We start from the raw sequence: 288,358 nt of genomic DNA, 5'->3' as shown, positions 1-288,358 counted from the left end.
GTTTTCCCCATACAGTTGCCCATGGGCATCTCAATGGCAGAGACATGATGTACTGCATTTCCTGTCCAGTTAGGATGTGTGAGAGATGGAGTTGACAGTGGGATCCTGTTATATTCACTCTGAATGTAAACAGGGTTTATGCTACCGAGTGCTGCTCACTCCTCTCTTCGCTGTGTGAGAGACAGTCTCTGCCTGTCACCTTTCCAGCTATACTTCCTCACACAATGGAGTTCTTTAATAGGGCCCGTCTTGCTAGCACAGTGAATGCCTCTGCAACTAGAGCTTCTACCTTGCGCTGGTGGAGCAGACACTAATGGCAGTAGTGTGATTGGAACCTGGCTGCAATGCGTTGGAGCACAACAGGGAACTGCTCATCATTTCACAGTAAGAATTTCTTCCAGTGTGATAGTTTTGGTGACTGTTAGAAATCATGCTCTGTTCCTAATTACACAGTGACTCATAATAACTCTACCATCCTCCAGATAAGTCTGCAATTAACTTGTGTCACTGCTATAGTTTGTTAAGTATGATTTAATAAGAAGAGACTGATTTTTGCAGCTCTGTTAAAGGTACATTTGTTTTTTCACTTGATAGACTCAGGAATGACGCAACCTTTGTTTTATTTCAGGCTAAATGAAATATAGAAATCTCGTGAAACGTAATGGATTCAATTACTCTGGGAGGAATCCCTAATATTTCGTTTCATATCCTTGTGTTCTACCGGGGAATGTACTTCACCAAAGGAAGCTGCTCAGGGAAATTATTTTAGGGATGAGTAAACCTTTAGACCACTGTACAGGTGGCACCCAGGATGTAAAGATGCTGATCCTTTCTATCTTTAGATGGAGCTCTCTTGTGAATTTGCAGTGGTATTGTACTGCCAGGAAATAGATGAGGGGTCTCATAGACCGGCTTTTTGAATGAAACGCTTGACCCTGTCTCTCTAGGTCAAGATAGAAGCAGACTGGTACAACTGTTGAAAGGAACTTGCTCTGCCCCAGCCCATAAGGTACCTGCGCTGTGCAAAAGTGCTGAGACTCTTTTAAATGAAATACTTGTTGAAGTGGGCATCAGATTCTTGCTGTTCTGTTACCTGAATGAGAAGCAGCTTCAGTCTGTGCAGCATGAGTAGATGAGAAAGCAGACTGAATCCCCTACAGATCAAATGCTCCCATTTCATCACTGCTGCGGGATTGATTCTTATGGGTCTACTCAGGCTGCAAACGGGTGTGCGTCTGTGTCTGTCATCACAGAGAGGAAATGGGGCTGCTATTAGTATTCTTCTGTTCTTCTCAATAAATCTCTTTCCACTTGCCAGGAAAGAGGCTTTTACCTCTAGTGGTTTGTTCTTATAACAGAAAGCATATTGAAGAATTAGAAAAGGTGCAGGAGAGAGTAACTCGTAGGATAAAAGGTCTCAATGGTTTAGAGCCGCATGGAGAGGTTAAGAAAATTAGGCTTGAATTCATTAGAAATAGGAGATTAAGAGAGGACATGATTGAAATGTAAAATTCTGAATGGGGAGCTGAAGCTGTGTGGGAGCAAGGTAGAAACAGTGTATGAACTGAAACTAAAAAACAGATATGGAAGAAAATAGAAAAACTAATGCATCAAGTGAATTGTTAAAAGGAAGTGCAAGCAATAATTTTTAGGCAGAAAGAAGAATGAACTAGAAAACCTGAGAAAGTTGGGAGACCAAGGGGGATGTTGGTCAGCATAAACTGACACAGGAATAGCACCACCTGGATTAAAACAGGCCTGTGACAGACATAATAGTGACTTCATTCTTCTGGATGCTGGGCCTGTCCTTACAGTCTTAAAAGGTCTATGACAGTTGTGTTCCTAACTTCTCTTGGCCTGTGTCTCATGTGAATACATAAATGTGCCCATGTCTTGCTGTGAGGCCAGTTCGCTGTCCTTGTATTCTGTGTGTTTGACTGTTGGATATGGGTAAACCCAGCAGTTGTGCTCGCAGTGTTTTTGGGTTTGTTCCATCTGTGCTCAGCAAACCTTTCTCATTAATCAAAACCAAATGGCTGCCTTTCACAGATGCTGCCCAACTCACCGTGAGAAACCGCCAGAAACTAAATGAACCTTTTTCTCACATGTGCACAAGTCATTTTAGAACCCCCAGGTGATCTTGCAGCAGCTCATGAGACTTAAATTACAGCCAGACCAGAACCCAAGCACTTGGATTTTTGCATAACACATCAAATTTTGCCCCAGTTGTAGTGGAGTTCAAAGATGTGTATTTCCAGGGGCTGGCATTTCCTGATGCCAAGAGCTGGCACCGGAAGGAAGGTAGGGTCACAGCTGCTGAGCATGTGCTGCCTGCAGATACAGGAAGGAATATGCAAAGCTTGGAAAGATGCAGAAACACTTCAGAGGGAGCCTACAAAGAATTGAGTTTGTCAGATTTCCCAGGCTCTCTGCTATTTGGAACAAGGGTTGGAGATACAAGTCCCATGGGGCCAACAGTATTTACACAGCTGACAACTTTCATTTCGAAGCTACAAATGGACAGTTAACTCTACAAGCAAAATGTCCTAGTGAGGTGAAAGGGCTGCCGTAGAGACACATTGCTTGGTAGTCCTCCTTGCCGAAGTCACATTGTTGTGGTATGTGCTAATGATTTTGAAAATGGCCATGCAACAAGGAAGAGCTCACTGCAGGCGGTGCTGCAATTAATGTTGGGGAAACGGCCAGACAATGGCTTTGATCTTTAAAAGGCAATCTCTTTTGCCTATCCCCTTCGTAATCCCTGTAGGGTTCTGATGCAACTTCACCAGTTGCTTCAGAAAGGACGCATTGGAAATGCCTTCCTTAAGTGCCGTTTGTTCTGCAGAACTGCCATAAAACCAACTTGATTATGTAAGGGAATCCTAAATTGCCATCCAGCTACCTGCAGCTTTTAGTACTTGCCCATGCCAATTCCCTCAAGCACTAGTTGCTCCTGGATTCAAGAGTGGCCCCTTAAATTTACACTGATTGCCATTATCTTCAGGTGGTCCCTGGCTCAAGTCACAGCATCCAACCCAATGCCTGAACACTTTAAGTCAGGTATGTATGCAACTGTAGTTGAAAGATACCTTTGTAGTGCCTGTTGCCCCTGCTGGTTTCCATCTGGATCAAAAGCTCTACGGGGATTCCCCATAGAGCAAATGCAAAACCCAGTCCTTTATATGCCCCTTTGGGTCAAATTTGCTCTCGCATTTTGTGTTTGCCCCAAAATAGAGATTAATATCCTGTTAGCTTATTCTTGCCACCAGCCTTATCAAGTTATTAAATGTAATGCTGGATTGCTACTGATTTTCGGTTGAATAACAAAGAGTGGAGTTCGGAAAAGGTTGAGAATCATGGAGCTATCCTGTATTCCCACAGCATCCTTCCTTGGCTTGTGCTGGTTTCCTACAGTGTTGAATTGCCATTCTTCAGAGTGAGACTCCATGCTCTCTCTGGGAGGGAGGTGTTCAGACACATAACGGCCCATGTGTGCAAGCCTGGGCGAAAGGTTGCATCTTCTTTCTAGCATCTGCCTGGTGCACAAGCAAGATAAATAAATATAGCCTGAAGCCTCTCATCGTAAAATATGCTTGTTGCTCCAGCTCTTCTGCTGAGTTACAACTTTGGAAGTCAGCATAGCTTCTGCGTCTTCTGTATGAAATCCACACAGCTGAGGTTCGTGGCAGAGCTGTATTTTACATAGGTGAAGCTCCTACTGTAAACTGTACCACATTAACTGCTGAGTTCTTTGCTTCTGGGGTCTGTTTAACATTTGGCTGCATTGAAAGAAATAGCAACTGAAGGTGAGAGTGGGAGCTATTTTCATGTCAGCTAGAACTGCGCTGTGTTTTCCACTGCCTCACTTCGTAACACCAGTAGAGTTGCAACTGCAAATATGAGTATAGTTGCAACTGCAAAAATTGCATCTGAAAGAGGTGATGTGATCAAACACCTTTAACTAGTGGAAGTGCCTTTACCATTCTCTGAATGCTGTCTTTTATTGGACACAAATCAGTCTGTAATTTTATATGATCCTGTGCTGCTTTTATTCTGTTAATTTCATGTCTGTTATTGTCCAGCATCTTAATAGCTAACGAAACTTTCACTCAGTAAATCTGATGAGCTTTTCTACATGCTGTCATTAGTATCAATGCAAATCAAAGTGACTCCGATTAAGCCTAAGATCCCTGGCAGTAATGACTCTGTTTTTATTGTCTCTCTAGATCTGGGAATGCATTCTGAGTTTACCAGTGTAGGAGAAAAGGGGGCTGTAACAGATTCTCAGCATCCTTTGGCTGTCTGTGCAACCTTGGTCACATCACTTAGTCTGTCCGTACCTTGCTAAGAAATTCTTCATCTGTCATTATGGTATATTTGTGTATTTTGCTTTTGGAGGTAGGGTCTGTAGGTAGCACATCTGGATTCCATCTCCTGCACTATATAGGTGCTCTTTGCAACAAATATCAATAATAAATACTGCTCGGATGCTAGGAGAGAGTTATTTTCTTCTGCATGGCCATGTGTATATGCAGACCTGGGTGCAGAGTGAGCAGTGAAGTGCTGCACTTCGTCCCTCAGTACATCCAGCGTGTTGTTTCTTTGCACTGAAGTTCTCTAGCCCTGTCCCTGTTCATTGAGTTTCCGGAGTTAAACAGTAGCTGTTAATTACTTTGCACATATGCTGGGGTTTTACTGCAAGGGAGGGACACTGCTTGGCTCAGCACAGATATGCACCATTGATGAGGAGAGCTCTTTTCCTCTGGCAGTGTGTCAGAAGCACACTTTTTCAGTTGACCTGTGTGGTCATAGTGTTCTGTTTGGCATCACTGGGTCTTGCAGGACCACAGCCTGCTGCAGCCTGTCTCATCAGTGCAGCAAGAAGTCACTGAAGTTTGTTCCAGAAATGGAAACACAACACACAACTGTGTTTCTGCCACATCAGAAAAGATCATCCCATGCTAGCAAAAGCTTTCACAGGCCAGCAGGCAGGAAAACTGTTCACATCTCCTCAGGCAGAAAGCCATCAGTCCTGTGCTGGTGCTAATTAGCAAAATTCTGATTAAGTCATTGGAGCAGTGCCAGATCACACCAGATGAGGAGCTGGTCCATGTGGAGTTGGTTGATATGGCATGATATAGTGTGAGCTGAGAGCGCCCTGGGGATGTGATAGCTGTGTGCTGAAGGCAGAGGCCAGAGTAGCAGCTATACAGCCCCAGTACCAGTTAGCCTGGATTTCTTTTCTGGTACTTCATTTATTTACTCTATATATCTCTATTTATCTCTATTTAAAAAACAAATCTTTCTATGTGCACACAATACATGCATGTACCTCCCTTTCCAGTGTGTAACTCTAGGGGTGCTAAAACCTGCAAGAGCCAGCAACGTGAGGTTGAGCTGTTGGCTGCACACAGACATACTGTTTGCCCTGGGGGAATCCCACTGGGGAGGAGTATGGGCACTGTACTTCAGTCCTAAGGGAGCTGGTTAGGAAATACGTTTATTCCCCCTTCAGTTTACCAAATGTTGCATTTATAGGAAAATCAATCAAATACAACCAAACCAAAGTTGTTAATTTAAAAAACAATTGGAACTCTCTTCAGCTCTAGTAATAAATACATGTTCTTAATATAGTATCTTAACATTTCAAATTATCCATCACTTTAGTCTTCCAGTTACCCCATACCCACACAGTATACATTATTCCACTTTAGTGTCTGAAAATGTTGCTAGATTTAATGTGTGAATCATCCTCTGTGGAAAGACATGAGATTACAGTGTTTTAGGGTTTCTTGCATGACATTTTTAGCTCTTTCTCCATTTTCCTTCCTTGATCATTACTGGTACCTACATTCAAGCTTAAATGGAAAAGTTCATGAGGCAGTATTTTTGTCCTTGCAAGTTCATGACAGAGGTGTATAGTTCAGCAATATTATTTAAATGAAAGGAAATATTATGATAGTCTTAAAGCACAAAAGGTTGACCTATTTCTCCTCATCTAGATAAGCCCACACAGTTTATACACTTGATACTCATTCAGTGAAAACACTCAGCACATTATAGGTTTGAGCTTATTAAATAAATAGAAACTAATGTATAGTTCTCTGTTGTCCTAACATACTGGAGAAATTTGTCTTCAAAGCAGATGTACCTAATAGTGGACAAGCATGGGGGGAATGAACAATTTTTCTGCTGTTGGCAGAAAATCTTCCTCATCACATACTGTTCAGTGGCCAAGTACTACTCTTACTAGGTGCTTACCCGCCAGGACTTCTGATTCTAATGCCAAGCTAGGCTGAGTTAAGAGATAATATTCTTCAAACTATGGACTAAAGAGCCTCTTATGAAGCTGCAGTGTCAATGAACACGTTTGCCTTTCCCAAATAAACTGTGTATGTTCCCTCTTTCTGGGATCAGATGCACAAGCAATGAGATTACCTCAGCCCGAAAAGCCAATCTGTGAAGCAGCATGAACTCTGGTCATCATGATCTCCTTAGTCTCATGCTGAGGGTAGAGGATAGAGCTGCATAAGAATCCCTTTCCTTGTCATTCTTATGGTGATGCCTTTGGGGTAAAGTGCAGAAGCTGTTTTAAGGCTCTATAGCAGTGCTGCATGGTACTTGGCTGCAAAAAAATCTCAGTACATTGAAAAGATGGACTGTCAGAAGAGAACAAAAGCCTGATCATGTGGAGTGACGGACGAACTGTGAGAGTTTGTCAGCACATCTCTAGAGATTGCTCTGGTTTTCCTTCACGAGAAAATGAACATTTCATCTTCATTTGCAATCTCTTGCAATTTCTAACAAAGACAAGAGGCGTCCTTCACTGTTGTATTGTCATGCTGGAAGAATGTTGGTGGCTTTTAGCCTGCTGCAGAATGAAATTATGTTTTGGGGTTTTTTTCCTTGCTTTTTGTGATGGATCCCAACCAATTATTTGACCCACTGAGCACTGTGAAGGTCCAGCAAGTATGTAAATGCTCCTGAGTGTTCACAAGGAGTTTAAGAGAACCTGATGAAGTGAGGAGGGGGAATAACAAGAAGTACACAACTGTTGTAGGCATTGTAGAGTGCTTGCTGCCATCACAGCTCTGGGAAAAATAGATTCAGAGACTGGAAGCACTATTAATCTCGGGCTGTGGGACTATCAACTTAAGGTTGCAAGGCTAGAAGGCATGACTAGCTAGAGAGATGCAATGGAAAGTGCTCTGGGAATGGATTCAGCAACTGAAGAGCCCTTGGATGCAATGAAGCTAAAGGTGTAGAAAGACAAGTAAGTGACCCTTTAAGGAATTGCCTTTCCAAATCAGATGTGAAATCATCAAAATGACAGTTCCCATCTCATAGTCAGCTGGTGCTTAAGAATTATGGAAAGCTTCAGAAACAGATTCCTTTTTTGGTTAGTTCTAGTAGGAGGAGAGCTGACTGAAGCTTGCAGTGTCTGTAATGTTCAGAGAGAGGTCTGCATGCGTCATGTAAAATGAAATCAAAGGCTTGGGTTTTAGGTAAGCACTTCAGTGGAGCAGTGTTCCATTGCAGCCTATGATATCATCTCACTTCTTGTGTTAATGAGTAGTTCTTTTTGAGCAAACACATGCTGGTTGGCAAAAATATGTAGCTGAGCTTCTGAGCCTTAGAGCTGCATCTGCTCTCAATGGTGTGTTGCCGAGGGAGGGGAAAATCTTAGCAGTTCTGAAGATGGTAGGTAATGAAGCTTACAGATGTAAATGTGAAACATCACAAGGAACACACATGGCTACCACTTCTGCAGCAAAGGACATCCCTCATTCCCACGTCTTGGGAATCAACCACGTTAGGTTTTCCTGCACTGATTTGACAATGCAACTGACCTTGTTGTTTATTGTAGATTTACAAACCTTTTTTGGTGGCTTGTTTGGTTGGGGTTTTTTCTTCCTTTTTCTCCCCTGGCAATTGCATGAAACAATTTTCCTCAACCCTCTGGTTTTATTTGAATAATCAATTGGTGTTTTGCTAGGAGGAGATGCATTTCTTTTGTGTGCTGCTCTCTGTGATGAGTGTGGTGGGAGTGTTTGTCTCCCCCAGCTGCCTTCGTTGTGGCCAGCTGCAGAACAATTGGTGAGACACCATCAGGCTTTCCCTGATTTTCACCAGCTGCAGGTATAATTATCAGGACGATTGCAAAGTCCTTCTTCCTTCCATACAAAAAATGCAGTGATGCATGGATGTGTAATGGGAGATTGAAAACATGCCTTCGTTTTCAGAAGGGTACAAGACCTGCATTATATTATTCTTGTGCAAGTTTAAAACCATCTGGGTTAACATGCATTTGGTGAAGGATATGCTGATGTTTGCATGCTGCAGCTTATCTGTGCTAGGCATTTCTCAGTGCAGCTGTAGAGGTGGGAAAAGGACAACGAGGTGGCCTGGTTTTACCTCCTGGTGCTCACTGAGGCACAAAGAGCTTCCTTTCTACAAGTTTTTGCCTGTTTAGGTGCATTTACATTTTAATCTCTTAAAACAGGGAAAGTTTTCTTAAGCATACAGCCAGTGAGGACTTAATCGTGTTTAGGGCTGAGAGAGTTGAGGTTGTTCAGCTTGGAAAAGAGAAGGCTCTAGGAAGACCTTATTCTCGCCTTTCAGTACTTAAAAGGGGCCTATAAGAAAGATGGGGAGAGACTTTTTAGCAGGCCCTGTTGCAATAGGATGAAGGATTATGGTTTTAAACTAAAGAGGGGAGATAAAGGTTGGATGTGAGGAAGAAATGTTTTACAATGAGGGTGGTAAAACACTGGCAGAGGTTGCCAGAGAGCTGGTGATGTGCTACCCTGGACACATCGAAGGTCAGACTGGATGTGATTCTGGGCAACCTGATCTAGTTGAAGATGTCCCAGCTCATTGCAGGGGCATTGGACTAGATGACCTTTAAAGGGCCCTTCCAACCCAACATATTCTATGTTACCCCTTGCAGAATCCAGCAAGATAAGGGTTAAGTTTTGTTTGTCTTGACTCATTAAGAGTGTCAGGATTAAGCCCTGGTTGAGCTAGTTTACAGCTCTGCACTATCACTTGCCACATTAGGTATGGTATTTAAGACCTGCTCAGCACCTGGAGGTCATTCAAAGAATCAGATCTTCTAGAAAAGTCAGAGCAGGAGGGTGTCTTGTTGGATTTTACCTTGGAGCTTACCTGGATTTCATCTTATCTGAATGTGATGTACTTTTCCAAGCTGGCACGATCTCCTTCTGTTCATAAAATCAAGTAGGATACTATAGCTTGAAGTCCTGCTGTACAGGGACTGAAAGGTTGTCTTGGACTGGTGAAATGCTGTGTGACTGAACTGTGCTAAAATTGCTTAAAGCCATGTCAGCTGTAAGCCCCTATAGTGTAGGTTGGTGTAATGTTCTAGTTGCTTGCATTTGAATTATTTAAGCAGTGCAAAGTACAAATAGCTAACAAAGCACCTTAATAATAGATCGTAGGGCTAAGAATTATGACGACCCTGCATAGAGATGTAGAGGAGCTACAGTGTGGAAGGAGGATTATTTAAAGGCGGGTAGTGTTCATGGTCTGTAACGTATTTCACCGTTTATTTTTTAATTAAAACAGCCAGAACTCATATTCATTCACATCTACCAAAAATCACAGCTTTGGTAAAAATAAATTCTCTCCCATGTGGCTGAAATTCGTATTGTCCAGAGAGCAATCTGAGAGTGTTCCAGAAGGGGTGCATATTTCCACTTTGACTTAATTGTTTTAGTAGAGGTTCTGGGAGATAGAGGAGGCTATGCAGTATCTGATAGTCTTCGTTTGCTTTACCATCACAGGAGAGCAGAGTTTCAAATGTTTAAGGGGGAGAAAATGGTGTCTGGGAAGCCAAATGTCCATTTAGAGTATGTAAGAGGGAAAGGATTTCATGTGAAGTGTTAGCAGTGACAATCATACCTAGCTGGTGCCTGGGCAGCTGAGAGTCTGCACTTCGCTGTGAGTATTTCAAAGTCCTGGAAAGTCTGGGGCTACGCTTGGTCTTGGCCTCTTACAAGGCCAAGTCAGACGTGTTTGTCCCTGCAACATTATCAGCATAGTGAAAGAAATGTGTGTGTTGCTGAAGAAATGATAGTTGAGCTAAATTGGAGAATACGGTTGTGATTTAACATGAGTTTGTGGGCAGGCTGAGTTTAGTTCCGGCACTGGAGGAACTGTGGATACCTCAGTCTTTTAGATTCATGACAGGATGACTCCTTTGTTAAGCCCAAGCTGCTCATAGGCTAGAGATGGGAAGATCTATAGCAAGCAACAGTTAACATATTGATTATTGTTGTGAAAAAACCACTGTGTTTTGAGAGTAAAATACAAGGCCAGGGGGAAGGTACGTGCTTGAGTTTGGCAAGAGCAATGTTAGTTAAGAAATACAAAAAGCTGTTTAATAGGAAGTGATCAATTCCACTCATGTCAAGACTATTAATCTTGCTACTAGTTCAGAGCAAAATAAACTATCAAAAAAGCCAAACCTAACCACAAAAAAATTCCTCCATTGTGCCTAACAGAAATAGCTGCATAAAAGCTCTTCAGTGGAATCTGAGTTTCTGATTAGACTGCAGTGTTAATTAGTGCCAGTAGTCCTGAGACAAATATGGTAATTAGTGAGTTGCAGATCCAGTGGGGAAGCCCAGCAGAACACCTGCTTTAGAGTGGCTTCTGGATGCAAATGAAAGATTTGCTGTATTATGGCAGTGCTGTTCATTTCTCTAGTTCTGTGGCTTGTTCTGCAACCATTTGTATGTAAGTTTGAGTTGGTGAGCAATTATGTGAGCAATTTATCTCAAATCATAACAAGTGTGGTCTTCTGTTAGTGCCAGCTCAGGTATTACGTAGCAAAAGTGAAGATAGTGCCTATGGATCTGGAACATGTACTTCCAGTTGTTTGGACTGGAGTAATTAAGGGTTGATCAGGCTTGTGTAAATGGATTAACTGCACCTCAGGCTCTCAGGACAAATGTGTGTAAACCTCAGACCCCAAACTGAATCTGGTCCACAGAAGGGTTAAATCAAAAGATGGACAAGTGAATTCTTCTCTTTAAAGACATACCTGATCACATAAAGTTCCTCCTGGTCTTCTCCAATGTGACTTGGCTGTTGGTTGCTTAGGGCAGCTCCTGTTCGGCTGTGACGAGAACAGAGCAACCACAAACCTGTAGAACTTAGACTACTTTCCGGAGACTCTTAAATGCTAGGAACTCCTTGTGGGGTTTTATATGTTCGTAGAATACTAATAAATGAAGACTTGTTTCTTAATTAAATCCCTTTGTGTTTTGGCCACTTTTTTTGTTTCCCTTCTGAGAAGGGATTTAACTTTTGGTCTGTTAAGTTGCAGAGACAGACATTACAGATTTTAGATTTATGGAAAGTTCAGTGCGAAGCAGTAGCTGAGGTATCTGGCATTAGGGAAAGATGTTTGATCACAGCTCTGAGCACTTACTAGTTGCCCTAGAAGCAGAGAAATACTGTCTCCATTCCTACCAAAGATTTTGTGTTAAGCACAGAAACTTTTGTATCCTGACCAGGTACACTGTCTGCCTGGGGATAATTGTCTCTTTTTTTTTTTTTTTTGGAAACCAGGCACATTCAGGATTAAGCTTTCACTTGGCCTTAGTTAAGGATATCATTGGTTGAATAACAAATAAGGTACTGGAAATGTCCAGGTGCCCTTTGGGGCAAGGTTCATCCACATTAAATGCTACAGGTCCCTCTGGGTAGTGATTTCTCCTGCAATACGAAGCAATGGCAGCTTCAGGGCAGGCTATGAGGAAGGTGAGGTTCAGAGCAATTTACTCCATCTGAATTTGACACGTGGTGTTGACACAGCTCTGATCTGCTTGAGGTCAAGAGGCAGAATGTTTATGTCAGCATGGAGTGGTACTGAAAACCAGAGTTTTAAAAGTGCTGGAGAAAGAGATTGTTGCTAAGGAAATGGGCTTATTTAATAGTCTGTTTCTCTACCAGCCTGTTCCCCATCAACTTGAATATGGCCATTCTTAACTTGATACAAATAGAGAGGCAAAATGCATCCCTTGGCCATGAGCCAAGCAGACTCAGCAGAATCTTGAAAGAAAAATAAAGCACCAACCGAGTTAGCAAATAAAACTGCAGATTTGTGTCTTTCCTCTGAGCATAGTTGATGGGTTTTAAAAAGTCTTGTGACCAGAAACCTTAAAATCTTCCAGTGCAGGTTGATCAGCCCAGGAAAAATGCTCCACAGCAATAACTTTGATGTCTGTGAGTTTTTTTCTTTTCAGGGAAATCTAATCTAATTTATAGTATTTTGCCCAAGCAAATAAAAATACCATGTAAGACACAAGTTAAAATACTGTGAAAGGCAACCATGGTATAGGCTAGTGTTTCATCTTGTCAGTATCTTAGCTGTTTGGGGGTGGAGATTTATCTAAGTAAATATATGTGAGAAAATCTCAGCAGTGTGTTAGGTGGGGCTAATATCTCTTGCTAGACCCATGGATATCACTATAAGAAAGAAAAATATGCTATGTGGAATTTAAGCCCATCCTGTGTCCTGAAATATAAGCCAGTTCTGTAGTCATGGGCCATCATGTGGAGAGGGAAGTGGACACTGAATGCCCAGCATGGGCTAACAAGAGGTAAAAATGTTAAGGGTTGACAGTCCTGGTCACCAACCTAGCTACAATCTCCTATCAAAATAGTATTGTGTCAGGGCCTTTTTTCTTTGTTAACTTGAACTGTTGTAGTACTGATAGATATCCTTGTTAGAATGAAGACAACCATGGGTGTGACAGATGAAGAGATTAATCATAATTTTCCTTGCTGCAACTTCACCTGGATTAAATTGTTTCTGTACTTTGAAACTGCACTGATGAAAAAGGCTTGAACACCATTAAGCATCAAAGATATTCAGGCAAAACTCAATGTCTGAGTTGTTGTGCCCACGTGGCATTGAGGAGCTCATCCTAAGCAAGGTACAGAAAGAGTGTCAAAATGAAGGACAGCTTGTCCAGAAGTCAGGCCTGGGAAGTACTTTACTGGGCTTGGAGTTTGAATGCCAAGCATCGCTTGGTGCCCTGCCACCAAAGCTTAATGGGTGTACATTGCTTGTAGTGTGGTTGTAAGAACTGTTGCTATACCTGAGCTTTCTTACTTGGCCTTCTCAATGGGAAATGGAAAAAAGACTGTTTCTTCCTTGCTCTGGTGTGTAGAAATGTTGAATATCAGCAGGGCTGGGCTTTCATGAGGTGACAGAAGCAATGCCATGAGGATAGCGCAAGCTCATTTTGCAGCAGGCTGCCAATCTGATCCAGATCAGAGGAGGAACAGTAGCACCAGTGAGGTCCTCTGGGGACCCTGTCAGTGTTCTTGTGAGATGCAGATACTTCATGGATGATACTTGATAGCTGAATGCTTGGGCTGCATCTATATTGAACAGTCCAGATACCAGCATTGGTGCAGTGTAGCTGAATCTACAGGTCTTCAACATGAAGTTGCCTCATCTCTGTATGCATAGTCAAATGCCCTGTGTTTCTACAAAGGCAGAATAATAAGCAATGCTCAGAGGAGACAGTACACTAAGAGTTCTCACTGAGGCTCTGCTTTTAGCTGGGCTGAACTGGCTAGCTCGCTGCAACTGTTAGCTCAATGCACCTATACAGGGCAGCTGTAATCAAAATCTATAGCTTTATGAAAATCAGAGCTGGAGTGCAAGATACCTAGTGGACTTGCAGTCTACCATAATAACCTCTTCAGATCGGTAAATGCTGTGAACAGTCAGCTAAATCTGGCTTTTCTAACCTGTATCAGTTGTGAGAAAGGGCAAATGCAAAGGTTAAATGTAAACAATAGCCTGATGATGGGTGTGATGGAACTGCCCACACACAGGGGCTTGTGGTTAAAATGAGCCAGTTAGCCTTGTTCACAGTGTTGCCCTGGGGCTATCTGGGTAGGTGAGAAAGCTGAGGTTTTTCTGAAGGTATCTAGATTTGCCAGAGGCCTTCAGCCTTTTAGGTGTTATCTGAGCTCGGAAGGAAGATCAGGAAAATCCTTAACTCTGGAAATACTGCCAAGGTTTTGGTTGGTGCTCCCTGCTCAGTCTCAAAAAGTTAAAAACGTGTTTCTTCATTTCTGTGCATATCATGGCGGAGGACTGCAGAAAAGAATTGCCAATGCTTGTAATCTTCTTGTGCTATAAGGAAACTTGTAACAGACTCTCTAGCATAGGCACAGAAATGGGCACTCTCCTTTGGCGCTATTTCCAAGCAGGGTTTCTGCAGGAATGAAATATGACAGAGTCAATGATAGCTCAGCTGAAAAAAATTAGCCAGTTAAGGAGAGGCTTAGCATATGTGCCCCTGTGGTGCACCATCTTAAATCACTCTTGCAGTCTGAATTGTCTATTCCTGATAAATCTATTCACCATTGCTGGATTTGGAGTATGCGGAATTAATGCGTCTTTGTGGAACATGTTCCAGCTTAATTCAGGCTTGTGTAATTCACTACATTAGAAGTGGCCCAAAGTGATACTTCTTGCTTTGTTAGTTTAGCTTTTTTTTTTCCTTAAACAAAAGGGCAATTGCCATGCGGAATACCTTTGAGAGCCATCAACATTTGAAATATGGCACTACATAAATTTGGAGTGCTCATTGCCTATCTGGAATCGTACTGTAAAGCGATCAGAGCACAGACTTCAGCTTGGTTTTGTTTGTACAGAGCGTCAGCGGCTGATGTGTGACTAGTTCCAAGAAAATAACTAATGAAAAGACACCGTTACTTGGTGTTAAAATGAATTCCCCAAATCCTTTTGTCCTTGGTGCCTCTTCCCAGAAGGATGCGTGGCTTCCTGAGCAAATTCTGGTGCATATTTAAGTGAAAGGAAAGTAAGACAAACTTCCTGAAAACTGTGAAAGTAAAACTTTCACAGGTAGTTTCTGAGTTCAAAACTGCCTCTATAGGAAAACAGTCAGTGGATGTGCTCAGGAACATTGCTGACATGTCATCCACTCTTAGGGGAAAAAGCATGTTGCAAACATGTCAGTTAACACAGTTTCTAATGAGCTACATGCTCTACATGATCTAATGTATATTAGATCATGTCATGTTTGGATATGACCTTCATGATTTTTCAGCAGGAGAGAAGTGAGGGCTGATCTTGGCAGGATTGAGAACATGGGCACAATACTGGAGATGATAGAGACCTTGAGGTATGTGATAGTGAGATTCTGTCACTCCTAACCTGACTGCTGGTAAGATGCTCGAACAGAGCAGCTATGGAGTAATGTACTTAACATGAGTATGCAGGGCAGCACTTACCCTAACACTAGATTATTGCCTTGTTTCTGAGGAGGAAGAAAGGATTTAATCTTACGAGTTTATGAAAATGTCAGCATCTTGTGTCCTAGTAAGAATACCAAAACTGAAATTTGCATGGGTGGGAGGGTTGTGCTTGTGTCTGCTTAGGAAGATCAAGGACATCACTAAATCCTTTGCTGTTTGATTCACAAATGGTTTCTTAAGGACTAACAGTATTTCACCTATATCCAAAGAAAGGAGCAGGAGGAGTATAAATAATCCTGCATTATAGCTACAAATACAACGTAATTTGAAAAAGATGAATTTTCTAAGTAGGGCTCTTCAGATGACAAGAAGCCAGTTGTTTATGATATTGTCATTGTCAAATGCAAGAGCCAATTAAGTAGAAAGAGGGAAACCAGGAATCATCATTATTTAATGTGGTTTAACTTCAGAAAGTTTATCTGTTATTGCGTCAGTGACACATGGCTGAAGATGATTATTGATGGCACAATGTACCTAGACAACATCTCATCCTTCTGTGTTAGAAAAGAAACAAACAGAAAACCAACGCGTGATCTGAACCATCCAAACCAGAAGGAAGCTGCAAATATTTCAGAAGTTTTCTTTTTCTTTCTGAATAGGGTTGTCTCATTAATTTAGTTCTGGAGGCTTTTATAAAACACAGGATGTGTTTTATATTTCGTTATGTAGTGAAATATTTTTTGGTTTGGGTTTTTTTTTTGTTAATATTTATGCAAAAAAGGGACAGTTCATCACACCAGTGCTGCGTATTCTGATTCCGCTCCCAATGCAACAGTAAGGATGCAAGAGAGATTGCCTGTAGAAGATTGAAAGTATTGCCAGTTGACAGCATTATTAAACAGGGAGTGGCCTTTTGCTAGTGCATAGTTTATTCTGGTAAATAAACTATCCATTCTCTTTATCTATGAAATGAATAAACTCCCATCAGAGACTTGTCTTTTGGTATCTGCCCTTAAAATTCCAGAAATGAAAAAGAGTATAGCAGTGCATCTGGAAAACTTCTCTTCCACAACTCTGTATCACTGCTGTATTGCGATTTTCTGCCTCTGTTCTCTAGCTGACCTATACCTATAATAGGGAACTTTCTCCTATATTTCTCATAGTCAAAAGTTGCCTTATCTTCAAGGAACAAGAAAATAGGTTCATTACTCAAAGACAGACAAGGAGATGTCATCCCATGCTAGGATTTGTTGAGTGTTTTGTTTGTGTTTTGTAAGTGGCCATTTACTGAACTGAAAATTACAGAGGTTGGGGGGAAAGCACAGCAGCTTTCCCCGTTACTATTTTGTTTCCTAATTAATCCTGTCCATTCAGGCTTTATCTGTTTTGCTCATGCGGCATTTGCTTTTACAGCTTAAAAAAGGGTTTAGGGGAGGTGTGAATACCCTCCTCTGCTAATGCATTTTGATTGCTTTTTCCCCACTGTTCGGAATGCTTTTAGAAACACCAAGGCTCTTAATTTTTCATGTGACACTGGTTTTCCACTGCTCTGGGTTGTTCGACTTGGTAAACATTTTGCCTGGAGGATTACACTTGCTTTGATGCACAAGGTGGCTGAGCTGCACGTTCAAGCCAGTGTGATTGCATTTGATGGAGACATAATTAAGACAGGCTAATTTTTCTGTGTGTGTTATTAATAACTTTTGAATCAGCATCTGAGAAGTGAATGGCCCCTGCTACTAATCACTGCAAAGCAATCAGATGTTAGGCAAGTGCTTGGAGAAAAGGAATTCCCCATGACAGGGGTTACATGGAAGTGCCCTTTAGCTTAGCAGGGTGGCTGAAATTAAACTTCCTCCTGGGGCAGCTCTCTCTATTGAAAATGAGCGTGTCACCCTGCTGCCTGTGTCTCTGTGTGGCTCAGGCTTTTTTCATGCTTGCTAATTCCTGAGGTCTGTCTGAATCTTCCATTTTTGGTAGTAATGCAGCTGAATAATACCTGAATGTATCTGATTTGGAAAATGAGGCACTACATGAGTGACTGTCCATGATCCCCATCCTTCCTGCTGCAGCTGCAGTGGTTTCTTTGGGACCAGCATATTTTTCTTCTAGAAAACCCATCTTTATCCGAATTGAACTTTGCAGCGTGTGTCAGTTAGATGAAACTAGAGTTTGAAAGAAAAATGGAGTTGAAGTACTCGAAAAAATCAGCTTATAGAGCTGCAAAGTTGTGGAACAGACCTGATATTGACTTCAATTATTTTCATAATTTGTCAATTAAAATGAAGCAGAGTGTGTTTAAAAATGACTGTGAAATGAAGTTTTCAAAAGAATTATTACAGCTTGGAACAGAAACTACACTCAATGAGCATTTCTCCTGGAATAGAACTTCCAATTTTAGCCAATATTGGTGATACTGAAGAATAGAACCCATCTCACTGGTCTGCTATGCACCTATAAATGAGTGCCTGTAACATCTCAGAGTTGAATAGGTCCATGTAAGTGCTATTATTGTTTATTGCTAATTAGCATTAGTGGATTTAGGTCTCTCACGAACCCGAATAAAGCAGAAATAGTAATATTCAGGCATTCATGTTCCTATTTGTCTTTCAAGGGGTTTTATTTCATTACCTTTGAGACTATTGAAGAAATGATTTCTACCCTTCCCTTGGTAATTTTTTAATCCATTAATGCTGAAATATCTTGGGGAGTCCAGGTCTTGGGCTATTTTTCACCCTATAAATATTTCTTGGAGTCATTTAAAAAGCCCTTGGAAAGTCTAACAACAAATGCCAGACACTGTAAGTGTGCATGACTTTAAATTATATAGACCCTAATGCTATGACAGACAAATCCCACTTTGTATGCAGCATCATTCCCCCATCTGCAGCCTTCCCTGGCTAAAACTGTCAGGGCAAAGTGCATTGCAATGCTGAAATGTCTTGGTGCCTGTGCAGTGCTACTCTGTCATTACTCCTCAATGTTTAATGTGGTATTTAGAGGTGAGATCGAAGATGTGCAGCATGCCTGCAGCTGGCTCTATTCTAAACAGTTTAGGTCTTGAGGGCAGTTATGTGGTCCAGTCTCCAAGGTGCTGCATAAGTATCTGTGGCTCCAGGTGGGCTCCAGTGGTCTGTTTTAAAACACGCCCTTTTGAAGCTTCACAGCTCCCAGCCTGTGCTAGCCAGATTAAAGCTGTGACACGTGTATCTGTATCCTATAGCCGCGTTTTCCAACAGCACTGCAGTCTTTCGTTTAGGAGTTGTGAAGTTTCATCAGTGCACTGTTGGGGAAAGCTAGGCTGAGAAAATTACTTTTGCACTTGAATCTAAAAGCAGTGCTCTTTGTGATCTGATGGGGAGAAATTCATACAGTTCGTTGCCCAATTTCAGAGTAATTACATTTTCAGATTGTTCAAACCTCCCTTCAGGTGCTGATTGTGTTGCTCCATTTCATCTAAATGGTGTAGCTGTAGAGAGAAGCCTTTAGTTGAATTGAAAAGGACACACACAAAGCTGAAGTTTGGGAGTGAGAGTCATTAAATAATGCCATACTCTAGTTGTGTCTCCCTCAAGATGACTAGAGCTGGCAGATATATCTCTGATGGTAAGACCTCACCTCTGCTGGAAGGCTTATATCTGTCAGACCCAGAGACTCTGTCTGGCCAAAAGATGCAGATCCCTTTGCTCTGCATATAGTTATTGAAGCAGAGAGTAGAACAGCATGGAAGTGAGAGCGTGCAGGGAAACCAGTGTTGCTCAGCAGGGACCCTAGCTAAATGTCTTTCAGCAGAAATGTGTCTGTGTGTGAGTTAAAGGGACTTTAATCACCACTCTTCACAAAATACGTTTGGTGGTATATTCTGTAGCCATTTCCATTTAGTGGAATGATTTTTCTTATCTCTGTTAGGGCTGGATCTCCTGAGCTGGGCAACTCTTGCAAGAATGGCTTTGTCCTCTTGGTTGTGCATAAGGAGAAATCGTGAGGTTCTGGTCCACAGAAGGAAGTCAAAACAGAGCAGCCAAACTGTAGTTTCCCTGAGGAAGGCACTTCCAAACCATAGTTTTTCTGCTTTCAGCAACAATTCTTCAGTTTCCAAACTGGAATTGGAAGCAGAAGTTTTCACTTGAAAATAGCAATGCATGTGGTTGTGCTTGTTTTTCTCCAAAGCCTTTCTTCTAGCAGATCTACCGTTTAACTTAAACTGTTTACTTTTCTGTTGAATATCCCTGAAATTCTCTATTCTCTTGCTTCCTATTCACAGCTTCTCTTGCCCATCTCCTTTACTCTGTTAAGTGTTCTAAGATGAAAAAATCTGTGGTCTGCATTGGTGGTGAACAAGGAAATTAAAATTTTCTAAATGAGGATCATCATCCCTTCCACTTTCCATAAGAAGCTGTCTTTCCTCCTACATTGATGGCTCACATACTTCTGAAATTCATGCAATGGGAGTGCTTACATCAGTATTTCTCTTACAGTTCTTAGACTGTTTCTTCAGGCACATAATGAATTTGGGATATTTCTCTGTTGAAAAATCTACGGGCATGGTAGATTTGAGTAAGGGGAAACCTATGGGTAGTAGGAAGGGAGAAGAAGATGCTTGGCTTATTCATATTGATATCTTCCTCTATATCTTTCGTGGATCGCTATTTTAAGCCTCTCTCTCTTAGATGTGTCTTTGTGTTAAATAGCTTGATAGGTAGGACATTGAAAATCCACTGCTAAAATACCTGGAGAGGTATCCTCCTCCTGTGCAGAAAGAGCATAGTGCTGATGCTTTACACTGCTTGAACTTTTCTTACTGCAAGCTGCTGTCACAGTGATAAATGATCCTGCAAAACTCAAACTTTGGGTGAGCGTATTATCTGCCACCGACTTCTTGGGTCAGAGCTTCCCCAACACTTACACTTCTTCCTTTACCTGCGAAACTTCAGCTAAAGTTTTAGTTTTTGGAGCTACATGTTCTTTCAAACAGTGTCCTCTCATCCCCTTTCCCTCTGGGTTAAGCAGCCGTGTGTCAAACAGGACTTTCACGTTTGCGTAGTGAAGAAAAAAGCAATAGGTTCTGTTCAGAAGGGAACAGCATGTGTGTGACAGGCTTTGCGCCATGTTCCTTATCCTTCTCCACTGTACACTGTTGGGATGTTGGTGCAACAACCTTGTAGGATGTTTGAGGTTGAATATTACCAAAATGTAATTAAAAGCATTAGAGTACTTGTATTTCCAAACCGCACAACAGTTCAGACTGTAAAGTATTAGAGGGTGATTGTGATATGATAAACTGGTTTAGTGACAAATAACAAGGCCTTGAAAAGTGCTGATTGTGAACAGAGGGCATTTCACTAATGTTAATCATTGGTAAGGATAACTTAGATTGCCTTTTAATAAATAATAAGCTTGTGTGTGTTGTGAAACACTGTGTTAAGTGGCGGTGGCAGACAGCTTGGATACTGGGGCAGGTGTGACTGTTAGTTCTGTAAATGCAGCACCACAGAATGGAGTGGCTGGATCTGGTTTTGAGCAGGGCGGTCGGTGTCAGTGATGCATTAATCCTCTAGCAGCTCATAGATGCATGATTTGAGATCAGTGTCCTAGTGTTATACCCTGAATAAACTTTACTGGAATGGGCTATCTTGCCAGAGATCTGTGCCTTCCTCCTTCCCCCTAATCTGGTGACACAATGCAAAGCTCAGTCGCTACTGTCAGCAGAGAGGATGAACTATCTCTTAAGCTTGACCAGCTGGACACATGCTGAGTAAATCTTGCTGGTATTAACAAGGCTTTTAGGGGTGTTAGGCCCAGCTAACTGTTACAATCTGTCATTGCACTTTTACATCTTCATCAGAACTAGAGCACTGAGTCTTCCCAGAACTGTGTTAATTGGATTTCACGTTACTGGGAAGGTGTGTGGATTGTGTCTTGCATAGCAATTGCAGGCACAGCCACTGAAGACATTAGTACTCCTTGTTTCCTTTCTCCAAAACTGCCATTCCTCTTGAAACGTTTAATAACCACCAGCTACATGCCTTTGTGAGGCAGTGAGTTGAAGGAGTAAACAAAACTGGACTAGCTTTTCAGCTAATGCAAATCACTGAAGTTTTTAGCTGACTCTGTCAAAGCATGTTTCTTTCTTTAACCTTCGGATGGTTTTCTTTCACGATGGAATGCCTGACACCGTGGTGGCCTTAGGTCCATAAAACAAAGTAAGCATAACTTATGCATCTGAAAACTGTCATCTTTAATCTTGATTTCCAGAGTGCATTGCTGACCAAAAAGCAATTTTAAAAGCTTTATTCTCCCTTTTTCTGTCGAAGAGGTCTAGTCGGAAAATAGTGGAGAACAAAACAATTTTTCAGTCCAGATGAAGTCCATAAAAATTATAAATTGATTTTATAGTCCTTGTTGAACTTGCTTGTTCAATAATAAATTATTCCAGTTATAAAGTAACCAATGCATTCCTTGTAACTACTACTCTCTGAACAGTGACAGCCTACAACTTGTATTAATATAAACCATATTGAGCAACCAGTAGAGCATATGCAGTGTTTCAATGCAACACCAGCACTGAAATCATGATAAAATACTTCAGGGTGCCAAGCTAGTCTATGGCAGGGAGCTGGTAATTTGGTCTGATCTTCAGTAATGTTCTTCAGGAGCTACATGGAGTTAATAGGGGGGAAAAAAGGTTGAGTGGCAGTTTATTTGTCTGTTCAAATCAAGTATCAGATGCCAATTAAAGGCATCTCCTGCAGTCACTAATTAAGAAGCACTGAGGGATTGATTAGCCATTTACCAATGACTGTCAGTGCAGATGCCTTTGTTCTGTTATCCCAGCAGGTACCTCAGGGAATTGACTCGTTTCTATTAATGAATTTGAGCATGTTCACGTGATAAGCATAAGAGTCTGGCTTGTAATTTGTTTTAATACCTAAAGCTTTCATTTTATCGACTGGCCTATGTTCTACAGTCATGGATGTGCTTTTTATTGCTTCAGGGGAGTTTGTCTCCTAAAATAATTCTCCGTAAGGGGAATGGCCATCTCAGAAAATGGGCAAGGGCCAAATTATTGTACATTCCACTGATTTGCTACCAGCACTTTGGGCTTCCTGCTCCATTTTTGGGCAATGACCCAGAAAGGTGAAAGTGTGAATGAGGAGACTGGTAGTGAAAAACATTCTTTCAAAAGGCATGATTTGAAGATCTATGTTCTGGTTCCATATCGGGGCTCCGTCCAAAATTTAGAAGGATTTCGGGCAGTTGGCCATGCCCTGGCCTTGGCAGCACCTCCACTGTAGGGTGCTGGAAATCCCAAGTACGCCAAGGACTGTGCTGGGGTTTTTCAGTGCCTCTGTTTCCTTCACAAATCTTTAGATAACTGTATTTTGAAACAGATAAATACTTTTCCCAGTGTTTATCTTGAAAGTGAGCCTCTTTTCTCCCCCCCCCAATTTGAAGAAAACACTTTGCTGTGTCAGAATTCAGTAGTTTCCACATCATGGCAAGGAGTGTTTGGCCAATATTCTTGCCCTCTCCTGTTAAGTTTCTCTAATAAAAGATAGCTGAAGTTATAAGTGCAGCTTCTGCAAGAGATACTGAGGTACTGTGTGAGCTTTGAGAGTCACCTGTATATCCTTTCTGTATCTGGTACTTAGAGCTGGTGAGCAAGTAAACCTCTTGGGAAATATGTGGGAGAGACCAGTGGCAGTCAGGATGTTTCCAAAGGCTGATTTAGTCTTGCTGTGATAGGGTCAGGAATTTTGACTCTATTTCAACCTTCAGTAATGGAAAGGGTAGAAATGCACCAAAGAGGAATATATCGTCTTTATTTTCAGCATGCAAAGTCTGTTTGATATTAAAAAGCAAATAAACAAGGAAATAAAAATATCCTTACGTGCCATGATGCCTTGTTCAGCAGACTGTTGCTGCCTATTCCAGACTTTATCCCAGTTTTAGTCCCATGTGAAAGCATCCCCTGGTTCTGATTTAGTATTTGCAGAAATTACATTTGGAATGAGATACAGTAAGAGGAAATATATCCTAAAAATTTGATGGTTGAAAGAAATATCTTTAATCTCTCCTGTTATTAGTACTAAAGGAGCTTTCAGAGAATAATAAAGCTATCACACTAAGCCTCTTATTCTTTCTTTTAGTCATTTCTTCTCCTGTTTTTAATTTGCCTTTTTTATTCTTCTGATATTAATTTTCTGGTTCTGTTTCCCTCTGCAGTTTTCACCTTCTTTCCCCCAGTTCAACACTCTGCATTTAGTACTCTTTTCCCCCTCCACTTCTCCCTTTTCCTTTTTAAAGTCTTGTGATTCCCCCTTCCCTTTTTAAGCCTTTATTCTGCTTCATATTCCCTGCTATAACTCAGGCCTCTGCTGTCACGTCTCTGTCAGCGTGGTCACAGAGTATGATCTATGGTGGGTTGTAGAATGACTGTGCCTGCTTTTCTGAGGGCTCGCTGCCTGAGTCTGCTGCTGTTGCATGACAACAGCAGCTTGCCTGATATTATCCAAGATGCTTTGCCTGCACACACCACTCTGGGATAGCTGTGTGGCAAGAAATGTACCAGTTACCAAGTAATTTGGGAGTGCACAGGAATATACCTAGCTAGTATTTTTGCTCATTTAAGTAGTTTCAGTGCTCTCCTTTTACTTTGGAAGTAACTTATGTAGTTACAGTTTGTTACTGGCATTGCTTTGTATGTTAAGAAGCTGCTGTAAGAGCAGTTGTAGAAAAAAAGGTCATCCAGATAGTTCATTAGAATCAGGAACATTGGAGGAGGCAGTCAAAATGAGACTCATCTGATGCTATGATAATCCTGCTCTTGTGATTACACTAGAAGAAAATCAAGACTAGAGTAATAATTCTTATGATATTTGCAATGGAAATGGTTACATGTGTAAACAAACCTTTCTAAAAAAGGTTGTTGCTGATCATCAGGTGGTTATTTTCCTGGCATAGCTATGTCACCAGTATGTGCCTTGTGGCCCCTTGGGCTATCTGTAGTACGTAAGTGTGTACTTTGAGACACCCTTGCTGTAGAGCGTTTGTAGTTGAAGTAGACAAGATGGATGGATGGTCTGATCTAACACCAGCCACGTCCAATGAAAATCTTTTAATGTACTTTGAATGCTGAATGATAAATTGGACTGGGGAGGATTGAAAGGCTTTTCTCAAGATGATGCTTGGTAAGAAAAGCCTGGTAAGAAACCTGAACTGGTGACATCTGGATATTAGGTCAACCAGAGAAAGAACTTACTTATCAGTCTCGGATATAGTTGTTGGACATTATTAAGTGGAACTGATAAGCAAAAAAATGAATTGAATATAGTAGTTTACAAATAAAAGATTTGGATTGAATTTAAGATGCAGCCATAGTACTAGGATTTGGTGGCCTTAAATGCGTACAGTTCCTGAAATGATTCTTATGATTGCAGTGCTTTTGTTCACTTTGTATAATAGAGTAAAATGTTGTAACAAATGCTTTTTGATAGCTGTGATCCATTATAGTCCATATAGAAACTTCCTGCAGTTGTAGTAATATAAAAAAATAACAATAATTCACAAAATTGGGTAAGCTGTGATACTGTAGAGGTCAGGCAATAAAAAAAGAAAAGGCATATGTTGTCTATATGCCTCTGACAGACAAAATCCGTACTTAGGTACCATTTTATTTCTCTCTCATATAAAGACCAGAAACTGAGAAAATAGCAGGTTTTTTTTCTTTCCAGTAATACAACTGAAGAAAATCTATTTTCCTTCAGATGGGGAGAGAGAGGAAACTTCTATATCTATGGTAGAATGCAAGGGTCATGTCACCTGGCCCATGTTATGTAGCAGTTTACATTAATAGTTCTTTCTGGCTTTGAAACTGGTTGAAGTTTTTACCTGCTGCAATATCTCCATGTGAATTTTGAGTATTAAGAGCATGATAGAGGATGAAGGTAAGCAAAAGTAGAGACAAAAGTGGAGAATTCAGTTGAGAGCCAGATTTCTGGGTTCTTACGGAATGAGTCCTGGGTGGCCTTCTGGATCTTCCAGTCCTGTCCTTCAGTGCCATATACAGCTGTGTCTGTCCAGGGACAAGCAGGATAACACTCGTCCTCATCCATGAGCACCCCTGGAATAACAGTTACTGACAGATAATCTATAGGCTGCCATTTCCCATTTAAATCAGGGTTGCTTCTGTCCAGAAAGTTGCTTTCACAAACCAATTACTAGTGAGTTCTGCACGAGTAATATTTACCAGAACAACTATGGTGGGCATTTAAATGTTTTTAGATCTCTTTCCTGGGCCTTGAGTACATCTTGACTTGTAAATTTGTACTTACCTCTGAGTGAGGCATCTCTGAATCCTTTGCTTGTCTCTGAAATGGATAAAACAATAGTCCATTGCCTAACTCTAAAGTTTTGCTTTGAAGTGAGGAGGATTTGGGATTCTGATGAATCAGCCTAATTGTTTAGAAGGATAAAAACTCTTTATGCAGATAAAATAGTAGGCTTTTGGCAGCGCTTCCTTCTTTAAAGAAGAAAAAGGAACCAGAGCAATAGCCCAGTTATTACTGAGGATGAAATGCAATTAATTGTATGCTGGGATAAACTGCTCATTCACTTGAATTTTGAGACAGATGAGTTTTCTTGATGAAGAATCTCATCTAATTTTCATATTGGTGTTTTTTTTCATGGCAGTGGATATGGAAATGTGGGCAATGCAGATCTGTTCTTGGCAGCAGATGTACCTGAGCAATCTTTTCTAGATATGGTCTACACAGGGAATTATGTCTGAGCATGAAGCTTCAAGCAACCCTGGTAATGGACATCAGGTAAAAAGGTGCATGCCAGATAGCTCAAATGTTCAACCACCTCATGAGGTGGACTGCCTTCTCTGGGCTAGCATCACCTGGCCAAGGAGGTTTATGCTCTTGCCATTCTGTTTCCAAAAACTAAATAAGATCTCATTAGAAATCCAGCTGCACATTGGAGCAGAAGGAAAGACAGAGCAAAAGGAGGGGGGTAAAAAAAAAAAAGGAAAAAGATTAATTCCTTTGAAGGTGTGAAGATAAGAACATGTTCTAATGAGGAGTGAGAAGCATACTTCAGAAGGAAACCACAGCCCTGTAATTGGCATTAAGAAATACACTGTAATATCAGATAGTGTTATCAAGGACAGTACATTAGAAAAGGATCCAAGGAAGAACAAAGATCATATATTTTATAAACAGTTTTTTGCATCTAGAGGTACTGCAATCTGCCACATGTTCCAAAATACAGATAATGGTGTTATAATCTATACATGTGGATGCTTTGGTGCTAATCTGTATCTGAAGAAGGATCTGAATTGCATAAGTGACTCTGTGAAATATTAAAAAAGTAGGCAATGGACTATTTCTGTAATCTGGAATGATAAATTTTTACGAGATGGGATTTTGTTTTAAAATCCCTGATAGGCTTTCTCCCCCTAAATGTAGTTTCAAAGATGCTTTTGTTTTAGGCAAAGATATTTGCTGATCAATCCTTTAAAATCTATTTAGGCTATTCTTAGGTAGCAAACCAAATACAGGAAATTTTTTACACAGTGAATCCATAATAGGGTAAGTCTGAGTAAGCAAACTCCATGTAATTTGACTTTCATGTTAATGTATTAATTTTCATTAAATGCAAGATAAACGTTGTTCAGTCGTTTCTATCTCTATCATTAAAATAAAGTTTTGAGGAAGAAAAAGCTAAAATACCAAACGTGAAAGCAGATTTTGTAAACCTTAAGGCCTAAGGATGCTCAGATCTCAGGTGGTTTCATAGACATAGGATCTAGAAGTAGGAAGAACAAAGGCTGTATTGCTTGTGACTTACCTTGCCTCTCTACGCTGCCTGCCTGTCACAGCAATGGGCTTAGATCTCTCCTGCCAGTATTTCCTTCACCAGAGGGCAGCTGTGATAGAAGACAGCCCAGGCCAGAAACATGCATCTCGCTGCGCCTTTGTGTACAAACTCACTCTACATGTGGCTCCAGCTGCTGCCAAGTGCTGCAAGGTTACAGTGAGGTAGGCAGAGGGAGGCAGGTAGTCTCAGTGTCCATGCGATGTTGAAATCCAGACTGATAACTTGGTTCTCAGTACCAGCTTCATTCAGTGTCCACACCTCAGCATTTGGGTGGTGTCGTGGTTGAAGCCCAGCCGGTAACTTGGAACCACACAGCCACTCGCTCGCTCCCCACCTTCTTCCTCCCCCCGCTCCTGGAGGGATGGGGAGGAGAATCAAAAGAATGTAACTCCCACGGGTTGAAATAAGAACAGTCCAGTCACTAAGGTATAATACAAAACCACTACTGCTACCACCAATAATAATAATGATAAGGGGAATAACAAGGGGAGAGAATACAATTGCTCACCACCCGCCGACCGATACCCAGCCCAACCCAAGCAGCGATCTGGACCTTCTGGGTGACTCCTCTCAGTTTATATACTGGGCATGACGTTCTGTGGTATGGAATACCCCTTTGGCCAGTTTGGGTCAGGTGTCCTGTCTCTGCTTCCTCCCGACTACCCCTCCTCTCTGGCAGAGCATGAGACTGAGAAAGTCCTTGGTTGGAGTAAACATTACTTAGCAACAACTAAAAACATCAGTGTTATCAGCGTTGTTCCCAGGCTGAAAGTCAAAAACACAGCACTGCACCAGCTACTAAGAAGGAGAAAAAATGACCGCTACAGCGAAACTAAGGACAGGTGGTCATCGTCCTGATGTGACTGTCCTGAGAGCCTTGGCAACAGGGTATTGTTGAAATCCAATGTGGCGGCTGCTGCTCATGTAGAAGCCAAACTCATGTGAGCTGCAGCCGCTGTTAGAAAATGTGATTTGAAGTAGCTGCATGTTCTAAACTGTCCGTCTGTTTTAGGGTAGGTGTTCCTGTGACTCAGCAAACCTAATCACTCCGTTGATCACTAGTGAAGAGGATGGGCTATTTCTGTTTGTACACTTACTGCTGGTATTTTCTCAAATACAAATATCAGTCCCCCTTCAGATATCCACTGGCTCCCATTTATCAAAGTGACACCCAGCCAGCCAGCAAGCAAACCTCTCAAAACTTATGATAAAATTAGCTGCAATCAATACTCCATTCAAAGTAATATGATTAAGCCTACAAGTTTAGGTTTAATTTCATCTTGCAGGCTGGAGATGACACGGTTTCAGAAGGACCTGATTTTTGCAATAGCCAGAAGAAGATAAGCGCAGATCAATTTACAGATATTGTTGGCCAACTACACTTACTAGGAGAAAAAATGTTAGCGAAAATATTGCTGATGTGTATTGCAGGGAGACAGTTCTAAGCTATCACAGACTTCAGGATAAAATAACAGAAATTTTATTATATGATTTTGGGGGGGGACTCCAAATTATGATGAATACTGAGCCAAACTGCTTTCAGATTCATGTTCTTACTGGTGCACATTGAATTCAGTTGAGGCAGGATGCAGTTTGTTATTTGTAACTGGAATTATCACTTATAGGTGAATATAGCATAGCAAATAATCTTGCTACCAGTTGAGTGAAACACTTGGGCAAGTGTCTAAATGTGGAGTATCTGAGGTAGTACAAGGATGTTAGTGGGACTAATTGATTGGGATTACACTGGCTGTAAGTAAAATAATTTTCCAAAGTTTGAGTGATAGTTATTGATAGCTATGCAATTTAATCTGCTGTAATGTTTTTCCCTCACAGCTGCCCTCAGGTCACTGAGATGTCTCCATAATGTTACTGCTTCAGTGCCAAAAGATACTGTTAAATTTCAAAAATTTAGTACAGGGCATTATACCACTGATGTCAGGCTTCGCAACAGTAAGATGCATTTGAACATGGTCTTGATAAGAGAAGGGGGTGCCATTAGCAATGTTGGTTCTTATTTTCAGCGTGCAAGATCCCATCCTGCTTCTTGGGTGCTCTCTCGCCATGTTGGCTATCCCTTCCTTTAGCACTTACTCCTGTGTGATTCATCCTGCCTGGAGAGATGGAGCTCTGATGCTGCCTTATCATTGTCACCCACTGTTGTAATGCTGTAATGGAATGTCATTGAAGCCATAAATCAAGTCTGCTCTGAAACAGATACTTTTAGAAAGCTAAGCATCCTAAAAGTTCTGCATAGTGCGCAGTGCAGACGCCAGGCTGGTCGCCTCTTTCCAAGCTGATACAAGCAAGATGTTTCTTGTTATAAACTGGGGGTGGCTGCTGGCTCAAAATTCTCTGTCAAGATACATTCTTTGTTGAATTTATTCTGTATCTCTATTTGATCTGCTACCTGCCTGGAAGACCCTTTTTTTTGACTCTTTGATTGAGGTCCTGCTGTGGGTGTAGGGTGAGGTGAGGAAGAGGGATTGGCAGCAATTGCAAAAGGGAATAATGCAGAGAGTTTGAGAGTAAGGGTTTTGGCAGCTTCTGCTAGCAGCAAATCCTGAGCATGTGATAACACTTACAAAGGAAATGTCAGGAGTCAGTGCCATATTAAAGAAAGCCTGAACTAATCTTTCCAGTTGGGCTGTGAGAGAGACTGCTCTACAGTGGTGTGTGCACATGTCCATACACACAAAGTGTGCTTTTGTGTATGTATGCGTGTATAAATGAAACCTGGCTCTGGTTCTTGTAATCCCTTCCTACTGGAAAATATTTCATGGTATTATATGGATTTTTGGTCAATTCAGAAGAGTTGTGTCTTAGCACATTTCTAATCAATTGGTGCCAGAAATGTACATCTGACTGTGCTTGTATACAGCCTCTAGGCAGTATGTATAAAAAGGCAGCAACCCCAGGAGTTATAGCTCTACCTAGCAGGAGAGCAGTATCTGTAGCATGAGCTATCTTGCACGCTCTGACCATGCTTTTGTCAGAGAAGTGATCACGTTTTCATTATGGGTTGCTTGGAAATGTTTTCTTCTGAACAAATTTCTCCTATTCAAACTATCGTCTAACCCAGAGCTCAGCAAGCAGATGCCTCTTGGGTATATCCCCTGAAAGCACAGTTCTTGTCAGACTCTCTTATGCGTCCATCTGGGTTGAAATAATCAGATGTGCTGATGTGTGCTGCCATCAGGAGGTGGATTGGCTTGGGCATAGAGAGCCTAATTAAAACCAGAAAACCTGATCTCTGTTCACCCTGAGCCAGGTTAAATTGTAAGTAATCTCGCAAACAACAAGTCGTCTTGCTGGACTCCTCCTGACATTCAAGAAGCAGATGCTGGTGGTGACTGTCACGTTTCTTACGCAGTAGGAAATGCAGTCATCTCAGGATGACTGAGCTGGCAGAGCTGGACTTGCAGCCCTGTTTCCGTCAAGCCTTGTAGAGATGTGCTGTGGTTAAGGCTGTCAGTAGCCTTGAAAATGTGTCTTGCTTTAGCTGATTCCTCAAAACAGTTATTTCTGTTGAAATGCACATCAGATTTGGGAGGCTTATATCCCACATGTTAGAGTCAGTGCTTGGCAAGAGCTGTTGTTCTTAATTATGGCAGTGCTTGCTTCCTGGCCCTTTGCTGGTGTGTTTGTCAGGTATGAGTTTGCTGTGCAGAAAGACTTTAAGTGTGTTTAACTTGATGCTTTGCAGCTTGACTTCAAAGAATTTGTCCATAGCTCAGGTCTGCAAACACCTTCATCTTCTGTATTAGGATGACCTGGTTCTTTTGCAAAGCAAAATGAATGGTGCTTGCAGATTGCTCTGACACCAGCCATCGTCTGTGCTTCAAGCTGCCTCACTTGCAAGACGATGGCATGCATGCTCATCTTGTCTCTAACATGTGTAGACATCTGAAGGTTGATGTGTACTGCACATTGCTTTAAGTACCTCACAGATGGTAATTGTGAGAATCCATCTGACTGTACAGTTCAGTATAAAAAATGTTACATAGATGGATTAATAGCTAAGTGTTCCTTAGCTGCAGCTGAGCAGTGGTCAGAAAAATGGAAGGTGGCCCAGCATTCACGCATTCCCTGACAGCTTGTTTCTCCAGAACATGGCTTTCCAAATGCCACCAGAAAGCTGATGGTGAGTTCATCTAAAACATCGTAAATGGCAAATTATTCCAGAAATGAACTAATCATCGTAAAAATCAATAGCATTTAAGATGCTGTTCCAAACAGTGGCAGCACTAATCTGAAAGTGTTCCCTGATTCAGCAGCTGAATGGAAATAACCATTAGAGAACAGGATGCTTCCTACTGTTCCACCCACGCCTTTCTCTCCTTTGGAAGTAATTCATGTTCCTTCACAGCTGGGGATGGCAATGAAGTCCTCTGTGTCTATGAATTCCTGAGGCATGAAGAGAAATACTGAGATAAGGAATCAGCAGTAATGTGACTGTGATAGAAAGACTACCAGTTAAGACAGGTGACCAGCTTTGGTGTTTGGTGGGTAAGATTTGGTTGTTCTTGGGGACAATATGTTTCAACGTGGGATTTGGGGCTTATAGGCATTGATTTGAGCTATGTCTTGTTTCTGGAGTTAAACAGTGCTTGCATTTAGGACTGGGAAGGGTTATTGGATGGGAGCTGTAATTGGAGTAAAGGACAGAAGGTGCCGGAAAACCGTGAACACTCTCACTGGTGAAGGATGTAGTGCTTGGTAGTGTCAGGTGGCATAGCTGACCTGCCTGTCTGGGCAGATTTTGTTCTGGGGCTACAAGCTGTTGCTGAGATTGACCTGGGCAAAGAACACCGAATGGTTAGGAGAAAGCAGTGACGATGTGATCTAGAACTGGGTGTTGACAGGGGTTTCAGGACACCATAATAAATGGATGCTTAGTGTATATAGGATAGGGGTATTTGTACTTGCTGAGTTTTGAAGGAGCATTTAAGCTACACTAAGCTAGTTGATGGCTGCTAGTGTTTTCTTGCTGTATTAAATATGGGACTTAATATGGCTTGGTCTTCGTTAAAACTAATCATACATGTAGAAATTCTGGCGGTGTTCAAGGCCAGGTTGGACAGAGCCTTGGACCACGTGGTTTAGGGCAAGGTGTCCCTGCCCATGGCAGGGGGGTTGGAACTAGATGATCTTAAGGTCCTTTCCAACCCTTACGATTCTATGATTCTATGAAATCAATGAAATAAATTTTTCCAAGAGCTACAGTGATTCAGCTTTCCAGAACGAAAGGGATGGTCAGTCACAGAAGAATATATCACAGTGAGCTTTATTGAAACTGTGTGTCTTGCTTTTTACCGTAAGCTTTGTTTGTGGGCATGGCTTCTGTTTCTTCCCTTCCAGACTGATGGGCACGGCTCCTGGCCATAGGATGCAATTCTGCTCCACCACATCAAGTTTTATCGCCGACTCATAAAAGCAGATTTAACAGTAGCAGAGGCCTAAATGCTACAGCGTTATTGCAAAGCAACCCAGGCTCCAGCCACTGCTTCAACAGCCTCGTAAGAAGTTTGGCTAGGCAGCAACCTGCAAGCCACCAGGGGAAATGTAGAGTGCCTCCACATCTGGCACAGTTTCAGTTGCAGTTTAACACTGATTTCAGCTGGGTGAAATTCTCTGCAGGGATCTGCAGCACACAGACCCTCAGTTCGGGCTTTCTTTTGCTGCATCACCTTAGTTTACCCGGAGGGAAGTCATGCATATGGCTCTTTATGCAGCACTTGATTCTTCACTGACCTCGATGCTCCCCCATTACTCCCAGCAGTCGGCTTCAAGAACAAAAGGAAGTTTCATTATTGCAGTTCAGCTGCCTTCAGAGACAAAGATGGGCTACGGATTTAGGGAAGAGCAAACAGAGAAAGTGAGCGGGCATGTGTGTGCACACATTAAATTCTTAAAACACAATAAATAAAAAAGCCAAGGAGAAAACAACAAACTCCAGGGAAAAGGAAAATCTTTAACTAGTAGGAATCATTCCTGTAGTCATCTCCATCATAACAAATCCATTTCTAAATTCCAATACCCTCTTCCTTCTTCATTTTTTAAAGCAGTTTGTCCACGCAAAATGATTCTATCTCTGTCTATTCTTGGTGTGCTCTGCCAAGAGGCTCGATGTGAAAAATGACCCAGGGACAAACACAACATTAGAACAAAATAAACCAACAAATTCTGTGGGGAGCAAAGACTTCTCTTTCCCCTTGTATATAACCCTCTTTTGTACTCTTGCTGCACAAGTCCACAGCTTTTCATCTTCTGGACACTGTCCTGGAGATATAATATTCTTTAATTTCCAGGCGAAAAAACCCTTCACCCCAAAATGCTCATTATAGGGTAGAAATGTCTTCATCTCTGTTCTTTAAGGGAATCATTTGGAAAGTCACTTCTTTTATTGCTGCTTGCAGTAGGACTAAAGTGCTGTCAAGGCTTTTATAAGCTATGTCTACACAGTTTCACTGCAGAGTTTTTTTTGATTTCTCTGTGCCGGTTTGTTGTATCCCAGTTGTGTTTAGAGGATGTGTTTATCCTTGGCAAGACTGCCCCAGGTGTTATTTCCCAAATGGTTTCAGCACAGCCTCTGAAAATGAGTTGGAGGAAGGGCTACAGATCCTGTCCCAGGGAGGTTTGGTAGTAAAGGGCTGATTGGCATTCAGTGAATGTTTCTTTGAAATGCTTCCCTTTTCACCTGGCAGGGTCCACCTCAGGCTGACAGCAGCATGCTCCCGAAAAGCTGTCCCTTGGTTTGGAGCTGCTGTACTTAGCATGTAGGAATATGGCTACAGAGAGGAGGGCCTAGCAGTTGGTAACTGAACTCCTTGCCAGCTCAACAGTGCAGACCCTTAAATTGGTTTTGGACACAAAGAGAGATTAAACAAGGTTTATCAGCTGTTGTTTTTTCCCTATATAGGCTGTAAGTGCCGTAAGAGACTGTTAATCTGCCTGTATAGCATGAAGCCCTATCTTCCTTGACCTTAGCAGAGCTGCCAGCCCTTGCAGCAGCAATCTCCAGGCTGTGTGTTGGAATTGAGCTCCAAAAGCCAAGAACCTGTAGGACATTTGAGACTCTGCTTTTCTACCCATAGTCAGTTCTTCTTCATGATGTGTAGGGGGCATCTATTTGACACATAAAATTTCTTCACACAGTTCGATATTATTCAGAAGCATTGTGTGTGTGTGAATAAATTTTGGTTTTGATGCTGCTTTAACTGATAAAGAAGTCTGCTCTAGCCCAGATGAGGTATTAGAGATTGGGTTTTGTAAGAGAAAGTCAGTATCCTTAATGTAGTGATGGGTTATCCTAATACACCGTTATTTTCCTCACGCATCAGGCTGATACTGTGTGCTAGTTGAGCAATCCTGAACAGTTGGTAAATTATTTTGTAGTACCTTAGTATTAAAAATGTATCAAGTAGTTTGCTTTTTCCAAAAGCCGAGTGTATTTAGATGCCTTCTGAACCAAGTGCATTATTCAGCTGGCAAACAGCATGGCAGACTGTAAAAACAAACCCATTCTGAGTTCAAAGCAAAATATCTACATTTTACCCAAGGCATGAGTCAGCAGGAAACCTAACTGAGTTTTCTTTCTGTTCATCTCAGTATTGCTATACAGCACTGATACATTCCTATTGATCTCCCATAGTACTCCAGTAGCAAATCACCTACTAGAGGAAAACCTTTTTTTTTTTCCTTTTTTTTCCCCCACTTTTTTCAATTAATGGGCAGGAGTATAAAACATGCTATAAGATTAAACTGCATCTCTGTCCCAATTGCATCCCTGTGACTCTAGCCTGGCTTTTTAAGGTGTAAGCCATCTGCAAGCAAGGACTCCTAAAGCCCTCAAGTAGTCTCCCCACGAGATACGCAGCTTCCCACAAACATCCTTTCTTTGTGAAAGTCAAGGATTAGAAAAGACAAATGAAAGCTTGTAGAGTGGGTTAGGCAGCATCCTGCCTTGAGGTACAGGCTGATGGGCCCAAGGGTGACTGTGGGGGAGATCCTGCCCTGAGACTCCACTTGGAGGGAGTGGGGATAACCTGGATGCAGCTCTATGCACTCCTCCTTTGGGGAAGTATCTTTAATTTCAGAGCCAGCTGTGCTTGAGGCTCATAAGTCTTTTTTTCCTCTTAATGCTGGAAATTTACAGTAAAAATGAAGTCTTGTGAATCTATTCTGCAGCCACCCCCAGCTTCCCGGGAGTGCGGAGGCATGGAATTCAAGCTGCCTGAACCAAATGAGACAGCAGGAGCCCTGAGAGCAGGAAGAGCCATTTAAAGCTCTTCTGCTTATATCTTTTACTGCTGAACTTGCTGTGGGGGTAGATGTTAATTTAATGAGTACTCATTAAATTATCTTACAGTAGCTCAGATGGGTCCCAGCAGGTTCCTTGAACATGACACAGGATTTTGTTTTGTATTGTTTAGGCTTAATTAATTTTTCTGAGGGACAGTTCTAGATCTAACAGCAGAGGATATAAAAATAACATTGGGCAAAACCTTCTGGAGAGAACCGATGCTCCCGGTGTTTCTAGGCTGATGGTTAAAATGTAGTTGAGCTTTCAATATATCCCTCCCCCCTCGAATAGTCTAACTAAATGATTTTTGCACTGTTAATAGCCTCAAACAAAGAGAAATAATTTTAAGCAAAAGCAGTTTGTGTGACCTAAATTAATTTGAAGTTAATAAAGATTTTTTTGGGAGTTTTGCCTGGGGGAAAAAAACCTACCATTTGTCTTGGGATCCAGCTGAAAGATTTTCACCACATTTTTCCCATCTCCCAGATCAGTTGTTCACACAACGCTATTGTCAGTGTGAGTTGGGAGAGATTAATTCCACCTAAGATGGACAGTTACAAGTGAAGTGTGACACCTCTAGCAGCAGCAATTGCAAACAAAAATAAGGCTGTTCACCTCACTCATGCCAGGAGAGATCCAGGGATAACACTTGAATCTTGCTGAAATGGACAAGCTCTCTAAATGACCGTAAAGTCCTTTCCTTGGTGTGGCTGACTTCATCTCTCCCAGTTCTGGATGTGCAAAATCCTCTGGACTCCAAACTTCCTCTGTTAACACTAGAGCAAAAAATACCCTGAGGTCCCCCAGTGCTCTCTTTTGGTGCTGCTGTTTTCCATATCATTGAATGAGAAAGCTCACATCAGGCACAAAGTGAATGGGCAGGATGTTCAACAGCTGATTTTTGTGTTAATAAAATATCTTTTTCCCTTATTTGGACTAAGAACTTATCAGTGCGAATCAGGCCTGAAGAAACACTCTGCTACACGGGTTCACACATAAATGAGCTTATGTTTTCTCAGAGACAGATTGAATGTTTTCTATTAGTTTAGCAGAATTTTCCAGTGACAGAGGTTTGGAAGGCCAGTGCAGCCTCTGCAATAGGAATACTTGGTGGTGTTAGAATTCAGTTTTTATTGGAGATGAGGTGAGATCTGAAGGTTTATTAGTAGCTGAACTGTGTAGCCGACAGGCTAAACCTCTGAAGGTCCCTTTCAACCACTACTATTCTATGATTCTAACTAGTCTATGATTATTTAAACTAACTTGGTGTTCCATGGTAGGTTTATTTTTGGGAAATATGGAAACAGTTTCAGTTCCCCCTGATAAATAAATAACATGTCAGGTTTGAAAACTGTATTTTAAAGGAAACTTTGGGTTGGTATTTCCATGCTTGTGAAGCAGTCAAGGTGAATCCACCCCGGGTAGACTTCAGCTCATGAACGGCGGGGAGGAACATTTAAAATCATTTGTCTCTAGTGATGAATTTTGAATGTACTGAGGTCTCTGATGGACAGAGCAATTGAAGATATTTACTCAAAAGCAATTCAGTGAGTAAGGGCTACGGTGAACTTATTCTGTGGATGTGGATAGTGTATATTGCGAATTGTTTCTAAAGTGCCTAATCCTGTGATATAAAATATGGCAACGACAGAGTGCAGACTGCCTACAAGGGCCATTGCTCAGCGCTTTGACCTTACTGTGGATATGAGCAGCTTATTTTATTGTGATTGATGCCAAAGGTGTCCAGGAGATACAGTACAAATGTACCTGGTCAGACGGGGAGCTGTGGTTGGAGAGGGGAAACTGAGACCTTGGTGGGAATATTTGTTGAATCCCATGGTGAGAGGCGTAACTGTTCATTGCTTCCTGGGTGGATGAAACACAGCTGTCTCCCGAAAAGGGCAGGAGACCTCCAGAAATGAGTGTAAGAACGTTGTTTATCACAGGTCTTGTATATTCAGAATACAAATGGGATGGACAGACAGACAGCGGATGATGGCTTACTTTCCTAAAAGCCTGTGATTCTGAACCATTTAATGATGCTATAAAATATGGCTTATAGCTAAGTTTCCGGGCTCTGTCTTAATCCCCCAAAACAATGCCTGCAGGAAACTGTGGGGCTTACTTTTTCCCTTTTTTCTTTTTTTCTGTAAGAAAACCAGACAGGCACTGCTCTAGATTTAGTGGTTGAGAAGCTCCTGATCCCTGTTTGTTTTGTATTTGGTTTTTAACTGAAATCTCGGTTTTCGCAGTTGCGGGAGGGAGGGTGTTTCATTACCTTGTTTTATCAAGCAATTGTATCCACATAAACAGTTGTTTTATCTGCTTCCGACACTTCAGAATGGAACTGGAATCTGCTAAAATTCCAGATGCGGTGCAAGCAGACGAATGATAGTAGGAATTTAGTGCAGTGATGTTAAAATAGATGGATAAAGCATTAGTAATGAACTTTTAACTTGTGGACACAGAATGGTTATCTGAATTGCAGATTGTTTTCATACTTCAATGCTTTCTCCATTATGAAGCAATTAACTCTCTTCTATGATCTTAAAAGAACAAAAGCATTTGTTTTAAAAGTGGCATCTTCCTCTTTTTCCCAAATATCTTTTTGCAGTTTCTTAGGCTTTACTGTTCTGGATGAGAGATTCACATTCTTCACAGTGTCACAGGCACATGAATGGCTGATCTGAATTTTCACGTATTCAATTTCCCAGAGCACAAGTATTGTTTAGGGTTGAGTTCTTAATGTGTTTTCCAGTAAAATTAATATTTATTTAATTCATAACAAGCAATTGCAGAAAAATGGAAATATCTGTATCCTCTCAAGGTGATGTAGATTTTAGCAAGTTATTTTATTTACCTTAAATTGTGATTTCCTCTGCTCATCATTGTAAATCTAGATTAGTGGCATGATATGCATCATAGAGTTTATGCCACATCTTCAGAGCATCTGTTACATTTCATAACTGAAACTGTTTGATTTCGCTATCTTGTTTCCACATCTTTTCCTTGCATTGCCTGCTCTTTGAACTGATTAACAGCAATCAAAAGGGGAGAGGAAACACAGTGTGTGCGAAAGGAAACAAGGTGCTGTAATTCAATCCATGCTTGGAGAAACAAAGAATTGACTGGTACTTACTTTGATGGAAATGAAATGCGATTTACATTTCTTAATACAACACCACCACCACCACAAATCCAATGACAAAAGGGTCATGAATTTGGTTTGAAGATAGATTTGTATTGAATTGGAAGCATGCCTTTGGTGTTGGAACAGGAAAAAACCCTGATGCACCGCTTCCTAATGTAATACTGATTTGTTTGTGCTCAGCCAGTGTGCTATTAGCAGTATTATTAGCCAGGGTGGGAAGCAGGTAATCTTAAAAGAAAATACAAATTGTTTTCCTTAGGGCTTTCATGAAGTCCTTTCATATTCTCTGAATGTAAAGGACGTTATAGATACTGAATATTTAAGATTGATAATTTTAGAAAATAGAGTTTGGAGCATGAATTACTTGTAAATCTGTGTGCTGTGTATTTCAGACTGGACAGGAGGTTTGACTGGGTAGCCCTAAAATCTGAAGGTGAGTTTCTGGTCCAGTAGAATTTGATTTCTGCCCCTATCTTCTACATAATGTTTACTCTTGAAGATTAATTAGTTCATAATATCAATTTTCTTACTGGCAAACTGAACAAGCCTTTTGTTTGAGGTGCTGTATACCTTAGGTGACCTTATCTTAACACCTTTTACTCTTTCAAATAAAAAATCCCCATTTATTGACACAAAGCTATATGGGAGATACAGAAGTTAAACTGTGCTCTTTGGCTCTGCTTTATAATGCCAGAAAGCTTTGAAAGACACTTGGAATCCACAGGGGAGAGAGAAATTAGACTCCAGCTGACATGACTATATTTTGAACCTCTGAATATCCTACAGTTAGATTAGATTAGATAATGGTAGGTCCCACTAAGCTTATCATCAGGCTGTTTTGAGGGTTCCGTTTTCAGATGCAATTTGAACATTGAAGCCAGAAGTCCAAACTATCAAATATCTTTAATTCATTCTGTGATTCACCATCTTGCTCAGAACTGGTGTGAGACCTTTCTGCAAAGTTTAGAGAAATTTGACCTTTTCCAGCATTTCTTATAAGAGATCTCAATTTCATGCTTTGTTGATTAGGGTTCACCTTAATTCTTCAGGAGTAGCAGAAAAGTAATGCAAAGAGCTTCCTTGGTCTGGCTGCTTTCTGGCTGGCAGTGATAAGGTGGAGGTGCTGTGTCTTTTGCTTCTGAAAATGGCTGCAGGTGGTAAATCCTGCAGTTCTCTCCCAAGTGATGCCATCACACTTTATCATATTGCTTCCTCTGACCCCTCTCACAGCCTTGCTTGGCACTTGGTCCCGGGCTGGGAATTCTGCTGTTTTCTTTCCATTTTCTTTATTTTTGTTTAAAGAAAGATGAGGTAGTGCAAGACTGGCGTGCTGAGTTGGCTGATCCGGTGGAAATAATCACATTTATCATATTCCTGAAAAGATGTATTGAATTAAGTAACTGAAAACAATGTAGCTAAAAATGTCACTCATTTTCTTTGATCTTCTAAATATGGTCACAAATGTTTATGAGGCTCAAAACACAAGCGCAAAGCCATATATATTTTGCAGTCAGACAATGCAGGTTTAGTAGACTGAGACACGTCATATAGCATCGTGCTATGAATTCTTTGGACAGAAAGAGGGTGGGTGCCAGACATCTGCTGGTGAGGAACAGTGAACTGGGGATAATTCTATTCTACTTTTTCTTTTCATTCATTCAGTTTAAAATGGAAAACTAAAAGTTCTATTTGGAAATCTTTCTTGACAGTGGTAAAACCTTATAAATTGGAGACAAAGATGCTTGGATCTTGTTAAGAAATATTTCTTTGTGGGTGTGTTGTGCCTTTAGGGCAGCTTTGAGGTTCTGCTGTGAGATGAAACTAATGGGATCTTTCTGGTGAAGCTCTGATGTTGCAGACAGGATCACATACCCCTCAGTCACGTGTTGATAATTACTTTTTCAATCACAAGCAGTGATTCATTTGATCTGTCTCTCTGCTAGATGTGGATCTTCCTCCTTTGGAAAAGGGGGAGCGTATATTTTTCAGCCTTAGGATTGTGGTAGGTGCAGAAGAGGCTGCTGAGTTGAAGGTCAAAGAGTGTTGTTTCCTTCTCTCTGCAAATAAAAACACACAGTTCTTATTTCAGTGTTTTAATACTGAGCTGCCGCAAAGGCCTTGTGCCCTTTGTGGGGTGACACCTTTGTAACGTGTGACATTGGAGCCACTGCTCAGTTATTGGAGCACAATGATTGTTTGGCATGTATTTGTGTTACAGCATGTGCTCTTAGAAACAGCAACCTGGAAGTGTGTAAAAACACATTTGCTCCTTGACTGATCTCAAATTCTTTATCGTTGTTTTAAACTCCCCTGGATTATTTCTTTTCATAGGCTGAATTACCACTGCTGTCAGTTGGGTCTCTGGGCTTTTTCAAGCTCCTTTTGCACAGGAGTGCAGTGAGAAAGATATGTCTTGTTGCAGAGTCAAGGCTGTGATTTCAAGAAATGCCTGGATATGAGATCTGCAATGAGTCCACGCAAATGATTGCGCTGCTGCTTTCTCCCTTTTTGTTCCTCATTTTTTTGGAACAGTTGTGTGTACATGAGCTCCTTTGCTGGCCTAATTTTTTTCCCTCCCTCCTACAGACCCATCTAGTCTTTTATGTTGTGCTGATATGCAGAAGTGCAGAGGGACATTTGCATTTATGCAAAGCCTTACAAAACATGCTGAAGTGTAACCTCTTCTTGGGCAAGCTGTTTTCATTTCCTCACTCAACAGTCTTCCCCTATCCTGTCCTCCCTGTTTGCTATATTAAAGGCACCTTCCATTTCTCCAATAAAATAACAATTCTTTTTCACAGCAGTAGTGGCTTGTCACCCAGTGAATATCATCTTTTCTGATGAATAAGTCTCTCTTGTGTGCTAAGGCTGTTGGAGGTTGTAGAGCAGAAGAGAGTGAGCGGTTCCCCAGCAGCCACTGATGCAGTTCCCTCCATAGTACGATGATCAGGCAGCTGAACTGTCATGGAGAGGGACATTTGTAGCATATATACGGCAGGCCAGTTTTAGAGGAAGGAAGAGGTAGAGAGTGTTGTGTGACTGAATAAGGATGAAGTTGCACTGCTGAATTTTCATGGAAGTAGGGAAAGAGAATACAACTAAAGGTGTTTGCACTTTAATTGTTTTTCAAGTTAAGAAGAAAACTATAAAAGTGACATTATATGCTGAATATAATTGCAATTATCATGAAAAGACTTTTGCAAGGCTGAAAGAATCTGTAAAAACTAGTAGAAAAAACGAATAATTTATTTCTGTTAATGCTTGGCATTAGAGAAATACAACGTACAGTTGCAGTGTGTTCTCAAACAGGGCTTTAAGCATTTGTGTGAACTGAAACAAAGGTAAGAATGGTAAATTCTGCAGAGAGACACCAAAGAATGTGGCTCCGTGTTCAGTGGAAAAGATCCCATTGCTTGTCAGGAGGGGAATTTGATACTACACAGGGTGTATGTCCAGTTTCTGGTATTGTATCTCTGCACTAGTTCACATGGACTGTATCCTGTAGAAGTTGGAGTGGAAACTGTTGCACCATTGACACACAGCCCATCACAGCAGAGCCACTGTCATGGAGCACCATGGGCTTAGTGCTCCCGACCAGCCAAGTGAGCTGCATTTCCCAAGTGGCAGGCCACAGTACGCAGTGTTCTGCAAAGCGTTTTGGTGCAGTTCATTAAAACACTAAAGTACTGGAGAAAAGAGAGGCAGGTTTACAATCATCCTGTATTTGATATCAGATAATATTGAAATGTCCAACCAAAACCGCCTACTAACTCCATCAGCAGTTTATGTAAATGAAAATATGCCTCATGCTATTGCCAGGTTTTGTCACAAATTGATGATTATGGGGTACCAGCCTATTTGAGCATCCAGTCTGAGAAGCCTTCCAAAGGCCTCCTTTACTGAAAGTGCTGCCAAGCTTTTTGCCTTGGGATGTTTCAGTGTTGGAGGCAGCTCAAGCTACTAGAGCTTTTTGAAAATCTTGGCTGTAATGTCTGAAGCTGTGAATATATAATATGGCACCAGGCCCAGTTGGAGTACGAACACACACATACAGAAACACATGAGAATATGAACAGTGCTAACAAGATATAGATACTGGTTTCCACTGCTGTTCTCATCCGAATTCCATAAAATGGCATATGGAAATGAAGAATTTACTCTCTGCCCATTTCTTCCAGCCTTGAGGTTGGAAGAATTATGGGAATTTCTGATTTCTTCTTTTCTCATCTCCCTTTTCAACTTAACATTGCCTTTTAGTTTTGTTATCTCGAAAGCTCAGAGAGATCCCGAGTTTTATCTGCAGGGAAGCTCGTTTGTTTTTAAATGATTTTCAGTCTGGAAGTTTGGAGATTACAAGCAGCTGTAAAACAAATTGCTTACGAATAAAGATGAATTTCTTGGTTACCTGAAAACACAGGTGGGTTCAAAATAAAAGTTTAAAAGATGAGATTCTTTTGGCAAGTTGATCCAATGCTTTTATACCTCAAGGCCTGTTTCTCCATCTCTTATTGTCTGCTGAATTAGTCAAATGCTGACCTGTGGTATGACGTGAGCTCTGTTAGATAACAAGCAAGTGTGTGAGAGCACTGTTTAGTCAGCTTTGCATCTAGAAATTGCACAACATGTGATAAGGGAAGTGTGTTTCACTGCTCTGCAGCCAGTGATAGATAAGGCAAGGACAACTTCAAGGTTGACAGGCAGACCGAGAACAGGACCCACAGCTTTAGGTGAGGTACTTGGCTGCTCTCACCGTAGGCTCTACCTCTTGCTATGAACAACTGAGCCTGGATGAATGGTGAGAAAGAAAAAATCCCAGTGTGCTCTGTGGAACTTTTAGTTCTAGCATGCATTCCCATCATTAGCAAATCCAAGTTACCGAAGTTTGCTAGTAGGATGATTTATTCCTAGATTTATTCATTCCTCATTTATTTCTAGATTTCCTTTGATATGAACTTTATTTCCTGAAAAAAAGGTGGGTGCATAAAGAAAATCATATGTCTGTCTTTAAGATTTTTCTGTCTCGTGAGAAATGTCATATTAAACTTAATGTAATTAATAAAAGATCATTTTCCTGTTCTGTGGTTGAGAAGCTGATTTATATGAAAAGCAGAACGCAAACCCTGGAGAAGTAATCTGTTCTTCCCAGTTTTTTCTTCTGTCTTCTCCTATTTTAGTTTCTTTTTCTTTCAATTTTTTTATTTTTTACTTTTGGTCGCTTTATTGTCATCACTTTGCTTTTAGTGAGAGATAATTGTGAAGAGAGAGAAGTTTAAAGTTAAGACATTTCAAAGTTTGCCTTCTAATATTTTCTAAGCAAACTCAGATTGCCTGTGTTTTTCCATTTCAAGTTCTATGCTGTGCTGTCCCTGATAAGAGACTTCAGTGGTTCGAATGAACACCAAAGTGTTAGCCTAAAGCAAGAAAACTGGCAAAAAAAAAAACTCAAGGCTGTCTTTTAATGGGCAATGTTTGTTCCTTTCTGCTATGATTCTCCTGTGACTGTGATCAAGAATTCTAAGGACTGTGGTACCTGCCAGTAAACTGGTGCAGATGCTCACACACAGGCACACAGTAGGAGGAAAAACACTGTATTTGATCTGAGGGATCAAACATTTTGGGGAATCATCTGATCTCAAGGATATCTGCTCCTTCCTTTCCCCACATCCTTTTAAAGATGCATTCCTAATCAGGCTTTGTCACCACTCTGTAAACAGCAGACCTATTTGAGTGCCGAGAGATGAAGAGACTGGCAAAGAAAGAAGAGGGAGGTTGTCTTCGCATTGGTGTGTTAAATATTTATTCTAGATGTGTGCCAGACCACTTGCTTCTGATGTGGAGAAAAGGGACCCCAAACACTAAGTGATACACAAACAGAGAAGTATTATGCAGGTTGCAATCATTGTTTGTTGTATTTCTATAGCATATATTATCTTGTTGAGAATGTAAAAGCTGCTCTTTCCGGTCACAACCCTGGTCCCACGTTGTCTCCTCTCTGGCAGTGCCTAGTGCCAGCTATCTCCACATAACCCTTGGTGCATAGGAGCAGTAAAACTCTTAGGGCATCACGTTTTCAATCCTACAGGCTGAGCAGAAGCTTAAATGCTTTCAGGTCTGCCAGAATTCAGGCTGACATAGTCATTCCTCTGCTTGCACATGCTGAGAGTGATGAGAGTGGAGAAAAGGGGCTTCTGCTGTGTCACTGAGCTACTGGAGAACCTGTCCCTCTGACCACTGGTCTCTCTGGGATGCAGGGAGAGTTTCAGTCTGTATTTATATAGGGGCTAGCCTAATGGTACTTGGCAGAGGTGCATTGGTGCTACAGTAGTACATATGCAGTACAGGTACCGAGGTGTTCTGTATGCACTAGCAAAAACTGCAGTCATATCCCCAGCATCATGGCGTGCCTGTGCCATAAATGGAGCATATATATTTCACCTTAGGGGCCTAGCTGCCCTAAAGAGAAGAGGAGGGCTCTGTAAACATGGGGCCAGCTTTCCTTCCCATGGGCTCAAGCAGCATGTCTACCTTTCTGTCCTTTTAAGACATCTGAATTTTTGAAAGCATTTCTGCTGTACCTCTATTAGAAACCCAGCACAGTCAAGCCAGAAATGTTATATGTCGTTCAAAGGCAGCTTCTGTCTAATGAATATGTCAAGGTGCTCGGAACAGGTTTCAGTGTGTGTATGTATCATTGTAATTCTTTTTAGCCTCAGTGTGTACTTGAAAAGGAGGTGGTGTGATTTCCTCAGTCAGTCCATATCAGCTTCACAAATTCTGCATGGGATGATTTACCACTGGCTAAAAAGCAGTGGTTTTACAATCCTTAACTCTATGGGTTTCCTGATAAAGCCACCAAGTTGTCACTGATCTGTCCAAGATGCTGTAAAGAAGTCACATGCAGAATTTCTTCTTTGTTGTGAGCATCAAAAGTGGACTTTCTGACTACACAGCAGAAATACTCTGTGCTACTTCCATGAGCATAATTTTGTGACTAAATTACTTAAGTCAGCAACTAGTTTCACTGCTGCCTCAGACCTACTTTAAATGAACAGGTATATTCATCAATCATTTCCCTTCTTCTTCAGGTACTGGCCTAATCAATACGTGAAAGAGCTATTTAAACACTCTTTTTAATAAGAAAAAGAGGAAAAAGTGTGGCTATATAAAACAGCAGAATAAAAAATAGAGAGAATTTTAGGGACAGACATTGAAGTTTGATGTTACTCTGCATGAAGAGTTTGTAAGTCACAAAGCTAGAAGACCCTAAATTAACTAGGTATGGCAATTGCAACATTGTGGTTTCATACAGATATATCTGGCAACTTTGGAGCTTGAGTAGTTTGAAAATGCATACATGGAAAGGGATCACATTTTGCTGAACAGCACTTAAAGCACATCGCTGTCATACAAGGCAAAGGAAGTACCAAGGACTGTGCCCTGTGATGGCCATCAAATGCTCAGATAGCAAGTCTCTTGCTTCAGAATCTTATGTACTGGGAAAAGGGCCAGAAAGGGATGAAATAAGGTCTCTGGGATAACTGTGGTGTGTTGGCTCTTTTAGACCATACCATCTCCCAATGAATATGACTTGTTAATGTAAATGCAGCATTGCAGATTTGTGCAAGGATCTGTTTTTTTATTGCTGTATTCACCACAGCCAAACTCTACTGAAGGTTACCAGTACAACCTACTGGCTGAAAAAATGAGACATTTTAGATACAAGTATTGAAGGAGTTACTGTGCAGGGATGCCTAAGCCAAGAGGAGTGAGAGACTCTCATTCTGATACTGGATGCGCTCAAAGATAACTCCTCTCCAGGCAGCTGAATGGCTCTGGGTTTATGTGGCTTTAGCAGAGTGTCACTGCAGAGGTGAAAGGTGGGGTCACATCTATTGAGACTTTATACCCCATCAGCCTTTGTGTTTTGGTTTGTGATACCAGACTAGTAGTACAGAGTTCGACCTGTCTTGTGAGTGCTTTAGAGAGGGCTTAACTTCTCTCTTCTTTTACAACTCTGTTTTTACCAATGTTTCAACTGAAGCACCAGATGCTGCAGAAACACAAATAAGAGCACTGTGTAGTATTCTGGGTCAGTTCAATAAATGTGATCTAGGAGGAAGGGTTGTGAAAAACTTTCCATTGAAGCAGGGGTGTTGCTCCACAGAACGGTTTTGCCCAGAGCTTTGCATCTTCCCACAATTTACCAGCACTCTGCAGCACATTCCTGAGGTTCCTTGGATTAATAACATGTATTTGTAATGTTAGCTTTTTATTTGTCTTCTGATCAATGATCGTTTCCTCAACAGTCTATGCACTGGTACTCTGCCAGTGTGAGGGGGTTCACGTTAAGTCCTCACTAGGAGACATGTAACATAAATGTGTTGCTAAGAGCCCAGAAATAGCCTCAATTTGCAGGAATACCACAGGAACAGCTACAGATAAAAGGATGCAGAGGCATTACATCTGATGGTAGCTGGTATGATAAAAATCTGTGCTACCCAATTAAAACCTAAAAGCCCCACAGGGCTTTACACATCACTGGGAGTTACCATTGTCCTTCTCCTTCTCTATTTTACAGCACTGAGGGCTTTTTGGTTTTACTGACTTATTTTCTACTCTCAGCTGTTATTCTCATGCTGCATAAGAATGAAGTGGCTAATATTTGCTTTCAAACCAGAAATGCTAATTATTAGAAATGTGACTATTATTTGTTCTAGAAAATTAATTAGAAACATAAATTAATGCTTTTATATCATGATTCATTGAAATGTTTACTTAGATGTAAGCTTTGTTTGCAAGCGCAGTGTTTTAAGACTGAGACTGAAGTTCTTGTGTGAATGACATCCTTCTCTCTCCTTCTTTATGTTTAAAACTCCCTACCTACATATTTAACAAAACAAAGGCTTAGTAACTTTTTTTTCCCTTTAAGTGTACCAGTTAAGTCACATTAGTCTGTGCTCCCCCTGCAAAGCTGCGTATGCATGCTTAATCACGTAATCTGTTAAATGCAATGTCACTTGCAGCATGTGCTTTTATAGTAAGATATTCTTCTTTTTAGAAGTAGAAAGATGCTTGAATATTCAGAAAGTGGAGGCCTCTTTTCTGGACATTGTGTAGTGCAGCTTCTGCATGTTAAAGAAACCTGGGATTTGCAGATCAGCTTCCTTGTGGAGGAGACAACAGAGAATCAGTATATTAAATGCATCTATCCTTATTTACGTACCTGTGCCAGTGCTGGAACAGAGGCCATCACAAAGCAAAGACTCTGATAATTCTGCCTTCCAGAAATGCCACCATGAAAGCTAACAACAGCTTCCTGGGATGCATACAAGTTTAGAGGAGGTAGGAAAAGATTTCCAGAAAACCACCGCTGCCAACCACCGATTATCTCCAAGGGTGATGCTGAACCAAACTTAACAGCTGTCTTCAAAGACTAAAGCCTAACTCATATGTTAGGAAAACAGTTTGAAACATTATCTGTAATAATAAAACAAGTTGTTGACTCCTGATTAACACTACATTAATATCAACAAAGCTTGCTCAGCTTTGGAGCTAGTAAGAATTGCAACTGGTTTGTGTTTGATAGGAAAATAACTGATTGCAACACAGTGTTTGGCCTGATATTCTTGGGTGTTTATGGCTGCATGTACTGTTTTAGGTTGGATCAGGAACATACATTTGAAATAAATCTCCCAGTCATTCCTATATACTGTACTTTAATTCACTTGGAAATGAATTGGAAGATGTGCTCCAACTGCTAAAGGGTGTTCAGTCTGTGGGATCAGTATAGAGCTTAATCTGAAGTCATCAGTGCTGAAGCATAGACAGTAAAGCCAGGCAGCCTTCAGTGGTTCAGATGGACCTCTGTTCCACAACCTTTGAAACATGGCTTGTTCACTAAAAGTCTGCTTCTCCTGGTGATAAAAGACAGCTGGGTTCTCAGTGGTGGCATAGAGGATCCCCTTCAACTACTAGAAATTCCTCTATGTTTGTGCATGGTAGTAAACTGGCCCTGAGTGATGTGTCATCTAGGTTAGGAAAAGACTTCTCTTAGTAGTTATCCCTTGTACTGTATCCCAATCCTTTTGTTTCCTTCCTCTGAAAATGTCTGGGGCTGCTTTTCTTCTATTTGTGTATACTTCTAATACACAGAACAATGCCTCTAAGGAAGGATTCATTTTCGTCAATGCAGTAGGGTACAGCTCTGCCATCCAAACCCCTGGGCTGGCAAAACAAAGCCAAAGCTGAAATATTCCCTCCTACTGCTCCTCTAAACCCCTGTTGATCTGTAGGTGATGGGAGAAGAGAATTGTTCCCTTCAAACACAGGAACATTCAGATGAGGAAATTTTAAAGCTGCACGTTTGTTTCAAATGGATCCTATTTAGCTTGACAGTAAAAGAGCCATGGGGCTGAATTTTATTACGCATTTGTGCAACAGGCATTAAATGTTTCATGTTAAGAATATATTAAATTGTTTTAAAAAAAGAAACACACAGCCACATTCAGAAAGAACAGATACAGAGAATGAGTAGCATTCCTCTGAGATTTTTGTGCATTTAAAACCTGAAGATTAAAAAAGCAAGTGCTGAAGGTAAAACAGAGATTTCATCACCTCTCCTGTCCTAGCTGCCTCGGTGTGGTTTTTTGGTGGCTTTCTTGTTTAGTTGTGGGGTTTTTGTGATGTTGAGTGCTTTGGGTTTTTTTTTTTTTTGGTGGTTTTGCCAGTTCAGGAAAGCTCTTGCCTTACTTCGGAGGCATCAATAATCACGTTATTACTTCAGCTTTTGATCACGGACTTGCTGGACCAAGGCCTTCATGAAAAGTCAGGCCCAAGCTAATGCTCTCAGAGTGGTGTGAAAATCAATTTGGTGCATCAGTCCTGAAGAACCAAATTCTCCCATGTTTCATTTTGTAGCCTCTTTGATTCAGGTATCCTCACTCATTCCTGCTCAGTAAAGGTGAGAATTCTGCCCGTTGATCTCTGTACGGCTGTCAGCAGAGAGAGCAGCTGCTGGGCACAAGTGAAGTGATGGAAATAGACCTGACCGAGCAAAGATGTGGAAAAAAATAATGTGCAGTGTTATAACTCATTTACTTCGGTTTGAATTAAAGAAATCTTTTCACTGCAGGTGAGTGCAGCGTTTCTGCACCCCTAATGTTGAAAGAAAAATATTTCAACTGAATGTAGGTTCAGGGCAGTTTTCTTGCTGTAATCTTCACTGTAGTAACCTCAACACTGTAGCGGGGTCCTCTTCTGATCCTCACTAATTGATACATTGATTTTGGGGGTGGATTATTTGGACGTGTTTTGTTTCATATGCTCTTGCAATAGCAAAGAAGTGCTTTCTTCAACACTGAAGCACTACGAATGTATTCTGACCTAGGGAGTCATAGTAAGGCAGATACACAGATTGCTAATTGCACTGCCTATAATCATCTCCATTTCATAGGCAACATACACCCTGCATTCTTCTGTTTCCATCTGGCATTATGCACACATCTTTTCATTTCTGCTTCTGCCTTTTAGCCACACAGCATTAACTATATTATAGATGCCAGGGTGGAAAAAAGCCATCCTTGGAAGTGAGGGAGGAGGAGAGGACTGGCAAAGAGTAAATGACTGGCATTAATCATGCTACAATTAGATTTCCTTGTTGAGAGTTTGATATGTCTTTGGGTGACCAGACTAACAAAGTGCCAATTTCTTGTCATTAGCAAGCTCTGTGCTGATTAATATCTACTCTTCTCAATAACAGTTTCCTTTTCAGCATGTTAGAGGAGTAATCCTGGTAAAGGATACTGTCTTGTGTGCTTTCTGTTGGTGTGATCTAACCTTTGTGGACTTACTTCTGATATCAGAATGGCTCCTTAGTGGCAAAGATAGTGAAACTGGAGCAATACAGAGAGGGTATTGCAATCCCCTAGGGTGCTATACATATCTGAGAGCACTGAAAAGGGCCCCATGTGTTCAGTGGACAGAATAAAGTGTAGGTTCATCTGTTCAATTCCATAACGTATCCTGAGGCAGCATTAATACTGAGGTTGACTACAGAAGGCAGAGACCCTGGGTTTCACAAGGTCCAGAAGGAAGTGATGGCTTCCCATCTCCAGCATTCTTTAGCTGCAGCCAGATGCCTTTCTCAAATATATAAAACTTGGGCAAATACAAGTTCTTAGTGCAGCATGGGAGCAGTTCAGTAAAACAGAAGACCCTTGCCTATGCAGAGTAGATATTTTAATCTGGTCTAAACTATGTACTAATAACACCAAAAGAGAAGAAAATGCCTTCCAGGCCTGTAGGTACAGGGTTTCCCTTGAATACTTTTCCTGAAGCACCAGCAGCACCACGTCTGAAGGGTGATTTGTAATCTTAGCAGATCCTGAACTACCCAGGATGCTTTCTGCAAGTGGAAGCCAACATGACTCATGTTTTTGCGCTGGAGGTTTCTCAGAGCAGTGCTGTTTAGACAGCAGCAGTGTGGCTTTTGTGTTATCCTTCAGTTTATCGGAAGACTTATATCTTAGGTTTGTTATTAAGACTTCATTTCACTGTCTGGGAAGCCTTGTCAGGTTATGACCATTTGCTCATGTGAATGGCTTAAGGCCTCTGACAAACACTTTTATCTAGACAGGATTATTTCAGATGTGTTGTACATGTTCTGTCAAAGATGTGAAGCTTGGCATGGACCATAATCAGGTATAGAGGGGTCTAGATATGTTACTCCAATCTTTATCCAGAGGAAAGATTTGCCAATATAAAGATCTATATGAGCATGAAAGCTATTACAGATTTAAGGTAATAGCCTTAAAATAGCTGAATAGCGTTCTTCTGCCTGATGTCCTCTCATGATAATTTTATATTTCCTCTTGTTTCTTGTACAGTAACAAATGCAGACTTCCATTCATGTTGGGGGCACCACAGGGTAATCTAATAGCACGGTCACTGTACTGAAAAGCTCACCTTGATAAATGAGAGACAGTAAGGGTGAAGTGAGCATTACCTATGCATGACTGAAGGCGCATGATGCAGGAAGAAGGCTAGCTCACATAACTGTCATATGCTGAAGCTGCTGATTGACTTGTGGTATCCAGGATTTTGAGTCAGATCTTCTGCATGAGACATTCCTTTTCTTTGCAATAAGAGAGCTCTTGTGAATTGTTCTTGATGGCTTTTTAGTGACAATGGGCACACAGAGTCTAGAAGTAGTGTGAGAAATACGCTTTCCAGTTTTGCATTGCAGCTGGACTTGGTTGTACAATAAAACCCATGGAAATGATTGCACCATTTTTCCAAATCTAGTGGGTAGCTCAACTTTCATTTACCTGTCCAATGCTGATGCAGAGCAAAACCGAAGAAAGAAACCAGAGTGGCAAGTAAATGTGCTGTTCTTGTTCCTAGAGAGCTGTCGCCTGTGCACAGATGGCCTTTGGAGAGAGTAGGCACTTCAGGCTTCTTAATGAAAAATAAAGGAACGTGCTGGTGACGGTATGATTCATCCGTTTAGCTATGCTTGTCTTTTACACGTGTTTCTTAATATTATGTGGTACTTAGGAACAAGTATCTATTACCTATTCATCCTCTTAGTCATGGCAGAATGAGAAGTAAATGTGAACTTTCTCCCTCTTCTACCACCAAGTTCATTTTATCTTGGCATTCAGTAGACCTTGAAAGAAAGAGCTGAGTGACTTGGTCATGCTGGAGCAGCAACAAATCAAATGGCTTCTCTGGTCAATCAATCAAATGGTATGTGGCAGACCAGGAGGTTTTGAAGCTGTGCATCTGCTTTTAAGAATCAGGCTTAAAAATTAATTGACAGTCATGTCAAATGGGCAGCACAGGGCTGCTTGGGCAGGTGATAAAGCAGTTACAATGCAGAAGGCTCCTTGGACTTTCCCAGTATACAATTTGTGTGCAAGTCAGCTGGATCTGAATGTGAACTGGAAGATGCAAAGTGGTAGTGTCTGGCTGGGCTGCTGTTCTCTGAGATACACCCTAGAATTAAAGTCACGAATTCCTTTAACTGTTGCAGAGATGCTTGGAATGAACCTCCTCAGGAATTAAATGACCGTTTGTACTTCTTCAGGTATCACGATAACATTTTGTCAGCAAAACTCAGCTTGATACTTGTTTCTTCTTCATCTCTAAGTGATTTTTGCATACTTTACAAATTAAGCCATTGGGACTGTCAGAATTTTATATACTATATTATTAATAGGACTTTGTAGCGTATCTTGCTTTAGAAACAATAATGCAGTTCTGAAGATCCTCATGAAGGCCAGCAAAGGCCACCCTGCTGCAGCGGCTGAGGCAGTGCTGCTTCTTGCTAATCAGAAAACTTGAAGAGTGTAAAAACAATTACCGGTTTCTGCTGTCTGTAAGGCTGGATTTGCTTCGTTTGGTGCCATGTCTCACTGTAGCACTGCTCACTCAGGCTGCTGCAAATGGTCCACCTTTTGTTCCCCCTGCCCTGGGATGGAAAATACTTGAGTGGGACTTTTATTTCGAAAGGGCCACACACTCCTTTGTCCAAAATCACAAACGTGCGCTAGAAGATGAGAGACAGGAGCCTGTATGTTGGTTTTAACTGTTTTCAGTGTTTCTATACCCACTCTAGTATAAGGTCCATTATCCTGAATTTTGTTTCTAGTTTTGTTTACATAATTCTATCCAGTGTACCAAAAGCCAGATCCTGGAATATAATTTCAAATAATTTAAGGAGAAGGATTTAAAAATTCAGGAACATGTGATGTAATTTACAAGAGGAATTTGTTAAGAAAGCCCAAGTGTTTACTCTGTGGCATCATCACCTCAATCTGCTTTATTGCATAAATATTTAACAGGAGCCTTTTTGTGAAGAAAATAAAAAAGTATTATTGTGCATCACAAAAACTTAATCATGTATTTGCCACAGAATTGTGAATAGTCTGTGTTTATACATTACTTATTTTTCAAAGGCTTACAAAATACATTAATGCTGTAAGTTCAGCATTTCCTCCACTGCTGTCTAGAAACAAAGTCTTGGTTCAGTGGGAACAAGACCAAATTTGGACAGAAAGACAGCTAATTGTTGTTTGTTAGTATGTACATCCTTACTTTACTACAGAAGCCTGCTACATGTGAAGTGCTGGAAAAGCAATCAAAGCACATGCCAATTGTAAATGAATCCATGCAAAACAGATTTTCCGAATGAAATCTGACATGCCATGATAACTTCTTATGTACTGAAGCAGAATAGAATAAGATGTGGAAGAGAATAATTTGTTTGCTGATCTTTGCGTTGCAGTGACCCTGCACTGGTCCTGGACACTGGTCCTGGGCCAGGACAGCGTTGTGCAAAGTTCAGTTCAGATACAGAATAAAGTGCTCTCCTTCCAAGGCCCTTGCTGCCTGTGTCAGTAAGCTGGCAATGGGTTGGTCCTTGTTTGTATGCAGAAACTGCAATTAACTTAAAATTCAGATTCTCACATTCTAGAAATAAGATTCAGAGGTTTAGGAGTTTTCCAGATGTTTGATTCCATCTCCCTGTGTGGCACCAAGGCGTTAGTTTGGTTTATACTGTCTTGGTTGCCATTTGTTATAAACAGTCTCAACATTTTCCTATCTTAATTATAGGCTTAATTAGAAGGAAAGATCAATATTTAGGATAATAAAGGCACACAGATAATTAGAATAATAAAACTCCAAAGATAATGAAAACAATTGAACTACTTTTCAGGGTGACATGAGGGTATGGAATGATCTTGGGTAGATCTGGCATTTTGATGGTAGTGAACTTGTCTCTGACCTCAGAATCTGGAGTCAAGAAAGAATCACAGAAAAAGTAATACTAAAAATGGCAGGAACAGACAATTTCTCTTTCTATTCTCTGCACTGTGAATGTCCATTCACCTGAAAAAATACTTCATTCTGCCTTAAGCGTCAGATGGTGATCATCTGTAATACATTGCCTATATTGCAGGCAATTAAGTCTCACCCACAAGCCCTGTTTGAACACGTATATTTTCTGGTGAGGGATTCATCTAACACAAGTTAAATTTCAGAAGGTGGCAGGGGTCTTGAGTTCCTCTTAGTAGGGACCAGATACTGAATAAGTTTAATTTCTGAAGGAATCTGCAAGAAAATGGAAATGTGTCCTTCTCCTTTCCACCCCTCCTTCTCCAGTAATTTATTTTGTTTAGTTAAATAAAATAAAATAGAGGGGTTGGGCTCATCTCCTGCCTCCCTTTTTTCCTGCCTGGGCTTCTCCAGCCCCTTTCCCATTGAACAGGAGCACTATTGTAGTGCAATGTGAGACACTATAGTGAGACACTATAATGATGTGGAGCATCTTAGTGTGGTTTCTGTCATAAGGGCTTGGTGGCCCAGTTGTACTTGGTTTCTTCCTATCATTTCAGGCTTTTGGTTCTTGAAGTTCTCTGAATGTTTCCACTGGGCTGTGATCATCATCTCACAACGGTACACAATTCCACCCCCAGCCTAACACTTCTTATGTCTGTGGCTGTTCCTTATAAAAGCTTTTTTTGGCAAGGGTTTCTGCTGGGTTTTGGTTGGTTTTATGGTTGTTTCTCTCCCCCTTCCCTTAAAGGTCATACAGTCTCTTGTTTCTGAAAAGGTAAACTTAGAGATTTTACCAGACAATGACAAACCATCCCTGGAACTCTGAGCAGCCACTGCTGTATGTGGCTGCACATTGGGACCTGCAAAATAAAGAGGATGACAACTTAGATGTAGTCATGGCACTGCCTGTTACCTTCATTTTGAAGGCAAAGAGAAAGCCAGTACAGAAGTAGAAATAAGTCAGGGAGGGCTTATAGTGCAGTCCTAGTGCAAAGGTACTGTGTGAGCAGGGAAGGCAGAATATGCTCAATAACACAACTATGAGAAAAGTAAAAACGATGTACAAATCCCATCTGGGGATGAGCTATTAACCAGGGGAAGTGGAAGCAAAAGGTACTTTTTTGTGACTGTGAGAGACAGACCATGGTCTGTGGGCAGGAGCAAAGTTTCTGTGCAGCTGCTGGTGCTGCAGGAAGGTTTAAGTTTTTCCTTTTCTCTCTCTGGGTTAAAAGAAAGCTTCCCATCCCCTCCTGAAGAGAAGAGCTGCTTTTCACAGAGAATTACTTGAGGATTTGTGACTGTGGAACAATGGATCGATACTTGTTTGTGAAAAGCTTCAGTTAAAGTGGGACAAGTGGAGATTAGCTAGATGATCTGCTGGTTGTCCATCACTATAGATTTCTCCTTGTTAGCTGGAGAGGTTTGCCTTGCCCTCTCTGTTCAGAGCTGAGAGGTGATCTGAGACAAACTGTGTGGCACTCAGGTATTAAAAGTAAAAGCTTTAGGTGCCGCAGAACCAATTGGAAAGAAGGACTTCTCTTGAGAGAGCGATGTGGGCAGCTTTGGACTTATAAACATATGCTCTGGGCAGACTGCTCCTGCTTTAAATCTCCCTTTGAGTTAAAAGAAGCCTGAGCAGGCAGAGATTATGGGCTGGGGTGAGGTTAAGCAGCCTTCAGCTTTGCAGTTGTTCAAGACTAGTGAAGAAGGCTCCAGTCTTATAAGGAGCTGGGTTTTCCCTCAGGCAGTTTTGCTAAGAGGTCAGATACCAGCTTTGTGGGGCTCACAAACTGACAGTTGCCGCAAGTTGCTCAAAGATCTATTAAATCAGGATGGGTCCAGGTAAATGCAGAGGTTTAACCTCATGGCTCAGACTGTAGGAGATGAGATTAGATGTGATTTCCTCTGAGATTCAGAAGTGTTCAGGTTAGAGTGAACCATACAGTATTTGTAAACTGAGTTTTTGAATTCCATACAGTTAGGTCATTTTTATACCAGTTGGACTCGTTCCAGTGTTTGTATTTCAATAGGGACTTTATGTGCTTTTATTCAGTGACATAGACGTATTAACCAGAAGTGTCTTAATTATCTTTATTGATTAACCTTATCTTATAAAGCAGTAGTCACTCACCAGAGCAGTCCATATTCTGTACACTGCAGGAGGAGAAAATGATTAATTTACTCCCTGGATTGTACTGCTTTGTATGCTACAAGAGTAAGTGATGGATAAGGGACAGCCTGCGCTATCTTGGGTCAGAACAATAGGTCAGAGTCATTATTTACCTTTAGAATGTAGAGTGAGAATTTCCTCTTTTTGCAAATCATGACCCCAATTCACTTGTTTACAGGGAGAGGCGGAACTGGGGACACAGCTGTGTTCTGCCTTATGTATGTATATATACAGAGCTGCTGTTACAGCAAGTCTGAAGTGTATGTGGAGGGAAGGACCTGTGCTTTCTGAGATGAATTAGGAAAGGTTTCTGTTACAAGTCCATAGAGCTTTACTGTTAGTTTCTTTCAAATCATACTTTTCAAACTGTTCATTGCTGTGTTGCCAAGAAAACCTGACCACAGCCAGAGTGCATATTTGCTTAAATGACTTTTTCTTGTCAGCCAGTGATGTCCTGCTTTCTTCTTTGTGAGCCACCATTTGTTTGTCTTCTGTTTGGAGCTCTTGCTTTGGTTTGTGTTTGTAAATATCTGGTGCAGTAAGATCCTGATGTGTGTGAAGGACCTTAAATGCAGTTCAGTGACACAGTCTGACCTTTACCCAAGTCTGTATACGGTGTATATATGTTTGTGTGTATGGTATGTGGTTTCTGTCCACATCTGGAGATGCCTGTGTCTTACAGAAGTCAGACAGGAATGCCCATCATGCACAGAAATTATTAGCATATTGTTATATTTGCAATGGAAACAAAATGATATAAGCAATAATCCAAAAAATTCCAGAAACAGAAAGAAGCTTAACCCAGGAGTGCTGTGCCAGTGCCATGTAGATCGAGGGAGCTACAGGTTCTATGGCATTCCTTGGTGTACTTTTCAGCATCCCCTTTGGTTTACAGTCTTCCTATGCAGTCTTCCTATGCTTCTCTGCACAGCCAAGGTTCTCCTCTAGATGTTCCCTGTTCCCATGTTTCATTCTGCCTTTTGTGTTTTTGGGTTTTGTCCTAGAGACAGTCTTATTCATGTCTCTGTCTCAAATGGAGTTATCGTCTTATTTTATTTGATTGCTCTACACATGAAGGAGGGCTTCCTCTCCTCCAGTCCATCAAAGCAAGCCTCTCCACTGTAATAATCAGATCCTTCTCCTGCTGTCATCTCTCTCCTATATCTGAATCACTGTTCCCTTCCACTTTAGCAGTAAGGGCACTGATGTACTGCAACCACTCTTACTATAAATACCACATTCACCTTAATGCTGAACAGCGTTTTTGCTCTCCTCTGTCTCTATCTCATATCCTTCCAAAGGAAGCCTCATGTCGCTTGCTGCCTAGCAAAGTGGGTCCCCATTGCTCTTTGGGGCTCTGGGTGTTCCCGTAGCATCCCAAATCATCCTGAGGGATACTGAAAATGTTCATGTCCATCTTTCTGGAGAGGCTGGATGAAATAATCTTCCAATGAGTCACATATTTCTTGCCATTCGTAAGACAAATGTAATGGAGTCAGTTTTGCCTTTGAATTGTTTCACTTTCATTATATCACACACAATACACTGACATTTTGACCCATGTCATACTTCTTTTTAAAAACACAGTGATTTTGGGTGACATGTCCTCCTCAGAATTGCCTGTTTTTCACTGCTCTGAACAGTGTGATTGAATGTTCCACGTTATGTCTTATAGCACTGTTGTAGCTTGGATGGTGCCTCTCGCAGCTCATTCAGCAAGTATACAGAATACTGCTTGGCTTCACATCATGCAATTTACTCCTGGGCTGAAATCCCTCAGAAATGCTCCCACACGTGTTTATGGTATAGCCCGTATGACACAAGTGTGTGACACATGCTGTGCTGTTTATGCTGGCTGTGGTTTGTACATGGTCATCACTACAAAGGGGCTCTCTCAGCTACTGCACGCAACCTCAGTGTGCTGGGCAGGCAGACCTCACATTTTAGTCCAGTAAATCACTGTGTAACAAGCTGTTGTGGTTTTTCAAGGCTACTGCTCAATGGTGATTTTGCATATTTTTTGGAGCTGATGCCTTTAGACGTATTCAGGGTGTTGCATGTCCTCACAACACACCTGATCTCTGCTTAGCAAGTTCTATCTGTTGTCCAGAGAACCTCTTTTGTCTCTAAAGGACATGAACGCAATGCTCAAAAATAAATCTCCTCCTTGATGTAGTACCGATTTTTATGATTTTTTGACATCCAATTCCTGCATTTCTTACTTCATTGCTCATGCAATAGAATTACACAAGGATAAGATAATGAGATTGAATGATAGTGATAAACAGGCATTTGTATTTATCCTGTGCATAACAATTTTTCTGTAAGTCAAATCTTATTTGCCCTACTGACATGAGAAGTAGCACTCGTGTGACCAAAGAATCATAGGAATTTTCCTTCTATGGTGAGAAATGCCAACCTGACCAGTATTGCTAATAGTGTATTCTGTTGATTTCACATCTTTTGATTATGAAGGGCAGGTGGGGTTTGTTCTCCAGATATCAAAAGAGGGGGGGTTTTTAGTTTCATCTTCTGTTTTACAAACTTAACCCACAACATTTATTCTAGATAATTGTATCACACAGTATAAAGTAAACTTGTGCTAGATTAAAAGCCATTTTATAGAGTTTACACTTTGCTAGTTTTATAGACTGGCATAAAACATAAAGGTATCTTGGGATTTTCTGTTCCTGCACAAGAAATTGAAGATGTTTTTCTAGCTGCTTGAAAATAGAATGCCAGAATGTGCATTAGTAGCAGATAACCAATTTGATGGTGTTAATGGTTCTCTGTGGGGCAAATTCCGCCTCATGAGGGCAATCTTAAATTTTTGTACTATTGGAATAATTATGTTCAATTACGATTTGTAATCCAGGGCTTAATTTAATCCACAGATAAAACATGTGCTTTGTCTTCATCTTCACTATCCAGCTGCTAAATGGAACAGAAGGGAAACATTTATCACTGAGAAAATCTGGTTTTTAAAAGTTTGTGTTACAGCTTTGCTTTCATCAAGTCCTGCAAATCAAGGATATAGAAGTTTTAGTAGTGAGCCTTTTTTCACTGGTTAATCAGAAGGCATAGATAGCTTTACTGTGTCTCTTTTCGTCCTTGTTCCAAAGGCTGGTGGTCTCAAAGACTTTTGGGGTGAGGAGGTGCCTAGTGGAGGCTTTCCACTTCCCACTTTGTCCTCCGTGTCTCAGGCTCAGGCTGATCTGTGTTTCCAAAGAAGCGGCTCATCTTGTTTCCTGAGTTGATTGGCGTTAGGGAACCTACTGTGTGCATATGTCACACCGAAAGCTACAATGTGGAGAAGTATGAATAGAAAAGAACTTAACTGATCTTTGGAGGAAAAGCAAGACCTGGAATGGTGCGAGTTGTTTTAGGGTAGCCCATGAAGTAGCATTTATGAAGTGGATGTCTCTAAGTGGTCTCTAAAATAAGCAAGTGTAATTCTAGAGCTATCATGGCATCTTTGGAAAAAGGCAACAAACACCATGTAGTGTCCTTACTGTGTCCATAATAAAGACTAAGACTTCAGCGTGGGGCTAGACTGTCACATGCAAACAGTAGTTTGAGTTCCTCCTGTGGACAGATACAACCTGCTGTCCTTTGTGAATTCTGCAGTTGAGTTTGATAAACTTGTGCTGTTTTTCTATTCCACAGGACAAAGCATCACTATTGATTTTTAGAGCTTGATGAATTTTATTTCTGTTTTATTGTAAAATCAGCATAAAGGGAAAAAAATCACAAATCATTGCACAGAACTGTGGAAAATTTTCAAACTTAATAGAAGTTTTGTACTTACCTCTGAAATCTTAAAAAGCATGTGCTGGACCAGCCTGTTGCTAATAGTTTTTCTCTGAAAACATGGTTGTTGAAAACAAACTGATTGCTGGTTTGACCATTTGCTATGTGAAAATCAAACTGTCATGACCTATTGCCTGTGCTTTCACCTGATGAGGGAAACATGAACACCTAGCAGCTGCTGTGGCTGAAGTGATTGAATACAGCCACTCTGTGTGGTGTCTTCATCCAGTGATTCTGCAGAGATCATCCTGAAGTCAGAGCAGTTCACAAAATTAAGTCAGCATGAGCTTTGTTTCTCAGAAACCTCAAAACCATTTCAGTTAGGAGAGGCTTTACACTACTAACCAGCACATGGACCAGCCTATCATTGCATTGGCTGGGAAAGCATGGGGAAGGCTGAGTTTAGCTAGCCCTTCACTGAGTAAGGGAAACCTTTTCACCACTTCATACTGTGCTGACATATAAATAGATCAGGTATTCTTCCAGAGCAAAACAGCTACTGCAAAAAGAATTTCCTCCATCCTGCTAGACTACAGACCCACTTTTGATGTGGATTTAAAGACAAATAAAAGAGGAAAAGCCTTTCCAAACTATAAATTAATGGATCAAATATTTCTAAATGAAATTGGAACAGCGTCTGTGGGTTTATTATCTTTTGCCATACAGGGCTGTCTTTGAAGGAGGAAAAAGCTTAGTAAAAAGTAATTTCAGAGCCTTGACTGCTTTTTGATTACAATTCAGGATTACTGTTTTAATCACCGCTTATCAAGTAATACCACAAACCTCAGAGCATGACCATCTTTCTCAGGGGAAGCCAGATTTAAAAGCCAATTTTCAGCAATCCCTCTTCTTTCTCCCAAACTCGTCTAACAAGTATGGAGGGATAATAATCTGTGGTATTATAGGAGACCATAAGCAACGTCTGAAACTCTCGGCGTTCTCAGCTTTCTTCTGAGTTTTCCTTATTGTTGTAGAAGTGTTCCTGTTCAGCAGAAATACTGGCGTATGTCTAAGCGAGCTCTTGTTTCATGGGAGTCTCCATTTGAGTGCAAGATATCAGGCATGTCCCCCTTTCCCAGACAGGTGGCAGATTTTACACATGCAAACTTGTCTAGATACAAGCATGTGAATGTGTTTGTATGCAAATCACTGCTTCAAAATGGCTTAATATGCAAGCTAAAGCTCTTGCAAAGATGTAAGAGCTAGCAGGTACAGCCATGGAGATACTGGAGTGAAAACATGGATTTTAACTCAAAGTTACTAGTATCATGTGTTTTTTCCATAGCAGGAGCTGGGTGGCAGCTCTGTCTGAAGCAGGGTGAGAGGAGAGGGAGCCCTTGGTTTTACAGTGCATCAGGGGGACAGGACTACGTGTTTGCAGGGGGACAGGACTACGTGTTTGCAAGTGGAAAGACTCTGTGAGCCTCTGCTGTAGGATACTTGATCCATGTTGGTTCCTTCAGATAAATATTGCTGCTCTTTTAAAAAGTGAAGACAAAGCCTCCCTCTTCACTCCAAAGAGCTGCATCTAATGAAAGCAATTGGACTGATTCTGACAACTATTAACTTTTGTCTGAATTATCTGGATTATTCAAGTCCTCCTTACTAATGCTAAGGATGGAAGAGACCTGTTAGACTGTTACATTGCTTCTCTGTAAAAAGCAGAGTGTAACCTAAGGGGAGATGCTGTATCTTTTATCAAAGTGATGCTGTGAGTGATCTTAGCCAAAAAGTTTAGAAGATGCTGTTACCTACCATGGGGACCCCAGAGCTAGTTCTGTTCGAGAGCTGATTTACATGTGGTACATGAGCCTGTAGGCGGTGCTTGAAGTGTCTGTACTATAGCTAAGGTAGGCAGTGTTCATTCCAAGGTCAGTGCTCTGTGAAAAGCTTGTGAAAGAATACTTACAAATCAGTACTTTTATTTTAAATTGTTTTGAATGAGGCACTAAGTAGCGTTCATGAACTGGTAATGGTGAAAGGGGAGCAGGTGAACTGGTGTATATCCAGCCTCCTGGAGGAACAGAGTGCTCCTTGCTACTGCTGCAAGCGTCCATATTTTACCTGCAAGTGAGTAGCATGCAAAGAGCTGCATCAGATAGATTTACTCTGAAGTAAATCTCAATAAAGACCAAGTGCATAAGACAGATTTACCAAGATCAATCCTATCTCTTAATTTTCCAGTTAGTTCCTGTCATTAACACTGCTGATACTAAGATGCTGCCCAGTGGAAACATGGTATTGTAAGATTATCACTGATAGAAGAGGTTCATCCTCTGAGCAGCTTTCCTTTCTCTTCAGATTTGTGTTTGGAAGGTTCCTACCAGCTGGGTAGGTAGGGGATGATAAATTCAGCAGACTGTTGCTGGATCAGAACCTCATCTGTCTACTTTGTGAGCAGCTTTCCATCTCTCTGGAGTATGCAAAACCCCTCAAAAAACCCAAATCAAAGCTATTTTTTAGGTAGCCCAGGAAGGAGGTACAGCAGGACAAGAGACAGTCATATGGCAGATCACTTGCTGGCTTTGTGTTGCACAGTGCAAAAGCATTGGATGAGCTGGATGCTTTAGCGTTTATTAGGAGTGTTTAACCAGCTAAAATTTGGATGCCTACTGACCTTGGCTGTTGAAAAGCTGCGCAATGCAGCCTGGTAGTCCATAACTCAGGAGTGTTAATGTTTCCCTGTGGGAATGACAGTGCTCTGGCCTAGTGAGAAGTTTGGAAGGACTGGGCTGAATTCATAGTCTTCTGCATTGTGTAGACCCTGCAGGAGAGGACAGTTTTAAGGGACATCATTTAAGCGATACATATGCATGCGGGTCATGTTTTGCCTTCTGTCTGCTGAAATACATGTTGTCCATCTGTTAGCTCTCTGTTCTTAGAGCACTTGGGCTGCTGATCAAGTGATCATGCCTAGCTTATCAGAATGGCAACAATTGTACTTCACTCCCTGATCTGCTATTCATATAGATGGCTATAAAGAGGGTGGGGAATTGGCACCTGTGAATGGACCATGTTGATGATTGTGTAAATAAGTTTTACAGTAGAGTTTGGGTTGGAAATGGCAGAATGATTGTGGTTTCTTACACTCATGTAGGGCTAAACCCAGTTGTTTCTGTGTAAGTGATGGTTTAACTTGCCTCAGAATTTTCCCTTAATTGGTTTCTTTGGTGATTGCCCTAATTTCAGACCTGGATGAGAGGAAGATGTTTGTACTGATTGGATGGAGCCTGGCAGCTGTCTCTCATGCTGGAAGGGATGCTCACAGAATATTTCTCAGCCTCCCTGTCTGAGAGATACCACAATGTCATTACAGAGAGCTTTCTCATTTTGTCTTAAGGACATTCAGTTGCGTGATATTGTAGGGTTCGTTCTTCAACAGCAAGTTGAAAGCAAAACAAGCAAAACTGCAGGAATGCATGTGAATGAAACTAGGGGAGAACACTCCTTGTAGATGATCTCAAAATCTTATTGTTCTGCGAATCAGAGTAAAAACAATTTAAAAAAACCTGTATGAAATACACTTTCAAAAGGGAGTGAAATCTTTTACCTATGGGTCCTCAGCCACAACACAGTCCTAATAAGTCTGGCTCAGAATTACAGTTCGGAGCTTGTCTGTGTGTAGCCTACTGTGATGGCTCTGATACAGGGAGCCTAACATTTGTGTCCCTGCTTGTTTCTGCTTGCAAAATTAACACCATCTTCATCTGCTTATTCTGCCAGCCTGAATTAATGTGCCAGTCTGCTCTAAAAACAAAAGAAAACAAAAAAAAGCCAGAAAAACCCCTCCACCTTGCTAACAAAATACATCAATGCCAGCAGCCCCTACACACGAATGAGCCTCAATAAGCAAACCACTGTGCATGGGTGGCAGAGGAGGAGAAAAACAACAAATTGATAAAGAAATATATTTCACTTTCAGGCTTTGCAAGATGTTGGCTTTAGAACAACAGGGAGAGCAAATAAACCCAGTCATTTTTTAAAATCATGGAAAATACACTGACAGTGGCCTCCAAGACTAAGTAGTTTTTGTTTGAGTTTGGTGTTTTGTTTTTTTTTGCCTACAGAAGCAGACAGAAGGCCTCAGGCTGGGAACCATCTTCAGTTATTGCTCTGGAGCTCTAGTCATGTTCCTCTAATATGGATTGATCTTAATATGTCTCAAAGCACGATCCTTGAATCTCTTACTACTTGTAGCATTCTGCTCAGGTACTGGGTAGGTTCGGTTGAACTTACTGGCTTATTGTCAGCTAGAAAAGCTTTAGCACAATGACTTTTCCCATGGTTCTCTGTCCCAGAAAGATCTTGAGGGCTCCAGGTTCTAGGCCCAAACCCCTCTTGGCCAGCAGACGTATTGGGTGAGTCAGGGTAGTTCCCTCTGGAGAGGCAGCAGAATCGATGTGCACACAAGCGAAGACAGTCACGAGACAGTCTTACTACTGACCCAGATACTCTTGAAAGCATTGCAGAGCCTTAGGACAGGGACAGTTTAGGTGACAGATTAGCTCAAAGTGCTGGGACATAAAATACATTTTAGCATGAGGTTCATGGGGACAGAACATGTTCACTGTTTCAGGAAAGAAAAATTATGTTAACATCAATTCTGGCAAAAGCAACCTTAAAAGGATGGATTAATCCCACTGCAGAGTATTGTGCATTTGACATGAACACAGCATTCATGAAACAGGAGTACTGGCTGCTTGATGTGAACGGGGACCATTAACAAGTTTAGGGTTTCATCAGAAGGGTGGAAAAAACCCAACAAACCCTAATACTTCTTGTTACTTCAGTTCTGGAAGTCTAAATGTGCTATAAGATACAGGCCGGTTCTGTGTCCTGATCAGGAAAAGTGGGCCTGGAAAGACTTGTACCTGCATGCAAGTCTGTCTCTGGAAGTGCGGATGCATATGTGCATTTCCCTCTGGTTTCCGAGCACTTCCCAAGTCTTTCACGAGGTCCCTCAGAGGTCAGATATTCCTGTTTTCGTCTAATGTAGGTGATTTACTGAGGCAGAAGGTCCAAGGGCCCAATATGTAAAACCATTAACTTGTCTCAAGATCCTCGTCTGGATGTTGGTTGATTTTCCAGGCACTAAACTCCCAATTGCAGGTGCCCATTTGTATCTTCAGAGGTCTGAATACTGCTTTGGACCTACTCCTAGGTGATCTGTCCAGATCATAGCATTAGTTTATTGCTTGTGGGAGTCTCAAGTGTGAGGCTGGAAATGCCAGCCTTATTGTAGGTGTCCAGGGATAAGATAGTGCCGTGAGGATGTGGTGAGGGAGGGAGGAAAGGTACATCAGGGGACTTGTTCACATCTTCCTCCTTTTTCTTGGTGAAGAATGATGTCCATGATAAGCTAAATTTTGAGGGCTGCTTTGCCCTGTACAGACAGAAGCTTTCTGGACTTCCCTTAGCTGTGGTCACCTCTTGCAGCATTAGAACAAGGGGGTTTTGCCATGTCTATCTAGTGTATTCCTCACCAGCACCATGTTTGATTTATTGTGCCGTGTAGATTTTTCCCCCACACATCCATAGAAAACATGGAATAAATGACATAGACTGAGTGAAATCATATCTCCCAAACCTCCTCTGAAAACTTAATTAAACCCTCAGGGTCTTGTTTGGGGGCAGAAAACAGAAAGCAGAATGTGAAGTACTGAAGACCAGTAAATAAATTATTGGTGCTCCTTGCTATTTCACTGTGCTAGTGGTGATGTAGGGGAAAAAAAAATCCAAATCTATTCTTTCTGCCCAACCATTTTATTATTCGCAGCTTCTCCGTGTTTTATCCATGACTTCTATTTGAAGGAAACTGCACTAGGGAAAAGAGAGTTTTTAAAGGTTGGTCTTAGGCTCATAAATATACAGGGAGCTTCTCCGCTGAGCCTGAAATTTGTTGCTCCTATTTTTCAACCAGTATCTCATCACACGGGCTGAACTGGAGACTTGGGGATGTGGTTTGGAACATAACACAACTATGTGCAAGCTGCCTGGATGGTTGCAGGGGCTCTAGGGGGACTGTGCAAGTCCGAGGACAGAATCTAGTGACCTCTGCAGTAAAGCACAGCGTGCACCAGCAATCCTTAATCATTATTGCACTGTTTGGTAACTTACCTGTTCCAGTGAAGAACTGAGGTAATGTGACGTGGTCAAGGTCACATGGGAAGTCTATGCTGGAGCGTTTTCCATTGGGCTGGCAATGGTGAATGGGGCTGAATGAGAAGTATGTGCTCTTGCCAGATGCAGGCAGCAAGCAGAATACAAGAACAGCATGTGTATAATGGATAAGAGTATTGCTGGAGCTCCTGACAGCCACAGGAAAGACTAAAAATTATATCCTGTGCCTGCCCTTCCTGTTTCTTCAGTGGTGGCAAAGTCTGGAAATTAATGGTGCCTGAAGCTGCCTCAGTGATACTTGGGAAAGGAAGGAGTTTCAGAAGGGCATAGGTTGGCACAGGAGGGATTACAGAGGGAGATATTATTCCAAGGCATTTGTGTCTGGGCGCTGTACTGTATGAAGCAGAGGAGTGTTTAGGGGACCAATTTCTTCTGTGTAGGAGCAGCCAGACAGATTTAGAAGACATCAAACTCTTTTCTTTAGGGTCTTGTTGATCCACTTGCTTAATCCTGCCTTCACATAGATGTTAATGGAAGGACACTGTGCCTTGGGCTTTTTGGAGACTGATTATTAAATAAGATGGTTAGATTCAGTCTGAGTAATTGTTGAGTTTTCTTCTGCTTAATGAAGCTGAAAAAAAGAAACTTCATAGCTTCTGCTTTACACTCAAAAATTTCTCCCCACATTTTTCTTTAGGGCCTTTCCTTTTGACATTGTAGGTACAAGTGAAGAACTTGCAGTTCTTGCTGTTATGACATGGAAACGAATAGTGGGTTTGGGCAAAGACCAAACTCGGTTTCCAGAAGGCTGCTCTTTCCTGCCCATTCATCTATGTGATGTATTAAATGAACCCAAAATATACTGTCAGGAAAAAAGGACTGTTTTGTATTCAGAGCTTCAAAGATATTTAACAACATTGTCTTCACCTAGGAACCAAATTAGTTCTTCAGAACTGTACAGAGAACATTTTGCTTTCAATTTACAGCGTGGCCTGTTGGAACGTATTGCAGTGGTGAGTGTCCTGTGGCAGGGTTGCTGAATTTATAGCAATAAAGGCTCTGAATACTTTCTTGCAAATCTGCCTTGACAGTCAGTGTGTTGGAGATTTAGATCAGGAGACATACATTCTGATGCTTTTTTCCCAGCGTTGTTACTGTTTCTGGAGGATGAATGTTCTACAGGAAAGAAGAGTAAGAACTAGGAGCCCAGTAGTTTAAGCAGTAGATATCCTTCAGACTATGTGTGTGAGCTTCACTGAGTAAACTAGTTCATGCATGCTTCAGTTTCCACTTTTTAAATTAGGATACTCCTGCCTCTCTCTTAAACCTTTACTCCAGCCTGAATAGGGTACAAATACTAAGTTCCACAAAAAGCTAATACAGGGCTTTAGAGTCATTCAGTGAGGCCAAGACTTACTAGGGCTGATCTGTAATAGCCATAACTGTACTGCATACAAATATGAGGACAGAACTTCATGTTTTATCAGGATTGAAAGAGTGGAGTAGAGGGGGAAAATCTCCTCTCTTGACCTGCTGGTCACATAATGCTGGGTACTGTTTCTTTAATGCCACTGGCTTCACTCATCCTTGGAGATATGAGGTATTTATTACTTCCAGTTTATTAAAGAAAAATCATACCCAAAGGGTAGTTTCATCAAGATGCTTAGAAGCAGAAAATAGATCTAGTAGATTAGTTTCTTAAAAGGAAAAAAGGGAATCATGCCAAATCTAATTAAATGTGGGGTTTTCTGTTTTGTTGTGGGTTTATTTTGTATTGGTTTTGTAATTTGGCCTCTCCTTAAGTTCTGGAGCAATTTTGTTACTGGTACAATAGCTGGCGTGTGCCCATGCTGCCTCTCATCTGATGGAGGGAGGTGCGCAGCATGAGCATATGCAAAGCGAATATGCACAATTCACTGGGGACACAGAGGTTTCCACAGCAATTTTGTGGAAATCCATAACAAATGCATTGTTAGGTTGGTTTATTCCTTCTCTTTCCTGCTGTGTAAAGTATTTGATATTCAAATTAAAATGGTGCTTGTTTAGGACAATTCGGTTATAGAATAAGCCTAGTAATTGGTGCCTGTGGGACTGTTTACATTCTGCTTGGTGTAATCCACTTATGGAAAATTAATGAAAGGCGATTTCCTCCTCCGTTGTAGCTGTTTTAATATGTACACTGTGTTGTTTCCTCTTCCAGCTGAAGCTTCAGGTGGTTGTTTGGGGACAAAAGCTCCAGCAAACTAACATGCTCCCTGGGGAGCTCCTTAGGGTTACTGGTGGCTTTGGCAATACAGAGGTGGTGCTGAGCCCTGCAGCGCTGTGACTTGGATCTGCCCTCTGAACTGCCAGCCATCCCTGATCCCCAGGAGGACCTGGAGGAGTCATTTACTACCAGTTTGTATCCCTCCACCATACCTCCCAGAGGCAGCTGAGCTGAGCTGGGGGTTTGTCCAGCTGACGGATGCGAGCTGCCTGGCTGTCCCCTCTAGAGCACAGCACCAATCTGCACCTGAATGTTCACATCCAGTGTTTCCTCCCTGCCCCAGCCCTGGGGAGCTGGGTTAGAGAGGGAGACCACCTTTTCTCCATAAGCACGTGGTCTGAGTCTGGATCTTGACTGAGCTGATCGTAATTTATTTTTTGGTTTCCTCAAAAAAGGGCCTTTGGTAATATTGAGGAGAAGGTATTGAGGAAGAGAATACTGAGCAAAGAAAGGGGGTGTTATGCACCTATACAGTCTGTGATATGCTCAGTGTGCAGTATTTAATGTGACGGGATGTCAGTACCACTTCTTATGTACTTGTAAAGACATCGCTTGTCCTGCAGGTTGGTGAAGGGAGGATACATCTCAAATGCCTGAGTCAAGCCTGAGCTAAGGCACTTCTGCCACTGTGCATGGATTTCCTATTTCCTATTTTGTCCCATGAGGGGAAAAAAAGAAAAGAAAAGCTGGTATTGCTCCTTTCCTCCATATAGGAGGAAACATATGGGAACACATAGGAAATACGCTCAGTTTGACCTAGGCCTATTACCTAGATACCATCTCTTCCCTGTCTTACCCCAGATTCCCTTCTGTCCTTCAGGCAGTGGACAGACTGCCTTTATAAACAATTCTTTATAACTTCTAAGAAATGCCTTTTTTCTTTCTCTGTTCAGTCAGGCTTCTTATTTAGACTGTCACTCCTTTGAATCAAAAATACTGTAGCCTCCTTTCTATTAGTGTCCTTAAAATCTACTTAGTTCTCCCTGACCCAGACATAATTACAAATGCTGAAATCGTCTTTCTGATTCTCACTTTGCCTGGTTTTTGGGGAACTTCTTCAAGTGGGGACCCACCATTTCTCAAGTCTCTGTTACTTGACATCACCTTTGAAAATCCAAATATTTTTTCTGTTTGTTTCTACTGCTTTGTTCCTTATGTGTAGAGCACGTTTCTGGACTGAGGCACCCGCTCCTTCAGCCCATCTCAAGTTCTTGCTCTTCCATGTTTCTGCTAGAAATGACTTGGGTAAGGTGAGGTTGACCACAAGGGGTAGGGGAGGGGATGGAGGGATAGTCTTTTTATTTCGTCCCCCTTCATCATCTCCCAAATTTGTTTGCATCCGTGAATAAATAGCAGAAGGCAAACTCTCCCTAGAGTGAAAGACATGGCAAAATGCATTACTGTACATGCATCTTTCTCTGTATGGTCTACTAATGTGGCAGCACTTGTTTGGGAGATGTGTTGTGTGCCAGGATGGTGTCACTGCCAGTGTGTGCCACAGCTGCCATGCTTTTTGCTAGTTCAGAGACTAGGGTACAAGGCAGCTTTGCTCAGCTGTTGTTTTACCCAGCTCAGTACCATCTCACACCAGTTCTACAGACCATGCAGTAAACCTCACCTGCACAGTGCTGTGTCTTGACTATTAAGGGCTTGATGTATTGCTCACAAGGTCCAACTCATAACGGCCTGTGTTCCACAGCTCATTTGGTGTCGTTCTGAGGAGCATCTGTCTTAGCTACTGGCAGCGCGATGTTTGAAAACAGGCTTCATTTTGCATCTCTGTCCTTTGGAAGATGGGGAAGATTTACAACCTGCAAATAATGATGATAGGTGAACTTGTGTCCTAGGGAATGGGATGGAGGCAATGAGCTTGAAAGATGAACAGCCCTGGGGTCATTTGAGCGTTCTTACTGGCATTATCAAATAGACATGAATCAGATTCACTCTGCCTCACCACTCAGCAGTGTTCCTGTGCTGAACCTCTCTGTAACGCAGTGTTTTCCAAACACTGGGCCATCTACAAGATGCCTATGGAGATGGGCTGAAGGGGACCCAGGGAAGCCTTTAAAGGCTTTTATTCAGTTCATCAACATTTAAAGAGAGTTGGGTGGAAAAAACATTTTTTGGGGAAAAATTGCTTTTCCTCAACAGTCATTTGATCGCATTGAGTGCTGTCTGTTATCTCCAGGTGATTGGCCCTCCCACTCTGGATTGAAGGAGATTCTCAATTTGTATTAACATATGTCTTATCCTTTTGTCACTTTTGAAGTCCCCATGGACTTTAATTTTCGCTTTGGGCACAGTGAACTGAATTAGAATTTCATTTGAAGAAAATGATGAAAGGAGCTTGCTTGAGAAGTGTCATGTTTCTGCAGGACTCCTGGGTTTGGTGACCAAGACTTCCAGTTGCGTTTTAGCAAGTCCATCTTGGTTTTTGCTATGTATTCTGTTTGTGGATATTAGATGTAAATGATAAATATTTCTTAACTGGGGGAGATGCGTTACACTTCTTGCCATGTGGCAACCCAGTAGTGGAAGGCAGTGTGCAGTCTGTGGTCCACTGCATGACCACTGCATTACAAATAATGACTATGTTTTGTAAATGAGGAATTGTTTAAATGGTGTGAAGCTCAGATCATCTTTGGTGACATTGGTCGAAGCCTATTATTGAATGTGGTGGGAAATGGGCAGTAACTTGCTATATATTGGGTCTTACGATATGAATACAAGGGCAGGAGCACAGAATGGTTTTTGTTAAAATCGAATTGGTTAGCTCTGATTCTGGGAACTACTCAGATGAGTAGTTGTGGTCAAATAGTATTTTGCAAAAGGAGCGTGCCTAAAATTAAGTGGAATCAGTATATGAGGAAAGTGAGGGTATCTGGCTCTATGCTACGGTTCTTCTAAACAAGAAAGATGAAAAGAAGCAAAAACCTCCTCTTAGTAGTGCATCTTGGTTACCTGGTTGTTATCTGCAAGTTATCAGGAGTAAAAGAGAGCAAAACTCCAGGAGTACCTGAGAGTCACTCCACTCTCTGTAAAACTTATGACAGATACTTTCCATTTAATTCATTCAGGAAATCAATATGTCTTACAGACTTATTTGACTGTGGTTTGCAGTGAAATGATAAATATACATGAAAACAGAATTGGATTGATAATTTTTGACAGGCAATATAATGCAGCTGTTGCTGAATGATATTAACAAGAGAAGGCATGTTAAGTCCCAATGTCAAAGTAAGGCTAGGTGGTTATAATGTCTGAATAAATTTCATGCTGTGACTGAAGACTCTTGATTGCATGTGGAGATGGACAATATAAAGTTCCATTAAATAGCCCTTTGCTTTGCTAATTCTTGACTCTCTTTTACTGGTCAGTAGTCTGCTCATCGATCTTGGCTGACTGAAATAGAATTTCCCTATTCTGTCTGCCTGAGCCAATAGATTTCATTTGCAATATACTGAGTTGTGAAAAAGTGGGAAACGTCACCCTCCTGAGATCAGCATCCCCAGGAAGGCTGTTGTCATCTGGGCAGAGCAACATCTCTCTCCCAGCTTTCTTCTTTCCTAGGTGAGACTTAGAGTCTTTTAGTTTAGCAAAAGTTTAGCAAACTTTTAGTTTGCTTTCTTCGAAGTTTACAAAATGATTGTAAATGCATATGAAAGACAAAATGCCCTTTGTGAGGGACATCAGATTGGGTTTATTGCAGTACTCCTCTTTCAGTTTTTCTGTTCCCTTCTTCTATCATCTTCTTTTTTGTGCTCCCTCCACAGTCCAGTTGTCTCTCAGCTCTCTACTTTTTATCTCCAAGTAATGCAAAGAAGCCAGAACCTTAAACTGCCAGTGGATTCCACCTCAAAAAGGGCATTACATATGTTGTTTCTTGCAAACGACACTGAGATAATCTCATGTTCTCACTATTCATAGGACAGTGAGCTCAGAGAATACCTGTATACGTTTTCCACAGGGCCATGATCTCTTTCTAGGCTTGGCTGTTTGCCCCTATCTCCTATTGTGATATTTTAAATACTAGCAACAACTTGATCCTTGAAGATGCTGAACATGCCAACATCCCTTCAACAAAGCATTTAAGCATGCATTACCTTAGAGTATAAGAATAGCTCCGGTAGGGACTGCACATCTAACCGTGTTCACCGGCCTTTGGCTGAAGTGCCAAGTGTTTGTTGGCTGAACAGATCTGGCAGAATTCACCCCTTGAACTTATTCAAACCAGAAACTTCCCCCTTGCTACACTTGGGCAGTGTTTGCATGTCAGTTTAGTGAATGCTGTTAAGCAGTAGGTTTTGTGGGTGGCAGATGTCATTTGGTGTATGTTTTACTTACCTACCTGCAATTAAAGTTCCTTATATGCAAATGAACTAGATGTAATTTTAAAAGGGAATAAAGGAGGAAGGGGAGTTTAATAGCAGTATAGATGTGCAGAGACAGTAGGCCTCACACCTGGGAAAAACAAAATAAACCATTTACTGAAGGGAAAATAGGAATTAAGACCATATAGGTCAAGTATTTCTCCTTTACAGAAATGTAAATCTGGAGGCGCTGATGATGATAAATTTGATGACTGTGACTTCAATGCATGTTGAGCTCTGTCCAGGTAGACGTTATATAGAAATAAGCATATTTTACAGGTGATGGAGATTTCTGAAGCTCCAAGTTTTAGTTCTTCTGCCAGTGTAGAAATCAGGGCTTTTTATATAAATTCTCATCCAAGCTTTGCAAAGGGTTGCAGTGCAAGAGCTGGTTCTGCAGAGGAAGAGTAAGCCAAAGAGTCTTGCCTTCTCAAGGTCATGTGGTAAAACATTTTAAATGCTAATTTGAGACTTCATAGTGAATAAACACCTTGAGTAAGCATGGAAAGGTTAAGAAACACAGAAATAGCTGGACTTTTTGCTAGATAGCTGCTCTGTGCCTTGCCAAGATTTAGACACATTCCCTGTATCAGACAAAGCTGTCTCTGAAGTCGAGCAGTGCTCAGCATAGGTTTCTACTTCCTTCTCAGTGGAGTTAGATCATGTGGGACCTTTGAGGAGTATCCTAAGGACAAAACTGCTCCCTGAGTTTCTCCAAGCACTTGTACTCCAGCCTGAAGGCTCTCTAGGTGAGTGTCTGGCAGTTAAAGCACTGTGAAGGGAAATAAATTCTCAGACGTCTTGCAGCCCTTGGGGACATAAGGAGGTGGATGAGCATATGCCATGATCATTGTCCTTGCTTGAACATGGAATCTCATCTTTAATAGGAACAGATACTACTTTAATAGCGTATTTGTCGTTTCCCTTCAACAGAATCCCTCCAGACAAATTCAAGCCTCACCAGTTGTTTGGGGAGACTGAACAACTTGGAGAGCAGCTGCCGTGCATTTGAATGCATATTGGCACTTATTCTGTTAGCTGTTAACTTAATCATGAAATCACTTCTTTTCCCTAGCAAAAGCTTTTCGTCTGGTGGGTCCATGTCTCAGCCAGATTCTGCTTCCCCTTGCAAGACAACATTGTTGAGTGAGAAAATGGACGATATGTATAGACACGAGGGGAGAATGCGCAGACACAAAGCGGCTCCAAACCTGGTATGAGTTAATGTGATGTACCAGAGTTTCAGCACTTCTATGATGGGAGGACTAGAGGAACCAGTGGGCATTCTTCTGTAGGAGGTCCTTGTCTACAGCCAGCAGAAAGACAGTATCTCAGTGAAGAGCCTCCTGTCTAAAACTGCCATCTCATGGGGGTGTTTGTGTTAGCTATGGCTGTCTTCTAGAGGCTGATAATTGCTGTAAGTGGTAAAGTGACTGGGATTAGAAAAGGATCTGGTTCAATACTTTTTATAACAGCAAGAAATAGTTAACATGGAGAGAGACTGGAATTAATTGAGCTGTAGCTCATCTACTATTCTATCGTGAAACCGTCAGGGCTGCCATTATATTACTTAGCCAGGATCTGGAAGAATATTTTAGTGAGACAGAGTAGATAAAGTGGCAAGGAAAAGAATAGGTAGTTCTGGAATTCTACAGCTCTTCTTATGCCTTGTTTCAAAGATTATTTTCATTTAATTGATCAATTAGACAAAATTATATACTAGTGTGGTGCTGGCCTAGGCCCAGGTGGGTGCTACCAGTATTTGTAATGTCCATCAGATGAGCACAGATAGCTTTAAAATTATTTACTTGATGGAAAAGATGTTTCAAATTAGAGCATTGCTTGTTACCTTCACAGGATTATTTAAACTAGCAGTTGGAGTGGTGGCTTTGAGAATGTCCTTGTAGGAAATACCCTGACAAGTGTTGAACTCATAGATCTTGAGACAGACCCATTTTGACCAGCTTTACACCTTCACATACCAACTTTTACAGTGATCAGAAATAAAACCACATTAGGAGACTAATCTCCATACCCAGGTTTAATTTCCATCAGTTCCTCAAATGTTAGTTGTCTTTCTCCTCATCTTGTCATATTCATCTTTATTCTTTCAACACATATCGGCAATTTCAGCATCCTTTGGTCGTGCTAGGCTTTGAATAACATAGTATTTAAAAACAAAGAGACGTCTTATTCACAGTTCTCTCTAATCTGGACAGATCCTCAGCTTGTTTTAATAACTTAGTTGCCTCTTCCTTTCACTGTCTTCCACCACTGACTGATCTTGCTACTCTGGACTACTAAAATATGGAACATTTTCTGATACTGCTCTTGTACAGAAATGGCATCTTTCAGTGTAATTTCAAAGGCTTTCAGAAGAAAGCTTCAGCAGTCCTGTGTATTGGGCAAACATCATCACCATAAAAGCTGATTGTATTCAATTAAATGAAATGTTTTCAGAAAGTATCTGATTGTATCCAGCATTATTTTGTCTTTTATTCACAGGAAACAGCCCAAATTATCTTTTTACTCAGGTTTTATTGTCCCCTACTTTGGCTTTTGTGTCTAATAAATGCCAGTGTTTTGCAAATGTACATTTGACAAGAATGGAAAAGGCTTTGTTCAACTTCCCCACAAGAAAGAAAAAACCCCATTTGTAACTAATCCTGACAGTTGTGCTGAAGCAGAGAAGTAAGGCACTTACCTTAAGCAGCACAAAATGTGTGATAAACACAGATAAACGTGGATCTCTCTGCTCTGTTTGACTGATGTCAGCCACAGCCAAGCCAGACTTTGCTACCTGAGAGAGCAGTGATAAGAAGAGGTTATGTGCTGAGCACTGGGTGGCAGGAATACTTCTGGAAGGCTGAAATCTTCCCTGGCCTATAGCTCTACATGCTGCATCAGCATGTTCCTAAGAATATAGAAGATTAATATTTTCTGGTAACTATTTGGAAGCATTCAGCTGAGTAATAGGGTAGATACTCTACTCAGGAATTCATTTAGTTTGCTTCTGTCTTTCTAGCTTATACTGTAATGAGATGAATTACTAGCCAGACACTCAGGAAGAATGCTATGCTGTGGTTTGATTCCCCCCTGCCATGCACTTCAGGTGGTTGTTTACACCTCTGTAGAGTGAATGCAAAACAGCGTTGAAGGATCCTGCCACTCGCATTTGTTTTATATGTGTTTTATACGCATATGAATAGGGTGAAGAGAGAATTGCTGAAGCAGAGCAAGATGTTACCTTGCTGCAGCAGAGTGCATGCTGTTACCAGTCTTAATGCGTGTTGTGTTGCTGCAAGTGGATCTGTAATAGGCAACCATGGACCTTCTTGATTTGTAACACTTGGGGAACCTCTGAAAATGTTATAACCCACCTTCTATCACAGGGCAGTCCAAACTTCATCCTAGAACATCAGGGCTCCAAATTCCTGAGCCTGTCTGACCTTTTTGATCTTGAACATTTTTACATTCAGCTTGCACGTGCTAAAGGACTGCAAAAACCAGGCATGGTCTCATCAAGCAGTAAGGTCTTGTTGTTTCAGCGACTGAAAGATGCGATGTATGCATACTACTAGTTTCTTTAGGGCAAAAAGGTAGATTTGTCCCCAGCCTGTAAAGTTTTCATTATTCTCCAGGGGGCATGAGATAGGTGGAGGGCAAGAACCTAAGGATGAAGAAGTTGTTCCTAAGACAGTAGTGTTGTTCTACATTTGCTGTGTGGTATTGTGAAATAGGGCAGGCATTTGCAAATAGGAAACCGAGATGGGGAAAAAACTAAACGGGATGTCTCTGTTTATTTTGCAAGTCCCCATAGCAGAGGCAGAGATCAGTGTTAGTTTTTATGAATCCTGTGCTTTAACCAGCTCTTGCTTTTTTAATGCTGAGGGATAGCCAGGCTGTGACAGGCCCTGCAGAACAGCCTGCAGCCCGGCTCATTGCACTCTTTCTGTTGGTGCCATTCTGCTCATGGAGTCTTGCACTCCTTGCCAGCAGGAATATAACCTGGAAGGTGCAGAAGATGTCTTCATGTGAGCAGACTGTACCTGGCTAAGAGTTGCAGGATCAAACAGTGGAATGGTGAGGCAGGAGCTGTGTCCAGGTCACGTTTCCTTCCTCAGTTAGTGCCAAGCCTATATGGGGCACTGAGCAAAGCCTCAGTCCAGGTCACAGTTAACCATGAGGTGAGTGTCCCTTTTTATTAAATTTGATGCTTGCTGAACGCTTCAGGCAAAGCATGAAATGTGCTGGGACCCTGGAAAAAGAAAACACACAAAACCCCCTCATGTCCATCCCTACAATTATATGAATAGTGTATCTGATTTATGAAAAATGTATTAATGTGACTTGGGAACAGCTTGTGCTTTCACACTAAATAAAAGGAGAAGACAGAAGAGGGAACTCGAATGTCTGTGAGCATACTCATGTATACAAATGACTGTCATAAATCTTTTTGCATGATTGCTTTGCTTTGTGGCATCTCTTTGGGGAGTTCTACAGGGGAAAAAGCCCTACAGTTTGGAAATCTGGGAAAAAAATTGCAGGAGAAAATGGATTTGCTGATATAATTATGTAATTCATGTAGAACATATTTAGTCTGCTAATCAGAACAGAAGAGAAAAGCTTAGACAGTGCTGTTGGTTTAAGGGAATTGAATGAAGAGACCAAACATCCTGGGTGAGACTGCTGCAGCCCTCGGGAGGCAGGCCTGGCTCTGGAGGGAGTTGGAGACAGAGTCCTGCAAGCCCTGCCAGCGTCTTGTGACTGAGGAAAGAAAATGCTTTATTCCTGCAAGATGGGCTGGGGAGAAAACAAATTCCTCAGCTAGTGTGAATCTGTCTTGACATTGGTGTTCATTCACATTACCTGCAGACTTGGTCCACAGCATCCTCGGTCTGGGTTTAAAGTCACTCCTGATTGTGGTCTGACTCCATCAGCCTGGAGCTCAGTGTAAAATGCAGAGCTCCCAAGAAAAGCAAGATGAACCCTGGGGAGCTCATCTCCCCCAGGGATTAGTGCTGTCATGGCCAGACCAGATCCCGTACCCAAGCTAATGCTCCTCTGAGACTCTGTGACAGCTCTGCCTCCCTGATTTCCAGAAAGTATTGCTCTCCTTCATCTCCTCAGGTTGGATGGCAGTGATTCTTAGTTATCCTTTTGATGTGCAGAGGAGGAGCAAGTGATTGAGATCATTCAGAAAGAGATGGCAGGGAGGGAAAATGAGTGGGAAGACAATGGAAAAGGAACAGCTGAACTGTTTGTGCCCTTGTAATGTGGTTGATGGTGGTGTGCTTTTCCAGGAAAGCTCCATCCTTTGCAGGGGGGCAAGTCTTGGCCACCAGATCCAGGCTATGGAAGTGTGACTGGCAGCTCTGTGGCTTGTTCCTGTCTCTGGTTTTGTGGTCCTGATGTTGGTCTGAGCTGTACATCCCACTGTGACTCACACTGCTGTGGCTAGGGCATATCTGAGAGCTATTTCTGCAATTAATTTGCAGAGGAATTCCTGTTAAGCAGCATGCTTGTGGAATAGTTATAGAACACATAAATAATATTAATAGTTATAAATAATACTAATAATTATATAACCATTAAAGCTGCAGTAGAGTATCCCCCAAAAGAATATCCGGGTAGTAAGGAAGGATTTCCTTTGATGGTATTGAGGCCTTTTTGCAAACCATGGTGAGTGTGATTTTCTTTTCTGAGCAAGGGTATATACATATGCTAGAACGGCTCAGAGCAACACTCGTGATGGTGCCCTCGTGCCTGTCCTGAAATGACCATAAATGATGCCAGCAAGTTCAATCAAGCTGATCCCTCCTGCTCTTCCTTACATCAGCCATCTGGCTCCATAACCTTTGTGTTGTGCATGACCAGCCAGCTGGCCATCTGCACAGCTCAGCTTCCAGAGCCCTAAGCTTCTCTTGGACAACAGGCTTGAAGAGCTGCTCAGACTTCCATAAAGGTGTAACTCCAGAGAAACTCTTTCCATCATATTCAGTGGAAAAAGCAGTGACTACGTGGAAAAGCTGTCACCTTTTCTCCCTGACATTGAACTGTGATGCAAAAAGGAAGAAAAGCAAAGTTGCTGGTAGCAAAGGAGAGCAAAGTCCTTAAAAGTTTTTTAAGGAGCTAAGCTTGCCTTACAGGAAAAGTACTTTTAGTAGTTTTAGTAAATGTAGTAAAGCATTTAGTTAAAGCAAAATAATTGTCCAATAGAAATCTTTTCCTTCCAGTTGACAGTGTCTGATTTTTTTAAAGTCACTAGAGGCTCCCTTCACCTTCCTTCCCAGAGCTTTTGAAGAAACCCGAGAGATTCATGCTGAAATGGAAACCACTGAAGCCTGTTTTTTGTGGTCTCATCCTGTGCTCAGTTCTTCCATTCCAAGCATTTGTTTAGTCAGGCAGCTCCCAGCAGAGCCAGGCTTTGTCTGACAACCCTTAGCAAGGACGAACAGGGGCTGTCTTGGCTCATCTACCAAAGCATTTGCCTGAGACTTTACATTCTCTTCTAAGTCCCATCTACAGCTGCAGGAAGGGTGCCTTCTCCTCACCTCTCTGGCAAAGGAAGCACAGCCTCAGCCTGAAGGACTTAGGGCAAGGTAGTTGCAGTCTATCTGTAAGCAGCCATTTCATCTGGGAAGCATTATTTTGGCCAAGAGGCTTGTGCTAAAGGGAGAGTACCATGTTCCAGTGTTTCGTAGAGCAGAGTAAGAGAGGATGGGGCATATCTTGCTGTAAAAGCCATTCTGTATGCTTTTGAAATAATCTTTGATAACTCAGAGAAAGGTGCAGCTGCGCCTTTCATTGAACAGCAATGAGATGGTAAAATCTGCTTACCCCTACTTATGCAGGCTTTTCTTTTACATTAATAGCCATCCCTCTCCCTGGCTGGGCTATCAGGGACTCACTGAATTTGTGTGCTCAGCAGACTAGCAGGATGGAAACTCTGCCACAAGCAGTTCTTGCTGCTGTTATCCCATTTTCCATGGGGTGTGCAACGTCAGTAACTGGGTGCAGCAGGATTTGGTGGGTTATTTCCCTGAGCTGGAAATCTGTCTGATCTGCCCTTTTCTCAGGCCTCCCTTTATTGTTATTGGAAGTTGGCTCTGCTGCCATTTTCCAAGCACAGGTTAATGGGATAGATTAGCATTTTATAACTATGATTATTTTATTGTTCTTTGTGTGACACTGACCATGAGTTTGAAGTGCTGTGTAAAGCATAAAGGAGGTACAAGCCCTGCTCATAAAAACAAGTCTGATCCCGCGGGCACTTGGAAAACTGCACTTGCTCCCTTCACCTTCACAGGCTGTGACTAGGAGCATGGGTGTTTGTACTCGCTTTCTATAAGAAAACACCTTGTATATGGCTCTTCAGAGGTAGATGCAGCATAATTAGGAAGGAAATTTAGAAGGTTTCAGCAGGAATTCTTCTAAAGCTCCTGAGTCATTAAGGAGCGTAAGTATCAAACAAATTCAGTGACTTTTGTGCTCTTGAGCCCACTGCATGCTTCTGAAATCCCACTGTGCGGGGTCTGATTCAGTCACTGTTACTATACTGCTTGTAAAGCATGTTGCTCTCTGCCCTTTGTGTTCCCTTTAACCTTGCCAGGTTGCATGGGCTCTGGAGGACAGCTTCACCACCCTGCTTTCCTTGGGATCAACTGCAGTGTGTCTGTAAGTCTCATTTGTTGCAAGACAAGTTTGGAATTGTGTTTTTGAGCACAAAAGCTATTATTTGAAAGAGCAACAAAAAATCTGCCCCAAGTTGTTCACCTCGTCACTGGCAAAGAAAGCAAGCGCCCTTGTGTGCGTGTTCAGGGAGCTCACAGCTGAAACTCTCATTAAGAGGCACAACCAAAGCCTTAAATGAAAGCCCAGTCAAAAGTGTCAGTTTAGCTGCCAAGGCCACTAAAATGTCTATAAGGTACCTCTCCAGGTAGCAGGAAATACTACTTGTCTGCTTCTACAGAGAAGCCTGTGTTTTAGTATTTTTTACTATCTAAAGGCAATGTTACTATATTCCATCAACTGTCCTGAAAACAGGAGTCTCATGCTCAAGAGCTGTCCCTTTCCCCATTCATCCCTTGGTGGGGATGAGAAGTGGCCACAAGCAGGTCTTGCTGCTGTCATCCACTTTTCCATGGGGTGTGTAACATTAATAAGTGGATGCATCAGGTTTTAGTGGGTTCTTCTGGTGGGCAGGGGTGGGAAGCATTGCAGACTTCTGCATCTTCAGTCTTAGGCTGTGTCTGCGAGCGTCTGACTACATGAGACACTGTATGTAAGAGCCGTCGGGAGCCACAGCTCTTGGTCCAGTTGGGAGCCTGAAGACACTGCTCTTCCATTTTACACCCTGACTACAAAATGGTTTGGTTTTGTTTTAAAAGGTTACCTAAACCGATTTCCTTTGTGTATGCACTACCATGGCCTATGTTATTCCATTGATGGGTTTGTGTCCTCTTCCTACCGGCCAAGGGAACAGCTCATAGCAGATATTAGTTTCTCAGCAGTTTGAAACACTAACTCAAGAGTCTTAACTACGGAGCTAAGAGCCTGGTTGTATCAGGCCTGACTACATTTTGGTTTCTTAGCATAATATCATAAACTAAATTTTATCTAATGAGTTATGAGACACTAAGATCTCATTAAGGATGAACTCTGCTGAAGCCCCTAATGGCATTTGTGTTGCTTTTCAGTCTGTGAATCATCTGGCTTTGATAGAGACTGCTCCAAACTAGCTGGATGTTTGAAGCTTTCATCTCCTGACACTGCTGCCTTCTGCTCTTCCCAGAGGGGAGTCAAAGGAACCAATCAGGGGGAAAACAATAATTCTTTTAGTTACTATTATTTGAAACCCAGCCATACTTTATTAGCATGCAGACTGTGTCACAAACCATTCGTCACAAAGAATGATTTTCAGACCTCTTTAGATCTAGAGTTAGAGTCTGGAAACCTAACAAATGTAGAACCATTGGACCTATTTCCTATTGGATTTACTTCCATCTGTGTACAAAAAGTGCAGAATCCACCCAGGAAAAATAGCAGAGTTTTGCATACGTTTAAATGATTGCAGAGTGCCAGGGTGAAGAGAGTACGGCCCCATATTTCTCTATGGAAGACAAGTAGTTCACAAAATAGCAATGTGATGTGTGTCATGTTTTTGCTTTGCTAAGCCCAGGGGCCTTGTCATGTTGGTTTAGGAGATTGATACTTTCTTTACAGCTCTCTACCTCCAGGAGTATTGTGGGTTGGGAAGGAAAAACCTGCCAGAGAAAGGACTAAACTGTGCAGCAGATAATACTGCAGCTGGTGATCATGGATGTGAGACTGTTTGACTCTTTTTCTTATTAGGTAAAATAATGGTTGTTTTCTTCTAATCAGAGAGATTTGTCTTTTCACTCAACCTCCAGCCTCTCAATCAGGGTCTTTTTTTCCCCCTCTGTTTTTTCTTCTGATTTTTTTCTTCTCTTCCCCTTTAAGTGCAATCAACAATGGACCAGGTCTACAGCAGTTTGATGTTTATAAAGCGGTCCAATCATAGCTTCACTTCTGGGCAGGAGTAAATAAATTCATCAAGCAATTGATGCTTTTACGCTGCTGTTATGATAAATGCTGCCATCAGTTATACCAGTATGCTCAGCCTGTGAGGAGCAGAACTGCCCGAACATTGCTGGCTGAGAGGAATGACAACAAGACAATATGTGTTGCCTCTCTTTATGCTTTGTATTCGTAAACACAGCTCTTCAATTATACTAATTTGTTTGTTTGGATTAGGCAATAGATTAAGGAATGTTTTTAGTTAACGGTGGAGCATAACATGGATTAATATTTTGGCAAACATGACATAATTCCCTCCATTGGGCTGGAATCAGATGCATGGTGAGTGTGGTCTTACTGACTTTGAAGTCGCACCAGCTCTATGCTGTTGGAGTGTGATGGAAGAGCAACTGCTTCTTTGACTGGGACCTCTGCTTACTGCAGCACAGAAAGAGATCCAAATGTCACCTGCTCAGTGCAGGACAAGGATGGTGTATGGTAGCATTTGAGGATCACTGGCTTTCCTAACTGACTTTGGATTGTTCTGGAAAAAATGGTACCAGTCTCAATACTGAAGGTGTTTGCCCATTGTCATGTTTTGAGGAGGTTGTAGGTGGTAGTTTATAGGAGATTTTCTGTTGTTTCAGCTCAGGACTGGCAATAATAAGGTATGAACTGGCTTTTATTTGGTTTCTACACTGGACTCGGTGCCCTCGCTCCTTTGTTCCTGTGTGGTGTTTAGCACAGTCCTTGCATGACGTGATTAAAAAAGATTTGTTAGAGAAGTGAAAAACAAACCAGCAGATAGCACACTGTAAAACCTAAAGCGTATTTAACATTATTTAAGACATCCTTTCTTTGATCATAAACTGTGAAGAAGCAGCATTGCATGAATTGAAGGAAATGAATTAATTCAACAGAGAGCTCCATTTCCTCCTCCTAAATGAATAAACATCAGATTTTCAGAATTGGACGCTGTCACTAAAATACCTGGGAACAAGTGCACCTCACAGCTCAAAACAGAGGTAAACATACAATGTCTGCTTCTCTTGGTCCAGAGTTCACATCATAGCATGTTTGACACTTGGAATTTTAAAATACAAGAAGCATGAATGGACCCCATATAAGTGGCTGGTGAAGAATTCATGATTCGTACTCTAGATTTCTAGATTACTTACATGCAGCAATTAAAGCCAGAGCAGAATTCTGTCTATGGTTGTGCCATCACAAGAGCTTTATTTGCTGTGTCTGCTGTCTACCTTACCTCGTTCATTTGCTGTTCAGATGCTATGGTGGGGTTTTGTTTAGATGGGAATGGAGAGGAGCCATGTCTGATGCTCCTCTAATGGACACTACTGGCATGAATTTCAGATCTGTCTGAAGGTAGGATTTGGGTCAAGAAACAGATAATTCTTAGCATAGGGTTAAAATCAAACTTCCCTTTCTGTCTGCCTCACTACCTCTGAGAGGAAACTGAACATAAATGACAATCTTGTCTGTACAAACAGCTGTTGGTTTTTGTGTTATTCTTGGCAAAAAATAAGAAACAACAATACTGCAGACTGATACATTACACTGGTGGGTGTGAGGCTAGGGGTCAACCCAGCAGTGTCGTTATCTTGATACAGCTCTGAAGAAAGCCAGAAATCCCCATGTGCATGAGACTGCTGTGGACATGGGCAGTTCATGCAGCTGGTTCTCTGTGGGACCAGCCGCTTTCCTGATCCAGCCAGAGCCAGTGGTGCCTTGAAGGAAAGTTCTGTGAGAAAATGAGTGCAAGTTTTCAAACTGAGAGTGTGATCCTCTGCATTTCACGTATCACCCATTCAGCAGTTCACTGGAATTGGTAGAGAGTCTGGTTCATCACAGTGCAGCATGGGTCACAGCCACTGAAGCGTAAACTGAAAAACACAGTATGCAGCACCCTTATTAAACACAGAGCATGGTCTGCAATCTGACAGAAGTAAGGCTGGACTGGACCCTGTAATCTACTCTTGTGCAAGGGTTTGTAAATGACATTTACAAATGATCAGAGGAATGCTGTGCTAATAGCATCCAGACAAAAAATTCACTGCAAGATAAGGAATGGGCTGCAGTCCTCATATAGCAGTTCATTGTCTGCAGCAAAAGGATTTTGTCTTTTTAGCATTTCTTCCAAGTATTCATCTGCCTCCTTATCGAGAACTCAGACTTTAATCTAGTGGAGTTTTGACTTTCCAAAGAAGGCACGTTTTTGTGTTGGCAAGTTGAAGGCTGGTCGTGGGCGTCATTTACTCTGTTGTCCTGCTGGCTACTTCATCTGCCACAACACAGGTAATGAATGCAGTTATGTTAGGATAAAGCAAGTGCCTGATTTACAGCCTCTGCTAAAGGAATGGTACAAGTCTCCTCACGCTGCCCCAGTCAGGGGGTCTGCCTGGGGCAGACTGCTTTCCTTAGGTGGGACTGATGGGCAAGCAAGCAAGTGAAGGTCTTGGCTGCGTTTTCAAATTAGAATAGCCCACCTTACACTTTGATGATCTTCTCCATGAATGGAAAATGTTGAGGTTTTGTAATCAGAGCCAATATAGAAAAGGATTTTCTGATTCTTGACAATCCCAACTGTTGCAATGATGGATTTTTGGGGTTCAGAAATGAAACAAGGACTATGAAGATTTCACATCATCCTTACTCTCCACCTTCTCCAAATATGATCAAGGAAAATCTTGGATAAACACTGAATGTTGAAATTCAAAATTGCTCTGTCTATTCTGTATAAAAGCCAGTTGTGCTCTCTCTAAAAGTGCTGATGTACTTTTTCAATTATCTTTTAATTGAAAAGACTAAATGCACACCCTCCTATTCTGGGCTCCTGGTACATCAGCTGAACAGATTGGCTCTTTCACCCAGCTTTCTGCTCTGGCCATTGTTGGCAGCGCGTTTAGACAGCTTGACAGGGAGGAACCAAACAAAGGAAACAACCTCTTAAATGCAGGGACACAAAGTGCCATACTGCGGCTGTGGACTGTTCTGCAAAGGGAAAGGGAAAGAAAAAGCTGTTTTGAATTTCAGACTGATTGTAAATGACAAGTTATCAGGGAGCATAAAGAAGGAACTACTGTACATTTCATAACACTGATACCCTTTGTTAGACTACAGACAAAAGTAGGCTTTGACTTGGCACTACAGGAGAATACAAGATGAGAGTCTGTAAAGAAGGAACATATTGATCTTCCCTTTATCTTTTCAAAGCGTTACTCTTTTGTCAAGGTTCCTATTTTTGTATAACAGGATGTCCCTATCTTCCATTACTTTTTGCATTTCAATCCACCTTTTCAGGGAAATACCACATTAATGTTTTCTGTAATTACATTTTTTTAACTGAATATTTCTGAATAATGGAACACACATTTGCAAACAAAAGTTATCTCCAAAATGAGATAGGAAAACTGGGCCTGTTCCTAGCCTGGCATGAAGGCACACAGCTTCATGTTCCTTACTGAAGCTGTATTGATTTATATGAACTAAGCATCTTTTTCTCTAAGCCCCAACAAGAGTGGGTTATTTTGAAGTGTTCTGTCTCCTATAAACTCTAAAAAGGGAAGACTTTAGCAGGGAGACTGGAGACAGACAAATAACTGTGGGGTTTTTTTTGTTTGTTGACTAAATCAAAACACTGATGAAGAGAAATATCTAAATCCAAAATGAATTCTTTAAGCTTTTTCACTAAAATGAATAAGAAAATAAAAATTGAAAGTTCTTTAGGGTCAAAAATTGGGTCCATTTCATATCAGGGTGTCATTTAGAAATGGAAAACTTGAAAGAGTGGAAAAATGTGAAATTTTTGAAACAAAATAACCCTTTTAAATTTTATTTCAAAAAAATCCTCCTGACAGTGGCAGTGAATCCTTTTGGGCCAAAATTGGGTGTTTAAATTCCATTTTTCAATGAATGAAATCATTTCTTGGGTCAGCCAAGTGCCTTGTCCCCATATGTCTTGAGCACAGACTGCTGTTGAGTCATTGCTGTGCTCTGACAACATATGAATTCCTATGGGTGAATTTCCAGGAAATAAGGGTTGACTAATGCTTTCTAATAACATATAGTGGAGTAATATGATAAACCACACACAACCATTATTCAAAGTGCAAACCTTAAGAAAAACTCTTAGTTTGTTTTCAGTGAGGAAACAATTGAATCTGCCCAAAGTCAGGTTCTTAATCCACAGCTGCTATAGATCAAAGCAGAAAAGAATTAAGTTTCAATTGACTTTCCTGACTTTGAGCATCAAACAAGAATCACTGGAAAGATGGAGGGAATTCTGCAATCTAAAATTCAAATGCATTGCACTCAGCAAGCTCATCAGATTGATCTGAGGGTGCCGTAGGTCCCCAGCACACCGAGAGCCCCTTTGCAGAGGCAGATAGTCCAGCTAGGAGGTGGCATCTGTGTGAGCTGGGGGAAACTGAACAGGAAAAATGGGCTTCCAAGCACACAAATGTTGAATGATTCCTTGTTCTTTATTCCTTGTTCTTTTGCTTCCCAAAATGAGAAGTTAGGACTGAAACTATCCAGAGTGTCATAGATGTGACAGTGAGACACTTGTATTCATCTGAAGATTAAGGGAATTTAGTACAAGAGCATAGTTTTGGAGGTTTTTCTTTTTCCTGTTTCTTCTTTTTTGGTTTCAACCTTTTGTTTCAGCTCAGTACAGAAAGTTTGTATTTCTTTTCTAATCATGTAAGTTGCTTCATGAAAGCAGGAATAAGTGGAGTGCCACAAGCTTTTTGTCTGAAAATGTTTCATGGGTTTTAAAGGAACCTAATAACTATATTTATTTCATCTCTTCAACCAGGAAGAGTTGGGACTTTGCTTCTAATAGCAATAGAGAATTCAGAAGTCCAGAAGTGTGTCTGAAGTTGTGTGATTTGATTTTGCTGGTTTTTTCACTTTGAAGGAAAATGGGGATTTGCCCTCAAATCTAGCATGAGATTGGTATTTTTTTAAAGTGTGTGTAGGTTTTTACAGCCAGTGCAACTGTTTGTTTTCTGGAATTTCAGAGCTGCTTTAAAATATCCCCTGCTACTGTCTTAGTTATTTTAATGGACCATTCTAGCTGGTAGTAGAGTTAGCGTGCTGGTATTGCTGTTACATGCCAGTTCCATTTCCAGCCTGTGCTATTGGAGGAACACGCAGAAAGAGAAAAATTCCTATTCTGTTTTGCCTGCAGCATGATCCTTCTTTCAGCTTTTCTGTAAACCTCTGTGTAAGTGATACAGATTTGTTTGGGTGTCCTTGCTTGAAAGGCCAGAGCACCTTTGCATTCTGGTACGATGGTATAGAAAGTTTACTGTGTTCAGAGGTTGCCTTTCTCCCACTGAAGTCAGCAGAGGAATGCTTGGGGCTATATTCTGAGCTGCTGGAAGCTGGCATAGCTCCATTTACAGCTATAGGATCAGGCCATGATGTGAAAACAAACGCCAGAGGCATTTTATAAAGGCTTGAACCTTGGGAGGTATTTCTGAATATCAATATTAATATGAAATTAAGTAAAAAAAGAAAAAGAGAAGAAATTAGTATGAAAGAGCAAAAGAACTACAAGAAACAAACAAAACATTACTTTTTAATTGGGTTGTGCATTTTCTAATTCCCTTTTCTAATCCAGTAGCAGCAGCTGGCTTGTGACAATATATTCCCAAAAGAATAAGCAATTTTCCTCTAGCATACTAAATTGTGTCCATGTTGGCAACGTTTAGCATCTTGTTGGCTATCAGATATAGATTTTCATTCCTTAAAACAAAGAGGTCTTGTCTTCTCTCTTCTCTGCACCCCAAAACCCCCAAATTCCTGTTAGGGTAAGAATTTTTATAAAATCAGAAAATCATTTAGGTTGCAAAAGACCTTTAGGATCATCGAGTTCAACCGTAAAGCTGAATTCTCTGTTGTAGGATTTACTATGACTACCCATATGATTTAAAGGAGTGGAGGAAAAGGTGTTCAGATACTTCTCTAACCATTTTAAGACACTATCATATTTGCTACCATGTACCACAACTTGGAGAGAGAGATTTCAGAGAACAAAAAGTGGACAAAAGGTTTGTTCTGGCTAGTTGTCACTTGGTGCAAGTTCTTAACACTTTATTATCCTGTGGCTATGAGATACTTTCTTTAATACTTTCTTTGGTGAGCTTTCCCAAGGTGAAGCCCTGCCTGATGGAGTTATTTGCTAGCATTTCTAGATCTGGGGCTGGGATTTAATGCTGATATTGCATGACAGCCAAGGCATTGTTCTGATGGTGCACAGTTCTCCAGTGGGTTAGGACCCTCTGGTAGCAGCAGATGCATATTAACAGCATCTGCCTTTTCTTCTGACCTGAAGGTGGTGTTCCAAACATTACACAGCAATAAGGACTTACAGTTGTATCTAAGGCTCTTTACAGGTGGTTTTGGGTTTGATTTTTTGCGGGTTTTTTGTAATGCTGGAGTCAACCAAGACTATTTTTCTCAAACAAAATGACTGTAATCAGTGGGTAAATGAGATGGTTTCTTGTGCAAAAGTCACAAAATAAATAATTACTGGAAAAAAAATAATCACCCCATATTTTGTTTCTGAGGCTTTGCAGTAGAAGCCACAGAAATGGCACAAGTCAAATGTCATCCAGTGGTTTTTCTGTTTTATCTACTGTGCATGTCTGTCTTTGCTGAGCTTACCAACGTGAAACTACTGTGGATCACATCTGTAGAACCTGGCTTTCATCTTCAGCAGCCACAGGCTAAGTATGTAGCCTTGGATATTGCTTAGTTTGTTGGCCAGGAGACCAGGCATTTCCAAATTGACAGCTCATGACACAATGGTCCAGTTGTGCCCACAGAAATGTGAGTCTGTTACTGCTCCCAGTCAAGTGGTTGTACCCTGCCACAATCCCTGGAAGTCCATGGTTCAGTTACTCACATCAGCCCAGAAAACCCCATGTGAGCACAGTCTGCACAGGTTCTCCTCAGTCTGCGGCTCTCCTCAGCCGCATTTAAAGATCAGTTTTTCTTTCTGGTTGCCCTCTATGCTGCAAATTCAGACAGTTGTGCAATTGAGAAACAAAGTGATGGAAGATGTGGCTTAGAACTGTTTCGTGTGCCACAGAAATTGCACTTTATTTGAGATGAATATGCGGCATGTTTATTTTTGTTTTGTCCTTGTAGTTGTGTGCAGAATGCTTCTGAAAGCTAAGTGGGTGTAAAAGAGCGTACATTGACTGGTTCTGATATAGATTTTCCTTAAAATGAAAGTTTTACCTGTCAAAGGCCAGGCTCAGTACTGCTCCTTCAGTTTTCATGTTTGAATTTACACTGATGCTATGCACAGTTAGTGGCAATTACGTGAATTTACATTTTTAAGACACAGGATTTTTCTCAACACTATGTCTGGTTGTTATATCCAGTTCTTCCAAACACATTAGTATTACAGTGTTACATGGCAGTATTCACTTATCTAATTTTAGAGTAGGCTATTTTAAGGGTAATCTGATGTATTCATTTGTCATACATAGAGTGAATGTTATAAAGATGGTCTATTCTTATCACTGTTGCCCATTATTACTTGTTTTGTCTAGGTAGTGTGTGTCAGATAGAAGCATCTCACTATCCTAGTGAAGATCAGGGTCCCGTTATAGAGAAATGCTCCGTTCCAGAATTGAGAACAAAAAATTTAGGAAAGTGACATTGGGGGTTTGTAAGATACATACTGAAGGATTCATCAGCAGAATGAATTTGATAGTTGCATCCGTGAGCAGTTAAAGCCAGTCGTAAGACCTGTTCTGTGAATATTACTCCTGGCTCTACTACCAGATTTGCAAGTTTTTACTTTAAACCTTATTTTACCCTCTGTTCCAAACCCAACTTGTGCACCCGTGTGTTTGAAACGATACCTCCGCAAAAGATATGCCCGTTCTGAAGGCTTCCTAAGTATTACTTCCTCAAACCAAACCCACAGAACATCTCCCTGCAGAGGCAACTAACTTCACTCACCTCCACCTGCCCAGAAAACAATGGCATTATGTCTGGACTGGGCTCTGGAACTTTCAGATTATGTGGGTCTGTTTTTATACTGCAGTGACTGTTGTCACCCCTAAAAATTATTATTTTCTATGCCAGTTATTACATTATTCTTCCTATGCCAGTCTGTCTTTACTTGGCTGACATGGGAAAGGATCCCATGCCAAACCCTCTGAGGCTCATCTTCGCAATACCGCAGCAGTTCCCTATCCACATGCTGGCCACTAGACATCATAAGACCTAGGAGGTCTTAAGTTATTTTAGCTGCAGACACATCAGATGAATTAGAGGTTTTTATTAACTTTTTTTGGTTTTTTTATTTTCTGTCCAATCTACCCTAGAGTGTCTTGCTAAGTCCATTAGATTCCACTGTATTAACTTCTCTGTCTCTAGTTTCCTCTTGCCCTAATCCAATTCATGTTATGGTTTCCTCTTTCCCATGTTCAGGAATTTGCAGTATTTCATGTGACAGACAATTACTGTTTCAAGAGAACTCCCCTAACCTTTTGTCAGAAGCTGAATAACCTCAGTCTATCACCTCAGCTCTCCTTTTGTGTTTACTCCGGCAGGGTCCCGTACTAATTGCACTGAACAAAGCATGCCAACGAGCAGTAGTGCTTGCTCAGTGCAACATTGCCTCTGTTAAACAGCAACCGAAACCCTGGTATTTTAAGCAGTGTAGGTCCATGCTAACCTCTGCTGAGTCCTGTCCTCCCAGCGGCCTGTGTGCTGGAGGGGTGGAAGAGAACAACCAGCACCAACAAAAGCTTTGCTCAGCACTAGGCAGCCTGTTCTCTGCTTGTTGCTGATCTTTGGTTTATGTAAATCAAAAGCAGCTCAACAGACATTAAAAGATTTAATGTCAGGAAATTTTTGTGAGCTTGATACAATTGGACATATGTTGGATATAATAGATAATAATAAATAGCATAAAGATAACTACAGACCTTTCATGTTTCCTTTATATAGGTGGAATATGATCTGTCCTTTATGGCTGGTATTAATGTTAGTACTTGCGAAAATCAAGCCACTGACATAAAATCTCTCTCTGTATTTAGTATAAAAAGCAGTAAGTGTTCTGTATCTGCAATTATATATCATGATGTAGTGGCTAAAGGCATACACAGTCTGAAATGCTTATGAGCTTGGCCAGAGGCTCTGATGCTGCAGTTTCACTGTGGAGGGTTTTGGTGAGAAATACTTTTCCCTCAAATAAGTAAATACATAAATAAATGAAGCTCTTAAACTTCATGGCCCAGAGCAAGATTAATTAAGAAGGGAAAAATGCTTAATCTGTCTGCTCACCATAGAATTGATGAATAATAGAGAATGTCTTCCCAGCATCTACAGCTAAAGGGGCTATGAGTATCTGTGCGTGTGGTACCTACGTGTCTCTGTCTACCTACAGCTCCCCTCACTATGTTGCTCTTTTGGTGCCGTGTAGCAGATCTGTTGGTTTCCATGTTTTTCTTGGTTTGGACTTTTGTTTTAAAGCTGCATATGGTCTCTGAACCAATTGAGATGACGATTAATAAAAGCAAATTCTGTCGCTTCCTTTATGGCAAGCTGTGCCCAGTTTTCAGATGAAAACTAGAGAAGTTGTGTGGTCTGGAATGGGAGAAGTTCTTTAAGAATTTGCATAGTCCAATATAGACTAAAGTGTTCTTTTCCTACCCACTGGCTCATGATCAAGTGCATTAAAAAAGAAGAAGAAAAAAAAAAAAGCCTCCAAAAGTGTTAAATGGGACGTTGTCCTTTAGTGGGAATATTTGGGAATTTAACTCAACTAGATGAGTTTGGTTTTGTCATCCTACTTCCATCTGTTAAGGCTTCTCACTGGCATGGTTTTTAGGATGGAATTTTCCCATACATCAGCTTTTTATCTTTTTTTTATGATGATATGTTTTAAAAATACATTGAAAACTTTAATCCTGGGAATGGTTTGGTTTCTATTTAAATATTCTGAACTTCTCTGTTCAAGGCAGATACAAACTGTACTAAATGTTCTTTATTACACACACACGCGCTGTCCCTGCGAAAAACGTCATACATTAGAGGCAGCAGTGATTCTTCAGATTTGCCCAGTGACAAGCCACCATATAGCTAGGCTTTGCTAAAAATGCCAGTGTCAACTTTATTTGCCAAAACATGTTTTCTTCTTTCAAGCTGCCAGTTGTTGTTTCAAAATAAATGGAATCTAAAATCTCATTATTTTTATTGTTTAAAGCCAGCGTTGGGTGCAGCTCTGGGGGTCAGAAGGTAACAGCACTAATTTACCCCTGCGCTACTCCATTTAGAATATTTAATCCCTTCTGACTTTGACATGATGAGTGGCTGTGTTTCTTCATTCTGTTGTGAGGATTTTGCTGGAGAGCCATGCATCTCTTAATAATGTGCATCAAGACCGAGACAAGTAAGTAATGAATATTGTATGAGGCTCTTTTCCTGCAAGTGAATGAGCCTGAGCAAATACCTGCGGAAGTTCACAAGTCTATACCTCATGGCAGAATTGGGACTCTGACAATGATGGCCAAGGATGAATGTACCCTACTGAATGCAGTGCAATTCCAGCAGCAAAAGATTTTTAACTCTTCTGAGCCAGTGAGAACTTTCAGCTTTTTCATAGGCTTTCGGCTGGATTGGGCAGGGAGCAAGATCCTTCAAGCTTTTTAGTGCCAGTGAAGAACTGTTAGGTTCAACATCTACCTGAGAAAGCCCACTTCTTTTTGCCAGTCCTTTAGTAAACAGACTTCTACCTAAAGCACAGCTATATTAAAAACATGCCTTAATATAAAACTTCATCTGGACAGTGTTTTCTGCCTAAGATAATATTTGATTAGATACTAATAAAGAGCTGACTGTGAATTCCATTACTATAAGGTTCGCTGTGAAGAGTAAATGTGGAAATGAGGCAAATGGATTCCAAGGAGGACCTCAGGGTCATAGTCCATAGATGTCAGCTGACAGAGCTAGAGATTGATTTGTTCCTGGGCATAGCAACACCATTCATGAACCATTTTTTTAACACAGTACTATAAAAAAGCAGTCTGATTTAAAGGCCATGCAGAGTATGAGAGCAGCAGAAGGGGGAACACAGAGAACCAGAAGGCAATATTGGTCAGTATGAAAAGCAGGAGTCTCAGCATGCAAGCAGCTCAGCTGTTGCTTAGGTTTTTGTACGTTTTCTGGCAGCGAGAATAAGTAAAGATGGATTTCAAAGAGTATAATGAGGTAATTTTTGTATCTGTAATAGCTGGATATTAAATTAATTTTATGTATCTCTTGCACATTTATTTTCTTTACTTGAATTCTCATAAACATAGAAGCTGTCCTTGAAAACTTCCCAGATTTATTTCCAGTGTCTGAGTCTCTCTATCTTACCACAGTGCCTCTGAAATTCCTTGCAGTTAGTTATGATGGTTATCAAAACCAGCAGTCTGCAGCAGCTGTCAGGCAGGTTCCAGCCACCTTCCCTTCCTGAGGTGCTGATGGACTGAACCTCTCTGCCTTCTGTGGGAGATGAGGTCCTCAGGTGTTCTTTCTGTTGTTGCATGGAGAAAATCTCAGACCATGCAAATAATCTTTGATTGTGGTGAATAGTGATAATCCTCTCTTAGCACACAAGCACCTATTCTGAAATTACAGTAGGTGATAATAATAGAAAATGGATAGAGGACTAGGCAGTTGGATTTGAAAAAGGTAGGAGCTCAAGTAATTCTTATTAAAATTGGTGAGAGCTGTAATGTTTATAAATTAGAGCTTCATAAAATGTAAGCATGTGGGTTGAATATTTTAGTCTTGGCAGTTATTTATATTCTGTTTTTACAATGACAGGTTTATTGGGTTTTTTAATGCGCATTTGGACAATTGTTGGGTTTTATCTGTATGCTATTTACTACAGGGTGGTCATCAGCACAATATCACAAGCCTGAAAGCAGCAGATTTGCCTGCAATTGTGATGTGTATTATAAATCCTCTGCAGAATCAACCCGTAGTTTTAATACAATATGAGTAATATACGGGTAGAGCATCTTTGTGTGCGCAGCAGCGGGTGGTAGAACACGGGACAGTCTGTGCATCTGAAGAACTGCCCCATGTGCAACTGTGAATTGCTGCAGTTTTAGAAGTAAGCATCCCAAAATTCCATTTAGCAAACTTCCGTGTAACCTTAGTAAGTGACTAATACTACCAAAATTAAAAGTGTGTTTATGTGTATAAATATGTATATATAATTTCTGAGATGTGTTCAGATTTTAAGGCGTCTCATTTGATGCAGAACCATCCTCAAGATGAAGTTAATATCCAGCACCTCCAGGCTAATCTTGTGAATACTTAATCACCGCATTGTGCCTCTTTGAGTAGGTCTATGGTTATGAATGAGAGTCTTTGCACACTATACTTAGGACCCCACTAATAAACACTCATGGCATAGGGTGTTTAACAAGTGAAGCATAGAGGTTATCTTCCTAAAGTAAACACATTCGTCTTCATTGAAACCACAGCACATTGTGTTGTCATTCTGCTCTAAGTAAAGTAGACATTGATTATATTCAGGGCTATCCGGTCACCACACACCTTTAGTTTCTGAGCCAGCGCTAAGTACTCCCAGCTCAGAATCACAGCATGGAAACCCCTCATGGCTTTTGGGCTTCCAGGCTTTTTAATGCAGTGAGAGGGATACCAGGTTGGGGATTCCTCTCTCTGCCTTACCTGGCCACAGCACTGCTATGCTAGAAATAACAGGCATTTGGTCAACCAGGAATGTGCTCCAAAGCCTCTACATCAGCAGGAGCAGAGTAGCAGTTTGAAGCCTTAGGGACCTGGCAGCGTCTTGCTGCAAGAGGAATGATTTAGCTATTGGCCTTCTTGTGCCACTGTAATTACTGGCTTGCCATCTTCTCCGAACCTGCAGCTGAAAAGATAAGAGGCTGGTTGGAAACAGCTCAAGTATGAGGCACTTGAGTCTTCCTTATTTATTTCTCTCCTAACTTGCTAGCTACTTGTGCAGAAATCTTCATGCAACTTCGTGCAAACATGGTGTTTGTTCAAATCTCCTCTTGCATAGCCCCAGCAGACTCTGAAAAAGGGGCTGCGCAAATACTAACTTGCACAAATTTTTGATGGGCTGCAATACTGCTTTGCAACAGGATGAGGGCCTCAGTTCTGTATGTCTGCGCGATTTAACAGAGATCTTACACTTTGTCCGGTTTTGTTGCTGTTCTCTTATAAAAAAAGTACTATTTAAAGTAGAAAAATATTAGGCTATCTCAAGTGATGGGCTAGTAAATGCACTTAGGATTTCATTAGGAAAAGGGTAGGTGATGTCAGAGTGCAAATAGCTGCAGCTGGAGTCTACAATTGCAGATCATAATATTTTGTCTGTTTGGGGTTTTTTTTTCTCTCTTTAAAGCTACTGTTCAAAGACTTAGACATCAAAGTCCTCCCTTCTACACGTTATTCATTCTTGCAAATGTCTTGTATCTTGCAGTAGAATGATCAGAAGGGTATGTCTCTTTAGATATGGTAAGTCAATCTTGTGTCCTGTTGGAAAAGTGGTTGGGAATGATTTTGTGGTTATTAACTTGAATTCAGTAGTTTTCCCAATCTAAGCTTTTTAAAATTCAAAGAACTTACTGGCAACTTTTCAGTCACCCTTGCCTCTTCTCACCTCTCTCCAAAAGTAAAATCCTACTTACTTGTTTTATCAGCAAGCTAATTCCTTCATCTACTTCTAGGAACATTAAAATGAAATTCAATAGAAAATATTTCATAAAATACTGAAACCTATATTGATTTATCTGAGTATGTGCCCACCATACCTGGGACTGTACAACAGAGGCCATGGCGATTCAAAGCGTTCTGCTATAGGATGGTACTTTGTAGGTCTGCCATGGCCTCTTCTTATAACTTTTTCTGACCACTTCTGGGGAAAGCCTGAACTTAGGGAATGTCCAGATGATGATGGGTATCTTGGTGATATTCAGTTGCTGCACAGTCTACAGCTTTCAGTAAAATCTAGTTCCTTTGTACTGGCTGAGGTTAATAGCTCTGAATGAATTAGGGTCAAGTTGACTTGAAGTCTCTTGCCTTGACTAGTTACGCGATGAGCTCTGCAGATAATGGCTGTAAGATTGATGCTTTTCTAAAGGTTCTTTTCAAAATCTTTTTGTTCAGTGTTGTTTGAAGTGAAATTTACTGTCTCTGACCTCAGTAGCAAAGCAGAACAGGCTTGTAAATGCAGAAGCAATGGAAGCTTTCTTCTATGTCAATATCTTTGTGCCAAGTTGGAGTGTTCCGCAGTTAACAAGAGTCAACAAAAGCAAAGAAAACTGTTGCAAGATCAACATTGTACAAGACCAACCACAATTTCAAGGAGAACCACAGACAATAGCAAGGTTTGGGTTTTATCCTGCTGTTATCATTGCAGCCTTAGCTATTTGACAGTCCAGTAGCAGCCAGAAGTGCCCCAAGGCGATAAACCATCTTTACTACATTAGTGGAGATGCCTATGACAGATGGCTAATTTAGAGTGCTGACTGTTTTTAGAGTCTTCACCTCTGGCTGCTTAACATCATCTTCAGCCTCAGCCAGCTGTCCTTTATCCAGGTGTTTATTCTGGGTGAGCACAGTGATAGCAGAGAGATGTAAAGAATGTGACCAAGTATAGACTGTCATTTGAATACACAGTATCTTGGTGTTTCTTTATAGCGGCTTCCTAATCCATCTTGGATGGTATGAGTGAGAACAAGAGAAGTGTGTGTAAAATCAGTAAAAGAGTAATAGTGAGAGTGATAGCAAGAGAGAGGAACTGGATTTGTGATTTGGAGTGGGATGCCAGCATTGCTGCTGGTTTGTTCATTGATTTGGAACAAGTTACCAATGCCTTCCCCTGTTGCCATTTGTAAGATGGGCTGGCAGCTTAAGTTGATTGGTATGGCTTCAACAAAAACATTTTCCCTGAAATCCAGATGTTGCATATATTGATTTTGATCTAGCTTTCATTTGGCAATAGAAGCCTTTCAGAGGGAAGAAAAATTGGAACTTGACTCTTTTTGGGCATGAAACAGTTGCTTCAGCTCAATGCTGTTTGTGTGAAAATGCAAAGCTTTTCATTCCAATGCAAAAAGAAAATACATTTTCTGACCTTGAAATTTTTCCATACCCACTACTGCCATCCTTCAGGCAGCTCTAATAGTATATCTTTTGTAACTTGCTTTGAAATCTCTGAATGAGCAGTGATCTAAAAGAGCTAGCTGTTATGGGAATGGTGTTAGGTAAGGTTTCAGCTATGTAAGCAAATTTTCATGTTCTTCTGTACACACTATAGGCTATTTTAAGCTGACCATTTAAGAACATTCACTTAGCAAAAGGAAGCAGCTGTTTGACCTAAGTCAATCATGGATGAAATCATGTCTTTGAAAGAGCCCATTGAAAACTGCAGTAGTGCAAAAACCCCCTCATCAAAACTTGGTAAACTCTTTGAGGTAGTTGAAGGTGTTTTGCAACTCTTGGGACAAACTACAAACTTGTGTGGCAGAATCCAAACTGAATTCTTATGGCCAGCTTCTGAACTTGGAGTTTGTAATGGAAATACTGATCTAACAGATTCTTAACCATATCAAGACCAGCAGGTGTTGCTATAATATATTAAATGCTGTGGAGACATGTAATAAGCTACACTTGAGCATTAGTTCAGTACATTTTCTTAAACCAAAATGGTATTTTCTAGGAAAAGTAATGCTATGACAGACTTGCAATAAGAATACTACTAAAATAATCAAAACACTGGAAAATTGCAGGTTCTGAGCTGCTTCTGCTGAACTGACTGAGAGTTTTACTACTGCCCCACTGAAAGATCATCTGTCCCTGCATCTAGACAGCATTTGTGTTTAAGAATAGAACAATACTGTAGGAAGTAACCAAATCCTGCATGTATTCCTATAGAGTTATACCTGTTTGTAAGAGATGACACCACAGAAACCTGTGGCATCTTTTGCCAGGGATAAATTAAATTATGGTGAAACTCCAGTTCTAGGCTCGTTCTGCGCTGCTGATTCCTCAACACAGGTTTCATTAGTGATCCCCAGAAGACAAGGGAAGAATCCCTCTAAGACAGCAACACATGTGCCCTGGAACAAAGTCAGGTGCCTTGCAGAAGGTGAACAACAGGAGGGTCGGAAGTAGGAGAGCCATGGAGAGTTTATACCTCAGAAATCCCGAGCAGACCATGCCAAGTTACAATCAATTCAGGGAGGTCGGAACTTTTGCTGGAATTTGAGCTTGGCAGCTTCTGAAATCAAGCAGGAAGGATGAAAGGATTGGGGGGGGGGGGGGGGTGCGGCGCGGAAATCCCACGACCAGGATTATATTGTGGTGTGCAACCCTGTGACTGAGATGGTATGGAAAGGAATTCCCTGTGAACATGAATGGAGAAGCTGCTATCTGAAAGGGTTTATTTAATATGCATAGGTATCAAGCTTAGAGATCATGCTAATTCTTCAGCAGTCACTGCATGTGTAGTTCAGAGTAAGGGCCTAGGCTGCTTTTCTCCACCTGTGTATGATTCCATGATGCGAAGGACATGGACCTGTTGGGAGTGTGTCCAAAGGTAGCCACGGAGATACTCTGAGGGCTGGAGCAGCTCTGCTATGGAGACAGGTTGAGAGCTGGGCTTGTTTAGCCAGAAGGCTCTGGGGAGACCTTAGAGCAGCTTCCAGTGCCTAAAGGGGCCAGCAAGAAAGCTGGAAACAAACTTTTTCGTAGGTCCTTTTGCATTAGGACAAGGGGTAATGGTTTTAGACTGGAAGAGGGGAGATTTAGACTATGCATAAGGAAGAAATTTTTTATGCTGAAGGTAGTAAAACACTGGCACAGGTTGCCAGAGAGGTGGTAGATGTCCCATCCCTGGAAACATTCAAGGTCAGGTTAGATGGGGCCCTGAGCAACCTGATCTAGTTGAAGATGTCCCTGCTCATTGCAGGGTGATTGGACTAGATGACCTTCAAAGGTCTCTTCTAACTCAAAAGATTCTGTGATTCTATCATTATGTGTATGCTTGGCAAGAACTTCTCTTTCTCATGATCCCAGCCATATCACTTGCAGTAGGACCACTAGCCAATGTTGTACACCACGTGCTAACAGCTCTCCCTCTTGCTGGGAGCAAGTGAACTTGTTTCAGGTTGTTTCCAGTAGTGAGGCAGGTGGGGCATCACCCCAACTCCGGGGTACTTATGGACAAGGACAACCGTTGTCCTGTGCATGGTCAGGAGCTGCCTGTGGTGATGGCTGGGCAGGACGAGGGTTCGCTAAGTGGGTAACGAAAAGAAAATGGCCACTAGTGTCTTCCGTGGGAGAGAAGCACGCAACTCCCCTGGTTCCTTCACCGCTCCGTCGTGCTGAAATGCAGCGGGGAGTGCCGGGGCGGCGCGGCAGGGCCCCCGCAGGCCGGGATGCGGGGCGGGGAGCCGCGGGCGGGGCGGCGCGGCACGGCGGCTCCACCGTGTGCATGTAGATGAGATCCCCCGGAGCACGTCACTCCGCACCGGCGCTCTGCGTTTGGGGCGGCGGAGAGCGAGGGCGGGCGAGCGGGAGCGGCCGGAGGAGGAGAGGCGGCGGCGGCTCGGGAGGCAGCAGAGCTCGGCCCCCCCCGCTCCATGCCGCGCAGCCCGCCGCGGCGCGGGCCCCGCGGGGCGAAGGCGGGCGCCGGGCGGGGAGCGGCGCGGCGGTGCTGAAGGACAGCTCCGCTCCGCGCCCCTCCGCGCCGCCCCGCGCGCCGGGGCGCGCCCCGTCGCAGGGTGGCCGCGGGGCCGCTGGCCGCCGCGCCTTGATGTGCCCCCCGCTACCGCGCCGGCGGCTCCCATGGCGGTGGCACGGAAAATCAAAACTTTGTTGACGGTGAACATCTTGGTCTTCGTGGGCATCATCCTCTTCTCCGTCTACTGCAGGATCCAGGACCGCTCCCAGGAGCTGGTGCAGATCGTCCGGAGCGCGGACCGCCGGGCCAGGAGCCGCGGTGCCAAGGTGGGCAGCCTGGCCGACAGGGAGTCCATCCTGCAGCGTCTGGACCACCTGGAGGAAGTGGTCTACAACCAGCTAAATGGTATGGAGGGCTGGGAGGGGATGCAGCACCAGTCCCGGGGTGCTCTGTGTCCTAGGAGGCTGCTGCAGACTGGGGAAGAGCTCCCAAAGCGAGGAGGGAAGCCCGGGCACCATGCACACTAACCCCACTGCTGAAGGGCTGAAAATGAAGTGGCTGCAGGGTTTTGCTGGAGGGATTTGTTGAGCCCCCCCCAACTCTTGGTCTGAAGTGTACCTATTGACTTCCTCAGTTGGTACGAAGTTAAAGAGGCTGCAGAGTTCACGGATTTAAGGGTTGGTGGAAGTTCTTACCAACTGTACCAGGTTTTACAGTTTGCCTGGATATATTAACTCTGCATGGTGTTTGTATACAAGTACGCTGTTAGGTTATAGCTGGAAGTCATTTACTTGGTCTCAGAACTACTTTAAAAACATTCTGCTGAGTTCTTATGCTGTGTACTTTTAATGGTCTATTTAAACATAGCACCCATATGTTTCCTTAATGACTGCCATTTGAATTTGATATTATCTTTGGTGAGGAGGGGAAGCATCCACCACTTGTTTTTATTATGACATCCTGTTCTAATTCACCAGCCTTGAAAAATCTTGGTAGGTAAGCAAAAAACCCAGTTAGAACAGGCTAAGCCATAAAAGTTGCTTAGAACAACTAACCTTTCATATAGAAACTAATTTTTTAAAACAAGTGCGTTTGTATTTGCATAGATTTGTAAAGGTTTAAATGTGGAACGTCAAAGAAATAAGTATGTGATTAAATACATCAGCGTATTGGACATGAGGAGGCTGAGGGAGTGAACTTTTACATGAAATTATAATGTAAATGTAACATTTAGTGTCTAGCACCAAATAAAACTTGCAGTGTAAATATGTTTCAGTATACCAAATGGGCTTGTAGGCTGCTTGGGAAAACCTTACTCGTAACATTGATTTAACAAAGGCTACTGTAAGTCTCAAAATGCAGACAAATGGGAGGGTTAGGATAAAGTGTCTTTCCTATTACTACTTTCTGAATGAATGTATAAATCTAAGTAGGTTCGACTGTTATGGTAATACGCAGTCTGCCACAGAGTATTACAGAACAGGCATCCCCTTATGCACTCCTCTATATAAACAGGGAAGAGAGAAGGGGAATGTGGAGTGTGGGTGTCAGTCACAAAAATACAGTCATGCATTAGAGGGAAAGTGTCAACAGCTGTGTTTCCTAACCATATTTTGCAGCAGTTTTGAAGAATGTAGGATTTAAGAAGGAAATCCTCCTTCTAAATTCCACGAAGTCATGGAGTTCCCAAAGTAAATTAGATCAGTTCTCGAGCTATATACATCGTAGCTCAGCTATGAATTGATTGGATCTTTATGGTGTTCACAGGTGAGGCTTGGTTAGCATTTACCTGTTCTGGGTTCATCTCAGCGTAGCATCTCTCAGAGAATCAGCAGGAGCCCATTGCTCATAATGACTGTGGCTGCACAGTGAACAGGATGTTCTCTGTAAAGTATACCTCTGTTTTGGGGACTTTTTTCTTCTTCTTTAGTTTGATTTGTTGGATATAGAACTGCACAGTCAAATGTTATGTTGCTGCTTCAGGTCATAATAAACACTGCAGGCAGTTTCTTCTTGAAAGTTCTTACATAGGAAAATAGAGAAAGTTTTTCAAGCTGAGCTATTCAGATTTCCTATTCATTTCCCCTCAATTTCTCCCTGACACAGTTGGGGGTTTTTATTTCACAGTGGTACATTCACACAGATGAATTATTTCATCATTGTGAAATGATACTTGTCACTGTCTTTATTTTCTTCCTTCATCTTGCGGCAATAAAACTGAAAAGTCAAAAAAACTTAGAAAGTGCTCCACTGAAATGATCAGAGTTGCATCACTGTAACTGAAATCAGCATCAAGCATCTGTGTTTGGGTTTAGCTCACTGGTATTCCATTTCTAATATCATGACTCATTACTTATGCCATTAATGGGCATAAGTATGGGCATACTGCTGCTCTGGCAGCATTGAGATTCCGGGGAGCCTTTCTGTGATGATGCTCTACCGTGTCTCACAGAAAGACTGGTATTACAGAAACACTCTCTCTGCTCCGGGGCTGTGCAGCAGTGTTCGCATGTCGAGCAAGGTTTCTCAGACATTATCCTGAATACTGTTTTACCACAAGGTTAGAGAGTCCTCTGAGGCCTTTTTGGATGCTACCTTTTCATGAAGTGGGTCAGACAGACATGGGTAGATAGATTTTAATTCATAAGGAATATGAATTCCTTGCATACCCAGAACTCCTACAAGTTTTGAGTCCAGCTCAGTGTTGTGGTTACAATAGGTCTGTCCAGATCAGGATTTCAATTTGCTCCTTTTGCTTCTTTCTATTTTGAGCTCAGTGAATTTAGAGTCACCTATTTAAGTAACTTATATTTTTGGTAATAAAGTCTCAGTGTTCTTTTATTCCATTTTTTTCTTCTATTTGTATTAGTCCTAAACTGGTAAGACCTTAACTGGATTTCCTAGGGACTCTGTTGAAGATCCAGGGCAATAGAAAGACATTTCTGTGAGAGACCAGCCCTGCAGCTATACAGAATTTTGTTTCCATCACACTTATTTGTTTGCATGAAATCACAGAAATGTTATTTGAAAGTGTACTTTCTGCCAGGAAAATAAAACACAAGCAGTAATGATACAAGTGTATCAAGAGGTAACCCAAACCTGATCACTAGAGAACTCATTAACTTCTCAGGCTGAATAAAAACTGTGCACAAGATGCCTGTGGAGTTGCAAGCAGGACGCAGAGGCCACGCGTGAAAGTCAGTAGGAAGTTGGTCCTTGCAATTGTCTTTGGCACAACAAGAACTTTTTAGAATAGAATGAATGAGAATTGCCATGATTCCCTGCAGAGCAGTGCAGACATGCACCCAAACAATAGTTTTCAGTTGGCTCATGCTTTGGTTTTCTATCAACTTAGAAAAATAGTGTTTCTGAAAGCTTTCTGTTCTCTCAGCTGCTGCGGGTTGGGGTGGAAGTAAGCGAATGGAGCATGCAAAGAGAAGGGAAAGCAATGAAACACGTCAATGGAATTTCCTTGGTGAAACCTTCTATTATCTCTTAATATTTGACTTTGAGCATAACATTTCAAAAACTGAGTTATTTCGGATCTAGTTCATCAATCTCTCTATTTTTTCCTTCTTACTATGACATTTCTATTGATGAGTATGATTTATTGTCAGTCAGCACAGAACTAATGCCAGACAGACCTAGTAGCAATTCATGAAATGGCATAATGGTAACATCTTGGTATTTTCTTCCTTTGCCTCTGTTTTTTTTTTTTTTTGTAAAGGGGAACAAATGAAAAAGATATAATTGGCTAAATTTTTCCTCTAACCAGTTTTGCATCTGAGTGTGTTGCTAATGATTTACCATAGAGGATAAAGAATTTTTGATGCCCCAAGTAGAGCATAACCTTTCATGCCAAAAGGAATTGAAGGGTCAGACTACAATTTCACTGTAATTGCCTTTTTCCCTTTTCACTGTCTCTTTCCAGTAATACACAACAATCAATACAGCATGTAATTAGATTTCATTCAGTGTGCAAAGATTAAGAGAATTTTCATCTTCTCATTATGTATGCTCACACCGTGTCTTCCTACCCATGTCTTCTACATTAGACCTCTTTGACCTGCTCTATTGCAGACGTGGAGGGATAAGTTTGGAGTATTTCCTTGAATTTGACAGATTATCATTCTTTGCACATCATAATTTGATTTTGCTCTCTTTGGGAATTTCCAGTATGATAAATGTATTTTATATTACATACGCATTTCATGGAGGAGGCTGGGGAAAAAAGTGGACAATTCACATAATTTCAGCACACTGGCTTAAAATGCTGGAAATAGCAGGTCCTAGGTGCACAGGACCGATTCATGCAGACGGTGACTCCTGATTTTTAGAGTGTACTGGAAGCAAAGTGATTGCATTTAAAATTCAACCTGGCAATCTGCATACTTAAAAGCTACAGTAGTGTTTTTAAAAGGACAGTTTATTCTTCACAGGCTTGGGACCGGTTGAGAATAGTTCCAAATTTCCATATCAAAAATAAGGGTTGGCAACAGGCTGCAAAGGAGTCCTGAGAATGTCCACATCAGATTTGTCAAAGAGATGCTTTTACAGCTGGCAACTTCTAGTTCAAGAGTAATTCCTTAGCAGAGAAGAGAGATAAACCACATGTGCATGGGTGAAGAGTCAGCGTGACTGCCAGCCTTGAATTACTGAAACTGCACCATCTCATACCCACATGCAGATTCTCACATTAGAACTATTTCTGTTTAATTTTTTCATGGTCTGGTGCTAACATACATCTGACAACATTAGCACATAATTATCTCCAAAAGTGTCAACTTAACGTGTGGGGACCATTCTCAGCCATGTGCTTTCCTTGCCATAGAATCATAGAATGGTTTGGGTTGGAAAGGACCTTAAGATCATCTAGTTCCAACCCCCTGCCATGAGCAGGGATGCCTCACCCTAGACCATGTCACCCAAGGCTCTGTCCAGCCTGGCCTTGAACACTGCCAGGGATGGAGCATTTAATACTTCTTTGGGCAACCTGCTCCAGTGCCTCACCAGTTTCTTTGTTTACCACACGGTGTATAACAAGTATTTTTGATTGTTCTGGGCCAGTTACTCAAGCTTAGGTAAGTAACCATTGTCACAGGCCTGACCTGGAGGTACTACAAAATGATGGTCAAGTCCAAAAGACCAATTTCCACTACACATTGGCTGTGTTAGACTTGGTTTATGTAGCCGAGAAAACTCATCATTAGCGTTTTCAGGAAGGCCAAGATTTTATTCTCCCAAAATAAGAGAAGAAAATATCATGAGTCGATATTTGGATAGCCCCTATAAAAATATAAGGTAATGTTTGAAATAGTATTACTCTGTTTAGACACTGTAGGGAGAAAAGGTCTAAAGATTTGGTAGAAAGAAGAGGGCAAATCGCTCTTGTAAAACAGGCAAAACTGCATTCAACTCTTCAAAATATTGACAAATAACAAAAATACATCTCCATTGCAGCAGCACAGCAGTGATTTTAAAGTCTCTCCCTGTACTCTATGTTTCATATACTGGTAACTATTTTTTTTTACGTAATGTTTCTGCTTTTTTGCGTTTGTAGCTGGGAAGAAAGCTTATTTTGACAGAAAAATCGTGTGGTAATTTTATCATTGACTCATTTATTTGTATAGAACTTGAATCGTTTTGTACTATATAGGATTAAAAGCAATGTTTACAGAGGTGGAAAGAAAATCGTTGACTGATGTTGCGTTTGTTGCCTTTTAGGAGGTATTGCAGTTCAGTTTCTTTCCATTTATTTATAGATGTAGCTGAAGTTGAAAAAGCAAATACGGGCCTGTCATCTTTCTAGTGAAGAGCTGCAGTGGGGTTCTTGCACATCTATAACTACTGCATAGGTTCAGAGAATTAGAAAACCTGGCTTTAACTTAATACCCTTCATAGCAGGAGGTGTGAAGGGTGGTTTTGTGTGTTGTGTTTGTTATGTATTTGATGTTTTTAGTAAGTAAAGGCAGGTAGCAGTTAAAACAGGAGCATCACTTAGGAATGCAGTTCCAGCCACTGAGTGCATGGCTGTCCTCCAAGGAAATAATAAGATTTATGAAAGGAAGGAAAAGAAATGAGTCATGTTTAACAAATCTTCCTATTCTTAATGCCCTTCTCTAACCTTACTAATGGGTGTTCGGTCTTTCTCGGTATACTTGGCATATTTATTTATTATTGTTGTTATTTTTGGGGTTTCACTGGTAGTCATTTCCATCATTTAGTTTAAACTACCAAAACTGAAAGGGAAAAAAAAAAGGAGAAAGAAAAAGAGCCTGTGATGTTTTGGTTAACAGGAAGGAAGGAAGAAAGCCAGTGACAGCAGAACAGCTTCCAACCTTGTTGTAGTCCTATTGATCAAAACTGTCCTCTGAAATAAGAGAAGTTTAGCTTCTGAGAAAGAAAGCCAGACAGAGATCCTCCCACTGACCCAAAGTTATCTTCTCCTGAGAGCACAGAGCTAAAGCAGCCAAGTGCTAATTGGATGTGTATGACTTGTGTATGTGACTCTTTTCTGAAAAGCCATAGCTATGATGCTGTGGAAATGGCTGTGAATATCTGAAAGCCTTGTAGGTGGAGGCAAAACCCATTTCAAGGACAGCATGGCAGATGCAAACAGATTAAAAATTTTCTTTCTACCCTATAGTGTTTATCTTTTCAGGTGTTGTGGAATATCCAGGTTTCACAGGCAGTTTCGGAGACAAGCTACAGTGCAACTGGTGCTTGCTGGTTACTCTACAAGTCCTGTAGGACATGAAAAGAGTGTAAAAGTTACCTACAGCAAGGCCATCTCCTTGCCTCTCCTGAACTAAGATATTCTTGACTTATGGAACAGAAGGGAGAAATCAGGGAGAAGAATGATGCATCTTGGTCTCAGGTCCCCTCATTTAGCTGGGGTTACTTGAGTTTAAATGCGTGGTAGTACTGGTGGGAATGAAGGTGACAATCTTGCTTCTGTAATTCATATCTCAGTTTAATCTGCTTAGGCTTTCGAGTTCTTATTTGCAAACTCTCCGGTACACTGAAGAGTATGGAATTTCACCCGAGGAAGATAGCTTCAAAGCTTGGCAGGCTGCATCTTTTCAGTGTCAGCTTACCTCTAATTTCTCTCCTGTCCTCTTTCATTGCCCACAATATCTACACTAGTAGTGTACAAGAGTGTGGCATGGATAATCTGTATGACTTTTCTTCTGTATGCCTTTTCTTCTGTATGCCTTTGTTTTTTGAACTCTGAAGCAGTAGGAAAGGGACTTAATTTGCATCAACAAGAGTTCATAGAATCATAGAATAGTAAGGGTTGGAAAGGACCTTAAGATCATCTAGTTCCAACCCCCCTGCCATGGGCAGGGACACCTTGCACTAAACCATGTGGTCCAAGGCTCTGTCCAACCTGGCCTTGAACACCGCCAGGGATGGAGCATCCACAACCTCCCTGGGCAACCCATTCCAGTGCTTCACCACCCTCACTGTAAAGAACTTCTTCCTTATATCTAATCTAAACTTCCCCTGTTTAAGTTTGAAGCCATTACCCTTTGTTCTACCACTACAGTCCCTAAGGAAGAGTCCCTCCCCAGCATCCTTACAGACCCCCTTCAGATACTGGAAGGCTGCTATGAGGGCTCCATGCAGCCTTCTCTTCTCCAGGCTGAACAGCCCCAACTCTCTCAGCCTGTCTTCATACGGGAGGTGCTCCAGCCCTCTTATCATCCTCGTAGCCCTCCTCTGGACTCGCTCCAACAGCTTCATGTCCTTTTTATGTTGAGGACACCAGAACTGTACGCAGTACTCCAAGTGAGGTCTCACGAGAGCAGAGGGGCAGGATCACCTCCTTTGACCTGCTGGTCACGCTTCTTTTGATGCAGCCCAGGATACGGTTGGCTTTCTGGGCTGCAAGCGCACACTGCCCGCTCATGTTAAGCTTCTCGTCAACCAACATGCCCAAGTCCTTCTCCGCAGGGCTGCTCTGAATCTCTTCACCCAACCTGTAGCAGTGCCTGGGATTGCCCTGACCCAGGTGTAGGACCTTACACTTGGCTTGGTTAAACTTCATAAGGTTGGCATCGGCCCACCTCACAAGCGTGTCAAGGTCCCTCTGGATGGCATCCCTTCCCTCCAGTGTATCAACCGAACCACACAGCTTGGTGTCGTCGGCAAACTTGCTGAGGGCGCACTCAATCCCACTGTCCATGTCGCCGACAAAGATGTTGAACAGGACCGGTCCCAACACCGATCCCTGAGGGACACCACTCGTTACAGGTTTCCAACTGGACATCGAGCCATTTACCACAACTCTTTGCGTGCGGCCATCGAGCCAGAGTTCATCTAAAACAGAGAGAATTGAGGATGGGTTTACTATCTGTGGCAGAATGGTCCTTTCTTCAAATTGAGCTTCACCAGCTGGCTTCACCTCTGATCTGGTGTAGATAAATGGAGTGAGGTCTGTGAGTATATGCAAGTCTGTAAATGTCCAAGGAAGTGGTATTTTGGAACCGAGTTCTGCTTTCTTATCTCTTTGTTTGCCATTCTCCTCCAAGGTGAGGGAAGTGGCCTTTGTGATTCTGTGGTTCTTTGCACTAGGTTTTTACTTCACCTTGTTTAGCTAGCTTGGACTCATTGCTGCATGCAGAAAGACAGTGCAGCACCACTTTCTGTGGGAAACCCAGTGGAACATCCAGAGCAGGGCTCTTACCACTTTCCAAGTCCTCTTACTGCATTTGTGAGGCCATTTCATTTCTGAATAATTGTGCCTGTTTTATTATGCTTTTTATGTCATAGAATCATAGAATTTTGCTGAAATGTGTGTTGAGAGGGCTCGCTTCAATATCTATACACAAGTTTTTGGTCTTGTAGGAAGAGAAAGAAATGGATGTCCTCAGGATAAGGTAAACCCACTTGCTGTTTGCCATCAGGCTAAGTGACTTTCTGTGCATTCTGCCCAGCTTGCAAAGCTGTCCTGGGAAGCAGATGTGGCTGCCTGCCTCTTCCTTTATTTTACTTGGGTGACTTAGAATCATAGAATTATAGAATAGTTAGGGTTGGAAGGGACCTTAAGATCATCTAGTTCCAACCCCCCTGCCATGCGCAGGGACACCTCGCACTAAAACATGTCGCCCAAGGCTCTGTCCAACCTGGCCTTGAACACTGCCAGGGATGGAGCATTGACAACTTCCTTGGGCAACCCATTCCAGTGCCTCACCACCCTCACAGTAAAGCACTTCTTCCTTATATCTGATCTAAACTTCCCTTGTTTAAGTTTGAAGCCATTACCCCTTGTCCTACCACTACAGTCCCTAAGGAGGAGTCCCACCCAGCATCCTTGTAGGCCCCCTTCAGATACTGGAAGGCTGCTATGAGGGCTCCATGCAGCCTTCTCTTCTCCAGGCTGAACAGCCCCAACTCTCTCAGCCTGTCTTCATATGGGAGGTGCTCCAGCCCTCATACCATCCTCATGGCCCTTCTCTGGACTTGCTCCAATAGTTCCATGTCCTTTTTATGTTGAGGACACCAGAACTGTACGCAGTACTCCAAGTGAGGTCTCATGAGAGCAGAGTAGAGGGGCAGGATCACCTCCTTTGACCTGCTGGTCACGCTTCTTTTGATGCAGCCCAGGATACGGTTGGCTTTCTGGACTGCAAGCGCGCACTGCTGACTCATGTTGTTCCAAGTGATCCATTCTCAAGGATGAGCCTTGGACTGTGAATTGTTTTGTGTGCTCAGCTCGGGGAGTCCCTAGTGAAACAATGCAGTAGAAAAGGGCCAGTTCTTGGAATCTTTAACAAATTGCAAAAGGCCTGATATACATATAGTTTTTCCAAGTATGTCCTTGATTACTGGCTTTGGAGGAGAGTCTGAGGGCAGCTGCAGGGTACACAATAGACTGATTCTGCTTTGTCAGCATGAGCAATGTGGATGCATAGTTTTCTGAGGGGCTGAAGAGATGTCTAAGTAAATGAGCAAAACATGTTTAGAAAAGGTGAGAATGTAGATTTCTGAATATTCTAAGCCTTCCACCACCTCCTATGGTGCTGTTCTCTAGAAGCCCTTTCACTTGCCACCACAGTCTGATTTATGCTATTAACACTTTAGCTGTAATTTGCATGTCATCCTGGGAGAATGGGCAGTGATTAAGAAAACTACACCAAGGAAAAGGTTTTTGAAAGAGCTTCTCTGAGCACTGTTACTTAAAAATGGTTCCGGCAGGCAGAGGTATTTGATGCCTGTATACTACAGGAGAGGGTTGCCTATTTCACAGCATCATTTGGAAATTACATCTAAATAACCCCAAATCAGTGGATGGAAATACAAAGGAGCACGTTGGGCCTCTGGGATTCTTCAGTGCATTTGCTGCAATCTTAATCTCCTGGGCTAAATGTTACGGCAGATGCCTAAGAGGCTGCTGTGATGCCGGTGTCTCCCTCGGGTGCAATAGCCACTGCAACATGGTATAGCACTGGCAAAAGCCATGCTATCCCTCAACAGATCACTGATGCCTCCTTCCTCTCTGCAAGGCCAAGACATGTCTGTGGAAAGAAGCTGTTGATATAAAGGCCTTTGCTGCCTGTGTATCACTGGACTCTGCTCCAAGAGGAGCTGTACAAACCACTGCTTTCCACTCTTCAGGCAATCAGCTGTGGCAGGAGGGAAAGGAGAAAATCTGAATCTATGTAGGTAAAGGCAGATGTGGAACTCGATTATCTACTTTTTAGTTAGGTTTCAGAACTACTTATACAGGCAATCCAGTTGACTTTACTGGCGCACTCATGAGAATATGTACTCTCTAGTGTAAAGGGTCTCTCACACTTTGTAAAGCATGACTCAACTGGGTTTGCTAGAGCTGCATTTGAACCACCACTTGGTACAGGCAGTATAAAAAGTTTCCCAACCAGGCTTTAATGTCTGATAAACTGATCAGGAAAGGAAATGGATCCTGCCAGGTATCTCTCTTCTGTGAAGTTCTTAAAATATACTGGTACTGAGGTTCACATAGGGCTGTGTTAGACTATGCAGAGATAGTATCCTCTATCAGACTTCATAGACTTGTGAAGCACAGAGCTAGTCTCTGTTGGATTACCAGTGTGTGACTAGTTTTTGTTCCTGGGCAGAACTGTTAAAAATCATGTCTGAGATACAGTCAGCAGCCATATTTAGTCGGGAATCAAAGTCAAGTACAAATCCAATACTTGCTTTTGAAGCAAACCACAGATCCTGCCAACCCCTGTTCTGCTGTCAGCAGGGCGTTGTGTGGACAGTGACAGATATTGCTGGTTGGACAGGGAAACTTGCTCAAATAGGTTTTTATGCCTGCAGCAATGATCCAAGTTCTCCTCAGCTCACCTACGCACTTAGTTCTGTTGAAGTCAGTTGCCTAAATTCATCCATGCTATTGACCCAGAAGCATCAGCATAGCCAGTAGTACCAGCTCAGTAATTCCACTAGCAAATTTGGCCAAGTGAAGGTACTTCTGCCACAAGACAAACAGTATATTGGCTAGTTATGATGATGTATATGTAGTATAAAGGATGAATTCATGCTGTGTCCCTATACTACTTTAGTATGGTAGAGAACAGGATCCTTCCTCCTTGAAGGTTTTGGAATGTTTCTCACTTCTAGTATAGATCTGGTGAGCTTTGTGTTTTTACCTTTGAAACACGAAATTTCTATTCCTTGCTACTGGAATCTTCAGTTGCTTCTGTGTTGTTTGCAAAAAGAAGTACACAGACCAAGAGGTCACATTAGCTGCCTTATTGTGTCTCTCTTGCTCCTGATATCTGAGCAAGCTTTGTTCAGAGATTGATTTATCTGTTTCCACAACACTGCACAGTACCATCTACCTACCACAGAACAAAACTGAATCCCCTTCTCACACCATGTCTGTTCCACATGCTGCTGGACACCACCAGCAGCAAGTGGTGCCATGTCATTGAGTCTTGCCTCACCTACTGCCAGTGGTGCCGTGGACACAGCTCCCCATCCCTCAGCCAGTGCCTGCATGGTGGGAGCCCTTCACTTTCCGCCTTTGAGATCTGCTTCTGCCTATAAGAATTTTCATCTCAGTTTCACAGCGGTGGGCAAGTTGGTGCCTAACTCTAGGAATCTAACTGGGATCCAAAACTAGCTTTTTCTTCCAGATTTGATTGAATAAGTATTTTTAGTGTGCATATGCAATTACATGCGTATCGATTACCTGCATCCTAGCTGAATGCTTTAACCACTAATATATCATTTGAAAAATAAAACCAAAAGGTGGATCATATAATTTTCCCATTCCTTCAGGTGAATAATAGGACCTTTGCTGCATTCTTTAGAGCTGTGGGTCTTATGTGGGCAAATGTTTTCATGGTGCTCTCTCAAATGAGCCCCATCCTGAGCCTCAGTCAAAGGTTCAGTCTCTCTCTGGAGGGAGAGCAGGTCCTTCCTGCAAACACTTAGCTTGGACTCCAGATGCTAGCACCTAGGAGTTATCCTCAGTGTGGTGCTGGAATGCATCAAAAACTGGAACTTGAGCAAGATCACACCAAGTCTCCAGTTCCTGTTTCCCACAAAGCAGTATCCTAGCCAAGGTACTGCCATACCACTCACAGTGCAAAAGGGGCTTTGTTGCACAGGAGCTCATTTTTCTTGGGAGGTATCCACCATGACAGCTTGGGAAGGCCTCTCCTGCAATTCTAGAGAAGTTTCCTTCTCATTTTGTTTCTTGCATTTTTGGTGGGGTGATAGGGTTAATTGCTTGTTTTGCATTTGGATTCTTTATGCTGGTTTTGTATTTTCTTTGGCAACAGGGCCTTACTGCCCTTTTAGAAATTGAGTTTTTTTCTGCAGCTTTCATATGCCTTTAGGATGTGAAGCTTTTGTAAATAAAAATGCATTTTTTGTTACATTAACTCATTTTCAAGCAAGCCTTGTGTGGTAGAAAAGATTGGTGGTATTCTTTCTTGTGCATACTGAACTGGAGGCAGTGATAAGACTAAAAATATCCCCAATTGACATAGCGTTGTATAACCCAAAGGTTAGTCTTCCTCAGGATTAAAATTTGCAGTTGCTGTATAGGTTCCTTGTAAGGCAGATTTCTAGTCATCCAGGCATGTGTAAAATGAGGTTACTGATAGCTGCAAAATCTTGTGTCTGTGAAACTCAATCCCATTGGTGCCACAAGCACAAACTGCTGATGGAAGATGCAGCTCCCCATTGTGCTGGTGTCAGCTGGCCAAGGAAGCGTACATGGTCATGTGTTGCAAGCACTGGACCAGGGGTGCAGAGCAGGGATGAGGTGCTGTTCACATCTCTAATAGGAAAGCCAGATCTTGCTGCACAGAGCTGTTAATCCTAAAACATGATAGATTGTATGTGGCTCCGTGTAACAGATGGGAGTGGAGTATGAGGTAAGAGTGAGCTGATCAGGTTATTAAACTAATGCTAAGCTGCCTAACTGCTGAAATAATTGATGTTTACAACTTACACAAAGCAATGAGGGAGTTTGGCTTGGAAAAATGCATGGTTTAGGTGTTAGCCTGTGTTAAGCTTGAGTTTGGAAACCACTTTCTTTGGTAGTTGTGTTACATAATTTCTGTGTCACATGGAGAATCCCCAGAATCCAGTCTTTGGATTTAGGCTTCTGTCTTCCAGCACCATCACAGGGATGAAGGCAGCCAAGTGCTCCACTGGAACCTGGTTGCTTATTTCTTCCTGGTGCCCAGTCTTTTCTCTCACTTTTTAATCATCTTTTGCATGTGTTACAAGTTGCAGCATTTCTAGCTGTATTTGAAGAATGTCTTGTGTTTGTAGATAGATTTATAGGTTTTAATTATAAATTTCCCATCTTTCTTCAGTTTAACATTTGGCAGACTCCCTCGATGTATCCTTCCTGGGATGCTCCTTTAGGTGTAGACCTCAACACGTCAGCACCAGCACTGAAATCTTTGCTCCCAGCTACTCCAGCTTGGAATACACAAACCCAATAATCTTTGATTTTAGATCTGTGCCAGCCTCATCCTCCTCCTGAAATAGATCCATCTGGCTCAATGCATTTTCATTCAACAGAAAGTTAATTCTGGAATGGAAGTGGCTTTTATAATGCTCATGTCCCGTGGGGTTATATGTAAAACCTTCTGTTTTCTGGAAGTGGCAGCTTGGTGTGGTTCCCATACTCACAGCCGTATTCCCATTTCAGGCCTGCAAAACTCTAAGCCAGGCTGCAGGGAGCCCTCTTCGATGAGGTCAGGGAATTAAGATCTTTTGGGATTCATTCTGAACCTGATCTGCTTAATAACTGGGTTCTTTGTCTCCCTCTTCCTGTCACACATTAAAAAGTTCACAGAGTGAGATTTTTAAGTCTTCCTTGCACAGTGAGAAGTGTGAACAGAAGATATGTGGGAATGAAGAGAAATATTCATGAGAGAACAAAGGCATGTCCTAACTTTGAAGCTGGGGTGGTGCAGCCCAGCATGCCAATGGACACGGGCTGAATGGTGCAGCCCTCGGAGAAGGCGTTGATCATTGCAGAGAGATTTTTGCATATGGTACAGGACTACTTGTTCAGGCATCTTTCAGCCTTTAATCATACTGACAAGAAGCTGGAGCACAAATAACTGCTGTCTTACAGACACAGTGGAGATTGTGGAAGAATGAGACAGTGAAATACTTTGTAGAATTATTTTTGCTAAAGTTGTTTATAGTCGATGAAGTAAACATGGGATTAGTGAACTGGGATCAGGGTCTGTGCATGAGCCATGCTAGGAGTGCTCTAGCCCTAAGGAGAGGTGGAGTTCCCCACTGCAGCACAATGTGCAACAGCTTATTCTGGTAAAGCCTGTAACACAGTTCAGTTTGACAATTCAGGTTAATGTCAATCATTGGTAATTGTTCTGGACCAGAATTTCAAGTGATGAAAACTGTCTCTTATACGGCCTACTTACACTGTAGTAGCAAGATCAGAATCAGGCCCAAAGGACAGGACAGCTAGTGCGGGATCAACACCAATTAGACGTGACTAGGCAATGCTCTGTGTTATGGTAGGCTGAGATATCCTCTGTACACTGTGCTATCAGAAAACAAAACTGGATATTTCTGGATATGAATTTACTTTAGAAAAAGGCATCATATGATCTTTTGGCTGTGCCCCTGAAATGAAAGAACATGCCTCTAATCTGTTTGATGGGTGATACCGTATGCCTGTGGCTTCTCTGTGCTAGATATGAGTGTCTCAGCATATGGTTGTGAAACTAGAGGTTGATTATTTTTGAAAGTGTTTTGACAGATACTCAACTGACAAATTCCCTGTTAAAAAAATCCCCAAACAAACAAGAAGGTTTTGTCTGATACTCTGCTGATGATGCTGTTTGGATTTAGGATCATACTTCAATTTCTATTCCTTTCAAAGGTAGGGAGGGAAAAGCACCCCTAGTATTATCAATCAGAAGGATTAAGTTTTTAACAATGGCTAGGGGAAACAGGCAGATTGCATGGAGTGATGTGTCCCGCTGCCATGGTGCCTCACCTCGGTGTCTCTCCCTTCCTAAGAGAAGTGCTAATTTAGTGAGCCAGGCATTTCCATGTGAATTTTCTTTAACATGGTATCTTTATGGAGAAAGTAGTTTTAAATGGGGCCACAGACACACCTCATTATTTCATTAGGAATCCCCTAATCTGTGACCAAAAAGCATGTTGCTCTATCATTTAACCTGTTCTCATCATTGCCGCTAACATCTGACAAGAATCAATGTGTAAGCTCACATGAACTGGGGGCAGGAGGAGCAGCCTAAGTGCCAGGTTTAGAGAAAATACTTAAACTTGCTGAAATACAAGACCTGGGCTTAGGAGACCTGGGCTTCATTTCCAGGTGTGCCTTTCCTTTGCTCTCCAGCTGGGGTGCCAGCTCATCTCTCTGTTCTTTTCATCTCTTTTCCTTATCTGTGTCCTCTGTTTAACTGATCCAAGCCCAGACTAATCTGTGCAGCGTCTTTCCTTGTGATATTGTTGATCAATGATATAAATAACAGCCAGATATCCAACAGACATAGACATCCAGTAGTTACCACAATTAATCCTAAAAAGAAGCGTTTAGTTACTTGAGTAGCAAAAGCAAGAAAGCCGACTTTCCTGTGGGTTGGTATCCTAAAGGTGAATTCTTAGGTGGTCTCTAATAGCTCCAGCAAGTCCCTTGTATTTGATCTTTCACTGAACCTCTTTGCTCAGTAGGAATATTTTAATGCCATTTTCTTCCCAGATGTCAACTTCTGTGACATTGGCAGAAATGGAATTTTGGGAGACCTCTGACTGTCTGCCAAGCCTTGGCTGAAATTAGACACAGTCCTCAAAGTCTAACGAGCAGAGGTGAGGGGAGGGTATGAGAGAGGGAAGCAGACTGATAGACCAGTGCAGGCAGCATAATCTTACAAACTCTTCTTTTCTTAGCAAACCAGGCTAAAAATCATATTGGTGACAAAAGGAATTTTTACTCATTTAAACACAAACATGAAAATACAGTTCTTAGCTTTTAAAGGAACCAGATCAGATCTTCACATTGGATTCCTCTGTTTGCTCCACTAATTACCAGTATGTTAACGCAAGCATCTTTTCTCTGCTTTCCTGCTCACCTCAGTTAATAACTACAGTAGCATGAATTTTCCCTGACACTACACCAATACTGCAGGAGAGCCTCCTTTATTTTCAGCTCCCTAAAATGGCAGACTTGGGTCCCACTAGCTTGTCTCATTGCCTTTCAGTAGTGACTGGATAATTAAATTACGTGAGGAGCAGAAAAATGATCCTGCTCTTTGCTAGGCAGCGTGAAGCATGTCCTGCTGCTCATCCCATCAGATGCTCCTCATGGCACAGTAGGATTCCTCTGGGACCATTTGGTGCTGGAAAGCTCTGTCTGCTTACAGGAAACGTGGGTCTGGCCTGAAGCTTAAGCGTGACTGGATTGCACGCCTGCTTTATGTCCTTGAGGAGTGATGAGTCCAAACTGTAAACTCAGACCTCGGTTTTCTGAAATTCAAATTCTAATTTGTACCTGTTTCTTCACTGAAGAATCTTCTCCTGTATAAAGGCACCTTCTGTCACTGTCTTCATTCCTTTCTACTATGTAATTTAACATCTCATAATGTAGTCATAAGTACAAACCTGAGACACATCAGGGGACAGAAACATTCATTCTTTCATTTAATTTCTGCATAAAGTAAAGGAAAGCATGAAGAAAAATTAAGTCTCTGAAAACCTGAATTTCTTTTTACATTGCCATGGTGGAAACCAGATAAGCACTGTTGCAGTCAGCAGTATGAGGAAGGCAAATTGAAGACGTCTGATCCACAGTCAAAAACTTGGCCATTGTCTTGTATATGATGTGAATTCTGTGTGTGATAGCTTTAAACAGGCTCTGTAGGTGGATCAAAGTAGCATGTCGTTACCAAATGCACCCTGCCTTTGTCAAACAAAGCCACTGTGTCTTGCAGTGATTTTGTCAGAGCCTAAACTACCCGTAGGTCACAGTCAATTCATAAAAATACCAACATGCAATGAAGCCAATCTTGTTAATAATGCATCAGGTATTATAGCAGTGCTGCGGTTTAAAGTGCCTGTAACAGTGGATCGTAGCTTTTCCCGCTTCTGGAAGTCTGAGTCAATTTATCTTTATATCAACAATAAACCAGAATGGGCAGAAATCAAAGCAAGCAATGTTTTTATTACCGCTTTTAAATAAAACATTGTGCCAATATTTTTTCCCTAACATTACATCTTTATTTTCTCAAATTTATTGACAATTGCTATTTATCTTCATTTCTCCTTTCTTTCACAAAACTATCTCATCCTTTGATTTACTTTATCCGTAAGTAAGATACCTAATTCTTTTTATTTTTCCCTGATAAATCCCTGATTAATTGTATGTTATAAGCTATCCATGCAACATTGTGTCTTTCATTTCTAAATAGGCTTTCTTTTATGAATTTCTAGAGCAAACACTTTCTTCTCAAGAGCCAAAACCAAATCCAGGCTCAGCATTTCCCTGAACAATAGTAAGGCACTTCAAAACCAAGTACAATTCTCAGCACTGTGGACTCTTTCCATTTCTCTGTGAACAGGAGAGAATCAGACCTTATTTGTGGCACATCCTCTAATGGATTCTGCTATAGATGTGGCTGCCAATTTACCTCACCAATTAGGAGGACTCAGCATAGTAACTTTCTTTATCTGTTGTAGCTTCAAAAACTGCCATAAATTGTTGATTTGTAAGCATTTTGATTCCAAGATGGATTCTGGGCTGTATTTTTGCGGTTTAAAGTGTGTTCTTTCTTTGGTTTTGAACTGACTTGTCCTGCTGGTAGAAAATTAAATCATACATATAATAACAGGTTGATGGAAGGAGGCACTGCAGCCTGGCATTGACAGGCAAGGCACAGCTGTAGTGCATGTTGACATGAGATATGAAGATAAAGACAAGGGAGGAAGGAGGAGGAAAAAAAAAGATGTAAGTTCTATCTCAAGCCAAATTTCCAAGCCAAACTTCCTGAGAGGTGTCAAAGATGTGCCTGAAAAAGAAGCACACAAACACAGTTCAAGAAAAATAACATGTATCTACAGATGTAAAATAGGCAATCTGTCAGGAAAATGAGTATATTTTGAAGCCAGCTATCAATGTTGCTGTGTAATGATGCAAAAGAAAATACGCCAGCTTTAAAGAGCCTACGGTATCACACTGAAAGCAGAACAGAGAAATCGAGGCATTCTCTGGCTCCTGTCAGAACCAGTATCCAAGTTAACCGATTTTCAGGTGTGGGCCCTTAGAAAGATCTGATGGAAGTATCTGAGATCTCATGTCCTCAGTGGCAACTGATCTCTTCTGCCATCTATTCTCAAGGAGAAATGACTTGTGATAAGATTGAGAAGCAGCAGCTAGAGAACCAGCACTGCTCTGACAAAACTGGGGACTTCTTCAGGTCATTTGATTCTCTTGTGGCCAACAGAGACACTGGACAGTCACTCTTCGAGCATGGAAGGGAGAACAGTGGACATAGCAATCAGGTCTGTAGGTGTTATGTTGTCTCTTTATTGTAGTTGCATTGCCAGAGGTGGACTTGGTGAACTAAAATTGACATCCTACTTTGAAGCATGATGTGATTTTGAGTTCCAACAGCTACTGCATCTGGGTTTAATACTGTCATCCTCTGCTGCGTAAAATGGCTTGAACAACCATGAGCTTTTCAGTCATACCAAAAGCAACTGTTGTGTGCAACTTTGTCATTGGTAAAGCTGTCTGTGTGATTATGTTAGTTTAATAGCAGGCTGTTTAGGTAAATGAGCAGGGAGGCATATGAATGTCTGCAAATAATGTGGAGCATGATTACAAGACGATGCTGCAAGAGATGGGCTTGTCTGCCCCTTGTCAAGAGCTCTCCAAACACCCTTGAGCAGGGAGAGGCGGGTCTTGCTTAGTCTTGGACACAAACCCTCTGAGGCAGAGCGGAGTCCCAAGGATGCCTGACTGAAACCTGGGCTGAAAGGAAGTACTTCAGCAGGCTTGGCAATGTAGAGTGCAATACAGCCTTTTTGTAGAATGCAATACAGCCTATACAAGCCTGTATAGGACCTGAAGTTAGATAGAGGTGGTGGTTTTAGATTCCTCGTATTCAAAGTTGATTTCTTCTTTATGGAACCTAACCATGTGGGGTTTACTGCTGTAGCTGAGCTCATCTGAGAATAGGACAGTCAGGGATTTCTCATCCAGAATTGCAACAGAAACCAAAGGGGTGTGTTCATGGTTAGAGATGTGTAAGCTGTGGTGGTGTGGGGAAATGTCATTGCATACAACAGCATCTTTTCACCTGTGCGCTCCATCCTTCAGCCCTTGGGTCAGAATTCCCTTCCTGCAGTGGTCCACTGCTTGCCTTCCCTACCTCTGATCCACAGAAGCAAACACCTTGTTTTTCAAAAGATCCTTTTCTCATTAATGAAATGAAAGCCCTTAAGCTTGACGTGAAGCAGCTTGTTGCTGGATCAAATTAAACAGCCCCAGAGTTTCATTTCTTGCATCTTGGAGCTTTTCAAGGAGAAGCCCCTTTCCCTATCACTAGAATGGCTCTGTTATTGTTTAAATGATTACTCTCTTTCCCTGGAAAAATTAAAGAAAATCTGATATATTGATACAGGTGATCCATTTCATGCGAGTCAGTGACACTGACCATGACAGTACCAGCAAATTCATTGCTGCAGGAGGCCACTGAATCCAATACTAGCGGCTGGGCTTTTAAAGGGCACTGGGTAGTTTTAAGCTGTTTCTACCTATCTGGGTTAAGATAATGAGGGTAACCTAATATTATGCTTCAGGGCTTTAGTTACCTACCTGTGGGGTTCAGAAAGGAACTTTGCTTCCAGGGGCTCTGCAGAGTTTAATTGGCCAAGGGCTTTATGATTTGTGTTTCATTTCCTCTGAAGCCTCAGGTATTGGCTACTGCCAGAGGCCAGATACCAAACTGATGACATTGGATTTTGTCTCCTTTTAGTATCAGTGGGCTGTTACACCAACATTTCATCTTCCCCTCCCCAATTCCAGATTTATGCCATCACCAGAGGAGTTTTCTGGCTTTCCTACAATGCCCTGAAGAGAAAAATCCCTTTTGTATGTTTCACCAGCACAAACCACAAGCCATCTGACATCTTAAAACTTCTAGAAGAATCTTGACATCTGTTATTTATTTATAGAAAACAAAATTGATCTTTCGCTGTGAATCATATTTTTGATCATTAAAATGAAAAATAAAATCAGAATCGCATATGTATAATTTACAATTATGCATATGAGGCAGGCTTTTCTTTTTGTTACTCAAAATTTAAGTTTAAAAATACATCACATAGTTGTCCCTTGCTTCTTAATTTCCTGAAGAGCAGGGCTCCTTGATTTTTGTTTATAGCAAGCCTCTGACAAAACTCTGGCATCTCTCTTAATATCTATAGGCTTGGGATCAGTGTCCTACCTCACAAAGGATCTTTTATCTTCATGTCTGTGTAGCTCCTATTTCTTGGTCCTTCCAGTTGTCAATCTGTTCATCTCCTATTGAATTATCTGTTGTAATTAGAATATATTTTCTCATCTCAGGGGGACACCAGTTCCAAATGACTATTTTATAAAAGCAATTACTTTTGATATTAGGTATCTGTACATAAAAATGCAGTATTTCTTCCAATTAAAAAGCGCTAATGAATTTTGTGTCTGGAGAGGGAGTAGCTTATGCAATGCTTCTGTTTCTGCTAAGCCAATGAACAAGAAATGGGGCCTATAAGAGGACTGGTGCAGCCAGCAGTGGCCTCTATGCTGCACCTTTGAACAGCAGGTCAGGGAGAGGAGGTGGCTGTGCAAGGACATATGTTCCTTTCTTCTCCCCAGCAGGCCTGTTGTATACGTTGATGGACTTGATGCTTCTCCACAATGTGCTAACTAACTGTTTTTCCTACACTTATCTCCTACATCTGGCCCTCCATTACATGTTTCTCTTTGTATTTCCTCAGATAAAACTTTGAAGAAGAGGAAAGGACTAAGTTGTACATTAGGAATCTTGCATTTGGCATGGAGCAGCTTTAGCAGAGATCTCCATGGTCTTCTTCCCTCTACAGACACAGAAGGAGTTGTGCTGAGCCTTCTCAGTGGGAAGTTTGCCTTACATATATCAGAACTGCCATCTTTCGTCATCTCAAAATAATCTGAATGAGTAGGGAGCTTTTATCACAAGCTTTTCTACAAAAGGAATAATTTCAGAAACGTATTGATCACATTATTTTGGAGAAGACTCCAAATTCTGTCCCTAGGTTACCTTCCCTTAGGAATCCTCTCCTTTTTGTTCCCAAGAAGCCGTCTGTGTACGGAGGGCACATTGGGATAGAATCTGTTCAGTGAGGTAGAAAAGATGAACTTCCAGTGGGCTATTGAAGTAACTTGTTTTCTTGCTGTTACGACAAGGATGAAATCCACAGGCCACTGTTGCACTGCAACCTCTGTCTCTCCCACTGAACCATGTTGTCTTGTTGTCTTCTTCCCTGATTATCTTTCTGCATCAGTTTCTTGTCTTCAACATTAATAGCAAGCTCTTTGGGCTAGGAATCGTCTTTCTGGGCTTGTGTAGCATCTGCTACAATGGTGTCCTGAAGCTAGACTACATGCTATGAAAACACTAAGGAAAAAGTCGTTCTGGCCAAATCCTGTCCTGGTAGACAGGTAGAAAGGGTTTAAGGATTAATGCATCAATATGGTAGGGGCAGAATGTGTAGGATGAAATAAAGGTCAGCTTCCAGCTCAGATGCTGGTAACAGCCCTGGGCATTTTTATGACTGTTTCCATCTAACTCACTTCAAACACTTGACAGATATTCACAGGCTGTGCCTCAGGGTGCTCTCTGCAAGCAGGAAATGGCCATATTTTAAAGAGGAAGAAGAAACATAGGGCAAACCACATAAGGAGTTGGCTATTAGTCCTCTTTCTACGTAATTTGTCCTAACTGCCTGACTAGCTTCTGTGGGCAGCCAAGGGACAGCCCTCCTACAGGCAGAGCTGCCAAATCACTGCATTCCTTCACCACCACACCAGCAGTTTTCTCACACATAAATGTCTTAGAGGATTGTCAGTCATCTGGATGAAGGTTGAGAAATATTATGGCAGGCTTCCACTGGAGCAAACAGAATGGTCTGGAGGTGAGGTCAAGGTACAAAACCACTGCACCTCCTAGTTTCTAAAGCCGAAAAGTTGAACATGAAGTGCTTCAGCTTTACAAGTTATTGTGCTTTTTTTCCTTTTCCAAACCATCAGCCTCAGGAGACTGTTTGTCTCCTCCCTGGTTATATCTTCAGAGATTCTTGGGGCTGATACTGGATTCTAGGGAGCATAAATCTTTCAAGGAAGGATGCAGCAAACTTGATTACAACCATAAAAAATAGGACTGCATTTTGGATTTCAGATAAATGGAAGTGCTGGAGTCATTTAAATTGGATGAGGTTTTGTTTGTTGCTTTCCTCTTTGCAGATGGTTGGAGCCTCTGTCCCTGTAGAGCACAATTTGGTGAATGTTTCTGTATTTAAAACTAAATCTCATCCACATACAGCATTCCTTCTAGCTTGAAAGTAAGCACCTTTGATATGGGCAAAATTCAGATCAGTTCTCTGGGAAGCAAATCTTATATATTTTGTAGGTTTACTGCAGGGTTGTATTGGGAGAAACTGATTTGGGATATGGAGAGCTGGGATATGCAGAAATTAAGAGCCAGGCTCTGTTTAACATTTAGATTGAACCATGAGCTCAACCCTACTGACTCCTTGTGCTGCATACTACTGTTTGCAAAGTTGACTGAAATAGTGTCAAATAGTGAAATAGTTTCCAGTAAGTTTATTTTTCTGGATATTGTTGATCCTGGCACTTACAACTGCAAAATGCTTTTACTTTTCTAGGTTCAGTTTTCGTGTACTGAGCTGCTAATGCATACAGCAAATCTATGCCTATGGCACAAAATTTGTTTCATATTGTCCAAGGCAATAATCTCAGAGATCCACTCCAGCTCTGGTCATTTCTTCATTAACTATAGCTTGTGCACTATTTATGGAAGTCAAGGAAAGGCAGATCCCTTGTTTGGAAATGTTTGCATGGGATTCTTTGGCAAAAATGAAGGATACAGCATGGGAGAGGGAGGAAAAAGAAAGTACAAGCTGTGAAACTTGCTCAGCATTTTGGCAGAGTCAGGGTGGTATCATAGGATGGAGAAGAGAGAAATACCATTCTACATGTGATGCCATATGATACTACATTGGCTGTCATCTACCAGTGCTGGCATCACAGGGAATCACTGGACAGAAGATGTTTCAGCTTTTGCCAGGGGCCTGTGTTAGAAACTGAGGGGGCCTAGTTTACGATTCACAAATCAACCACAACAGGACAAGAATTCAGGCAGTCACTAGTTTTGATTTCTGGCTCCATATCTTGTGCAATCCTGGGGAGTTCCTTAACCTTTCAGCAGATCATTTCTGCCCAAAAGTGGGTGGAATGACTCCTTCCAACTTCAAGGTTGGGAGCCAGGTTCAGTGGTGTTCAGGAGGCACTGCAATATTTCAGTGGCTGTTGCAGCATTGTCCTGGAGCAGCCCAACAGCTAAAGTGTCCAAGGTAGAACGATTTTGTTTATTTCTGAAAAAAACATCTTTTTCTGATACTGAGTCTCAAGCCCCAAATCTCCTTCTTTTGGAATGTAGTAAGTAACTTGGGTGGTTTTTATCCAGAGATGTAGAAGTAGTTACTGCTGCCATTTTTTAGCCTCTGTATGTCCCTTCTTTGTGAAACCATCTGCCTGGTGGGACGCAGCAAAGCTCATGGCACCTTTTCTCTTTGCTGTAATAAGAGAGCCCCACAGAGGCTTGCTGAGCCTCCCCCAGATGCCTCCTTTAACACCCAGACTGGGCAACATACTGCACTGAGCAGCCCATCAGGGCCTCCCTGGGTGCATATGAGAGGCAAGGCACCCTTTATGTGACTGAGACTTTCTCTGAAGTAAACATGTTAACTTGGAAAATTTGTTCCTCTTAGTTATTTTTAGGGATCACTAAAAGGGAGCTATAAACAGTCAGGCAACTGGTGAGCAGAGACCTTTTGCTTAGTGTTGAACAGCTCGCTCTTATTGCTCTTTCCTCCTCCTCCAGCCAGCTGCTTTTCTTATGCATCCGCTTCACTCCAACATGTACTGTTAGCTCCTGAAGGAGGAAGACCAGTTTTTTCCTCCATGCCTACAGAGATGCCAGCCAGTGAGGCTGTGCCTTCACTTGAAGCTTCTAGTTGCAACAGAACAAGATGACAAAATTAGCACAATGCAGTAATTCAAGATGGAAGCATTAGGACCGATTCGTTAGGTGCAACTAACTGAATACCTGCTTCCAAAAGGGTTTTTCCTGCAACCAAACTAGATCTCAGAGAAGATACTTTAAGAACTGTCCTTTCTTCTGTATTGGCAAAAATAGAGTGGAGATTATATGTTCATTAAACACATACACAAGGAGAAAAAAAAACCAAACACAACCAATTTTTAAGTCCCTGCCTGTGGCAGGGGGTTGGAACTAGATGATCTTTAAGGTCCCTTCCAACCCAAACCATTCTGTGATTTTATATAGAAGTAGCTTAAAGAAAAAATCATAAGCTGAGTCTTGTTTTAGCTGCATTACCTACCCTGGAGTCTATGAACCTTTTTATTTTCTTTCAGAAGATATAACTGGAAATGCTAAAAGACACCTGTATCAGTCTATGTAGAGTTGCTATTATCCCTGAATTTTTCTTCCCCTGGTTAAACTAGGATCTAAAGATTTTTATTGCCTTACAAGGTATGCAGGGATGTTTTCAACTGAGAAATCAGAGCTGGAAAAGGAAGGAAATGACTGTTTTGCTGGTGAGTTTTATGTCTCCTGTTTAAAAGAAATGTTTCAGGAGTCACAAGTAAAACTGCTGGGTGACTGTACCAAGGTTTTTTAGAAGATAATGTTTTATTCCCTCCTAGAACCAGAACACTTCTATGTTGTTACTCAGGAGTGCAAATGGTTTAAGTAGATAAAGCTCAGAAGTTTGGCTTTGGAGCCGTTCTCAACCTAAGACTGAGACAGGTCAGCAGGGCCATTGCAGAGGTTTTGCAGCAGTTCTGTCAGTGCTGACGGGACCCAGTGGCCTTGGGGGTGAAGCTGGCGCTGTGATTGTGCCCGGCATCCCTTCTGATGAGTGAGGGATGAGGTATGGGAGCAGAGCTGCAGCTGCTGAAGGGTGATCTTGCCAGACATAGCAGGAAGGTCAGAAAAAGGCTAAGAACAGATGTATAGTATTGTGAACATGGCTGTATAATTATTTTCAATTGCTTATTTTTACTTGGAGTTGTCAAAAGGTTAGTTACATCTGAGAACCTTGGCTGAACCTGATTTACATCTGCCTGTAATTGTGCTGCAAATGAAAAAGAACAGTAAAAAAAATCACAGATGTAGTTTGATCTTGCTTTTGCCATACTTTCTCACATAAATCTCTTCAGTAATTTTCCCATCATGACAGGGTTTATGGTGAAAAATAGAAGGTCTCTTTTCTTCCTAGAAAATTATGCATCCTACTGAGTAATTAATCTGGTCAAGAAACTGAGGCCGGTTCATTGTGCTCTCCATTCTCCCAGCAATTTCTGTCTTACACAGAAATCTCTGCAGTGAGAGCAGTAAATTTGACATGAGTGACAGACACTAATTATTTGTGACCCCATTGTCATCTGCAGCGTTGAACTAGGTATGACCAATCCTGGTGTATGGGCTGTAGATCTTTTTAGTCTAAAATTGGTAGAAAAGACAGCTGTAAAAATAGCAGCTCACTGGGCACTGCCACTGTTCCCTCTCTCCCCTCTCTGCCCATCACCATTTCAGAGCTGGCAGCATGATTTCAATCCTTCGTTTTGACGTGAGCCACAGGGTTACACTATCAGCAATGCTGCTGTACCCTGTCCACAGTGGCTTCACATGGAAAAATGGTGAAATGGGTGCTAGGTAGAGCCGTATCATGGATAAAAGGAGGATCTGGAAGCCCGCAGTAAGATGAAGAAAACAGAAAAATGTTCTCATCTGGTCTGCCTTGGTTAAACCCCAGGTATATGCTGGAAATTGAACTAGAAGCACTTCTCCATTTGTCTTTTGTAGGTTTTATACTGCTCCCCGTCACTGTAAGACCTAAACACCCAGCACATAAAATCAATAGCAATTGTCTCTCTGCCAAGCAGCAGTATTTCCAGAAATGTATCCCTTTCCCTGTTGTTCCAGTAGGTGAGACCAATGGGAATGAGCTGTCCCTGAAGGCTGGCTGGGTTTTTGCTGAGCAGAAAACACCCAAGCCACAGGGCATGAGTAACTTGTTCTTTGCTGACTCTCTGTCTTTGGCAGCCCTCCTATGCATCCTGTGGGAGAACTGCTGTAGAGTATTCTGCTCTTCCATGTCCTCCCAGGTATTGTGCCTATGTTCAGCATGCTGGAAGGCTCCTGATGAGATGATTCTGCTCAGTGGTCCCAGACTGTTGGGCACCTCTCAGATGAGGGCCTGGAGGATGTGCTGCAAGGTGTGTCCTGTTCACCAGCAGCTTCTACTTCAGCCAGACCTGAGGGGACACTGTGATCCATTGCCTGCCTGCTGATCCCATCTGTGAAGACCAACCTTTTTGTGAGAAGGTGGTGCTGAACTGGCACCCCTTTTCTGTTTGTTTCACAAAAGGCTAACCAGTGCAGATTACTGTGGATTTGGGGGTTAGCAAGTTATGACTTTGACTTGAGTAGTCATAGGGCAAAGTCCTCTGTTGAAGAAACATTTGCTGAAGCAACAGATAATCCTTTGAGATGACAAATGCTATGGAAATGTTATCCTATAGAGGATAACATAGTTATGAGACATAGTTATATTGTGTCTAGCTAACCAAGCATACATTGAAGAACATTGCCTGTAATTGCTGCATTTAGCACACATACACATATAAAATATATTATATTTATTGCTCCTAAAGAATCCTAGAGACACTTTAGTGCTTTTCTTGAGGAATGAAGCAATGTGATACAATTTATTTAATTGGTTTTATATATTGGTCAATGTTACTGCATTGGTATAATAACTGTCAGTCTGACTAGGCTAAAATTTGGGTAATGAATGGGGAAAAAACCTCACAGCAATATGTTCTGAGAGTAAGTTAGACATATGATGAGTCTTTCCTAAAACAAGATCAGATTAGCAGCATGAAGAGGTAGAATATCAGATTAGGAAAAATGTATATGGAATAATTGTCATGCATGATTTGGAAGGCTACCTAACTAATTCTATAAGAATTATAGAGAGAATTATTCTCTATAAGACAAATAGCAAAGTGCTTGATGCTTCCTGTGGGTTGAAAGTTTCATCCCCCTGTGACTTGTGTCATAAATACACAAGTGTTTTGTTCCATCAACTGCAAGAGTATCAAGAATAAAGTTTTCAACTCCTGGAATTAAATTGTTGCTTAAAGTCAAATGAGCACAGCACATCTTGGAGACCCTTTCATCAAAGCAGGTCAGTTAGCTTTAATGAAGTCTTCAGTTTGCTTTGATGTAACATCAGAACCCAGCCCAGATGATTCCAAATGATCAGCAAATAAATTTCCACACTGCAGTCTTTCAAGGGCGTAGGCTTTAAGAAGTGTCTAGTTTTCTGGATTCTTTAACTTCTGAAGTGCATAATTTGACTCCCTGTTTGTGCTTTTTCTTTTGAGGGAGCTGCTGACTTCCCTGTGAAACTGAGCCCCCCTTTAAGATGCCAGATATTGGGCAAGTAAGGCAGAGGCATGCAGCATCACTGCTTGCTATTAGTGTCTTTTAAGTCTAAGACTGTATCGTGCAGGGACATTAGGCTGCCATGGTTTTCTTTTTGGATGGGGAGAGATTTACAGTCTCAGACATGTAATTTCTCTAATTACTTGAGCAAGGAGTAATTGTCAGGCCAGGGATGGCAACACTGTTAGGCTCTTCCGTTCTAATTTTTCTAAATGAAGTATTATTAACTACTAAAGCTAGTCGAAGTGCCAAAATAGCGTCTTATCCTCAATTGGAAAAAAAGGGACAAATGTTACCATTTCCTTTAAAATGAAGCTTCCTAAAATATTTTCAGAAATATGTAATGTGTATTGAAGTTCTTCACTTAGTGAGCTTGAGACAGGACATGAGCGTTTTCCTACTTGTCTTCTGGGACAGTTCCATACCTTACTGAAAGAAAATGTGTTTGGGAGAGGAAGACAACACAGCTGGCCTGAGAGAAACAGTAGTCCTTAAGCAGCAGGAGGGCTCTGTTTTGCGTTACTGAATGTTGGGGGATAAGTTGTCAAAGGCTGAAGATCCTAGGTTGTCAGTGTGACTGCCTGAAGAAGAGAGCTGTCTGCTGACACCACGTTCCCTTGCCTTGAGCATACCTTTCCTTCTGCCTAGTATTTTGTTTCAGTTACAGCTTTGAAGAAATTCATTATTGATTAAGCATCAGCAGCAATCCCAGTAGCTCAGTGCGTTGGTCTTTTCTCTCTGTGTCCCAGTAATACAATAGCCTGGAAAAAAAGATGCTGTTTTGTCTTTGTCTTCCTGCTTTTCCCTTCATGGGTGTATGGCCTGGGGAGGTTTCTGCTCATGCCTCTGTTCAATCTCCCTTGCTAGTGAGACCTGGAGTTCACCTCCCCCACACACCTATAATGAGGCCATGGCTGCATGAGCCTCTTGTTTTCCCTTCTTTGCAACAACTTGCTAGGCTTGAATGCTTGGAGCTGTCTGAATTTTTCAAAAGCTTGGCCACGCCAAGAATGTTTTTCTGTAGGGTGTTCTTTTTTATTTCTTCTGCCCTCCCCCCTCCTGCTAAGACTCACGATTCACTCCGAGACACTTGAGCATTTCAGTGCATGATGATGAGGAACATGAAGAAGACATCAAAGGCACAAACACAAGCAAGATCTGTCCTGACTTGGGATCACTGATTGTAGTATAAGGTATGTATTTTTTAGGCAATGTCTGAAATTCAGTACCAGAATTCCCAGGTACTGCAGGTACTCAGTCTTTTTATGTTCAGACCATTTGTAGTGTTGCACTTAACCTTAGCACAAGGTTTTCTCATAAGTACTACAGCAGAAAATGCTAATTTTACTCTTTCAGACCACTAGCAAGCAGCTGTCTCTCTGTTCTGTCCTGTGACTAGGCAGAAATTATGAAGAATCTATAACGAGTGAGGGGACAATGTTAGCAATGAGGTGCAAGGGACATTCCTTCAAGAGGGACTAAACTGTCCCAGATCTTACTGTGACTTGGAGAAGCCAGTCTCGTCTTTGTACTGCCTTACGTGGTTTTTATGAGCAAAAGTTGATGATGTTCCCTGTCTTTCTCTTTAATTGTTTAGTTGAAATAATGACATCTTCCTCTTGAAAAAATCCTAATTAGCAAAATGTTGAGTAGGACAAACTCTAATTGTTTTGCTCTGCGTTGGAAATGATTTGGAGGATATTTGCACATGTCTGTATGGTATCCCCAAGACTATTATAAATCGCTTTTTCGTTTATAATGACTTGTTGATACTGAGCCTTTTGGAAAGAAAAGCTTTGACATTAAACACAGGATATTTGAGGAGCTTATTTATGAGAATTCAGCACCAAGTTAAATGCCTGTTGCCATGGAAGAGGTTCTTAGCGATGTGATCATATGGGCATTTTTAATGTCAGTTTAGTTTTGTTTTACGTGTATTTTGGAGTTCACTAGTAATTTACCAGTGATGAAACCTATAAATGCATCGCTGACTGACTAATGTCTCAGCACTAACCAAGTGGGGCTAATCAATTTAGCTTAGCTGTGTCCAAACTTTCTGATCCTGTAAGCTGTATCGAGCTGAGTATCTTGTATAATACACATATTTCATTTGTCAGAGATCTGAAGGACAGAGGAAATCTGCAGTAATTCCCAGGTGAGAGATGGTGTCAGCTCCCTAATAATTTTAGCACATCTTTGTGGGAACAGACCGGGCAATTGTGCAGCTGAGTCCAAATGACCCATCTATTGACTCACATAGCAAAATCAGATTTCTCCCCTATTTCCAACCCAGCAGCAGCTGGTGACCTGTTGCACAGCTGTACTCCCAGCATGAGAACCAAACCTGAACCTTTCAAGAGCTGCAGGTGGTCTTAGAGCCACAGAGCACATGCCTCAGCTCCAACACTTACTCCAGACTGACATTAATATGGAGTTAAACTGGCATCTATACATGTGAAAGAAATTCAACAAATGAATGGAGCTGTAGTGGTCTATACTGGGAAAGGGCCTGGCCTCCAGTTCTTACTAAGACAAACTCGATTCGTTATCTTATGGATAATTAGGCATTTTGGAATGTTTGGATTTATACAGGATTTATACAGGAAAAAGGAGAAAACATGAAAGCTTCTAATTGATTATAGTTCATTATAATTATGCACTGATACTACAAGATGTGTTGATATGAACTCTGGTTTGAAAAGGTGAGGATAATTTCCACAGAGCCATGAGAGTTTCAGAGCTGAGTTTCATGAGAGTTCGGATCTCATTTATCTAACAACATTCTGTGGTCACAGAAGAGGTTAGATCCATTTCCTTTATCTTAATAATTTGGGGTTTGTTTGTCTTTTTCATTTAGGTCTGGCAAAACCCATGGGATTAGTTGAAGGTCCAGGAGGCTTGGGCCAGGGAGGAATGGCTGCTACCCTGAGAGATGATAGCCATGAATCAGAAACTAAGTATGAAGAATATGGTTACAATGCCCAACTCAGTGACAGGATATCACTGGACAGGTCCATCCCTGACTACAGACCAAAAAAGTAAGTTGAATTCCACATTATTATTAAGAGTAAGTCATTGATTGTTGTTCTGTTGACCCATGGTGACATTCTTTTCACATTCCTTCCTGGTTAGAGAATGACAGCAGTTAGTCATACATAAACCCCTGAGTTTAGTGAAAATTCAACAGACCAACTGCCATCTCAAGCATGAAGTGCCATGTGCTAGTTCTGTGAGTAATACATTAATACGCATATGCAAAGGCTCAGATGAAAAACTACATCAGGGTATTGGTGTTTGTTGGTTTGGTTCATTTAGAAAAAGCCAGGTAGTGCCAGCTTGAGCCCACCATGAGAGGTGGGAGCCTTAGTCTGTGCTGCTTGTAGTCATGTGCCAGCAAACACTTTTTAGATACTGGTCACTTAAAACACCCCAACATGTCAAATCAACAGCCTTTTCTTTAATTGCATTCGATGTTCTTAGAATTGTTTACTCAGGGTTTACAATGTGCTGAAACATGGACTAAGTGCGATCAATTGGGGTCCTATGATTGCAACAAGATTTTTTTTTTGTCTTTGGAATATGTATTTATTTTTATTCTAGTGTTATATTCTTCCCATGCCTGTGCTATGTTTGACACTGCAATTACATGTTTATTATTTGTACTGATTTATTATATTTTGTATTGAATGTCTTTCAAATCTTTCATATTTATGGAGTTATGTATCTTCCAGATGAGACATCCACACTGTCATCCTATGAATGACAATCAGTAATGTCTTAATGCAGAGGAGATCAGCCGCAATGCCTAGTTGCCCTCAGGAGACAGAATTGAAAAGAATACTTAATTAATTTCTAATAATAATCTTCTGTTTTGAAAGACCCACTGGGGCTCCTGGGAAGAACTGAAAGTTAAATAAAAAAGTATCTTATTAAGTGGCAAGAAAAGTTTAGTCAAGCAAAACAGCTGTGCTCTGCGAGTACGTCGCAATTGAATTAGGATTCAATTTGGCAGCAGTTAGAGCTGCCAAAAAAAAAAAGAGAATTCCAGCAAAACAAAACTTCAGCTTAACTACAAATTTCAGTAACTGTGTTACATATTAATGTCATCTTAGAAGTATTGAGTCAGCATTTGTTTTCTCAGACACTTGCTATACAGAAGAAAACCTAGCTAAAAGAAACGGCAAAGAAAAAAATCTGCTTTGATACCACAACATGGCTTGTCCAGTGGTCTCATCTCTCCATCTTTCTTGATGTATCATAAAAATCCATCATGGAATTATTCTGGGGAAAACAAAATCTGTAGTTATGCAAATATTTGGGTTGTGCATCAGATCTGGTCCAAAGATCATTAAAGATCAGTGTGTGAAAGATCAGTGAGGTTTGACCTGGCCTGTTATTAGCTGCTGCGGTCAGGTGGGTGATAAATGAGAGTGCTCCACTAGGAAGTACAAAAGCAAAGGCTGCAGAGCTTGGATCGAGCTCGGCAGTGGTCAGAAGCATGACTGCATTTGCAATGCAGTGATGTTTCATTTCAGATTATGCTTTTCCACAATTTTACTTGGAAGTTTTGTTGAGTCACTCATATAAGCTTTTTGACATGCTCGTTTTGGGAATCTCATACAGCCGTGCTGCATGATTACCTGTCTGAGTTACCAGGAGAACTGCCTGCCCTGTGGCGTTTTGACATTTTTGAGGTGGTTCTAGTTAGGTCTAGATGCTGAAATTGAAACACTTTTCTCTAGATACTTGCCCTTCAGACTGAATTTGCCATGAAAAATGAGTGAAAGTTTGGAGAGGGTGGGAGCTCTTAATATATAAAGAGTTTTATCCACTTGTTTTGTCCAAATTTGTATGCTAACTTGCCCAAAGACCTCATCTCTGTCTCTTGATAATAGCTGTCATCACTGAGCCCTTCTCCGTCTGCTCGTGATTTATATTCATGTCATACCCAGAACTTTTCATTTTTAAACAGGGAGGACTTTTCATTTTTAAATTGAGAAGCAAGCTAGAATCAATGTGCAAGTCCATGGCCAGTCTATTAATAAAAACACTTATGTGGGTTCACTTTCATAGAATCATAGAATGGTTTGGGTTGGAAAGGACCTTAAGATCATAGAGTTCCAACTTCCTGCCATGGGCAGGAATGCCTCACCCTAGACCATGTCACCCAAGGCTCTGTCCAACCTGGCCTTGAACACTGCCAGGGATGGAGCATTTACCACTTCTTTGGACAGCCTGTTCCAGCGCCTCACCACCCTCACAGTAAAGAACTTCTTCCTTACATCTAACCTGAAATTCCCCTGTTGCAGTTTGAATCCATCACCCTTGTCCTGTCGTTACAGTCCCTGATGAAGAATGCCTCTCCAGCATCCTTGTAGGACCTCTTCAGATACTGGAAGGCTGCTATGAGGTCTCCACGTAGCCTTCTCTTCTCCAGGCTGAACAGCCCCAACTTCCTCAGCCTGTCTTCATATGGGAGGTGCTCCAGCCCCCTTATCATCCTCGTGGCCTCCTCTGGACTTGGTCCAACAGTTCCATGTCCTTCTTATGTTGAAGACATCAGAACTGCACACAGTGCTCCAAGTATTCCCAAAGTATTAAACCATACTTTCTCCCCATTCTGGCTTCCATTTAAAATGTTCAGATCTGCGTATCTGCACACAGCAGTAGGAATTAAAGAGATGAACAAAGAGAATTTATACTCAAGTCTGCATGGCATAGACACAATTTATGGATGTTAACATGATTTTCTTATGCAAATGTGGGACTTGTAATATTCCAGGCTTAGTCTTCTTTTAAAAGACATTTGATCAGAAATGTTTTCTTTTAGTTCATTTTATCTTTGAACTCCCCCCTTATTGTTGTCCAGTATCTTATTCTGGTAGAGTAAGCCTTTTGTTCCATCTAGTAGCATAGCTTCAGTAAACAATTGGCAGTTTAATTGCTTTTCAGGAGGTGTTTTCATCCCCCATGCAGCAAATCAAAAGAATATGTTACATTAAAGAGGTGTCAGACAGCGTGACCATGAAGGCTCCTAAATTGAAGTCACCTCCATGTCCTTCCACTGCAGTAAAGCCTGCAAACCTGGGCGGGTAGCCTGGCTCTCAAGATGCTTTTCCTAAACAGTTGCATTGTGTTCTGCTTTCCTACCTCCTGCTGACAGTGCAGATACTCCTTTTCACTCAGAAGCCTTTTCTTTTCGTAGGAATCACTAAGTACAGGAGACAACAGCAGATTTTGTGCATGTTGTATTTGTGTGCCAAATCGAAGCACTGTCAGTAACTACCTTGCTTGTGATTACAGTTCACACTATAATTACAGAATTATAGTTTGATCTTAACGTGGTGTAATAAATGTCTCAGCATTTTCTTCTCAATATCAGAGATATAACAATATATTTCAGAGATACATAAATAATATCAATATCTGAAGTTTTTCAGGGGCCATACCACCATGGAAAATATGTTGCAGAGGGCTCAGGATGTTTAATGTCCTGACCTCTTTTCCCAGCAGTAAAGTATTAGCAGGACTTTCTAGCCCTCACTAACATACTCTGTTTCTTCTGTGCAATGGAAGAAAGAGAAGCTTCTCTTGTAAGGAACAGGTTATTTTATACCTGGAAGCACTTGTCTAAGCTAGAGCTTGCTCTGTGATTCTCTGGGAAAAGTGTTATTTAATGGTGAAATATTATTGACTTAATTTCCGTTTATGTTCTTCCATATTCAAAATGAGTGTGTTGTGATCACATAAACCTGAGTACTTAGTGGAGATATATCCAGCGGTGGCCAATGACCCTTGTGTATATGCACAGGAAAGCATAAACACATCTATTTGTATCAGTTATCTCTACCAATATGTGAGATGCATAGGTGCAGAAGAGCCTTGAATCCTATCCATGGGAATTCTGTGAAATCTGCTGGGCGGTGTCGTTGCCTCTCTTACCATAATGTCAATGGGCCAATGTTTGGCTGAATAATCAAATACAGATCTGGAGCAAAACAGCTGAGATTTTGATAGAGATCCCATACTTCCAAACAGAAGTGCCCAGAGTCAGCCACCTACAGCCCTGCGTAGTTATTTGTCTGCAAGTGGCTTAATTTGTTACGGGTACTGAGAGTAGGGAAAGAGAACAGGTTTAACTGGGACAGGCTGCACTGGTGCAATAGGCTTCAGGAATGGCAGCAGCTTTTGGGGGAATAACAACCTTCACTGCTGCCAACTGTAGCAGAAAATATCTTATTTGTGCGCCAGTAACAAAGGATTAGACTCCATCCTTCCCAGTCACGCATGGAGACAGAGGTGATACAGCCCCATAAGACAGTACATTTTGACTTTATCAAAGATGAAGAACGCAGGAAAAGTCAAAACCTTTAGGAATTTCATTCAAAGGTGGGGGGAAAACGCCCCCAAACTTACAAAAGCTGTTTGTTTTACAGTGCAGCATCCTGGAAAGTTGGGAAGTGTCAGCTAACCAGATGCTTTCAAACATAAGCATCGTCTCACAGGATAACATCAATTCCCCTGTTCTTTCTGGTGCACAGGCTGGATTGCAAGAGAACACCTGTAAATCTGGCATTTTCTAACTTTCCATCACTTGACTTTGCAACTTAAATAACTTCTGGGGTTTCTTTACATGCAGGACACGTCCACACATAGGCACACATGCACCCGTCAAAAGCACTTGCTGTGATGCATTATGCATACTTTTGAGAAAAGTTAATATGATCCTGGAGCTTCCATAACGGCTAAATTGGCTTTTACAAGAAATTGTCACCTCTTGGTGAGGATCTTTAATTTAACTGATCTTTTTTTGTGCAACTTGATGCCAAGTGCATTGTGGCACTTCAGTGATAACAATAATACTAATATATGGATTCAGTCTGCTGGCTCTATCAGCCAAAGATATTTCTTTGTGTTATGGTCATGGATGTTTGTATTGAGAAAATTCAGCCCTAAAGAACAAACTTATTAATGCCGAGACAACTCAAGTCTTTAGCCATAAAAAGCAGAGAAATCTAGGTCTCAAGGAAATTACTTTCATTTATGCAGTTCTTGTATAGAGGCGAGCATTTTCGTTGCTTGCTATAGACATTTCACAATAGCAAAGGAATTGCATCTCTAGGGCTCTAAAGTGTAATTAATGGTTCACTCCACTCTATACCTAAGGAAAAGCTTTTTTAATTACCTATCAAAAAGGATTCTGGAATTGATCAAATAGTGCTATCAAGAGGGCAGACGTGGTAAATAGACCTCTGATTTGTTCATTCAAGGATTTAATAACAGTAGCTAGTGTGAGGCCAGTAGCTAGAGAACAGCCTTTCTGTAAGAGATTGTCCTTCAGTGACCGGTGAGCTCAAAGCTTTTGAGAACACAGGATGCTTACCTTCAGTTTTAACCCTTTGTTTTGGCAGTAGGACTCTGTGAACTTGCTGTGATACTTGAGCCATCAGTCAGCAGCACTCTTGAGCCAAATCATGTGTGTGTTTGCAAGTTCTCTGTTGTGACAGGAGGATCAGTGGTCTGGTACAACAGCCCCTGCCTGAGGCCGTTGGAGTGGGCAGCTCCTCTGCCCGTCTGTGTTGGATGTCTCTGCAGGAGCAGGGCAGGAAGGCAGATGGCTTTCAAAGAGCATCAGCTTTTGGATCAGTGGATTGGAGAAGGATAGACCTGGTATTATTTGATTTTTCTCTACCTCTGCAGCTTGCTCTGCCTTGTGACCCACTTTTCAAATCCTCCGGGGACACTGGGTATTTGCACTGCTTAGAAAAAATGACACAAGAATCTCCAAATTAAAACAGACCCTTAGGATTCCTCTCAGGATAACCAGAGTGCAACGTAATGGGCCCCTTTGCAAGGAATATTTGAACTGGAACAGATCCAGCACTTTTCAGGGATAAGAATTTCTGATGAGCAGAAAATGACAACTGAAAAGAACCCACCTAAAAATGTTTTGTGTTAGGCTGAAACCTCTTCTGTAAAACGATTATTTAAACTAAGTGTTTAGAGCAATAAAACATTTAGTTTCCTGTGAAAAATTTTGTTTTAAAATAATGTTCTCTATCACCAGATTCTACCATACTTTCAGATTAATGTCAGGTCACAGTAAAGGGAAACATCAGTTAAAATCAAGCATTTCCTTTTGACAGGGTTTCACGATGACAGTACAGGCACAATATTTTGATTTCACTTAGGCTTATTTTTTAATAGGAAACCTTTTGACTTATGTTTTTATGTTAAATCTAAAAAACCCATGCTAAATTGTGAAAAAAACATTTTGGCCATTCTGATTGCACATATGACGTAAGTTGAAGCAGAAAAAAGGCAAAACAGAAAATGGAGCAGACAGAATTACCTCTGGGCAACAGATTGGGATGGTTTATTGGAGAGAAATTGAGTAAGAGCTGAAACTAACTGAAGTGTTTTAATTAGATCCCAAATCAATGTCCAGATGTGGATTTTGAACAGTGCAAAGGGGACATGTGTGTACACGTGCTCTGGGACTTTATATAGATCTCAACCGGCTTTGCCAAGTTACACAGGCTGGACATTTTCCGCAGGCTGTGAATCCCCTACAAATAGCACAGGCGCCTTTGCACACAGTATTATCTGTGTGCACAACTGGTTACACAGCTACAGATACACACACGTTTGATCTGACTTTTCATTGTGCCCAGCAGCAGAAGGAGCTGGTGTGGTCTGAGTAAATCCCTTGTGCTGCTTCCTCTGTGGAGAGCCAGGCTCTGAACAGCTACTGCACAGTGTTTAGTGCTGTAGTTCTGACTCAGTTCATTTGAGGTATCAGTTGGCAACCTAAATTTGCTCATACTGCTGCCTCTGGGCCAGCTGTGCTTATTTGTGTATCCCTGTGTATGCCAAAGGCTTATCACTGCATGTTGGGAAGTGTTTCCTATTTGTTGTAAAGGGCTCAGTCTGGAACTGTGTAAAGCCCTCCAGGGAGGAGAAAAATCACCTGCTGCTTTGACTGGGAAGGGAAACTCCTTGTGATAGTGGCAGCCAGCCCCTGTGCTGTGCACTCCAGTGCTCTGTGTTTGTACTGTACCTCTGAGGTTGTCACTGAGACCTGTAGTCGTGACTTGACCCTGTTTATGGAGATACTGGAGGTCTTCTTCCAACCTCTGCTGGAGCTCTGCTCGCTTTGCATAAATAACTGTATATTAATTGGAATGTGGGCTCAAACCTTGGTCTCCATAATTCCAGGTCACCATCAGGTCTTTCAATATTTAATGAGTTATACAACGTTAAATTACTCCAGTGAGAAGACTGACTGAGGAACAGGTTAACATATTGTGACTGTGTTTCCCAACAATGCTAAAAAATTCTTGAGAGACTTTCCAATGACTTTGAGGCCATTATCAGGAAGTTTCTCAGGCTGATTTTGCTTGGCCAGCTGCAGTAGGGCATGACCAGGAGGTGGGACCACGAGACCTCTGCGTTCTGCTTTGTTCTGCATAGGGGTTGGTCACCGCAGAGGGCTTGGGTACACAGTACCAAAGGTTTTTGCAGGACATGGCTCCTAAGTAGAGAGTCCCCATGAGCCAGACTCCATGCTGTGTCCGCAGTAGCAGTGCTAGACACATGGCAATAGCTCACAGTTATTTCTGATACTGAATTCAAGTTTTCTGAATTCCCATTAGATAGATTATTGATTCCCTTTTGTTTAGTGCTAGGCTTTCCAATTAAGTAGTGACTTTAATTATAGCATGAAGTGTATAACATAGACCTTGATTATTAACACTGGCCCAGGGGATAATGAAAGGAGGAGCAGCACGGATAAATTAAAAAGAATCATAAAAATGAACAACCTTTTCCAAAACCCCACCTTATGTTCAAATGCAGTGATTTTCCCTGTTACATTTTTGCAGTGTCTTTGTGTATATTAATTGTTGAAGACAAGTTCTGCATGACTGTCAGCACTAATAAATGTAAATTTAGTGAAGGCTGAATTTGATTAACTAGGGAGCATAAAAAATAACTGATTGCAGTGTTGTGTTTAAATGCAGTGAGACTGGAAGCCATTCCCTGCAATTTGTCTGCACCAGAAGGTACTCTTGAATACATGAATAGTTTACCTAAGATGGGTTGCATAACATTGACTAAAAATGAGACATCTAATTTAAGGTGATTGACTTGGCTGCCTGTATAGTCAATGGAGAAGAAGAAGACAAGGTAGCATTGCTTATGATGTATATACTGTGTGATGTCCTCTGGAGGTATCTCCCTTGGGAACCTAGGACGACAGCTTAAGTAGGATTTCAAGTGAATCCAATCCAAACTGTTAAATGTTCCAAGGCATACAGAAACAAGAGGGAATTTCTGTATTAGCAATGCATGTTGAAGAATGACCTGACAGCATGGGCAGCCTGGGTAAGGTCCCTACCCTGCAGCTGTGGAGGCAAAACTGTGGATGCAGCACAGTTTTCAGCTGGGAGGAAAATTAAAGATGATCAAAAAGCTGGTTTGCATCCCTCCATTTTTCTTACAGATCATAAGATAAATATGTCTCCTGTGACCTGCACATTTAGAGGTGCCTTAAGCACAATTGCTTTAGAGACTGCAGTAATTTTCTGGAGAGCCACAATATTTTCATAGCAGGAGTATTCGCCCTGTAAGAAGAGCAGTGGTGGAGTGCTGCCTTCACATTGTGTATGCTGTTCTTTCAGAGGGAAATATGGATCTGTAATGCAGAAACACCGCTGAGATCCAGCCATGACTTGCAGCTGTCTGCAGCTCTGTGTTGGCATTTCAGTTTATTTCACTCCCTTCCCCTGGGTCCATGGCTGCTTTTTGCCTGCTATCACTTCCAGGGAGAAAAGGGTATTCCTGTACATTCCTGAGCTGTCATGTCATGTCACACTCCATGATATCACATTTACAGGATAAAAAGAAGTAACAGAACAAGTCAGGCAATGAATGCAGGGCGGTATTTCTTTTCCTTTTATGTTTCCTTACAACTCTTTCTGTTACACTACACTTGATATCCTTCTTATGGCTTTGAAGGAATTCTGCTAGTGGTATGAGGTGACGTTCCTCTTTTCTATCTTACAATGTGCATGCAAATTTAGTTCTGCTGACAATGCGAGAGGTATATTATCTCCAAATGCCTAAAAATTAGCTAGTTTTGGCTCCTATTTTATTTAGATAGATTCCGTCATATAAGAAAGTCAAGGTTTCAGGTCAATAACATCGAGGTTGTGGTGGTGGTGGTGGTGTTTGTGTCTCTGTGATAAAAACATGAACAGGCCAAAATGTCAGACAATTTACTCTTCTGTCTGAAATAAAACTGAATTGTGAACTCCAACTTGATGCAGTGTTTCATTTTAATAGCGTCAGTTCCTGCTTGTTCTACCCGTGTCTTCTGTTATGAGTGAATTTAGTACTAATAAAAGTGAGAGACTCTTAAAACTAGCCAGAGCCAAAAGTGCCTGACAGTTACAGGCTAGCAAATGTAAGCTCCCTGTCTTGGAGGCTCTAGATGCTTTCCAAGGTTTTGTTTCTCTGAAGCAGCACCTGCGAGTTAAGTTGTTTGATGATTTTATGATGTTGAAGTATGGAGCCTCTATTGTCTGTTTCTCCAGCTTTCTGAAAAGCTCTTGGCTTCAGTTGTGTTGCTCCTAAACCTTCTGCTGTGGTCTCAAAACCAGGTCACCTTGCTGGCTGCAACTCCAAAGAAGGTCTACGGACAGTTGCTTTCCATGTAGTCTGTGCACTCTTTTCCCTAAGTATCTACCAAACCAACTGGCTGTCTTAGTAAGAGATCATTGTGCAATGTTGGCCTGCATCCTTTTGGCCACAAGAAATCCTGCAGCAGCTGAATGTTCCCACCTGGAACCTTCCTTTGAAATATGGTGCAAAACCTGAGGAGCAGGAGCTCCAGGCCTGTGCCTTGGTGTCTCCTTTGTAAAGCCAGCACCAGGCTGATCGCAGTTGTCTCTATCTTGACTGTCCAGGCACAGTTAAATAACCCTTGTGAAGCAGGCATAATACAGTATATGTTACTAAGCCTCAGAACTCCAGGGTGGTGAAAAACCCACTCTCTGCATATAAGAGGGGGAGGTCTGGATGTAAAATGTGGGGTAAAATCAGATTCCTGATCTCTGTGGTTCTTGATGATTCTGTGCATGGAGAGGAATGATCTTGTGAGCACTGGGAAGACAACTGGAGTACTTAATTTTTCACAGAACTGTGGCGGAGCTTTTAACTAGCTCAGGTGTTGGAAAGGCAGAGTCCCTGGGGAAATTATGTAGAGAATTATGATATAGCTTATATATTGTGTCGGATCGCTTAAGCAATGACAAGAAGCCATTCAGTGGAGAACAACAGAGCTCGCTACCCAGCACATACACACATCTCTCCTTATATGTCTGAATTAAACAGAGAAAATGAAGACAGTTGTCATGCAGACATTAGGCAAAATCAAAATCCCCTTGGTCTAAGAAGTGCACCCACAATTTTTTGGTGGTGGTGGTGTGACAGGATCTATCAGTGAGGCATTAGGCAGCTTTAAATCACAGGAGGTTTTGTCTCTGTGTACGGCTTATGCACAAAGCTCCCTGTTTCTCAGTTTCTAGACATGAAGCCCTCCGGAGCTGCATTTTACCTGTGTGAGATGCCTTCAGGTTGTCAAATAGTTCCTTAATTAGTTTACTTTCTTATTTGCTCCAAGGGATGAATGTATTATTTATTCTACGCTCCCAGACTTCTGTTAGTCTGCATTTATGTATTTTGTCTTCAGAATGACCTAGCACTGGGCTAGCCTCTAGGGTAGCATGAAACACACCTCTCTGGCAGAGACTGTACTTCAGACTTGACTAATGGTAGAATATTAATAGCAGCAATAATAATTAAAACAGTTCACTAAAATACCCCGGGGTGTTGTTGCTAAGTTAGACTGTACCCCTAAACTTCCAGAGGAAGGGCATAAATCTGAGTTATTTCCATCCATAAAGTGAACAGCTGTCTCATTCAGCAACTGGAGTAAGCTTTCATCCCCTCCGTGGATGTTTCATTAGGACACAGTTCTCCCAGAGGGTCATGGTGCAGTTTACATTAAGCTCAAGATAAAAATGACATTGAAGCTTTGCTCCTGTATTTTCTACGCTGCCTGAAAACAAATGCATGACCTACAGCTAGTTCATTGGCTTATTGCCTTGGTGTTATTAACCCATGTGTACCCGAGAGATGGGGAATTTGTGTTCTGTTTACTCACAGGGGAGCACTCAGCTCCTTTGCCTGACAACCTGGGAATCTCTGGAAGCAGAGGTAGGAAAGTTTCTCTAAGTACAGGTCTGAGCAAATAATCTGGATGGAACAGGTTGAACGTGTCTGTCAGTAAATGAGGGATGAAGAAGGGCATGGTTGTGAACACAGGCTCAGGCTGCTGGGCAGACAGTTAATAGGAATAACCTGTTCCCCCAGCACAGAGCACTCACTTCTAGTTTTGTTTCTGATGGCAAATTCATTTCAATCTGCAAACACTGAGGATGTGACTTCAAAATGCCTGTGGTCTATAAGCAAGTAGAAAAAAACACCAGACAACATAGAGTGAAAGAGGAAACGGGTTCTCAGCAGGCAGATCGGGCAGGAGCAGTGTGTGAGTGTTGAAGTGTTACGATGGCTGTAGGTTCTCAGAGGCAGGAAAAGACTAGCGTGTGTCCTTGGCTTGCTCATATTCACAATCACACTGAAGTACCTTGCCTGGTCTAGGATGTGTGCCGAATTTCTGTCAGCCTGAGTGAAGAGAAAACATATGTTGACCTGTTTTTCTGAATTAGGATAAGAGCTCATAAATGTAAAAATCCCCCATACGTTGAAGTGTTTTGCTGCGATGAAGTGTATGCCCTAGATGTTAGCTCTGTGCTAGACAGTAAATGTGGCTGGAGTTTTAGAAAATGTTTTTATTTCTAAATGTAACCAGAATTAAATTAAAATGCAAGAGTTTTCTAAAGTGCCCAAAATAATTAGAAGGTAAGAAACTGCTGTTAACATGTAACTTCTAAATGCATGAAGTTGTTGAATACCGCGCTGTTCACCTTTAGCTAGCCTTTAATTTCAACAGAAGCTATAAAAGTGCAATTAGGCTCCAGTCCAATGAAGCACTTAAATATGTTCCTAGTTTTCAGTGTATGAGTAACCCCAGTGAAGTTAAGACATGCTGAACTGCTTTACTTGAATAGGACATTTCACGAAGTAGTTATAATACGCAAAGACCAATCCTGCAAGTATCACTGGGAAAGATGTAAAGAGGAGAAAAGTCCCATCTGCACTTCAGGATCTGACTGTTTTCACCACGCTGGTTTTGCCCAGTGATTTATCCTGCAGGGTCCTGATCCAAAGTTCGTTGAGATCTTTGGATGTCCTTTATCATCTGCTGTTAAAGAGGTTTAGTTTGTCAGGCAGTTCCCCACCCCTGTCTACTGAGGGCAATATATGTGGCCGCTACACCTTCGTTTGTCCTCAGTGCTTGACTTGGAGACATACCTTTTTACAAACATGCTGCTACTACCACCAAGCTCTCTGCTCAATCCCATATAAAGCATCTAAACATCATGGATTTAATACTCCTATTTTCAGTGCTAAATCAATGTTCTTTATGCATTTGTTCTTGGAACACTGCTCTATTTGAACCATAATTCTTCACGCACACCATAAACTTGCTCTGTTTTCACTCTGATAGAAATTGATCATTTAAAGCAAGAGGAAAACCCCTGTGACTACTGTTTAAACATTTCAAGGCTATTGCTGGTTAGTAAAATCGCCTTCTGCAACAGCTCAACACACCATGTGCTGTGATTTCCAGGGAAGCATCACCTTTCTGGGCTACAATCAGCCTTGCAACTACTGGGACAAGGCAAAATTAAGAGCTTCTCACTATGCTTTGGCAGGCAGTGAGAGGATGGGTTTACTCAGTTTATGACTGACCTCCGTTTGCTTGTTTACTTCTCCAACCGTCCCGTATTTGTGCATAGGTAGAAAGAAACATTCTGCTGCATAACAGGATTTGACCAGAGATTAAAGCTGGTCTCCTGTGAAATACACTGGAGCCCATTAAAGAAAGGATTGTTTGCCAAACATTATTGTATGTCCTCCCAAGACCATAAAAAACATTGTTAGCTGAAGTAATCATGGAAAATGATTGCATTCCTCTATCCTCCTCCTTACTGCAGCATGACAGCAAACCTGTAATGAAATCTGTGATGAGCTCTGCAGCAGTTACTTTGAAAACTCTTTCATTTCCCTCCATTTTGAGATAACACTGTGACACTCAGCCTCTGTCCTGCTGTGAGGGATTGAGAGAGTCAACATTAAACAAAAGTACCTTGAAGTTTCAATATTAAATACTTGCAGTCAAATTTTTAATAGTCAAGAATAACTTTCTGTATTTACATATTGTTATCTGAATAACAAATAGCTTCAAGGGTACAGCAAACTGTTCTGTGCAAATGGAACATGGTGAGTTTACTCATATACATTATTTATTGAAAATTATTCCTTTGATTTCATCCACTCCACTATTTTTCCCTTACATCTGGCATGGACTTGGAGTGCAATGAGAGAGACATTTCAGAGAAGGTGGTATCTGAAGATAGATAGCCTGTTACCTTCTCACACCTGCGGACATGCTGGGATTAATTCTTCCTTTGCCACAAAGATCCTTTTTTAGGATGCATCACCTTGAGTGAAAGAGTACTTCTTAAAGGGAAATCTGCTAGAAATCACTGTTGGTAATGCAGCTAAATAGCTGACTTCACATCACTAGCTGGAGAGTAATGACCCTTGGGGGAGAAACAAGAAGTGGTGCCACAGGGTAGCAGCCAATGTTGTGAATGAAAATATTTTCTGGCTTCTTGAATGGCTCTTTCTGAACCTTTCTCACTAGAAAGATAAAGTTTTAGTTCTGGTGAAGCACTGAGATGAGAGTATATTCTCTCTCCTCCACAGACAGCATGGTTTCCAGAATTAAGTTTCAAAAAGTTGCAAAAAAGGTAGTTGTTTTCTGGGTATATTTTGCTGGTAAGAACTTTGAATCAGAGCACTGCTACTGTGAATTGGCAACATGCCTTTAGTTTTGCCTTCATTTAGCATCAGCTCATGGGTTTCACTGATGTTTGTATTTCTCTTAACATCAAGTTCAAAGAGCTCTCCACTCAGAGCAGAGCTTTGCAAGACCATGTTTCTGTTTATTTTTTTAAAGACAATTCTTGTCTAGTTTTTACTTTGAAAGGATGCAAGCAAAAAATCCAATTGGAACAAGGACCAGGATCTTCCAGAAATCTTGAGAATCACTTGACAAATCAAAATAAGCCATTTGTGTTTAATCAGCTAAAATTAGGCAGAATACATGTCACTTAGAATTTAGTTGGGCTCTGCCTTAAATTTAAGTGCAGCATCATTAAAAATGAAGTCGCATGGGGGATAAGTTTTCTTTGAAGAGCATTTGAAAGCAGATTTCAGCTTCTCCGTTTATTTCCAATCAGCTTAATGCTTTGTGATGCAAGATGCATACAGCCACTGGCAGATCTGAATGGGCACACTAGGGGCTAGAGTGGAAAATTCTTACAGATGGTATTTCAGAACATATTAGTGACTCAAGTTAAGTTACCAAAAAAAGGCAAGTACTTTTTACTCCAGAAGGATCTGAGCATGAGCTTTCAGCTGTTTTTCATGTTATTGCAGGGGCTTGTTCTAAAAGTGATTGGAACTAGTTTTAGCATTTTTATATGTATAAATCAATATGAGTATTAGATGTGATGGCATGTTTCTGGTATTGTTTGCCTGAGGAAAGCCAGAAATAGCTCTCTGAAATATAAGGCCTCTTATTTTATGCATGTGGCAGCTACTTTTGAAGAGTTTAATAATCATAAATGTAAGGGTTACTATTCTTTACAAGTGGGGCCATCTTTGCTCTGCATATGTAACTACGCATATGTATTGTGCTATCGGTCACTGATTGACAGTTCTCAGGGCTTTCTACCATACGCATAAAATAATTTGTCATAGAGAAGGGAGGGATTAAGCCAAATAGAGCAGCAAGTGTGTTAAAAAAATGAAAGACACAAATGTGTTGGGGGTTTAGTGCAAAGAAATTCCCTTGTACTGGCCTGGAATTTCAAAAGAAAGGAAAAAGGACAGAATGTCTGGTTCTCACGAAACACTTGTCCCATGTGCATTATTGCAACTTCACAGGGAGCTTTAACCTACCTGTGGAACTATCCCAGCATGAAAGGGCTTTCTCCTTTGTGGAAGTATGACAGGATAGAAATTCCTGGAAATATAGTCTTTTCTGTAGGAAGTAGAACAGATAATAGTTCTACTATAGTAGAACTACTACTACTACTATAGTTCTACTATATAGTAATAGTTCTAGAATAGAGTTCTAAGGTAGAAAAGACATTTATTTTCAAAAGGCTGCAGATGTTCTTCATGCTGCAAATCCTACAGGCAATGAAGTCCAGTTGTTCAGCCTGGGTATGTGGGAAATTCCCAGGACCAGATGTATGCTGGTAAATTCATAGCATATTGCAGTAATTTGTTTCTGGTTGATATTAAAAGACACTTTTCCTTGATACAGGAAATGTTTGAGATTAGAACAGAAACAAGGATTTGGCCTGATTTCTTCCTGATGAACGTGGGTGACTTCTTTCTGAGACTTTTAGGTGCAAAATAAGGAATAATGTATCTAGGAGGCTTGCGAAAAAGGCTGCTAGGAATTCCCACAATATGGAATAGATGTAAGGTCTCAATTTGTTATAAGCCTGAAAATGACCATCAACAGCACTGTGCATCAGGAAAACTGGAGGACAGATTATTTTAGCTGACTTCCCCTGACTCTACTTTAATACGAAGCACTAAACCACTGTGAGTGCAGGAACAGTCAGAGTTTGTACTCAGGAACAGTTGAGAAGGTGTCTTTATTTTAATGAGTTTTTTCTTAAGGGATAACTTCAGGGACATGCTGTATGGAATGTGGCCAAGGGAGCAACTTAAGTCAGCTGGAAGTTATTCAGGGAAGCTGACCATTTATAGAATGTAAAGTCAGAGGGGTGTTTTAAATAACGTGTACTATGAAGATGATTTCTCGAGCAATAGAAAGGGCAGTCATTACTTTGGCATCATATTTAGTTCCTGCAAACCTGTCATTCAGTTTATTCTTCCAACAAGAATCAGGTAATAGAGCTCAAAATTGGCTTTCATTGCTTTAACAAATGCTTTCTTTGCTAAGGACCCCAAAAATCCATGAATACAGGAAGTCAGTGTTAATGCTGAATGTCCAAATACTGATGGGAGTGCTATAGTACTTGCAGAGATGGAGCGAAAACTACCCTAATTTCTTTAGCTGTGACTCAGGGGATGAAATTCCCCTACAAATCCTTTGGTCATCAGTGTTGATGGGTTTTTGGAGCTGCCCAGACTACCAACCCTACAGCACCAACAAGAATTGCACTTTGTCTTGCATCTGCACTTCCCCAAATAAATTCAGGATAAAGGAGAAGGTGTGGATTTTTATTCTCTACGAAAAATCAAATGGAGGCTGTTCCATAAAGCAACACAGACGGCAAAGAAATGGCCATGCTTAAAAGGTATCTTCTAGTACCACCATCGTTTCTAGGCTCTTTTGAAAACAACCGTCACTTCTCTTTTTATCTTAGTTGAAAATACAGCAGGCTGCTTCTCTCAGGATACATAGAGCATCAGCGTTCTGTACCTCTGCTCTCTTGTTCACAGTTGTATTTATATTATATGATTCTTGGTGAATGCTGTCCTTGAGCTGCTGGAGGAGAAAGTAAGAGCAAGTCTTCAACTCAAAAATTTATTGTTTATGTTTTTTTTTTCTCTTTCCTTTTGGATAGGGCAGAAAAATCCATTCTTAATAGAAGGATACGGCATAATACAGTTAACACCTTCTATTGAGAAGGAGAATTAATTAGGAAGGAGTTGGAGCCCTCTGCCTGACAGATTGATGGTCCATGAAGCTAATGAGTTTTGTAGCCTATCAGTGCTTTTGCCATAGACTGGTCAGCAGTTGAATCCCATGCTAGGGAAGGAGATGTTTCCAGCTTGTCACATTTTCACTATTCGCTATTGTGCCAATGCGGAACAAGAACGTAATGCACTTTTATTTCTGCATCTGAAAAGTTACTATTACATCCAGCACTGGCTGCAAAGCCTCAGCGGTTTTCTGGAGAAAGAAGTCAGGCACTGAATTAGCCACTAGATTTAGTGATTTAGCTGCTGTAAATCGTCTGTGCCTACGGAAGTCACAGCAGCATTTAGCTACCAAAAGGTAACCATGTATTTAAGATTACTCTGAGCCTTTGATTAAACTGGGTTCAAAATACACATCGGCCTGGTGATTAAAAGTACTATTTGTTAGCATTAATGAGCAAGGATCCAATAATCTTTTTAGTATTTATCTTTGTCCTTTCATTGATCATGCACCCGAGGAAGTGCTGTTTCACCTCTTTCCCCTGCTGTGGCTATAAAACACAATCACAGGCCATTCTGCAGCTTTCAAGGTAAGAAGCATGTTGGGATTTTTTGTGCTAGAGATGCAGAGGAGTTTTCATCAGGTTTGTGAAGGAGAGAAACCCACAGTCATTTCCATCCCAGTGGTTCACTGGAAAAACCTTGATTTGAAAATTAAAAATACCTTGTATTAAATACTTTAAAGATTCATGAAGCAGCTTTAATTTTGTTTGCATTTTTTTTCCTGAAGGGCAAAGCTGTCAGAAATCTCTAAATGCATTTCCTAATCCATTTCGAAACTCGGTATATTAAGGTCTGCAAGCAAAACTCATTTTGGGAGTTTAACAGCTATGCAGACAGGAGAGAAGGCAGGAGAAAGGAGCAGGAAAGATTTTTCTTTCCCTGGTAATGCACTGAGCTACCTGCATGGCTGCAGTGCAAGTCCTTCACAAAAACCAGTGCAATTCAAATGGACTATAGGCCTAGCTCTGATAAATAGAGGACTTCCAGGTTTCTGTTGGATCAGGTACAAATAGAGTAAATACTATCAAGGAATGAAGGTTCAGACAAAGAAAATTCCCTTTCCTGTATTGCCTACCAGCTCACAGGGCTGCCATGAGCAGGCTCACAAGCAGCTGAGAAGCTTTAGTTTTCTCAGTGTCCCATTTTCTAATCTATGACCTTTTTTTTGTGTTAATACATGATTTTTTTCCCAAAGTTCCGGTCTGCCAGCTGAAGAGCCTTTCCTGTTTTCTTTTGCCTGCGTAGACAGTGCTCACAGTTGGGCTCAGGGGGCTGGTTGGGAGATGTTCATTTAAGGAACTGGTTCAATGCAAAGGAAAGAAAGAGTGAAAATCATCTCCAGGATAGAGAAAAATGATCTGACATCAAGGTCTCACTCACATACAAAGGAAATACCTTTGGGTTGCCAGCCAAGATCTGCAGTAGCAAATACAGAGCAAGAGTGCTCAAAGACTCTTCCCAAGACAACAGCAGGATGCCCCAGATTTGATGCTTGGCAGGTTGCACGAAAGGTGCCTGAAGGGCTGTTTCACATATCAGGTCTCATCCAACCTCGATTGGTCCTTGGAAGTGATTAGCTGTGGCATCATCAGCCTTTGCTGGAATCACTAGTCCTGAGTGCATCCAGCGGTGTGTTTCTCTACAGCAGACCCATCTGCCTGGAAAGAGACACTGCTTCTCATGCAGACCTGAAGTTTTTCAGTGGTCATACACTGTGAGACCTGGTGACAGTTCATAATACTAATTTAGAATCATAGTAGTGTGAGCTCTGCCTGGCCAGCTTAGGCCATCGTTAGCTACCACAGAGGTCAAATGTATGCTGTAAATTCTTTCTGAACTCAGAAGTGTTAGGCAGGTGTTAATGAGGCCAAGTTTCAGCTATCAGTTAATGTAATTGAACTCCCTCTGAGTTTCCACAGTTCATAATGTGATCAGACCTAGTGCAGAGAAGTGGAGAGCATGGTGGTACCCAGCTCCCTTCCCTGGTAGGGTGCTGGGTTTAGTGCTGGTGCTGTGGGCTCCCCAGGCAGGGCTGCCTTAAACACCTGGGCGCATCTTTGTACGGTTTGATGCCTTCACCTTCTGATTACTTTGCTTCTCAAAAGAAGTAACAGAAGTGACTAGTCTTGTGTCAAGCTCCTCTATCATTAGCTCACTGGTTTCTTGCCTGATGCTTTCCCTCTGTCTGCAGGCTGCAGCTCCAGCTGTTTTCTGAGAGGATGCTCTATGCCTTATTGAAAGTCAGGAGGTTTATTTTAGCCTTACTTTTTTCCTGGAACTTCTCTGGAATGAACTTTGTCCTGCTGCCATGCTTCAGGGCCAAGATTAAAGGCTGCACCATGGAGGACTTCATGTGTCCTCCTGACACTTTTGACTTTCTCAGCCTTACATACAGGCACAAGGGAATGAATGTCTCACTGCAGTGCACTTGGTCTTTTGTCAGTACCTGCCTAAGCAAAGGTGGTTGTACTGTGATGATGAGTTCTTGCGTGTGACTTGCTAATGTCACTGCCTCAGAGTGTCAATAGCTGGTTAGAGTTTCTTGGAATGAAGGAAGTATTAACTGTAAATTGCTGCAGCTGGTATCTAATTACAGAATACATTGGGAAGTACTTGGGCAGCAATCCAACAAAGCACTTAAGCACCCAGTGACTTTTAAGGAAAGGTCTGGGATTGCTCATGCTCTCAGACATCATCAGAAGTGTTTGATAGTGGACCAGTACTTTCTCCTGACTACTTCAGCACATCCATCTCATTTTCTGAAGTGACTTGAGGAGCTGGGAGTTCAAGGTTGACTGGAAGTCTGCAGGAAATAAACTCCTAAATCACTGCTGTACTTTGAAACGTCTACTCAGCCGGACGGCTGCTTTTGCTGTTCTTCATTCTTGCTGTGATAAATAAACATATGACAGCTTTTAAACCCCTGCTAAATTTTGAGGTTGTCCTTTGCCCATCTAGATGTTCCTGTTGCAAAGGGGTTACCCAAGATATTCTAATACGTAATGGTTGGAGTGCTCCTCCCAAATGCAGACAATGCAGTTTTTCAACTATGTCCTGCTAACAGGGAAAGGGGAGAACTGACAGAAGGGAGGTTGCAATGAGAAGTGACAGGAATTACTTAACCTGGGTGGCATAAGAAATTGAAAACAGCCTTTTATCTAAAGCAGTCCATGATGCCCTACAATGTAAGTAATCATAGAGAACCAATGGTTGAGCAGTCTTGTGAACCAGTGAGAATGTGGAGTCACACTTAGGATAATAATGCGTTAGTTTGGTGTGACGAAGAGGACATAAAAGTGGAGGTTATGGTTTAGGTCTGCTGGTTTTAAAATTTGACTTAGAAATACCGATTTTCTCAGAACCTAAGTGGAGGAGAAGCTCTGGAGATCAGTTCTACTCAACCTTTCAGTCTGGACAGGAGCATGTGGCTGGGTGCCCAGGTCTTTCAGTTCACTCGCCAATAAAACAAATACCTCTTACTCCAGAAGAGTTCAGCAAAAGTTTGTGATCAGAAGGTAAAGGAAGCACAACCTAATCCACTGAGGTCCTGTACTGTTTCAGTGGTTCCCTGTCTTTTCCTAGGCAAAATATTTTGGTCTTTCTACAAATGCCTGTACTTCTGACATTTGTGTTCATCCCATATTTCCTTTGATTGCTTGTCCCTCTCCATTGCAACTGCTGCTTTGACTGCACTCTTATTCTTGCTATACTTCCTCCTCCTCCTCTGCCTTGCTCTTTCCAGACTTCGGCTACACGGTTTCTTAGCTTCCTTTCTTCTGTGCTAGCTCTGAGTGCTGATGCAAGACCCCACCAGGATGCGTGATCTGGGGTGGGCTCCCTCCTCTGCCTCACTTCCACTAGCAATGCACCCACTCCCTGGGTACCAGTCCAATTTACAGAGATGCAGTTTGCTGCATTGTGCTGATGCAAGTGAGGCTCTGAAGCAAATTGCTGTCAGATCAAAGATGTCCCTCATCAAGGGAAATCTTGCAAGGTCCATATTTCTAGCTGATGGCTCTTTCCTGTTAGTGACATATTTCTGATGGACTTCTTTGATGTGTTGGTGTGGTCAAGAGGAAAATCACACTCAAAAAGAAATTCAAAAAGGAGGTTGTGACAGAGCATTCACACCTCCTGTAAATCTCTGTCCTTGTTCCAGGTTTATTTTTAGATTGTGTAAGAGTGCTGCTTAGCCAGAAATTCTACATAGTGGTCCTCTGTGTGGCACTGGCCACCAGCAAGTAGCTGTGGTAACACTGGATGACAGGTACTCAAGTCTCTGAGCAAATAGAGCTGGGCTGAATAGGAATTATGAATAATTGCTAGAATTCATAACTGATTTCCAGAGGTTACCCACCAGTCAAGTGTTTGTCACCTTCCTCATGCCCCTGACTGCTGATAGTGGGGGAAAAAGGGATTGTTATGCCAAAGTAATGAGAAAGAGGTGAGAAAGTTTGATAAGAGCAGGAAAAGTCATTTCCTGTGATATCATTAGCAGTGTTTCAGAGAGCAGGTTCAGTAATTGCTATGGTAATTCTGGATGGCTTTTGACTGTGAGAACACATTTTTAAAGTTAGCATCTTAGCTAGTGGGAGAGAATTCCATTAAATAAGGCAGTGTGGTGTTACAGGGGAAATGGGCTGGGGGCTTGGGAGCAGAGGTTCTGCTCTGTGCTGTGTAACTTCTCCAGGCCTCTATTTTTCTTCTCATAATAGTGTATTGCAACATATATGCACCAGTGAGCAAGCACAAAAGCAAATTGTGAATCTCAGGATGTAGGTACCTACCAAGGTGATATCTCAGACGGAGCAGATCTGCTTTGCAAATATTTGAGCAAGGCTGTGTGTGTACAAAAAACATCCTGCATTTGTTCTTGCTGCACAAATTGAAAAATGAGAAAGCTGGCAAGTGCTCTTTGTATGGGCAAATGCAAAAGTTGCTTGAGTGGGTCCTGGTTTTAAAAGCGTGAGCTCTAATTATGAGTTAAGAGCAGACCTTCTGATGATGCTCCTGGGAGCACAGATAGATAGGCTCTAGTGTTGTGGGCTTTCTCCAGGTTGTTTCTGAGCAAACTCACTGGTATTTCTTTGGTTTCCAAGAGATGCTTTTAACCTTCCAGAGAATGAAAGCTACTGCAAGTCTGTGTGCATCCAGATACACTTCGGTTTTCACTGAGGCTGCTGCACCTAGCTATGTTGCTTCTTTTGAACTTTACTACATCTTAGAACAAAGCCTGCAAATCCCTATATGCTGGACAGCAATGAGGAGAAGATACTCTTCAGTCTATTTTACCACCCAGTGGCTGCTTGAGTGTTAACTCCTTCTTTCATCTCTGCAGGTGCAAACAGATGACCTATACAGATGACCTGCCCCAAATCTCTGTGGTCTTTATATTTGTAAACGAGGCACTGTCTGTCATCCTGCGCTCTGTGCACAGTGTCGTGAATCACACCCCATCACACGTGCTCAAGGAGGTCATTCTGGTGGATGACAACAGTGATAATGGTGAGCACAAGTAACTTTTTCTCTAAGTGCTGTATCCTGTGTGGTTAATGGACATTAAAATGGTGTTTGGTTACTACTACCTGAAATGCCTTTTATTTTTTAATGTTGGGATGAAACAGCATTGAGTCATTCTGCATTTAAACAGCCAGGGGAGGAACGTCATATATGCAACACTGATTTATGGCTAATAAGCTAGACCACAAGATGGTGTAAGTTAACACACCTCTTACTGAAGTCAGTAGAATTTACAAGAGTTTGTTGATGAGAAGGTTGATTGAACCACTTACACAAAGTTGTGAGTAAATATTGACCATCCATATAACAAATAATCATGATGTGGATAAACCCTGCTGATTTCATTGAAATCCTCACAGGATGAATGGCATCTGCATGGGCAATCTTCATCTAGAAATGACACTTTCCTCCAGATTTTCAGATCAAGAGGAATATCATCATTAATAGACTAAAAGTTTAAATTCTGCTTTCAAGGAAAAGTGCAGCAACAGATTCTTCAATTTTGAGGTAGAGAGTAAATTAAGACTATGAGAATGAAGCAGAATGGGCACAAAGTACATGCCTATTTCAGGCCATCTCATTCATTAATGTAAAAATAACACAGCACTCAAAAATCAAAATATTGATGATCATAAGGGTGCTGTTGATCAACATGTTTCGCAGGACAGGCAGGTTTGAAGAACTTTTAGGATACAGGTGACTAGCAGTATTGTTGTGTTTTAACTTGTTGTACCTTGTACTTCTACAACTGTTGCATATTCTCAAATCATATTTATTGAAATAAGGCTCAAGCTTAGCAATTCCTCCACAGATAAACAGTTTTAAATCATTCAGTTTTAAGTTGCCATTCCTCTTCAAGATCCCCAAAGAGAAAGGAGGGTTGAGAGAACAAATCGCTAAAAATAAGTTCCAAACAAAAACAAAAATAAGTTCCAAAACCTATAGATGTAAGAAATTTTTTGTCCAGTTCTACTTTCGGTTACAGCAGTGTAACCTATAGAGTAATTATGTGAGATTGCAAAGTGTTTGAGTCAGTGTAATACGGAGGAGAATTGGACACACTGTTTCTCAGTGAACTCTTATAGGGCTTTTCTCTGTCATTCTTCTAGATAACTGGAGATTTATCAGGTCTTTGATTTCACTGATAATGATTCTACTGTGTAATATAGATCAGAAGAATGAGGCTTCTAATGTCCTGGAAGCTTCTACTAGTTTTCCTAATAAATACATTTGAGTAAAAGCCTCATTATGAATAAGCTGCAGTGTAAATGAATTACCAAACTAGATTGATTTGAAAAAACAGACTATTTTGGTAATTCGCCCGTTCATAAGCCTATTGAAATGAAGCTGAATAAAGGAGTGAAGGAGTTGTGCTCCATCTGTGGTTGAATGCCTGAGAATGAACAAAAGAAAAGGAGTCTATTTGAAATCTTCAATATCGATTTAGTTCAATGGGGAAGAAGCCTAGTATTGAGGAGTCTTAATTATATTTAAGGGAAAACCTTTAAGGAAAATTAATTGTGAGCCGAATAAGGTCTTGACCCAAAATCCATTGAGGTTATTTTTCAAACTCTTAATGAATAGCATAAATCAGAAAAACAAATCACCAGGCTGTAAAAAATTGCAAACTGTTACACTGCTGTAAGGTCAGAATTGCTCTTCTAGAGGCCAGTTGTACCCTAATGCAAATAATCAGAGAATTAGAATAGTGATTATTTAATAATATTTATACAAACTACCTCTTCAAAACAATACTCAAATCCATCAGATTAAACCTGTGCAGGTCTCTCTGAGATGATCCCCCTGGAACTAGCTCATGCCACAACTGTGGTACTTGGTTTGTATCTGTAAGAGTGACTAAGGGTTTAGGAATAGTTAAGGATGTCTTTCCCTTTCTGTTGCAGAATAAATGAAAGTAAAACATAATGTTTCAGGGCTTTTCTCATTCTGAATATTTGTTTGGGGGTTTTTTGTCTTGCAGTTGAGTTAAAATTTAATCTGGACCAGTACGTCAATAAAAGATACCCAGGGTTGGTGAAAATAGTGCGCAATAACAAACGAGAAGGGCTGATTCGAGCCAGAATCCAAGGCTGGAAAGCAGCAACATCTCCCGTCGTTGGGTTCTTTGATGCTCACGTTGAGTTCAACATTGGCTGGTAAGTTGTTGGCTGTTCCCACAGGGAGAGCAGTACTGTTACACCATGCCTTTTGTCTCAAAGACTGTGAAAGAGATTTGCTCAGCAACAGGAAAGCTGAACAACTGTAGGAATAAGATGGCTGTAGGCTGCTGTTATCATATTAGCAATTACTTCGGAATAATGGTCTTGATTATTGCAGCATTGATGCCAATCTTCTGCAATGACTGCAAGATCCATAGGGAAGCTCTTGTGCCTGCTCTAGTACAGCTCAGTGGAGAGAGAAGTAGTTTAAACCACAATGAATCCAAAACCTCCAAAACAGTCAAATGGGGAGACACCATTAAAGAGGCTCTGGGCTGGTGGCAGATGCATGCTTTCAAGTACTCTTTTTTTAATCTCTTTGTCATTTTCTACCAATTCTTCTCAGAAACTTGAATACCAGTCTGATTTCCTCATAAATTTTCTTTGCATTTCATTTGAGGGATACATTGAATTATTTCCTGCATTTTTAATGGGGCTTGAAATGAGCACGCCTTTCCTCATCCCCTTTGTTTCTCAAGGGAGCAGTATTGGCTGTGGCAAGCACAGTTTTGGGCTTAATGGGCCAGATCTGTAGTTGGAGTAAATCTTTGTAGCACCACTTAGTGGCCGATGTTTGGCGTTACTGGAAGTCGGGCCTGGAGGAACTGGTATGGACAGTCAGCTGAAAAAGGGCTGCCGAGACCTTCAGCGTGTAAAATGTGTATTTTCCAAAGATAGACTTGCCTTTGATGCTGATGATGCAGGGTTATGGTGCAGCTGATTATGCTCTGCAGTTCTAGGAGATACCCCCAAATTAAAACTAAAAATAGCTGTACTTACAACCAGAGAGAAACTTAATTGCAGAGGAGTGGAATGTTTATTTTTGTATTTTCATGAATATCTTGATAAAATGTAAGATGCAATAAAATAAGTCTTGTAGAGCAGCCGGTTTATGTTCACCCTGGGTTTTTTCCCCCAGGACTATGAAAGACCATAACAGCAGTTGTAGTAATTTTCTAGAAGCTTAAGAGCTGGTTTTATTTATTTATCTATTTTTAAAGCAGCTAGATATTTCAAATCATTGCAACTGTTCATGTAACGTAACATCAGCTATTGGACAGGATCAGGGACTAGGGGGAGTGTGTTCAGTGTGTTTCTCCTGCCCAAGCTAAGGTTTTCTGACCCTTCCAGAGAACGTTGTTATCACTTCTGTACAGGACACGGAGATCTTACTGATGTGCTCTATTCAGAGAAGCTAGGCAGTGGTGTCAGTAAGGATGAAGGGGTTTTATTGTGGCTTTTAGGTTTGTTTAGGTTTTTTTTAACCTTACTGCTTTGCATTAATATCAGAAAGGGTTGAGGCGGGAACCTAGACTACTCTGTAAATGACAGTGTGTGTATATCAGAGGTAAAAGCATTTGCATTTACTGCACCCTCCCTAGTGTACTCTGCTTTCAACAAGTGTGCTGAAGTCTCAGTACAGCCTGTGCAGCTGCTGTGAGACCACTTGGCTTCTGGAGTAGCCGCAGAGGATGAATGAGAATAGCAAACGTGCCCCAGAAGCATCATGGATCCCTTTGTTTCAGAGCCGCATGTGGAGGCTCAGTGTTCCCTTCTGGTGTTGCTGCTGTTGTTCCCCCCCACCTCTGGGGCTGCTGACGGCCATCTCAAACCTTGTTATACTTGTTTCCTCCTAATTTTTTTTTCTGTCCACCTGTGCACATGCAGTGCCTGTCATCTCAATTTCCATCTCATCTTTTACTAGGAGGGACTGGAAGTCCTTCCATTTGGACGGCTTTATTTTTTCCCACCAGGTTAACATTACCTCTACTACATAACCCTATAAACGTGGTAGTCATGCGGCAGTATCTTGCTAAAGTACTGCTGTTCTATTCTCCTATTAAGTCTCATCCTGCATTAATATTTCCCCCATTTTCAATGTATATTCATGTCTTCAGAGGCCACATGGATTGCTCCCACTCAAAGCTGTCTACGAATTATTTGTGAGGCAATTAAAAAGAAGCCAATTCCTTTACCACAGAACAAAGCATTAACTTTCTGTTTGGTTTGTGTTCCATCTAAAATTCAAGTACTTGCAGTGCAATTTTAGTCTTCCAATCTATAGCTGCTTTACCTGCTTAAGCCGTTGGCAGATTAATTCATAAAGAATCAGAGAAGAACTTAATCACTTTGTCATGAAATATGCAGGACACTGACAACAAAAAACCTCTTCTTTAAATAATAGTTGCCCCATTTATGAGCGACCCTTTGCCTTTCATCACTCTATAGCATTTTATGGGCTTTCACAGCATGACTCTCTAGGGACACTTCTTGTAAACTAAAATACAATCTGGTAGGATATAAAGAAATACTCCACAACCTGGCAGGTCAAATTAACTATTGAATTATTTATTTTGCTGTGCTTAATTGCTGCTTTTTTGCCTCTCAGGTGTTGAAATGTATTAGTGCAGAGCAGAGATTTTCTACTGACCTGTTCCCCTTAAGGCTTCTGATAATGTGAGCCAATACCGCTGGTGTGAGAGCAAAAGTGGAGAGGACTAGCTGAAAGGGAGGCCAGTACTATTGATTCTCAAATGTAATTTTAAGTTAAAATTACATGATAATGTATGTGTACAGTTCACATGTAAAATTCTATCTGTCCTGCAGTAGAACCATGTCTGGTTTTAACTGTACTTAATGTCAGGAGCAGTCAACAACCCAACAGAGCCAATAGGTATGAAAAGCTGCTGTGCATTCCTCTCTGGGGGTATATTTAAGCTTGTTAATTCAGTTTTCCCTTCAGTCCTCTGAAGATTTCAGCATTCCTGCTCTTTTGTATTTGGTCCACCCACTGTGCTTTAAGCAACACACAGTAACACAGAGTACAGACCATTGCCTCCTGGCTGCTAATTGTGTTGCAGAACATGTAGAGCATTATATAGACTCCTGTCTTTTGAGAGATGGGAAAGAATAACATGACAAGGAGAACTGCACTACATTGTATCTGGGAGCAGGAAAGAGAGATAGCAGAGATGGGGTGTTACACCTCTCGGTAAGAAAAAGGACACATTTAGTGCAGGAGAGCAGAAATCAGTAAGAGGAAGGCAGAGACCACAATATATTAGCAGTCACAAAGAGGGTACTAGGAGCCATATAGAAGGCATAATGATAGAGTATTATACTTACATTCTATCTTAGGAATTGCTTTTGCTCCTGTCACAAAGGTAGTATTAGAGCACTGAATGGAGTTATCTAGTACCATAGTAATTAAAATTTTGGCAGACAAAGGAAGAGTATCAGTAAGGAAGCAGTGGAGTAAGAGGATTTAATCACAAGATTTCAATATACCATAGAGACAGAGACAGCCCGACATGAGAAAGAGGACCTGAAATACAAACTGAGTATCCATCAGATTGTGCCACACACATCCCATCATTATTCATTATCCCTGAAGTTGGCAGTGCTTTAAAAATACAGAAAACTGGTATTTTAATGAACTAAGAAGAAGAGCTAAAGATCACGATCCCCAGGTTCACAGATAGTACTTTGCAGATCTTATTTTATACTGTAGTATGTGGTACCGTTTGCTGTCGTGGCCATTAGCAATGGGTTCTTGAGAAGATGTGTTCAAGAAAAAAGGAAGTTGATTTCCTCCTAATCTTCTACTGACTTTGGTTATCCCAAGTAACAGAGACGTGGTTATGGGAAAGTTCCCTGGTTAATATTTTCATATTAGCAAGCCAATCTCTGGAAGCAGGTAAACTCCCCACACTCCTGGTCAAGCTCAGGTGGCTCTTTGGGTGGTTCTCTCCTTCTAGTGAAAGAAGTGCTCAAGTGAAATTACATTGGCAGTCCTTCTCCTGTGCAGTCCCTCCCCACTGGAGGGTTCAGCCTATTACTCCTGCTCAGGACATGGTTCATTGCAGCATCCCTGGTACCATGATAAGTTTGACCTGGAAGTTTTATTTATGTAAATGCAAAAAAAAAAAGGACATGTATTTATGAAGGGAGTTTTTTCTCATCCAAAGCCTGTACCATCACTTAGGATCCATTTGGTAATTTAATGCAATACTGTTTTAGATAGAAAAAGTGAACTAATATTATCTGAGTGTAGAGGGAAGCGTGCAACATCAGCCATGTGCGCTTTTCAGATTCATGGGGCAGTGCCAGCGTACATACAGAGGACATGCCAGAAAAGCAACTTCAACTATTCATCTACCTAAACAACCTAGAGTGTTCACTGAAGCGTCCTCATTGCTTTTCAGCGGTGCAGAAAAGAGCTATTCAGATTTGGCAGCCTAAGAGCTGATCTTTAACTCTCCAGCAGGCGTTTATGATGCATTCGCTCCATTCTGGCTGGGGGTTGCAGGTCTGAAACCTCCCCGGGAAAATGCTGATAGAGATGTCAGGTAGAACAGATGGGAATTTCTCTCTCCTCTGAGAGACCAAGGAAAGGAGTATGAAATTCAGGGGGTTTTTTAGTTCTCTGAACACTTATTTAAAGGAAAGGCATCCTGCATGAAATATTCCTCCATTGGCCTCAGTGAAGAATTATGAATGTTGGTAGATCTGCTTGTCTGCATCTGATAAATGTACATCATCAGTGAAATGTGAGGTAGTGTATAAAACCACATGTAAAATAAGCTTTCAGATTACACAGGTTTTATTCTTACATGTCTGTGTTAAATTTTTACTTCGTGGTACCTGAGAGTGGTACAACAGAGTAAAATACAGTGTTAAACCCAGTGAGCCATAAAATCTAGAAGATGAGACCATGTTGTCTTTCATATACATCTTTTGAGGACTGTGCCGTAAGTCCTTGCAAGGGAAAAAATAATAAATAATCTGATTTGTGAAATGGGAAAAAAATAGATTTGTTTTTTTAATATTATTTCTTCATTTTTTATTGGAGTAAAAATGAGAATAGTGATGGTGAAGAGGAAGAAAAGACATGTTTATCTCAAAAGAACCCAGAAATCAGGGTATTTGGGTACCCACTTGGACAGGGCAGAATTTAAGAGAGACATTTCCCAGTGCAATTCCTGTCAGTTAGGAAAGGATTTTTATTTTTGGACAAATTGAGGAAAAGTGACATTGGGGGGGGGGGGTGGCAAGAGTTGTTGACAAGTTGTAGTACAATCATTCTAATTAAGAACTGAAAAGTATTCTGGGCCTGAGTCTCAGATGATGCAGGTTAGCAAAGCATCCCCCAGGTTGTGAAGTCTGTTGAAGTAGGAGTGTTGGGCAGCAGAGGATCTGGCCTGCAGCATGAGTGTGGTTTCTCTTGGATCACATGTGTCTATTCCTGTGTTGTGCCTTTCTAAAAGTCTGCTTGAAGTCAGCAGGTGATTGTACATATTTAAAAAGGTGCATTATGTAATTATGTGTGTGAGGAGCTTATGAGTAATTTGGTTTTATCTGCTTTTCATCTGGAAGAAGCCGTTCTTTTTAGCATTGTGAAAAATCAGGCTTCCCCATTGGCATGAACTCTCTGACAGCCTGATAAGGATGTAAGACAGCAGACAATTTCTGTTTGCTGTGGTTTCCCATGGGGTTTGAGCTGCTCTGAGTTGGCCCAATATTAAATACAGAATGCATATATGTTCAGAGGTAGACTTAGAATGGGATTAGAGAAGCCTGTGTGATCACAGTATGACCCCTGCCTTTGCTCTCGATCTTCTTACAGGCTTATCCTATACTCTGGATTAAATTTTCCTTTCCAACTCTTTTCCTATTCTTTGTCTTGGGAGCATTTATTCTTTGAGTTCCACAGTATTGGCATTGCTGGATCTCCCACTGATGTCATGGGTGCTCAACACCTTGGAAAATCCAGTGTTAATCCAGAAACTGACCCACTGGTAGGCAATGAAATGCATGTGCTATGTTTAGCGATATGCTCAGCAGTCTGACAGATTGACACATCTTTTTGTTGTAAACTTGCGTCTGGTCAGAGTTTCCTTTCACAAACTCCCTGAGAGAGTTTCTGCAAGGAGCAGTCACTCACCAGGGCACCTGCTGTGGATGTTCCTTCCAGCACATCCTTGTGCCTGTGAGAAGCCCACCAAAACCATGGGACAGCAATGTGCTCTGTGGAGTTTCAACCAAGCACTGTCAATCACAGGGCTGAGTCCTGGGAATGAGACTTCAGCAGTGTGTTACTGTATTTCTGGAGCTGCTTCAGATAAATAAAACCCAAATGAAAATACCCTTTGGTCTAATGGAGTCTGTAAGAGAACTAAATGTACTGTCCTTTCTCTTCTGGCTTTAACCATTCACCAGCAATCTATTCAGAGTGAGAGGAGGATACTGACAAATACATATTTTTAGACAGGATAGAAGGGAGGAACTTCTTATGTCACTCAAATTCCATCCCAAATTGTCTGCTTGGGTTTTATTAGGTGGAACAAAGAACTGGATGATGTGATCCACTACCTTTAAAGCTGAATCTTTTGATTATATTTAGCTTGCTGAAATCCATCATGTCTATGAATATGCCTGGGAGAATTATTCTTCTTGCTCCAGTAACTAACTTGTTAACAATATATGCTACTCTATGCCTATAAAGTATGTTGGCTCACATACAAGCTAGGAACCTAATATTTTTGCATCTATGAATAACAGAGATGGATCTCAAAATTCACATCTGGCTTATGTACCTAATCAGGCAGGGCTGAATCCTGCCTTTCTGCCAGCAGTGGCCATGTGGGAAAGAAATACTCAAACACCATACTGCAGCTCATCAGCACAGCATGTTGAACATACTTGGACTTTAGCAACCTCTTCCACTTCTAGTCCTGGAGCTGCCAGGAGCACCTGACTTCTGCAGATGCACAGTGGAAAAATCAAGAAAAGGAAAAACCAACCCTAAATGGGAAAGAACACTGGTGTCTATAAAGAGCATGGGTAAATCTGCATAATAATGGAGCAGCTTAAAATTAGTATTAAAAAAAATAGAAATTACTAGGAAAGATTTAATCATAATCCTTTGAAAAACCTGAAGCAATTAGACAAAGCCAGAATTACCCACCATGTTGACAAAGGATTTGATGAATGTGCAGCTCAGCTTACAGAGACAAAGACACTGTGTAAGTCTATTGAGCCTAATAGAACTACTCCAAAGCTGGATTTCGCTAGCAATGAATAGCAATAAAGACCCCCTCATACTTCATGGATTACCTAAGATAAGCAATGCAAGCACAGTCCATTACCCAGTCCTGTTCAAGCTTACAGTCCTCCTTCATTGGCCATTGCCTAGGGATCTTGGCAGGCAGAAGAACAGAGCACAAGCAGTGTCGGTGGTGCAGAGGGCATGGGCAGAACCTGCGATTTGAATGTTCCTGTGGATCTCACTGTGATGAGCTCATTCTTGGGTCTGAATGCCCTGTTGCTATTTCTGCTGTCAGGCAAGACAAGGTGTGAAATCTCTCAGGTGTACAATGGTTAATTAACAGGCTCTCCACTCTGAGTTGTGCTGAGTAACAGAGAACAACTCTGCACTGGATTGCCTCTTTCCATGGGTGACTCAGAGCCTGCTCTCTGACTTGTGGGTGTGAGCATATTCTGGACATTAGTGCAGTCTGTCCAGATACTGAACCTTTACTGTGCATAATACCTGTGGGGATGTGATTTTTCACATGTGGATACAGACAGAGGAAGAAAGTCACCTCCACTGGGAGAAAAGAGGGAAAAGGAGAAAATGAAGTTCCAGCAGTTGTTTTCATACCAATTCACTGCACAACTTTGGCATGGCATTTTACTTCTGTAACCTGAGGGTAGAGCTGTCGACGCTTACTAAAGCAGTAATATATTCAACATTTCTATTTTTTGAGTGCAGGGGACTGAAACAGAACTTCTATCACATGGACAGCTTTCAGACACATCGGATTTCATGGAAGTTCAAAATCTGAGATTTCAAATTAATAGAGATTAATGAAATTTCATCATGTATTTTGATCTCACTGTTGTATTTCACTCCAGAGATCTCTCCTTGTGACATTCAGATGCAAAGCACCAAGTCAGGTGGTAATAAATGTAAGCCATACAACTGGAAAAACACAATTCAGTCAACTATAGAGTGATAGGAATAGTTTGGTGATGACTGGTGTGACAGCAGCACCAGCACATGGAATGGATTGTTCTTGTAATGAAGAAAATAAGGACCCAGATTAGCATTTCCAAGACACAAGTGTCAGATGAACACAGTCACAAATATGATTGAGGGCTGAAAGTTTGGAGTGGCTGCTAAATATTTTCTTCACATTCTTTCTCAAATCATTATTGGAGATACACTTCAAAAGTCTGATTGTAAGCTGTCTTTCGAAGTAGCAGGCTAAATTCCCTTTGTATTCAAAATCAGGTTCTCTGGAACATTATTAATCTCACCTATTTTCAGCGTCTACATTATTATGAGAAGCATCTTACTATAAAAGTGCCAGCCTCTGCCTCTCTCTCTGAGAATGAAAGTTTGAGGCAATTACCTTGGATGTGGGGGGTCTACTGCAGACATCTGACATTAAGGGAGAAGAATTCCTTATCTCTTTCAGATTTTTTCATTATACAATCTCAGTCTACCCTTCAAAGTAAAATACTTGCAAAATGAGGACCTGAGAAGGAACTGAGGAAAAGACATGGAAACTTCAGGGTAGTTTTAAGTATGATGGTTAAACGGTCTTGTTTTGTGTCAACATAAACATCCCAGTAATTGAGGGCTTGAGGATTTGGTGACCAAGAAGTCTAACCAAGAGAGATAGAAATAGTTCCCAGTCTTTCCTTGCTTGTCAAAGGCATTTCAGAATCTAATGGTAGTGCATAAGAATGACAGAATTTGATTCTTAAAAAGGAAACCTATTTACAGATTCCTGCTTCAGAAGGCATGCAGTCAGTTTTCCTGCTTTGCAGGGCAGATCTGGAAATCAGACCCAAACATAACAATTTTCTGCATGCTATGGGAGTCACTGGGTGCTGTGATGTGCACCAGATCTCACTGGAGAATGTAATCCTTCTGCTCTGGGACTTCCCCACGGCACCAAATGTGTTGAAGCAGTGCACAAGGGCTTCAGGAGTGGGCCACCTGCCGGGTGTTGTTTGGTTTGCAAGGGAGTCAGTTTTATCATGAATCTTTTGCTACACGTGCTCCACAACCATGAAGAGGAGGATTCTTCTTAGGGTAAAACAATTAGTGACTTGTCATTAGTGACATCTATACCTATTGTTTGGTATTTTGAAAGCCTTTGTTTCAGAGGCCAGAAGGGAGTGGGAGAGCCTCCTGCTGATATTAAGCACAGGGGTTACCACAGCCATGCATGGAGGCACCTGGTTCCTGGTGGGAGAGGGGTGTCTGGCTGACATCTCCATTGTTCTGCTGTATTTTCTCTAGGCTGATAAACAGAGATAACATTCTGGAAAGAACAAAGCAGATTTAGTTATTCTGCATTCTTCTCTGCTTTATTGGGTTTGAAGGAGTTTTTCTGCCATCCACCCACTGGTTTTTAAAACAGTTAAACTCATAAATATAATCTCATATTATTAATGGAAGTGCCTCATCCTGATTTGGTAGGTCACATTGCCTCTTCATGTGGGTGCGTGAGTGTGGCCTAAAGATGATAAGAATTGGCATTCTTAATCATGTACTGCACTGTCCTGAACCTCAGTTGTTTCTTGTCTTTCTCACAGGAAAACAAACAAATCTTTTTTGAGTCTGGGGTGCAGTTCTTTAAATGCCTGAGCTGAAGTGAGTGTTTCTCCTCTGGGCTGATGCACGTTCACGCTTCTGTGGAGGTCTTTGACACCTTGCAAGGTTGGGCTTTGACAGCAGAAGTACTACACCAAATTGCAGGTGGCAGGCAGTAGTAAGAGAGACCTCAGGCTATTCCAGTCATGAGCGATGCATTGATTTATTCCCAGAATAAATCAAGTAGAGTAACCAAACAATACATTTGCATAAGAGATGAGCATCTCTTTCATAACCTTCCTGGCCAGGGGGAATTTCTGCAACTTGCAATGTTGTTGTTCTTTTTCCACCATGCTTTTTATTAAAACTTCCATGCTCTGCGTTACTGGCATCCCGCTGATAAATTCAAATGCCATTTTTCTGGAGGAATCCAAATAAAATTAGTTTAACTCTCTTTGCCTTCTCTCCGAATGAAATGCCATGACACCGTGTCTTTTTGTCAGTTATGCTCTTATTTGATGTTGGCTTGTGATGATTTATTTGCAGGAAGTAGCTTATCATCAATACTCAACAGTTTCACTGAATCTACCTGTATTTTTACTGAAACAGGAGGGATAAAAAGAAGGGAAAGAAAGCAGTGCATGACCTCATGTAAGCAACGTGGAGTCTGTGTATGCAAAAACCCACATATTTTGGCCTTATTCATGTACAGAGAAATTGCTGTCTTACAGAAGAGATGGGATAATGAAGACTGAAAATGAAGGTTGAGTTAATTTTATACTTGTGACTTTCTGCTGGCCTACACAAGAAAATACATTGTAACAAACTAAATATAAAATAACAAACAAAATATGAGGTAACAAACTTGGACAGACAAAGGAACAATTGCATTTTAACCACCAACAAAAGAAAAAGTGTTCAAATCCTACTACCTCTGTGAATCATAGAAAACCACCATTCCCTTAAACATACATGTGAGAGCTCTGCAGAATCTTCAAAGCTTTTTTCAAGGGAAAACAGTTACAAAGGAGCGAACCAGTGGCTGTTTCTAATACTGCTTTGAGAAGTGCTTTCTACCCTTATGTAAGTCTGCTACCTCTTTGGATCAGTTTCTCTGTAAATTCATAGCAACTTCAGACTACCTTGGTCAGAAATGAATGTTTGCACTGAAGCTTTTTACTTTCCTGAAACACTACGGGATGTAGCTTCTGTTGAAAGCACATTGCTGTTTTAAAGCCTTTTGAAACGATGGCACGTTTCCTGCAGTTCGCTGCTTTTGCACCATCTGGCAATTGAAATCTTCTCATTGCCAAAGAGGTTTTAGAAGGCATAATGCAGCCACGCTTGTCATTCAAACTAGATCCAATGGGGTCATCCCTTAGGAAACAAGATTAAAACCTTTAGGTAACCTTCAGATTCATTCAGCCCCTGGCGTGGGTTTTGTTCTTCAGGCCTTGTCAGCAAGAGCAAGCTACCAGGTATCCTGGTGGTGTAGCTGTTAGCAAACCATTTAGTTACTCTTGGTGATAGTGTCTCTAAACACTTGTCCATTGCAAAATGAACTGACAGAGTAAGTGTTCAGTAAAATGTTGTGGTGTTCAACTCCAGGACAGCTTCATAAAAGTAATAATTCACATGCTGTTGCTATGTGAAGTATCTCACATCAAGCTCTAGCCTCTTCAGTGTATGATGATGACCTGTATTCCATCCTGCTATGCTGTGTTACGGGCTGCTGGCTGGCTGGAATACTGCTCTCTGTATTAAAGAACTTTGTGTTATCAGACTGCAAAGTAGGGCCTGGGATTACTGGATGGCTGTAAAAGATTTTGCTGTTTTTATTGTTCTCAGGGTGGAACCTGCACTTACTCGCATCAAAGAAGATCGAAAGCGGATCATCCTACCAGCAATTGACAATATCAAGTACAACACTTTTGAAGTGCAGCAATACGCCAATGCAGCCCACGGCTATAACTGGGGCCTCTGGTGCATGTACATAATCCCACCGCAGGACTGGCTCGATAAAGGGGATGAGTCAGCTCCCATCAGGTAAATCTCCCATGTGCTGTCATTTCGGTACAAGCAATGTTTCCGTCTTAGCTATCTGCTGAGGGGGAATTGAAGTGAAGCAAGGCTATAGGTGTTGTACAGGGAAAGCAAACTGGAACTGAAGAAAACAGATGGCTCTACAAAGCTGTGGATGCATGTGTTGCATCTCTGAGTTGCACCACAGTGTACACAGAAATGCATGTGCTCTAGTTGTGAATGCGTGATTCAAGTTGGAACTAGATGGGGTTGGAAGTAGATGATCTCAAGATCCTTTCCAACCCTAATCATTCTATGATTCTATGATTCTAAATTCACATTGTAGTCCTTAGTAGGACAGCAGGATCTTTTTTAATTATGCTTTTATTTTCCAGTGGACTCTGGCATGAGTAATAAGCCAGTGAAACGTGTCTATGAGAAACAAAGGTATTTTTTATGTGATTACAAAGAAACAGTCACTACAAGACAAGTTTACTACAACACAGCACAGTCCTTCATCACTGACCCTTTGCTCAGCTCGAAACCTCAATAAGCAGGAAATTAATTACTTAGAAAATCAGTTTTCCTGGATAACATGCCCTGCTCTCCTCACATTGTTTTGTATCTATTTCACTCAGCCCTGAGAAACAGTTTCTTGATGAAGGATCAGCCAAAGCTTTCATTCCTGAAATCAGGATTTCAGTCTTCCTGAAAAGTTTTGCATGCTTCATGACTTCCAGTTTATATGTGAAATCACCATATCGGTTTTCATATGAGTTGTTCTAGTATTTGAGTATCTTCGATTCTGGAGACAATGATGGCATATCAGATAAAACTGAACGAAGAGCTTAACCTCAGGAAGTTCTTAGACATGATTTTCAGTGGTGGTAGCTCATGTGCTCCCTAAAGTATGGAAGCTGCATCTGCAAAACACTTCTGGAAATTGAACTACAGATCTTTTTAACAGGGAATAAGGAATGTCATCCCTGTAATGGCATAACAGGTTTTATTCAGCAATACAGGGCTGATACAGAAGTGAATAAGGTCCACATTCAAGCACTGAGTGGTGTTAAAATCTGACGCACATAAGTAGATGGCTCCTGAGAGCAGTGATTTTAGTCTGAACCCGAGTGAAGAAACCCTCCAATTAAACACTGCATAAACTGCTCAGAGACAGATGAGACAAGCAGCACAAGGAGGAGAGTGCCCAACCCTTGCTGACAAATATCAGGAGCACTGAGATGCTGTGATTGCATAAGTATCTCTCCTGCAAATTATGAATTACATGCCCTGAAATGCAGAGACACCAACGTTGAACCATGAACACTTGTCTCCCTGGGAACATGTGCTTTGAAGATAGCAATTTAGGAGAGCAGAACATCCACTTTATAGCCACCCTGCACTGATTTCTGATGGGCCTCCAAAGCGGTAGCACCTGGATGGATTTGCTAGAGCATTTGGCTGTGCTGTCGTATTATGCCTGCCTATAGAAATACAGTGCAGTTCTGTGGCTTTTAAGTGATATGCCACTGTTGGTGGTGAAAAGGTTCAGGAAGTTTGCACTTGAAATTGAGATTTGAAAGCACCCATGATGGGAACTTAGTAGCTGTAGAGAATTTAACATATGCTTTCAAAAAGAAGGGGAATTCAGACTAGTAAGAAAACTTTTCCAAAGATCTCCGTTGGTTTGGTACAGATCTTGGTTTTGTAACCAGCTTTCTAAACCATGAACTGCAACCATGACTTCCGTGTCAGTCTACTTTGCCAGGCACGCAAACCGGTCCACACTGAGGGTGTTTGGATCCATGTATCTGTTCAGTGCTTTTGTAAGATTGCAGGACTATTCATCAGCATGAAAACTGCAAGCTCATTTAGTCCTTGCTGACACTGTCCCTCTTAAGGTTTCCTTTGTCTTCAGCAAGTAGTGGGTTTGTTTTGTGTCTCTCTGTGCGTTTTGTAGAAGAAAAGGCTAATAACTAATGACCCCACGAATAGTTCTGTTGTTGATGTAGTTAAATACTCCCTCCCAGATCTCCCTCCCAGGCATTAAAGATTTTCAGTGTAAAAAAAAGCTTACCTTGCTATCAGTGTGGATCAGAGCCCTGGCATTTCTGATGTTTGCATTGTATGAATGTCATCGATCCACAGAATTGGGTGAGACATTTAGAAAGTAGAGCCCAATTCCTGTTTTATTCTGGGATTATACAACAGATGTGCTTACTTCTTGTTTCAGAAGTTTTCCATTTGAAGCCTGATCCTCTGCTTTCTTGAACACTAACAGTGGTGTGATCCTACTCAGAGCCTTGCTGGGAAGGAGCAGGAACTGTCTTCCCAGTCAGTGGGGCATCATATAGGCAGTCATGTCAAGTGCACACCATAAAATGTCAAGTCAGCTGTTGTGGTCCAAGTGACAAAGGGGATGTGGCCTTGAAGTGCAAACAAAGGTAAAAAAGAATAGCAAGAACAAAGTGTCAGATTTGGTAAGGATTTCTGATACTGTTTAAAGTCAGTTTTTTTTTTTCTTCCCGCATTAAGACTCTGAAATTCAGAACAATTGATGTTCCTTCTGCAGGCAATCATTTGCATGTTTGACATTTGAGATGTAAGATGTCTCTAATGTGAAGATTTAAATGAGGATTGTTATTTTGACACACTGTGTCTATCACATCATTTTTGCATTTGTGTTCCTGAGAACACACTGCCCAAACCCGTCCTTATCATCTGGCAACAAACTGTGTAACAAAGGATCCTATTTCGGAGGGTTTCTAATGAATTTGATTATGCAGTGAAACAAGCTGGGTTTTTTTTCTATATGCAGAAGATGCTGCTGGTTTTTGAGACAGCAAGGAAGGTTTCTGGTATCCTGAGCTCCGGTTCATCTTCCCTCACCTGCCGTGATTATGATAGACTGCTCTGTGTTTGATTTCTTGATCAGCAGCCACTAACATTAGAGACCACAGTCAGCCTCACTCAGCCAAGCAGTGCACAGCTTTCCAGTTTGTCTTCCTCCAGCAGCAGTGGTGCATTTCATTGTTTCATATGTTCTCACTTACTGCTTTAATATGCCATAGCTGGGTACTGGTAGGAATGTGTATGTGCATGTGCTGGATCAGGCACTCCAGAAAGCACGAGTGTCTTGCTCGTGGATATAAATTAGCACCTGATATGCCCTCAGTGAGGTGGTTTGTGCTGCCTGCTTCAGCTGGGAATGTGTGTGCCCTCCTCACATGCAAGTCAGGCCCTGTGCTGGTCTGTGTAGTGATGGTGATGCAGCTGTGTTAGGTCAGTTATCCTGGAAACTAGACTTGTTGTATGGTCTGAAAACTGTTTCAAATGTGACCTGATTGTAGGTATATTGACCTTAAGGCAGAGGGAGAAAGATGTTTAAGGGAGAGGAAGACTTACCGTATCATGTGCAGATGTCAGTCTGGTGCTCATCACTTTCTTCTTCACTTGTTCATGTTGAAACCCCCAGGCAACATCCCTCAGTTGTCTGTAAAGGAGGGGAATGCACTTTTCTGAGGAAAATGGGTGTCGGAGTTCTGCTAAAGCCTGCTGGAGTTCTGCTGACAGAGCTGTGCTCCTGGAGATCTTGCTAAAATGAAACAATCCGGACTCAGGCCTATAGCAAGTGGCTTTCATTTCTGGCCAGGATGTCTTCTGTTTCTGGTGCCCATCCCACAGCAGGCACTGCTCCCTTCCATAGGCTGCCTCTCTTCCCTCATAGCCACCAGCACCGTGCCTGCTGCACCAGCAGAGAGGAAGGCAGGGAGTGTGTACCACCATGAAGCTTCCTCCCTTTCCCCAGGTATTATGCAGAGCAATGGTTCTCTCATACCTCCCTTGTTTACAGCCATGCCATCAGGTCATTTCCACAAACTGACTATCCTGTGTCTTCCTCCATGCAGAATCAATACTATTCTATGCTGTATTTTAAGGTTTTAGCTGCAAAAAAAGTATGTACTGTGTTTCCCACATTAGCCTTTGAGTGCTGCTGTTGATTATAATTAATACTTCTAACATCCTCAGTTGTGTCAAAGAGTATTCCACAGGTCAATCAAGTTCCCAACAGCTTTGAGGTATTGGTAAAAACCAGTACACCTCTAATTACTGTTTTGTGATACCTTCCTTCTAACAATGTCGCTGTTTTATTAGAAAGTGCATTACTTAAGGAGAAAAGTCCTTTTACATAAAGCAGGTTGGGTTAGGTTAATATCTTTTACTCTGAAGCTGTGAAGTGCTGAGGCACACACCTTCTCATTTGCTGCCCCATGGCTGGGGAGCAGTGCTTAAGACATACTAACCCAGTTGCTTTTGCTCATGTATTGATTTCTGACTTTCAAGGGAAGGCTGTGCTGCACTGTACTGAAAGTGATAGATATACTGGAGTTTTTCAGGTCCTGGGAAAACCCAGTGATGATGAGCAAGTGAGGGTCTTGTGCTTTTTAGGGAGCAGGTTTTTTAAGTGTTCGCAGTATGTAAATGTAAAACTGTAGTCCAGTATAAAAGTATCCCCTTATACGCTTAAAGTGCTTTTAGAAGTGAATCTTCAGCTTTTAAACTGCTGAAGCAGTTCTCAGACTTCACCTAGTATTACTATGTGTGCTTCACAGGTGGAGAAACAGAGGGAGGTGACTCACTGAATGACAGCAGAGAATAGAGTCAGGGGCCGCTGGCTCACAGTGCTGTTACCAGCTCACTGGGCTGTGCAATCGCATTACACTTGGTTTACAGCTGGGTCACTCAAAGCATAGGGAAGTTAAGGGCCTGGGCTTGATGAGTACTGAATGCCCAAAACTCTGATTGAGCCTGTTGGAAGTGTTGAACATACAGCGTGCAGAAAACTCAACATTGTGCATCGTAGGCAAGTTCTTCCATCACATCAGGATGTGGCCAGGGCAGAGCCACAGGCTTCTCAGTTCAGCTGCCAGGGTTGCAGCCATGCTGCTGTGCAGAGCAGTGGCAGCAGGCAGCCAAATTCAGGTAGCAAAAGTCAATGACAGTGGCAAGTTTTGAGTAGTTCTCTGAAAAGCTGGATGTGGGTCCTTCTGCCATTGCACTGGCATTGTTGCTCATTCCTGAAAGCATTTCTTTTTCTTCTGAATAAGCCATGAAGGCTTGTGGAGTCTGCGTTTGAATATGTCTAATGAGAAGAAATAAAAGCTAGAAGAGAGAGAGCAAGATGCAAAGGCAGTCCTTGGTGGCATTCCACTGTGAGTGATGATTGTGCAGTTACATCTAAAATCTATTTCCCACCCCCATTCAATTAACAAGTCAGTGTTTTAATGGTCAGAGCTGACAGCTGCAAAAATCCATCCCCCAGAGAGAGATTTCAGCACCTGAGAGCAGTCTGCAAAGCCTGACTGTACTGTTCCGCATTAGGAGGGAAGGAGAAACATCCTCATGGGAGCATCCTACCACTGTAAGGAGCTGCCTCCAATGGATTTGGGGAGGGAGGGCCTGGGAAGCCCAAACTAGCAGCTCAGTTTTGCAAAGCAGTGATGCTCAGGCCTTCATTCAGCAAAGCCTGTGTTTAGCTTTAAATACATTAGAAAGAAAATGAAGAAAGTGGCCTGTGTTTATCCCCCCCCCCCCTCCTTTTTTTATCCTGGTTGACACTTAAGAAATACCTAAATATTCCCTCAAAGGTTTATTTCGTTTCACAACTACTGAATTCCCTTTCCTTGGTCATGTCCTTCTTTTATTTCAATTTCTAGACCAAATTTATTTCTTGATAGCCTAAAATGTGGTTTTCAGTGGTGGAGGATGTTACAGTGAAATGCATATAGGATATGTCTGGTCCTGAGCTCTCAGCATTCTTAGGCAAGTCTGTCTCCAGGTGTGGTCTAGGAACTATAAGCAGGAAGATGCATTTTACCAAATAACTTGAATCTTTAAATGCCATCCATCTTGCAGAGATCCTGGTGTATATGTATATGCATCAACAGAAGTTGGAAGTGGTGGTGACCTTGCTGCAGTTTCTTTGCAGGGTTTGAGACATCTGGCCTCAGTTTCCTCCAGCCTTTTTGACTGAGTGGGTGCAGGGGTCTGGCTGAGAGCGCCACTTCAGTCCAAAGTTATCTGTGACGACCAGATGCTTCCCTTTGTAACTGCCATTGAATCATGCCCCTCAGCTCATGATCCAGGGAATGTATCTCACTCTATAAGGGTGGAACATGAGAGTTAATCAAGGTATTTCAGCTTCTTTGTCAGGAGCAGTGCCAATCAAATGTGCTTCTATCAACAGCTGCCTTTTTCAATTATGCAGAGAAAACATGAGAGGGATAGTGTGCATAGGCTTGTAAGGATCTGAGTGGTTGCAATGGCTTTCATACTGAGAAAGGGAGATGCGGAAGCAGTACCAGTAATGTGAGTGCTACAGCAGAGCCATTACAGGTAAGTGCTTCAGCAAGTGAACCTTTTCAAGGATACCAAACAGTTCCTGCCATAGGCTGGGCTGTGTTCTGCAATGCTGGGGTGTGCATTAGGCCCAGGGGCAAAGAATTGTTTTCTGTGACCATATCTTGTCTGGTTATTTTCGAAACCTTTTTAACCTCCTCCTGTAGAAATGGTGAGCTGCTGATGAGAAAAAGGACCTGGTGCGATAACATCATTCCAGCAGCCACCTGCTGCTACCAGAGGGATCCACGGGTAAAAAATGTGTTCATTTTCCCAGCCAGGGCAGTTTTTCACATGTGTACGAAACTGCCTCATAAATATGTTTCTCAGATGTCATGGGCAAATACCTTGCGAATAGCTTTCTGTACAAATTGAAGAAACAGGCAGGTATCTGGGACAAAAGAGTCTTCATAGTGACAGTATCACATCAGTGCATTACAAAGGAGACTTCCTAAAATAGGTTTTAGACCTTTTCCATCATCTTTGTTTCCTTAGGGCCTTTTCATGGTCTGTATGTATATATAAGCTTGGGCCATAGATAAAGCATTCTGCATTCTACTAGAAAATAGAAAATTGGTATAAACTAGACTTTTCCTGGTGTCTTTTTACAATAGCGCTATTAGGAATGATGTTGTATCTGCCAGATGGCCTAAAAATCACCTCCCTTTCAATGGAACAGGGAGCACAGTTTTCATTCACAACAGCTCCAAAAGTGTTCAGTTTCCCAAATGACTTTACAGTTTTCCTGATTCAGCAGTCTGGCCTGTCAGGATACCACTAAAATGGGGGAGTCTGTCCCCAGGACATTGGCACATCCCATAGATGTGACTGCAGGATAACTACCCATGATCTTGCAGAAGGCACTATGCAACCTGCAGCTGAATTTCAAGTCAAATACGGAGCTGCAGGCTCTTGTTGGTTTTCCACCTTGGTCAAGTTTATATTTCTTGATTGTGGGCTATAGTAGCAAAACCTAGCTCCTACCTTGAATTCCAAAGATGCAGGTGTTGTGACCAAACCAGAGATACAGAGAATGTGTGGGCAAATGAAAACTGCAAATGTCACTAGCTTGTATAATATTAAAATAATGCTTGTGTTCCTATAGTAAATGATCTCAAAATTTGTTGTCATGCAGTGCTGCTCATGTCACGCTCAGTGACAGGTTTCAGATTGCTTTGTAAAGGAGAGCAGAAACCACAGTTTTAAGCATAAAGAAATTGATGCTCAGAGAAGGGAAATGATTTATGTGAAATCACCCAGTCAGTCTGAGGGCAGAATCTCTTCATCTGAAGATTCTTCCTTTTCTAAAGGCTGACCTCAGCAAACACAGAAATGTTAATCATGGAACGGCTTCACAAGGGCTGAAATTTATCTGCTAGAGTTGACTCCAGAAGTCCCTTGCTGGATGTCATAACATGATTGATCCATGGCTGTTGACATGCACTTAGTTTTGATATGTGGGTAAGGGGACTTTTCATTTCTGACAAAGCTTATGGGGTTTTCTTGTGTGTTAATCTTCAAACAAAGCGTTGTCTAGTTCTTGTGCTTCTCTTGTCTGGTGATGAACTTAAGCTCCAACACAGAGGTTGTGTCTATAAAACAAACGAAAACCAGGCTGATGCTTCACTTACATGCACGGAGAACTTGACTTAGCATCTTGTGACTCTCTCACAGGCAGCTGCTCCAAATGTGCCTGACACTGTGCTAGTTGTTTAAGTGGCTCTAGTCCCACAAGGTCCTCTGTCCATTGGGGGATGAAGTGGAATGTAATTGCACACTAATAGATAAATTTAAAATGTAAACTTGAAGATGAAGAACTGTTCTGTGTACGTTTGTTATGAGGTGGGTTCTGTGGTAGCTAATAAGCAATCTAATTTCTTTCTGTAATCTCTCCATGCAGGACACCAGCCATGATCGGATGCTCGTTTGTAGTGGACCGAGAATATTTTGGTGAGATTGGCTTGCTTGACCCTGGTATGGAGGTCTATGGAGGAGAAAACATTGAATTAGGCATGAGGGTGAGTAACAAAAAAGACACTTTGTGCCATGTCCATTTGCACACAAAGACGGAGGACTTGTGGCCCAACAGAATTGCTATCTGACTGATATGCTATTACACTAAAGTAACTGATATTGCAATGCTATATGGTACTGACAGTCCCGGTAAATGAATACTCCTGGCCTTATTGGCCTTGAGAGAACTGTTAACAGTCAGAAATGGTTTATTGGCTCATTCTGTCAGTGTCTGAACCCAATAAGACAGATTTTCTCTTTTCCCCATAGGTCTGCTTGTGCAAACAGCTACAGCAAGTCTTCATGTGCTCATTGCACCTAGATGATGTTGTGTGCTTGTGATCTAGCAGATGCTAGTACCAACTGAAAACTAAGGCCAGGCTGGTAGAAGTCAGTTCTAATGTTCTGCTTACCACACATGATGAATGCTGTGGTATTTTAAAGCTTTCAGGCTCCACCTTATAGAAGAAGAACTACAGGGCACAGGTATTTGATCCTGTCAAATAGGCAGGCCAGTGCAAAGTGTGGACTGATGACTTGCGGACAGCGTAAGTCCACTCTGTGCTTCTGGACCTATATGAGGTTTGATGCTTGTGATCCTTTGCCCTTGTTTTTAAGGTGGTGCTTGCCAGCAAGTCCTTCTGAAGTCCAAGGAACATGTCTTTGCTTAGCACTTGAAAATGAGGCCACTTAATGTTGCATGAACACAGTTTCCTCATTATAAAGCTGACTGTTTAATTATTTTTCCCTTACTCTTTATTCCCTGCTTCACAGTAACACGTCCCTGGTGCATGTAATGTGCTCATTAAAGCATATATTCTGCTCATGGTGAAACACTGAACATCAAATTAGTCCATTCTTTATCTGACTCTTTTTTTCTAAAATGGCTACAAACTCCTTCACACCAGTGGGCCGAGGAAGAAGGTCATTGCAGCAAGAGTTTATTTTCACATATGGGTGTGTATTTATTATTCCAACATTGCAAGAGGGATTTAATGGGACTGTGTGAATACACTGCTTATAGTTTAAGGTGCAGAATTCACATAGGGGACAGAAAAACTGCTACCACAAATCATCCAATTTTCCTTAAGAGGGTCAGGCTATTACCAGGATTGTGTGAGCTTTCCTTTATCATTGTGCAGGGCTTTGAGCTTTTTGAAACTTTTTCCACATGGCTGCTCCCTGAATAGATTGAACACTCTGGCAAAACTCTGGCGTAGCTGATGAATAAGCCTCCTAAGAAATCTGAAAGCTGTCGCTCTTCCTTAGACGAGAAGAACTTGCTGAGTACGATTAGGGCTCCTGGTAAACAGACGCAAAGGTTTTAATAGGATTATGAAATGGCACTTGTTTGAAGAGACAAGGATTTGACGTGATTGAGGGCAGGTTTTCAGGGGTAGGGAACCTGTTAAAGTCTGCAGAAACCAGGGATCTAGAAAACTGCTTTCATTCTTTGTGGGGTTTTTTTGCTGTGGGGTGGTGGCAGTGTTTGTTTGGGGGTTTTTGCCTTATAAAGAATAATTAACCCTGCTGTTAAAAGGCCTTATGTAAGTACAGGATTATGAGTGAGTTCACTCTGAAATAAACTGTATGTCCATAGCATGGATCTGTTACTCTGTTTCCAGCCTGGTTCTAGCATGGTAGGTAATATACAGTGTCTACCTTAATTTGCAAGTCCTATGCGTGATCCCCTCCTGTGTGTCTTTCACAGCTGTCAGAAACTAACAGTGTGAAAATGCACATGAACCTTCTCCCTTCTTTCTAGATATTTATAAAATCACTGTGATTTTTTTAACTCCAAAATCTAAAAGTAACTCACAAAAAATCCCTCATTTCCCAAGGCCTGCTGCACTGACCCACGCAGGGATATTTGACGTATCCGTACACAGGCACAGAGAGATGCTGGTGCCCATGTGTAATTCTTTTTTTGTGGAGCAATGAAACAGAAAAGGGAAGGAATAAATGAATGAATGAATAAAGACCAAGGAATAATATAATAAGGTATAGTAAAATGTGGGGAAGTGGTGGCACATGCTTGGATGAAAACAGCCCCTATTTAAAATAGCTGTAACAATAATCCTTTAAACTTTTTTGCAAACTATTATCATGTTACTACTAAAAGAAAAGGGATTAGCCATGGAGTGTCTGAATGATATTACATTGCATTTAATGAACCTTCATTTAAATTGTTTTAATAAAGTGAAACAGGGAGAGTTGGTAAAACTAATGAGCTGATTTGGGAGGATACTGTTTGATAACCCAGGTAATCCCCCTTAAATCTATTGTTTATTAAAATGCCATCATCTTGGGTATTCCAGTATTGGCTTTTCTCTTTTCTAAATTACATAGATGGAAATATTTAAACAATTAACCTAAGTGATTTTCTGTGTTGACAAAGCAGTGCATAAACTGATTGGAGCTACCAGATCTATTGAAAATATTTGGGCTCTGCAGCTCTTTTTAAACTCATTTTATGTGTAACCTTCATATTGGTTAGAGCTGTGACATTCTCCCAATGGGATAGTTTTGCAATGAAGCCAATATCTGTTTGCCAAGCTCAGGAGATTCTGGTTTGGTTGAGAAAAGCACCAGCTGTTCTGGGAAATGAAAGGGAGATGGACATGATTGCAGGCTTGTGATAGTGAGGAATAGATGGACACTTACCTAATGTCATCTTGTACTGTATTTTTCAAAGATGACAGTTTCCCTGAAAGATGGATAAATACAGGACTCAACTCTGTTATGAACAAATGGTGCTATTCTCTGTGTGTTCGTCAACCAGCTGCTGAAGCTGATGGGAATTGTCTGTGAGCACCTAAAAGCTGATTTTGGCATTTTGGCAGGGATTTATGAAGTCAAATTGTGGCTGACTCCTCTGTGGATGAGGTGCCCTTCACAAGCACCTCATAACTGCATTCAGGCAAGCACCACTCTGCTGCTCTGTCTCCTCGTATCCTGTTTCATTCCAGCTGTAGTTGACCTGTGCTTTTCCCAACCTGGAGGCAGAGAGAAAGAAAAGTAGTGGTACTTTCTCCTGCAGCAAAGCTGTGGATGTGTCTGTGCCTGAAGAAGATACCCTAAACTCAGGGCAGACCATGTTCATCTTTGCTTCTTCTGGACATCAAATGGTCTTTCTGACCTGTAAAACAGAGAGATGTCCTAGTAATAAAAGAAATTCAAGCAATGCTTGAATGTAGATGAATACAGGGATCCCTTTAAGTGAGGTCCCAAATTATGACCCTGTAAGAAACTGCATTGTTTGCAAGTGTCATGAAAGTTCCTTTCCTAGTGGGAGCTACAACACAATTATTTAGAAAGGGATCATATAAACATTAAAAGCCTAGTTTATGATTTAACCTAATACAAGCAGTTTATGATGCATCTTTTTATAGCGAGTCATTAATCATTGCACTAAGGATCTCTCTCTTCCTCTGGTGCTCCAGTGATAAGGTGAATGAATTGCTGTTCATTTTATTTTGTACCCATCAGCTGTAGTGGTGGGTGGGAAGGGATCAACCATTTATTTTGAAGGATGCTCCAAGACAAATTCTGCTTCCACCATTAAGAATCCAAACAAATTAAATAAAAAATACATTACCACACTGACAACTGAAAGCAAAGCTTTTTCTCTTTTATGACCAGCAACAACTGGCCCTACTACTTTATTCTCAATAGCACTGTGATACACCTCAAAGGAGGGAATCTGCATCAGCTGATGAATGAGTGCTAACTCAGAGATTTGAATAAAAAAGCCCACAACCAAACCACAAAACCAACAAAAACACACACACAAACTACTGACTTACCCAATTTGAGATATCTTAAACCTACTGTTCAAGAGGTCTTGGCCCGAGTCATCAATTAGAGGTGTCCTTAGGTACCCATAAATTATGTCTATGGTGAATTCAAGCGATGATTTAGTTCTCCAGCAGAGCTCAGCTGGGTGCTTAAGGTTAGTTGTGACCTCGGCTCATGCAGATGTGTCTCTGGTAACTTTGGCCAGTTTTGGGAACTGGCAATGTTATGGCACAGTTCATCAGGACTGAAAAGAACTGTCTGACAATGGGATAAAAGCCCGTCTCGTTTGCACTCTCTGCTGTTGTGATTATCTCCCTGTGGTGGCCACGCTGCCTAGCTGACTTCAAGCATGGGTTGTGTGTGCCCAAGTGCAACCCCGCCTCTGGGCTGGGCAGAAAAACTCTGTGTCCTGTGGAAAATCAAGGTTGCACATTCACTGAAGTATCTTTATGAGGAAATAAAAGTTGTTACCTAACACTTGCATACACAAGCAAATCCTTATACTCTCCAAACTTAGGCTTTATGGCCCAGCTTTACTTTCTTTAAAAACAGATGAACTACATTTTGTCTGAACAGAAGTGCTAATGGTAGATTGTTGAGTAGTGAGTTCTTGACCTGATTTTATTACCTTCAGCTAAGGAGATTTAGATTTCTTTGAGCAGTCAGTGTTTAAAATGCAGATTCAGGGCTGGAATGCTGTCATAATAATGTCACAAGGTTTATGTATAGCAAACTTTAATTCTCAATTCTGGACAATGCTTTTAACAAAGCTGTGTGATTTGCTAGGCCAGGCTCCCAGTCTTAAAGCTACGAGGTAAGTAGGGGTCCCAGTCTGGAGAGTTTCTCAAAATATCAGGGGGTTTTGTGACATGCTGTGGTAAAATACAAGTGACAATTGTACAAAGATACAGCTTAATCAAAACATCTTATTTCAGTAAATCAAAAATCTTCATTATTATGTTGACTGTAATTTTCAGTATAAATTAATTCAGTTTCAAATGAAAAGTTTTAAAAGAAAGTTTTTTAGTTTGAAGAGGCTTAATCATTTAAATGATATTAAGAAAATACACAATTGGTGGCATCTGAAAAAGTAGTGCACTCTGTCCTTGGACATGCCTGTTCCCACTGGAGTGTGATAAATCAGTATTTTCAGCGTGAAGTTAAATGCCATTAAAATGTTTCTGACAAGTTCTACACTGAACTGTGCGCACTGCTTAAACAAAATCCTTGTAAGAATGTAATCTTCTGTTATTGGCAGTTGCCCCATCATAAGTTGCAAAGATCTCTATGATAAATTTCCTAGGTCTTACCCTCCAGATAAGCCATGTAAGTAAAGATGTCCTCTTTTCCAACTCCAGATTAATGTAGCATTTTGATAGGCATTTTCTAAAGTAAAAGAATGCTAAGCTTCTAAAGTCAAGCATTAAGAAGTCATGAAAGGATTGGATTCATGGTGCCTGGATTACATTAATTCACAGCTCCTTTCCCTCTTCAGAATAGGGATTGGAATAGTCTGTTCTACGGTGATGTGCATGTAAGATGAGCCAGGTCCTCAGCCCGTCTGAATGTTCAGCATCTTTTAATTCCAGCAGAGTTTCATTGATTCAAACAGGATGAGTTTAGGCTTGACATTTGTATATAGTAATAATGCTTTGTGTCTGGAAAAGGAGACAGGCTTAGTTGTAAGTGAGGACACTCACACAGGCATTAAATCCCAGGCTGCTGAACCCTGGAGTGTCTGAAGTCAGCATGAATCACCACTGCCCCCTTGCCAAAGTGTGCAAGTGCCAGTAACTGTACTAACAGCTTAGGCAAAGCTGTTAGCAGCTCTGGTTACTCTGGTCCTGGCTCTGCGGTCGCATCCTTCCAGTAACTAGTACTTGTGCCTTCATGCACTGAACCAAAGAGATGCGCTGCTGTCAGCAAACAACGAAGCTATGTAAAAGCAGATGAAGAGGACAGGCTGAATTCCATGTGACAGCCAGCACCAGGTTTCACATTGTGACATCAATCATGATTCAAACTGGAGGATTTTCCTTGTAAATGGTCTTCCCATACAGGAAAGAGAAGAATGTGAAAACAGACACTTGGCCTGTTCCAGTTAAGTTGGGATGCTTGGGTTTTTCTCTGACCTGACCGTTTACATAGTCTTAATTGTACTCTAAATGGGACACACAATCTTGCTTCTAGGGAGATAATCCAACTGCAAGATGTCTGCAATTTCCTTGAATGACAGTGTACCTTTTTTCTTTATTTTTTGATTTTTATTAAATTGAAGATAACTGTAACCTTCAGTGAAAAGCAATGGTTTCATCAGAACACAGTGCAATGGTGCTGTAGCATGAAATTGCCAGCAAAGTGTAGGACTAGAGTTTGTGAATACCGTTAAAACCACTCTAAATCGGGAGCATTGGAAATAGCTCAGGAAAGAGCATCTGGCCATTTGGCTTCAATATCACATCATGCTCCATCGAGTGAAACATTTTATGTTACAAACTCTTTCATGTACTAGGACATTATAAAAGCACAAGGCTGGAAATTTCAGAAAAAGATCAACAGTGGAAGAACTGGGGAAAGAAAATGTTTCTTTAGTCTTCGCTGCTTTCTTTTCAGCCACTTCCCTGCAGGTTTAATCTAAATCTGACATAGGTTCCTCTGCAGTGGCAAGTGTGAACTGAGAGAGAGGAAAAAGGCAGAGAAGGTGATTGTGCTAATTGCATAGAGATTGAAATAGGTTTCACTTGCCTGATGATGAGACTGAACCAAAAGCCTAGAGATGAGCTACAGCTGGTCAGAAGCTTTCTGATACAGCATGTTTTCTGTTGCAAAGTAACAGCTCATCCAGAACTCCAAATGTTCTGTAGAAGTCTAGATTTTGATGCTGGTTACCGAAAGCCTGGCTTGGGATGTTGTGTACCCAGAGGTGTCCAGCCATCAGTATGTAGCTGGGTCATTTTCTAATTGACCTTTTGATCAGCTTCCCAGGTTGTTCTTGTTTCTCTGGGGAGGAGAGGTTTAATCTGACCCTCTATGAAGTACAAAGGGCTCTTAGGATGGCAAGAATCCTTTTAGCCTGGGCTTCTGCAGTTGGAGGAAAGCCTTGGTTTGCACTAGTGTCCTGTATGGAGGTTCCATGACCCAAACCAGCAGCCTGGGTAAGTCCTGGAGAGGCAGCCACTGGATATGGTACCCATAGTCCAAACTGCTTTCCTTGGCTGTGGCCAAAGCTCCTGTGTGTGATTGTGTGGCTGGAGGGTTTTCCCAGGTCCAGGCAAACCATCTCATGTGGGAAAATGAACTTCAGCCTAAGAGGTGAGATTTACAGGATCTTTCAGTCTTGAGCGCAGGGTCTGGAGATGGATTGTAGTCATTGAGATATATAACTTGCCATCTGTCACTGAGGTGTTACCCATGTAGGAAAATTCAAGTCACTATTATTTATGATACTAAACAGAGGCATGTAAATCCTTACCACTGGCAGGTGGAAACGTTCTTGTTGTGTGAGCATGAGGAAAACAGAGCTGATTTTTGATAAGTTGTGGGTTTGGAGGGGGAGAGTGTTGTGGGATTTAGGTTGTTTGCTTTTAATTCTGCCTGGAAAACTTTGGAAGGTAATACAACATTTTTTACTGTATGTTTTGCAGCCTGCTAAAGAAATGTCTAACTGACTAATAACAATCCTTGCAATAGCATTGCCTCACTAGAGCAAAGCATGTTGAGCTGACCTGTGTGACAGATACCTCTGAGCTGAGGAGCAGGAACCGGGAAGGAATAATGCATGTTCCTGTTGTTGAATAAAGGTTCCCTCCTTTGGTGCCAAAAAATTGTATCATTATCTGCATTGTGTGTAACACACAGAAAAAAGGCAATTTAACACTGTGCGTGAAAGAGACAAACTATTTTCTGTTGAAGACAGCATCTGTTTAGCCACCAATGAGAAATTTTTAATACAAGTCTCCTATAAATTTGGTTTTACTCGTCTGTGTAGTGCAATGGGAATATCCACAACAGAGGAGTCCTCAGACAAGGTGGCTATGTTGTATACCAAAGAATACAACATGATCTAGAGGAGTGTGTTTCCTACCCTTCCTCTTCAGTTTGCCTATCTGCGCATGGACAGTGATAACATTACCCATGTAGTGGGCAGTACAGGGAATGGCACGGCTCTCATCTCTGGAGTGGCAGAAAAACATTCTCTGAATGGAGTGGGGACCAGCTCTTATTGCTTGTTTTTCAGTTGGCGTTTCAGAAAGGCACTGTTGACCAGGCACCTTGTAGGAAGGTGGCAGGGAGGGACAGCTTCTCCCCCAAAGGGCTCACAGAGGAATGAAACCTGGCGTAGAGGGGCTGGAATGGGGCACAGAGCCAGGAAAAGCAGATTCCTGTTCAGATCCCTGAGCACAGGCAGAAAATACACAGGTTTGAGTGACTGTGGACATAATGGGCATTTAGCATGGAGTCAGAACAGTAAGCAGGTGAGAAGTTCATCTGTTGCCACCTAATCTTCCTTCTGCAAGGAAACCCTAAAATATCTTCCCAAGCTTGCCTTAGTTTTATGATCTTTTTGGTACTGGTGTCAGTGAGCATTTGTTTGCTCGTTGTAGGAGGACGCCCGTGGTCAATTGTCCAAACAATAACAACCAAACTAAAAGCTGCTCATCCTGCAGAGGTACATCATTTCCTTTAACTCAATGTTCTTTAAAAGCTTTGGGGGAATGTTTCATGACAGTGTTTTGGAACATGATGTTTGCAGTAATATACCTTTAGATCGTACTGGCTGCCAGGAGTTGGGAACTTGATAACACCCATTTACCACATTCTTCTGCACTTTTTTTCATCATTAGTTTGCAGCTGAATTCCTGCTCTGTTTCTGCATGAATAAATTAAGTCATTTCCATATGGAAGGAAGGAAAAGAAAGCAAAAACCAATAATGTAATTCCAAAAAATATCATAAGTCTCCCTGAAAGAGTTCCAAGATTCTCTCTCTCAAATTTTGTTTCGCACATAGATAAAATAGGGAAACAGGTTGGATGAAATGCTTTATTAGCATGTTTATTGTAACTTAGAGCTCCATATGTAGTTTCATTGCTTGCATACTGCAGTTAGTCTAGATCTATACAGACAAATCGTGGTTGCATTCTCATATGTCATTGTTTCTCTCCCATGAACATCAGATTAGATTGCCAGTGTTAGATGTGTATATAACATGCACAAACGCATTGGTCAAAGTGCCAATTGCTTTCCTTTGGTAACTTCCTTCCAACATAACAGAAAGGTGTTAGCTGTTGAAAAGAAAGGAAAAGCAAACACAAAATGGCATATCTGTCATTTCTATTTGTATTCTAGGCTTAGAAAAGGCAGATTTCACTGAAAAATCATACTTAATATGACATACAGAATTTATAGCATGAAAAATACAGGCAAGGAGAACCTAGAGAAGCATCAAAATATGCCTGTGAAATCTGTGTTAGGTGCAGCTGCATGTTACGTATTCAAGTGTTTTGACTGTAATAAAATAATCTATTTGCATGTTTCAGTAAAACTGTAGCTGCATATTTCTACCTAAAATGCCACTTAGATTTCCTCTGCATCTCTAATAGCTTGTCATTTACACAAATATTTTCCTATTAGCAGAAAAACAAACAGTTCAATAACTTCAGAGCATGTCACACCCATAACTCCTGGCACACTAGGGGGGAGCAGGTAAAGAAGTATACCTCCATTTGACCAAGGGGAAACTGAGGCAGGAGGCTCTAACAATGTCCTCTGCGGATGTCTGAGAGCCATTTGATAGCAGTGCCCAGGTTGAGATTGTTTTAAATAGGCTTAATTGTATTTCCTTCTAATTGTCCTGTATTCAAAGCCTGAAATGATGACTGGAGGTTGCAGCACATGCGTGTGTTAGAAGAACTGCACTTCAAATTCTTATATTCCTTTAGGGCATGATTTTGTGAGGAGAAGACAAGGATAAAGGACTTCAAGAAGAATAAGCAAATTCCAAGGCCTGTTCCTAAGTAGTACTAAGCACATTCAAAGCAATTCTCATGGGATCTTTTCTCGTTTCCTGTTACCTTGTCACATTGAGCTGTCAGGTACCTAGCTGGTCACAGTGTTTCTGATATACCTTCTGCATTGCCCTTTCTGTCTGGATCACCAACCGCTGTCTCTGTTCCCCCTCCCAGGGAGGGAAGGTAATGTTATTCTCTGTCTCTTCCTTTGCCTCCCCTGACACATCACGAGTGGCCCACGTGGGGCCAGTCTGGCAGCATGCCTGCCAAGGACAACATCACAACATCAAGGTGTCCTGCTTGTGCTGCTGTGGGCAGACACATGTCGTATTCCTTCTTCACTCCTTTCCCTCATGTTTTTTACTCCAGAAATTCATTGGCATTGAACAGTTGTACTGTGGGAACGTCCAGGTACAAGCTGCACCAGTGTATGTGTTGTATTGACTGGTAGGTCTGTGACCGGTGCATTGTCAGTGGTGCCATCTTCCCTACCCCTCCATCTGTGGTTCAGCCTTTCACGCTCCTGATCTGAGCGCTTGTTGCTCTGACATTGTTCCTTTAGCCCAGAGGCATTGATCTGCCAGACCCAGCGAGCCTCAGAGAGGTGCTGACAAGTTCAGCTCCAGTTAGCTGCAGTTCAAGGTCAAATGGGACTTTAGAATATAAATAAATGACAGGGTTTGCTGGCATATCGATCTCAGTCCTTTTGATTACTGCCAGATCGCATGAATAAATTAGCCTTGACAGGTACAATAAATTGTATAGACTACTGATCTCTAACAGTAAATGTTAAAGAAGGACGCGGGAGGCCTGGAGGGGAAAATACCCTTTGCAGATGCTTGTAGTAAATGAGGTGAGTCTTGATATGGTGCTCAAGGGGTGATTTTCAGGCAGGAGGAGGCCTTTTGTTCATTTGAGATTCTGTGCCAAGCTGGGGCATGTCTCCTACTGAAGTATTGATTTCCTTTGTCAGAAGGAGTTTGGGTTAGTGTGTGTTATGAAGCAAGAGCGATTCGGCTACCTTTTGCACAAGCTGCCCTTACCCATCCAGGGTGGCTTTCAAATGGCTTGGTGTCAGGCCTTCTGGTTCCCAAGAGCGGATGGGGGCAAACAGCTGAAATAAAACAAAAGTAGGGGGCATTGAAGGAGCTCTTTATATGCTGTAATACTGTACTGAACTGTCCATGCTTCGTTTGTGATCTTTGCTTTGCGGGGACTTTTTACTTGTAAGCCAATGCAGGTATTCAGAGACACTTGTGTGACTTGTAGCATATGCTTGCTTCTCTATGAGTTTCTGTAGGACTGATATTCTTAATTTCCCTCCTATGCATAAATATTAGCAATATCAATCACTGCTTCACTATTCTGTTTTTTAAACAAGGAATTGTTATCTTTGATTGCTAAATGAGCATGTAAAAAGAATTTGAGGATAGGGTGGTTTTTTTGATACTACTTCATGTGTCTCTAAGAACTTTCAGTTTTCTTAAATCTAGAATCAGATATTGCAATGCTCTCCAATATAAGAATTATCAGAAGCCAGGCTTTCTGTCACAAACATGTAGACTTGTTCTTTTCTAGGTACTGTTATCGCTTTAATTAAGCATGCCCTCGTTCTGCAGCATCGTATGCACATTCTGTCTCCCCATCTTGATATCTTGACAACTCATCTGTGTGTTTGTGTACATGTAAGTCTGTGTATGCATATTTATATGTATCTAGAGATCATGGGCTAGTGCTCATTTTGGGCCATTCCTCTCAGGGCTTCTGTGAAACGGTTGGATTTATGCTGGATTAATCATAGTATGATTAATCAAAAATACACAATTTCAAAGACAGAAGCATTTTTTCCTCCAAAAGCAGAAATGTATTGGAAGTGCCCTATTTTGTAGCAAAAGAGTTAAAGGGAGAAACTTCGGTTTTGCTTCAATTTTGCAAATGAAAGCAAAACAGTCTCTGTATTTTTGTTGTGAATATTCTGCATAGCTCCAGTTGTTTTAATTATAAATATACAACCATCAGTTTTGCACGGAAATTGTTCAATTAGTATACATAATAGCATATGTATAATTTAAAAGGGACTATTATATATCTGTTGTTTATGTGCCAAACCATTTGGGTGCAGTGATGGACTGATAGACCTTCAATGTATGTGGATTGTTAGAATGGAAGGGGTTACAAAAAGGATTTTTAATTGTATGGAAATGCCTATATGTATGTAGAAATGAAGTAATGTAGACAGAGGTTGAGACAGAAGGCTGGGAAAGAGAAAGGGCCTTTACTATTACAAGAGCTTCACCAAATGGATGGTATACATCACACACCATGCCTGTGATCAGGGTGTTAAGAACAGCAATGAGGAGAAGGTAAAACGGGGTGTGTTGGTGGAAAGGAGGGTCAGACACAGTGCTGAGTGCTAAGAAGCAAATTGCCTAGTAAGAAGGATTTGAGAATGGTAAAGAAGCTCTCGCAAGATAAGCCAGTGCAGGCAGGTGGCTCCAAGCCTCAAAATGTGTGCTTTTCTGATTACTGGTATTATAGGGGAAAAAATGTTTACAAAGTGGTCAGGAAGAGAATGAAGATTATATTTTGAGAGCCAGGGAAGTATTGTGCTAGACTTAGAAATGAGGCAAAGAAGCTGTTAAGGTAAATAAATAAAAGCATTAGTATTTCTACAATTGGGGCTTCTTGAACACTTAGGGGTCCATGTGTTTTGTTTGTAGCATCATGCTGAGGTATTCTCCTCTAGGTTGCAGCAGAAGTAGGAAGTGAGTTTTAGAAAGCAGAATTAGGACCCAGGTTTGTGTCGTCCTGTACTCAGCAGCAGCTCTTTGTGTTATGCTTTCATTTACACAGGTTACTCATGGTTGTCTTCAGCAGGAAGCACAGCAAAAATAATTGCTAAGGGAAATGTGGTCCATTTTTCTTGTCCCTCATTAATCCGTATTCAGTATCTCTTCAGGAAGATATAGTGATGTGCAAATGTGGTATAAGTTCTCCCCTTTCCATTCCATCTGTCTGTTTTAATTAAGCATAGCCCGCTGTCCATCTTACTGCAGCAACATTTCCTGTCATGTCAAATGTCAAAGGCAGTTTCTACATGAAAAATAGTGAATTCTAGCACTTACTAATATGTTTCTTAGACCTTCACACACAAATTTTTCATTCTACATACCTTGCAGGGCACTGATCTTTTTTAGTGTTTTGTTTCTTTTTTTAGCAAAGAAAGCAGAAAAGGAAGGATAATGCAGTCTAGCATTTTAGTTTAAAATTTAGCAATGGGTCAAGATACAGACAAAGTAAGAAATTGAGGCAAACGTGACAGCAGGAGGAAGGAGTGATGATATGGTGAGTTGGGTGAATTGCATCTCAAAAGATAGTTTAAAAATCCTGTAATCTTTTCCGTAGCCTTTTGATAAGTAAAGACAGGGAAAAACTCTCCTTCAGTGGCATTAGCTGAATGTCCACACCCTCTTAGACAGGAACAAAGTGCTGTGATTTAGCAAGACAGAAAACCCTTAACTAACAAACTGAGATCCATGAGCCTGCTAGAGATAGCATGATAAATCTTTCAACCAGCTACATATTGACCTCCTTAAATTGTGATCTACGGCAAAAGGGAGTATCCAACCCAGTTTGAATGATATTCATGCTTTCCTGGTGTGTGGGGTAGATTGCTGCTTTAGGTGCAGAGGCACAGCAGCCACTGATTGTAGTTTACCATCGATCTGAATGGCACTTGTTTTCAAAACAATGCTGGTAAATCCAGTGCTCTTTTGCACTTGTTACCATATTAATAAAGAGCTGACATACTAACCCTCTTCCTTCATGCCTTAATTTCTGCTTCTGTCACTGTGAGGGCTTTATGCAATATTTCTCCATTAACTTGGACACTAATGTGTCTTCAGTAAAGACTATTTGTTTCTTTTTATTTTTTTTCCCATTGGTGCTGGCATCCCCTGCACAGCATAGGTAATGAAGGGCATGAGGAGTGTAATGACTGTTAACTACCCCATTGTTTATCTCTAGATGCTTTCACAACAGTCTTTGGGTTAAACAACAGATCTGCCTGGTGGTGTCCCAACATACAGAACCAACCAAGGAGTAAGGAAGGTCTAAATGTAACCACACTCGTTGTACGTCAGGGCCCAGGGTGACAGCCATGAAAACAAGATGCAGAGGGAGGTATGTGTTAGATTTTGTTCAGTTTCGAACCCTGGAAGCATCCTCTTGGGGCATCTTCAGGGTTGGACATCTTTTGCCTTCTGTGCATTGAGCTGGCAATGAAGGAGGTGTTCTGTGTGGTTAGTGGAGATGAGCTGCTACTCGAGTGCATGAGACAAATTGGCAGGACCAGATCATCTTGAGCTGGGCAGAGGGGAGGTTGAAAATTCAGATAATTTTCCTTCCCACTTTGGTTCAGCTTTTCTTCCAATCCTAAATCCTTTCTTTATGGCAAGTCTTTAGACCTTTTCTGCACCTTCTGTTTTCTGCTCTTGCCAATATGTCTTATTCTTTCTCATCACTCTCCTATCCCTCCGCCTTTCCTGGCTCAGCTCCACCAGGCCTTAATGTTCCGCACTCTCATCGAGCTGTACCAGTTAGTTATGAGCTCAGTGCTGCTGTGGACACCAGACCTCTTAAGTACCTAAGCAGCTCCCAGGAAAGCTCATAAATGTCTTTCACAATGGATGTTCAAAGTAAGGAAAGCATTAGAGGTTTGAGGAATTTCTTGCTTAAGAGAAGCCTAGACTAGATGAGGAGAAAAACCTATTACTCAGGGTAGGGGGGAAAAGAAAGCCTTTCTAGTAGCAATAAAAACTAACCAGGGGTCCCATCTGTGATATGAAATCATGCTGTAAAGGAAGTGTTTTAATCTGAACTGAAATTAATTCAGAAGAAAAGTAGAAGAGGCTTCTGATTTGTAGGAAAATTAGCCTTTGATCACAGAGCTTTCATTTGACTTCATCTCTGACTGTAGAAACATGGAGTAAAAAGTTCTGGAGATGCTGTGCATTTGAAAGGAAAATTAGAAATTCTGAACAGTGACCTCAGGAAGTGAACCCAGAGGTGGACATGAATAGAATCAGATTAATGGATCAAAGGAGGGCCAGGCTCAGACGCATATGGAGAAGTCTCCGAAATCCTCAAGGTCTCAAGAACAATTCTGTTCTGAGGTTTGTCTAATGTATTCCTTATTCCTGTTACCTCTTGCCTCATTGTCTCTTCTACTTCTCTGCTCTCTCTCTGTGTGGTCACTTGTTTTCAATGCTGCCTTCTTTCTTCTCATCCATTCGTACCCCTAGATAGATGAACAAAATAGCTAGAAATCATCTCGTGCAAAAGAGAATCCAATGTTGCCTTTCACCAGCCTGATGAAAATAGACCTTGAGGCCCCACACCACACAAGGATCAGATTGCCTGATGTGGACATAGTTTTAGTATAAAAACAATTATAGGGTGTAGAAGTGGAACAGAAAACAATATTTACAATTTTTACAGTGCCCTTAATATGTATCCATAAATCCTGGATATTGTCAGAGACAGGCAAGGTGGGTTCCTTTTCATAACCATTACAGCCAAATTGTTTAGGGATGGTTTTAATGCTAATAACTGACTGATGTTACATACAGGTTGATTTAGTTGGTTAATGTTGATGTTTCAGCTTATGTGCACGTGTGTTCCCAAAGTAGTCAGGTTTTCTTGCAACACCTTGGCTGTGGTGGCATCAGGCTGTGGCTGACACTTAACTGTGCCAACTTATGTTTTCTGATGCAGTCAGTCTTTTCTCTAACTTTGAACTGAAACATCAAAGTATCTTTTTATATATAAGCAATCACTTATGACTCTGTATCGGTTTGCATCAGTAAAATGTTACAGAAAAATGTCTTAGGGACCAGTTCCTGTGGACATTCAACATAATGGGGTTTGAACACCTTAACAAATAGATGTGCACAGACTGATTGTTTGCATGCAAAACTGTGGTTTTAGTGAATGGTCATGCTTGAGGTTAAATTGAGTGAGTCCATGTGCACACTGTGATACTGCTGACACTGATTGTTCTCATTTCCCTGTGTGAAGAGTTTCATCCAGTTGATTAAGGAGTAGATGCAGTTCTGTATGACTTTGGCCAATATCAAACTGTTTAACAATTAGTCACAGTCATATGTTAACAATAAACGGCCAGAAACTTAATTATCAGCAAAGCATGAATTTGTGAAAACGTTGCTCAATTTGTGAATTACTTGTAAACTGGAAAATAGCCAAATCTATTCTAAATGATTGGTATCATCAGTTTGAGACACTGTCTAATATTTGCAGCTATCCTTCTGTTTCATGTGTATTTAAAAGGTGACCCTTTTGGGTGTCCATCTTAATGGATCTTGGATTCCAGAGAACCTAAGCCTTGTGTTTCAGGGGGAATTTAACTCTCTCAACTTGGCTGCCCAACAATAGGAGCACTCTGTCACCAGTGTTTCGTTGTGATTGACAGGCAGTAAGGTACTCTAGAATGACAACTTAATACTTTTCTACATATCCTTCAGCTAAATTCAAGTGACATCCATGTATTGGCTTTTGATGCCAAACACTCCAGAAAGTCATTTATAAGACTGTCTATATCTCAGAGAAGTGCAAGATGAAGCGTTAGATATCATTAACCGTGACAACATGGTATGTAGATTTCCAGGCCAAATTTTACACTTATATGTAGTGTACATTCTGCTATATGTGGGCATCAGGATTCAAGAAGCCTGATAAATTACTGTTGGGGTTCATTAAGAGTAGTGTCTGGCAATGTAGCTGGACAATTTCCATTAATATTCACAGGAATTTAGCAGATAAATCTCCTTGAATAACTTTTATAAAATTTACCCTTAATGTGCCTTACATTTCAATAGGCTGAGCTGTGTTTTGAAATTCCATTTGAGAAGGGTAATGTGATATAATAACGAGGGATATGCAAAAGCCAGTAGGATGCATATTTCTACATGACACTGGAGGCTTACAGTACTCTTAAATCAGCGCATCCTAGAATACTATTAATGAAATCTCCTTTAACCTTAAGGGATAATTTTTTCTAAGTGATCCACAGGGGATTTGGCTGTTAAATTTCCATTAAGGGTAATGGGATTCACAATATTACAAAGCAAGTTCCCCACTAGCCCTGCTGAAATTCTACCCCCTGTGGCGATTAATCATACCCATTGGGCTCGTTAATGGAAATATGAATCAAATTATCTGGCTAATCATATGTGATCAATTAGCTCTCCTGCAGTAATTGATTGCAGACTACTTAAAGCCAACACACAGTTTTAAGATTTTATAGCCAACTGACAAAAGGCAGGGTGTCGCTGTCATGGCTGTAAATGCCAAGGCACCTGCAGCTCACAGATAGCAAGTACCAGGGTTTGCAAGGAGCAGGTCCTCCTCGTATTTTCCTGTCTTCCATCTCCTGGTGTACATTTTTCCAGTTTCCCTCTGACTTATATCCCTCATACCAGGTCCTGCAGATGTTTCCCACAAGGAGCGTTCTCCCATTGCCTTTACTCCCATTGCCTTTACCAGGGCAATGCATTCTCTCTCTCATTCTCTCTGCATTTTCTCACTTAGCCCAAGCCAGAGACGTTGTGCTTGCTTCTACTCTTCTGGGAATCTGCATTTTCAAGCCGTGAAATGGATGAGTTAGTCTGAATGGTGCATTTGTGCTGGAATGTGTCCTTGGCTCTGTCCTTTGATGTGTTATTCTCCTACCTGGTAGCCAAACTTCTTTACCCCATTTTGCATGACCTGTTTTGCAAGGAGCGTTCTCTGAGGTTGTGGGCTGGATGGATGTAGCATGCCAGGGTCAGCCCTCAGATGGCTGGAAAGAGAAGAACCGCTCTAGCATATCAGCTGAAGAGTTCACTCCCCACTGTTGCTCTACTTAAAGATGGGAAGCTACAAAGTTTACCTTTTCTTTTAATGCTTGGTTAAATTTAAGCCACTGAATTGATTGGTTTGGGGGCTGTTTTTCTCACCAGCATTCTGCGAAGACTTAGCACACCACCAAAATGAGCCTTACTTAGGCTGCAAACTCAACTCTTGAGGATATTCTTTGATGTACATTACAGTATTATGGTTAAGCTAACTGGCAAACATGCAAATCCAGGAGTGCCATGCAAAATCAATAGCATTTCTTCAGGCAGAACACTAATTTATTGCTGGACTGCATGACTGTGTCGTTTTCCTAATGAATTCTCCAGTGTGCAGAGGTGCACTAAACAATGAAGATAACTACTGGTGTTCAAAGAAACATAATACAGATTTATAGCCATAACAGAATACAGAGTGCAGATGTTTTGCATACAACCAACATTGGTTTATGAGCTTTTGCAAACAGGGATATCTGTATTGTAACTAAGGGCTGCTTTTCAATGGAACTTTAAATGAATAAAGCAACAGGAAACTTTGTAAAATACATTTTGGCACCATCCAAATGGCAGTGGCGTCTCTGTACCACACTACATGTGTTTCAGCTCTTATTGAGAGCTGTTTGATGGCATAGGTTGGGCCATCAGGGAAAGGTAGGTTGAAAAGGGAGCAACCTCAAGATCACCTGAGCAGCTTTGAAGCACAGATGTCACTGAAAATAGGACACTTAAAAAAGCACTTAGGTAATTTTTAAAATCCCTCCCAGAATGTGTATTAAGTAAGCCAGGCACCAACATATTGAACAGCTTTTCATTGCCCCACTTTGTCATTTGGCACAGAAACATTTAGTGTCTTGTTATTAATTTTTATATATTCAGAAGCTTATTTCTGCAGAAATCTTTATTTTATTTATTTATTTTCTTAGTGGGGAAAATAAACTAAACTGCTTCTATTATGCTGTGTTTCCATGGGGAACCTTACTAATGCACATAATATACAACAGCTGATGGCAAGCGATGATAAGTTGTTTATACCACTGGGAGCTCTGGAATGAGTGGTTTACAAAGCCGAGTAAGTAATGAAAGTCCATAAACAAGACACTCCACAGAGCAGCAAAGTGACAGAATTTTGTGAGGCTGTTTGGCTGGTATTGGAAATCTATATAACATCCTTCCGTCCTGGCATCTGCTACTTTGAAAAGGTTCAGTTCATTACAATAACAAATTTCAGCTAAGCATGATTGCAGCCTGTGGCCTGTTCAATGGATGATGGCCTTACTGGAGCATCTCATAACTTGGTCTTACACTAGTGGAGGCTATAAGACAAGGCCTTCATGGTCATTTGTCACTCCCTGACTCTAGGCAGGATACATGTGCCGATTTGTAGATAATACCGGTGATCTTTGTAGCCTTTCTGATCAATCCAACCTAATTAAAGTAGTAATTCTCTGGGTTTAGGGCCAATTTACCTTTCCAAAATGGTATGAATGCCTTCAGCTCAACTAATAATGAGGTAACATCTTAGAGCCAATTAAGTGCAAATGAATCAGTAGAGCCCATTAGACTTGATAAAGTTCAATAAGAGATAGAGGAGGTGAATTTTTCCTTGTTAGAAACTTTGGTGTTTTATGGAAAGTTAGAAAACTCACAGCAGCTTCTCACACAAGAATGTCAGGCTCTGTGTTCCTCAAAACAGTCCATCTCCTTTCGCTTCAGCCAGCATACTGATGGTTTCCTAAAACAGAGCTGTACTTCCTAGAGGTTAGGGATTCAGAACAGCCTATATGTAATATTTTTCTGCATATTATTTTAGCAAATGTTCTTGCAAAGCAGCCCTCATCTATGAAAGGATTCTATTAATAAAACCAGCTGTGGAACAGGAAGACAGAATGGTGTTATTAGTAACTGCAAAACCCTTTCAAAGCACTATTCATCATCCAAATAATTTACTAAATGGTTTCTGAGAAGAACTATTAATTAACTGGCAAGAAAGAGCCACATTAACATTTGTTTATTGCACTGCGTCTGTTGGCTTTGTGGGCTTGGACCAGAAGAGAAATCATTTGAAAAAAACAGAGGGGCAAATTTTAGTTGTCCGCTCCATGGACAGAATTTCACAGTTATTCACACTGTGAAAGCTCATTTGGATTAAGGCCAGATGTGAAGGTGCAATAGCTGTTTGAGGCTCAGTTTTGCTCTCCTGTTGTCCCACTGGACAGAAAGCCCTCCAGTGCAACTCCTGTTTTCCACACCAAGAGCAGAGCCGGCTCCTGCTGCACTGGTACCTCAATGCTGAACAAACAAGCTTCTCTCTGAAGCATTGCAGGCCACCCCCACTGTGGCTCTGCAAGCTAAGGCATGTAGTCATTCATGGGTGTCAGTTACTTTGGGTTTTTTTGTACCCAGTGTGCAGATTTATTCCTTCCAGTACTGCCCAGGGCCTCAGGTGCCACCATCTGAGGCTGGAAGTGAGATGCTCTGTATCACAACCACACAGGAACATCCCGTGGCAGTGAAAGCCCACTGAAGTCAACAGGAGGCTTTTTGTTTCTTAAGGTTTGTTGGCAGATCTAGGTGTCCAGGCACATTAGACTGCAAGCTCCTTATAGAAACACAGATCCTCCAATTGAGGCTTACATTTGGAGCAGATAACATGTTTTGGCTTTCCCTCCCCCCTTATTAAATTCTCAGCATTCACCCACTGTTTAGCTTTTGTTTCTGATTTGTTGCTTTAAATTTATCTGACTATTTTTCTGCATCTGAGAAGCAAATTGTTCTTGTAAGTAGTGAACTGTGGGGGCTGCTACCATCTTCACTAGAGGTGCAGGTAGACACTCTGCTTCTGGCAATGGCTCAGGCCGTTAGTGCTGCTATCACAGAATGAATTTGCACAAAGGCTTCTTATTGATGGCTAAACTCTGTGGTACTAGAATATAACACTCAATCTGGAATTGCTGTGTAATGGGACATGCAAGGACACTGAGCACTGCCTCGTGAGTATGTATGGTTTTTTTCCTCTTACCTGACTGGAATCACCGTAAGTTTCCAGGCTTATGTAGCATGTGCCTTGTGGTAGCTTTGGGAAGCTATTCTTGATAGACTTATGTGGTACCTTTTTGCTGCATCCCTTCCCCTACTGACATTTAAACTAACAGAATTGCATTGATAGCCCAGTGTCAATAACTCAACATCAGAAATGAGCAAGTCTCAGCAACCTCTCTACAGCAGAAAATCTCTTGCTCTCAGGCCTGAGTCACAGCTTTCCCTTTAGATTGGTGAGTTCTCTTTCAACAGTACTGCGAGGTCCAGTGAGAAACAATTAAGTGGTTGTTTTAATTAGATGTTTAATACTGTGCAAATCAATTTGACAAGAAATAAGAATACATTGTAAGTTTAAAACATTGATTTAAAATACGTATCTGTTTTCTCTTTTGAAGTGGGACAGATTTGAAGCATTGATTTTTTTTCTATAATTTCAGTTTTCTCTACTGGAAAGTGCATTTCAATAATTACTGATATAGCAAAAAAAAAAAAAAATCAGTTTTTTTTCCAATCCTCCTCTCTTCTCTGCTTCATTCGCATGTATCCATCTTTCCATCACACCTTTGCTTGTGTGTGCAGATCATTAGTTCAAAGGTAGTGTGATGTGCTGGTATCAGAGGAAGCACACTGATGTTGTAGGTAAAATGTCATGTAAGACGTGTCCCTATAACATAGCTTTATATAAGCCATAGTAAGTAACAGCAGCCATCAGTGTTCACTGTATGCATTGGTTGACTCTCTATCATGACGGTTTTGCTCTCGCTAGTAGGATAGGCAGGAAGGGGAGGTTTCCACTGGGTGGACTTACATGCCGTTGCTACATAAGCAATGCTGAAGCTGTGTCAGTACACGGGATGAATGCAGTTAAAGGCTGAAGTGAAAGGTTCTGTTAAGAGTGACCAGAAAAGAATTACGTTAGTAATCAGTCCCCAACCATTTACAAGATAACACCCATGCAATGTGACTGACTTCTCAAGCTTGAAACCAAAGGAAGCTGAGGTAGGATCCTTTTCCTGCCCATTAGCATCCACCAGTGCTTTCTCCCAGCTCCCTTTCCTCTCTGGCAGAAGCAAAATGCATCTCATTTCCCTTTAGTCTGTTGCAACTGATGGCAGCAGGGTTGCAGAGATGTATCTGAGGACAGTATTTGGCACAAAGCACTGTGTATTTCTGTTGTTCCACTGTATATGTAAAGCCTTGATTTGCTCTTGCATCCAGGTCATCAAAAGAACAGGATGAAGCAACTTGCTTTCTAGTTTCCCATCTGAAGAGAGGGAATAAAAAAAGTAGATTGTGTTTACCTGAATACTAAGAAAACTGACCACACAGTGGCAGCCTTTGTTACTGTAACTCAGCCAGTTTAGAGGGTTAGGAAGGCTATGGGTGTGCTTGAAAAGGCTGTTCAGAACGTCAGTGTTAGCATATAATATAAAACTTGGGCTCAATGCACTGAATCTTTAATGTGAGATATCCATAAAGTCATTAGATGGGTTTTCCCAGCATGTGCTATGTAATCTGCACTGTTCTTTCACAAAGGGAAAAACCCTAATTGAATAATTCAGATATGTGAACAGAGCTGGTAGTAATGAGTGTCTTATGCTTCATTGTCATGTGCATAATGGAAAAGGACAGCTATACAGGTGATGAGCTTATTAAATAGATGTATGACATTAGTTTCAATGCTGAAATCTAAATCAGAAACCTAATGGTGTGTAAGTTTACAGGTGTATAATGTGTTAATGAAAGATGAACAGCTTGTAAGCAGGTGTTGTGGACAACAGTTCTAGCCTTGTTGGTCTGGTCAGGCGCATGAACCACTTTCAGGACATGTAGGCAGCAAGGACCAGTGTTGCAGTCATGTTTGCAGAGTTGTGAGGTTTTATTCTATCTCTTTAACAAATCCTGGATGGGGTGCAGTAGGTCAGCACAGTACAAACAGTTTTATATGCACTTGTTCCAAGTGTCCTTAGTGAAGTCGTTTTCCTTCTTGTCTTTTGACTTGATGTGTTTACCCACTCCAGTTTTAGATTGCTTCTCCAGTAGACATAAACGCATTTCACTGTTCACAGTGTTTCACTTGAGTGTTTCAAGAAAGTAGCAGTGAACTATTTACTCATGTCAATACTACAGACTAAATCACTTGTCTCAGTTACATGTCTGTGACAAATTTCAAAGTGTTTTCCGAATTTGACACATCCATTCAGTGAAGATGTTAAAGGAATGTCTTGCTGATTTGATTCAGAAAGAGTGAATCAATTCAAAGTGTGAAGTTAGCATGTGTGTGTGCAAAGAGGCCTTAGATCACTAAACAAAGATCTTCAATGTAGAGCCACTTGCACCTGAATCAGAGCTTTCATAGTTGTCCAATGTTTGCTTACTTACATACATTCACTTTGATATCTTTTAATTAACCAATCTTAATTATCTTTGTGTTGACAAGCCCTAAAACATTGAAAGGAGAACTGTTAAATTGTGTCCTGCACCACTAAAACCTTTCAGTGGATATTCTGCTGTGCTCAGGCCATGTCATAGGCTGGTGGGAGTAAGTTGGGCTCAGTGTCTATTGTCCATGGATAAATTTATATACTGGGCATCACAAGGACAACTGAGGGCTCATCAGTATCAGTTTGGTAGTGAAGAACAGGACAGCTTTTCCAGAATGAAGAATTTGCATAACAAAGACTTCAAATACTGATTCTTTACCTCTTTCTCCCCCATGTCCTAGGCTATTCCTTCTCATTCTGCATTTTGGCAACCTCAGACTTCCTTAAATTCTTCCAAGCATCTGTGAGAGTAAGAAATATGTTAGCCTAACCTCTGGAGACAAGCTTCCATCTAGCATGAGAATCAACTCGAAGTTCTGGACTATAAATTTTATTCTTGCCATTAGAGCTGAGAACCCTTAGCTGAAGATGGACCAAGAGAGAATAACATTCAGACTTCTGAAAAGTGGTCTCTGATTTACAGCGATGACACAAAACTAAGTACTGAGTTATCAGCACATTCATCACTAGATTTAGTGCAGCATCTCAAGATAACTTTTTTTTAATAGTGTTACCATTTGATTTTTATGAAGCAATCTAATGTTTCTTTTCCATGCACCTCAACTACCCCTTTGTGCAAGTTATTACCCATCACTCCCATTAGGCTTTTATTTATCTGCCTTGTGTAAACCTGGTGATACTGCATGGTTTTTAATTCCTGAGATATGTCCTAAGACTCCGTTACAGCCAGTGATAAAGGGGTTATGTCTGATGCTCTGCTGAGAGATGAGCGTGGTTTCCTTGAAACTGGTAATGACATGCCAGTTCACACCAGTTCAAGGTATAAACCAGGCAGTTGTACTGGATCCAGATTCATGTTGCCCTTAAATTTTGTTTATTTTTCAAAAGTGTTAAAAAGCCTTGTGTCAAATATTTCTGCCTTAGGAAGCTGAAAGCTGTTGATGCTTTTCCAGACATAGTCCTTTCAGAACTGTAATCCTGAAGAGAGCTGAAAGGTGCCAGACTAGCTATTTCTGCTTTCATGTACCAGTGAATCAGAACAGCTTGAATTTAGTGCTGGCTTTTGGAAAGCTTGGAAATACCTCATGCTGTTGGAACTCATGTTTCATGTGTGTGCATCACTCGTTCACCTGCTCAGAGGACAAACCTGTCTAATTCATGCCTTGTGCCCACTGAGATGAGAAATAGGGGGCCTTGTAGTATTAATTTCCCTCCCCTCCCCCCCCAATCTGCCTATTCTTTCTTGTACTTGAGATTACCCTAACGGCATTTTCCATGTTGCTGACTTGTGGGTTTTGTTTTCAGACTCCTCTTCAGAGTGACCTCTCTTCCCCTTTTTAAAGAAGAGGTGCACACTAGGCTTTGTGAAGGGCTGGGTGATCCAGTGCAGGAATTGAGCCTGGGTGCTGGAATTGGGTCAGTTTCCAGGTGTGTGGCTCAAGGAGAAAATCACTTATTCTGGAGGAAACAAAGTCCTTATGACTTCCATCAAGATGCCAAGAAGATTTCTGTTCTCCAGGGTCAGCTTTGCCAGAAGGGGTAGGCTTCTTGATCCTGCTTTATTTTGCAGGCTCTGGTATAGTAGTAGGGACACAAGTAAAGCCACGGCAGTTAAAAACTTGTGTTAAAGTAGATATCGAGGAGGAATTAAGAGAAAGGAAGGGAAGAGGAGTTTCTATTTGAGGGCTGAGAAGCCACTTCAAAGGAAAATGACTTCAGGAAAAAGAATCTGAAGCCACAACATTAATTTTTATCAGTGTCCCTGAATTATCCCTCTGCCTTTTTGGAACATCCTCAAGTATTACAGAGGCTAAAGCGGCTGGAGGGGAACAGTGTGAAAAATAATAGAGAAATAATCTCTTTATAAGAAGCAGGGGCTAATACCCAGAGGTGCCTTGACAACAAACAAATAACAAATCCCTTGCACAATAAAGAGGTACTCAAATAAGGCAGCACGCCTGCATGATACCAAAGCCTGCTGAACAAAGCTTCTCTTGTAAGCCCTGCCCACTTGCTTGCAGTAGATAAATACCACTAAACCTTTCCAAAAGAAGCTTAAAAAAAGACCCACAACCCAACAACAAAACAAAGCACAAACAAAAAACATCCATGAACCTGCAATCTTGGCTTCTTGCCCTGTCGAATGCCCAAGGCTGAATTGTCTCTGCTGACATGCAGCCAGTAAAGACAATTCAGAAGAAAAGCGATGGCCAGGTCCCCTGCTAACGTAAATCCATCTGGCTTCATTGCTAGCCCAAAAATCAAGTGGAGTGGAAACAATACAGTAATTTTAATATTAGATGCCATCCTGCCCTGTGATTTAGTGCCCCTCCTTTCTCTCCTCCTTCACAAGCAGATGTGCAGTCACGCACATCTGTTTCTTTGTAATGCTAGGTGTGCATCTGATTTAAGGGAAGATCAGTAAAAGGGGTGAAATATTCCAGCTGATGCTTAGTCCCTGAATGTCAAAATCCCGTTGGATTTCCACTTGAAAATTTCACTGGTAAAACTTTGCCTGCAGTTCTCTCAGATCCTCCCTGTGGAAGTGTGCCTCTGTCTGCAGTACTGTAGCACACCTCAGACTGGATTTCATACTTGGCTTGGTGCTTTTGGCAAGGTGTTTGTTTGATTGGAATAATCTGGAAGTTAGCACTGTGGCACTTCTCCTCAAACAAAAACTTTATGGAAGGATGCTGACGGTTGCCTATACATAAATATACCCTAAAATTATATACATGTATATGTAATTTTAATATTTTGTTTCCAAATAAATACAGCCACACATCATTTTAATGAGTGACAGCAAAACATATAAGCTGAAATTCCTCACATCAATCTTCAATCAAAATTCAGACCCCAATTCAACAAAGTCCTGAAGTACCTCCTTAGCGTGAAGCACATGTGTAAGTCCCCTTGATGTCAACAGGAGCTGAGCACCTGGTTAAAATTAAGCATGTGCTTAAAGGCTTTGCTGCCTGAGGATGAATGCAGGCGTTCTGTGAGGCATCCTGTCTTGGCTCATTAAATAAATGCCTAGAACCAAACACCAAGTGACACTTGAAAAATGTTGTTGTGTTCCTCACAGACACCACAAAGAAGTGAGAAAGCAGCAGGGAAGTGTTCAAACCAACATGGTCCTTCACTGAAAATGAAGGATACAGCAACTAGGATGGAAGGGATAAAATAAAGGAAGGGGTTGCTGACTGGGTGGGAGGGAGAAATATCAAATCCATTCTCCAAATTAGGAAGTGAAAGAGCAGCTCCACTGCTGTTTCTTTCTTCAGATAAAAATTCAGCATTTGGGGAAAGTTCCTGCCTTTTTTTCATTTATCTGAGGACAGTGAGTACTTTGAGGTAGGAGCTGCTTTTCTTTCAATGTGTTTACAGTGCAATGATGCCCTCATGTGATGCTGTACTGCCAGAAGTGATGGTGTGAACAGCCATGCACCTTCTGAGAAGTAGAACAATTAGAGTTTGTGTTCTTCAAGGTGATTCAAATCACTAAATGCTGCCTTTGGTTTGTTTCTTCTGAATGATGGGAAGGAGGTGCAAGAGCCTTGTCCAGACGCTAGTGGACTTTGTTAAGCTGGTTTGGTCATGCTACCCATCCTTTGACTTAGTGGTGCTGGCTTGCTAGGAGTCCACCTAAGAAGAGAAAGGCTTTTTCTCATCATTTTAAGGAACAGGTTCATGAGGGATATCTCCTATATGCATTATGGAGAAACATGGTTGTTAATTTGATTCTCATCTCTTATGCTATTGGAACTGCCAAATGGGAAGGAGGATGCTGGCATTTGTCTTCTGAAGAATTTCACAACAGCTGTATTTATGGGTTTTTTTCCCCTTAATGGAACATTATCTTTCAGTAGATGGGCTGAGCAGGGCTGTGTTTTGATTTCTGTCAGGTGAAACTCTTGTTGGTTTGCAGCACTTATCTCCAAGTAGCATTTTCTTTCTCTGCTTTCTTTAAAAGATGAAGTTTTCTTTTGAGGCATCAAAGTACTTCACCCACATTGCCACAGCTGCTCCTTGCAGAGTTTAGCACTCTTCTCTTTTGAGGCATTCTGCAGGTTATATAAGAGCAATGTGAAATTTGGGTTGTTCCTAGGTTTTTCAGCCACAATTTTTAAGTTCCAATGTGTTGTCTTTATTGTGCACTGGGCAGAGCCCGGAGACCGGCTTCCCATCCACGTTACTTATGTCGACATTTGCATTGTAGTGTCACACTGTAATGCCAAGATGTGTGGCTGGATGGAAAGAGATGGTGTCTGCCAGGATCTTTGTAAGTGCCAGATACAAAGGTGTGTGGGGCCAAAACTGGATTTCCAAAGTGCTATGGTGGGAGAAGGAAACAGTAGTAAAATAGATAGGAAATTGTGTACTCAATAGCTGAAGACACTTACATAGAAAAAGTAGGAAGGTTTTGAGCTCCAGACCTTTCTTCTTTACTTTTTTTGTGCCTAAACCATCATGGTTACAACATCACTGCAGCATAATTTTATAACAGGGCTGGAATTTGGTTTATATCATTCAGCTGAAGAAAATGAAAAAGATGGTTTTTATTAAACTCTACAGCCTGAGGCTGCTTTTAAAGAATGTAAATAGAAATATCAGATCTTCTTTTCCTCAATCCATTGCATATTTATTTGAGTTTTGAAGAACAGCTTGTAGGAACATCAGTACCATGGTGTGGCATGACGAAAATAAAGAATGGGGTCACCAGAGGAGAAGCACTTGGTAAGAAGTGTCAATGGGTTTGAGTAGGCTGGCTTCTTTTTCAGCAGCAAGCAGTGACATGTGGTCTGGTGTCCAATGGTGTCATCCCTGCAACTGCTAGTTGCACTCAAGAGGCTTACTAACCACTAACTGTCAATGCTGAAGATTTGTTTGACAGAAATGTGATTGCCACATTGATGTTTTCTTGTGTTAAAAGCACTGTAAGGCTTTCAGAAAGAGAAAAATAGAGCAGTGTCATGTAAGTACTCCATCTTCAGTACCTTTTGATCCTCGCTTTAAAATTTCATAACTGACAAATGATGCTGTACACCTTTTCAGCAAATACACTATGTTGTTCTTAGAGGGGCTTTTATCATTTTAAAGCTGTGATGTTTCTCTCTTTTTTTCCTTCTCTTTTCTTTCACTTCCACAAAGTAGATGCTTTATGTTTATAGATTCAGTTTCTGTATTTCAGCTGAAGAAAATGTATTTTCTTTCTGTCTGAGTGCAATAGTTGCCTGAAAGTGTGCCAGTGCTACTAATCACCTCACTGGTGGGACAGCCAACCACTTCCAGAGCTTCTGCATTTGTCGTTTCATTTTCCTGCACCAACAGTTGGTCCAGCGTAATATAACTTGGAGCAAACTGTGAGTGCTCAAATCTACCCCAGGTACTAAAATGTTACCCAGGGGACCACTTAGCAGCTCTGGAACTCAGTGCTTTCGTTCTCTCCAGGGTTGCAGAGAGGCAAGGGAATATGACGATGAAATGTTTTCTCCTCCAAACTTCAGTTAATTTCCTCTCCTGTACCTACTTCAGAGTCAGATCGTGCTCTCCCAGAACTTGATGCCACTTTTCATTTTGATATACGGAAACACTGGGAAGGCAGTGCTGTGGGACAACATTACCCAAGTGGGAGGTTCAGGAACGATGCTAACCTGGTACAGGCAGGGCCTGTTCTGTGGCTGAGGATGGCTGGAAATTATGAAAGCTGTATACACTGTAATGTTCACCGTATATAAATGGTTTAAATTGCAGTCCTTGAAGATCAGAGACTTAAAGAAATATACTCCATTCTTGGTGTAGATATCATCTATTGTTGACATAAAATACTGGTTTGCCCTAATACGTGTCTTGTTGAAATTGCTGGGAGTAGTAACCATTTCATAGAATGGCACTTGAGTTAAGGCAGAATTATATTTAATGGCCTGTGCCCTTATACTTGTGATGATCCATCTAAGTGCTTACAACAGGATGTGCTGCACAGCATGGTGAAGTATGGAGCAGCAGAAAGGGGGGCACCTCGCTCAGCCATCATCTTCTTGCTGTGACTAAACTGGGAAATAACAGTAGGTGGCTAAAAAGAGATGCATTCATTGACTCTCTTTAAAGAGTCCCAAATTGGCACCCCAATAATTAGCGGTGTCAGGAGGACCCTTACTCTAAGTCAACACCAATTTCTGCACAAGGAAGCACGTTGTCGGTATGTTAAAACATTTGTGCTGTTGTTTTAAAAACGAAGGAAGATATTTAATTTCTGTGCATTTTTTAAGCTTCTGATTCTGCTGTGTTTTTAAAAGAAGGCAATTTTATTGTCTTTTATATATGAGTACGCTGAGGTGTGTGTCTTACTCAAACACTCCACTTTTGGCAGAACCAAGGATTCAAGACAGCTCTCCTTCTCTGACTTACAAAAATGCCCTACCCACAAGGTTATGCTGTCTTCTTACATATGTATATTATGCATAGTTAATACCCATGAAATCAGTACCTGAATTTTCTACAGTCTCTTTATCATCCCAAGACATGTTTTTTTCAGCTTCTTGCTTTAGAAAACACATTTTATTTTGACTTTTCTCATAGTTTCTATTAGAAGTAGTCATGGTTTGATATTAATGTTTGCAGTGCTTTTGACACAGTCTAAGGTATGAATATCTGAAACCAGCTCTGCTTTGTATATTCTGTCAGCAGTTTAATGCCATTTCTCTTGCTGAGCAAGTGGATTTGTTCAGAATACAAAGCGACTGCAGATTCCTTTAAAAACTGCCTCCTGTGTAGCAACTTGTAGATGTTGTGAGATATCGGAGGAGTGAAACAAGACAAGGTTGGGGTGTTTTCTCATTTGTCAATTAGTACAGTTTTTGCTAACATAGCCTGGTTTTGCTAAGCTCAACACTTTGGACAAAATTATTCAACACATATTGCATTTATCAAACATTTTTTTTATTATTCTTCCTTTGGTTGTTGGGGTGTTTTTTTCTGGTCAGAATCAGAATGTCCTTCAGTGATTAAATGCCATTTCTGAATAACAAATTAACCTTGTTATCTATGTAGAGAACTCAGAATTCATCAAAACAAAAGATGAAGACTGTTACTCATCATTTGAAATTGTGTAATCACAGCTATGCTGAGTTGTATTTTGATTAAGTGGAAGATGATTATAGAGATCCGTCACTCACAGATGCAGCAGCATCCAGGGCAAGTGCAGATTTAATTTCATCCCAATATAACAAAGGTTTTTGAGGTCAGTGTTTAAGTTCCCACTCATGTTGTGGGAAATGCTTAGAACTGTGTATCTGCTACAGGATATAACAGGATTATTGCCTAAAGGAGCACTCACAGCTCCTGTGCTACTGGAAGAATCAAGCAGGTAGACTGATAGTTTGTGTTGAGACAGACTTCCCATTTCAGTCATACAGTTTACTCACCTAACTTACTATACCCAGGCATATGGTTCGCTCACCTAACTTCTTATACCACAGTCATAATTAGCATGATTTCCCACACTGCAACACACAGGAATATACACAGTAGCTCTGAAATGAGTAGATCTTTTTCTTCATTTTTCTTTCGCAACTGGAGACATGGATGATGGAGCAGGATATGGACAGGAGGGGAAATGTGGAAGTTTTGTTACCACAGTATAAAACAGACTTCTGATGCTCATCCAAAGATTAGTTTCTTCCAGTTGTGGTATCCAGAGCTGGGGTGGAGAACCATGCCTGACATCTTCCACTTTGTTTAGATAATATATCTCATGGACTACTGTTTGCATTTGTCTTTTGAAGCTGGCCATAGGTTAGAATTGAAGCAGTTTTCTGTCTAGAATGAGGTCGCTCAGAGGTCCCTACATCAATACAGTCATTAAGTCAGTAAGGGCTTTTTCTTCAAAGCCTGAAGCTGTTAGTTAAGTTGAGAAACTGAGAAATAAGTGAAGTCTATTATCTGTACCGTTTCCCTAACAGAACAGGATCATCTGCTACAACTTCTCTATAAGAGAAAGTCAGTGTAAAAGTTCATGTTTTTATTTAAGATAAATTTAGAATGTGAAGTCTCTCACTACAAAGCTGCGGACATAATCTACTCCAAGAGGTCTGTAAGGCAAACTGCAGAAATATACTACTAGTTTTCTTAGCAGTGGACTTTGTTGTTTGGGATTTTTTGCATATGCTGAAAACACACAGGATTGCCGTGGCCAGTTGTGATAACAGATCAGGAGAGAGGAGAGGAGCACATCTGTAATACACAAAAGCTGCTCTTGGGCCAGCTGATGCCTTTAGGCTGGTTTAGTTTCAGACAAACTTCACTCTAGTCAGTGACTTGATTGTAAATTTACAACAGCCAAGCTTCTGGCTTGGGGTACTCATGAATTATTGGGCTTTCAGATGTGAGAATTTACCCTTATAAGTCATTGTTACTATTGTGACCCATCATCTTTTCATTCACATAGTTTTTCTTCCTTACCCTTCTAGCTAAAGCATATTATAATTATTTGATTAGATCTGTTACAAACTGCTCTGAGGAGTGAAAGGATGAGGCTCTCTTCTCCAAACTGAAGTTAGGTTTTCAGGAATGCTGATTTCATCTGGGGGTGCCTAACACTATTCTCATTTAAAATGAAATCCAAAAATCATCTCTTGCAGAATTTTGGAGATTGACATCTGAGTGCTCCAGAATGTTCTTGCAAAATTAACTTCCATTTTCACACATCACCATTTTCAGGCTTCAGCTGAACCAGGAAGGTGGGAGATTATTTCTGTGCTTTTTCCATCCTCACTGTTCTGAGGAAAAGCCTCTGATGCTTTGCAAAATTCATCAAACCTGTCAATCGGACAGTTACAGGAGCTCTGCTTGCCTCTTCACTTCAGTGCATTTTGATGTTCCTTCCTTATCTGCATTGGTACACTTCAGTGCATTATGTCTGTTGTGAAAAGGATTAGTAATTCTTCATTGATGGACCCATTGCTACAGCTTTGCCAAATCTGGCTGGACAATCAGATTGTACTGGTTGGTTTTGAGAGGTCTCCAATGCCCACCCTACATGTCAGCACATACCCAAGGCTGCTACTCACAGATATGGAGCTTTTCTCCCTCAAGCATCTTTGCTTTGATTTCATTATAAAGAAATGCTTAGAAATATACCACTTTTCTTCATAACGTTTATTAGGTATTAAATTGTTTTATTTGGTATAAAATGGGTTTAGAGCTTTACATTCCAGGCTACTGTAGGTATAAAGATTTCAGTGGCAATTTATGAGATTCATGGAAAATTAGAGGCAGCAAGACTTCCTAGGTAATCAGAAGAAAGAAAACCCACCCACGTTGTATGTACTGCCTGAGGTGATGACTGCTAATGAGATGTGTGATGTACAGTTCTGTTATGGAAATTGCATAAGTAGGAAAGATAGCGGGTTCTTCAGTAGGTCTTCTCATGGGGGTTTTCAGAAGCTCATCTCCTTGTTCAGCTTGGAGTTAAAAGGAGTTTTTAAACTCCAGTTAACACCGGAGAACCACTACAAGTGAGAGCGACAGGGTAAGGTTGAGGTATTGGCAGTGAATCACTAACAAGCCAAAACCCTACAAGGCACTTAAATAGGCATTTAATTTTAGCTGTGCGAGTGGTCCTGCTGCAGTCAATGGAATAACACGGAGCTGTATAGTTAAGCAAGCAGTGAAGTGCTTGGCTGGATCGGGAACTACAGGCAATTGCAAATTGCATTTCTGCCCTCAGTAATGCCATTCTGCATCAGCAGCAAAGGCAAGAAGTGATTTCCTAGTGATCTCAAAGGATAAAAAAGAGAAGACTTCTAGTAGTGCAGTTTACCTTAAGTCAGCAGGCAAAGGCAAAATGCAATCTAATGGTTAAAAATGGAAAGTAGTTTGGAAGTAAGGCCCAGGTTGAGATAATCCACCCAGGGATACAAGGGAAGTCCAAAGGCCTGCCTCTGAGGTAGCGCGGAGCTGCCAAGGCTTCAAGATCCCCCAGGATGCTGTGTCCTAACACCTTCTGTGTCCGGAGATTGCAGTGCAGCTGCATTCAGAGTTCAACAGTGTTTGAAGCCAGTGTTTGTGCAGAGTGCCTCGGGGCTGCCTTCTAGAGACACCACAGAGTTCCTCAGAGTCCTGCATGGTGACTCTGATGGGTGGGAGGTGGCTTTGCTTTGCTGCTGAGGGTGGGTTTGGGAGCAGGTCCCTTCACCTGGGCTCTTCCCACTAGCTGCTGCTTCCTCCGTTTTATTTGTTTGCGTTTTTTAAGCTTGGCATTGTATGATGGCTGTCCTCAAGGGCCAGCTTAAAAATAAAGTTTCCACTTTCTACTTGAGGAAGACATTTACAGAACATTTTCTTCTGAGGTGTTGTCACATAGTGCGCTCAGTTCTGGCCATGGCGCCTACTTAGTAGTAGCTGTTGCTTGCTGCCTACTCTTGAGTTTATTAATATAAAACCATGACTGTACCTCTCTCAAGTGCATTAAGTCTGTTCTGCTTGATAACTCCTGGTTTACTGCACATCCTTAGTGATTACAAGCAAAGGAAGACATTGTTCTATTTTGTCTTGGATTACCAGAAAGTGATGCACAATGTATTCATTGTTTTTCCCCTTGTGAGGGAGTTATTAATTTCCACTTGTATCCCTTGCCCTGTAGTTGTTATAGTAATTGTAGCTTGACAACTTTGAGGAAAGAAATACTGTTTGAAGAGATTCTAATTCTGCATCAAAGCATCATTAGGCTGGGTCAAGCCCAGTCTTGCCTGATGTATTCTTAATGCATTTATAAAAACTGGAGAAGTAGTTTGTTGATTGTCAGACTTTCTTTTGAGCCAGGGTATTTTCTTCCACAACTCTTTGTAAACTTGATATGCAAAGTTAAACCCCCAACTTCTAGCAGGCTTCTTTAATTAAACTGGCTAATGGAGGGCCATGATCCTGACCCAGCAGCTTACACAGACAGCCCCAGGTTTTTGGCAGGCTTTAGAAGATGCCTAGCCTCACTGCAAAAAGCCTTGCAGTAGTAGAGAATTTGCCACAATAAGCCAGTAACTGTTCAATTTTGAATTATTTTTACTGTTTAAAAATCTCCCAATTTATTCTGAAGTTAGAATTTCTCTAGCATTAGCTACCAATTATTAGATTTCACGATGTCTTTTTCTCCACATTAAAGAGCTGGGACTGGGAAATTCTTCCCATGCAGCTAGTTATCAAACTGTCTCTTGGACTTCTCTCAGACAATAGATTGGACTGCTTAAGTCTCACCCATGGCCTATTTTTGAGATTTAAAAACACCATTATGCTATTTATGATTCTATGATACTATTCTATGATTCTATTTAGAAAACACCAGTGAAATACAGTTTGTTTATTAGAGGAAGAAACATACTTTTTCTTGGTCCATCTGCACAGACTTTGTTCCAGCTGAAGTTTGACCACTTTGACAGGTACAGATATGGGACAGGTTTACATGCAGAGTTCTCTAGTGATCTCTGGCTACCACCTTCAGATGCTTCACTCGGTCGTGTCACCTGTCTACGCGCATGGATGCAGGTAGACACTGAATGTATATGACATGTTCTCTCAAGGGAGCAGATGGTGTTACTGAGCCCTCCCCAAGGCACTTTGACATGAATCATCTCAGATACTGGGAGACAGTATTTAGACAACTCTAAGAACAGTGTCTTTATATTCTTGTAACTTGTATGTATCTGTCAGGATGTGAATTTATTAGCCTGTTTTCTGGGAACCACCAGTAATCTCTGACTCTAATCAGGAAGGAGGATCCCAGTTAAACTACTCTGGAGAAGAAATTAAGAATGTATTTCTTAATTGTAAGGCAAAGGATGATTACATTCATCTTATGCCACACAGACTATTTATTTGATTTGGCTTCCACCTGTGGTGGCTCTGGGGTGCCCAGGGGCAGCTCATGGACAGGCTGTGTGTTCACTGTGTCCTTGCCCACACATCCTGGTTCACCTGGGACTGCCAGTGCTTCTCAGCCCCTGATTCCTGTCAGGGCACCAAGGAGGATTTCTCTTCAAAATAATAAAGGTGAGAAAAACTGGATTGAACACAAATCTGGAGATACTGAGCAGAATTGATGTTCCCTGGCCAGAAATCCTGCAGAGATCTGCTAATGAGGAAAAAACTCTGTGCCTGTTCTATGCAGAACCCATAGACTGACCGTAGCTTCTTGCCTTCAGATAATCCTTCAGCTAAGGCACTAGCCCAAAAATTAGAAAATCTGAGTTCATTTCATTTCCCTATATTCAACTTTTGTTCTACGGCAGATGAGAGGAAATACTTCTTGCTGTCCATGTCCATCTTTCAAAGGATCTTTAAAATGCTTCTGGTATTTCAGTATGTGCATGTGTAGGATCTGGATGTCACTGAAGCTTCCATAGCTGCTGTCACATTAACAGCCACAATAATGCTCTTCTAAAAAACTGAAATTCATCCTTTAACAGGCCCATGCCAACGTAAATTACAGTCATCTTGTTTCCAGCAAAGCTAGGTAAGGATACATTGCCTCCTCTTTGTCTTCCTTCTGAAACACCTTACAGTTCTCCTTAAACCTCAGCTGCATAATTAGTCTTCCTAAATCTGTCAAAATGACACAGGTTCTATTATTGTTTAAACTAGACTGTATCATTTTGAATTATAATTTACCCAGATTAGGGGCATTTGCATGACCAACTCAAGCACTGGTGATCTTTTGGGCATGGGGAAATATGGAGAGCAGGGGAGTGAACCAGGACTGGCACAAATGCCTCTGGGATAAGGTCTTCACTGGCCCAGGTGAACCAACCATGTAACCATAGTCTCAGCAACGGGACACAAGCAGCCATAAAGCCCTTTCTTCTGCAGTGTTACAGGGTACTTGAATCACTTTTTAAACACAGCATCCTTCATATATTAATGGAATTGCTCAGCATAGTTCAGTCATAGAGCAGAGGCTGTGACCAGAGTTGGTTGGCAGAAGGTGGCAGTGACAGGAGAAATGGGGAAGGGAAATAGCTGTTGCCATCACCTGACAGAGCAGATGATAAGGCTGGAATTCCTCTGAAAATGTGAATGATAGGAGCAGCAGAGCATGTAAACATTGACACAGGGCAACATGGCAGAGTTTTGATACAGTGGACACTGTTGTTAGCACTAGTGAAGAAATCCCTGGGGGCCTTGACTGTGGTTATTGCTTTTGTCTTATTTCATCTCTGTAGAGGTATTACACTGCTTGTGACAGCCTGGCTCTGAGAGAAGATGGAAAGAGATTATTTAGAGGCAATGGGACAGACAAGTGGATTGTATTCCATGTTACTCACAGCAAAGATGCTCCAGGGCAAAATTAAATGAACTGAAAGTCCAGAAAAGTGCCTTCATAAAAATGATGTAGAGCTGTATTTTTTCCATTTTCTTATAGATGATAGACAAAGCAATGCAGCCCTTGTAATTATTTTTTTTATCATCCATCCCATTTTACCAGAAAAGGTTTTTCAACAGAGAATTGTATTTAAGTTGAAAAAGAAGAGTAGGAAAGATGATTATTTCTTTGGCAGTCCAGAATGTTTACAACAAAGGCTCTGCAAATAAATAGATAAAACCTGGAGCTCAGTAAGTGCAGAGCTTGTGACCCAGCAGGGATAAAACACATCAGCCATGCGATGAAAGAATTACTTAATCCTGTGGCACTGTCCCTTTCAATGAGAAATTCAGACTTTAATTTAGCGAAGTAGTATTTAATGACTGTTACTGTTCTCCAGAAATAACAAATGACTGAAGTGACAGAGAAATTGGTTTTATTTATCTATTTTAGCCAAGCTGTAGTTGAGGTGTATATTTTGGAGTAAAACTATAGCAACTGTCTGGAAACATAAAATGCCAAAGGTCGTTAAGTAAAATCTATTTATTCTAATGCAATACTCTTCTGGTCATGTCTGGCAACCTTTTGTGCCAATACCTATATTTCATGACTGTGCTACACATAACTGGCTCTGGCTTGCTCTGTCAGACACAAGTCAAGCAGTGCTGTGTTTGTGAGTGCATATTTGAACCATAATCCCTTTCAACATGTAGTGGTACGTGAAATGCAGAGGGGCCAGATTCTGTGCTGGGCTTGGGAAGGGTAAATAAGGACAGGATTGAAGGGAAGGGAGGAGCAGGCTGTGTAAGCAAGTTGTCTACATATTCCCTGAAATCCTCATCTAACATATCCTAGTTCTAACCCTTTCCATGCCAAGAAGCTCATGGAAGGTAATGTATTTTTGTAAGGACAGAGTCATCAATGAAAACCATCCATTTTCATTTGCTTGTTCATGAACTTGGGATACTGTTCTCCCTGCTCACAGTGAGCATCTGCAAATCATTCTCAGGTGTCAGGATGAAAGTCCTTGGTTAAGAGCAAGGAAAGATGATACAAAAACATCCTTCTAACCTCTGCTGAGCTCTGTCTTACAGTTGTCTCCAAGGGCAGGAACAGAGCAGATTCCCAGCGTGATAGATGTCACCACGTGGTTCAACCTGAGGCCGGTTGACACAGGAAAGCAAAACAAGAGATGAATTTAGGCAAAATTCTAATAGCTGTAGATAACCTTTCTCTTTGGCTTAGCACAGAATGGTAAAAAAAGTCCAAGGTGAAGAAACATGGACTTGGCTTAGAGCATGGGGCTTTCTCCTACATAGTTTGTTTTCAAGGCTGTCTCTGGCTAAAGGGTTTCTTAAAACCTGCTCACAGCAGAAATTGGGTGTGTAGGTCCCCAGCCTAAGAATGAGAGCGACGATTAATGATGTAAAGAAGCCTTAGAAAGGCAAAAGGTAAAGGTCAGTGTTTTCTTTGTAAGCAACTAATGGTATTTTTGTCTATAATAGGACAGTAATTTTCCAAAATTTTTTGGGGAAAAAAAAAGAGTACAGATTTGACAAAAGAAATTTATAGCTAAATTCATATGTTGAGAAAGGAGAATCCATTAAATTACGTTCTCAAAAAGGGTGTTTTCAGATGTTGTTGAAACAAAGTATTTTGCTTGATCCGAAATGAACTTTCTTTCCATATTTTGAAACACGGTGAAATGCCAAGCACATTTTTGGTTCAATTTGAAACCATATCTGTATCTATTATATTTAACTTCTAGAAATCTCTTGCAAACATAGAACATCCCTTATTTGCTCAGCACTTTAATAATACAGGACACTATCTTGGCAATAAGCTGAAGCTAATATTTACAGTGTTCAATTTTAAGGACACTTTCAGCTCTTGGGAAAAATACTGCCAGATGTGTATGTGTATTTTCACATCCTTATGCTAGATGGAATGTGTCCTGTCTAGTTTAAAGAACAAAAACATGCATAGCAAACTCTTTCATATGTCACCATCAATACATTTCTGTTGGTTTCATTATACAACAGCACAACAACAACAAAATTCCAAAAATTAAAAGAAAAATCTTCCAAACAAAAGAATTTGTTAACTAGAGTCTAAGTCTTTATAAATGGGAATAACTGGTCCTAAAAAAATGAAATGAAAAGAGCTGGTACAAGGCTGGGTCTGGTCTCACTTGAAATTTCCCTGGAGACGCAGTAAATCTACAAACGTGACAGCCTGCTTTGCAGTCCTAGGATTTGGAGATTCTTTAGGGAGTTGTCCATCAAAGCACAAACAGCCTTTTTCTTTTGTGTTTTACCCAAATCACATCCCTTTACCAGCTCTTTAGGTGTCTAAGCTCTCTGTTCATATAAATGGCTTAGTTTGTCAGGCACTTCACAGCCTATGATTAATGTTATTATCTGTCCATTAATAGTAGCAATAAAGCACTTAAGCAGAGTGAATGACTAGGACATAATAGCACTTTCTTCTGTTAAAGTTCCTCTTCTATGCCTTTGTGCCTTTCCTCTGAGGTAGCCAAAAGCCCTTCCAGACATGTACTGTCCTTTAGTCAGAACGGTGAAGTCAAAGCACGTTGTAACAGACTCACCAGAGGTGTTTTGCATATTTTTTGTGGTGTTCTTGCAATATAAGAACACTTGTGTTGTTCTTGGTGGCTGCCAAGGGGAGCTGTGCTGGTCAAAAGAGCAGGGTGATCGGAAGTGTGTTTCTCAAACTCCAGACATGTCTCATGTAGCTTATTCCAGTTGTTTACAGGCAACTCCCCTCCTTCAGCACCTTCCTATGGCACTGGTTATGTTTTCCCTGGGAGGAGAATCTTAATCATGGGTTTGCCATCTGAAGTAAATAAGCATTCCCAGCAAAAGCCATGCCCTCGCACATCTGTATCTGATGTTCATTAAGGATTTGGCACTTACTGTGTGAAAACAGGATGTCATCTGAATTCAGATGGTTTAGTGAGCAGGTGCTTATCTTCACCAGATGAACTTGCCCAGTATAAGCAGGTGATGATTTGTGGGTATTTTAATATAAATTGCATGTTTAGTTTGCTGATCTGATTTAGAATGGGTGTGTGGGGAAAGAATGGCTGGAATTGCTGTAATGATTTATTAGTGCTTCTGCTAGCAAACTATTTTTTATTTTCTTATTGGTCACCTCTGATATTTTATTAATTCTCTTCCTAGAGATCAGTTTTCAGTATAAATTTTACCTCCAGCTTGAGCTCTGCTAATCAGACTACAAGAGAGAATGCTTTAATATAGTATCACTAGGCTTCTGTACGTAGGAGAGACAGGTTCCCACTATTCCTTACAGCAGTATTATCTGTGCTGTACACTTAAAGCACTAAGACTTAGTGAGATTTATAGAGCCATTAAGAATGAGCTATCAGGTATATCTCCTGGATGATAATACTCACCGTTCTGTGTTCGTACAACCACTCCCTTGGGAAGGTCATGGAGGAGGAACAAGACAGAATTAATGCTTTGAAAAACAAGAGTGCACCCTGCATCATCAATACCTCTGCAGGTCACAAGTGCCAAACGTGACTTTAAAGAGATGGAAATTGTCCCAGCTCTTTCTGTTTCTCATCGGCACTGCCCTGCAGGTGGTTATGTAGCAGGGCTGAGGAGAACTCGCACCTCTCACATTATGCAGCTTCCATAGAGGTCCTGATGAATGAACATCTCTGTTGGTGAGGCTTGTCCTCGATGCTTCAGGTGCCAGCGCTCAAACAAATCAAGTCTTTTGTACACCAGCCACCAAGAAGCCAACTGACAAATGTGCCGCATCTATGATGACTCTATAATGTGGCCTCAGCTCTGTGACCATCCACGGGACTGCTTTGTACCGTAACACTGAGTCCTGTGACTTCTCGTAACCATGTTCAAAGCTGAATTTCAGCTGAGAAACCAGATGTCTTCATGGTCTAAAATATTAGCAATTAATCTCAGTTTGTAGCATTTCTGCATTGGAAGAAGCTTTTACTTTAATAGCCATTTTTTGAAAGTGTTATTCTAAGGAGATCAGCATGCTAAAATTTGCATTGTAAAAGATTGTTTTGGAACAAAGCAGGATCTAATGAGCATATAGTAAATCCCTTGGCTCTGCAGCAGAGTCACAATAAGCATAATAGCTCTGACTGAATGAATCCCTTGCAGCCTAAAAGCTTTTTTCTTTAAAATGAAATAGCAACCCTGCAGGATTTAGTGCAGACAATATACAAAGATCATTTAAGGGCCTGTTGTGGAAAGAGAAAGTAAATGAGGATGAATCCACTTAGGGTCTTTTGAAAAGACCCTTTGTGATCACTTCATTAGACAGTCTGTTTCAATATTTTCTTATTCAAGAATGACTTTATTCTAATGGAAGCATCAATAAATTCCACTCTTTATTCTTTTTCCCTGTGGTCTCAGCTAAAATGCCAGGAAGCATTTTATCATTTTCAGCCTTCTTAGTGAAGGTTGAACACACGGTAAGTATCACTACTTTAGCAAAAGACTGAAAGTGCGAACTAATGGTATTACCAAGAAAGGGGAAGCCGAAAACTTCTGCCTTTTACTTTCATCCTGGCTTACCTTATGTAACAGTTAAGGGAGATGCTATTAGAGGTTCTGCTTAGTTTTAGGCTAATGTGTTTGCCTACCTGCTGGAAAAGGTGCCTTTGAGTTACACACTTAGTGTCAGACCTTTCTGCAAATTAAAAGTAGTTTATCTCCCAGACGTATTTATGATAGGCACCCTAGATAGTGTGAAAACTATTTCATTTGCCATTTTGAAGAAAGGTAATTGAAATCAGAGACAATGTTGAGAGGTTGCCCAGAGAGGTTGTGGCATCTCCATCACTGGGGATATTCAAAAGCTGCTGGGACATGGTCCTGGCAACTGGCTGTAGGTGGCCCTGCTTGAGCAGGGGGAGGTTGGACCAAATGACCTCTTCAGCCATTTTGTGATTCTGTAATTCAGCTGCCACATGCACTGATGTACATGACTGCAGACTTGCTGTATAGTGTTTTTCTCTTCTTTTCTTTCCGAGTTCAAAAAGTTTAAATCTGGAATTTGGTGTTACAGAGAGACCAAGCCCAGGTTTCAAGTGTGGGTGTTTCAATTCTAGGACTTTGCTTTTAATTTTTAGGTGAAGGCTTTTAATTTTGCTGCTAGGTTGGAGGTTGATTTTTGCTTTAATTTAGACAGAGGAAATAATCCCTGTTCATCTGAGATACCAAAAATGGGAAGGGCTTTGAAACACAAAACAACTCTTCCCAACAACTCAAAAGCTCAGACTGTCCTCATTTGTTCACAAATCCAAACCAGAACATAAGCTAGGTGCATACAAACCCCATCTAAATATGACAGTCTTAAACTTCAGCTCTAAGAGATGTGTTGAAACTAGTTAACGTGATGGGATTTAACCAAATCTGGTCCTCTGGACTCACCACTTTTTTTTCCCCACTGTGGAAATTAGTTTCTTGAAGAAAAGTTGATTTCTGAAGAAGTTGTTGCTTTATGAACAGTGCCCATAGGTGTCAGCACCACTACTCTGACCTTCAGTATCCTTGCTAATCTTCTCCTGGCATCTGACAGCATCCTTCAGCCTGTTTGGGTAGCTGCTGTGCTCAGCTGATCCAGTCTTGGGCCTCTTTTAAGTAGCATCCAAGGGAGCACTGGACTATGGCAGCTGGTGTACTGGTGCTTGTGTTTCAGAAGAAGCTTCTGAATTGCCTAGTCAGCATTATTTCATGGTTTGGTGTAGGTTATTAAAGCTCAGAGTCTGGTAAAACAGGTATTTTCCTACGAACTTCAGTGTTGCAGGAGCTCAGCGGCAGATTTTCTGATATAAGCTTAACGTACGTAGTATGTCTTTATCCTTTGCTGAGACTTGAATTCAGAGGGAGATTTTCTCTGTGGTCTTTTGGGATGAGTGAGAAGAAACAACCTAAAGAAATCACATGAATGAGAAGTGAAGAACAAAGATGATGGGCTGGTCTTTAATGCCACTTCATGTATCCCATGTGGATTGTAATTTTCAAGGCCAATTTGTTGAATTTTAACAGTTACAGTACAAACAGTGTCTGTGCTGACAGATCTGCGGGAATGACTGACAGCAGTTCTATTGATTTGGGGAAAAACGAGTAAATTTGTAAGAAGGCAGAAAATTATTCTCATCAAATGTGTTCTTCAAGAATATGTTATGAGAAGCATCTGCCTGGGATAATTACCAAACTAATTTAGAGATACCAAATTGCATTTACGTTATACAAGGAAAAATGATTGGGGCTTGCAAAACCCACCATATCTGGTATTAGGGCAGAAGAAGGTATCTGCATCCTCTTTCAGACTTAAGGAGAATTCAGAGAAAGGCGCGTTTTTATCTCTACTCTGTGGAGTCTAAGGGTATGCTTCAGAGCAGTCTCCTTTCTATGCCTGTCATCTATGTGATAGGAGCTCTCCTGGAGCATTCTGAGGTGCTAACGTTCATTCATTTGCTAAGAAAAACAAGTCTCTGAAAATTAAAACCTTCAACTTAGGCCGTCCTTTCTCCCTGTTCCCATTCCTCAGTGCTTCCTGTCCTGACAGACCCAAATGCCATCCCTAAGCAATAATGTCGATGAGGTTGATGGTAGATGAACAGCACTTACCTGCACCTAAGGTCATCAGCACGGGACATGCCAGCGTTTGCTATACACCGTGCCTGTGAGATGCCTGCTTGGTTATTACCTGTCAAGCTGCCATCTCCCAGAATTCTGCTCCCTAAGTGCTTTCTGGGGAGTAACAGATCATCTCCCCACCCTTTTCCACCTGAGCGATATGCTGACATCCTGCCCTCAACAGAGGGGTGAGCCGCTGTCCCTGCATGGCACGTGGCACACTGACCAGTCAGGATCAGTGGAGTCTCTGCATAATTGTCCTGGTGCCTTTCTCAGGAGCTATCCAGAGCCAATAGGTATCCAGGGAACTTGTGCCGGCAAGGGTAGATGTCATGATCCTAGGATTGGGAATGAGGAGCAGGCTCCAGACCCAGTGATTGAAGTCTGTATAAGCATAAGCTTTCCTAATATTTCTTTGAGTACAGACTAGCTGTGTTTTCCTGCCATGCTCTGCTTGGCTGTGAAGGCTCCTTGCCAGCTCCTCAGGAAACAGCCTTATCAGAGCAGGTTGTCATTGAGTAGTATCACTGCAGCAAGAACTCCTGAACCATCTTGGTTCAGGACACTTTAGCCTTTGGCATGCCAGTTAATGGCTATTTGAAATCCATGTGTAAAGCCCACCCTGTGCAGTGTGCGCAGTGCAGCCAGCCCATGGGCATCCGTCTGCTCTTGTTTCCCTGAAGCCTTTTGCAATTTCCATCCCCCATCACCAAGATGTTTCGGAGCATCTGAAATTTTCCTTGTAGAAGAGAGTTTACTTCACATAAAACTACCAGCTTCTTCCCTAAACCTGCTTTTCTCAGAGGTGCAATGTCCTTTGTGAAAACTGTACAAAATAGAGGTTTATGGAGATTGGATTAGTGGTTAAAGCATATGGGACATTTTTAATACAATTTTAAATCCTATCCTCTCCCTCCCATAGCTGCTAGTCTATTAATTTATCAGACTTAGTTCTTCACACACAAAGTTTATCTGTACAGCGAGATAGCAGTTGCTGAGTGCGAGTTTCTCTAGAACATGTTTCAATTTCTTCATGCTTATCTATTTTCTTCTGTAAGAGGGTTAACAGAAGGGTTTTATCTCCTCACTATTGTCGCATCTGAGATCTGGGCTGGCTTGAGGTTCTGTGTAACCTCTAAGAAATACGTGAAGGACAACCTCTAAGTTTGCTACTGGAGACCTACCAGAGAAATCTAAGAGAGTAAAGTAATGTGAAGTATCAATTGGGTGTCTCGTAGCAAGAACATTAAGGTCCCACTGCCTGTTCTCCTCTGAAAGCAGTTCATCTGTAAATATTAGAAACCCCCAAGGGAACAAAAGTAATAGGTCAAACTTCGATCAACTCTGAAAAAATGTAAAGGCTAATCAAGTATCTATGAAATAATTGTTTTACTTCCCTACAAAGAACCGATGCCATTTGGAATCTGCCATGAAACCTCACATTAGGTGACTCTACAAGAGGATACACACCCCCTGGAACTCCATGGTAATAGTTTTGGGAAAAGCAGCAATCTCCAAGTATTCATCATTGGGGCAACTGAAATACTAATAATAATCATGAAGCAATAATACTAGTGCCAAACATACACCAAAGACTCGAGTGACTGTCTACTCTATTCTCTATATCTATGCTTCTGTCTTCAAATCAAGTTGATGCTGCATAAGCCAGGAAAGAAAAGGCATGAGGAGAGCCCCAAATGAAATTCACCCCTTCACAAACACTGCTGCTTGTTCCCAGCCTTACAGAGCAGCAGGAGTAGTGGGGGTTAGGTATATACACACTAGGTGTTTATGTTAATTAGACTATCTTAGTGACAGAAATAGCTTTTATGTGTGAGATTCTGTCACACTCCCTATGTATCTGCTATTAGCAGGTTATCTATAAACTGGTGTTAGCAGGAGTTGAAACTAGAAAGGTGAGGACTCCAATGGAGACAATGTCAGTATCAGTCAAGCAATGGCCTTTTTGGTTCCTGTAATTTGCAAGTGTGGGTCAGAAGTTTATCCTGAAATCTTTGACAAAACACATGATCTGTGGATCTTGAGATGTGATTTCTTCCTTTTTTCAGTTCTTTTGGCAGCTAAAAGCATCTCTCATGTAAGCTGTTTTGTCCCAGCATGGAAAGATTTCTGCTCTGTAAGTGCACCATGAAATAGCACAGGCTATTTTGAGAAACGAGAGTTGGGACTTTTTTACACCATAATTACGGCTTCCTTTGAACATGGTGATAAAAATGGAGTTGATGAACAAAGCGAGACCACGTGATTCGTTTTCCATATGACGTGTTTGACTATGACAGCTCTCTTGTTTCTAACAGCTTCCTATGTGAAGTGAAAAACAGAGAGCACTTTATCCAGCACATCTGATTAAATACGACTCTCTAGTCAGCATTGAGAATATGTGGAAGAAAGAATAACCATAAAACCCCATTAGGAAAAATAGAGTATGTCAAGCTATAAATTTGAGAAATCACTTTTCAGTGAACTATGTAAATTGTCAATATCAGAGATGCAAGGACTGTAAGTGTGCTGTATTCATGCTCATTTTTGGTTTCTAGAGTGGGGACTAGAAGGATAACTAGTGAGCTCCTGTGTTTCAGATGGGAAAGGATCTTAATGTCAGATTCCAAATTTACTTTGAAGAATCCCTTCTGATTTAAACCTTGCTGGTCCATGGCTGACTGGAGAGAGAGGCCAAAACTGCAGCATCATCTTCCTATGCATAATTTAATTAAGATTATTTGCAATAATTGGAACATTAAGAGTTATCTTTGTGTGTAGCTTTGCTGTACACGTGGATTTTATTTTACACATTGGTGTTAAGGGAGCTGAGAACGGCCCAGTGGTGCTGCTGTTTTGAATTTACTACCTGGATCTGTGTTCTCTTGCCCTTCAGGTGCTGCAACTTTAGCTAGGAAGGACTCAGACTTTATTCACCTTGAGGAGCCACAAATTAATCACCCTGTGAGAACCCATCACTTGGACAGTCGGTCCCAGTGATTAAAGGCACCTTTATCTCCAGACCACATGCACTCAGAAGGGCTGTGAGCGCCCAGCCTCCTTGAAGTTCAGTGGGCAGGTTTTTGAGACTTTTCCAGCTGATAAAAAATATTCTGTGGAAAAGGCTGTAGTTTGGCAAAATTTCTAAATGAGAACAAATACCTTTTATTAAGGTTGTCAAAAGGTTGTGTTCGGCTATTTTTGCAACAAAGGTTTGGGTTTTCAGTTTAAACTGACCTTTCAGATTGAAATATGCTCTTACTAAAAAAGCTTTTAACACCAAACACCTTCTGAAAATCATCAGTGGCTCAGTTTAAGGACACTTTGGGGGTAGTTTTTTTGGGGGGAAGATGGAGGTGACAAAGAGCCTGTGTTTCAACTAGTGGAAACATTTAAGATTGATGTTATCCTGACAATTTAGGTCAGCAAAATTTCTGAAACATGTGGAAGTTATTTTATGATAGGAAAATCTTTTCCAGTCCTGCCGTAGGTGTGTGTGGGTAGTCTGGAAGACATCCATCTTTGATAGGCTTTGCCTGAAAATAGAAGAAAACCTGAGATTCCTGACTTTTATGATATCCCAGCGTGGGAATTCTTAAAACAGCTGCTTTGAGAACTCCTCCATCTCTTCTGTTTCCTTCACACAGAAAAGAAAGTCTGAAGTCCGAAAGGTGACTTCTGTGAAGTGCTGCTCAGGTGGAGTTCAAACCTGCTTTTATAAAACATTGGTCTAGTGCCAGCAGAAGGGTTTCATTTCAGGATGTGCTGAACATCCACTTCTGCAGCGCTGCCTCTGGCAGAGCCATTGCAGCTGTGCCAGGTAACACACTGCTGGGCCTACCAGCAACAGTATTTCCTCATACAATTTCTTCTTGTTTGGCAAGAGTTAAAGTACAGCAATGTATTAACCCTTCTAAATTGGGTACCCAGCCTTCACTGGTGGCCAGTGTTGGTGATGAACAGTGTAGGTCATGGTAGACAAGACACTGTCTCATCACGGTTTGCCTTTGATGCACAGAATATGATGACAATTGACTACTGTAAAGTGAATGGTGAACACTTTTCTGTAGGACACCCGTATTTCAGGTGCACAGGAACAGCTAATAATTAGTGTCAGTAAATCACTGTAGAGCCAACCACAAACATTATAATTCAGTTTGTAATTTACCCCTGATGTGGGTACTTGTTCTTCTTAATACTTAATATGCCTGTTTATAGAAAAGTTGATTGAGATAATTAGCAGTGAAAATGCTCAGGTAACATGGCTTTGGTAACATTTATATTGCCATCAATTTTGTTTATAGCAGCCTAAAGAGCAATACTGAAATTAGAAATTAACTACAATTAGCAAATAAATTGAGTGTCTCTTGGAATTACTTGATCGTGTCTTAAAACACTGCACAGTGTGATGCGAAAGCCAAGTGAGTCCCTGGGCTGTGGCAGCTGCATGGCGCTGGGGCGCACACAAAGCAGGAGCCTCTTTGCTTCAGTGTTGCTGATGCCCAGCCCAGGGCATCTTTTGAGCCTGTACCTACCCTACCTTCAGCAGAGCCTGGGCTGCTGCCCCACAGCCCAGGTTTGGTGAGTGCATGCTGTGATGCCAGAACCAAAGTTTACTGTTGGGGATTTACCTCTCCGTGGGGATAAATGCAGTTGAGTGAGGTTTTCAGTGATGTGCACCCTTGTAGGGAGCAGCTCAGAGACACTGTTCCACTTGCACATTCTCAGTAAGTGAACCTTGAAACACACATTTAATGTTGGGAAATTGGTATGAGAGGAATAACTCGCATTGGAAATACGTTGTTATCCCAGAAGATGAGTCACAGACATGGAACTTGGTTTTCTCTGGTTGTCTGAAACATGTCTATTTCAATGTCATTTTGTGCTCACAGGTAGAAATAGTTTGCTTCCCATAGTAAGACGCTTTTAAGAACTCTGTTTGATAAATGCTATATGGATGTGTGTAATTATTTTTTTTTTTGCATAATTTCATAGTTAGATGTGGAAAGAAATGGGTTGTTTAGTACTGTTCAAATGGGTCATTAAATACAGTTCTGAAGAAGAAAGGAGGAGAACAAACCAGTGTCAGGGGCAGCCACTGACTCACCTCTCTTATCTGTTTCACGCAGTACAACTTTCCTTGTTCTTTCATCCTTCATTGTTTTTCAGAGCCTTCTTGTAGCTAGAGGCAGCCCAGCAATGGCTTTCTGAATTGCATGTGTCTTTCAATTCTGTGTCAGCGGGAGGAAGGTGCTGCTAAACCTCCCCACCCTCTTGATTGAGACACAAGTCTTCAGTACCATCTAAATCTCACACAACTGCCCTTAACTACTGGGATCTTGTCTGATTTGGGGTGCATGTATTTGGTTGTACTACGCTCTTCATTTTCATGTAAGTAATTGCTCTGGAAAGGAAGAGGACAAGAGCTTCACTCCATACTTAGCAGTGCACCAAAAGGGTGTGTGGGGATACAGAGACATGTTTGTGCTCCACTGAACAGCAACTAATCACAATGAAGTGAAACAAGAGACCTTGTCTGGCCTGAAAAGAAATGACCCACAGACAAGCAGCTGTAGCATTTATCTGGGATATGGACAAATGGTGGTGGGAGGATGTATGTCTGGTGATACATTGCTACCTCACTGCCTCCTCACCCTGTACACTGTACATCCAGCTCCCTCCTGGGAAACAGCCCCACTGGTTTCTGGTGACATACTCCACAAAAAAACAAGTCATCTGGGGTAAATCAGCATCTTCATGGGAAGCAAATTTCCTTGAATATTTCTTGGCTGTTTTCTTCCTTCCTTCCTTCCCTCTCTTCAGCAGATTTTTGTCTCTTTAAAGAGCAAAATGGGGCTGACGGGTAGGGGAAAGAAGTGACTGGTTGTAAATGTGAGGCAACGTAGACACTGCAGATGGGGCAGTCACAGTACAGGTTCCCACTGCCTGCACCAGGATCCTGGTGGCAGGGTGAGTGTTACCTGCCCTGAGGCTGCTGTTGCCTTTTCCTGTTTTGCTGCCTTCAAAGCCAGGTGTCTGAGTTCCCTGTGGATTTCATCTGGGGAGAATTTATCACTGATAAATAACTGTTTGTGGTGAATTTACAGATGAGCTAAACCATTTCCTTTAATGTTGCAGTTTAGTACGCTTTTCCTCTTCAGGTTTGCATGAGCACTGGCATTTGAAGGAAATAAATCTGCCGCTTAGATAAGGTATTTGCCATTGCTACCAAAATATATAAATGACAATTACAAGGTCATTAACCATAGCAAGAGAAAGAAAAATGTACGTGCATTAGATAGCTGACTTCCAGGATAAGTTGGGCAAGTGGCAGTACACTAAAGTGTACTGCTCATTTCCCCTTCTGACCATGAAAATCAATTAATTCCTTTCTTTTTTCATAGCACTTCCCCTTTGCACTGGAAACCTCAGCATATGCCAGGCCAAATTTACGAGCAGTGCGTTTTTCAGTGTATTTCATTTATCAAATGTAAATTCCAGTGGCCAGTGATTTACTACAGAACCATTTGGAAAGTGGCAAATACATATTACCTATCAGAGTATTTAGAGAAAAAAAAGAAAAGGCAAACTGGAGCAGAAGATTTTATCTGCCACTTCCCAAGCTATTTATCTTTGTCCCCGAGAAGGCAGCTTAGGTGAAGAACTGGCCCAGTGTTATTCTGGAGTGCATCTTGCCTAGAAATGAGCTCTTATGCTCTTCTATGACCTTGGAAAGCAATGGATTATTGTTTATATTTTACTACCTTTTATTTATTTCAGCTACATTATAGCACTAGGTGCAGACCTGAGGGAACTGAAAGGCATAAACTTCACTCACCCTGCATCACTCCATATCTCACTGATTCAAAGAGAAGTCCTCATTGTTTCCCCCCAGAGTTCACGCAGTGAATAATCAACAGGACAAAGCTGCCCAGTACATCACAGTGGTGCCTGGGTGATAGACTCCACTCAGTCCCTTTTTCCATCTTCATCAATTCGGGTGTACAGAGATAAGTGGCCATTTATTGCTTCTGATGTGACCAGGCTGCAGGTAAAGGTACACAGAACAGTTGCACCAGGAGTTTCTCCTTCCCTCGCTGCTGGCAGGTAAGAGCTGATGTAGGAGCACTGGCATCTGCTGTGCTCACATCCACTGCCAAGTGTGGCAGTAGCCCCTGTTGCTAAATAAACATGAGTTTCGCTTAATGGCCAGATTTACCTAGGCACCCTGAGCTGAGACTTGAGTCTCTATTCTTGGGTAAAATTTCCATGGGACATCCTGTACTGACCAGGTAAGTCAGTGCTTGTTTCTTACTGATGAAGGTAGGACAAAGCATGTCTGTGGCTGGAGAATTGCTGCACTGAAAATCAGTGAAGCCTGCAGGGGCTGGATTAGAAAAAGAAAAGAGTAATTGACTGACTCACAATCAAAGTCTAGGTTTCCATAATGAGAAAATAAGTGTGTTTCCATGCCTTTTTTCTGGTGGTATTGTGCATGTGGGTAATTTGTTTCCTTCTATTTTCCAAAGGTAGTGTTTAAAACCCCACATAACAGGCTGTGGTGTGGAACAGGTCATCTGAGGTGCTGATATACACTAAATGTGTATCAGATTTTTCTGACAGTCACACTTTTGTTTGTTTTTAATAGTTTGTGTCACAGTCACAAACTATTAAAAGTTTGTTTGTTGATTTGGAGAGCGGATACAGTAATCCCCACATAGACAGACAGATGATAGAATTTATTTTTGTTGAAGTTTCAGTAACAAGCACTAGGTAAATTAGTCCCTATGGTAGAGGTTGCCACCTTACAATTTAACTTCTGCCTAATGGTTGCAAGGACAGGGACATTATGGGGAAAGACTTGGATATTCGTGGCATGTAAATTTACATACCTAACACAGCCAGGCGCATTCACCTTGGACTCATCTATAGTCAATGTTTGCAGAGAGAGGTAAGTTGGATGATCATTCTGAATCGTACAACGGTGCCCATCTCTGACTGGGGAATTCTCTACATACAGCCTCTGAAAAGAAACAGAAGAAAACAAACAAAAACCCCCAACATGTAATTGTTTTTTCCTCCCCCTCTCCCAGGTCTGGCAGTGTGGAGGAAGCATGGAGGTGTTACCCTGTTCCCGCGTGGCACATATTGAACGCACAAAGAAACCCTACAACAACGACATTGATTACTATGCAAAGCGCAATGCCCTGCGGGCCGCTGAGGTCTGGATGGATGACTTCAAGTCACATGTTTACATGGCGTGGAACATCCCCATGGCAGTAAGTATGGGTCATGCTCTCTCCCAAACAGAGGCAGGAATGTGGATGGCTGTTCCTAGCTAGCTCTTCGAGGTGAAGGATAATTACTACAGGTGTACCAAGTGGGCTAAGCTTAAGGGGAAGAGTGCTTCTGTGCTCATGCGTGCTTAATATGAAGAGTTCTGCCATGTAAACTTGCTTCCTCAGTGTAAGTTTTGTTGTACACCCAGGAGCAGTGACACAGATTTATAATTTAACTAGAGCAAAATGTTTCAGGTTTATGTGCTTCCTCAGAAGAAGTCATTAATTTGGGATGCCATTAAACTTTGAGGTGTTCATATGCTACAGCGGTGAGGACTTCGGAAATGTCTATAAATAAATATCATCATTCATTGTGAGGCTCAATAGACCTCATGAGCATAAAAAACAAAGTATGTGATAAAAGAATCACACATTAAATAGTTTTACTGTCTACAGGCTGCGAGTTGCAATGTGGACATGTTCTGTTTCTCACTGTGCATACGAATTGTAGATGGCATGTGGGGGCCTCTAGGAATCCATGTAATATAAATATTAGATAAACTGTAGCTTCAATTTATCACTTTATTCTGTAAGTATATCACATGCTACATCTCCACTGAGCATAATTCTTGGAGAGGAGAGAGGGATGTTATATCCCAGTCAGGTGGAAACTGACTGCTGCTATATTCTTCAGTGGTATTTGCATCCTAATTATTCATGTGAAGGGGCACAGGGAGAGCAGCTGAGGGAAAGCATGCTCCAATCTGTAGGTAGTGATGGTTTAGTTAACCCTTGCATGGGGGGCTGGTCCAGAGCTGACTGAAGTACATGGAAGCAGGAGTGTTCCTACCAGAACAGGAAGGTAAGTCTTTGTGAATATTCAGCTATGACCTAGAGTCCATCAAAGTCACGAGAGTCTTGTCAGAGACTACATAGGATTTAGACTGTGTCCTAAATATCTACATACTAAATATGTACTTTGGTATCTAGGTACAATTTTTGTTCATTCCTACTGTGGTTTTGCAAATCTTATGCCTTATCATATTCTCCATGTGATGTCTGAATATGTCAGATGTTCACGTGTTCAAATTGCACTCACTGCTGTATCAGACACTCTGTGCAAGTTCTCTATGAAGATGTGTTTTGGTGACTTCTTTTGGCATGAGAGGTAATTGCAGAGAATTATTTTGCCTTAGCAAAAGGCAATACTGCGTAACTTCTTTCCCACATCAGAATTCCATGACAGCTGGGGGGAGACAAAGCAGCGTCCATTTAAGTTTTTAGGGCTGTTTTGGCCCTGTCTGTATCCATTTGATTAAACAGTCAGTTTCAAACAGGAGATGAAAATGTAACCTTGGTAAATTTGTTTGCTTGATGCCATCTCAAATGATTCTGGGAAAAGACAAGATAGTTAAATAAGCATTTACCCCAAAACATGATTTCCTTTAATCTCTCTGAGATTACTCGTTGATGTAGTTTTCTGCACTGGGCTATACAGCAGGAGCTTTTAAAAAAAACCTGGAACATCTACATTAAGAGACATAAAGTCAGCAGAAGTACTGAACATTAAAATTTTCTTTCCATAAAATAAATCGATTGATTGATAAAATGTGCATCATAAAAATAACCCTATTAGCTCTCACGAAAAGGAAGTGAGTGTTAGTGTTCACAGAGTTATTCCACTGTAGCATTCCACCTAGATGACCAAGAAGTACTGTCCTGTTATGAGCCACAAGAAAAACCTTCTGCAGGAGAACTAGAAACCCCACTGCCTGGTTAAAAAGACCACGTTCACACACTAAATGATGTGGACACCTCATTCTTGTGCCATCACACTGTAACCTGCATGTGGTGATTGCAGCTAATAGAGAAGTAAGCGCTGCACTTCCATAGCTGCTCCGTAGAAATGGCATCACAAACATGGCACTGTACTGACTCGTTTTAGAACAGCGCAAAAAGGAAGCAAGTAAAATACATGTTTTCTCACCAAACCCTATCCAAATTAACCCTTTCATAATTCACACCACCTTTTCCACAACTCGCTCCCTTCTAAGTTACTGAGGATCTGTGCATAATGTGTGTCTTCATCAGCAGATGATCTTTGGACACATCTGCAAGATCATATTCCTATAACCTTCAGCAGTGGTCAGTATAGCTTAGTTTAGTTAACCGAATAATTAGTTTGCCCCTGCTTATGATCTATTCCTTGACAATTTTAGTGATAAAGGAGTCTTATATTGAATGATTTATTGTGCTGAGTGCCTCCAAGAATTGCTCACCTTCCACGTAGCCTGAAGTAGTACGTAAATTAACATTCATTTGAATGGATGCTGCATAGAGAGCTCATGACAAAGTGTGCATCAGCAAGCAGCAGTGAGCACAGCAAACTCTTTATGTGGCAAATAGAAAAACCTGTTCAGTATTACACTTGTATTCTCTCCTGAAAATGAAGCATCTGTTGAGGATTCTAATAAACCCTGAGCTAAGATTTGCTGCTGTCTTGTAACCCTGCATTAGACATAATTTGTAAAACGTACAGGAATCTTTCTGGAGGGAATGTACATGGCATTTCAGACAGATCCACGCACAACTCCCCAGGATCAGTCCACTTGATTCATATGTGTCGGAAAAGATTTTTAGATGAGGTAACTCTGGCTGTCTTAATGTTGAACTATGATGATTTATAATGGTTTAAATCAACAGACACTACCTCAGGACCTGGCATTTCTTAAATGGCTGGGTTTGATCATATTGATTTGACTCTTCCAGCCTGTGTTTTTCATGGGATTTGAATTCAAACAAGAATTAAATTCTGAAGCAGAATTATAAAGAAGGTTTTGTGTTTAACTGCATTTTATGGCTCAGGTCTGCAAATGAGCTCCATTGCCAGTAAAACTGAATGCTGGTCTATGCAAATGTTTAATGGAGCTTAATGACTTTTTGAGCAGCTCTGCTTTGAAGTTTTAACAGGTCTGTTCTGATTTCATTTACATTAGTGAATACCCAAGGCTATTACTAGAGTAAACCATGATCACGCTGCCATATCTTAGATCAGAATTGCTGCCTAAATTCCTAATGAATCTGAAAGCAAAGGAGTTCAGGTTTGATTGCAAACATTTAGAATTGCTATAAGTGACAGCATTCTTATTGTATTCTTATTATTTTGACTTATGTTTGGTTTTTGCTTGTTCGTTATCCTTCTTTTTCCATTGACTTTCATTAATATTTATTGTCTGCTCTCAACAGCAGCTGTTTGATAAGCTGCTGCTTAGGAAAGAGAAGGAAATACAGCTTGGTATACAGAATGAACTCCAATTTGGTTTCAGTAAAGAACACAACTGTAAAGTCAATGCAGTGAGATTTCTTTATTCTTTTTCTGCTTTGTAGAATCCTGGAGTTGACTTTGGAGACGTTTCTGAAAGAATAGCTCTACGACAGCGACTGCAGTGCCGGAGTTTTAAGTGGTACTTGGAGAACGTCTATCCTGAAATGAGGGTTTATAATAATACAATCACTTATGGAGAGGTACTGTATGTCTTTGAAAATACATCATGGCTGCATTAGAGCAGTCTTTTCACCTTAGTGGTGACTATCAGGATGTACAGAGCAATTTCAAGTCAGCACATAGTAGCAAAAGAAATGCCCTCCCCTGCGTTTAATCACCACTAAGAAGTGTGGCTTTGAGAAGCTCTGTCCCTCTTGCTGGGGTATGATTGTGTAATGATGATACACAACCTCCTTGGTTTTCACTTTAGAACAGAGCAGCTCTGAGAACATAAATTTGGGGTAATTGCTTCCCAAATCGGATGCCATAGACATCCTCAAGAAAACATCAGCAGTCAAGACAGCTATAATAATTACAGTTAATGAGAACAGTTGAGTTTGCTGAATTGTTTTTAAGTAAAGAACCACCCTTTTTTGGGTTTTGCCAAACTAGCTGAAGGATTATGTTCACTTTATTAATCATTTTTGCATTCCTTATTGTTCAGGATAAAAAGCAACATACCCTTGCTCAGATTATGAGGTGAGGCTACTATTTGGCAGGTCTTTATCTCTTCATGAAAAAGTCAGAGGAAAAAACAATTTGCTGCTTTGCACTCAGATTCTGTATTTTCATTGTCACTTGGGTACTGGTATTGAGTAAGACCCTGGAACACCTACTCAGAGACAAATGAGTGGATAGGTTACTTAACCTTACTGAAATGCTCGATCTAAACATGTTAGAAATGTGTAGACATTTCAGTTCACCTCAGCTGTCTGGAACATTTCTTCCTCTGCTGTGAACCAATCAAAGCTCCCACATATGCTTGACCCCAGTTTGTAGCGAAGTCAGACATGCCTTCTGTAACTCCTTGAATCTGTCATGTGCCTATGATGTAAGGACTGCTGTCACGACTGTGAACTGGGGTGAAGTTCTAGGAGCTCTCCTGCTGCTTAATGTTCTTGCGATTCTGTTTTAATTGTCTACTTGAACTACAATTACATCCAAAGGCAATATATTTTCACCCAAGGCAACTAAATGGACATTCTTCCCTTCTGTTCCATTTGATCGACTTCATGTAACTCAGGCACTTCAGCTATTGATACAAAGTGCAAGTTTTATTGCATAATATCACTTTGCATCCTAATATAAGTATCCCTGGCAGTAAGGGGAAAGACATTTAGTAAATTCAACAAGAGCTATTAGTAACTGTCAGCTCTGAGAAGGCTGTTAACTGCGAGGAACATTGGCAGTTCTGCCAATGTTGTGTCAATTACACCAGACGGTTAGCAAGCTGGGCTCTAAAAAGAAGTTTGTTTCTGTTGAGTGGTCACATAGAAGGTTCTTGAGTCAAACAGGAAGTTTAGTGATGCAAGTATCTAATTCATTAAAACTTAAAATAAAATAAAACACACAAGCTATTTAGCTGGTATAAACTGGCATAGTTCCCTTTCAGTCTTAACATGCCTGCAATGAAAAAACTAGAGGCTTCATCCTAAATGACATCAAGTTGATATTTAATACTTTCTCTTCTGCTTATTTTCTTGGAGGAAAATATGTCTGGATTTTAGTGAGTTTAAAGGAAAATAAATGTATTGAGTAGATGTGAAACAGATTGAAACAGTAGTAAAAATATATTCCCTAGTGACTCAATTCACATTTTTTAAAGTCGTGCCATAAAGCTGTCTTCATCTTCTTTAGCCTTTATAGTACCTGAGTCATAAAATAAACCTTCTCAGATTTAACTGTTGAACCCCCTTATCCGATCAGATCCCCTGTTATGCTAGTACCCAATATGTTATCCCCTATACTATAACATCAAGAATCACTTACTGATTTTTCCAACACTTCATGCAGCAGCTATTCCTATATTATGGGGCCAGCCAAATACTTCACAGTCTAAACTAAAAGTCACCTGTTGACTGTTTCAAAGTATCTAAATAACTTCTTGTTTAAGAAGTTATTGCTGTATCCTTTCACAGCGATGTGCTTTATGTCACTTCTGTACCCAGCCATATCCTTTATTCTCAATTCCAGTAGAATGTTTTCACATGGGTTTGGTTTTTTTTTTTGTTTCTATATGAGCAAGAGGGGCAAACAAAATGATGCTATAGCAGGTTGTCCAGATTGTGTCTTTTCCTGGTGCAAAGTCACTACTGGCATTCTGTCATACCTGGAGAATCACCATGTGTTTCTCAGAGAAAAACAGTTTTACCTTGTTTCAGTAGCTGTAGTGCAGCTCAGATTTAGCTGTACTGGACTTGCATCATACAAATTAATTTCTACTACAATTGCTTTCTTTCTGATCCCATTACAGGTTCGTAACAGCAAAGCTAGTGGCTACTGTTTAGACCAGGGAGCTGAAGAGGATGACAAAGCAATCCTTTACCCATGCCATGGAATGTCTTCTCAGGTAAATGGTTAAAATCCTATCATTAATAAGAAACCTTTAACTTAAAGAATTTTCAGAAGAAACAAAAAGTAATTTGGTTTATTTGATTTGAGGTTGGCAATATATTCCTGAGATGCAAAGGAAAATAACTGGCTTTACTCCAGTCTTTCTGGGTGCCCTTTCCAAGGCTGTTCAGCATGTGAATCTATACATTGAAGATGCTAGTTAGGAAAACATAAGAATCTTGATAATTTGTTTTAGTAACAGAGAGCTCCACCACAGATCAATGAATTTAGATAGTTTGTGTGAGTGAGCAGCTCTTCTCGTTATGACTTGACTTGTTCTAGGAATAGTACCTCTTTAAATTAGCTGTTCATTGGTCCAATAGGCTCCTGTGCAGAAACGATTTAGCAAGCTGCTGGTGTGATTCCCCGAGTAGGCAAAAAGTTAAGCACATATTTAACATCAACTTCAAAGGGAATTAGGAACATCTTTTAAGTTAATGCTTTTCTAGAATAGAATTCTTTTTCACCAGTCCCTGTGTGTATTATTATTTTCTCAGAGATGTCTGAAGATTCTGAAATGGCATTTCTTCTTTCCACACTCATAGTGATGTTACTTGTTTTTTAAATACAAGTTGGGTATTATTTAAATCCAGGACTTGAGCTTCCTCTGAAATGTAATTCTAGTTTCTTTTGAAGTACCGTCTGAATCAAAACTACGTTAATGAACATTCTCATGTGTAAATAAACTCTGACCTTATCACAGACTTAACAATTATCTGGAGTTCAGTCATACATATATTGATTTGATTCCTGGCTCATCCATGACCGTGGAGGCATAACAAGAGTCACAAAATATAAATATTGCCTATAGTGCTTAATTGCAAGCTGGTGAGGAGTCACACCTGATTAGAGCAAAATTTCTACTGACAAAATGTCCACCCTTGGCAGGATTGTTATGGAACATTTGACTGACACTTTCCTAGCAGAAGCTGAAGGAACAGCCGTTGAGTAAGGTAAAAAATAGTGTTGTTTAATTAGATGTAAATGAGCCTCTCAAGAAGACTCTAGTTAGAGATGTCAAGGCACTCAGAGTTCAGTCTCTTGCTCTGTGCTAATTCTGACCAGAAAGCTGCAAATTCAAGTCCTTCCAGATAGTCCCTTTGCAACATCTAATCTCCCATCATCGTGCTAGCATTGGGAAGAATAATGAAATAAACGATTCTGACTGCTATTTATTTTATTAAGTCCTTAACCTACTTGTTTGCCTCCACAAGTCCTGTTTTATACAATATGCTTTGACTTCCAGAAGAAGAAAATAGATGAGGGTGTAAGTTACTGTGAATTTATTTGAAAAGAAGTACAACGTGCCTAGCTTCTCCTGACTTAACTCTTGTAAATCTGGGGACATAAAGCAGTTCACCTCTCAGCATCCAGCTCTGACCTATTTTTTCCATTAAGGAATACGTCATTTTCCTTTTAGTAAGATGTAAGTTTGTTGCCTAGTAAAGGATGCCTTTAGAATTGTGAGCCCTAGACTAAACACTGGGCAGCTTTTCTCAGGTGCAAATAAGAATACACAAATAATTTATTGCCCTAGAAGATGAAGTTGGGTAGTCACCAGTTCAGTCTCTTCTGTGTCCCTTCTCCTACAGGTCTTCAGTATCCTGTCTAAGTGAATTTTGTAAAAAAGCCCGAAAAGCTGTTTTTAGACTTCACTTTACAGCCACAAGCTAGAGCTCTTTTGTTAGTTGCACTGTATAAACACATAAAAAGAGGAAGCCACACTTCCCAAAACCTTAAAATCCAAAGTATCCCATGTGTGTGAGAATTATGAAAGTATGGGAAAGGCAAAAAGTTAATCTACCAAGTCATCCTGCAGCACTTTGCATTTCCCTTTAAAAAAAGGAGGAAAAAAAAGTTATCCCTCAGATATCAAGCAGAAGGCAGAGGTGATGTTTTGTCAAAGTTGAGTATTTCACAGACAAGCATGGGTTGGAGCCACTCAAAGGCAGCCAAGTTAATTAAAGATTACATAGCTGGAAAACTTCTATCATATCACACCACAATTTACAAAATTAATTCAGTATGAGAACCACAGCTGCACAAACCCTCATCAAGGATATTCAAGCACATAGCATGAAAGGTGTTGACAGCAAGCGTTTTAATATATTAAACAAACATTTTTAAAGCCCCTCTTCTCATCAGCCTGGGTGAGCACAGTTGTCTGTTATGTTTAGCTTTCAGTTTCTGACATTTTTCATCTCAAGCACAGGGCATGAAATACCCTGACCGAGTTGAGATTTGGGTTAGTTGTACATGCCTGCTGAATACATACGAATGTAAGCATGGAACTTGTTTTCACCAGGTAGACTATCACTGGTGCTTAATAAGTCCTACTGGTGTGAAAGTCTCTCATTTTTCAGCTACTGCCTTGCTTGTTTATCATACTCTTCAATTCTGACAAGCAATTTTAGTGATTTTAGTATACACATGGTTCTATTGAAAAAGAAAGCTGAGTTAGGAGTAAGATTACCGTTCATCTGTGATAAACTGTTCTGTTCTTCTACTTCTTGCCCTTCTTCTACTTCTTGCCATTCTATTTCCCTTGCATATTCCACACTCCTGAATGGTGGTGTCCTGCATTGCCAGTGAAAAATAAAGCCGCTCCACCGTTATTGCTCCATGAACAAAATGCTTTTCCCTGTGTATTCTAAAGATCAGATTTTACCATGACAAATCACATCTTTTCAATGACATCAGCTTTTAAAATTCTTTATTCAAACAGGGACAAGCTCTTTTATGGATGCTCTGGAATGCATTTAGCCTGAGTTTACATCAGTTTAGCTTGATGAATTTGGCTTGAGCTGAGTCAGGGTAACCTAACAGCTAAGAATATCCAGACATCAGTCTAAGTTGATTTCAAAACTCGGTTTGCAGAAAAATAGTGTCCTTTTTATATTTGTTCATTGGATCTGAAGTTTTAGTCTAATCCCTTTCAGGAGAAATTGTTTGCAAATACTGCTGGGAGAAACAGTCTAGGGCTGGAGAAAATTCAGAAACAAGGGAATATATTGGGGATCTTGAACTCTCTTGCCTCTGCACGTGGCCTCTCTTGTACAATCACTGTAAAGCCCATGGTTCCATAGCACTACATGATACGCTGTTGTTCTAAAAAAAATTTTAAAAAGGGGGGGACAGATACAACCCCCAGAAAAGTCGAATGTGCTGTTCTGGAAGCTTCTTAGCATGGTTAGAGGACATGCAGGTTTTGAACCATCTGAGAGCACTTATGCAGCCTCAGTGGAAATATTCACTGTCTCGGAGTCTGTCTCAAATGCTATGATGTGGAGCTGATTATATGGTATGTGAAAGAAGAGGAGAACTTAATAAAATGGCATCCTGGAATAGAAGGGCCCCGGTGAACAGCCTCCTTCTCCGCCCCCCTCTCTTCCCTTTCACACTGAGAGAAAGACCAGGCACTGCAGCAGTGAAAGCAGAACTCCCTCCGCATTGAGATCAAGAAAAAAGAAGGAAGCTCTCGACGTGCGGATTCCTGGAGCTCGCAGCTACGCAAACAGATGGGAGTAAGAGGAGATGAAAGGCTTTACTTAAACCATTGCTTGAGGCCAGATATTTAACGTTTTGCTTGGCAGAGCTATGGCTTTCCAGCGTGGCACACTGGGGAGCAGGTCTGATTGCTTAGAGTGGGGTGGATGAAAAGGAAGTTTCTTCACTTGCAGGAAGCAGTGGGTGAGGTTCTGTAACAAACCTGGAAGTTTGGTAACTTGTGATCTGTTTGTCTTGTGGTGACGCGTATTCTGGAGACTTAAGGTATTTCGGATGCCTGTGTAGCTCGCTGTTTCAGTCTGTGTGTCAGCTTACAGCTTACCTTAACCTGCAGGGCCAAATGCTCAGTAAAGTTTTCCTTTTGCTTGGAGAACAAGAGTGTGAGAGAACGGTTAAATTTAGTGCGGGAAGCTACCAGACCCATCCCTGTAACTGTCTCCTCCTATTACGTACTGTTATTTTGTGCTTTTTTTCACTTGACTGGAAATTAGCAGGAATGGATTTTGTGAAGTCAAATCCTTCAGTTAAAAGCTGGCATTTTACTTATCACATTGCTTCTCCTGGAGGATCACCTGCCACAGGCAGCACCGCTCACTATTTCTGAACCAGATATGGTGGCTTTGACAAACAACCTTTGACATCTTTTCCATTCTGCTCAGATTTCTGAATGTTAAAGGGAGAACTATCTCACGTTATCATGGGTACGGCAGATAGTATCAGGATTAGATCTTGGAGTATTTAATAGAGCACTTACCTTCAGTGTCTTTTATGTGGGTCCTTCAACTCTTCTCAGATAAAAGAGAAAATCTGAGCGAGGGTCCATCCTCGTGATGTGTAAAACTGTGTTTCAGTTCTGCAGCTTGCAATGGGAGTATGCGGACACCTGAGGCTTTCAGCCCATCAAGCCTTGCAGACTTTTTTTTTCTTTGTGAAAGGGATCGGATATTCCTCAATAAAGGGGACTGTGTCATTTGATTTTGGCTGGCTGGTACTGGGAATGGATTTGGCTTCATGTATCGTGCCCACAGTTCTAAAGCAAATTCAGAGGTTCTTTCTTTCTTGGTATGGTACTGGCACTTAACATCAGATTTGAACGCAGCAGGTGTAATTTTCACTATTTCATGGACTTTGTGTCCCAGTTCTTAAGGGAGATGTTATTGTATAGTAGCTTCTTGAACCTTAGTTTCTGGTCTGATTTTGCAGAAGCAGGCACTAAAGCTTTACAATATAATATGGTGTGAACTAATTGTTTGTGGGTTGTTTTTTATAATTTTATTTTAGGATAAGCCTAAGTTTTCATGACTGTTGGAACTCTTGACAGAAAGTACAGATTCAGGAAAATTAAGGCCCATAATATTCCATTAATCTCACCATTGTACAGACAGCAGCTTCCTGCACTGAGCTGTCACACAAATGCCACTTCCAATATTGAAGATAGTTTGTAATAGAGTTGGTGTATCTTCCACTGCTGAGGCCTACGCAGAGATGGCACTTTCTGCTTTGACAGGCTTCTGTATAACAGTGTCTTTCTCAAGTACATGGCTGCTGTGATGCAGAGCACATGCAATTCTGGCTACTGAGATTCTAAAGACAAAGAATATTTTAGACCATTTTGGTATCAGTACAGAAAATGCTGCTCATCTTAAACCACAGGGAAATTTGATCCCATACTATGGAGCAGGCAGCCTGTTTTAAACAGTGGTGCTGATTATCTGGAGAAGGCAAAGCAAACCAGGTCGCTAGAAGGTATTTTGGGACCTGTAGAGATATAACAAAGACTGCAAGGTGAACGCATTTCCCAGTCAGTGGAAGTTTCAGCCATGCAGTTCATGTGAACTGTGCTGAGTACTCATTAGATATGAGAAGTATGAAATACACAGACTAGTTTTACTTTAAAAAAGGTTTGTAGTGAGCTTTTGGGTTTTTTTTTTCCTCCTTTGTAGGGAATAAAGGAAGTTAATTTGTTCAAGCTGGCAGTCCATTCATATTTTGATTCACTTTGCTTGCTTAAGCTTTTTCTACTTATGTCCCCTGTACTCTTACAGTAAAGTAAAAAAGAGTGTCGATTTAGTGTGTACAGACAGTGCCTCAACAATGACAATGCTCACACCAAGGAGCATCCTCATGTGGTTATCCCTCTGTTTTGTCTTATGTAGGCTCTGTTCTAACCCTGCACTTCACATGGTTGCTCTGAACAGACATGACAGGTGGGAAAATGAACACATACTTTGTCAGAGGGCATCTGGTCCAGGAGCAAGCAGACCATGCTCTTTTTACCACCAGCAAGATACGATTATTCCCAGCATGATTCTTCTGAGGTTAATAAGGATGGCAGTAGAAAGCTAGACTCCAATCTGAGGGGGTTCGATTGACTCTTAATGATATCTCATGCACTGATCAGTCACATCCAATAAATGGCAGGCTCTTTTGACCTTCCTTCCCTTTTTTGTTAAGTAATTTCAGCCATATAACAGCAGTAAGACCAGACAGGCAGTGAATTTCCTGGGCGATAACTGCATTTCTTTGGTGCCTCAGCTCTTTACCCTGCAGCATCCAGCCTCACAGCATACAAGCCATGCAGCTGACTCCATTTTGCAGCCTTGGCACCTGGGTGCTGCACTTGACTACTTCTAGGGTAAGAAGGGCAAAATATTATGCTGGTGTAATGACACTGGATTTAAACAGAAAAGAAGTGACAAGTAGGTGCGTCTGATTTGACATACTGGCCTGCTGCCAAATTAACATGGTGCATTTTCACTTTAATGTGCTTTGGCATCTCCTTCAGTAGGCTCTCCCTCAGCTATATAGGAAGTAACAGTAATTAAGGGGATTGCTTATAATTTTTGCAACTTGTAAAGGAGGACTCCATTGCTACCATAGTCATCTCAGTCCAATGTGACACAGAGTGAACCCTTCCCCTCTAAATGAGTATCCCAAAACCACCCGTAAGGCTTTGAGGCTTTATTAGAATACAGATTGAAACAGACTGCAGACTTGGAAGTGGCAGATTTCTCTCTCACACAGAGATTATAAGAGACCGATTTTTTTATGTCACCTTGTACATATGGATTCTTGTTTTCCTTGAGGGCCATTTTACTGTGAAGGACTTGAGGCAAGTAAAATCATCACTTAAAACAGAAGAAAGGTTAAAAAAATATAGACTCTTGTAAAAATTAACATGACTGATTGTGCCTGATTAAGTTTATTAAAGAAACCCCTCTAAAATAAATGGCCCTCACCTGAAGCCTCTAATTACAGCCAGCAGCATTTACCACCTCACTAAACTGCACAACATTTAAGACTCACACAAAACCGAAATACCAGTGTGATTCTTTATGATGTTGGCCTGAAGCATATGTTAGCAAATTTGCTGCTGTTTCTCTCATGATTTCTTTTTTCCTCTCATATTTTTGGATCCTGGATGCATGCTTGGATTTTTTTATTTACAAAAACTAATTAGACTTGTCGCTATCAATAGCCTCTAACAGAGCTCTTAAGAACAAAGTGCATGACAAACTGGCATTGAGTCTTGTTAAACCAACTCCTGCCGAGTGGGTAGGATTTACATACTGATTACTTCACTTTCTTGAGTGCCCTCTTGCAGTGAAAGAGGGGGTAGGGAATGGTGGGGAGCAGAGGTGTGAAACAAGGGAATATTGTGCCCTACAAGAGACCTGTCTGGGTAAAACAGGTTTCCCAAGCTTTGAACACTGTACGCCAGACCAGGAAGGTCCCAACACACAGCAGGATGAAGGACTCCTCTTCACCAGCACTTGGGGCAAAAGCTGGCAAAGAAGTCAGCTGCAGGCTGACTTTGTGTCCCTTCACTGGGGTCCTCAGGGCTGCAGTTAAAGACTTCCCTCCCTTTCTTTTCTTCCCTAGCTTGTCCGCTACAGCTCCGAGGGTGTCCTGCAGCTGGGACCGCTGGGCTCCACGGCCTTCCTGCCCGACTCCAAATGCCTTGTTGATGACGGGAAGGGCAGGACGCCTACCCTGAAGAAGTGTGAAGATGTCCTGAGGCCAGCACAGAGGTTCTGGGATTTCACACAGGTATGGAAGAGTTCAGGGATAGGTTGCAGAGATAAGCTGGAGAGGAATGCTGCTTTAGAGGATATTTAATGGAAAACAAGGGGGCCTTTAGAGGACTATTGTAGGAACTCCCCCTTATGCCTTCTAGAAATAGTCAGATATGTTTTCTATAGTTCATGTGCTATCCAGGAATTTTCTTGTATTATTACTAGGAATTTTGAGGAGTGCTTTCCAGGAATTTTTAGTTATCCTTTCTTGGAATATTATTGATTTCTGTAGTGATTGTAAAGAACATACTCGTAAAATTTTTGCGTCTAGGAATTTTTGTTTCTAGAACTTTTATAGAATTTTTCTAACCTCTTTCTAGGAATTTTTAGACCAAAGCTTTAAAATAATTTTCAAGACTTTCAAAGGCATCCTTACAGTTTCCGAGACCTCCTGTATTTTGGGGTCTGTAGGGATTCTCTAGTGCTTTTTAGAGATTTCCTAGTGCTTTCTGGGGAATTTTCTAGCAATTCTTAAATCTAGAATTATCACAGAGTTGTTTTGGCAGTTTCTATGGATTATCTAATTTCTCCTAGGAATTTCCAGTACTTTCTAGGGACTTTTATCACTTGGCATATACAGAACTTTCCAGGCATTTTATAGTGTTTTCTAGAGATTCACGGATGGAGCACTATTTTTCTTCTAGTCTTTTCACCTTTTCTAATCCTTCTTTTCTTTTTCTTTTTTCTCAGAATGGTCCAATCATCAGCAGAGATACTGGCCGTTGCCTAGAAGTGGAAGTGTCAAAGGATGCAAATTTTGGGCTCAGATTAGTTGTACAAAGGTGCTCGGGGCAAAAATGGATGATTAGAAACTGGATAAAACATGGCCGACACTGACTGCCGGGGCTCAGAAGTTGCCTCTCCTGCCGTTGTCCATCGCTCAGTGTGCCATATCTTGCAAGGCATTTGTCTTACAGAAAATTAGTCTGAACTGGACTTGACTTGGCTCTCAAGTCCTCCAAAGTCTTTTCCTTTTCAAAGGAAAAAAAAAGAAGAGAAAGAACAGCAGACATATACATGCCCTATTTGACTCTCCCTTGCTCCAGTAGATGACCTGGGAAGCTTAACAAGAGTTTTCTGTTGATTTGGAAGTCTTGTGAAAATCAGAACACAGCAGAAAAGTGGGTTCGCTAAGCTCTCCTAGAGAAATTGGCAGACAGATGTTTCTGTGATGAGTTGAAAGGAGAGATCCCAATACTGCCTCATAAAGAGAGTTCTCTGATGGGTAGCTTTTTAGCTTTAAGTTATTGACTGGTGCACAACTCCTATGGTGAATAATCATGTGCCTTTTTTATTGTACTTCGTATAAAAGGGGACTGGTCAAATCCTACCTTTTCAGCATGTCTGGTTCATTGTACTAAACAAGAAGATCTGTAAATAACACTGGAAATATAATACAATATATGATAAATTTCAAGGTTGATTGTTTAGGAGTCTCTGTTTCTAGAAAGAGACTGTTCTGCAAATGTTTACAGGTGGTTCTCAACCTTCAAGCTGCTAAAAAGCAGCATTTTAGAGACCTCTTCTAGTTAGACACAGGTAAATGTTGAATAGGTAAAATAGCCACATGCTCCATGATCTTGCCACATTTTACATTTCTTGGCTGTAAAGGCATCACAATATAGTCCTTGCATATTTAACTCTTCTGAGGCAGTAAATGTCCTAGTAGAGGGATGTGTTTCTAGAGGCCTCAGTTTGCTCCACAAGGCCCGAGTTTGTAAGTGCAAGGTTCCTACCTGCAGTGCTGTGCATGCAGGTGCGCTGTTGTGTTGTTCCAGAAACTGCCTGGAAGCTGGATACTCGTGACTTCTGGAAAGAAGTTGACAGACTTAGGTGCCATCTGTGGAATGTAACAACTTAAATCCTACATTTCATTACCCATCCTGTGAAAATGTCAAATGTGAGCAAATATGCTTTGTGAGCACTGTCTGATTTTCTGACCAAACCAACAAAGTCTTTTTGGTATTTGAAGAACAAATAAAAACCTAGTGATAAGAAGGCAAATTAGAGAAAGAACTAGGCAGCATATATAAATACTGTTACTCTGAAATATAAGTATTTTAGTGTAGTTGACCCATTGACAGCATCTTTGTGAACCTGAATTTAATGATGTATCCAGTGGTTCACGCAGTATCTGTGCACAGGTAGCCAGAGTAATGACAAGGCCTTACCCAGAAAGCTGTCAAAGTTGATGACCACCGTCAACGTCAGCAGGCTTTGGATACAGGTCCATGGCAGACAGCTTTTCATTAGAGAAGATTCAGTCATACTGAAGGAGAGATAGAAATGGTATCTGTTAACTTCACTGTTTAATATTTTATAGTAATTTTTTAAAGAAGTTTTGTTTTACTGAGCCAGGGAAACGGGTAATTGCAGACACTGTGGTACTGTGAATCTTGGTGATCTGTTTCTTGAACAGCTTTTGCCATTTCTATTTCAAGGCATGCTGAACAAAATAGAATGGAAAAAAAGTTAATTTTTCAAAGTCATGATATATAATAAAATACTTACTTTTAACATGCAGAATCCATCAGTTCTTGTCAACTCTGGGTTGGTATCTAGAAAGCATATCCCTATATTTTGCCCCGAGTTTATTTTTGAAATGGAGTGTGCAAGATGTAATACAAAGCCAATTCTCCTGGAGTTTATTTGTGGCTCATTGCTAATCTTTAAATAGTCACATGATCAGGTTATGCATGAATATATACAAAAGAATACATCTGCGTGAGAGTCTAAATACAAAAATGCTTTAAAATTCTGTGTTTATGGTTAGTTGAACATGCCCTCTTGGATGGTGTAGTAAGACCTGCAGGGAGAGGGAGCATCTTTAATAAATCAAGCAATACAATAAAAAATCATGGACAATCATTCAAGCCTTCCTGTCGATCTTCAACAGGTAGGAAGCTTCAGGCTAAATACAGATTGTGAACAGTTGCCCTGTATTTAACCTCCCATTAGACAATTTAAAAGGATAGGTATGATCATTGGATCAGGTGTTGAACACTTTGTAGAGGAGTTCTATTTCTAAGAGACTTTTCATCTTCTCTCTAGATATAGTTTCTCCCTTTTAAACTGTATGAAAGCTGTATTCTGCTTTTGTTTAGTCTGATGGAGTTTTTTGCCTTGACACATTTGGCTGAGGGAGATGAGCAGGCAAAAGAAGGGAAAGACCAGTTTGGTTAAACCAGTTGAGCTTTTTGGGGAGTAACATCACAGTTCATACACACCATCTGTAGTCTTTCCAATGAGAAAATGGTAACTATTTTATATGAAGATGGCTGGAAACTGGAAGTAATTATGTATCAGTGTGACTACTAAATGCCTATTAGGGTATAAAGTTACTATACTGAACAGAAGCAAATATGCAACATGCTTTCCCCCTTTTTCTTTTCTTTGTCTTGAATTACCAATCTATGCTTGATCCTCAGTTAGCAGTGGGCCACCAAGTCTTTCAAATTGCGGGTAAATGAAAAAGGAAGGCTGAATATTTGGACGAACACCAGGTTTTAAATTTACTATCCTAAAAGAAATGTTGCATTTTTGGGTTTAGGAGATTGGAAGCTGAGAAGACCAGATAGATGTGGCAAAGATTTCAAGCAAGCATGATAAGCCTTCACTATGACACCACCACCATGAATGTGAACTGGTTGTCTTGGAATTTTGCTACTGCAAATTTTGTTACTGCTTTCAGTGCACAGTGCAAAGCATTTCGATGTGGCCACACCATCCGACAGAGAGTAGTCAGTCCTGGCAAGCCTGGAGTGCAGAGCCACGGGCTGCAGGCGGCTGGTGAGAACCAGACTGTCCATGTAAGAAGGAAAACAGAGTTTCCTGATAAATAAATGGCTCTGAGACTTACAGAATAATATACCAGAGAATCATAGAATAGTTAGGGTTGGAAAGGACTTTAAGATCATCTAGTTCCAACCCAATATATAAGAATTCAAATAACTCTTAAAGGCAAAGCTGGTATTTTCTGTGATTGTTGTTTTTTAAAGATTTACTGAAATAATTTCTTAAATTTAAAGACTACATCTGTTGGATTATTTTTACTTTAGTCTTTACCTGTATGAACCACTGCTTTGGCTGTGGTATAAACATGGTGACTCTGCATGTGAGAGGGTCTTAAATATTCTCTCATAAAAGGAATAATAATAAAAAAAGCCTTGAGTATTATCTGTTTTAATCAAAGCCTATGGGTCTTTTGTCAGTATTTCAGCCCTTCGTATAATCTGAAGTCCTGCTTAATGTTTTCAAATTAACAGTCTTGTTTCCCACAGTGCAAGAATCCAGGTATTATAAGTATTTAATGTATGCCTTGTAGAGAAAATTCAGCCAAAAATCTTCAGTTGCTATTTTGTTTGATTTAGGAGATTATGGAGTTAAATACTAGGTCCTAGGATGGAAGAATAGAAGGTGAGAAAGAATATCAAGTCTACTATGCTGCTAGTATACTAGATAGTATAGTTTTACTGGCAAACCAGTAAAAATACTACTTTTGTAATTATGTCAAGAACCCTAAAAATTAGTTGAGTCATTTGGGAGGGGGCAGAAAAGCCTTTCTCCTTTGAGAGGCATAAACTATTTTCCAAGCTGAATTAATTCCTGGCCTGATTAAAGCCACTTGTTACTCCACCAAAATGTCCCTAGCTTTACTAGCTCACTGGTTCCTGAGGCATGCTAACCTCCCATGGGAGGCAGCCAAGAGGAAAAAAAAAAAAGGCTAAAAAAGATGTTGTTGAAGGACCCGATGGATTCCTCTGTGATTATGTAAAGATCTGTATTGTTCTCACCCATGAGGCTTGAGAACTTTTCAGGATGGTATGCATCCAAAAAGCAAAACTCTGGTTCCACAGAAGCGATCTAAGACGTAATATGGAAACAAACAACAGGTCTTCATACGTGTTCTGAAAGTGTGGAACTATCTTATCTCATTTAAATGAATAAGGTGGGGCTTGATGTGTCTGAAGATCAGATCTTTGCAGTCCTTTCTTTGTATTTCTTTTCATCAGCCTGCTCCATTTTAAAAACCATGGTCTAGTAGATGAAAACCTCACTTGCTGTGTGACAAGGGGTGTAATCTAGCTGACACAGGACAGCTGCAATTTTAAGCACTTAAGCTAGAGCTAATAAGATTTAATGAAATAGCACCAGTCCTAATCTGTTCTTTAGATCAATTACACAGCATGTAATTCCTTGATATCCAGTATTCATTTGAAATGCTTCATTAACAGCCACATTAAAGCACATTATGGCCTGTTTCGGGACCAAATGCATTGGGTTGTAAGAACTTTAATAGAAGTTGGAGTTCAGAGGGAGTTTGGCATATTGCTATTCAGTTAGGACACAAACACCTTTGTTTTTTTTTCATGAAAGGCTTTGGGAGGAAGAACAACTGTCAGAATTTGCTTAATTGAAAATGTTTCTAGCAACAATACTACATTTTTTACTACTGCTATTGTGACTGCCTGCTGCTTACTGCTAATCAAAGCTGATGGTGAGGTCATGCCACAAATAAAAGATGGTACTGCAAGTAGAAGAACCAGCTTCTGGTTCTAAGAAGCTGGGTAGAAACCAGGTCTTCACATGTCTCCAGATCTGGGTGCCACCAAAGTAAACTTACTGTTATGTTTTCTCTGGAAAGAATCCCCAACTTAACACATTTTTGTATTGCTTCACCAGGAATACCTGTTCAAGAGGCCACTGTAGCCTGTACCTCTAAATCACATTTTGCAGATACAATTTGTTTTGTGTGTGTATATGTAATGTTAGTGGAGTTAAGGTGAGAGCTGTTAACTACTGAACACATAGAAAATACATTAGATCTACTGAAGTGTGCGCATCATGCATTTACAGCTTCCTGTGGGGTAACCAGGATATTCTTGAAACACTAATGCACTGAGTGCATTCTTCTGGAGATGGACTCTGCTTACTTAGTGAACTGAGGGAGCTTGAAGAGTAAATACTGAAATTATGTAGTTAATGGTTCTCAGTGAATTTGGCACAAAGTACATCAATATTTACATCTTCTAAAAATGTAATTAATTAGCTTCAGGTTCACTCTTACCAATCTCCCTGGTTTACTCTGATAACTGTTGAAAATACCTGGTCCCTAGCAAGCCCTGGGATGCTTATGCGTGTGAAGATTTAGCTGTGTCCTCACAATGCCCCAGCCATCAATGGTATGAGAAAACTATGATAAACAGTGATGTCTTCAGTACATTGTAATGGATTTCAGAATGGTTTCACAAAATGCACCGACTTGTATTACAAAAGCATTAATGATATGTAACTAAAGGTATTGCGTTCATGGGTTGCCCTAAGCAAAAACACTGATATCTTTGGCCAAGAATACTTACTCATAAATATGCCAGTGAAGCAGCATCTGGCAACCTGATTTTGAAGAAGAGAATTTCTGAATAAAGAGCGTTCCTCAAAGGCATTATAGAAGCACTTAATTACTTGGCATAGCGTTGCAGTTTTCTATTGGCCATCAACGAGGATTGTGCAGTTTTCAAACTCTTTGTAAAAAGTTTAATTTAAAAAAATACTGCAGCAACTAGAATGCAAGTTGTGACTGCAAATCATTTTTCATTATGTGGCACATCATCAAACCAATTTGTATTTACACTTGAAAAGATAATAAATTACTATGCATTTTACTGCTGACATGAGCTGCATTTTTTATCATTGTACATTTGAACACCTTGTATTAAGATTCAAAGTCGTCACACAAAGGAAAACTAGAAAAACAAAGTACACATGCATTTTAAATTTTAAATTGCACTTAATCTGTTCTGAAAGGTAGTCAGCCCATTTTCGAGATGAGCACAGCACACTGCAGCAAATCACAAGCTGTTCTAAAGCGCATGAGCTCTGTGCACGTCAGAGGAGATGCATCACCCCACGCTCATTAGAGACGTGGCCCCTAAGCACATGCATCCAAAGCCAGACTGGTGACAGTACACACTACAACTGCATTGTGGCTGTCAGACCTGAGGGGAGGCTTGTCTTGCCATCCCAGTACAAAGATGTACTTGTGTAACACTTGCAGGTACCAATCCACACAGCAGTACAAGCTCTGTTCTTGTGTGGTCCCACCACAACTAGTAAGTGCTCCGCAAGAAATGTTCAAACATAGATTAAAACAATCCACATAAAAAAAATCTGACCTTGGAATCACCATTCCTGGAATCATTGAACAATGGGGAAAAATACACCATGGAACCACAGCTGGGAAGCTGCTGATGAAAGCATTCTCTTTCTAGAAGCTTTGCATTGGAGCTATGTTTTAGCAATTCAGATGTGTAAGAGCACAACTGATCTGTCATTGATGTGTTGTTACTGTTATAAAGAACACAACCAAAGAAACAGAACAACGTACGCTTCCCTAATTGTCTAGTTAATACAAAGGACTGAAGGATATCCCATACCATGTGACCTGACCCATATCAACAGAGAGGCTGGATTTGCAGGTGATGTGAAATGTCATTGCTCTGCTGCAGCCAAGGAAGTGGTGGGAACTACAGTAATTCATACCAGCTATAGACCTGGTCTGTTGCCACTGATGATATTGCTATTGACTTGATTTTCTTTTCTGCTTCCAAAGGCACTTTTCTCTTCCCAAAGGCAATAGAAAGGGGATATGAAGTGCTTATGAACTCCCTCCTACACTGTCATACTTCTACCAGAAGCCCACACAGCCCATCACCTCATCAGTGAAAACAGTCAGTAACTGATGGTTAGAAGAATGAAATAGGAGACAGGGGAAATGTAGAATGATCCTTTCATGATTCATCTCCCCCTAGTTTCAAAAGGTAAGGACTTCCCAAGCTAGAGGCTATACACACCAATCCAACCATTAGATTTAATAACTACTGTGGGCCTGTATGTATGTATCTAATCCACTTATACCTCTGGATGTCACAACATTCTGTTGTAATAAATAGCACTGTTGCTGCAAGTCACAGTTTCTGCTTTTAACTACACAGCATGCCCTGTAGTTCTCTTATGGTGAAAAACTGTGAATAACTGCTGCCAACTCTTTTTTAACACCCTTCCTAGTTTGACCTCTGCCACCATCTTTTAAAATATATTTCACAACTGACTGCCATGGGTTTTTTGTACTGCTAGCAAACAACTTCCTAAAAGCGCAAGCAGCAGCTCTGTGTCATGTATTGGATTGGGCGATGGCACAGTGAGAACTGATCAGGTTCCTGAACTGCTCAGCAGCATAAAACACACATTACTGGTTTTAACATTGACTTTGGATCGCAACCAGACTGTGTCTCCCCTGTTAGTGTGTAGGCACAAAGTTTGTAGGTTGTGATCGAAGAGCACAGAGCCTCTGAGAAAGGATATGACATCCTTCATTCTGCTAGAAAGATCTCCTTGCCCTGCCCCTCCTGCTATGAAGAGAACCAAGGGCCCATCCATCCATTACAGTTGTGTGACTGGACTGGCACATGCTTCCATGTTCCTGACTCTCTTGTGCACCTCTGGTTCAGTGGAATGAACTGAGTGAGACCTGAGTGCACAAGCTTTCTCCTTCTTGCCTTCTACAAGGACAGTGACCGAACAAGTGGAAGAGCAGCTGTTTGACTCCCTGATTTAAGCAGAGGAAGTAGGGTTGGTTGGCTGTAGTCTTCAGGTGGGTGACAACGCAGCCAGCCTCAGAAGGAGCCGCATGACACAGCCTTGGCAAATTTAGCTCCATCTCCAGGATTAGTCTTTTTAGGGTGAGGTATTTCTTTTAAATCCACACTAAGGACTCTCTGTAAAAACACTGCTCTGTTGCCAGCCAAGGTTTTCTTTGGACTTCGTTTTCTATTAAAATCAAGCCAGCATTTCTTGGAAGGAGAGATGTCACCTTTAAAAGTACCATATGTTTGCTAGAATGAATGTTCTGTGAGTAATATCCACCAAAATTAGGTTCATATAAATATTTTGTCAGCAGTTCTGCATCTGACATCTGTACTGCAGAAGTTACCTTAAGTCTCAGATGTTTTCACTAGAGAATGTGTATCACGAATGTAGCCAGCCCTCTTCTTTGATCAATAAATCTTCATCAGTCAACTGTCAATCATGAATACGTGCCTGTAACTGAGCATGAAGTAGCAGTGATAATGATTTGTCAGCCTATCCATTGCTTGATCATTTTATTTTGGCTGTCTGTTGTTACTGTAATGTAGTTGAGTGCCTGTATTAATCAGACTTGCCTTCATATCCTGACTGGTTAGTTTGGAATTTAAAACAAGAAAATAAGGACAAAGGTATTTTCCTGTCTGTAATGTTGAGGTAAAAGAAAGGAAACAACCTCCTTTATGCTAGAATTTATAGAACACTTCTAACCTGTGAACAAACTCAAGAACTTATTTCAGTGCCTAAAACCAACTACAATCCTAAGCACCAGCAAAGAAAACTCAGCCTTTTTCATGCAAGTACAACACAGTATTTTTCTGGACTGTGTTCTGCTTATCATAAGTTCACCTTTACTACTTAACCATATTCTCCAACTTTCCTTCTAGGCTCATCTTTCCTTCTGTCCTCATCTTCTTCTATTATCTTATTACCCTAATGTAATTGTAGAACTTATTTTCAGGTGTGTTTCTAACATAGATGACCTGCATTGGGACAAAGAGCCTTCTAACTAATAATGGCCCTGGGTTCTTCATGTGAATAACTGAGCTTTACTAAAAAGATTTTAATCAGGATTCAGGAAAGATTTTTCTGCTTTTGTAGATTACAGTGAAATCTGTCTAATCTGTTGACAGAGCTCCAAAGCACACACTGTTTTCTGCTGTGGTGTGTTAGCAGCAACACATTTGCTAAAACCTATTGAAATTTTCCATGTACTTCAAGTGTTGGCATTCTGTGCAGAAAATGGTGCCACCTATCAGCAAGAAGGAGGAAATTAAACAGCAAAATTATTTGTTTAAACTGAAGAAACTGCTATTTTCATTGCAAGGCTGATGGTTTTGTATTAAAAAGCACTTAGCAAGATGTTTGGCCTGTTCAGGATGATTCTGGGTAAATGAGGTTCTGACTTGGCTGGCCACTCTCTCTCTGCAAGAGGATGTCTAGGCTGGACAAACACTGCATCTTCTCATCTTGCTGACCAAAGGGCTCAGAGTTACAAGAAGAGAATCTACATCAAGGATGTAAAATGCAAGTCAAACAGATCAGCTGAGGTCCAGCTCAGTAAAGGTAAGAAGTTAAATATTCATGTGAATCTGAACCTAAATGACTTTGGATCCAGTTTTTCTCTTTTTACATGGTGTAGGTCATTTTGAGTCACTCTTGAGCATAGCCTCATTACAGTGACACAGGTATTCTGAAAATGTTTTTCTTTATTCTTTGGAAAGATACATTTTGAATTATTCTGTTGGAGCTTTTGTTTAAGTATTTGGAATACATCCTAGCATGGCCAAGCCACGTGTTTCCCTCCCAGTCTCAAGCTATCATAAAACTGAGGCCAAGGATACTGCATTGTGCCGCCTTCTTTTCCTGAACAGAAATGAAGTTCAAAGCTTCAGCAGGCTCCTGAGGGGCAGTGAGGGATTTGTGTTGTGTTCAGCCTTATCAGAAAAAAGTCAGGACACTTTTCATCTCTTAGGAGCCTGCTTTATGTTTTGATGCCAGAGCCAAAGCTCCTTTCTTAACTCTGAAACAGTTACAGAGAGACCCTTTTTGCTATCCATCAGGTCAGAATGACACAAGGCTGTTCTTTACATTGCTGGGTTTAGAAGAAGGGGACTCTGTAACTATTAAACCTATTGAAAACCTTCCAATTCTCAGTTTTTTGAAGTACTTTCTTAACTTCTGTGCCTGAGCACAAGGCAAACCAACAGACTTTTAGGGTGATTTTCCTTTCTTTCTTTTCTTTTTGAAATGCATTGATAAATGTGGCCAAAAATTCAGTCTGAGGTAAGTGCACACAGCTTCATGTCTTACAGAATTGTTCTTTTGCACAGCAGCAAAGGATTCATCCCAGACAAGCAGGAAAATGCTGGGTGACTAGAAAAACAAAGCTCCTAATTAGTTAATTTGTGCCAGGCCTGAGGACTTAATGAAAATGTGGAGGTCTAATGTGCTCAGAAGGACCAGAAGGTATCAAACTTGGCAAATCACAGCACTGAGGAAAAAGATAAAATACAGATTTTAGGATTTGTTCTGGGTTTGTAAACATGAGAATCAAAGAACTGTTGAAGTGGTAAGCATAAGAAATGAGCTGTTGCTTGTAATTTTTGTTTTAAAATGTATACTCTGGTTCCTTGAAGCATTTCATAGTGAGAATTAAAATCTAGAGACACAAAGTAAACTATCAGAAACCTATCAGAGTATCCATAGAATTTCCTAGTACCAACGTGACTCTCATTGTTATATGCATGTGTCACAAACACTAACAAAACTGTTCCTGCAGTATCTCTGTAAGGCATCTTCTACCTCGCAAAGAGGAGGAACTGCAGTGCAGGTGGGATAAGGACTGAATTTATCCTAGTCCATTTTAAACACTTAACTGAGGAGAATGTCAAGCTCCTCATCACTCATGGCTCTGTCTGGAGGGAAAAGAGGCCCCAGGAGCAAAGAGCTCTCCTCTTTTTCCTCTTCCCTTCCACCTTTCTCTCCAAAATTTGAGTTCAGCATCTAAAGCCACTACAGCAAAAAGCCTGGCTGAAGGTTCACCAGTGGAAGTCTGTAACAAAACAGGGGTGAGTATCATGTTTCTTGAATGAAGCAATCACAGACATGCTTCCTCCTTTATTCACACAAGCAAGGAAAAGTGGCTCATGATCTTCAGTGGAGTTGTGGGATTTAATGCTGAGCAGACATGGTTAACCTATGGGGAAATTAGATGTAATTGAAAGCAACATGGTGGGTGAGAAAGTGCCTCCCAGGCCCACAATTACGCATAATGGTAACTTGCTGGCCTGCAGAACAGCTACTCCACAATTGCACAGTAAATTTATCTCAGGTCATTTCTACTTCAATGGTATTCTCCTTCAAACAGCACATTACCAAATCCTCCTCCAAAAAGCAGTGACATCTAGGGAGAGCGGGTTTTTCAGGAGCAGCTTCAGTTTTATCTTGAGGTGGAAGTCAGCAGATGCTTCTTTGGAGGCTGATACTAAATCAGTTTTTATGATTCTATTTCTGGCATCATTACTCCAGATTTTCAGTCTTGCTTTTCACCATCCACAGCAGTTTCTCTGTTCAACAGTAAATTCAAATAACGCTCTTTATATCCAGCCCTCCAATCTAAATTCCTCAAGATAAAAACTTCACAAAGAAAGCAGATTAGCACTGGAATTTATACAAAGGAGAGAGATAAATCCACCAAAAAAAAGGGAGGTTTCCAGATCTATTTAATGATTTATTTTTCCATCTCTGTAAGCATGCAGCTCTTACAGGTAAGATGTATCTAACTCAGTCTACGCTGCTGAGTGTGGAAAAAGCTTGTCCTAAAGGAGGCTTCATGCACCAGGATGTCCGTTTTATGCAAAGACAAGAGGAAGGAGCTGAAGTGTAAAGCTATATATTATTTTACCACCTGGAGAAAGATACTTTCCCACCTCAAATTCTCCTGCTTTCCCTTATTTTCCCTGTTTCTACTGCATCCTAAGTTTGGCTGAGCTGGTATGCTGCTGCCTTGTAGGTCTGGCATTTGGGTTCTAATAGAAGGTATGGTGCCAGGTTCCTAACAAGGGTGACCAGACTGCATTGCTGAGCTTTCCAGGAGGTGAAAGTGAGCTGGTGAACAGTGGGGAGTGCGATGCACACTACATATTCCATGGGGGAAAATCTCGTAGAAATATACACATTGCGGGAGTTCAGGCATTTTAGTAAATTTGTTGGAAAGAATACTGGGTGCAAGTAGAAGCGTGCAAGGGCTTAATCTTCCATGGGCTTTACGCTGTACTGTACGTTCTAATAAGAGAAATTCTGAAAAATCATCCTCCTCCTCTTCTTGTCAATGTGCTGATGAAATCAGACTCAATATAAACTTCTGATTTACTGTGTGTGTATAAATTAGTGTGACACATATAATGGAGCTTTCATGTCATAAAAGTATATAGAAGCCAAACAGCAGAAGAGCATGACCACCACTGTAATAGTGGAGAAAAGTGAAGAGTAGATTTTAACTATTTTACGTGTACTTTCACAGTCTACGCTTCCACGGTCCCTCCCTCCCTTCCCCAAGGTGAGTCTCTTGCTGCCAGAACTAAGAAGGTCTGTTCTAGTGATGTTTGTTGTATCTTATCACATAAACCAAATGTTTTTCTAAAATCTTTCTTACATGAAGTACTGCTAATCTCTAACGTGTAGCCCAGGCTTACAAAGGGCAAAGAGGACTCACTTTGGCTTCGATGGCATTTATGGTCTGCAGCAGCTCAAGGATGGGAAAAAGCAGCATGCTGTTCTCCACAGGGTGTACAATCTGAAACAATTTTATCAGGACTGTTAGATAGAAATCTTAATAAGCTAAACAACTGGGTGTTTTTATCTATGAGGCAAGGAAAAAAAGAGAAATAGTACATTTAAAATTCACCATATGCACAGTAACTTGCAGTTAGTAATTAAATTCTCTCAACATCTTTCCACGGTGCCAGGCAGAGCATATTGGCTTAGGTTGGCCTGGTTGTCGAGCGTGAGCCAGAATGATTTCTAACAGCAATCAAATACATTTTGAAACGCGCTCATAAAAATGCTAGCTCAGAGGCTCAAAGCAATAATGATTCATGTATTAGCAAATGAACCTGTCCTCTGCAAGCTAGCCCCTGAAATGTAATAAGGGATTAGTCCAAGGAAAGAAAGAAGTGTATTTGTTAAGATGCTGAGAGGTAATATTTTGTGATGGGATTTTGGGGTAACATCTAGTCAACATCTGTGGAATACCTATGGTGTTGGACTGGACACTGGAAGCCAGGCTCTGTCAAGGATGTCTTTATCAAATCTATATCCACCAAAGGATTTAGGTAATGTAATTGTCTTAAGACCCTCTGCCTCTTGGTGGTACCCAAGGTAGGCTCTTTAGTCCATCTATGAGCACACCTGAGACACCGGGAAGGTGAGAACAGCTCTTCTTGTACCTCCTGGCTATGAAGATGCCTGCCAAGCTGAACCACTCCAAGTGCAGTATGCGAGACCTAGGACCCAGCAGTTTTCAGATAAATAATGAAGGTACTGTCCACTACAACTTCTGGACGTGTCCAAAAAACACTGAAGGGATTCTGAATTAAATCTCCTCAGCAGCCTAATGCCCCCATGCCAAGCGCTCATCATGCTGGTACTGGCACTCACGGAAAGTGAGTCACCTGTGGGACTTGGTGAGCCACAGAAATGTGGGGTCTCGGGTGGCCCATGGGACAGTTTATTCCTGTGCTCTTAGGCAGAGCACCAACAGCAAGAAAAAGAAGAGGAGAAGCAGTGTGGAGAGAGAATCAGTAAGGGCTCGGGTATTTTATGGGAACAGAAAAATCTTCAATGCATGCCTGTACGGAACTGCCCGCTCTGTGAATCACAGATTATGGTCCACTTTCTCCCACTGGTTTTAATTTGTTGCCAGAGGCTACTCAGCTAACAGGCATTTAGTGAATCAAGGGATGGAGGGGACAATACAGCTTGCAGACTTCAGGGAGCTGTGACCTTGCCAAGCACAACGTATAAAATGTGACGATCTCGTTTACAACGAGCGGCTGAATCTGGGCGCCGCAGGCAGGAACCGGCAACCCACCGCTGCCGCCATCTGCAAAATCAATACCTCGTTAAACCCCGCTGCTGCCATCTGCCTGCCCTCGAGCGGCGGAAAGGATGAAAAACAGGCGTACCTTAAGGGGTGAGGGGGGAACTGAACCCCACTCAGGGGAGAATGAGCGCTCAGAAACCAAGAGGTGCTGAAAGCTTTCTCCTCACTATAGAGGGGCCGCCTGTGCAGGCAGCAGGGTGCTGCCCCAGGGGGAATGGCTTTAAAGGGGAGACTTAGATTAGATATAAGGAAGAAGTTCTTCCCTGTGAGGGTGCTGAGGTGCTGGCACAGGGTGTCCAGAAAAGCTGTGGCTGCCCCATCCCTGACAGTGTTCAAGGCCAGGTTGGACGGGGCTTGGAGCAACCTGCTCTAGGGGAAGGTGTCCCTGCCCATGGCAGGAGGTTGGGACTGGATGAGGTTTAAGGTCCCTTCGACCCAAACCGTTCTACGACTACCTGGCGGGGGTGCAGCCGCCCGGTTCCAGTATCGCTGTGAGGGAAGCCCTGCCGGCTCAGGGGGTGGAGGCACGGCCCCGCTGCGGAAGCTTCTGGAAGAGAGGGGCGGCGCCGGCAAGTGGCGGGCGCACTGAGGCGGTGCGTGGCCGCCCTCAGGGAGAGTGGGAGGAGGTTCTCCATGAGGGGCTGGAGGCAGAGTCCCGCACACGCACCCCGAAAGGGGCAGCGGTAGTGAGGCTTCTGCTGAGGCGGCTTCTCCGAGGTGAGCCGCCATCGCTGAGGGGAGATCTGGAGGCTCTTCCCTACCCCGGAAGCGGCGCTGGCACGGTGATGGCCGACAGCGGGTCTTCCTCGGTCCGGGGTGCTTTCTGGTGAAGTAGTGAGATGTCGGAGGCTGAAAATCTGAGCCCGGAGACTGGGTACGTTACAACAGCTACTGTGTGTTCTGTATGGTGTGTAGGGTAGAGCAGTCCGAATACACTTAATACACTGAATTCAGTTTTCTAGCGTGCAGATGTATTTATCTTCCCTTCCGAAGCCTGTGCACGTCTCCGTTCCTAATGCTATTTTAATGCCTCGTGTAATATCCCTTTCGTTCCCCTGCAGTCACATCATGTTCTTGCAGGTGCTTTGGTTGCAAGGCAACATTTAGTCAAATCTTCAGGAAAAAAGGGTAAAAAAAATTTCCTCCTCAGATAAACAAACAAACATTTGTGATGGTTCCAGGCTGCGCGAGAGCAACTTGATATTGGCGAAGACTGGAATTCTCTCAGATGATATGCTGCTGCGAGATCTGAGGCAGAGATTTAATCAGGACTAGGGGCAGCTATCAGAGCAGGCTCATGCCTAGAAAGCCTCAATCATGTGCTAATTGTCCACCTACATGCTCGGGGAATAACGAGTTCAGTTTACTGCGCTGAAGATAATTCCAGTTGTAACAGGTTTGGAGGCTTCTGCTCCCTGTGTTGGAGGTGCGATTGTAGCAGGGTTTTTGTTCAGGAGTGACTGGGTGGGCTTTTGAGTCCCCCAGCCTCGGGAGGACTCAAATTCATGGGGTCGCCTTGGAGCAGAGGACACTTGGTCATCACTTACCTTCCAAAAGGGCTGTATAATGGTGTATGGCCAGATATTCTTTTCTATTCCACTTTCTTCCTGTGTAGCGTTGCATTTAATCACAGGAAAGGAAAACCGTTTCAAGGAAACGGGCTTTGTTCTTACCTTGTCCTTGCAAAGGAAAACGCTGACAAGAAGATCCTTTTTGAGTCAAGGCATTAGAAGTATTGTTCAGAGCTGTAAATTTCTGGGGCTGTGATCACACTAGATTATGCTAATGTCTGTGAGTGAAAAATAATGCCAGAAAATGCTTTAAAATGGATTGATTCATCCCTCAGACCACCTTAGAGCAATGGACTGTAAAAAAAAAAAATTTTTTTTTTTTTTTTTTTTTTTTTTTTTCCCCCAAAAAATAAATCGAGACATTTTGGCTCTAAAGGTTTTTATTTTCAGAGAAGAGGATTTGACCCTGTATCCTTCAAGTATGCTCAGTTTTTATTCCCTATGACACTAGCATCTCTCATAGCCTTAGTTATACCTTGCAGAAATACCAAGAAGAAATAAGAGGCTCGTCCCTTTTCAAAGCTAGCTGACCAGAACTGGCACGGCTATTGCAATTTTTAATAGTAATTAAATTTTGCATAAAGATAAAATTTTCAATGGTAAAGATGGAAAAATGGTTTTTAAAAGTTGTGGGGTTTGGTTTTTTTTTTAATAATTAAAATTCCATTTTTAACTGCAGTTCTCCTTCATCAAATAATGTCAGTGCTCAGTGCCCGTAAAGCATCTAGGAGGTATCTGAGGTGTTACTGCCCCACTTGCACAGAGAAAAGGAAGGAACACAGCCTGGATTCTTTGCCTTGTTATTCCTGCTGCATTAATATGCTGAGCTACTCTTCTGTGTTCCCCTGTCTAACTCCGAACCAGATCTCACTAGTTATCCTTCCACTAGACAAAGACAAAGGTTAAATCCCGAGATGGATGTGTGGGACCACATGAAATTAGTTCTGACCCTTTGCAGTCTGAGCAGTAAGCCTTTTCCTTGGAGGCCTGGAGGAAAGGAACAGCAGCATTTATCTCCTGGTTCCTGAGGACCAGAACAGTTCTTGGTACTGGTTCAGCAATCTCTCGTGGTGAGTTTATGATGATGGCAGAGGTTTGCAATCAGCTGGAATTGCATACTTAGTCTGAGCTGGGGAAGCTCTTTATTTTTTAATAAAACCTTACTGTTTATAAAAACACTTGAGGTACCATACTGCTGCAGAGTGTTCATTTGCTTGTGTTAGTAATCACTGTCTTCTGAGACCGAAATCTAAACCTAAGTCAGGATTAGCATGCCCAAAGATGATTTTTTAATTAAATAATTGAGATGTCTCAGGTGAGGTGAATTCAGTCTCTCACTGTCTCTTTAGCTTTAAATGGAGACTTGTTTGTGGAGAATTTGATAAGGGGGTGGATATAGGTAGCTGTGTTGTTACAACCTAGAGCAGATGCTGAGGTTTGGGGTTTTTTGTTAATGTTTTCATTTATGAGATCTGGTGTGTTTAGCATGTCATTAAATTAGCTTTGGATCAAAGCTTTTAAAATTGAAAAACTTTACAAGCTTTTAACTTAAAATTTTGTTCTCGACGTTAAAGATGTGAAGCTCACGGAAAAACACAGAATTTGGTTTGGGAGGGGAAAAAGAAAAGGCCAAAACATCATCAATGTACTGGGAAAAAGTCACACTGGAATTCCCAACAAAAATGACACACATCTGTAACATGTATTTGTATCCTTGAATCTGCCTTTTTTTCTCTAGCAGGAGAAAGCAATAGCAAAATTGCACTTACTTACTGGATATCTTGAGATTTTTTTTCTTGAACAAGATGATCTTGGCAATCAAAATGAGCTTCTAGTTGTGTGTGTATATGTGTGTATATGCTTTATGTCTGGATAGGAAACCTCAGTGATTGAACAGTTTGACATGTGAAGAAGTTACCACCTACAGGTTTTGAAAATATTTTATCTGAGAGCTGTAGCACTTTCCTCTCTGAACTCTAAGCGCATGCTGTGCTGCCCTGTGCTCTTGTGTGACACTAATGACATTAAAGCTCAGCTGAACAGTCTGTATTGGTAATGTTGGTACTATTGGTGCCCTTCAGTGATATGGCCTTTGGCTTCTATCAGAGAAGGTCCCTTTACATCAGCCAGCATCTTATTGATGATGGCACACATTCAAAGATAGCAAATTTGAGCAAAAGTGGGGGGGAGGGAGGCTTTACTTCAGCTGTGGTGTGCATCTTTTATCTGGTATTAAGGACAAGAATACTATTGACAAGCAAATTACTATTGTGTTCCTGTGTACCAGAATGCTGTGGCCAAAGGATCTGGTAGGCAGGGTTTGCAAAGAAGAGAAAATGTAGCCTTAATTTTGCCTAAATGGAAGATAAGCAAAGAATGAACCAAAGAGACTTGAACACCGTTTTGCTCATTAGCTGAGCAAAGAGCAAGATGCAGCTACCACCTTGTTTTCAGCAGCTTTTTGGTCTCCAACACAGGAGATGAATAAGCTGTCAGAAAAAGGCATAAACGTCAGGCACATCATGTTGGTACTGCTGTGCTTAAATGGATAGACTGCATTTGGTTGCTTGCCTGAAGACCGAGGGGAAGATGTCTGGGTTTGTCCAGCAGTAAAGTATTTCCACAGGGGCAAAATGGATTACCTGGAGTGCCTGCATCATTCTGTGCAACTGTTCTTCATGTGGAAAGCCCAGGTTTCTGTGGGTTAACCCATCACTGAATCTGCAGCCTTACCTGGAATGGTTGTTTTGATAAAGTAATTTCTGCAGTCAAGGATTTTGTTGCCTTAGCTGTGGAGTACGTGATGAATCTAAATGGCCTCCATCTCATGCATGACAATGTAGTTTGTGTCATTTCAACATCAAAGTACAGTGTTTCTCCATAATAATACGAGTGGAACAGCCACTCATCAAAAAGAACTTTTTGGTTTAATTAAAAGAGACTGAATTCTATTCCTCATTATCTTCCCCTCATTATCTTTCTTACAGCTTTCAAAATAAGGAACCCTTCTTTACGGGATTCTGTACAGGCCGCTAAGAGTTGTATGAGATTATTTGTGCTTTGTTTGTAAATGTGGTTTGCTTCTCCTTGGGCTCAGAGACAAGAGGCTGAAATCAGTCAGAATTGTGGAAGTGTCAGCCTGAGGAACCATGGTGTGATTAGGGTGGCCCGGGTGGCTGTACAAGTGGTACTAGACGTTCACTCCATCACTTCTTTCGAGTTTTTTTAAGCATTTGAAATGAGAGTTTATTTGTTTGCTTCTTTTTAAGAGTAGAAAAAAAATAGCAGCTTTTCCATTCTAAGAGTTCAGTTTTTGTTTTGCTCAAGTACAAGGGCTGCTGGCAACAAGGGAAAGTGTGAAAAGAACTGTGAAATTAATTAAGTTGACACTTCAAGAAAATACCTATATTGTTGCAGTCCTCAAAGCAGCAGCATAAAGCAAAATTCTGACATCTTGCCAAATGTTGTTTTTCATTAGTAAAGGAAATCTAGAGGTTTTGCTACACTCTGAAACCTGGGGGTTTGGATTGATACAGATTTTGGGGGCGAGAGAGAAGGTGTGTTTGTTGGACTGCATGCAGCTTGGGCATACTTCTCCTTTCCTGTAGCTGTCAAACAGTGAATTGCTCCTGGGTAGCACTTTTATTAATGAATTATTATTAAGACTTGAATTCAAAATCTGACATAGGTTCTTTACTTCCTTTGAAAAGTACAGAGCATGCTATGAAACTCATAGAAATGAATTCCAGGTCTTTAAGGATCCCAGTTGTTATTAATTAAATATGAAGGATATTTGCCACTTGCAGCCTCTCTTTAGATGTTTTCATCTCCCTTCCTTGATCTTCATCCCACCTGTTTTTAATTTGGAATAATTAGGTGAATTTTGTTAGCACCAGGAATAAATCTGTCTGGATTTGAGGAAGAAGGGAAGTAGGGAAAGAATAAGAAATAAAAGGTAAGCAGAATAATGTATCTAAGAAAGACTGACTATTCCTATCTTGCAAGTCATGGCTTAGGTGGGTTTTTTGTTGTTTTAAATTTGTGTGGGTTTGGCTTTTTTCAACACTAGCTGTTGATCATTGTTACCTTTTCCTACATAAACAGTGCTAATGGTGAAATTCTGAAGCCTGTACTCTGCTCTTGCTTAGGGGTAAACAGTGTCTGTTGCATGAAACTCGCTTCCATGCAGAGGAATTAGTACGTGAGCTCAGACCTCTAAAGCAAGGCAGTAGAAGCAGATGGGTCTTAACACTGGCCTTGCGTGCAAAGGTGAATTTTGTCCATGCTTTATGTTTTTGGAGACATGGATTTGTCCTGTGAGGTAATGAGAAAAATGGCCCACATGGGAAAACATTATTGATTGCTTCGTCTGCCCTTCAGTGATAACTATTGCATGATTATCTGCTCATCCTTTGAGTTAAAGGAACAATCCAATATCCATTTTGTTTTTCAACACTATGTGCCAGTATGACAAGCTCTTTCCTACTTTTCATAAAAGAGCAAAATCCAGAGAGGTTTCTTCTGAATGCTGGATGACAAATAAGAGAGTAATGCCTTCCACAGGAAATCTCTTGGCTGTTGTGTACACTGTTGTGATTTTCTTTTTAATTTGATGGTGGAGAGCATTTCAAAACCATTAATTTAAGGCATAATTTTATACCTTGAATGTGTTCTTACCATTAGGATCCCCACGTCAGCTCCTGAAAAACAATTGGAAATGTTTACTTTGTCTGCTTGCACGTTGGCAAGCAAAGCTGCAAAATCCTCACCTGCAGGCATGCTTGCTTACAGCTCTTCAGAAATATATTGATGCAACAAAAGCAAAACTCATGTTTCCAAAGCCCAGCTCTAAGATGCAAGTTTTTTTGTTTTTTTTTTTTCCTTTTAGAAAAATCTAAAGGATCTTGATTATGAGCAAAATCAATACAGTTAAAGTTGGGGTTTGGTGATGTTTGTTTGTTTTCCCAGAATATAGGCCAGCTGCTTAATCTTAAACCAGCTATTTTTTTTTTCTTCCACAACCCCCCTCTGTAATTCCACAAATTGGTATGAACAATCTAGATTTTATGCTTACACAATAGGCCATAAAATTTCTCAATTATTTCCACACCTTGAAGCTCAAAACAGCTGAACATAAATAGGGCACTGACAGTTTTGTGTTGAAAGCCACCAGCTCACAATTTCACTGCTTACTGTGTTGCATTTGAACTGTGCTTGTAAATTTTCACTAGTGAGTGCTTTGGGCAAGGGCCCTGTTTGATCTCTGGGTGGCCCTTCTCCAACACCCACCTGTGACCTCTATATATTTTCCTTTTATTCTTTCTTCTCTGGAGTCTCACTGCATGTTATTACCCCATTCTGGCTCGGTTCTTAATACCATCCATATTGATTTCTGGAAAGTAGATGTCAGACGTGGTCAGTATGTCACTGTGATCTAGTACTTCTCCACTTGCTGGTTAGCTCAGGGGAGCAACAAGGGCTCACAACAGAGCTGGGGAAGAGTGTGGTAGCAGCACACCATTTCTGTGGCCTACTCTTGCTCTAGGAGAGACAACAGGGATGCACATGAATGATCAAACCTTATACAAAGAACTTAAAAGAGTTTAGATAGGTTAGCTGGGTGATGGGAGGCTACTGAGGAGTCATGGGTAGGTGGTACCATTTATACTTGTATATGGCAGATAGTGGGTTACTCAGAGCCCACTGTACTTCTCTGTCATCTGATTGCAGTGGTCCAACTGATGAGAGCTGATCTATTTCTTGCACATCAGCCCAAAGAGAAAGGAAACCAAAATGTATTTGATGTATCAATCTTCCTCTATGCAGCTCATTATAACAGAATTTTAATAGAACAGAAATATTCAGAGTTGGTTTCCAATTGTTATAAATGGGCTGCATTGGAGGTAGTGATTTACTGCAGCTGTGACTGCAGTCCCTCCTTCATGAAATACAGCAGTTAATGGAAGCAAAACATACTTTGCACTGACATAGCTGATCTGGTTTGCAGCTACTGCCTGCTATGTTCTAATTTCAGGTCCACTCGTGAGTTTTTGTTTATGCCATTAGAGTGGGGCTCAAGTTACCAGATCCATTCCAAGCTCCTGTAGAAGACTACTTCATAACCTTGGTCTTGCTTTTTCCAACTATATCATAGAATCATAGAATGGTTTGGGTTAGAAAGGACTCTTAAGATCATCTAATTCCAACCCCCATACGTCAGTGGTAAATTGGTGAAAATGCATATACTTTGTAAAGCAATTTCAAGACTTTGGAATAAAAAATGTTAAAGCTAAAAAAATCCACATAAAATGCTCTGTTGCGCACTTTGGGAGGCTGGGGGGGAAACTTATGCCATATATTCGTTGTACATATGTTCTTTCGTTTGGTAATTAGAATACAAACATCCAGAGATAATAGCAAGGGAAAATACTCCAGCTGCGTTAAATCCCCATGTGTTGCTTGATAAGGACAAGGACTCAGCACTATCAGATGAATTTTTAACAGCAAAATATAATTTTGGGAAATGTTAGTTAGAAAGTGAGGACTGTAATATTAATCTTTGGTTAGTTGTATCTTTTTAGCTTGTCAGGAGTTTGTAAAGAAGAAAATACTGTTCATACTTGTTATGCCATGGAAAAATACATCATTTAGAAGCTTGAAAATAAATCTGATTTCACTTAACATAAATATTTCTTTTCTCCTGAAACAGTTTTGTGAAGGATAACATTCTGAGCAGAACCTCTCTTCTGTGTTTTGCAGCTCTGATCTATGCTTGATTTTATTTTGGAATTGTAAAATAAAGTAGCATGGGGGCTATTAAAGAACTCATTGCTCACCTTAGTTAGATTTGGTATTTTTCTTTCAAGGTCTGAGGTTCATTATGCAACTCCATTTTATTATTACCTTTAAAATCATTAAACTATAAAGGTGTGACTGAAAATTTGAGGATATTTTCTTGTTTTGATGATTCTTTTTTTTGGGTGCTTCAAATGTTTCACACCATTTTCTTTTCAGTCTATCTGGTATCCAGTAAATAATAGAATAAATCTGCCTCAAAAAATGCTCTAGAGGTTCTAGTCTTACCAGAAGGCAAAACCGACTGCAACATTTTCTTGAGGAGAAGAATTGGATTATTTGAACTAATGCACCTAATGCCTGTCATACAGACCCCTGCCAAAATTCAGCATAATCACTTAATGTACAAGATGTGTGTGACAGAGGACCTGATTATTAAGTAAGAGTTTGTCTATAGCTTCAGTGTCTTCAACATTTTGCTGGCATGCTACTTGTGTATGAATACACTTTAGTTTGAGAAGAGATTAAGTTACGGCTTTTAATGTCTTTGACATCAGTTTAAAATAATAAAAGAAATGCAGAGAATGTTATCCCTGAAATGTTCTTATGTTTCCTCAAAATTAAAGGTTCTAGAGTAAACATTAGTGGCATAAATCAAGACCTACCTTAAGCCAGCAAAAACATAGATGCTTTTTTTTACCTAAGCTCTACTCCTAAGAGTAAAGGAGAGAAGGAATATGAAGAGCCAGAAGCAGAGTAAAACTTGGAGAAGCAAGTGAAGATGCAACATTCATGAGAGCAAAAGATTGCCTTCACCTTTGGCAATAACTGGTTAGGCTCCAAACTGCCCGTTCAGTGGCTGGTTGGCTTTATTTACTACTTCCATCAATAAAGCATTTGCTGTCACTGCTTGGTTGAATTTGTTTTAAGCAAGTGTTTAGGGAAGACTGAGATCAGGACATACATATGAATAATTCTCTGAGTAATCAAACGTTGCACACTTGTTACAATGAGCCATTCCCAATTCTTCAAAACCCCCCCATTGTTGTTGTCACACACTATGCAAGTAGTAGCATTTGGGCTGTATTCTTTCCCACTGCCTCAGCAGCAGCCTGTAGGACCATGAGCACGCAAATTTCTATAGCTGTACATCAGAAGCAGTCCGTGACTGTTGTATTGGCTGTTGCATTTGCGGTTCTAAACAGGAAGAAGCATTTATAGTTAATAATTGTATTTTATTGTAAGACCAGGAGTTACAAAGACAGACTGTTTCTCCAATACTGCCAGTTCTGTTCCATCTAATGAGAATGTGTTACCATGGCAACCAATGGCATTAGTATTTTTTTTTTTTTTTTTTGAAGTAATTAAACTCCCCAAGTCAATTTGCCCTTACTTGTCAGATTAGGAAATAGAATGTTGTTTATTGCTTTCTACTGAAGCAAGGAGGTAGCTAGGAGGGCCAGCAGGATTGGAGCTACCTGAGGAGGTATCAACTCTGCAAGCCTTTTTGTTAATAAATTACTCTTTTTCTAATATTTGGCAGGTGTGAGAAGGCTTGATGACAACTTACGAATGCTTGCTTTCCAAATGGATTGGTAGGGTGTTTGCTAAGTGGGGACATACTGTTCAATACAAAGACTTTGCTTTGTGACACGGTGAATATACAAAAGACCGGGATGCTCACATGCTCTCGAGGTGTGTGTGAGTGTGATATGTAAAGCAGTACCTTTGCCACAACTTCAGTGGAATGAGAGAGACATCCCTCATTCAAGATCAGCTTTGGTGCTGTCAGATTTATTTACCAGCCCTCGTATGCTGTGCAACATGAAGTCTGTTTCCAAGACGCATAATGCCCTAAGAACGTAATGGAGGGAAGGGACCAAGCCTGATCAACTGTTGCAAAAGACAGGGACCTGAAAAGTACCCAGTTCCCTTTCCTGTAGCACGATCCACAAGAATTACTGGCTGCTCATAGCATTCTCTGCTCAGAGCCAGCTTTGAGGATACCCAGAACATGTGGGCCAGCACACAGCAGGATTGCAGAGGGGCCCGTTTCATGCCTTCTTTGATTTTGCTTGAATTTCCTGAAGTCACTGTACGCTTTTCCCCAACCCTGTCAAACCACATCTTAAAAACTACAGCTGTCAGCTATCAAATCCTAAGAATTTATTTTTGCTACACTTCACTTGCGCCCTTTAGCTTGAGAGAGAATGAGTCTCCAGCAGAAAAAAGAAGGAAAAAGCTTCATAAGTGTTTTCATTTTTAACTGTGAAGATGCTCTGCTTGAACTTGAGACAGAAGCAACAACCCAAGAACCTGCAGAAGGTTTAAAGCATTCACTTTGTATTGGTCCCACTCTTCGCTGTTCCATTGAATTAATATGAAAGAAGGTATAAAGAGATCTTTGTAGAATATAGATATTTGATATCTTGTTTTCTCTAGTACAACAGCAGATCCATGCAAATAACTTTGGTGGCTGAAACTGGAAATAAGTTTTCTTTCAGATTTGCCTCAATGCCACATTTCAATTTTTCATACCAAAATAAAGTTGGAGACAAGTAGTCTTGGTTTAGAAGGGATTTTGTTATTGTTGTGATTTCTTAATATAACTCTGAACTTACGTATTAAAAATTCTAAAGCTTGCTTATTTTTCCATACAGGGCAAATTTTTCCTGGTACCTAATGAATAACCTGTCCAAATTTTGTTACTTTTTTTTTTTGGTTGAATTTAAGTTAGGAAAAAAATCCTATTGTTTTTGGTGGGATCGAGGGAGGAAGGGAGGACCTAAAAATACACTTCTGAATTCTTCATGTTTGTATTGACTGCTATCATATCATATGTCTGAAGGCTTATTTGTATGTCCCCAGCCTACACCGATTATTTCCTTCTCCCCCTTCACATGCTCATACATGAGAGGGCTCTTCCCAGTATTTACTGCCTTTGGCCTGGTCTCTGTCCTGAGGGCTCTCTAAGTGTTTCACTTGAAACCACCAGAAATGTGTGAAAGCATAATTAGATCAACCTGCTCCATGCAGGTGCCTTTTTAATTTACTGTTGTGACTATGGAGCATTTTCTAGATGACATTCCCTCTGACAAATCAGAGTTTGCAAATTGTTGCCAAAGCCTGTGTTTGCTGGCTCCTGAGTAGATGAGTAATGAAGCAGGAGAGTAGCCTGCCACCGCTTTATTTTCTTCCTTCCTCAAAAGGCTGCTTAACTGATAAGAAAGTAAGAGGGTATTTATCATGCAGGCTTTTGTTTCCCAAAGTGAAGAAGTTCACCTCTCCACCTGCTCAAAACCTTTGGGGAGGAAGGGATGGGAGAAAGGCTCTGCAGGAGTTTAGTCATGTTTGCTCTTGTAGCAAGATTGGAAAAAGGGATCTGGCACCATCAAGACATCCTTATATGTCCCTCAGCTATTAAAGTGGGGAAAGATGTAAGAAGAAAGCAATAATGATAGGAGGCACAGATATAAAGAGACACAAATAAGGAGGAGTGAAATACAGTGCAGTTTGACAGCAGTGAGGAAAATACTGAGAAATCTATCGCATCTGTGCTTGTGGTATTAGGAAGGCAAAGAGTATGAACTCGAAGTACTTTTATGCAAAGCTACAGTAATGAATTCTAGTCTTGTCTGAGAGCAATTTTTAAGGTAAGTACAAAGGAGAGTTTGGAGTATTGATTATTTCTTTTTTTAAAGACAATAAATTGGAGTGAGTTGTTAAAAATTAGCACTGCCTGGAACAGCTCACAATAAATCAGGGCACAGGTAAAGAGGGGCAGGCTCAAGGTGGGGTGTATCAGGCTTGAATTTTGGATCTTGGAATCACTACTCAGTTAGGTCACTCCTCCTTCCATTCAGTTCCCTTTCCCCTGCCTCCTTTGTTGTAGTAACCCCTGTGGATAGAGCTCCAATTAATAAAACTTACCTTTATGTATGCATTATCATAATACAAAGGCTCAAGGGACACACAAACCCTTCATGCCTGAGCAAATTTAAAACTCATGATTCTCCTGGGGTGCTTGCTGGGAAATGGAGAAAGGGAATAAAAGGCATTCTAACATTTCTGCTGAATGATTGCTACTCTTTCCAAAGCGCTGTGAAGCTTGTTAGATTCTGAACATTTATGGGAACCGTATTGCTATTAGATCCTGTGAAACGACTATAATTAAAAATGCTGGTCTTTTTTACATGGAAGATCTGCACTTTGTGTTAAATCATTTTCTTGGAAGAGCCTGGGAGAAATTAGAAATGATCGGTACCATAAGAGTAAATGACCAGAAATATTTAAATTGCCTATATCTTTTAATGGAAAACACTATGAATGCCAGATTTGAATGCACATATACACTGTCCTGTGTTTTATCCTTGGGACACAACTGCATGCTAATGATTATTTTTATTAGTAATTCTGCTTTTTTTATTGTTTGGTCTATGGTGTGCCTAGAAGGTTTGGGCCCATCATAGCTTGTGTTGTACAGAGCATTTATAGGAAGGCAGCTGCTCCCCCAAAATGTTAAAATCTATAAGAGATGTAATGACAGAGTCCACTAAAGAGGTGGGGTGCGGAGAAGTCAATAGCCCAGTAATGCAATTATGGCAGAGTTATAATTAGTGATCAAAACACTCCAGCTTTGTAACCATAGCCAAGTGGTCTTGTGTGTGCCAAAAAGAACAACTGCAAGCCAAGATTTGAACAATAACTTGGTTGTGTTGGGGGATTTTTATGAGTGTGCCTACCACACATGCACATTCAAAGCAAGTTGTTGTCCATTAACCAGATTCAGTAATGCTTTGCAGAACTGCAGTTTTCATTAACAATCACCTTGGAGTGCCAAAAGGGACAAATGACAGGATGAGCACATTAAATGAAGAGGTTTTTATACTTCAGCTTTCTTGGTGTAGAATATAGTAGCTTCCAACTTAGATTTCTCCTAGAGTCAGTACAATCAAATAATGTTTGGGGGTGGGGAGGAGTTCCTAAAGGAGCATGAGTGGCTTACGATGCTGAGTGTCTAACTACAAGGAATTTCTCTTTTACCAGGAGAGAAACCTGTAATCATGTGTCACTGAATACCTATTTGATTAAGGCAGGTTCACAACAGATAGCATGAAGTAGTTACCTGAAAACTTTTCACTTTGGTCTAAAACCTTGCATATAAACAAGGCATCAGTTCCTTATTTGTAATCACTTGTTGAGTGAGAAGCCAGCCACAGATTATGGTCCAATTTTTATTTTTTTCTATGTTTCATCTGATTTTGTGTGAATTTATTGCTAATGTACTACGTAGTTAGTAGCTAGTAGATAAATAAAATGAACTCAAGACTTATTTGTTCTCAGTCTTTAATCACCCAGTAGTAATTCCATAATTGAATTAAAGTACTTAACTGTTCTAATGCAAATTGACTGGCTTATAGCTCTTCAATGAGGAAATTACTGCAAAGCAGGTACCCACGATACCAACATTATTCATTTACAGTTAGTTTATCTTCATAATAATTGAACTAATTTTTATTTATTCCAAAACTAGATGTCTTTTTATTTGTGAAGGTTGAAAATGAAAAACTTGGATGGCTTCATAAAAATAAGCTTTCTACTTTGTTTGCTTTTCTTCAAAAAAATTCAAAGAGAAAAGAGCCTCCTGGAAGGATACAGATCACAGCAACAGGCCAGCTTCCAGTGCAGTTTTAATACAGTGCAAACAAGTGAACTGTAGACAACAAGAATAGTGCTAAATATCTGAGAAGGAAAAGAAGAGGCCTTATCAAAGCATACAGTGTGTTAAGAACTCCTTTTTAATGGTTAAGAAGAATAGAAGGACTCGCCTACAAAGGAATTGTCCTCAGTAAAAAGGCATTTTAATTAGAGAAACTACTTATGGTTCAACAGTGTATTTTAGCAAACTTGTGTTCAGCTGCTTCAAAAATGTGTTTATTTCACTTCTGAAATACTAACAGAACAATTTACTGGAGAAGCTGAATGCAGACAAATCTGTAGCTGTGTTAGAGAAGTCAAATACCGCACACAGCAAACACTGTCACAAATCTAAAGTCAGTAAGGAGTTAACTTCAAACAGTTCACTAGAACAAGGTAATTGGACAAGCTACAAGTACCAGGGATTTAGATCTGAAACAGGTGAAAATGTAGTTTGCTTTAATTGATGGCTAATTAACTGCAATTAGCGCTTAGTAAACAGGTGCCCTTAGCTCTTCAAAAAGGCAGAGGGGTGGTGCTTTGGCTGCTGTATGGTTTTAGGACTGTGAAGGGTTTAGAGAAGCCTTCTGAAATTATAGAGAAAGGTACTTTCTTTTTGTTCAGCTGTGGTGGTTCTTTGTTTTGACTTTGTCTCACAGAAGTAAAATAATGTAATACGAAGTACTTCTTAGAATGAAAAACTTGAAGTTTGCTGACTGCTTTTTAGGGAACTTTGTCAGCTACTCAGAGAGTGAATTATTGTTCTAATATAGGGTAAGTTGTACTGATAAATGAGTTCATAAGGGCTGTAACAATTTTATTTTCTCTTACGATTGTTTTGCTTAGTCTTTTGCTTTCTTTGTTTTGCTTTTCATTGGTTTGTTTTTGCAGTTCATGTTTTTAGGACCTAATTCTGCACCAAACATTAGTCTTATACATTTGGTTGTGGGGTATCTATCTACAGATACTTGGGGGGAGGAGGGGGTAAGGCTGATTCATTCTTGAAGGATCATTAAATGTTATGATAAAATAAGTTAATTCGATAGAAGGCTGATTATTATTTTATGTGATGATAGCAAAGTACAGATGCTCTACTGCTTTGTTTCAATCAATGGAATAGGTAATTTCTGATGTAAATTCGAAGCCTCAAGTCAAAGTTAAGGTACCATGCTGGGAGATACATGGTATTTGTGCACTGTAGTGTGCTTTAAAACTGATGTCTGCTTATGGGGTACTCTTTGATGCGTGGGTCTTGTACGTGATCATTGTCATGTGGAGCCTTTCAGAAAAAAATAGTAAGAAGCTTTGTAGATCTTTGTATCTGTTTTCTGTGTAGTCTCTTCACTATCTTACAGGCTTCAGAAACGCTTGCCTGCAGGTTGGCGTTTCTAAGAGGAGTCGGATCTGAATTTCTAAAGGAATTAAGCAGAAATTGCTTTCACTATTTCTGAAATAATGGTCAGTTGAATTTCCTTGTTAGAAGGAGACAATAGCTTACCATCTTCCTTTCTTTATACTCTTACAGTTACCTGTTATAACTTTCTGCTAAGTGATTTGGACAAACCAATTTGAGGCTCTGGAGCATGAACCTGTCAGCCTGTCGGTTGGCTGACTGGCAGAGGTGGACCACTGATGGAGATCACATGGTGCTTTTTAGCTGCCTTGCTGGGATGATTCAGAATCCTCTTAACTTGCTCTCCTGCTCTTTCTTGGGTGTCTGAATTCATAACAGACTCTTCCCTAGCAAAAATCCCTGTCATATGGTTGCTCAATTGTACTTGTCTGTACTAAGTCTACAATGACTAATCCAATAGAAGCTTGGGATGGGATTGTGAATGGTTCTGCAGTTATTAGGTGCATTTATAATACCCTTACTTTTTAACTTTCAGAGTTAAAATATGACAGTTTCTAGCATTTTTTTTTGACAGTGACAAATAAATACCAGGCGCAGTGGGAGCTCAGAGCACGAAGTGGCTTACTTGAAAGGGTTTTACCCAAGGTTAGAAATTAAGGTTACCATCAAAGGCAGCTAATTGGATTGCGGGGCTTGTTTCCTGTTTAAGAAACATCAGATGCGCAAATCCCCCCATTGTTATGCTTGCCACATACCAACAATTAAAGCTTTTACCTGAGAACACGGGACAATTGTATGCATATAAAAGGGAGAGAGGGGAAATCTTTCTTTTTGTCATATAGAGAAAAATGATGGCTGATACCCATTAGGGTACCAAATGTACAGGAGCTGTAAAACTCAGCTCCTACTTTGTCTGGATAGTCTAAATGAAGGATTTAATTTGAAAACGTTGTTACAAATCTGGCTGGACTCTTGACTCTCACTAACCTTTGGCTTCTTGAGATTCTGCTGATGAGGTGCTATTTATCAAACTCCTCTATGAGCTATACTTTCTTTTAAATGGTTCTGCTGGCAATATGATTATTTGATTCCAAGACTGTCACCTTTGCAGTCTCTGATTGTTAGAATTATCCTCTTGTCAGTTGCTTTCACTTTGCAGTTAAAATATAATTTCTGTCTTGACAATGGATATGTGTTGGCTTAACCCAGAATGCCCTAACCAACAATTCTTGAGTGTATGCTCCTTTTTGATCCTACGTGAGAATGAAGCATACCTCAAATACATCCTGATGATTTAAGCTGGGAGTTTTCTGAAGATGCTAATGCTGTGACCTTGCTTGAAAGTACCAGGAACTTGTAGAGTAGGATGGTGGGAAGTGGTGTTAAGCATCTCCCAGAAACATGGGGTATTGGTTAAGTATTTTCTTCTGTTATTTCAGCACAACTGTAACATAGTGAAGATCAGTGTGATGTAGGCACTAAGAACTTACTATTTCCCAGTGCTTCTGTTACTAAGGTACAGCAAAAAGGTATTTTTTAGCCATTAGAGGAATGAGGTTCTGAACGAGCCTTATAACACCTAGAGTGGGCCGAACAATTTCAGTACTTGCAAGCTGTGCTAATGAAATAAATCTTTATTGTATGCAGCAATAGTGTGGGCTTAGACTCGATTCAGGCTTTTTTACTGAAGAGGGTAAATGAGAGCCTGATCTGCAGTTTGGACTCTGACCTCAGGTTCATGAGAGCTTAGCCAGGTGCCATAAGCTTGGAGTGCCACAGGAGCAGGAAAATTGTAGTTTTTCCTGGTGTTGCCAGGGATTACCCTGTTAGACCATAGTGTGTCTTTTAGTTTCGTATCCCTCATGCTTCACAGTGAAATGGTAGAGCTCAGGGAAAGCGTCATTATTCTATAGTAAGGGAAGAAAAGCATCTACAAAGAGAAATTACTCAGGTCTCTTATCACACATGATCAGTGACTGTGGGTTTTCTCTCTGCAGTTGAGCTAGCCTGATAAACAGCCATTCTTTTCATCCTTGTAAATGCAAAAAAATCAAATGCTTTTGGAATGGGGAGACTTGATATCTTCAAGTACCACAGCCTACTCTGCAGTGAATGTTTCACTGCGACTTTAGCACCAGTGTCCCTGAACATTGGTATAGTCTGAACTGAGGGCAGATCTTTAAAAAAACAAACACAAAACCAAAGCCCTAGCCCCGTGCTGATCAAGCCAGAATGATTTAGAAAGCTGCTCTCACTCTTTGTTATCTTTCAGATGAAGATTATGGGAGAGCTGTTTGACTGTTTCCCCTTAGCTTCATAGAACAAAGCTAATCTAGCTGAGCATAATCAGTGGCATTCCATTTCAGTAATACCACCATCTCTGCAAACTGGAATTGTTTGCAGTCCATGAAGAGGCATACTACTGGCATCTCGAGAGACTGCTTCCTAGAGAGAAAGTCAAGGTGCTGGAGTAGTGCAATTTGGAAGAGAGGGTAAGCAAACTGAGGTCAGAGTTGACTGCCCTTTCTGCATCGTGTCTGTAGGCAAAAGTTTGTATTCAAGCATAGAAGAGACTCGAAACTCTGACACTGAGAAAGGCATGCTTGTGGCAAGCCTAAGTTTCCATTTGCTAATTATCTTCACGCTTTCCTCAGTAATAATAGGTGTGATGCTAATGGTGATATCGTGCACTATTTGTGACTGTAGCTTAGTGTAATTGAGAATAATGATAACATAATAATGATAATGGTTCCATACTGCAGTTCTGTCTCTAGGCAGTGGAAGCAGGATGGTAATTCCTTTTCAGTTAATGAAAAAAAGTTGCTTGGGATCCGCAAAGTGAATGATAAGGAGTCTAGGAAAATGATTGTAAAAAATGGTTGTAAAAATCTCCTGGAAAAATTTGTTATAGTATGTTTAGGATCTGCCAAATACGTTTTGGGGAACAGAAAGACAGTTGTATTTAACCAAGCATTAGCATGTTCTGTGAAAACAGATGTTCTCCCTTAAGGACAATGATGAAACATTAATTACAGGTAGAGAGGAGTTGAAACAGAGACTGGAAATCTGCTGCTACTGGAGCCTTTGTTTTTGGTAGAGCTGATTTATTGTAGCTAATTGTGGAATACAAGTTCTAATGAAGATGAACCTTAAAACCAGGCAGGCATTGTTCTATGGCCCAACATGATAACATTGAATTTACATCATGTTGGAAATTAAGCTTGATGTGAATTGCAGTTGTAATGAGCAGCTTGCCCTGTGACTCCAATGAAAGCACCTGATGGTGGTAACTGCCTCACGAATGCCGAGGATGCTTGCCCCTGTTTGGAGCAAATGGCCTCCTGGACCACATCAGTTCCAGCATGCTGGAGGTGCAGCATACCTAAATGAAAACTAATAAATTCAAGTAGGTGAATAAATGTTGCTGCTTGTAGTAACTGTAAAGCAGAAGAATTGGCTTAACTAAGACAGAATAGGTCAATTTATGGTTGGGTTTACCTTGTCTGAAAAAGGCAGTCAGTAGTGGCAGAGAATACTCCTGTGAATTTAAGTGCAAGAAGTAGTGGCAGTGTAGGTATAAAAATGAACACTGAAAGTGGCACTCAGAGCAGAATAACTGCAACTTTTAGGTAACCAAGGCAAGATATGAAAATTTAGAAAATAGGAATTAATCTTGAAAGCTTTTCATCTCTTTGATTAGTGTACAGCCTCAAAATCTCTCTGTTGCTGATGCAGTTCAGGGCTAAAACAATGGCTAATTTGCTTAATTGCACGCTTGAGCTATTATTGTCTCTCTAGAAAGCACAATTGAAAGTCTGATTTTATCTGTACTGTTGTTGTTCTACCTGGCACAGTGCTGTGATGCTCAGAGGGACGTAAGCATTTTTGGACTTCCAAATCAGCGCAGCTGGGTTAATGCACTGCTCTACCCGTACTGAGGCGTCCTGTAGTGCAGTTATCAGGCCTAAGTGTAACACTGTTATGCAGACGTATCACTTCCTTGCCACAGGGACTGAGTTTTGTCACATAACTGTACATACACAAAAAGCTGGCTTCTTTCATTGTCTGACAACCTCATTGGTTAATGCAAACAATATTGTTTAAAATGCATGTTAATGAAGAAATTCAGAAGACCCTGGGAAGGAAATGAAGTGTATCAGTTGGGTCCTGAGAAATGTGCATATGCTGAAAATAGCTGGGAGGTTCACGTGATTAAGGATGATCGTGCAGAGTCAAAACAGCATAGAGTTCATCTCTTTCCTATTCTTAAAAAAATAATGGAAATCAAGTGGAACAGAAAACAGTAATTAGAAATGAAGTTATAGAGTTACAGCTTGGGTAAAGGAGGTGAAAATAAAATTGTTCAGAAAGAACAGGTATATGAAGACAATAGCAGTACTTGTGTCTTATTATTAGTGCAGTTAGGGGAAGGGATGAAAAAGAATAAATCAGAATAACAGCTGGTTGAGAGTCTTTACAGAAGTCCATGCTAGTCTCTATACTTACCACTGTCATCTAATTAGGTTATTTAATATAAAAATCAAGCCAGAGTGCAGAAACGATTAGACACATAAAATCTTTAGGAGAATCACTTTATTCCCTCACTTGTTTTGTTCATGAAAACCTAGTTTCTGCACACCTTACTTAGCTGATAAATAGCCATTCATATTTACCAATTCTGAAATAAAATTATATGGAATAGTTCTTTCATGGAATCTACTTGCTTTTATAGGTAAGAAGATCAGAAAGGATTTTGAAGAATTTTTCAGTTAAAAAGTCATCTTTCCCAGGGAAAACTGAGGTCCTTTAGGATCAGGTGTGCATGAAGTTTGCATCAGTAGGTGATCTGGTGTGTGCTAATCAGTGTAACCAACACCAGTATGTTAAAGGCTTAAGCAGTACAGGCATTGATAACTGGAACTATTGGCAAAGTTGATTGTAAGGGGACAACAGTCATGTATTGATCAGATTAGAATGAGGGTTGAATGTGAAGAAACTGCAGTCTTTCTAGATCATACCTGTAATAACTTGAAGATACTTAAAATTCTTCCGATACAAGTGCTCTGCCTCCTCAAAGCTTGTGTGGTTCAGGTTGCAATATAAGATGCACATGAGTTGTATCACTTGGCAGAACTAAATCCTGAACTATTTTGCTGTGGAGACCCTTCAGTGCTGCTAGGGGTAACAATGACCTCAATATAGAGGAATTGCATGCTTTTCTTTTAATGGCAGACATTTAGCTGCATATCAGGCTGACCTGTTTTCTCAGAGAGAATTCCTTGGACTTACATTAAAACAATTTTCTCCTGAAAAGACAAAAACTGCTATTCTCCACATCAGCAGCTCTTTCACAAGACAGGTGGACTGAATCTTCCCTGCCAGTAGTACAAATCTGTTGATTGATTTCTAAGTGGTTGAAAATGGATTAATGTTATTTCAACTCCCAATGGATTTTTCACAGGAGTTTCTGAGAGAGCTCAACTCAGTGCTATAGCAGCTGCCTGGTCTCTGCTTCTAGTCTATGTATGCTCCTATTGCATCAGAGCTTACCCTGCATATGGTTTTAGAAGAAGGAAGAGTACTGATGGAACCACTGCTACCCCTCCTTTAACATCCCTGGGTGAGATGATGCCAAACTTGCTGGAAACAAAAGCTGGGGAAAAACATCACGAGTAATTTTAAATACAATTTTTAATTGCAGCAGTACAGCTTACAAATGCATATAAACAGGTTTATGGGCTACACTTGTGCATATGTGATTTATTCTCTTTTCTCTCTTTCAAGCTGTTCTTATGCAATTGTGTACTGATTACACCTGGACACAGATCTGCTTGAAATAGGCTGGAGTTCGTTTTTGCCAGGGACTCTTAGAAGATGCCAAAATCCTGGGGGGGATTTTAGAATTCATTACAGCAGGTAGAGACAAGAAGACTGAGGTAGGTAGGAAAAGAATAATTGAAGATAGCAGTTGTCAGATAGAATGGTTTGCGTGCCCACACATGTGCATTGATGTTCTGTGATGTATTCCTCAAATAGAAGCTGACACTGCAACAGCGGATTGGTCATTCCTAGAGATAAACAATAGTCCTCGGTTGATGAGCTGTCAAGAAAACGCTGTTCTCTTCCAAAAGCTTTTGATGAGTGTTTACATTTCACAAAACAGGATTATGGAATCAGGCTTTGCTATCATCTTTAGCTTTTCCTATGGAGTAAGTTAGAGATAATCCACCTCTAAAATAGCCTCAGCCCTGGGGGAAGCCTTCACTTCATCCTTTCATTCATATTCTTTGCGATTTCCTGGATAAATATAAACCACCATTGAAGTTGTAAACATGTTACTGCTGATGAAACTGACTTTTTTCAGCTGACACTTCTGTGAATCTTATAGCCATATCTGTTGACTGTCAGCCAACTGCAAAGGTTACTTTAGCTGTCACAGCAAGTTATTGCTGATTTAGGACTGCCAGTTATGTTTTGCGAGACATGTGCTTTGGATGGAAACAAGATAGCAAGGCTTTAGATGAGAGCAACCAGAAGCTGGAACATAAGCTTTTTTTACGTAAACAGGGTATTTCTTCCTGCAATGTCTTGTTTCAGAGAGCAGTATTCCCGATGGGATGAGGAGCTGTCCAGCTGCTGCTCAAAAGATAGATTTACTTCCAAGTAGATTTCCATTGCAAATGGAGGCAGATGGTGCAATGGTGTCTCTGGACCATATGTTCTTTGTTTGCTCAATTGGTTATTCCTTTGTTTTTGTAATTCTGCACTGATTTCTCCACCTGCTCATTTGTGAAAGATGAATGGTCTCTTTGCTGAACCTTGTCTGTCTGTTTTTACTTTATTTCCCCTGACTGCACTTTTAAATGTCACTTTCTTGGAATTGTCAAGCAGTGACTTTTTGAGAACTTGAGTCAGAGACATGACCAAAGCAGCACAAGACATTAAGGATGCACAGTCCAAGCAGTTGCAGCTTAGTCCTTTCAGATTGCTGAATAACATGTCTTTTCACTTTCACTGGTTTAATTTCAGTGACTTTGCTGTAACTGTTCCCAGTTTGTCATCTGTTAATGTTTCAAGTCTAACTGCTGATAGACTGAAAAGAATTGATTGTAATTGTTTTGGGTGGCATTTTGCTTAGTTGCTCGAAGTTGAGTCTGCACAACTTGGGCATCATTACGAAAAATCATATGTTCCATAAATATTTTTATTAAAGCTTTATTCCCCAGCTGGAAGGCAGAATTACTATTCTAAGATAACTGACAGGCCTGGTGCTAAATCAACATTGCACTGTCAGGATACAGAGATAAATTTATTCAAAATGGGCTGTTACTACTAAAACGCTTGCTTCCATTCTCTAACGCAAAGTAATGCATATTCCTAATAGTGTTGAGTGAGCTCTTAAGCAAGTAATTTCTTTTAAAATTCCAATTAGAGTACATTGTTGCTAATAAAGATGCCCTAGTTTATCCTGTAGCTGAGAAGCAATAGAGACATAATTTATCAGTGTAATGGAAGCAAGCCCCTAAGATGGAGCAGCGTGCTCTTGGTGGCCTATCAGATTCCCTGGTGCCCCTTTATTTCTTCTTTTTTGTTATGTGATATTAATAAACTCCTGCAGTTCTGCCACAAGCAAGTCATTCTTAATCATCCCATTGATTTAAACAGAAAAGTACATATGAGATTTAGCTGAGGAAGGTATGTGAAAACTGAGTCACTTTACCATGTTAAGTGGCTTCTCTCCAGCAGTGGTGGTACCTGCTGCCTTGTTACTGTCAGCCCTTGCAGCAATGCAGTGACTGCAGGAATTAAATTTCTCTCTGAAATCTCTTTTTTTAGAGGTTGGCTGTTGGTCTGTAACAGGATTAAACATCTTTACCAGTTCTATCAGTTGCTCTGATCACTGCTAGATTTGGACTTAGGTATTCTTCTCACTGGCATATCATCGTTATTGAACGTGTCCTGCTACTTATGGTATTTGATGAAGTACTTGTCTCTGTCTCGAAAACATTTCCCTTTTGGCTTTGTTCTGTGTTCTCATGCAGGCATAAAAAGGTCGTGTTAGCAAACCTTTCCAAATGCAGTCAGAGCTGGCTGCTACAAATGTGCTTTCTGTCTCTGCCAAGCTGTAGGCAACCAGAGAGGTGAACCAGCAAAGAGAAATTGAGTAAAGTAGCTGACTGGCCATGAATCTCCTTTTTCCTTCAGTTTACTTAGGTGCATGACAGATGTTTACCTACAAAGATTTACGAGTAGGTTTATTTAAAAAGATTTGATCTGGCATTTGAACCACATTTGGAATTAGGAACATTTCAGAGGACAAGTTGATGAATAGGCCTCTTTGTTGAGCCATGTAGGCTGAAAAGTAGTTTTAAGGTGCTGAAGATTCATCTAGAAGAGGAACTACAAATGTAAGAGAGAAATAGCTAGAGAACAATGTTGGCACAAAACTAAATCATGTATAAACTGGATCTGGGTAAATTTGGATTTTGGAACTTTAAGATTTAATATTATATCATGGTTTAAATTGAATGTTTCAGTTTAGCAGGTGGAGTGGTTTGGCTTTTTGCTGGTTTGGGTGGTTTTTTTGATTGAGTTTGGTCTCGGTTTTGTTCCTTTGGGTTGGTTTTTTTTTTTTTTTTTTTGGTCTTTTTACTTTGACGAGTGAATTTTGGAGAGAGATGGCTGAAATCAGTCCTGTTTGACACAGAACAGCTCATGTGACACACCAAAGAACAGGCTGCTGTTCTTTGAAGCAAGTCCTCCAGAACTTGCAGAACTGTCTCAAAACTGAGTGGAAGATGCTGTTATAACTAGTATTTGAAAGAAAATCAGTTGAAAGTACTGAAGACATCAACATGGATATCTCCTGGTATACCCTATAATATAATGAAGTGATTGTGCTGAGACAAACACTACTTCCTCTCTAGTTCTGAGATTCTTAGTCAGGTTTCATGTAAGTGTATTGTGTTGGACAAAAGTTATTTCTCGAACTTACAAATCAAAACCTGGTGTTTGCTGAACTTCCTTCTAACCCCAGTAAAGCTTGGAAAGCATTGTTTTATTAATTTTAACCATTTCAAAGGATCTGTTTTGCATTTTAGTATTGTTGAAACTAATGTGAAATCATGTCTTTCCAAATTACCATTATATGTTAAAATGGGCTTTGTAATAATTATAAAACGCTTAACTGGAGAGTTTTATGGTAAACCAAACCTTTTCTCTGAGAAGTGTCAGTTTTCCCTGTTCTCCATGTTGGGATATGGAGGTATAAAGCGTCAAGAAATTGCCAGCCGCTTCTCCCTGCTGTCACATGAATGAAACCAATGGAGAAAACTAGTCTGTTTTGCTCAGCCCATATGTACATTGTGCAAGGTTAGGGTAAGTATTTTCCAAAGATAAATTCTTCACTGAGGCTTGTTTTTTCTAACATTCATCCATCAGCCCAAAATACAAGGAAGAAATAAAGGCTGAGATATTCATATCAAAATAATGTCAAGAGGATGTTCTTGCGAATGAGTCCAAGGGAGGCTTTAATACTTTCCATATAGATGATGATGTATGTTGATTAATCCATATCCTTTCACTCACAGATGTGCAGAAATTCCATCAGATGCTTTATTGCCTGCAGAGGGAGTTGCAGTTAGAGTTCACCTGTCCTCTTTTCAAAATTTATTTAAAGAACAACAACAACACTTCCCCAAAGAGCTGCAAAAGTAGAAGCATGTTCCACATTCTCTTTCATTATGGGAAGTAGTTAGTCCCCTACCAATCATTAGCACCCTTTAAAGCACAATGACATTTTGTCATGTTTTCTTAAGGAACTTTGTTTTCCAAGATGCCAGCTACTGAATGGGCTGTGGGAATGAGTGCCACACTTGAAGGGAAAGAGATTTCCAGTAGACCAGAAGCTGGGGTAAGTTTAGATGCTGGTGGGGAGGGGAGTGAACACAGGGCAGGGAAGTTTGCAGCGGGAGGGAGAATGGAAGTGTACAAGAAGCAGGAAGGAGCTGTACAACTTAGTATAGGTCTTCTGGATCGCGTACTACACTGATTAATAAAACAATACAAATTGGGCACAGATATAAAACCAGAAGAAAGACACTCAGGTTAAGAATGGTGTTTCAAAGCCATCTGGTTCACTAAGTGAAGAGCTGAGTAAGTTAGTTTTGAAGAGGGTTAGGGCTATCCCAGGATGCTCTTCATTTTCTGTAGAACAAGGTCTAAAATAATTCTCATTGCTTTGCCAAGGATCCACTTTTCTATAACCCGCTCTACTTCTGTTGTAGAGAACAGCCCAGATACCTTTAATTTAGCTAGACAAATTAATGCCAATAAAATGATAGGACATTCAGCTCCTTGAGCAGCCCAGTGTTTTCCACTGTGCCTTCCTGCAGCCGTACATACAGATCTTGCCCAGTGGAAAGTCAGACCTGGGCCTCTTAGACCTTCTAAGGAACTGTGGGGCTATCTGAGAAGCTGCTATGGACTTGAGGATTGATGACTGGGAAGGAAAAAAAAGCCCTGTAAATTAATATTGCTAGCCCAAGTGTCCACAGTATGGCTCCTGTGCTAAACTTGTGTGTTTATTACTTCTCTCCTCATTTTTGAACAAAACCTCAACTTTTATTAGTAATTATCTTGAAGGGGAATGTCTGAACTGGCAGCTTCCTTTATAAACTCTTTTCAGAATATTTGGTGCTCATAAGGATGAGGAATCAATAAAGATATTTTATGTAGGATGAGCACCTCTGGCTGATGATTTCCATTAGAACAAAATGACCAGCTTGTTAGCTGATGATCCCATTCCGGAGGAAATAATCACATATTATACTGAAGTGAGAGAGAAACAAGGCCTCGTTCCCTGACACCTGCAAGTGAATAACCCAGAGAGCTTGTTATTTCAGAAGCAATGCAAACACAAGTCTTTCCTTTTTCTCAGCTGAACCTTTCTCTGTGCTCTTTCAGCTGGGGTTTGTGTGTGTAGTATTCTTTTGGTTTTGTTTTTGTTTTGGTCTTGCCGGGGTAAACTTATTGCTTGTAGGTAGAGGGAGCTAAGTTTTCCTGTTCACAAATAATTTTCTTGCCATGGAGTCTGTAATGACCTCAAGTGGTCAAGAGCTTCATTTATATTCTGTAAGAGTGCCTACCCCAAAGCTAACTTCAGAATTAAAATAATTACCATAAATTAAGAGCTATACAGCAAAGGCAGAATGTCAGGTGAGAAGGAAAAAAGGGCAGTATGAAAAAAATGGGTGTAAATAAATGGCTTGTCATAGATATAAATAACAAGAAATAATTCTTCTCTTGCCAGCAGGGCAAGGAATCACTGAAGCTGCAGATATTCATGTTCCTTGTTCTCACACAAGGATTTATGTGAATGTGGGTATGCATATGTATGTATGCAGCTAAATTTACAGACTGCCTTACTGTGGAAATTGGAGGATTAAATGGTAGTTGCTCCAGTTGAAGTAGTGTTTGACTGGGAATTGGTCATGCATCCAGTCTGTTTGATTTGCTTGGGATTTTTTTTTCTGTCCTTCTCCACCCCCCAACTCCATCTATGAGCTCACTTGCATTCACCCTTTAGTTTAAGTTGTAACCTCTTGAGAAAATCAAATTGGCCAAATTGCTTGCTGTGGGACATAATGGTAAAATATCCCTGCTTTCTGCAGGTTCGCTTTTGCTATTGCTGTTGGCAGCCCTCGTGGGCTGTCACAGTGAGCTGCCTGGCTGCAAGGCAAAAGGGTGGACATGGACCCAATTGGTGTGAGGCCAGCTGAGTTTCCTGACCAACAGTGCAATCACTCAAATGGTCTTGCCAGTACAACTAGTTACTGTGCTACATCCAGAAGCAGGAGGGGAAGGCAGGAATCGCTACCACAGGCTGCGCTCCTCCTGCCTGTGGTACCCCTTCCCTGCAGACCAACACGTATATTCCTGATAATGAAAATTACGAGGCATCAGATAGTTGGAAGCTTCTCTTTTCGTATCTCTGCCTTATATTGCATCAGCACTTGTGCTGTGGATGTAGGGAAGTCCTGTGTATGACATGGTGTAGTGCAGTTGGTTTAAGTTCCTCTGAGTGTGCTCTCCATGGTAATGAGAGGAAGTGAGCTAGTGTTTCAGTCTTTCCTTTGGGGGAAATCCTGAGCTGTACTACTGCCACTACTTTTAATTTGTATTTTCCTGAACTGGTGTTTTCTCTCCCTTTGAGTCTGTGGCATCTCATCCATGCAGAGTTATCTCCCCAGGTGCAGTCTCCTTCCATCATTTTCCAATGTAACTGTGATGATGGCAGGAAAACAGGCCACAGAGCCACACAGGGCTGCTTGGAGTCATGCCCTTAGTAATAGTTCGAGGCATGCACAGAAGAGCATTGCTGTCATCTAGTGATGAACAATGACAGGTTTGCTAGTTGCAAATTAATTGTATGCATCACAAGCGTAGCTCATGCAGCTGTTACCAGGTTTACCAGCCAAATCTGTTATGACAAGAGCAATAGTGAGCTCCCTAACAGATGCTTGGGTCTGGATGGTGGCCAGTCCTGCAAGAAACCTTTCCTCTCCTATGATCTTCCCAGTTGGAAAGGAGGGAAGGAACCTCATGACCACATTCATAGCTTCACTTTAGCACAAGCCGTCAGAGCTTGCACTCCTTGAGCGGGGTTGTGGAAGACTGCAAAAGACATTGGGGGCTCTCCTACTATGTATGGTAAGGCAGCAGCTGTACTTAAATGCCTGTCTACTGCACAAGGGAATGCAGAATATGGACTGTTTCTTTGCTTATTTGAAGAGCAGCTAGTACATACCGGGAGCAATGTCATAGTGCATTAACAAGAGTCTGTGTCAGTTATTTGTGGAAGTGGTAATTGCCAGCTTGTGCCTCCATCTAGTTAGTACATCCTGCTGGTAACCTGACTATCAGATTAGTATTCTGCCCTGTACTCCAGAAGAAAATGCCTTCATATGCTAGGAGGAGGAATAACCTGTGCTGCCTCTTCCTTGCCTTAAAGCTTTTGTCCTAATGTCTAGTCACAAAAAAATCTACTTAAGGCCAGGAAGTTCAGATTTAGTGGCCGTTTGAAATGCTGGGGTCATCTGCACTGACAGCATCACTGTCTGATGTCTACTCCCTCTTCAACCTTGATTGATGGTTTCAGCCTTAATGAGCATGTAGTGGCCAGTGAATTTCTCAGCCTGATTATATGCTGTCAGACAAAGTGCCTGCATGTAGGTGCCATCTTGTAGCTCTGATGCTGGCTATCACCTCTAGCTATAGGATTGACGCATGCCAGCTGAAGTCTCAAACACAGAGGAGTCTCCTTTGTTCTCCGCTACGTATCCAATTTTTGGAAATACCGTTATGAAGATACTATGCATGGGCTCTCAGGCAAAAGCCAACCTGTCTTGGATCCTAACTGCAGGAAAACACATGGCGCCTTCAGATTTGTGGCAGTAAAACCTTTGTACCCCGGACATCAACAGTTTAATACAAATCACATCAAGAAAAAAGCTTTTTCTTGATTAATATTCTGATGTCTGCTGGCATTCTGTTTGACAGGAGTATTATCCTTTTGTGATTGTAGACTTATCATAGCTCTTCCTTGTCTATTAGCACCATGTCCCAAGGTGGTGGGAAGAGAACTGTATCAGTTCTTTCATCTTTCCTTCTAGCATTATTATCATTTTCACAGGCACTCTGAGATTTGCCTTGTGTGGAAGGTGACCCTCAAAGCAATGTGAAGAAAAACCTAGTGAGATCCTAATGCTGAGCAATGTCCTTTTTGGTCATTAGCTACTTTTTACTTTTGAGGGTTTAATTCTTTATATATATCTTTTTGGGATACATCAAAGGAGAAGTTGGCTTTTTTCGTGGTTCCTCTCATTCTCTGTGATCATATATAATTTTGTGTCCACTGGGAAAATGGGGGTGTGTTTTCCTCTATTAGTAGATGTAAAGCTCGTGCTCTGCATGGTTAGATCTATTCACTTAATCCATGCAACAAAATCTTAATACTGTGCCCTTAAAACAAGTACTGAACGTTACTGGGATTTTCTGCTCTTTGACCCTTGGCTGGAATGAGTGGTTGGAGTCTGGATTGCAATGAATTGTTTCTTAAGAGTAAGGTTGGTTTTGTTTTGGTTCTTCTTTTTGCAGCCCAGTTCTTTCTATCAAGTTTAAGGATCGAGATACTGGCTCTGTGAAATAGCTTTTGGTGCATTCAGCTGTGGTGTCTGTTGTTCATTTTAAAGATACCTTGCAGCATCCAGGTTTCATATTTTCATCTATCTTTTTTTCCTTTTTTTCCTAATTTCATAGCTGACAGTATCTGCTAACAGTGACTTCAACTGCGCACTGGCTTCTGGGGCTTGAGATCTATAGGTTGGGAGTGGAGAATGGAGGAGGGAATTGATTGTAGTACAGCTATATAAAAATAAATTTTAAAAAGCTACAAACATGAATCTGTCAGAGGAGCAAATAATAATCTTCTTCCATCTTCTTGGGTGGAATCTTATGTTCTTTATTGAAATGAACAAAATATGCTTTGCTTCCAGGTCTTCTGTTTGATGACTTATCCTCTGTGTGCTGTTATTTCTTTTATCTTGTCTAAGCTTTCTTTTTATTCCCAGTCTTCTGAATTGTACATCAAGTTCTCTTGTTTGTTTAACACGCAGACCTCAGTGTGTCCCCTTGATCATTCTTAAAGTTTCCTCTGCTGCATTTTAATGGAGACAAATACCTATCTGCTGAAAATATCTTTCCTGTGATAAAATGATTTGGGGGAGCGTAAAAGGAAGGGATAGAATGTCTTGTCTAATCCACTTCCCCTTTTCATCTTTAATTATTGAGCTTGAGCAAGAAAAGACATTACTTAAAATAACTGTTGTACTGACATCATTCTGGGGTATGAGATGAAGCCAAATAGCCAAAGCATGCAGCAGATTCTGAAAACATAGGACTCTGGTGGTGAAGCTAAGTATATACCTTATATAATGAATCACCAAATGCAGCTTCAGCCCTGCAGACAACTCTGATGGTCTGAAACTTTCTTCTGTCATATGTCAAGCTGGAAACTTGTGCTGATCTTGAAAACTTCAACCAATTGTTTGAAAATGTGTTGTGCATCAGGGCTCTCTATGCCAGCAAAAGTTTTCTGTGTTTCAAAGCTATCACATTGGTTGACAAGACCCAAATATTTTCTTGAATTTTCCTGTTACAAAAATCTATCTAAATTTTTACACCTTTGAAAATACTATAGACCCCATTTTCTAATAGGAAAACTTATCTTTATTTGTGTTCAACTTCATATTTAAATAGATTGATAATACTAGTCCACAGAAACATGATAGTGTGTTTACCTCAGGATTATCCTCTCAGTGAGAGACATACATAAATATAAGCCAAAGCTTATGGTTTGTGTTTATGGAATCTCAGCTCTGTAGGAAGGAGAACAGCATGCTTCCATATGCTGTTGATTTAGACAGGGTATCTAATAGGGACCAAAGTCACTAGCTATTTGTCTGGAGATACATGCTATCCACTTGAAGCTTCAGGTGTAGCTGCTTGTGAATTCATCAGATGGTAATAACACCACATTCAAGTCTCTATTTTTACAGTACAACAGGATTTAATGTTTCTTAAGAACTTCCCTGAATTTGAATTTTTTATAGATCACCAAATGAAATAAGATCTTTGCAATTGTTCATATCTTGGAATGATGAGCTATGTCAGTTGGCTTTTTTCATTAGAAAAGCAAATGTTTCATTCTCATTTAATGATTGTAAATGGACTTTGAAAGATTATAAGAGTTGAAATGAAAAGTAATTTTATAAAAAGATAAAAAGGAAACTTAAGAATTGGCATTCAAGGCTGACATCTGTGTCTGTACTTAGTTTCAATGAGAAGAGGTGAGGACAAAAGCAAAAGCTATGATAAGTCTTGAGAAAATTGGACTGTCCAAGTAAATGATAGGATCAGAGAGCAGAAAATTCAATTCTTTGTGGTTTAGAAGGGAAAAGAACTTTCCAACTAAGAAAGGAAGGTTAAAAAAAACCCCACACATAAAATCATAGAATAATAGAACGGCTAGAGTTGGAAAGGACCTTAAGATGCAGCAGAAGATGAATCTTACCCTGAAAGTTTGTACTAAGTGAAAGACAATAGTGTGGAAAATGGAGGAGTGACACAGCACGACACCCAGTGGAGGAGCCCCTCCAGAGTTTCTGGAAGTAAGACAATTTCAAGCTTTGGCTCTGGGTAGAATGGGAAGTCAGTATGTGTGATGTGATGGCTGTGTTGCGTCGGGGCAAGAAGGTAAGGCTTAAGTCTTTGAGGAAATTTTCTCTGGAGCACTCATTGCAGGTGAAGTTATCTCATCCAGCTGCTTTAATATCTGCTATAGACTACACTTCTCACTAATAAGCCTCTTGAGTCCCAGGGTACTACGCGTTTACAGAACACTTTTAACCTTTTCAAGCTGAAAGTCAGGAGGCAGGGTGGGAGGTAGGAACTAACAATGAAGATTGATCTAGCAATGAAGATCTGCAGCACATGAGAGAAAGC

At 41.1% G+C, this 288,358-nt stretch overlaps 1 protein-coding gene across 1 annotated transcript; it reads left to right on the top strand.

Moving 5' to 3' along the window:
* Positions 1-100,220: 100,220 nt before the first annotated feature.
* GALNT9 (polypeptide N-acetylgalactosaminyltransferase 9) lies at positions 100,221-248,294 on the top strand. Its single transcript, XM_030501646.1, has 11 exons — positions 100,221-100,855; positions 131,624-131,804; positions 154,112-154,278; positions 156,275-156,449; positions 167,971-168,168; positions 176,444-176,561; positions 227,926-228,111; positions 231,499-231,636; positions 233,910-234,005; positions 241,439-241,606; positions 242,323-248,294. Exons 1-11 carry the CDS (start codon positions 100,615-100,617, stop codon positions 242,467-242,469), a joined length of 1,815 nt encoding a protein of 604 aa, XP_030357506.1. The 5' UTR covers positions 100,221-100,614; the 3' UTR covers positions 242,470-248,294.
* Positions 248,295-288,358: the final 40,064 nt, after the last annotated feature.

Source organism: Strigops habroptila, chromosome 11 (assembly GCF_004027225.2).
Source record: "Strigops habroptila isolate Jane chromosome 11, bStrHab1.2.pri, whole genome shotgun sequence".
NCBI lineage: Eukaryota > Metazoa > Chordata > Aves > Psittaciformes > Psittacidae > Strigops > Strigops habroptila.
The sequence above is the reverse complement of the archived record's forward strand: the minus strand, read 5'-3'. Positions and strand labels throughout refer to the sequence as shown.

Coding starts and splice junctions, on each gene's coding strand:
- GALNT9 (XM_030501646.1), top strand. CDS start 100,615: ATGGCGGTGGCACGGAAAATCAAAACTTTGTTGACGGTGAACATCTTG. Junction 131,805..154,111: donor CCTGACTACAGACCAAAAAA/GTAAGTTGAATT, acceptor TCATCTCTGCAG/GTGCAAACAGATGACCTATA. Junction 176,562..227,925: donor ACATTGAATTAGGCATGAGG/GTGAGTAACAAA, acceptor CCCCTCTCCCAG/GTCTGGCAGTGTGGAGGAAG.